A 216,064-nucleotide genomic window follows, 5' to 3' on the forward strand; every position below is an offset into this window, starting at 1 on the left:
GCTGACAAAGAGAAAAGTAGGAAACTATAATTTTTCAATATTTTATCGACTGAGTATCACTTTAATATTCACTATAATCATCACTTCATCAGCAACGCAAAGCGTTGGTCGTCAGTCGAAGACCAGGTTGACTTGTTATGAAATTTCACAATGCCATTTAGAAAGCGGCGTCCAAATGTACCATATGTTATATTTGGCGGGGATTACACTTTCTTAGTAAATTACATATTCTAGTACTTTTTTGGGGTTCGAACCCACACCCTCAGAGTCAGGCACCTAATCGCCAGCACACAAAGTCAGACGCCTAGACCGCTCAGCCACCGAGGCTTCCACAAAAAGGGAGTCGGACAACTGGTAGTCTAGACTGCGGACTTGTTCATGTAAGACCTCCGTCTTTGGTCGACACATGCACAGAGCAATGCTCATGATGTCAAACACTTGATTGGTTTGTGCAGGCTTGATTATTACCGCCGTCGTATTACCGAATAATTTCTCAGAACGGCGTAAAACAATGAACAAACGAATACTTTAATATTTTCAGGCAGATATTCCTTCCTGCTTTAGTCATTATTGAATTCTAATCAGTTAGTTCTTTCAGATTGAATTATTCACTCACAAAAGTCTCATTACGAATTTCACAACATATTTAATGCAGATTGCTCATGACACACCTAGTATTTCTCAGTAACATCAAAGTGGGTAAATATTAAACATTTTACCAATTAATTTTTGAAAATTAAACAATTTTTAACAATTTTCCCTATTTAGAGACGGCTCTTCAAACAATCACATATAAACCCTTCAAATAACACATAATTTCCTTTCTCTCTAATTTCCTTGTTCATTCTAAGCCACACACATAAAAACTCCACCCAACCACTTGCAGTAAATTACATATCTTGAATGACAGGCGGTGAATACACACATCTTTGATGCGAAGTCTTGTAATGGTGATTTACGGTAAATTGCAATTAACGTAAGTAATTAGTGTAAGGTTGGAACATACACGATATATGATCCGATATATTTGCCGAGTACATCATGTAATTGTTCTGCTCCAACACGCCCGGTACGATTACACAGCAATAAATCTGTGCGATCAAGTTGCTATCGTCAAACAATCTGTAGGCTCCACTACTTTCAAGGGTGTGATAATTCGTTTGATTTGCGTGCCTTGTAAACATTAAAATCGTAATGACAGAGCTCGCACGGTCCATTACTTTGTCGTGGAACAATTATTTTAATATGGATTGCAGTCTGGTAATTTAGGTTTAGTTTATTTAGCAGAGCTATAGTCGTCTGTAGTACAGGACCATGACATTCTATAGTCGACAAGAGAGTCTATAAGATTTGGCAAGTCCAGGCCCAGGAAGGTCTCAAATATTTGGCAAAACCAGGCCCACAAGAGTCAGTAATATTTTTAAAGTCTAGAACCAAGAGAGTCTATAATATTTGGCAAGTCTGGACCCATGAGAATCTGTTACATTTGGCAAGTCTGGACCCATGAGAATCTGTTACATTTGGCAAGTCTAGATATGTTCTGCAGTTTCTCTGAAAATGAAGAAATCCCCTTAGCTCCATTTCGATATATTTTGTCATGTCAATTCAAGCACTTTTTCTGTAACATGTGGGACCTCCAGAAGATCCGGGGTAGAATAGGTCTTCAGCAACCCATGCTTGCAACAAAAGGCGACTATGCTTGTCGTAAGAGGCGACTAACGGGATCGGATGGTCAGGCTCGCTGACTTGGTTGACACTTGTCATCGGTCCCCAATTGCGCAGATCGATGCTCATGTTGTTGATCACTGGATATTGTCTGGTCCAGACTCGATTATTTACAGACCGCCGCCATATAGCTGGAATATTGCTGAGTGCGGCGTAAAACTAAACTCACTCACTCACTCTGTAAAATATGTTTTAATAGGCTATGCGTTAGTGTAGTGCACAGTAAGTTTGTTTCAAGACTATCATATCATATCAAATTCTATGATGCATACCAGTGAAACAATTGATAGATAATATGTATACAAATAATTATTATGACAAAAGTATCTTGTCTTGTAAAATTCTGCATATTTTAAAAGTTTGTTTCCACAACAGACATTTCATGATTTGGTCTTAACTGGGTGTATATTATTATTCTTACGGTTTCAGTGACAACCTCTTTTGTTTGCAGTTACCTTAAACATCAAAGTAAAACAATTGCGCAGCGTTCTTCTTTAAGTAATTGAATTACCAAGAACACCCCGAGAAAAGTGGGTTTTCACACAGGTAGGTAAACGGATTTAGAATTGGTGTTGTTGTGTCAAGGAATCATTCTGACCTGTTGCACGAAGTATAACGGAGTACAGTACATCATTTTTCAATCGTCATCTATACGCAAGCTCTATATAATGCATACCATTTTACAGGATACAGGAAGTAATCGACAGTTTGTTAAAAACGTGGAACAGTAATCGTGCATCTATCAGTTTGTTACGTTCTTATAATCAATGCGAAGTACATCATGCATCTATCACGTTATTCGTGTTTAAATGAAACATAAGTTTCTAAAATTAGTTCTTATAATCAATGCGCAAGCTCTATATAATGCATACCATTTTACAGGATACACGAGAAGTAATCGACAGTTTGTTAAAAAACGTGGAACATTTTGACGAGAAAACAGCGTGCATCTATCACGTCATTCGTGTTTAAATGAAACATAAGTTTCTAAAATTAGTTCTTATAATCAATGCGTTGTAATTAAACAAAGTTTTCGAAGTTCAGTTAATGTTTGAACATATATTGTCTTGTGGTCGGTTGTTTGAGATAATTCATCACTGTCGTAATGCCTGTAAAATCATTGTAATGGCTCCATCGATTTTGGTACAGAATACCCGAACGGGTTTGTCTCAGTGAAAGCGTTGTAATTAAACAAAATTTTCGAAGTTCAGTTAATGTTTGAACATATATTGTCTTGTGGTCGGTTGTTTGAGATAATTCATCACTGTCGTAATTGTAATGCTCCATCTGTACAAAATCATTGTAATGGCTCCATCGATTTTGGTACAGAATATTGTCTTGTGGTCGGTTGTTTGAGATAATTCAACGTAATGTCTGTAAAATCATTGTAATGGCTCTCAGTACAGAAAGCAGGTTTGTCTCAGTGAAAGCGCTGCGAAGCGTTAGTAAAATCCTTATTGATGTAGGTGGCTTGGCCCCAAAGTATGGTTTATTTGCGCCCATGTTTTGCTAGTAAGGCTGGACGAGTAGCCTCCCTTTATGTAATATCCGTAACAGTCACTGTGGTATTGCAAATGTGTACTACTGAAGTTGACATAAATATATCCTTATGTGAAATATGTTAAATGAGTAGAGATACTGTTCAGCCGATAAGGTATGTCTACGTACTTTCATACTTTACTGTTACCTTGTCAAAGGACATATAGCGACCAAAGAAATTCTTGTTTTTACCCGTGAAGGTTCGGGTTAGAAATATTCTTCCGCACCCATGCTTGTCGTTAGAGGCGACTAACAGGATCGGGTGGTCAGCTCGATGATTTGGTTCATGCATGTCATGGGTAGATCGATGCTCGAGGTGTCAATCACTGGATTGTCTGGCCCAGTGCGGCGTTAAGCAATAAACAAACGGTTATTTTCTTTACAAATTAGAGAAGATGGGTGGGTGATCAAAGATCTACACGTTGATATTTTCACGAGAAAATGTAAACATGCAATCCCGAGTAGTGGTTGTTCAAAATAGAAATTAACATAAGATTGTTTAATTGGGAATGCTTAGATACATAGTTACGTATCTGCGATTGAATGTCGTGAACAGTAGGTTAGCCTTGTGGTGAAAGCGTTCGCTCGTTCGCCACAGGCCAAGGTTCGATTCCCCACACGGGTGCACACAAAGCCCATGGGTGGAGTCTATAGGTCAGTGGAGTTGTGTAAAGTGACACCATCCAAAACTATAAACTATACAATATTAACACTTATTTGTGTTCTCGACACTTGGGTCAATCATTGTGAACTCGGATCCCGTTTTAGCCCGGATTCCGAATGACCCGTAAAGTATCCATTCTATATTAAACGACCCGAGATGCAATCGACTGATATCTGTTGAACTGTTTGCATATTCCTGATAAAAGAAACTACGAAATCTTAAAGATAACTAGTTTTATAACAACAGCAACATGGTGATTATTTAAACGCATATACGTGTCTTCAGTCACCTGAATGGTGACAGCAAATGTGCGAACATGCTTTGAATGGTCGTGTAGGGAAGAAACTGTTTACCCTATGTTACAGGAAAAACACCATTTATCCATGTCGCATACATTGCTTTCTTCAATTCATTTCCGTACAACTATTTTGCGGGAGAATCTTCATGCGCAAAGCGACTACAAAACACAGAGTGAGGACTTCGTCGAACTGCGACGTGCAGGTCAATGAACCAGACTGAACACCCCTCTTATTGGTTCAGTCTATTGACCGACATTTTGCCCTTACGTCACTTCCTCGCCGCCATTTCTTGACCTTCATGGTGCGAGTAGCCGGAGAGGAGGTCACCATGGACAATCGGGAGGAAGTATTTGACGCCCTGAATGGTTTGTAGATTCTTTATATATACCAAACGAAGCTGTAATGTTTTCTCGACACGTTTTTATAATTATGTCCATCCTTATTTCAGATTTTGAGAAGAAACCAACGAAAACTATACCCCCGTTATTGGAGCAGTTTCTAAGCGAAGTGGCCAAAACGGGCGAAACGCTGTAAGTTGTCACGTTTACAAGTATCTGCTTTGTATGATATATCCCAACCATGTTGTGGTCAAGCGAACATTCCAGACTGCCATACCTTGTGTATTTATGACGACCATGTGACTACGCGATATCAACAGAGTCGGTGTGATGATGTATGAAGAAGCGTCTTGAAGTGTAAACAAAGCGGTGTGGCGGACAATTCAAACGGCGCGTGGTTCGGACAGGGTCGAGTTCAGCATGTGTAATTATAACTAGCTAAACGGCACACAGTGTAATTGGTTGTGACATAGATCTGAAATGCCATTTGTGTTCATAAGAAGGATCAATCACGTGGGAATGACGAACGAATGCGACTTTCTAAATCACAGAAAAATGAAGTTAGGGAAGTGTTGATCTAAAACGTAATAGTAAGATGTCATAAGTGATTGATGTTTTTATAATGGAAGAAGTACAAAGAACACCCCGTTTCCTTTATTGCATCTTCTTTATCACTTGGTACTTTCTGTATGTTTTTCATTTGAAAATAGCCACTATTCTTCATGTTTTTATCATTCATTTCATACTTTTTGTCGATCATGGATTTACGGACGCTTACTGGGAGGCAATGTCATTTTGCAGTATGAAAAAGGTGTACACAGCTTTTAATGTCACCTAACTTTGTTGACAACGTTTGATATTAACATACAGCCTCGAAATCAAGATAAAGATGACAAATGAAATGTGTAATTCATACATACAAACAATACTAATAGATTTACTTTGCATAAACAGCGAAACCTGAAAGGATTAAATACTTTATCTTAGATAGAATTTGTCAGCATAGTACCCCAGTAGGTGAACACTGAAAATATCGCTGAGATGGGGCTGTTGATGTCAACTCCATAAATTAAGGCGTCCAAGGTGTTGAATCAAAATCGTGTAATCATTAACAACATATATATGGTTTTGATATGTGTTTCTGAGGTGTTAGGATGTAACGCTAGATGACATCCTTACCTTGCAACTTGTGACCTCTTTAGTGAACTCATCTGGTGTCGTATCAGAAGCTCTGTGGTTCCAATCCCAGCTCAAGACTGGGAAATGTTATGGTCACTGCAAAGGCAATTCAGTAGGATTGTCAGAGCTTCGGAAGTACATACAGTTGTTTTTATGTTAAGAATGAGTGCTTTTTCTGAATAGATGAGAAACCCTTATTTTCAAAACGGTTCAGGTGTAAAAGCGATTTTTATTTGTTTAAGAGTCAAAATCTTTAGAGACCAGCCTTTTGTCCTATGGTTGTATCGTATGTCGTATATGGTGTATTTAGGGGTTGGACATTCTATTTTGCTGTTTAGTCACACAGGTGTGCAAAGTGATAGACTGGTTTAACAATAGTTATGGTTGGTTCAGTGGTGTTTTCGAAAGTGTTTCCTTCTTAACCATAGATCCATGTTTGTTTTTAGTGGTCCTTGATGTGCACATTGTCTGATAACAACAACTCTTCCTGGTGCTTGGCATGTTCTGGTTTGACATACTAAGAACATGAAAAATAGCAAAATTAACTGAAAATGGTTAATATAACCAGCAGTATATGAAAGAAAACATAGAAGAGAAATGTTTACCCAGTAGGGACTGTTTCCACTTGTTGATTTCATGAAACTTGCAAAGCTTCATAGATGTTACAAAGTTTGCTTAATTCTGCTCTGTGTAAATGGTTTATTTGACCTGAGAATTTGTTTGCAAGGGAGGTAATCATTGATAGGTCATATTGAGGTTTGATTTTCAAGCACTTTCATTATTTGTAATGAAATGCCAGTGGACCTTTAAAGCTTTGTACTCTTGGCTGTATACATAAATAAGAGAGTGAAAAAATGAAACCTTTGAAAAGGTATTGTCAAACATTTGTCCAAAGGACTTTCTGTTTCAATATTCAGTGGTCATGCAGTAGATTCCCTCAATCTCAAATCTTTCAATCTTGCTAATCTGAAACCTTATCTTTGGTCCTTGTATAAATTTGTACACATATTTTGAGCTTCAAGATTCACATGCTGACAAAGTTGTATTGCTGTCTTAAGCCTCATTTTAAATATTATACATGATTCACATGCACACCCCAGGGTTTCACCTTGTTTTACAGTAGTCCGAGTGGCTTGGACCAATGAAAATAATCCTATTGTCTACATTTGTGTGTACTGGACCAACATTAATGTGTTGGGTAAAAGTAAGACCCTGACACACATTTCTCACCTCATTGATATGTTGTACCAACCACAATGACTGAAAACATACTAATAATTAGGTCTTATTCAACCATTGCTAGATCAACAAATCTAATATTTGTCTTGGATAGTGCAGTTGACTGAGGTTAAAGTGATCATTGAACAATGGTCATAAATAATCTGGCCTTGTTAGATGTAACCACAGTATTTACACAATCAGTAATTTATGGCATGGTAAAAGTGATCTTCAGTTTATAAACCGACTTAAGCGGTGTGTGGTCCACCATCATTATTTTTTATAAGATTCAGACCTAGCAGACGTTTCGTCAAATGACATGGCTGATTGTAAAGATATAACGGAAGTGGTTGGTGTGCTTTGCTATGGATATCTTACTCGCTGTATTTTAATCAAAATTGTGTGGATATACTAGGTATCAGCCAACATGTTATCCTATTTTGGGATTGACTGAAAGATATAGACAAAATATTTTCCTGTAAATCTTGTGATTTAAATGAACTTAAAATGATAGTGGATACATAGTTTCATTGGCAAGAGTTAAAAAATACACATGATGGCTGTTGATTGTATGATTCATGAATTGAGCCACAGATATATCCAAGCAAAGAACAAAGTAAATCTAGTGAAACATGTTAAGCTGTCATTCAGATACCCATCATGCTACTAACTGGAGCGGTGGGGAAGCCTAGTAGTTAAAGTGTTCACTTTCGTCACACCAAAGACCCGTGTTCAATTCCCTTCATGTGTACAATGTGTGAAGTCCATTTCTGGTCTCCCCAGTCATGATGGGGTAGCCTAATGGTTAAAGTGTTCACTCGTCACGCCGCAGGCCCAGGTTTAATTCCCCACATGGGTACAATGTGTGAAGCCCATTTCTTGTTTTCCCTGCCATGCTCAGGGGTGGAAATAACTTTAAAATTGTACTCCGGTACAGTGGCACATGTAAAATTGCTTGTCCTGATAATTTGTCCACTAAACTGGCAGATTTTCTTGTTTATTTCTTAAATAAGAAACATATAATTAACATTGGAAAGTCAACTAGACCCCGTACAAGGTGATATACAAATTTGCTTGCCCAACGGAGAAAAGTACTGGACTAGGACGCCGGGCAATAGGTTATTTCCACGCTGCATGCTGTTTGCTGGAATATTGCCTCAAGCGACTTAAAACCATACTCACTCACTCACTAACTGTAAAGTGGATTTTGACAATGTGATCTGCAAACCAGTAGCTTTCTACACATGCTGATTCATTGCCATACACAGTCATGTATTAATGATTTACAAAGTAATGATATTCTAGTAATGTGACTTGATAATAAGAGCAGGCAAAACAAGGGGTAATTGGAAATATTGTTTATGGGAAGAATTTTTAATTATTAAGAATATGAAGACTGTTTCAACACTTTTATCTAAGACTAAACTATTGTCAGAAAATGTTAATTTTCACAATACACAATGCATAAAGCTTCATCTTTATTCATGGACTGCTTCTTAGCTATGTTCAGAATGGTGTTATTGTTACTATTCCATGCATAAATGTGTTACTGCCTACCAGTGAAATGAAATTGTTGCTTATTTTATGTCTTTGTAATATAATTGACCGCCCCATGGTGTAGTGGTTAGAGCGTCCACCCGGAGAGCGGAAGGTCACGGGTTCGATCCCCGACCGCGTCATACCAAAAGGCGTTAAAACATGGTACTTGTTGGTCCCTGCCTGGCGCTCAGCATTAATGGGTACAACAAGGACTGGTCGGCTCGGAGTCAGTATAATGTGTCTGAGTGGGGTATTCATGCTTCACTGCGGCATGGTATCTCAGTGGGCTAGCACTATAAAACCAGCTTAAGTCTGGGCTAGTACAAGCAGCCGCACATACACACGCATGCACGTCGTCATATGAGCGAAATATTCTCAAGCATGACGTTAAACCCAATTTCACCTCACCTTGTAATATATTAGTTTTTCCAAAATTTATCGATAATTGATCATTATTTAGATAATGGTGATGGATCTACATTGTTAGCTAGCCCTATTGACACATACTTTAGCTACAGCAGCAGTTAACAGATCCATATGATATATGTATATACATACATATTTGATAATATAATGTAATGCTCTGAATACAGCAGTACAACTCAGAATCATTGTATTTATTTACATGTATAAGTTCATTTTCATTTGCATATATACATAGAGCCTTTGTTCATCTCACTCTTCATGGTGGCAGGTGTTGATTGAGCATCATCATAAACAAGGAAATAACATCAGAATTCAGAATTTTGTCTAACAGGGATGTTACTTGTGGATATCTGTTTGATTTCCTGATTGCCTGCTGCGTAAATAATCTGATGTGATTTATGTTTCAGAACTTGCATTTGTGTTGTTATGGTAATAATTGTTAAAAACGACCATATCTGAAGAACTAAGTCATGTTCAATGTAGGATAGTGTGACTTATCTTGGTTACTGCTAATGTAATCTGCTAATGGATTTTGGGATTATTATATGTTTAGCCACGCTTCATGTCTTTGAACATTGTTACAATTTTGCTTTAAATTGCATCCTGCTTTTTGGTGTGAAATAATACGTCAAAATTTTGAAAGTCATATACAAAATATTCACAAAATGTTTAATGCCACTTGGTGAATAAATTACACTTTTCATTTTAGTTAGTTATTTATCTGCAGTGAAATATTTTGTGCACATGCAGTTTTAAATTAATGATTAATGTAACTGTGAGGTCATTCATATCTTTGAAATGTGGACCAATATATCTTGTTTTTATTCAATATAAGGTCCCTAACAAGGGCGTGTTGAACTTTGTGCTTATATTTTGAACACTGACGTGCATTACAAGTGTGTAAAGGAACTTTGTATGAAAACACCAAGATGTCCCTCAAGATACTCATGGGCTTGATATCGAAATATTCACAGATAGATAACCATCAACTAAATATTGATTGTTTATTGGTAAATATTATTATTAGAGACATAGCCTTGAGGCAAAACTTTAAAATATCAGGAAGGAACAACATATTTCATGTCATTGGTGAATGGGGACTCATTTCTGCATGGGTTTCTTAGAAAGAACCCTGCATTTTTAAAGATGCAACTTTGTATTGTGTGTGTCAGTTTAAAGTTTATATCATCATTAGTTAATGTACATTGTCATATATATACATATACAACCAATGACAATTTTCATATCTATAATCATTAATAATTATTTTTTTCCAGTGTTGATGTTTGTAGCCAGCCCTATTTTATTGTGTAGTGGTCTTATGTACATGTAGCAAAACAACCCGTGAAGGTCCGGGTTAGAATGAACCTTCAGTAGCCCTTGCTTGTAAGAGGCGACTAACGAGATCGGGTGGTCAGGCTCGCTGACTTGGTTGACACATCATCGATTCCCAATTGCCCAGATCGATGCTCATGCTTTTGATCACTGGATTGTTTGGTCCAGACTTCGATTATTTACAGACTGCCGCCATATAGCTGGAATATTGCTGAGTGCGGCGTAAAACTAAACTCGCTCACTCACTGTAACAAAACAGAGTTCAGTGTTGTGATATTCAGATGCATCAGGCTATGCCCCATCACGTCCTGATGGCAGCCTGCTGAGTACCTTGACTGAGTTGTTGTTGTGAACTACAGGTTCCCTTGGCCCCGACTCAGGCCACTACTGGTGAGCAAGCTGGACCAGGTGATGACCGAGTTTCACCAGGAGATCCCGGTCGACCACTTCCCTCCCAACACCAACATGGAGCAGGTCAAGTTTGATGACATGAGGGAACGGATCATTAAAGCTGTGGAGAGGTTTCATGGGTGAGTCATCAACCTGATCATGAGTTTGTTTTGTTTGTTGTGTAACTTTAACACACAGTATTCATGTCATATTGTTGCTGACATTGAAAAATAAAGTATGGACCAGAAAAACCAGTGATTGATATTACAAGCAACAATTAAATCTTTGCTGTGATGAGAAGCTGGCAACAATGATGAACCATGTGATCCATTTGGTCGCTTCTAATGATTTGCATGATTAGATTGCTAGGGACCTGTACTTAGCTGGAATCCACTCAAGGATTCAAACAGGTGAATACATGTATTTACATGAAACAGGGGCATCAACTTTTGTATATGGTGAGTTAGATTTATTAACTAAATGAAGGCAGTAAGAAAACTGAATTTCCTGTCCTGACAAGTCCCCAAAGTTGATACATACAAATAATATTTCACACGTATCCTGTTGTTTTGTAGCTAAACTATTAGCAAATGCAAAATGCAAATGTTCAGTGATGTACTAATATTGGAAAAAGCAGGTCTATTGATATGGAAGGTGGTGCTAGTCTAGAGACATGTCCCAATCTGAAGTTGCAGGGGTGGAAATAACTTTAAAATTGCTAGTGTACTCCGGTACAGTGGCACATGTAAAATCACTTGCCCTGATAATTTTTCCACTTATACCGTCCGTTTCCTTGTTGATTTTTTAAATAAACAACATAATTAACATTGGAATATCAACTGGACACCGGTACAGTGTGATATACAAATTTGCTTGCCCGACAGAAAAAAAACACTGGACTCGGGTGTCAGGCAATGGGTTATTTCCACCCCTGAGTTGTTGGTAGGGTACAGGCAATTCATATATTTTGTGATACCAATAACAGCAATGTTTTGCTGTAGTAATATTGCTTCAGGCGAATTTAGTCTTCAACAATCTATGCCTGTTGTAAGGTGCGACTTATGGAATTGTGTGGTCGTGCTCTCACTTACTGGATGCATGGCATTGTGTCCCAATTGTGTATCAGGATGCTCATAATGTCAATCATTGGATTTTCTGGTCCAGACCTCATGATATTTAATGAAGGCTGTGTTATGGCTGGAGTGTTGCTGGGGGTGGTGTTCAAATACAAACTGAGTAGAATCATAGAATAATATCAGATTATGGGTAGAATATTTGTGGAATTGCCAACATGCTTCTGGGAGTGTGTGAATTATTACCATTCCTTTAAAAGAGTGACATCTAATCCTTAAATTCTGAACTTTGAGTTGCCTTTTCTGAACATTGGTCATTGTAAGTTTGAGAAAGAAAATGATGAAAATATTTTCAAATCTTCGGAGGAAATTTACTTGAAAGATGATTGAATGTTGTCAGACAGTGATGTCATAAACAGTGGATGATGTCGTGACATTGTTTTCCATGAGGAAATGCTTCAATCTCTTAATGCTCATGTGTTACAAATCATTATAACATTCAGATATCTGAAATTAACTGCACAGTTCTCCTAATGGGTGGTAGCACTGACATCACCAGATTACTCTGTTGCCATGGTTACTGTCAGAATGAATTATTATGTGTACCTTTGCAGCAGGTTTTATGGTTTCCTTGTATATTTTCAGGGCTCCTTTCACAATTCAGAGGTTGTGTGAGTTGATCACTGATCCCAAGAGACATTATAAGAGAAGTGACAAGTTTTTAAGAGGCATTGAAAAGGTGAATACATATATTTGGGTCATCAGCTTATTCCGTCAATCGTTTGACCGGTACATGCAACAGTTTCATTAATATTAGGTTAAATTTCATTTGTCTTGTGTCCAATACCTGTTCGAATACAAATTTTTCATAAACCTGTTATGAAAACGTGTGGAACATTTATCATCTATCAATCAGATTTTATAATTACACACTAGAGTATGTTTTGGATATGTTTTGATGATATAAAACTTAGTTTTCATTTTCTTTTATTATTTGGGTACTGCAAGCCGTTAAATATCCATGTAAAAATAACTGATCAATCATTGATTATTATCGATCATCAGTATGTCACAAACTGACCTTGTTTGATTGGTTTCAGAATGTGCTGGTTGTAAGCACTGTTGACCCATTTGGAAGGTAAGGGCAATTCTTGTCACTTTAACATTACATGCTGGTGGTGTAGATAGTTTCAATCAAGGGATTTGACAGACGAATTTCAAAGTTATGTTTTATCTAGCCTATCATATTTTATGCATAGTCCAAACAAAAATTGCTAAACAAAATTGACTTCTGGTTTGTAAACAACAGTTTCAGTCAAGTGTTTCAGCTGTCAAGTTGGCATTAACATATATTTTTTTCAAATCCATTAAAGTTGTTGATCAGCAGGCTTATGTGATTTTTAATGTACTTCGTCAGAGTCAGAGCTCCAGATAAGATTTAGCTCATGTGGGTACTGTACCCACTATATTTTTTTGGAGTGGGTATTATGAATGTTGAGTTGGTATTTCATTTTCCGTTACCCACTGCTTTCAAATATGTGCGTATTTCAGTCATTTTACTCGCCTAAGTATTATGTCATTGAGTAAGTTTACTAAGCAGGTATGTCCTGCCTTATGTCATACCTCATCAAAACCAACTTAAATATAATGGAAATGATTTTATAAAAAAATCACTCATCCTATACTGACAGTACAACACTTGTCCTGTACTAACAGTACAACTTGATAGCAATCGATGTCTTTTTCATAACGCAAGAGATTTTTATAAATATATTCCGTACGCATTTGTTTTAAACCTTTTGCGTATCTAACATTTTCAATGTGTAATTGGTACGCAAGAATTTTTTTTCAATGCGTAATTGGAAATTTTCTATGCATATTTTACCCGGATACGCAGCTTATCTGGGCCTCTGAGAGTCTTTGGGTCTTGATTGAATGGGTCATTTGGATATGACAAAGAATTAACCTTTAAGTTGGTTTTGTTATTGACTATATTGTTTTTTCTTTCATCTTCTACAGAATGCTGCTAGTCTGGTCGTGTCTTCCATCTAGTAGAATAAGACCGGCCTGTTATAGCCTATAATCAGCTTAGTTAACATGATAGATATTTTACAAGACTAGGTTTTTGGCAGACCTGTGCCATAACGTTTGTATTTGTTTTTATAGGAAAGTTGTGTCGGAATCCCGGACTCTGGTGAATGGTCTTGACAGCAATGGCTGCACGCAGACAGGCAACTCTCTCCCACCCCCTCCAGTCCCATCCTGGCCCCTCAACAGCCAGGGGCTGGCAACAGTGTGGCCCAAGTCAAAGTCTGACTCTGAGGAATCAGCAACTAGTCCTATTGAACAAGAGGACTTGTCAGAGGTAGACCAAGATCACATGGAGCCAGAAGCACCATTAGCAGAAAAGTATTCCCCCCCTTCACAATCACAGCCTGATGAATCATCTCAAGAGGATAATGATTCCGAGGCAGCATCTATGGACACAATTAAAACAGACGGATCAGCAAAATCTGATTCTGAGTCTATGGCAGCTGAATCAGGGGAGGCTACTCCAGCTGAGATGCCAGAGAATGGGGATAGTCCACCTGTGTCTGGGAACGAGGCAGCAGTGTCTGGTAATGAGGCAGCAGCGTTGGAGAGTGAAGCTGTGTCAGAGAATGAAGCAGTGTCCGAGAATGAAGCAGAGTCCGAGACGAAAACAGGAGTGTCGGACAGTGAGGCAGCAGTTTCTGAGAGTGGGACAGCAGTGTCGGAAGCCCCAGTGTTGGAAAGTGAAGTAGCCATGTCTGACAGTGAAGCGGCAGTGTCGGAGAGTGAAGCAGCCGAGGAGGAGCCAGTAAAGGCTGAAGACTCCGACATCAAGAAAGATCCATCACAATCTCCTGAATCCACTCCAGAACAGACTCCGGATAATGGTAAGAAGCTGATTTAGAAATTTGTTTCAAGATGATTTCCAAACTGAAACTCAACAAGGTTATTCCAGATATTAGTTTGCTGAGAATCAAATTGTTTAATCTGAAACGGAATTTATGCTTTGGTTGTGCACTTCTGAATGTTCAGACCTTCACACTGTTGTCACTTTTGATTGTCTCTTGATCAACAGATCCTTCTTGAAATAGATTGAAATTTACCCTAAAACGACCATAAATTCATTTAAACCTTGAAAAGGCAAGAATTTACCAGTTGTTTGCCTTGAAAAGGCCTTAACTTTTGCCAAACTTGTCGAGTTACAGGAAACTAATGCATCAAACATACTTTGCAATGACAATGTGTGGTAATAAATATCTATCACGAAGCAAAACTTTCCCAGTGCAGTGATGTAGCTAAAGGTGACTTCTCTTTTATGGTTGGCCCCACATTTGACCAACCATGTGTTGTACTTCTTTTATGTAACATAATATGTTACATGACATGCGTTTCTACAGGGCCTTAAAATGGTTGATTGGGCCTTGAAATAACCCTAAAAAGGGTGACAGATTTTGTGTCTGAACCCTGTATCAATGTGAAAAATTTGTTATCAACAAAAATCTCTTGAAATCTATTGTGATGTGAAAGGTTTTAAGTTACACACACGACACACACTGAAGTCGTTCTGTTAGTAATCTATGCATTAATGTGTCACCCTTCTCCTTTGTGAAATTGTTTTCCCTGATGTCCAGTTCATTCCTGATTCTAGACATTTTCAATGATTTCTTCCAGGTGCCCCAGAGTCAGCTCCATCACCAACAGGAAATGGAGAACAGGTTTCATCATCACAAGAACATCCACCTGATTCACTGGAGAACCAACACATATCTGCATCCCCAACTGGCCCAGTGTGTGAGGAAGGCGTGGCATCCTCCTCCGAGGACCCCACCAATCGGCTGTGTGAATCTGTTACCAAACAGACTGAAGACTGTGGCAGCAGTGAGCCAGCCAGTTCCACAGATGCTGTTTCTGACTCCATGTGCGCGGAACATCCACCAGAGGAAGAATGTGCATCGTCCTCACCAAGCTCTTGTGAAAAATCGGACCCAGTGGACTCTTCGGAGCAGAATATGGACACAGATTCTGAGAATTGTCGGACTTCAGAACAGACAGACAACCCATCAGAACAGCAGCAATCAAAGGAAGTGCAACAAGACACACAGACAGACACAGACTCAGACTCGCAGAAAGAAGAACCGATGGATCAGGACTGATGTAGTCATGGTGCATTATATATATATCGGGGAAAATATCAGTGCTGAATTAAATCCATGAATTGTAAAAATACCAATCTCAGGTCCAAAAAATTATTCATACCTTCATGTCATCTGTATGTACATTTTATGTAAGTCGTAAGTCAATCCATTGTCCGATGGTATTTTGTTCTCATTGTCAAATACTGATGTAGTTGTTTTAATTTCATGTACAGCTGTTTATTACAACCTAGGAAATGATAGTTGTGCCTTGCTCAAGGAGTGAAAATGTCACTGATTTTACATCTTCATTTCATGGCTTCATTGTCATGCCTATTTATGATTCATGAAGACACATTTGTCAAATTATCAGAAATAAAGCTATGATGAACTCAGTGGTAGTTTATGTAATGGTTGCTTGTGGTCCCAGGGACTATTTGCCATTTAAATTATTCCTTGTGATGAGGGGCGGTGGGGTAGCCTAGTGGTTAAAGCGTTGGCTCATCACGCCGAAGACCCGGGTTCGATTCCCCACATGGGCACAATGTGTTAAGCCCATTTCTGGTGTCCCCCACCGTGATATTGCTGGAATATTGCTAAAAGCGGCGAAAACTAAACTCAGTCAGTCAGTCCTTGTGATGACCATGATGATCATTGATCCGTACCTGGAGTGATATTAGTTAAGATGTTGTGCTATTTATTTGCATGGCCTTTTATATTTATTTGTTGGTTTTACAAAATGTTAAGCCTTAATTTCAGTGTAGGAGGTGAGAAGAAAAGTTAAACATTTGAGATAATTTCTACTTAATCTGCCTGGCCGTTAATCATTGGATTGTCTGGTTCTGACTCGATTATCTACAGACCCCCACCATACAGCTGGAATATTGCTGAGTGCGGCGTTAAACAACAAACTTGACCTGCCTGAATAGAACAACAGATACTGGTCATTCAAATAGAATAAGTCAATAGTGATGTGAGAAACCGTTATAGAGGGAAACCAAATTTGGTATGTGTTTTGAGGACATGAATGCCTTAGAGTTGGAAATAGGAAACTGTATTACAATTTGTTGCAGAGTTATGGCCCTTGTCATACGTTTCTTGACTTAGTGCATGCTATCCCCAATGGAGACAGATTTTCTCAGAAACCGTTATAGGAGGGACACAAGATGTGGTATATGTTTTCTGGACACAAATGCCTTGGAGCTCAAAAATGGAAACTGTGTTACGATTTTTTATAGAGTTACGTTCCTTGTCATGCATTTCTTGACTTAACGCACGTTATCCGCAATGCGAATGTATTTTCTCAGTAGTGTTGGGAATTTGTTAAAATCTCATAATTGATGATTGGTCCATTACAACCAATCAATCATCGAAAATAATTGGTTAGCGTCATTTATCAAATGTTCCTGTTAAATGTTTGTTAATGCACACAAAAAGAAAGAAAAAAACGTAGTAATTAGGGTTTTTCTAAATTGCACAAAATCCATTTGCAAATTTCGCATATTTAAAGAAAGTTTAGTATGTTAGGAACACAGATTTCCTGGATTCTTTAAGATAAATTCAATCATGACTTGGAACGAGCTTGTAGTGCTTATGAAATGTACACACTAATGACACAGAAAACCAACCTTGTGAAAAATCTTGTTGATGCAAACAAGTGTTCCAAGATTGGTTGCGTTTGATTATTAGAAAACAAGTCGATTGCTTGGTCGTTTAGTCACTGCGTCTAATCTTCAATTATTTCAATTATTCGGACCACCACTATTTCTCAGTAACCATTATAGGAGGGAAACCAAATGTGGTATGTGTTTTCAGAGCATGAAAATCATGGTGGAGTTGAAAAACAGGAACCGTGGGGCGGGGGATATTGATGACCATGTCTTCTTGTTTGTATACGGTTTCTATGTGTTTGATGTTCTATGTATTTTGTTTTCAGGTCTTCTTATGATCTTCAACATACTAGCTGAAGGAATTATGGTTTTTGTCATTTCACACTTGGATTATAACCTGCTGGTGACCTGTGGAAGGGTGGCCAACTCTCACTGGGATTTAATAGATTGGAATCCCTGCAGTGTAATATGCAGTTGTCTCCCTTGGTTAACCAGAAACTGGTGATTCTTGGCTTGTCAGGTCTTCACTTGTTCTAGTTTCACTGACTAGGTAAATATCCAGACCCCGCTAGACACTTCATACATAAATCTGAAATGCCAATACAGTTCCAAAATACTGTACAAATGAGTAAAACCAATTCACTTTCATACAGATATGAATACATGTCCAGTGGACTAAATACTTATTGTGTAAAGATGTCAATTTGCATTGCTGGTACTTTGGTCCATGGTGAATTTAGCTGAAATATTGCAAGAAGCATCTTTAGACGGATCTCACTGAAGTGAACATCAAGAAGGGGTTTTTCACTGATCAGAGATTTTCACTGTGACTCTGACATTAACTATAACCTCAAGGGAATAATTCACTATTTCAAGATTTTCTTTGGTGCACCTTCTACAAATTTAGATAAACTAGTTATGTGCCTATTTAGATACAAGTTACAGGTATTACCCGGTACGTTACTCACACACCAAAACCATGCCATCAAATAGAAGTGTCAAGATTAGGGAATGTCTATACTCCATGGTGCAGTTGTACAAAAGCAATGTTAGCACTAAGGTGATCATAACCCGTATAACATAGACTTATGACAGTTAAGGGTGTTGTGTACAATGGAACCAACACCACAGAACAGACACACCTACTGTACAAATGACTTAGACAATGTTTGCCTGTTTTTATCCCCCGCAACGCGTTTTGCTGGGGGTATTAAAATGGACTCCGTCCGTGCGTCTGTCCGTCCGTGCACATTTATCTTTTCCGGAGCAGAACTCTAAAACCGTTCAATATTTCTTAACCAAACTTGGCACATAGATAGATCTGGTGGTGTACTGGTGCCTTTTGGTAGTTTTGGAATTCTGAATAAAACATTTTTGGCGTTTCCATGGCAACAAGTTTTGACTTAGCCTGAAATTGGTGGTAGTACACTTTTCCGGAGCTGAACTCTTAAAACCGTTCATTATTTCTTTACCAAACTTGGTACATAGATTGGTCTGGTGGTGTACTGGTGCCTTTTGGTAGTTTTGGAATTCTGAATAAAATATTTTTGGCATTTCCATGGCAACAAGTTCGACTTAGACTGAAATTAGTGGTAGTGCTCTTTTCCGGAGCTGAACTCTAAAACCGTTCACTATTTCTTAACCAAACTTGGCACATAGATAGATCTGGTGGTGTACTGGTGCCTTTTGGTAGTTTTGGAATTCCGAATAAACTATTTTTGGCTTTTCCGTGGCAACAAGTTTGACTTAGCCTGAAATAGGTGGTAGTGCTCTTTTCCGGAGCAGAACTTTAAAAACCTTTCAATACTCTCCTTCCACTTTTCTATATACACACCTAAATATTTGACATAATCATAACTCGTAGACATAATCATGAAGAGTATTTTGCAATTGAGGGGGATATTGATGACTTTGTCTTCTTGTTAGATGTGCCATTGATGTCGCTTCAGTAGACAAGTTTTGGTTATATTTGCTTTCAGTTCATTTCTCGTACACATGGAAACATGAAAAATCAGGAAACTATTCAGAGCAAGTGTATAGTGTACGAAGAGAAACAAATAAAGGAACACAGGAAAATTCAAGTGTCCCTATATTATTTTCTAATTTTCATCACCAGCTTTGAATAGCGCTGTGGTGATGAAAACTGGAAAATTTGTTTCTCTACGTATATTTAGGCAAGTAATTTTTTTCAGCTTCAGGCCATGTTGATATTCTGAGTCTTTGGGCCCTCAGAAACAAATCAGCAAATATTTCTCAGACTAATTAACAAGTGGTACCCTCAGCCAAACCTTATAAAAAAGTCAACATACTTAAATGGCTGGCAGAGTATCCTGAACAGTAAACATCTTGTTTTTCTGCCAGATGATATATTCTCCATTATCAGGTGTACCTTTAATCATGTCCATTGTCACAGTTGGGATAGACACTGCAGGCAATGTTAATGATGCACTGAGTCGAAATAGCTGAATGAGCAGTAAGAGGATTAATGATATCTGCTGTTAACTCAGTCTGGTTAAAGTTTTGAGGGTGTTATGTCCTGCATTTTAATCTGAAAATTCAGGTTTACCTTCAACTTCTTAAAGGCTGATACATAACCCCAGTTTGCAAGAAATATTGGTAAAAACTCCCAAATTGGAATGATGAAAATCTGTAGTAAAAGTTGTGGCTTGTAAAAATCAAACTGCATTATCAATGATGAGAATTTTTGGTTTTACGTTATTGCTGTTAATGCAGTGTAATAGAGCAGTGAATAAACAGCTCTACTTTTATAGAAAACAAAAACTGATCCCCAGAGATAACACTGAACATCTTTTGGGGGGAATATTCTTGCCTCTGTGTCAGAGTAAATGGGCCAAGCAATCAATGCCAGTTGTCTTCTCAATCACAACAATCCTCAAAAAGTTTTCTCATTTTTTATTGTCAGCAATCAATCTCCCCAATTTTACAGTGTGAAGTTGTATGAGGTGGTCCCATGATTTTTCTCCAGAAAATGCATATACATATATTTAATGTCATACTTAAACCTAACATGATTGACATCACAATTCATCTCTGGGGTCAGGAGTCTCTTCCTCCTCAATCTCCTCAGCAGGCTCTTCCTCCTCAGCAGGCTCTTCCTCAGTCTCTTCATCTTCTTCCTCATCCACACCCTCTTCTTCCTCATCCTCACCCCCTTCTGAAAAACCAAATTTTGAAAATCAAATAACACTGAATACCTGGTAGGTAGAATGTGAATCAACCAACTCTATAAAATTGACAAAGGTAAAAAAGTAAAATAAGAATAGTGCTCATTTTGTTCTTGTTCCAAAGGTGTGTGTTTCCCACATAACATACACACCTACATGTAAGCACTTAACGGCAAGATTATGGTAACAGGCATTTGTCACTGACATTCATACATTCAGATTCAAGAGATCAAATTTATGAAATTGCAAACAACAATTCTTACACTGTTTCATATTTAATTTCTTTATTCATCAGGGTTTCCACAAGAGTATTCTTGAACAGTACATCAGCTATGTCTAGTGGCAACTTGTGATGGGAGGAAAGCAAGGAGTGATTTAGATGCCAGTCGTAGATGAGGAGCAATCTATCTGACAGCCTGACAAAACATTTCTTTAACATTCCCCTGCAATTTGCACATTTCTGGGTCCCGATGTGATCAAACTCTGACCTAGCTACGACATAACATCACACCATTGCCACTGGTGGTGGTCCGATTAATTGTCGTAGTGACTAAACGACTAAGCAATCGATCATAACTTCTCATAATCAAACACAAAAATTCTGGAACACTTGTTTTCATTAACAACATTTTTCACATGGTTGGTTTTATCTGTTATATTTTTGAAGCACTACAAGCTCGTTTCAAGTCATGATTGAAGTTATCTTAAAGATTCCAAGAAATTTATGTTCCTAACATACTAGTCATCCTTTAAAGATATGAAATTTTGCCCCAAAACCCCAAAGAACTACGTTTTTTTCCATATTTTTATGTGCATTAACAAATTTCATAAATGACGCTAACCAATTATTTTCGATGATTGATCGGTAGTAATGAACCAATCATCAAATATGAGATTTTAACCTATTCCCAACACAAATTGCCACACACTAATTATGCATGTCATGTGACCAGATTCATCTCCTTTGTGGTAAATACTTACTTTGAAAAGACAACAATCAGGTCTAATGAGAGACTAAATACTATGTACAGATTTTTGTATAAATACTGTTGATGAAATCTCTTCACGTCCAATCACCTGTTACTTGCCTGGCCTGAAGTGCTGGATGTCTATAGTAGCTTACGGTTCAACAAAGGATAAATATGCAAATGTAACTAATTATTCACTACTGTGATAATTTTTTATTAAAAGTGAAACATTTCATGACATGTTTGTCTCAACGTATGGTACCGGCTAATTGATTGAAAGGACTGTAAACTCTTGACAAACTGACACATCACCCTAGCCTGTATGTAACACTATAAGCTGTTCACTGGTGTACATCAACCCATGGGCCCATCATATTTATCTTACTAAACACCTCTATGTTAATTTTGAAGCATGGTTATTGAATCATAATGAGGAGTATCAGTATTTGGCAATTAGCCAAAACTGACAACAGCCAAAACAAAATCTAGATGACAAGAAAAACAATGAGTTATCTCCCCTCTTGGTTCTCTTCGAGAAAACTGGGTAGGTGGGGGGTGATGTGTTCATGAAGGGAGGGATTTTTTCAAACAGTTTTCTTTGTTTGCAGTTTACCACTAATTCAAGAATTGATATTTGGGGATATTTTTTATCCCCAAAACATTGCAATAAAAATAGCCAGCATGCCATTAATTCATTGCAAATACTGTCACAAGAACATGATTGCAGGGCTACAGATAAGGGCCGTATCGGCGTATGTACGGATAAAAAATATACATGATACGGTAGGAAATATTTTAGAAAACGTAGCAGATATGCATCACAGCAATTGTGTACGGTCTTAGAATCATTTACAGACATATTTATCTGAAAAAGTATTGTTTAATTGTTTATTGACCATTTACACCAGAGTAGCAATGCTGTCATGCATATATGAAACGAAGCACAAGTTTAATGATACACCATTAAATTCTTATTGTTTTCCAGTACTCTTATATTGAAAAAATGAGTACGTACTCCTGATGTTGAAAAATTATCTGGAGCTCTGTGATTGCGACAGTGGTGCCTGGTTTGTTGACATTTAACTACATCAGCTGCACTGAATGTTTAATGATGTGATAATGGCACACAATTTGCCATGATCCAGTATTTACACACCAGTAATACAAAGCAATTATGTGAAACGCTGCGAGTAAAAGTCTACAAGAAGCAGAAAATTAGCTGAAGACCATTTAAACTCATACCATCTTTGACTTGACAGGAATTATCATGTTGGTAAATTAAGAGAAACTGCAAACATTTGTGATTCATATTTGGCATAACTGGCGAAAGAAATAGTTTATTTTACGAAAAATGAAGGAAACTGAACAGATCGAAATGCCTATTTCATATATACATTAGTGGCACTCTTGCTGTGCAAATTTACTCAACACTCCATCACTGAACAGCATTATGGTCACATTGGTGTATGTTTGTTTATGGTTACCAGGCCATAATGTCTGGATTCATAATTTAGCTCTTTCAATCAGCCTTACTGCGCTGGTAATTGGTAGATGCACTTGTAGATAAGCTTTCCTTGAATATCTTGACAACCAAGGCAGGCTATCAAGAAGAGTCTGTTTCCAATGATTGAATCAAAAAGGGAGGCTAACGCAAGTCGAGAATGATTGTCTCAACTCGTGGAATTCTCGGCTCCATTTGGATTATTTTCAAAATGTATTTTGTAGACACATATTTTTTCGAATAAGATAACATTTCTGGGACTAAACGTTTAAGTCTACAACACCTGCTACCAATAAAATATTCAAAGGCTGATTGGATATTCAGGGAATCATTCAGACTGGAAGGTTTCGATGGTGGCAGATAACTAGAATGTAATTTGGATAGTCTGTCTCACAGTCCACTGAACCACATTACTTTCCCTACAGCCTAGCCCTCCCTGCAATGCTAAAGCCTTAAAGGAAGCAAGTGTCGATTTCTTTAGGTTCAGGTTCTGATCTCACTGGGCGTCCTTTTCAATTTAAATGGGTTTTTTTGTTACTATCCAAATTATCTATATTCAGAGACTAAACTGAACTTGATGTATGTTAAGCTTTTTGTCAAGTATTAAAATGCTTTAAAGTTAAAGAATAATCAACTTCTGAATTTAGATAAAGAAGTCTGGCCTATATCCCGTAAATATTTTGTTTGTTTGTTGTTTAAGGCAGCACTCAGCAATATTCCAACTAAATGGTGGCGGTGAGGACTGGAAAATGCAGTTATCAACAGCAGGAGCATCGATCTACGCAGTTGGGATAAATGAGCACGTCAGCGAGCCTGACCACTCGGTCCCCTTAGAAGCATCTTATGACTGGGTTGCTGAAGACCAATTCTAACCCGAATCTTCATGAGTGCCTGTAAATCAGGAAGTCTGGATCAGGCAGACCAGGAGTCAACACTAAAACATTGAGCTTTGTTTGGGCAAAAGTCCTGGGGAGGGACGCAGAATATGGAGGTATATAACAGAGTGAGTGAGTGAGTGAGTTTGACTTTCAGTCTACGTAAACTTAGGCTCAGTGGGACTTACAAAATGTTTTTGGATTTTCTCTTGCCTGGTTGCTGACACTGATCTCTCAACAAACAAAAATCCTCATAAAACACATATATTTGACCTGCAGTATATACTTTCAGGGTGTATCACTCGGAAGCGATCGTGTGGAAAATAGCATTCGGAATCATTTGAGTACAAACATTTTCGTGGTAAAAGTTCAAATGGTATGTGCGTCAATTCAAAAGGTTAGCTGATCCGATCTTCTTCTAGGGTTTGTTAGACTCAGTATAGCAGCAGTGTGACGAATAATGCTGAGCCTAAAATTACTTAGACTGGTTTGACTTTATGCAGCTTTTAGCAGTATTCCAACAATATCTCTGGGGGGGCACCAGAAATGGGCTTCACATTGTACCAATGTGGGGAATCGAACCCGGGTCTTCAGCTTGACAGGCGAGGTATTAACGGAGAGCAGCATGCATGGCAGATAAGCTATAGAAGCTATTGTGTGACTGAATGAATAATTATGGCTCATGCCACATCAGCAATATTACAGCTATTCGGGACGAGACAATCACATGACGGACAGCATATACTCAAAACAAATTCAACAGGATAAAGAAGTTTCAACAAACGTTTATTATCTTCCATGTATAACTTAAAATGTCTCTAAAACACCCCCAGTCTATAGGCAACAATCAAGCTGAGGAGATGGTTGCTTCTGTGCAGACTTAGCATCTGTACATGAAACACCCTAGTACCATATGATCCATGTAAATGTGAGTATCTTCACAATGTACAAAAGTCATTAACACCAGATATTATGCATTTAGAATTGGCCTGTGATCAATTTTGTTGAAGAAGATGAACTATTCCTATTTAAAATATTCTTAATGCTACCTTAAATTTGTTTTAAAACTCTATCAAGTAACAAACATAAGATTTATTATCTGCAATATCATTCCACTTGTTACTTCGATGTAGCTGTGTTGGACCTAAACTTAACCCTGATACAATTCTTATTATTTTTCTTCCAATTTTGCTTCCTACAATTATTAAACAAAATAGTGTTTGTGTGTTATTCCGTGAAGCCTGTGTAGAATATAGACCTGTACAATCATGAAACTCACTTGAAATATACTAACCGCAAAATGTTAATACAGTGGAGCACTGTTGTCTCGATATTCATGGGACCAGGAAAAAATATCGAGTTATCCGAACTTCAAGAAATCCGACCAGGGCATATCGTCACAAATCACTATGAAAGAAAACAAAACGCTTCCCAGTATGTTTTGATTCGAAACTATAATCCGTTATCAGTCGTGTTTAGTCTTAACAGTGAGTACTTCCTAATTAATTCCTTCTTAATTAATCCTAATTACATAACAATAAGTGACACCTTCAACTCAATTAGCCCTAATTAGTTTACGCTACCGCATCCCTTTGAGTCATGCCGCACCGTGTAACCGTGAGGAAACAACCTCAGTTCAGAGGGATACTTGTCCATGAAAGGTAGGTGAATATCGAGTTTCTTTGCAAATATCAAGTTAAAAGGGTAATTTTGCTTGCATGAAATTATATCGAGATATCCGAAATATCGAGACAACCGTATCGAGTTAAAAGAGCTTGAATAATGATAAATTATGAAGGATTTTGCCGGGGCAACTGAGATATCGAGTTATCAGAGTTCAACACAACGGTGCTCGACTGTACTATTTATTTATTCCAGCAAGTTGACCTTTCAAGGTATCATCAATATTTTAGATGCTGCTTTTGTAAATGTGAGCACACACAAAGGTATGCAAATATTTCTGTTCGATCAATGTTAAATGGTGTTAAGTATATTCGGGGAATAAAAATGTGCAATGTTCACATGAAAAAGATGACAAATCACAAAACTACATTCAAACATCTAAAATAAAAGTGAAAATATTAATAAGCAGAACTGACCAATTAAAAATACTATTTACTGGATTGGAAAGTGACTCAGATTCTTAGATTTTTCAAATATATGCTGAAGAGATGTAAAATTTACAAATTCTGAAACACTCACAAGCTGATGAAATTTAAAAGATGGGGTTTTACAATTTAACTCATGGAATAAAGAACCTATTCTATTCAGCAACTTCAAAGTCATAAGATATGACACGTTAATCTTCATGCCCACACCTTTTATCACTTAAAGATAATTTCTAACACAGCTACACCAGAAAATAACACGTACACAGACACAGGTGAACTTAATGGTGTGATATTGCACAGTTGACATGAAGTTATTTATAGTGAGATCTGATGGATAAGTGAGTGATCCTGGTTTAACACTGGTTTGGAGCTGACAAAATAAGACACGGTAAATCTGTGATTTAAACAAAAGATGACATATGGCACACAGTACTAAGAAATATAACTCTAAAGATGGCCTGGTAAGCAATGCCCCTATTGCAGTGCAGTATTGGTGGCTAGTATACAGGGCTTGCTGAATGTAGATGGCCACTATGCCTGCAGGCGATTTCATTAATGCGGAAAACTCAATTTTACATCCTTTATTGGCCAATACTAAGTATACCAAACTCAAGACTAAAATCCTACGGCAACAGATCGTTTCAAGTAGCAGCACCTCAGTTATGGAACCCACTACCTCAGAACATTAAAGAATCCCCCACCCTTGAGACATTCAAAACCAACCTAAAAACCTTTCTCTTTAGAAAGTATATCCCCACGAACTATCTCCTCCCGTGAACTTCTCATCTGTGACTATTGTAGCGCCTTGAGCATGCACCTTTGTGGATGGAACCCAGTGCAATATAAATAGACATTATTATTATTATTATTAAAGCCAGGAATTGCTATTTGTGTGATTTGTGTGACACAATTTTGTGTCTCCACCAAGAAAAATTGCAATCTTTTGTGAATTGGATGGACCTTTTGCAGTAGTTTTTAAAGTCAACAGAGACAGGGCTTGAATTCAAATTTCCATCACTGCTTTCCGACGATAATATGGCCTTTACTTTGTGACCTGTCTCCAATTACAAGCATGATGAACCAATGAACCAAGCCATACATGGACGGTTAGTGTTAAAAATCTTAACATGGTGCCAATAAACACAAACATTTATCAACAGTATTAATACCAGGAGTTTAAGCCTAATAAACATTATATCACATCTAAGTGGAAGGGTGAATGTTGCATTACACAAGGTTGTAAAAGCTTATTCTCCAACAAAAGATTACTTCAATTTTCGCTCAAATCGCATATCTATGAGCCAAAGTGCATTGGAAAGCCAAATTACAGTTACCGTTATATGATGGTAGAGTGTAAAAAAATTAGTCTGGACCAGACAATCTTGTGATTGATATTACAAGCAACAGTGGGTAAACTGAGATGCCATCAATGAAGTCACACAGTCTGACTACCTGATCCATTGAGATACTTCTGATGACTAGTATAGGTTACTGGAGACCCATTGTAACCCATAATCCCGATGGGGCAATAATATCACTTTGGCTCTGTGTTGACGAGCTATCTCCCTTGCCATGGTGATTTACAAGAACAGCATGTCTGGAGCAGACAACCCAGTGGACTACATGGAAACGGCCAATCAGTGAGAATTAGTCATCAGGTTGCTGGTCTATGCACTATTAATACTGAGTTGGGTTAAACTTTATATTCAGTACTTAGATAAACCAAGAAAGACAAAATAAAAAGCTTGTTAATCTATCTACTGAAATATTAACGTTTAACACTTGGATTTTATATTTGGATCTATTGACTGGATCCTAAGTCGATGAAAAATGTATATTTCCAATATAGCTGTATAAATGCCATATGCCATATGAATACTGTCTAAAGAAACTATCTAAAAAAAATAAATAAAGAAAGAATACAACATATATAATTTTCTAGAATAGTCCTGCTGGGATTTAAAATCTTTTCTTATTCCAGGAGTCTCAACGAAAATGTTCTACAGACAACTGGAACTTTTTTCATTTTTATTTAAAAATACCCAAGATGGCGGCTGTGCTTGAAATCCTTATTATAATATTACTTGTACATATTTCGACAACAATATAAATACAATACATACAAATGGCAATAGATCATTTTCATGATTTCCTTTACATTTTCAGGACATTTTTACAAATCATGGCCAAATTTGGAGGTTAACTCGCAATAAGATGATAATTTAACCATGTATAACACAGAAAGGTGAATCACTTCATACAATTGAGCACAAGTTAAATCATAATCAGTAAACACACATCAAACAAGTGTTAATCACAAACACATATGACTCAGTCAGCTGTGATTCTATCCAACATCCAATAATACATAAAACCACATCATAAAAAAAAATAACACCTGTTTCAAAAATGGACAAAAGACGTAGATGTGACTGAGTATCTGACAATAATTGTTCATCAACATTTACATACCAGCTGATGGGACTGACTGAGTTTGGTTTTACGCCGCTTTTAGCAATATTCCAGCAACATCACGGCGGGGGACACCAGAAATGGGCTTCACACATTGTGCCCATGTGGGGATTCGAACCCTGATCTTCGGCGTGACGAGCCAACGCTTTAACCATTAGGCTACCCCACCGCCCCTCCAGCTGATGGGAAGCAGTGACATCATCAAATAATGGATGACATCACCTACTTCCGCAACAACCCGTCACCATTTAAGTAAAATATATAATGTCTAACGGGAGCATTTCCCGAAGAAAAGAATAATGTTGAGTTGCCGCACATATTGTTTCTTCTGTATATATTACAACAAAATTAACCAATTAACCACATCCATATCATGCCTAAATTAGTCCAGAAAATCTGGGTTTGAAATCACATTTAACAACAATCTTACTAATATCGTGGAAAAAGTTTTTCACGATGACCAAACATTCACTACATCCCTACTGTCAAATCAATACTTTTGAAGCATACACTTCAAGTCACTTCTAGCAAGGGTGCCTTCAAGCTGACATGCATATGCACCGATTGTCGTAACACCGGTTAAAACTGTATAAATACACAATGCTGATGGTTGTGTAGAAATGATTGATGAGTTCCAATGAAATTGCATATACAGATGATGGGAATCTGAGACTTCATATGTACAAAACCACTGGACTAACAGTAACCATGACAACTAAAAGCTAAGTCAGCAAAACAAACAAGGGCTACAGAATACACATGCATTTCTACTCAACAGCAAACAAAATTCCTCGATTTTCGCGAGACGTTTTTCAAATCAAGGCTCAGCAGAGATCAATTTGGAAAATTTACATAAAATATCACTGACCATGTTTAGCAGGAGAAATTCGTGGCACTTGTCTCCTGAGGTCAACTTGCCCACAGCGCGGGATCAGACAAAAATGTGCATCATTCCAACTGATTTACGATTCTCACAAACCAAATGTAAACAGGTAAATGACCAAATATAATTGACAATGTCTACACTGTTTTACAAGGGAAGTCAAGTCAATCAACCAGTATGACTGATATTGATAATCCTAGCAACTGATCTTTGCAATACTTTAAATTATTATAAGAATATCTTGAGGAATATAAATGTGCAGTAGGTTGAAATCATTTCCTTTCAAATGGACTTTAAGTATAAGTTGATCTGGTACTTTTCTTTCTCGGTACTGTCTGTTCTTGAGCCATATTCAGCAGTATTCCAGCTATGTGATTATGGCAGCATGTAAAAGACGAAGTCGGGACCAGACAATCCAGTGATTGATATCACGAGCAACCAGCTACATGTTCTGATACTATTACAATTATACATGTTGCAAAAACTGATCAGCTGATGCATTCAATCACCAGCATAGGTTGTTGGAGGATCAATCCTAACCAATGCAGGCAGGATAGGTACACATCAACTAACTATACAGTGAGTGAGTGAGTTTAGTTTAACGCCGCTTTTAGCAATATTCCAGCAATATCACGGTGGGGGTACACCAGAAATGGGCTTCACATATTGTACCCATGTGGGGAATTGAACCTGGATCTTCGGCATGACGAGCAAACGCTTCAACCACTAGGCTACCCCACCACCCCAGCTATACAGAGGGTGGTAGGAATCTGTTGTCTGTTTACCTTTCAAGCTTCTGGATATCTATATCATGCAGACTTGTTACCATTCACTGATTATCATACAAGATGTCCTAAAGATATATCCAGTGATATGAAAGCATGTCCTTTAAAAAGTCAGGAAAATAGGTTTTTGACATTTGTCTGTAGCTAAATCAATACCATGAACTGAAAAGGTCATTTGGATGTTTTAGACGATTCCAAAACAAATAATCATGTTGTCACCATGGAAACATGACAATATAGAGGTAACTACGTCTATGACATGCTGAAAATATTTCAACAAGAGCTAGTAAAAGCCATGCAGCAACAAAAGAGGAAACTAGAACTGAGAATACTCATCCTACAAAGCAGAGAGAAATGAAATCCAGCCATCAGTAGGCCTGTGACACAATGACGAAAAAACACCATGAGACAAGCCGTGGAAATATCAAAATTCATCCATAAAAATAAATAAAATGCACTCTACATCTACGACATAAGTTATGGTACAATCATATACACTTAGACCTTGCACATCAGCTGCACATCCTCTGTCAACAAGGTATATATAAACAATGGTATGCCAATTGGATCAGTTACCAGCATTCATAACACATTTATTGCTGTGCTGTTCAATATTTTACACATCAAACATTTTCATTATTGTAAACAGAGATAAAAGTATACTTATGCCAAAATGAAAATGTAGAAATTTACAAATACGTCATCAAGGAAATGCTTTAGGAAAATAGTATCAACAATGGGAAGTGAGTCTAAGGACCATCCTGGCCGAGGACTCCCGATGTTGTCATCAGTAAAAGGATGCATACCAGTACACAAAGTAGGATATGAGGCCAGTCAATGGCACTATGATGATCATATTGCCTCGGGAAAATTTCAAACAAATGCCGAATCCAGCCAATATAGCTATGAATGTCAGGAGGTTGGGGGCATTTTTATTTTTATACGTCTTTTGCTTCTTGGCTTTCTTCTTATCCATGCTTTGGTGTGAAGGATGATTCGATTTGGGGATGTCTGAAAGAGAGGGGACGACATTAAATACCACTTATATCGGAAACATGAAATAATACAACCACTCTGTACACGACAAGAAAGCCTGGGATGGGAGCAACGGAACTGTAATGCCACACTTGGTAGTAGGATTAGAAAGAAACATCATCAAGCTGGTCCAAGGACAGGGTTAGGTTTCAAGGAGGTAAAGAAGTTTTTACGAGAATGAGCTGAGGCAGCGGTTTTTAGAGGATAACAGCAGTTTTAAGGCCCATGTCCAGAAACTTGAAGTAGTCGTCACAAAATCTCCATAGAACTGTTTGAAATGACACTCCATCCCTGTGATGTGATGGACAGGAGAAGGTAAACCCTCAGGAGATGCAGGGAACTGACTGTTAGAACAGCAAGGATTTCTTAAAGAAGAATTGTTATTGAAGGGGATAAGTTTCATCCACCAGAATATAGACACTGTAACAAATACATTAGACCCTGTCAAGGTAAATTCTTTAAACTGATTTTAGCAATATTCCAGCAATATCACAGCGTTGCCCTAATGTAAGCATGTATGTAAACGTTTTGTCTAAATCCAGCAGGTGACTGACTGACTGAGTTTAGTTTTACGCCACTTTTAGCAATATTCCAGCAATATCACGTCGGGGGACACCACAAAAGGGTTTCACACATTGTGCCCATGTGGGGAATTGAACCCGGTCCTCGGGTGTGACGAGCCAACGCTTTAACCACTAGGCTACCCCACCGGCCCTCCAGCAGGTGACTATGTGATAATCTACACTGAGGTAATAAACATTCTGTGCACCTTCTCTATAAACATGTTCATTCAACTGAGTAGGTTTGATGAAGTGAGCTCTATTGTTATCCTGCAGTCAGCAATATTCCAGTAACAACACACTGGTCTACAAGTAATCAAGTTTCTGCCACAAGCCAGTGGTTGACAGCATGAGCATGTAACTTTCTCAGCAACACAGAGGGACCGCTCTCTTGTGCCTTTCATTTCTCTCATCGGGATGGGAGGTTAATAGGTAATGTTAGAAACTATTGACCATAAAGCATCGAGAAGGAACTGATTAGAAGTGATATTAATACAATCATTAGTTCAAACTAAACCTAGTGTCATTTACGAAACAACTATCATCATGCCAGTTAGTTAAGAGGCTTTATGTAGAGAAAATTGATACATCAATAGTCAACCTCTTGTTGTGGATGTTACATGATGTCTGAAAGTTGTATGCATAAAATGTTGAGTCAGTTGAGCACACAGTGGAGCTGTGATAAGTCAGATAAATAACTAGGAACAAAATAGATATAGTGACCTTTGGAAAACCCCACAAACTTGAGGAACTTGCAGTAATTATGTTTTATCCACATCAAGGGATTTCACTATCATGCAATTCCTTCCACTAAGACTTGGAACTTATCAACGAACCCTCACCCCATAACACCCTTGGCAAGAAAATGTCCTTCCGAAACAAACTGATATTCAGACAGTGAGTGAGTAAGTTTAGTTTTATCCTACACGCAGCAATATTCCAGCCATATGGCGGCGGTCTGTAAATAATCGAGTCTGGACCAGACAATCCTAAATCAACAGCAGGAGCATCGATCTGCGTAATTGGCAACCGATGACATGTGTCAACCAAGCCAGCGAGCCTGACCACCCGATTGTGTTCGTTGCCTCTTACGACAAGCAGGGTTACTGAAGGTTCATTCTAACCTGGACCTTCACGGGTCAACTCATATTCAGACTGTTCTGACAAGAAACCTAACTTGCTTACCAAACCCACATCAACTACAAGATGCTGATAAATATTAGTGCAGCATTTATAAAAAATCTTTTCACAGACATGTTTGCTGAAATAATGCATTATGAACCGTAACACATTCTGGACAATTAACCATCTGCAGACAAATAATTTCAAATTATCCAAACAAGTCTGTCTGTTAAAACAGTGTCAATTCAACTGCACGACTAACACCTATCAACTTCAGAATGTAAGTTGCAACATTCTGTCAACACAATATAGGTATGCAGGTAAGGCAAAGATTATTGTCTAGATAGTAGATTCATCATAACATCATCAAAATTGGGACAACAGTGAGTGAGCGAGTGGTAGAGTTTAGCTTTAAGCAATATTCCAGCAATATCACGCTTTAAGCTCTAGGTTACCCCACTGTCCCTGGGCAACAGTGACACAGTGTGTATTGCTCTGACAAAAACCTTCACAGTAGTGTTCCTTAGTTGTGCCAGGATCTGCTGATCCCAAATAAAGTCTAGAATTATCATTCAGCATATCAGCACCTTATCCAGAATAATTCTCTTTTGGCTTTCCTCTCACACAAAGTCAAACACCACAATAAACCCACACACCCATTAAAAGCATTAAAAAAGGTTCTTACGAATTTGGAACCCTAAACTATGAAGCCTTTTATAGGCTTTACAAAACTTTCAACTGTCAGTTTTAAGACTTCTCAGTTGAACTATTAGCCTCAGTCTGTCAAATGGTGTTTTCAAATTTCAGCATGCTAAATGTCAGTCATAAAACAAAAAATAGTATGACCATCACAAGTATTCAAACAATACTTACTTTCACAACCATAAAAACAAATACTATAAGTCTGTCATCTATCATAATTCTTTTATTAACAAGCATATGCCATTTTGTTCAAACTCAAGGCTTTTCAAACTATTTTGGTAACATTCACAGCTTTGTAAGGTTAACGTTAAGAAAAAAACAATCAAGGCTTTTTAAGCTTGTATGAACCTTTAACAAAGTAATGTGAAGCACAGAGGTGTTAGGACAACACCCATCTTATTCGGAGTTAGAAATGAAAATCAAAGCTTCAGTGCCATACTCCTGAATCATAAAATGAAATACAGTATATCAAAGAGGTGAATAGATTAACTTTCTGTTGCAAACACTCTCAATGATCCAATAAAGCCTTTTTTGAGAACTGCTACTCTATGGACACTAATATAGTTAATGGTGACTTGCTCAGATATATCAGAATTGCACATAGCCATAATGCAGAACAGGTGCAATTATGTCATGTAAGTATGAAGCCATGAGTTCATTGATACATATTCAGAGCTCATAACAGTAACAAATAAGTATTTAGAACCATGATATTATGTGCTAATTTCAACTCCTTGTCATTAATAAGTATGAACATATTCTTATCTGTACATATAATTAAGAATTAAACTATGGAACAATTCAACTAAATGATTCCATAAATAGACATTCTATTCATCCTCAAATTAATCTAGTTGATTTTCTACTTGTGATGAGTGAATGTTGCATTATGCCGCATCAGCTAATTTTTCAGGTATTTGGGCCAACCTAAGATCAAGTTTTCCCTCAACATCTTAATTTCCTCACCACAGCAGAATGTTTACATTAACAAGAACTGCTTGTAACACAGGACAAAATATGATAAATCAGGGATTCACCACAGATTCCAAACCTAGTGTCCTTGACCAACTGTTTGAGGACACATTTAATGCTAACGACATAAAACTGAGTGTTCATGCCTCTTTCTCTTTGATGGTCCTGTACCAGTGAATTACATTACCAGTAGAAAAATATCATTTATCATCCAAAACTGTGTTCCACAGGAGATATCGCTTGTGTGAGATCAAACGATATCTCCTAGGAGATATCGTTTTGACAGTAGATTTTGTACAATGCCCTGACAATGCTATGACGTCATGTACTTGATGACGTCACAATGCTATGACATTGCTGCACTGCAAGTCTAATGGCAGTACCATGTTCAGAGATGTACATTTTTCATTGAAAATTAATGAAGAGTGATTTTGGATGATAAATAGAATCTCGCCCTCGTGTCTTCTGATATCATATATATCAACACTCGTTGATAAAGTAAAAATATCCTCGGCAAGCCTCGGATATTTGTAACTTTATCAACTCGTGTTGATATAATTGATATCAGAAGACACTTGGGTGAGATTCTACATTTATCGAACAGGTGGAATCACTGTTCATCCAAATGTTGCTGCTTTTAATGTGAATCCTCAGTTTACATTTGATCCTATTCAACAAGACAACACGAAACAAATCTTTGTCAAGCTCCTATCCTGTTTAAGTGAAAATTTAAAACACACGCACACACGCACACACATTTGTATAGTGCAAATATCCAGCTCAGCTGCTCAAAGAGGCTTCGTTTTCCCTCTCTCATTGGATGTAAATCTCAACGGCATATTTTCAATCTCAACTCCCTGGGGAACATACAACTCGTGCAGCCTTTAGGCGTACGAAGTTGATGTGGCTTTCCCATCCTACAGACAAACTCCAAGTCATTAAGAGATTATTGAGGTATTCCCATCACACATACGTGTCTTAGTGATAAAGCTTTGTAATAATACAGCTTATTCCATTGCCAGGTAGACAGACGCTGGGTGGAGAGGTAGTATTCTTTTCCAAAAAGGTTTCATTTGATTATTTCACTATTATCATGATCAAGTCCAAATCAAGAATAAAGGAGTCATTGTTCACCCGAGTTTTTATATTCCAATTCGGTTTCTCTGACATTGTCTTCCGACTGACTGACTGACTGAGTTTGGTTTTACGCCGCTTTTAGCAATATTCCAGCAACATCACGGCAGGGGACACCAGAAATGGGCTTCACACATTTTACCCATGTGGGGATTCGAACCCCGGTCTTCGGCATGACGAGCCAACGCTTTAACCACTAGGCTACCCCACCGCCCTTGTCTTCTGAAGAGTGTGAACTGTCACATCAAGATACACAAGCAACATAGCTCCATTACTAAGCAGTGGTAGATTCTCCAGATGAGCATGTGAGGCCATACTGCACAACATCTGATACTAAACCATTGTTATATTAGTAAACACTGTTAGTGCCACACTCACCCTTGGGCTTCTTGACACATCTGTCGGCAGAGTTCCGGTGGTAGCCCTCCTTACACTGACAGCTGTAGGTCCCCGGCTCGTTCACACACCGCTCCATGATCCCTGTACACAGGGAGCTGTCCGCAGCACACTCATCCACATCTGGAACACATGACCAGGATTAGCATAGCAGACACATTCAGGTTGTCAGGGGAACACACGACCAGGATTAGCATGGCAGACACATTCAGGTTGTCAATGGAACACACGACCAGGATTAGCATGGCAGACACATTCAGGTTGTCAGGTTGGGGAACACACGACCAGGATTAGCATAGCAGACACATTCAGGTTGTCTGGGGAACACACACGACCAGGATTAGCATGGCAGACACATTCAGGTTGTCAGGGGAACACACGACCAGGATTAGCATAGCTGACACATTCAGGTTGTCAGGGAACACACAACCAGGATTAGCATAGCAGACACATTCAGGTTGTCAGGGGAACACATGACCAGGATTAGCATAGCAGACACATTCAGGTTGTCAGGGGAACACACGACCAGGATTAGCATGGCAGACACATTCAGGTTGTCAATGGAGCATGAGGGACACATTCAAGTTGTCAGGTGAATATATTTGACATATTCAGGTTGTCAGTGAAGCATACAACCTGGCTTAGCATAGCAGACACATTCTGGTTGTCTGTGGAGCATGGGGGACACATGCAGGCTGTCATAGGAGCATGGGGGACACATTCAGGTTGTCAATGGAGCATAGACAAAACATTCAGGTTGTCAGGGGAGCATAGCAGACACATTCAGGTTGTCAGGTGAATATATTTGACATATTCAGGTTGTCAGTGAAGCATACAACCTGGCTTTTAGCATAGCAGTCATGTGGAGCATAAAGGGACACATGCAGGTTGTCATAGGAGCATGGGGGACACATTCAGGTTGTCAATGGAGCATAGGGGACACATTCAGGTTGTCAGGGGAGCATAGCAGACACATTCAGGTTGTCAATGGAGCATAGGGGACACATTCAGGTTGTCAATGGAGCATAGGGGACACATTCAGGTTGTCAATGGAGCACAGCAGGCACATTCAGGTTGTCAGGGGAGCATAGGAGGCACATTCAGGTTGTCAATGGAGCATAGCAGACACATTCAGGTTGTCAATGGAGCATAGCAGACACATTCAGGTTGTCAGGGGAGCATAGCAGACACATTCAGGTTGTCAGGGGAGCATAGCAGACACATTCAGGTTGTCAATGGAGCATAGGGGGCACAATAATTTTACCAGTGAAGCATAGGGATCATATTTATTTCATCAGTGAAACATACAGGACGCATTCGGCTTGTCAGGGGAGCATAGTGGACACATTCAAGTTAATAGTGGACTGTTGCACCTACCCTTGCAGATGTCTCCCTCCTGTAGGAAGCCCTCGCTGCAGGCCTTACACTTGCGGTCTCCTGACCCTGTACAGCCTTCACACGATATGTCACATGCTGAAACAAACAGATCAATTGTAAGGACTCTGGCTAAAACAAGTGAAAGTCAGTAAGCAAGACCATGCAAAGGAAAATAAGAACTTGTTCTTCAAACGTACCAAAAATATTCCTACAATGTGTGTTGATACTTAAGATGCTTAATTTATATTTCTTGAAACGCTGATGCACTCTCTCCCTCTGCAAGTCCAGCATAGAGATGTAAAGAAACTTACACAGACATGAGTGCGATCCCTCGGTATTGATACAATACTGATTGTCATCACAAGGTAGTGTCTCGCTACTGCACTCATCAACATCTGTAATCAAAAAGTGGTAGAAATCAAAACCAGCATCACATAATAGTCAATGTGGTACACTTGTACAGAGCCCTAGATTATGCATGGAAGCATGGACAAATCAAATGGTAAATGGGTCCATGAGCACTCATTCTACACAAGCAGCTCATTGGGCTTATTCAAGAAGAATGAATCCTTACAGTGAATGCGAAGGTTCAAAAGCATTCCATTTGGCAATATTTCATAAAAAAACATTTACAGCGAATCTCACCATTGTCTTGGTATCATGTATACTAACACTAGTTATTTTAAACTATCGAGTCTTGATGAGCAGTTTGGATTTGGTAATACCTTTACAGCCATGTTCCTCTGTGTGAAGCCAGCCCACCTTACACTCATCACAGCCCTTGGGGCCTTCTTCCCAGCAGGTGCCCTTGCATGATATATGACATGCTGCAACATAGAATATTGTGTTGTCATGACAATGTAAGATACAGTCAGCATTAGATGGTGTAAACTTACTTTGAAGCTTGGAAATACCACCGGGGCACTTTTCCTTACTTTTGTTGAAAGAGTGAATGTTCATTTATACCACAGCAGCTGGTGATTAATTTAGCCTACAACAGACAAACCAGTGGTTGATAGCATAAGTGAGTGAGTGAGTTTCGGTTTACGCCACACTCAGCAATATTCCAGCTATATGGCAGTGGTCTGTAAATAATAGAATCTGGACCAGACAATCCAGTCATCAACAGCATGAGCATCAATCTATGCAAATGGGAACCGATGACATGTGTCAACCAAGCCAGCGAAGCCTGACCACCTGATCCTGTTAGTCGCCTCTTACGACAAGCATGGGTTACTAAAGACCAATTCTAACCCGGATCTTCACGGGTAGTCGAAAGTCTAATCATGTGGTCCTAATCTTGGCCGACTTTTACAATATGAGTCAACTCTGCAACTCTGGGTTCACAAATTGTTACTGAAAGAAGTATGTATAACACAAGGGATAACAAGGAGAAGCAGGCCTTGCCAGATAGTATGTTACTCATATGTTTCTATGTGGAAAAATCAAAAAGTTAAATGTAAAAAAGATCGGTAACAATTACATACATCTACAAACAGTGTGTGTGTCATTTTTATGTTGCTCAAAATATCCGTCTGCACACTCATTACACATGTCACCAAGGTAACCAGAATGACAACGACAATCCCCTGATCCTCCTCTGGTTCCTTCTCCCTGGCAACAGAACAAAAATAAACAACTCGTTTACTAGAGGTGTAACGATATGATGAGTCCTCAATATGGCATGCGTCATGATAATGTGTGTGTGATACGATTCATATCTTCATAGATCATTTTTATCAGTAGTTATAAGCACAGCCCAGTGATACGAAACTAAAAATACGAAACTAAAAATAATCACTCCTGCTTTGTCTTTGTATTCTCCCCCTTTCCGCAGACAATTTCAATTCATTTTTAGTGAGTGAGTGAGTTTAGTTTTACGCCGCTTTTAGCAATATTCCAGCAATATCACGACAGGGGACACCAGAAATGGGCTTTATACATTGTGCCCATGTGGGGAATTGAACCGGGTCCTAAGCGTGACGAGCGAACGCCTTAACCACTAGGGTACCCCATTGCCCCTCATTTTAAGAATCTGACAGAGAGGATGGGATAAAGTAGGAAAGGAACTCTAAACTTATGGGTAAGGTGAAGATTCCGTAATTTATTGTCAACCAATACAATAACTGTATTATAACATGTGCCTTGTATCATGATACAATACTGTACTGTTGACAAGGAACAACCCTCTTGCTATCATTACCAGACTAGCCCCAAAAGTCTTTCACTAAGATAACAAAACATTACTCTGAGATGAAAGGTCGCTAGGAAAAGTCAAACAAATAAACAAAACATGTCTAACAAAGTAATCACATCTGTGCAATGCTCTGCTTAAATCGCGACATCCACATAGGTCTAATTGTACACATTCACACACTAATTACAATATATTGATCTCCAATAGATATTTTGTTGGTCAAATATGGTCCACTCCTTCACAATACACCTTGGACATACAGTGAGTGAGTGAGTTAAAATTTAACATCACATCGGCAATATTTCAGCCATATAGTGACGAGAAAAGGTTTACATACACATTAATTACAAGTAGTTAAATAACCAGTCATCGAAGGACTGTAAAATATCTAGAGTATCACAGATGGTGTCCTTGGACATACAGAGAATCAGTGAGATCTATGTGTGCATCACTCACATCACAGTAGCCAGTTCCTGAGCAGGGTCTGTTCGGGTCTCCTGGACAGGGCTTACACTCGGGGCCGAAAGTGTTCTCTGGGCAGCATGCTGAAACAAATAATGTTTGAAATTGGGTACACTACTCCAGGGGCCCTTGCCACAGACCTCACATCGATAATCCTAGATTGAGTAATTCCTCAAAATACAAATACTGATCAGCAAACAGATCTAATTATTGATATGTTCTAAACCAAAATGCCTCAAGAACATTACTTCAACACACAGCTGGGTTGTAGACTTGAAGGACCATCACAATGAACAAACAGAAAGAAACAAAATCCTTTGATAGGGGTGAAACGGTATGCTCTTGCCACAGTACGGTATGTATTGCGGTACAAGGTCCTTGGTGCGGTCCATTTCGGTTCGGTATATGAATTATGATCATAATGCAGAAAATTGACAAGAGCCAAACCTCACATTGTTTAATAACATGGAAAAAACCCCATAATCTTTGTTATTTTGAATGAACAAAACTGTCATTTTACAACTAGATAGAAGAACAGTACGAAAAACGAAAATAACGAATTTTTGGATTGCATTACAGTATACCAAACCGAGGCAAAATACGGCGACTCTACTAATACCGCAGTATACCATTTCACCACTATCCTTTGACAGGCTTCCAGTTTGTATCTTTCTGCAATAACTAAGAATATAAAGTGAGTTACCATGGAGCCACATTATTTCTTTACCAGCAAACTCTTACCTTTAATATTATCGATACAAAGCCATTGGTGGAAGTCATAATTGTCCTTTTTAGCAAACTCTTTGAACCAGAAGGCTTCAATCCGATCTTCATATTCTTCTAGCATTGAGTGGCACTATACAGATCAAAACAAGACAATCATACACGGGCAACAAACATATTTTCAGTGGAACATTGTTTGATATCTACAAAATAATAACAAATAACAGACAGTAAATAGGTCATAAATAAGAATGGTCTTTCCAAAAGCTCAGATTGGTTTATTTGTTGCTTAATGCTGCACTCAGCTGATATTCCAGCTAAGTGGCAGTGGTCTGTAAATAACTGAGTCTGGACCAGACAATCCAGTGATCAACCATATGAGCATGGATCTACTCACCTGGGATACGATAACTGTCATATGTTTTAACATTTCTAGAAAGGCTACACAAATAGATACTTACCTCTTTTGCACCTCCCTTGCATAAATGATCTTCCATAATTTCCACAAGGCGCACTTCACTGTCATAAAAAAAGTAAAATGTGAATGCACACAATATTTAATGCAGTTTGTATCAATTTTTCAACTCCTATTAAGTGTTACATAACTTCTCCTCACTTCTCATTCATCTGACTGGGTTAAAAAATGATACTAGTCCACACAGAGTGTGGAAGTTGTTTTCCCCAAAATCTAGTTATTTTACATGAACCACAATAACAAAATGTGTTGTGGACAACATGTGACCAAATATGTAGAATTTGAACCCTTACACATGCAGTGGTTTCAGAATGCATGTAGTTTTCTGTAGACCATGAAAAAAATATGAAACTAGGAATATTTCTGTTATTCACGTTCCCACAGTCTTAATTAGCCTGTGCAAGATTCAATAAATCATCCCTCAGATCCTGTATTTTCTTAATTACCCATTGTCACTCACTTTCAATAGCCTAATCAGGAAAGCTCACAAACTTGCCACATCTCGTCAAACTGCTTACATAACTGACTACTACACACACATGCTAGCTTGTCTATACTGTTTGATAATCACGCTACCCCTGTCTTCCTTGTCAAGTAAAACACATTCATCTATAGTTAAAAAATCACCAACTTGCACTAAATTATAAAATCAGCACACTGTTTCCTACTTATGAAAAATAATATGAACAAAAGTGGCTTTCATCACTGGTAATCTTCACAGGATGTCACAAAATTTTCAAGCTGCAGTACAGGCTGCTGATAGCCACTCAAAATAATGCCATGGCACAAAACTTTCCTGCTTTACAGTATGAATTATTCACTAACAATCAGAATTATTTGCCACCTGCTACTTTTACCAGAACATGAGCGCAGTTCAGGCAGTTGTTAACCACTCAAAATAACTGCACGATGCAAAACTTTGCAGCTTTACAGAACTAACCATTCAGTAACAATCATGATGACAGGATTATCTGACACCGGCATCTGGTACAATGGGCTTCATATCATACCTCTTGGCATAACTTCCCAGTGATTTTTCCTCCCAGTTTGTATTTCCACCACCATAATTTGATTTTGCCGTCTTTTTTAATCCCTGAAAGATGAAAATGTAGCATGAGATAGTTCGATAGTCTCGTGGGCAGTGGGAATTTGTTGTGCAATATAATGCAGAAAGCAAGAATCTGTGCAAGATATTAGTGAAGTAGAGTGTAATTAGGAGACTGGTTAGGATACTCATGAATTGCTCATGTTTTAATATCTTTACCAATTTCATCCAAAGTAGTATTTGCAATAAGAATGTTTGTATGAATGCATTACACCAGACACCTTCAGCCATATTCTATTATGCACAAACATATTGGGGTTTAAGGTTAGTTCTTTACATGAACATAACAGTAGGTACCTAATCCAATATGGTAGGTAGGTGTCTGTTGTAATGCATGTGTACCATAATGTTTCACAATAGTTTAACTATTTGGTGGAAAAAATAATCATTTACTACAGAGACCTTGAGTACTATATATAGTCCAGCATATAACTAGACGACTTTGCACTATACCAAGGTGTGCTCTATGTAGGCCTTGGCTGGAATACGAGTTTATTCATATGAACTAAGTACTAAGTGAGTGAGAAAGCTGGTTCAGTGTCATTTAGACAATGCATTGACACATAGGATTGAATATGTTTAGGGACTTTAATCAATGGATCAGAAATTCCTTTTCAGTTAGAACATATATGGAATATGGTCTCTAATCAAACCAGATACCACACACCAATAAGTGATCTCTGACTTGACTAACATGCACGACTTACCTCCTGAAAACTGCTGACTAAACCTTTACACGTGGAACAGTCAGGCGTTTTCTTCTTTTTAGCTTGGACAAGAACAGGCATCCCCAACAGCAATATGAACACAATCACAACAACCAAAACATTCTTCACTGACACGCAACCGGCCAGGAGTGCTCGCTTCCTAATATCCCCATGCATGTTTGGAAAGTTCGTGCCTTTAGACTTGGGGAATATTTTGAGTGATGATTAAAGAAACAACATGGAAAAGAGGAGTCTACGATTCCTGTTAAAAATGCACAGATTTGGTGTCCGACGGAGTCTTCTTAACGTTACCCGAGAGGATATTTCCAGAAACGAACAACGAAATGCACCTGCTTCGAAAGACTGTATCTAAACTGCTCACACCGTGGAAATGGAATGCTGTGAATTTATAGCGATTTCTACTCGTTTTCCCGAATCCCAGGAGCTCTTATCAACTGTTTATATCTCCACGTAAGTGTTAGGACACCCATTTGGTGACTGCAAACACGGTGAGCCTACACATGCTGACTAGCAGCCGACATTCTCTTAATTTCAACCAATCAAAACCGGCCACGACATTCATTTCCCCTATAATGGTTGTAATAAAAGTAGGACTCCTTGATAGGAAAATGATCCAATGACAAGAACTAAAATGATTTCAAGCAAACAACACCCAGTTAGGAAACAAATTACTGAATGTGAAATTCAGTATTAAGTATATACCACTATGATTAATTACATGATTGATTTGATCAAGGATAAAAACGTTTTAGAGCCCTCAAGGAATAACACGTACATGCCGATTTCGGTTTAAAGTCCAGATGTCTGAAAATGTGTTATCTTCGACAGATTGGCCAATCATTTTAACACACATACTTTTGTTTTATCTTAAATTATATTTAGGAAATATTTACTCAATTTATTGATGTCAAAGCGGTATAGAAGTCGACTGAGTCGAAGGATAGAAGATGAATATCAGCTTTACTTGTACGTGCTAATTAGGACTTTTAAATTAAATGTCTTCTAAAGATATAGATCTGTATGCATCACTAATATATATGCATTCAGTTAAAAAGATAATTGCCACAAACTACACAGAACAAAACAAAAATCACTATTTCTGTTTATATATGTAGCAAGAAAGTATTTGTTAACTTAAAATTGTGTATATTCTCACAACCATACGCGACCCTCTATTTCTCTGGACAGCGCTCGCATTTGAAATGCAAATCCAGAAAAAAGAGGATACTACGACACAAGTGAACTGGGTTTTTTTGTTTGTTTTTTTTGCATGGACGTAATGCCATCATACTGTATAAGGTATTGTTTGATTGACTGAGTCTTGTCGTTCTTGAAAATGTATGTTTCAACGACTCAACAGAAAACAAGTCCCAATTGCGTAGATCGATGCTCATGCTGTTGATCCCTGGATTGTCTGGTCCAGATTCGATTATTTACAGACCGCCGCCATATAGCTGGAATATTGCTGAGTGCGGCGTAAAACTAAACTCACTCACGCAGAAAAACAACTTATGTTCCCATTTAAGTGAGTATGGTTTTACGCTGCATTTAGCAATACTCTAGTAATATCACGGACGGGGACAACAGAAATAGGCTTCACACATTGTACCTATGTGGGGAATCGAACCCAGGTCTTTCGCGAGACTAGCGAACACTTCAACCACTAGGCTACCTAACCGAACTGTTCCCATTTAAAGTACAGTCAGAGTGGTATATTGTATGGGAATGTAAGATCTGATTGGATATGTCACTGAGTAGGGTTTTACACGGCTATTTGCATTATTCCATTATTGCAGCAATAATCGCGCGTGGGACACCAGAAAAGGGCTTCACATATTGTACGTAACATAGGCGGGTCCAGAGGTGTGTGTGTGCGTGCGTGCGTGCAGGGGGTGCGGCGGACACCCCTACCACCACCCCACCACCCCTAATTCCACAAAGTTTGTTAAATGACCATTGAAACTCGGGTGGAAATTAGGTGTGCAAGGGTCTTGACAGACTTGCTACCCCACCGCCCCATATTGCATATGGAATCAGACTAGAGAAACTGTAGGGAGGTACATTTAGGGCTTTAGCACTGCAGAGAGCATTCGTTACCAACTCGTGTTATTCCGGGACAAGCCGAATAGCGTCTTCTTGGAGGTTACGGAAAGGGGCGAGTGGTGACGAATGTGCAGAGAGGGCTTGGCAGTAGGGAAGATAATGTGGTTCAGGGACTGTGAGACAGACTAAAATAGGGAGGGACATACTGCCATTTTGAATGGACCCAGAAATATGGGCTCTGGGAGGTGTGATGTTGGGATTTTACGTACGCTTAAAAAAGATTGCAAACGACATGGAACATTCAGTATCTAACTCCGTCTGGCAGACAGGTGTTGATAAAGTGGTTATGCACACAGTAACGTACAGCTGGCCTTCTGGCCATGGAATCGCCCAACAAAGTAAAAATTGAAGCCTATTGTCACACACGTAGATTCAGACAGCAGTGATTCAGATTATGAAATGAATGTCATATGTAAGGTGACATGTGGTTAAAGGTCTCGTTCCACGTTGTTTCATTTAAACAGCAATGTGCGTGCTCGTGCTTAAGTGCGTTTGTGTCTGCTTTTACTAGTCCGGACCGTTGTCGGTTTTATGGTGCGAGCCCTTTGAGGTAGCACACCCTATTATGCATACCCACAGTATTCCGACGTCTCAAAAGAATAGTCCTAGTTTTATTCTCTTACTGTCAGGCAGGGTAACAACACGTACCTGCAGATCTCTTGACGTCTTTCGGTACGTTGGTCAGATAAAAAAATAGCCATCTTCTACACGTTAAGGATCGCCGTTGTCGGGCATGGAGACGTCATAACACCAGGGGATGGTCCGTGCAGCTGAACCCCTTGGTGATGTGGGGTTGTGTTTCGTAAGACGGCAAGTTGTATCTCATTACAGTACATGTGAATCTCAGTGGTCAAGGTTATCAACAGAATGTCCTAGACTCGTCGTCGTACCACATTTTGATTACCATCCTTTACCAACGCTAGACTTCCCGAGTCGTCATCGCCCATTTGCAGAACAACGCCATCGAAACATTACCCTGGTTCGCAAGGAGCCCCATCGAACATTTTGGGATCATCTTGATCGCCAAGTTTAAGCCAGAGATCCTCCTGTTCAAATCTGCAGGGACTGATGCAGGCAAACTACCAGGAATGGCAGAGGGTTCCGATGTTGAGAATCCGATGCTTGATTGCCATCGTGCGGAAGAGACTGGCAGCTGTTATACGTGCAAGGGGTAGCTAAACCAGGTACTGACGTGGTGGCCAGTGGTGGTTCTTTACAATCAAATCAATCATATTTGTTCTGCGTAACAATCCAATTGGTGGCGTAATCATGGTGACAATATGTTTTTGTGTGTTCCTCTCATATTGCAGATTAATTGTTAAACCAAATTACGCTAAAATGTTTTGCGGGAAAACCTCGAAAATAAAACCTGCGCGAAATATAATACGTTTACAGTATTTTGAATTTCAATTCATTTTTTTAACTGAGAGTAAAATATGTTACAGTTACCAATTTGATACACTAAATGTGCTAAGCCTAGACATGTAGCGTTTTCGTACTAATATAAAACAGAGTGGGTGATGGTTGTTTGAATGCTAATGTGTTTGTCTTCGCGTTTTCACATCACTTCATTTACAGAACTTAGTCATCCTTGGTCTGTTATAATAATATCAACATTATGAAATAATATTATAAGATCACAAACAGGATATGTGCGTCATGAACCTTTATTATTTGAAATATAACACAAATAATACAAGTATGTACAAAATATTTACACCATGTTCACACATGACTGTCTTGTACACTTGAGATACGGACTTTATATATATTATAAACAAGTTACCGTAAATATTTACACACAGGTAAACGGAAAACAAGAGTTTTCAAACATTCAACTCTACAACTGTATTGACTTCTTCCGCATCTGGCTATCAGCATCCCTTGGCCTGTTTGCTAATATTCTTTTGTTGTTGTTTTTCGAGTTAATGTTCTTGATATATTTCCACCATCCACCGTTGTCTACATCCTGACAGCCATTACCAGCGCGATGATCTACTTATTTGCTGGGTTCTGCCTCTTCGCCGCCCGCTCTTCTTCAAGCTTTTTCAGTTTCACCTCCCTCATCTGGAGCTGATGTTCCGCCCTCATTTTCTTGAGGAACTGGCGACGTTTCTTCTCGTCCTTGACAGCCTTTGTGTTTGATTTCCCTGTCCAGTTGTTTTCTCTGGACTTGCTCCACAAACCTGTATGAAATTATATGGAATTAGATCAATATAAAATTCATACAAAGGCACGAGTAATCATTACACATGTTTTACCTGTCCAGTCGGAATAGATCAGCCTTCTGTCTCCTCCTCTCAGCTGTGTAGAAGCATCGCACTAGGATTTGCTCCAGACGCCGGGGAGCTTTGCCACGGGGAACAACCCCTTCCACGGCGGGGACAGAGAAGGCCACCCCTCCGCTGGACTGACGGTCGGGGACCAAGCCCTCGTCTCGTAGCTGTTGAAGAATCTCCGCCCCTGACAGACGGGGTGTGGGCCGTGTCACCTGACACTTGGCGTAGTACAGCTCGTGAGGACAGTTGATCTTGCCCGTCAGAGCCTCCTCGGGAGATGTCTGCTTGAAAGGCGTAACCTTGGTCTGTTTGCAACCCATATTAAATAGATATCCTTTGGCATCTATGAAACACGTCAAGTCTCCACGAATGCTGTCGAGACAATAACGTGACGACACAATTACGTGACGTCATAATGAAGTGGCGTCATTTACTTGCCCATTCCAGTTATGAACATGATCGCCCATTCCCGCCCATCCCGCTGATGTTGTCAAAAGTATACAATCAAAACATTAAATTAGTTTACAGTTATCCGTTTCTGCGAAGGAAAATTCCAAACTGACGTTTCTTTTGCTGCCTAGTATATGTTATCATATGTTATCATATGCTAACTAAAAACCTTAACCAGAATAAAGAAGCCGCCCATCATATCTTAACTAAACAAAGGACAAGTCACTAAAACAATTGGTGAAGCTTATTTGAAAAAACCCCGGTATTGATTCCCTTACCCAATGTGGCTTTCGCGGCGATTCGCGGCACCGAGGTTTGTACTTGAACTGTGGCTTTAGCGGCAATTGGTATTTTTGAAATGTGACTTTCCCGGGCGGACACCAAGAGTGCGGGCGTTTTCCTGCATCCGGCGGCGTTTGGTCGGCTTCTGGCCAGCTTCTAGTTGAAGTAAAGTTCTTGTGGGCAAAGTTCCGAACACTGGCGAGGAGGATAACCACGATGATTGATACAACATTTCGATGACATCTCTATCGTACGATATCAAATACAATAATATGCAGAAATATTAAAACTCATTTTGATGCTGAAATGTACAATATTGTCTCTATGAAGTGAAAGATTGTTATGCTATGTAAAACTTGAACGTACCTAAGGTGTCCGAACGATTAAAGAACCACTAAACTTTGTTTTTGTTACTCTTTTAACCATTACATATGAAGATTTGTGGTTAGTCTTATGCGGAACACCAAATTTATTCTTTAAAAACTTGTGGTTAATTAATACCGAGCGATTAAAAGTGGCCAAAAAGTCGCCTGCTTCCTCTCGCCCGCCAACGAAACCACAGACGGGTTACGTAACTCTGTCGCCAGAGCACTGCAGTGACGTCATATGAGGAACGATTTTCAGTTAGTTGTATAGAAAGTGTGTAGCACGCTCTCATCATTTTGATGATTTCTCGACATCAACGACGACATGCCGAATCGTTGCTTTGCCGTCAATTGCTCTAGGGTCGGGTGATGATGGTGTCACCATGCACAGATTTCCACAGGACCCCGCAGTTCGTGGTAAATGGGTTATGTTTGTGAGTGCGAAGCGAGCGTTGTGGAAGCCTGAAACGATATCTTACTTGTGTTCGGAGATCGCTTCACGGAAGTTAAAGAATCAAAACTACTTACTAGTTATAGTAAAATATGTATATGATTGATGACCATAAAGATTTTCCATAACACAACTTGTAACATAACGATTTCTTCCTCGGAAGTGAGGTTGTGGTCGAAGTAACAATAATATTGTAAGTAGTATTATATTGACACCCACCTCGCTGCCACGAGAAATTGTTATGTTATACATATGTCATGCAAAATCCTATTGGCCATCAATAAAATACATATTTTACTACCAGTAGAAAAGTAGTTTTGATTTTTATAACTCAGTGAAAACAAACCTAAATAGCATTTATCCACAGACTGGCGGATGTTCCCGATAGGGCGCCGCCATTTTGAAAATCGTAAAAGTCTGTTAGAATTAATGAGATTATAGTTTGTTTTCATCAGGATTAGAAAATCAATACTACTTTCTACTCGTAGTTAAATATGTATTGGAATCATAACCAAAAGGATTTTGCATGACACAACTTATAACATAACGATTTCTTCCACGGAAGCGAGGTGAGGGTCGAAGTCACAATACTGCGCGATAAATTTCTTGCTACATTCACATGGTTAATGTCCACTCACCAGTATGTAGATACTAGTCAATGTGCGTCTTTATATTTGGTCTTATAATCCTAATTAGTTTATTATCATACTTTTATGCATTTTGAAACTAAATAAAAGCTGACGATCTGCTGATACTTATAGTGAATTTATAACAGAACTGTAATATCTAGACATTTTATAGTTTGCCAATGTGAATCATAATTCGCACACACACCCTAGTGTATGTTGTCTGTCTCATTACACTTCACGGCGAAAACAATGATTCTGTTGAATGCTACGACAAATGAATAAAAAACAAAATGCAAATATTAAAATTAAAACAGATTAAAGTTATAGGAACAATATCAGGCCATTACCTTGTTTGAGGAATGTATCCATCAATATCCACAAAACTGTTCCAAATGATGTGTCTTTTTAACAGTTTAATATACGAAAAAAAGTGACAAATCTTTTCCAGGTATTGGTGTATAGTCTCATTGGTCACCCAAGATAGCACATCTGGCAACTAATTGCATAATGTCCGCCTTTCATTAAAAACAGTAATTTAGTTAGCCAATAATGGGCAATCAATCAATGTATTGCCGGTTAATCCTTTGAAGAAGGACGTTGTTTTACGCAGACACCGACACGGCAGAGTGTATTCAGTATAGATTAGTAAATCTACATACATAAACACTACCTTTTGACAAATCCGCTGTGTAAGATAAAAGTAATTAATCAATCAGCGTGTTATCGGTTAATCCTTTGATCGATGTTTATAATGTTGAATATTTACTCCAGACACAAGAAATGCCAAATGGGAACCTTTGTCCGGGTAATCTAAGTGTGTTACCACTAATTATACCTGTTATAAATTCATTAACTGACCATCAAAGTGAATGATGACAAATAACATGTGTAGGTTTATACCACCTAACACGGGTTACAACAAGGGAGTATTAATTGCTGTATTGCATGTGAAAACTTATGGGCCGACACTGTTTTGAGGGAATTCAAACAGATTTTTACATGACATGATTAAATATCGAGGTAAAAAACACAGAAATGGGATCAATTTGGATCAGTCATTATACAAATGGGGCCTAACGACACCAATCAATTGTGACAGAAGCGTCTATGAAAACAAGTTGTAACTCGGAAACTAGGAAAAGCAGGAGACAAAATTAAATGACAGTAGATTGTGAGAACATATAGCTTTCATTTTCCACAACGATTGTCACGATTTCAGGTTTATACAAGCCTGTAAACAAGATAATTTACCCCTAAAATGTAGATGAATTCTGCATCGGCCCTCAAAGCTATTCCTCATATGACGTCACAGAGTCGCGCCGCTCTGATTGGTTGAAATTTCGTTCGCGGGTGAGAATTGTGCACTGTTGTCAAAAAGGTCGATTTAAGTCAATTAAAGGTTGAAATGAGTAGTTTTAATGACGGGGTTTCATTTATAACGATGCCAGTTAGTGATTTATGTATTTTACCCCTAGGGTTTATGTGACCTTTAAATTCAAGACAATTATATATTTCCTGTCCAAGTCCTGTCCAGAAAATCCGAATTTGCAAGTTTCAAACTTGATTTTAAGGCCTCAGGTGATAATTGACCAAACAATACAAGCCAAAAAGCCATGAACGGATTTGTGTGTTTGTGAGGATGTTAGAAAGTTGAGGTAAATCATAAATCATTAAATAATATATGGCGGGTATTAGATTCATGTTATGTATGCAGTTTTCGTTATTAGATTCCTTCGATGTCCATCAGACATATAGGCGTTTCTTCAAACAAATTCATGACGCCTTACACATACAAAGCCGTAACAATGACATCTAACAGCAGAAGCTTGGTGTAAAATCCCACTCACTCAAAAACAAATAAAATGAATGAATGAATAGAAAATAAACAAACAAAAAATCCACACACCCCCGAAAATAAAACAAACAAACAAACACAACAAACAAAAAACCCAAACAAAAACATCCACACGCTTCAAAGTAAATGTTGATGTGTCTGAAAAAATAAATAATCTTGTTAACATCTTGTTAATGTTGTATGCATTTATGCACCATATGGCCCTTTTCTATGCCATTGATCGTATTTACTGTTCATCACATTCATGGTATGCACCATATATTTCTCTCTCTCTCTCTCTCTCTCTCTCTCTCTCTCTCTCTCTCTCTCTCTCTCTCTCTCTCTCTCTCTCTCTCTCTCTCTCTCTCTCTCTCTCTCTGTCTATATATATATATATATATATATATATATATATATGTGGAAAGAAGACCAGAAAGCATGAAAGCTTGCAAAGTTACAATTTGAATATGCAATAAACTTTAAGGTTTCGTAATATCTTAGTAAACTCATATAAAAAGCCTTGTTTATTGCTTATTTTTGACATGTTATAAGGCAGAATAATCAAACTTTTCACTGCACCTCCCCTTCAGACGAAGGTGGTCCTCAAGTTTTAGCGTTTGCAAAAATATCTTCGGACGGACGGAATTCTTTGGAATAACCATGTACTGCGACTTTTATAGGATATACAGCTGGAATTTTGCAACATCAAATACATAGTGAATGAGTGAATGAATTGTGGCTTAGCCCTGACTTCAGCAACCTGCTATGTTCGATGTTGGGGACCTGCTAACATCTTCACTGCAGGTGAATTGAACAATTCCAGAAGTATACAGTTTTACGCCGCATCATCAACATATCAGCACTTTAACGGTGGTCTACATTCAGGAATGAGTATGATTTTTCCCCGCTTTTAGCAATATTCCGGCATTATCACGACAGAGGGACACCAGAAATGAGCTTCACACATTGAACCCATGTGGGTTGTCGAGCGAACACGTCAACCACTAGGCTATCCCCCGCCTTGAACATTTAGGAATCTAACCTACAAATATTTATTCATAAGAACCCCCATCCTATTGCTCCATCATGTAATAAATTGTCTCTGAGATGATACACAATAACGTAGATTTGCGTATGGTAAATGGACGCTTTAGTTTCTTTAAATATTGACCTGTCCATATTTGTCTCAGATGATTGTCTTTCCGGCTACATCAACAACCGTTTCCTCAACTTCTGCTAGAAAGAGATATTTCTATGACCATTTTTATGGTCAGGCTGTATCTGTTTATCCCAGGCTGTATCTGTTTATCCCAGGCTGTATCTGTTTATCCCGGGCTGTATCTGTTTATCCCAGGCTGTATCTGTTTATCCCGGGCTGTATCTGTTTATCCCAGGCTGTATCTGTTTATCCCGGGCTGTATCTGTTTATCCCAGGCTGTATCTGTTTATCCCAGGCTGTATCTGTTTATCCCAGGCTGTATCTGTTTATCCCAGGCTGTATCTGTTTATCCCGGGCTGTATCTGTTTATCCCGGGCTGTATCTGTTTATCCCAGGCTGTATCTGTTTATCCCAGGCTGTATCTGTTTATCCCGGGCTGTATCTGTTTATCCCAGGCTGTATCTGTTTATCCCAGGCTGTATCTGTTTATCCCAGGCTGTATCTGTTTATTGTTTGTCCTCCACTGGTGGCCTTGTGATCAGACATAGGTATTCTGTTGCCTTGACGTTCGGTAAAGAATGGAAATAGAAAAATAAAAATCAAGATCTAAACCGCAAACTTCGATAGTGCTGACTTAACAATATTTGCTGACACGTGAGTGTACACAGTATCTCCTCAGAGCATAAATTTTCAATTGATAACCATCTAAATTTGCATTAGATCAATACGTGAATAAGTATATTTAGCCTGCTTTGGTCGTCAGATCACAGAGATTTCAGTAGTTGACGAGTACGATGAAGATGCTGGTGACGTTGATGATCCTTTCAACGGCGACCTACACGTCAGCTCATGTTAGATCCGTATGGGGAACTAACAGCACAAGGATGACAGACACATTGATCAACATCAATGTTTTAACTGAAGTTTCAAACGCTCTTACGGACACCCGATGCGTTGCCCTTTGTCTCCAGAACGAGGCTTGTGTGTCTGTATTCTACAGACGGCAACACCGACGGTGTCAGCTCCATGACGTGCTGTTCATGTCGCCGCAGGACGGAGAAGAAGAGGCGGGTACAGTGTACTACAGCGTCAGAACGGGTGAGCATATATGCACATTATGATATTGCTCGCAGTATAAACAAAAATACAAAATCGACGTTACCGGTTCCATTGTGTAAGCAATGGCGTTGTGTCCAAAGGTGGTGGTGGTGGTGCGCACACCTGCAACTATTTCGTTCCCCAATATTGTCACAGCACCACTGAGCATGTCTACGGTGGGTATTAGGCGCATTATCAATAAATTATTATTATTATGCTTTACAGATTAAGATAAAAATGCAGCAGAGAGGGCTCGGGTTATCCTGGCACAGTCAGGCTGGTAAGGCTCATCATCAGCTCAGGGCCATTGCCCCCTCTGCACGCAGCCCAGACAGCGATTGGGACTTCTCCCAGGAGCTGCCTAGTCGAACCCACCAAGAACTTTCCGGAGAATATGTAGACTCCAAGACACTGCAGCCTTCTGCATTACTCAGAGTGTCAGAAGGGCTCTGCTCCCGGTGGAGAACCCGGGCATTCTCCTGATCTGTGCCAAGAGATTAGGAGGTACCAAACCAAGGGCACCGAGAACAATGGGAGTCTGACGACAGTGTACTTGGGATGCAAGCGAGACATTTCAAAGGCGAGGTCTGCATATCTAGCATGCTCTTCCTGAATCTTGCCAATCACCTTGCTGTCAAAAGGGATAGAAAATCCAATGATATAAATATATTCATTGTCTTTATCAAAAAGGACAAGATCAGGTTATTTGGCTGGAATTCTTTTGAGGGTGTATATAGGCCTATTCCACAGAAGTTTGAAAGCAGCATTTTCCATGACGCCCTGGACATGTTCAGGGTCGTACCATTGATGGACCTCGGAGTCAAAGCCTCAGGCATGGCGGAGACGATAGTAAAAGCAACGAGCCATGTCGATTAAGATATGCTGTTTGTGCCGAGGAAGAGCATCCACTGACAAGGTGTCGATTAAGATATGCTGTTTGTGCCAAGGAAGAGCATCCACTGACAAGGTGTTGGGCAGTCTCTGTGAATTCATGGCACAATTGACATTTCATATTGATACATTCTTTTAGAATCACATTTAGTATCATCATCATCATCATCATCATCACCATCATCAATCGTCTCTGAAATAGTACACAATACCGTAGATTGGCGTATACTAAATGGACACCTGAGTTTATTTAAATATTGTCTGTTTCAGGTGACTGTCCGTCCGGCTACGTCCACAACCGCCTCCTCAACTTCTGCTACCAGCTTCATGCAGACCGGAAGATGTACAACGATGCTCTTGCTGACTGCAGGTCAAGAGACGAGCACCTTGCTGTTATTGACAGAGAAGAAAAGCAGAACCACATAGCCAAGCAGATCCCGTCGTCGTCAGGTCTGTGTACCCGTTTCTCATTCAACTGATGCATGTTTCCTCCTATTTGGTTCAATACAAAGTTGATGCTATGGTTTTCAAATGAACCTGACAAAACCCCTTCTATAGTCATCAAATAGATGTAAATATATTACGTTTAACATCTATATATACTGGACAAAAATAGTTAGGGATATATGTAAATTTTGAAATTATGAATAATGATTTTTAATTCTTTTTGAAAGGCATTTAGAAGTTGGACGAACATGAATACATGACACTTTTATGGATAACAACTTCTTTTTATTCTTTACACGAAGTTTCAGAGCTTATTCTTGCTCCTTCATCAGGTGAATACTGAGTCAGTACAAAGAGTGAATATATATAGATAAAACATGTTTACGCAATGCAAGGAAGGAAAATGTACAAAGATAACAATATAATTGCGTAGCTGACAATATAATCCACGAAGCCAATAAGATTACGAAGCCAATAAGGTTGGATTAATGCATAAAGAAAACAATGTATTGTGTACACAAATCCAAGAGTAGGGGGTGGTGTGATGTACAAGAATAACAATAGGAAACCAATTGGATAGGATTAAAGATAACAATGAACTAATGAAGCCAGAGGACAACAGAGTATACACTGGGAAGGTAAATGCCTTGGTCCCGGTTAATGGCTGCCTTCTTTCTCTGGATCTCAATGCTGTCTTGAAGTTTCCGCTTCTTCCAGTGGTTGATGTTGGTGTGTAGAATCTGGCTTTGTTGCCAAGAAATATGGTGCTCGGGACATGACCAACTTTGAAGATTATATTGTTATCTTTGTACATTTCCCTCCTTGCATTGTATAAACATGTTTTATCTATATATATTCACTCTTTGTACTGACTCAGTATTCACCTAATGAAGGAGCAAGAATTAGCTCTGAAACGTCGTGTAAAGAATAAAAAGAATTTGTTATCCATACAGATTCATGTATTCAGACTTATTAATTGTATTCATTGACACACTGATAAAATATCAATCATAAAATACCAATATCCCTAACTTATTTTGTCCAGTATAGTTGCTAAATATATTTAGCTTAAGACTTTCTTTATATAATTTTGGTCATGTGACAACGACTGTATACCTTACAATACAATTGTACCATGGGCCATGTGGCCTAAAATACGGAATAACCTTGACTTGCATGCAAATAGATAAACGGAGCGAAGATGAATATCTGGTGGGAACCATCCAAAACACAAGCAAAGGCAAGTCAATGTTTCCCCAACAAACATGGGAATACACTGTACAAATAAAAATTGAGAACGTCTGTTACGACGTAAATTGTAAAATTTGCCGCAGTTTTTATCACAATTTACCGCAGTTTATTACGTGTTACCGCGTTATTACAATTTACGTCATGTTACCATTACGTACCATTATGGCATCCGCGGTCGAGTCTTGCTGATCTTTCCACGTATGACAATTTGTATGTCAGCTGGTTGACTTATAGTCATAGTCTTAGTCATATCGTTTATAATTGTTATACCCCTACCTATAAAGGACCAAGTACATAGTTATACCAATTAACTCCGCCTGTCCGAATTGTGTACAGCCAGTCGTTTGAGGAAAACCCTTAGTCTAAAAGGTGAAGTGCAGTAAAATGTTTGATTATGTTATTTTACCTGGGGCAGACAATCCAGTGCTTGACATCAATCTATGCAGGTGGGGGTGATGAAGTGGCAACCTTGGGCTGATCTGCTCTGAATCAGTTCACTTCCGGCACTAAGTTCTCGTGGTCTGATTGTGACTGATTATTGGCAAAACCGCTGTAACACCAAGGTATTATCAAATAGGTTCAAAGCCAGCCAGCCAATCATTAGAGGTCGCACCAAGATCGGGTGATCAGGTTTGCCGACTTGGTTTATACATATAACCGTATCTCAGTTTCTTGGATCGATGTTTATGATGTTGATCACTGGATTGTCTGGTCAAGATTTTATCATTTGCGCAGTGCTTCCATATAGCTGGAATATTGCTGAGTGTGGAGTTAATCAAACAAACATGTATGTTATCGTTAAGCATTAGTGAATGAATGAAAGCGTTGCATGCATTAATGCATGAAAGTGTACACAAAGTGTAGAATCTGTGTTCTTATTGTTCCATAACATTAAATTCACAGAGGGTGGCACCTGGATCAAGTATTTCCTTTTCGAGTATCAGGAGTTCTTTACAACAAAGTCGTAAATATACAAACAGATGAAATCATGCCGTATTAATGTATTTGATAATAGTGATGCGTTCTTATTTTCAGACACTAACATTTGCAGTTATTTCATCGATGGGTCGGATGCTGTTAAGGAAGGGCAGTGGGTATTTCATGATGGCCGGGATGTGACGTACAAGCCCTGGGCTCGGGGATTCCCCAAAAATGAAACAGGCAGAAATTACATTGTGGCTAGGAAGCATGAAAACTTTCGATGGCATAATTCGGATATACAGTGGGATGACAAGTGTTACATATGTGAAAGGGATATGCTGAATACACCTCTGTATTTGGGTCCTGTTACATAGCTGGATGTTGGAATACATCTCAAAGTGTATCCGTGTAAGACAACCTGGAACTGTGACGTGATGGGTAAACATGTGACCCCCGTCCTACCCTTAAGCCCCCTTGTCTCTCTCTATATATATTGAACACGGTTAATTCAGCGAAATAAGACTTTCCACATCCATAGCAAATTCCGATTTGTACAATTCCGACCATTAGCATGTGTTTTATGAATCTTTTTCAAATAGTGATCATACCAGGTGTTAGTGAAAAGGTGAGCGTGTTAATCCATTACATGTATTTTGAAGTTTAAAATATCTATGATTGATGATAGAAGTGACACATTCCGAATTGAGCGAAATTCAATTTGTAAATAGCTTAAAAGCCATGTTAAAGAAACCATATCTGAATTAATTGGAGCCACATTGGCACAGAACCGACGTGAATTTTTAATCTTTCGCGACTGCGATCTTATTATTTACATGTTCACTAGCTTTATGAACTGAAACTTACATGTTACGTTTTCGTTTATTGAAAATTAGAATACGAAGTGCAATTTTATATTTTAATTTCTTTTTACTTTCAAAATGTTAACTGACCTAGACTTTTCAAAAATGAAATGATCAACCAATGTATCTGATGATCTACCTTTACGCCGTTAAGAATAAAAAATGACGTACTGTCACACCGATGACTTGGTTTTGTTTCTTCGCACAAACTTAGATTACTGACAGGCAAAGAGTAACATATTCTACCTTTGAAATTAATGTAAAATCTATAGAGTATTATCTATAGGGATAAATATAACCATTTATGCATTACGCTGTGAACCAACCAATCTTTGATTAGGACAACCAATCAACAAACATTCCAAGAAGTGATAATAGGAAAAGATTCCTCTTGTTCATCGTGCCAAGGAAGCAGCGATTGGACACTAACAATGATAACACACATGTACTCTGAACCCGAGGGTTTAAATTCAAATAGTATCATACGGGCACCAATACAAGCAAAAATACGAAAAGCAAGCTTTACGGATGTCAACTTCTTTATTGTGAATAACACGACGTTTCGGAGCGTATACTCCCAACCATTCACCTGATGAAGGAGCAACCACAGGGGCGTGTCACGCTTAGTCACAGCGTTAGAAAGACATATAGGTATATAGACCCTACCCTAGTACTATATAAAAGGAAAGGGATGTAACGACGGAACCACCCCCTCCTCAATCAAAGATAGATTTCACAAGGTAAACTATTTGTAAGGCCCCGTCGAGGCCTACGGATCGAAAGCGAGATGATTTCCCTACAAAATGAGCTATAAATGGTCACAACAGGATCATTATTTCAAACGTTATACGCCACGACTCACCGAAAACAGCTACCTCCGCAATTCCAAGCCAAAATCATGGATCACCCAAGACAGCGAAAACTCACCTGTTAAATTCGTTTATTAATTCCAGTCACGCTGACAGCACCTATGTAGGGCTAGATTCGATCGGCAGCGGCATTCCACGGTACAACCTAAAACTTAGGTCGGTGCAACATCTACTAATCATTTCCTCGATTAGTAAGCAGGCCATATACGGCGTAAGAGTACGGCGTTAAACAACAAACAAACCATATCATCAGATATCATTTGTAAAATGGTGATAGATAAATACTATACACCGCAAAATATTACATAAAAATCACAAACATAAACAGTGATAAAACCATTCTGAGCCATGTCACACACGTACCGACCCATCCTTTCCGGGAACAGCCAGCTAAACAAGTTAACGAATCGTCCAACGTCGCAAAAATCGAAAATACTTTTCTGATGTAACACGGAATGCACGTGCATACAGACGGTATAAAACAGCCTACGCGACACGTGAGCAACACAGTAGTAAAAAGAACACAAAAGTATTCCACGTTTGAGGCAAACCGAAAGAGAGCTGTCGGAATGCCCCAACAAGGAGCTAACCACACCGTCATTGCCAAAACCTACGGCTGCACTCAGTCATGGACTGTTGCATTCGTGACAAACTCGTGTTATTCCGGGACAAGCCGAATAGCGACGTCTTGGAGGTTACGGAAAGGGGCGAGTGGTGACGAATGGGACTGTTGCAACGACTAACACAAACAGGCAATGTCGTCACGTAGTCGTCTCGACAGCATTCGTGGAGACAGGACGTGTGTTTCATAGATGCCAAATATCTTGGTCGAAATGGGTTGCAAACAGACTAAGGTGTAAGAAATACAGTTTGCTCTACCCCCATGTATAGTGTAAAGGTGTTGTCACTGATGCATCAAATTTAAAATTTATTCCACATGTCTACCATAAAACGTTTTGTAAGCTTTAGTGAGGCTTGAATGTTTTAGCCTTGATCGAACAACTTCTGAGCAAGAGTGTTATGACGTAAGTCAGCGTTAAGTCACAATTCAGAAACCATATACATCATATTGCAAATCGGTGTATATTTTATGAATTACATAAGACAAGAAAAACTGATTTTTGTTGGTAACAGTTTGACAAAATCGTTTCGGTTACTCAATGACCTATGACATTATATTTCCTTCTGCTTCCATTCATGGCGTTTTGTAATAATGCGCACAAAACTTGTGTGTAAGGGAATGCGCGCTGACTGATCTAACTGGTAACCATGACACCCGGTAAACACCTTCGTGAAATATACAACGCATCAAACTTGATTTAACGGTTGTTTATATCAGTTCATAATCACGACGGAATATTCAATATGTCAATACTGTTGCTTAAATAAAGAATAAGTGAATGCACACAGACTACACTTTAGGATATTTTTCTCATGTCGTCCTCTGAAAACAAATTTTGAAGTATTAACGATTTAAATATACATATATACATATCTCCAACACTTTAATCAAGCCATGCGCATCTCAGACCTAAACTCAACAGAACAGTTGTAAAATGTTATGTACAAGTATGTTCGTTAAGTTAATAGCTAGCATGCTTATACATAATTTCTCGTTTTTACTCATCTCGTGGATTGGAGTAACCAATTAGTCATTGGGGGGTCCAAAGTTTGAGAAACAATATATTTTAAACATGCGCATGCCCAGGTAGAACATTATTTTTGGGTGGAAGATCTAACCGTAGTTTACATACATAATATTACCTTTTTGAATACAATCTTCTGTCATCTCTGTGGAGACACAGCAACAAGCCACAGGTCGATAATTGCATCTTTTTTCAGAAGGTCATCAAGAGAATTTATCAGGGATGAGAGGAGATGCGGAAATAACTGGTAGCGACCTGTACTAATGTACTTGCATAGAAAGGGCAGGTCGCCATAGGAAATATGTGAAAGCATCTTGTGACATACATCGGTGTCCTTCATATATATGGTACCGTCCAAAAATAAGAGTACAAAAAAATCATACGAAGTTGTCGTTGAGGTGTACAAAACCAATACCGAGCGTTGCATCATGACTCAGAATTTAATCACTATTAAATTTCACCATATGCATGAATGGCACGTTATGCACAAATGCACACATGCACAGATATGGGAGAGTGCGAGGATAGAGGGGAAAGGTCAATCACTGATGCAGCTGAGCAGACATTGGAAATACCCTCCAGGTCACAACAAAGAGACAAAATGGCGAATATTGGATACGACTGAGGGCGGGCGTCGATAGCCTAAGTTGCCCAAATGTCTGGCAAACTGGAAAGTGAATTTTCTGGACTGTTTGTCACGGAGTTGCAGTGAGACCTAAATGAAAGCAAAGGACAAAAATAAAGAAAAAGCTACATCGGGACAAAATCGTTCCATCACATACCCCAGATCATGACACCCCAACCCCCAAAACGGCCCCCTTCCAGATCACATGGCCTGATGCAGCGCTCTGCTGTGCACCTGCAGACACGTCGTGCCGTCAGCTCGGTGAAGAGGGAAACCCGACTCATAGGTGAAGAGAACGTACACTCAAATGCTCCCAATCGCAAGTTTTGTCAAGTATGTCTTGTTTGTTGTTGACCCGTGAAGATCCGGGGTAGAATAGGTCTGCAGCAACCCATGTGCTTGCCATAAAAAGGCGACTATCTTGTCGTAAGAGGCGACTAACGGGATCGGGTGGTCAGTTTCGCTGACTTGGTTGACACATGTCATCGGTTCCCAATTGCGCAGATCGATGCTCATGCTGTTTATCACTGGATTGTCTGGTTCAGACTCGATTATTTACAGACCACCGCCATATAGCTGGAATATTGCTGAGTGCGGCGTAAAACTAAACTCACTCGCTCACTCACTCACTCTTGTTTGTTGTTAAGCGCCGCACTGTAATATGCCAGCTATATGGCGGCGGTCAGTAAATAATCGAGTCGGAACAAAACACTCCAGTGATCAACAGCATTAGCATAGATCTACGCAAATGGTTCGGATTTCATGGGTCAACCAAGTCAGCGAGCCTGAACACCCGATCCCGTTTGTCGCCTCTTACGACAAGCATGGGTTGCTGAAGACCAATTCTAACCCGGATCTTCACGGGTTGTTGTCAAGTATCGTACGAGTTGTAAGGGCTGCTGGCTGGTACCTGTGTTGGAGGTAGGTGGTTCGAATCCAAATCCATAGGTCCTCCGTTGGGGTCGTTACTGGCGGGTGACCACTATAGGGACATTCGTGACCAACTCGTGTTATTCCGGGACAAGCCGAATAGCGACTCGTGCCCCTCTGGAAGGATTTCATATTGGCGCATGAACATCAGAACTACTTTAAACAAGAACGATAACTCTATCCCTGTTTGATACCAATGTTTCTTAATACCACCGAAGCACATGTACATTGTATTGCTAGATTGCTGTTTTTGGGGTTTTGTTTACCTATTTATTTTAAAGAAATAAACCTCTTTGATACAACTAAAAGAACGAGAAAAACATATTTGTTAAAGACATAATCTAATGTAATTATTACCAGATGTTCACCTTATTTTTCCAATTATGTTAATTTGCTACATAGGGTTTAATAATCACAAATGGGAATTGTTTTATTGAATATACGGATAAAATAATATTTTTCAGCTACATTAAATCCCAAAGTAGATACTCAGAAATGACTTCAAAATATTTCTCAAACTGAACATTCGTGTAACCTTGCTGTCACACACCTGGTGGAATTTTAAATGAATTCACTGAAAAAAATATGAATGACCAAAAACATTCAGACTAAAATACGGAAAGGGGCGAGTGGTGACGAATGATAACAAGCATCGATAGGAGGACGAGTCTTCTTGGAGGTTACGGAAAGGGGCGAGTGGTGACGAATGTCAATATGCCTTTTCTGTCGACGGTCACGTGACCGCCTCTAGACCAATCAGGTAGCCGGAAAAATATGCTTACATAATAAAAACATTTATACTGTATCTTATCTCGATTCAACTCTATTCTGAATGAATTTTCATAATTATTTTGACAAATTCGGTTGGGTTGTCAAATGACCTATAGTTATGGTTATACCGTTTGCATCCATTTATGGAATGTGGTATAAACGTGCCTCAAATACTCGTGCAGTTAGCTCTGATTGGTAACTATATGACACCCGGTGAACTTGATGGTGAACACGTGAAATTTACAACGTATCAAAGCGTGTGGTGGCAGGTGGTCCTGTGCATAGAGCTCAGGCTAGCTATTCTCGAAACGTTCGTAACGCTACGAACTTCTTAAACCCATTCTTAACACATTGGCTACGAAAAAGGTTAAGACTTCTTAGGGCTACGAACGTTTCGAGAATAAGGGCCCAGGTCACAAATCAGGTGAAGTTCAGCAACATTGGGCGCGGAGAGTAGTAGGGTGGGTGACCATGTTTGGCAACTTGACTTGGGAGAGTTCCTTGACTTAAGTCCTGCCCCACAAAGAAGCACATGTGGTACAAGTGGTCTCACCTTAGGCAAGTGAGTTTGTTCAACTTGCCTCTGTTCACCCAGCAGAAAATGGGTACCCGGTGGGATAAAGTCGTGTGACTGTAACCCTATAGCACCAAACAGGCAGCCTGGGTTATCCGGGGTAATAATCATCAGATTGTTTGGCCGCTTCGAGCACGCATTGTGCATGGAGCAATACACATGATAAATGGACTATTGTGATTTGACAGTTGGTTATGTTATGTTAGGACGACGGAAAATTTGTTTGCGAGAATGTAATATTGCATGTGTCAGCATTATTTCCAAGAAGAAATTGTTGGTTTTCTATCCTCAAATGGGGCTCAGTTACTCTATGGTGGGACGTCACATACAATCTGTTTTACGTCAGAGACCACTATTTGTGGCGTCATGTTAATATTCTCCTCTTCGCAAACATTGAACAAACTGGTAAAAACTAACCAACTTGCATGAAGATTTAAGAAATACAGCTCGCTCTATCCCCATGTATAGGTAATATTATAGTGAATGAGTATGGTTTTACGCCGCTTTTAGCAATATTACAGCAATATTGTTATAAGGTAAAAATGCATCCCCAAAACCATGAGAGAATTACATCAGATTCGTATTTAGATTTGCAGTTTTGCTCATGAGTCATAACGGTTAGGCACGGTATGGAGACGGAAAGTTTCCATAGAATGGCGTTTAGCCGTAGGCTATGGAAAGAGAGACAGAACACATTTGTTGTGAAAGACATAACAGATTAATCTTATATTGAAACAAACAACAAAGGGGAAAATATGGAAATATACTGATAAAAATATAAAACGACAATATAAAACTGTTGTCGTCTTCTCATTAGGGCGTGCTCTCATCCGCATAATCCGGATTATCCTCTTCTAACAACTCATTGATCCTTCATTGACCTCGTAATCCTTTATTAAATGGCAAAATGAAACTAGTCTCAGGACGCCAGATATTTTTTTCCACTCATCCGTGAAGTTTGGTGGAAAGGTCGGCCTTATGAGCCTGAACCGTTCACAGTTCATGTATGTTGTCATTGTATGTTGTCATCTCCCAAAACATTCGATGTTAAAGAAATTATTATGTAATAAAACTACTAAACATCTAAAGAACTTAAAGTCATTTCTGAATGTATTGTATAAATCACTTACTAAGTAATATTCAACTGATTATGTCTAGCCACTTGCTATGTATATATTTGTTTACCTATGTATTTATATATTCTCATGTACCACCGTTGGTTGGTTGAGAAATAAACTTCTCTGTCTGTCTGTCTGTTATTATCCAATAGCTGCATCCTTGGCACGATGAACAATAGGAATATTTTCCCACCTACCACCGCTTTGCGTGTTTGTTGATTGGTTGTCTACTTGCTGTCCTAACCACTGATTGGTTCGTTGACAGCATGATGCATGAATGTTCACATTCATCCATAAGGATAACACTCTACTGTCTGAATTTTACAGATATTTTTGTTCTTTATTTTTATCTAACAATGTTAATTTTAAGTTAATTCAATGTGCAACATGTACGACTCTTTGTCTGTGAATAATCGAGGTTTTGTGTAAAGAAACAAGGCAAAAAGTTGACATTACATCATTTTTTATTCGTAACGGCAAAGAGGTAGATCATCAATACATCGACCGGTTGTTCCATTTTTAAAAGTCTAGGCGAATTGACATTTATGTGCACGAGGAAATAATATGTAATTGTACTTAGTATTTTAATTTTAACTAAACGCAAACGTAATTAACATATAAGTTTCAGTTCAATAAAAGATTTTGAACATGTAAATAATATGATCGCGAGGTGGTCGCGAAGATTAAAAATATACACCGAGGTAGATATGTACCAATATGGTTCCAATTAATTCAGATATGGTTTCTTTAACATAGCTTTCATGCTATTTACAAACTGAATTTCGCTCATCTCGGAACGTTTTGCTTCTATCATCGATCATTGATATTTTAAAATTCCAAATACATGTAATAGATTAATATGCTCACCCGTTCATGAACACCTGGTATCATCACTATTTGAAAAAGATTCATAAAAGACATGCTCATGGTCGGAACTGTACAATCGACACTTTTGTTATGGATGTGGAAAGGCCCTTTTCGCTGAATTAACCGTGTTCAATATATATGTAGAGACGAGGGAGCTTAAGGGTAGGACGTATCATGTGTTTACCCATCACGTCACAGCTCCAGGTGGTATTACATGGATACACTGTGAGATGTATTACAACATCCAGCTACACAATAGGAAGTGTATTCAGATATTCTTTTCACATATGTAACATTTGTCATTGTTCGCTTCAGTATCACGCCATCGTAAGTTTTCATGTCTCCTAGCAACAACGTACTTCCTCTTTGTGTCATTTAAGGGATATCCCGGAGCCCAGGGGTTGTACGTCAGTGTCCGACCGTCATGAAATACCCACTGGCCTTCCTCAGCTGCATCCGTCCCATCGATGTAATAACTGCAAACGTCAGTGTCTGAAAACAAGAACATGCCATTATATATACTTAATACAACATGATCTCACCTATTTGTATATTTCTGACTTTGGGAAAGAATTGCTAATACACAATAAGGAAAGACTTGACCCAGAGAGGTGACACCCCTGTATGTTTAATGTTCTGGAACCATAAGATTCGTTTTTGTTTGTTTGTTGTTTTACGCCGCACTCAGCAATAGTCCAGCTGTATGACGGCGGTCTGGAAATAATAGAGTCTGGAACAGAGAATCTAGTGATCAACAGCATGAGCATCGATCTATGCAAATGGGATACGATGATGTGTCAACCAAGTCAGCGAGTCGGACCATCCGATTCAGTTTGTCGCCTTTTATGACAAGCGTTGGTTACTGAAGGCCCATTCTATACCGGATCTCCACGGGAACGAACACAGAATCTACACTTTATGTTCACTTTCCACTCTCCACTGCTAAACGGCACATATACATGTTTGTTTGTTAGATATTTAGCGCCATATTCAGCAATATTCCAACTATATGGAGGCACTATGTAAATAATAAAATCTGGTCCAGACAATCCAGTGATCCACATCATGATCATCGATCTACGCAACTGGGATACGATGACATATGTCCACCCTGACCACCCGATCTCGCATGGCGAGAAATATTAGAACAGGTGCGCCCACAATCAATAGCTGGTTGCTTTTGAACCTATAGAACTTGGTACTACAGCGTTTTGCCAATAATCAGACACAATATGTAGGAGATGAGACCACGGAGAATTTGTGCTTGAAGTGAACTGATTTAGAACAACTTAGCCCAATGTGGCTACGTATCACCCAACTGGGTAGATTGGTGTCAAGCAATGGATTGTCTGGTCCAGATTGTAGTATTTACGTTGTAGTGGTCGTTGTCGGCACTTATACTACAGATGTGTATACCACAGGTAAAATATCAAAATTTGCACTGCACCTCTCGTTTAGACAAAGAAGGTGGTCCTCAAATCTTTACTTGTACAAGACGATCGAAATTCACTGAATAACTATGTACTCTGACCTTTAAAGGTCGGGGGTACACCGATTATTACGATATGACTTCCTGTCAACAAAGGACAGGAAAACTAAGCAAGTAACCGTAAAACGATATTTTCTTACACTACACAGTGTATAAAAGGGCTATGGCTCGCCAGCAAAGGGAATAGATTCTATCTTCCTTAAAGGTGAAACTCTCAGCCTCAACTACCCCCTGCATACGTCATTGACGTACAATGTCATACGTGGAAAGATCAGCAAGACTCGGCCGCGGATGTCATAATGGTACGTAATTCTGACGTCGTTCTAAATTTTTACTTCTGCAGTGTCTTCCCATATGTTTGTTGGGAGAGACATTGACTTGCCTTGTCGGGTGTTTTGGATGGTTGCCATCCAGATATTCATCTTCGCTCCGTTACTCTATTTGAGGTGAGGTGAGGTGAAATTGGGTTTTACGTCGTACTTGAGAATATTTCGCTCATATGACGACGTGCATGCGGGTGTATGTGTATGGGTGGCTGCTTGTACTAGCCAAGACTGAAGCTGGTTTTATAGTGCTAGCCCACTGAGATACCATGCCGCAGTGAAGCATGAATATCCCACTCAGACACATTATACTGACTCCGAGCCGACCAGTCCTTGTTGTACCCATTAATGCCGAGCGCCAAGCAGGGACCAACAAGTACCATATTTTAACGTCTTTTGGTATGACGCGGTCGGGAATCGAACCCGCGACCTTCCGCTCTCCGGGCGGACGCTCTAACCACTACACCACGGAGGCGTCTTTACTCTATTTGATGACTATAGAAGGGGTTTTGTCAGTTTTATATGAAAACCATAGCGTCAATGGATGAATTGAAACCTAATAGCAGCAAATATGTATCAGTCCGATGTTAAACGTTTTCAATGTGTGTACAGACCTGACGACGACGGGATCTGCTTGGCTATGTGGTTAAGCTTCTCTTCACTGTCAATAACAGCAAGGTGTTCGCCTCTTGACGTACAGTCAGCACGACCACCATTGTACATCTTCTGGTCAGTATGAAGCTGGTAGCAGAAGTTGAGGAGGCGGTTGTGGACGTAGCCGGACGGACAATCACCTGTGACAAACATGAACTGGTCAATATTTACAAAAACTAAAGCATCCATTTAGTATACAAAAATCTACGGTATTGTGTACCATTTCAGAGCATCAGTTTAGTTTTACGCCGCTTTTAGCAATATTCCAGCAATATGACGGCGGGGGACACCAGAAATGGGCTTCACATATTGTTTCCATGTACCATTTCAGAAATGATTTCTGCCATGACTGACCTACAGAATTGGGGTTATTTTGAATGATTGAATGATATTTGTAGGTTAGATTCCTGAATGTACAGGAGCGGTGGGATAGCGTTCGCTGACAACCCACATGGTACAATGTGTGGGGCCAATTTCTGGCGTCCCTAGCCGTGATATTGCTGGAATATTGCTAAAAGCGGGGTGTAATCACACTCCTCCCTGAGAGTACACACAGGCGTTTGTGCATGTAGCTAAAACGATTGTTTCCTACGTGTACAGGCCCTTTTCCTGGGTCAACTTGCTGGAATATTCTTCAATGAGGAAACAAGCCCCGCTCAATAACAAGAAATAAAACAATTCACTTTTGGGCACAACGTCATTGCTTACACAATGGAATCGGTAACGTACATTTCGTATTCTTGTTTATCCTGCGAACAATACCATAATGTGCACATATGCTCACCCGTTCCGACGATGTAGTACACTGTACCCGCCTCTTCTTCTCCGTCCTGCGGCGACAGGAACAGCACATCATGGAGCTGACACCGTCGGTGTTGCCGTCTGTAGAATACAGACACACAAGCCTCATTCTGGAGACAAAGGGCAACGCATCGGGTGTCCGTAAGAGCGTTTGAAACTTCAGTTAAAATGTTGATGTTGATCAAAATGTCTGTCATGTTTTTAGTACCCCATACGGATCTAACATCAGCTGACGTGTAGGTCGCCGTTGAAAGGATCATCAACGTCACCAGCATCTCCATCGTACTGAAATCTCTGTGTTCTGACGACCAAATTTGAAGTCCACTTATTGATTTAATGCAAACAGAGATGGGTATCTATTGAAAAGCTATGTTCTGAGTAGATGTGTACATTGACTTGTGCTTTCTATTGTCGCACTATTTCGGCTTTCACCGTGAGAAACTGTTAATTACGTACCACCAGCGGAGGACAATAAACAGATGCACCCGGGGACCTATCGTTGAAATGGTCATAGAAATATACAGCATCGATGCCAGATAATAATCCATGAAACAAATCCCGTTTGGCAAAACAAGCGATGTAGTCCTGAACATTATGTGAACTGATAACTGTATATCTATTGGTTTACACACTGACATTGGGGCTCTTTCGAACAGCAATGTCAACTCAGGATTTCTTCTATTGTCAGTTCTATCAATAGTTCGGAGTCTGATAGTAATGGAGAGTTGTGGGGTTTAAAAGGTACAAAAGCGCGTAGGCTTCTGTTGAAAGAAACCCTGTGTGGACGTAGGATGTAAAAATTGTAAGGGCTAAAACTGGTCGATGATTACTAGTGGAAACATTCAATATAACACATTGTGACAACGAGGTAAGTGCAATTAAAACACAAGGACCTAACACATTATGAATCTCAAAACTAGCGAAATACAGAAGGATCATACAAGTAGATGAACGTCAAGAACGAGTTAATATTTATCTGAAAAATGATGTACAAGATCTGGATAATAAGAGACACGACACCGGCTCTCAGTCTCATTGTCTGCAAGAAGGAAGCTTTAAAATCCGGTTTTGTTTGTTGTATAGGGCCACACTCAGCAATATTCCAGCTACATGGCGGTGAAACCCTTTACTTGTATGTATACCCCCCATGGTTGATGTACCTGGGCTGTTAAACAAATAAATGATGCAAATCAGAAGGAGGCTGAATCCTAATTACACCATGCAACTTAATACATAGGATCGGTTCAAGAAGATCTCTGTAATTATAGGTAGATGGAACCTGGAGTTGACAGCAAAGTGAAGCAAGTCAGTATTGCAAGGGCCGGTCGGGTAGCCTAGTGGTTAAAGCGTTCGCTCGTCACGCCGAAGGCCCGGGTTCAATTCCCCACATGGGTACAATGTGTGAAGCCCATTTCTGGTGTCCCCCGCCGTGATATTGCTTGAACATTGCTAAAAGCGGCGTAAATCCGAACTCACTCACTCAGTATTGCAAACATTGCAGGTCGGAATGGCGATGGCAACCGGTGGCTGACAAACATACGGAAAATAAATCAGTTGTGATTTGTGATAACTCTAACTATAACCTGTGTAATTACGATCTTTTTGTAGATGACCTAATGCCAAATAATACGCAAACGTGACGTCAAAAACACGAAATTCAAGTCAAGTGTTAATGGAACGTTTCCTTCCTAAAGACGCTGTTAATACAAACCTGTCTCTATGGAATGTTCTCATTATGGCCTATATTTACCCTGTCCGTCGGTCCGACGATGACATTTCCTTCTGGTTTGACTTTGTCTGGTGTGGGATCAAGAGATGGCTTTGCAGCCCAATCCTCGAGCGGCATATGCTGGGGCACTAGGGCAGGGGAACTGTCCCGAGGCAGTCGGATCTGTGGTTGAGGCTAGCTTTCTTCTTGTTCTTCTCGATGATGTCTTGATGTCTTTTCTCCTCAAAGTTGTCCTTGGTTTGCCTTGTTAGAGTGCACCAGTGTGGTCTGTCCAGTGCTTCTTTCACAAGCATCTTTGGAACGAGTCCAGCGTGTGCAAGGTTTGCTTTCAAACAGTTCTTGAAGTGTTTACGTGGCGTACCCTGGTTGTGCTTGCCTGTACACAGTTCACCAAACAGCAGCTGTTTGGGTAGCCAGTGATCGTCTATTCGAGCAACGTGCCCCACCCATCGGAGCTGGTTCTTCATTATCATGGCTTCGATGCTGATGGACTCGGTCAGTCAAGGACTTGGAGATTTGTAACTTGGTCCTGCCATCGAATGTTCAGAATGGACCTCAGGCTGTACGTATGGAATCGCTCCAGTTGCTTGAGGTGTCGTCTGTACAGGGTCCATGACTGACACCCGTAGAGGAGGCTGGTAGGAACCACGACCCTGTATATCCTCAGCTTTGTGGACAGCTTGATGGTGTGCTGGTTAAGGACACCTGCATACAGACGACCGAGTGCTTGGTTGGCCTTGTAGTTGGCCCTGGAACTGAACTCTTTGTCCAGGCTTCCGTCGTTGCTTATGGTACTGCCAAGGTATTTGAAGTCGCCCACGGTCTTCAGCTGAGTTCCCTCGATTGAGATGGAGGGAGGGTGGGAAGTGGAGGCGGGCGAGGGCTGGAACAGGACTTCGGTCTTGCCGAGACTTATTGGGAGAGCAAAGAGATGGAAGGCTTCAGCAAAAAAGCGCTTCTAGGATGAGCTTGTTCACAGTCTTTGTCTTGGCACTCAGCTGGCGGAGGTCAAACATGGATCCATCGAGTGCTGCAGGCACAGTCCAAGGCCCAGGTCCCTAACAGCATGGTAGCTAAAGTACGCAGCGAAAAACAGGTTGAAGAGGACCGGGGCCAAGACACACCCTTGCTTGAAGCCGTTGCTGATGTTGAACGGCAGGGCATCCGAGCTTCTTTAAAAGCTTTTCACGTGAATGACAAGGCTACCAGTTGTCCCCATTATATATTGCATTTGTAATTAATGACATTGTTGACAAATTGGAGCGTGAATCACACGATGTAACATTGCATGCTTGAAATTGTTCATTTTGCTCTTCGCGGCTTATATAATCTTAATGGGTGGGTCTGTTGTTGGAACATATTATGACAAATGGCAGCTAACAATGAACATTGATAAAATCAAATCATAGTATTCAGAAATGGCGGGAAACTTAGATATCGTGAAAAGTTTAAAATTGGGAATATTGCTGTTGAAACAGTGTCAAGTTAGATATAAATATATTCATGTTCAGTTGTCCTCTCTATCAATCAATCAATCAAAGTTTTGAAGTCTGGGGATTCCATGTTACACCAGATATTGAAAATATTCATGAGAAATTTGGAAAACTTTCCTTGGGATTACATAAAAATGCATAAAATAGCTTCGCATAAGTAGTTTTGGCAAGAACATCTGTTAAATTATCTCTGTAGATTTGGGTTAAGATTAATATCACAAGAATGTAATATATACAATGTTGAGAAAAACATACATCTTCAAATACCAAAAAGCAGAAAGGGTGGTGTTTGCTGGGATTTAAATGTAAAACCATTGGTGTTTTCTTATGGATCTGCAGAGGTTTGGAAGCAATACCTTATTGAATCCAAGCCTTTACTAATCAAACAAAGATGTAACGCCATTGAGTATTACGTTCAAAACGAAAGCAAATTAAATGTTGTTCAAAGCTTGAACTGCTCCATAAAAGATAACTTTCAGTATTGCAATTGCATTATATCAACTAATGTCAAAATTTATAGAATGAATATTGTAAAATCACATACTTCTATCAGATTGGGGCAGATATCACAAAATACCAAGACATGAACGGTTATGTCCATTGTGTTTTATCCCAAAAGTTGAGGACGAATTCCAGTTTTGTTTGGTGTGCCCATTTTATTCAGAATGTCATATAATGTATAATTTAGCCCTTTTCCTATCACCGCTCCTGTCAAACAGTCCATATCATGCTCAGGACCTGTATAAGTCACACTGAAGACCCGGGTTCGATTCCCCACATGGGTGCAATTTGTGATGGCTACTAATGCTGGAACATTGCTAAAAGCGGCGTAAAACCATACTTTCTCACTCACTCACTGGACCTGTATAATGGACCGGTGGCCTCTGTACGTGAATAACATCACAATCAAACCGGAACTCAATAGTCCATCTTTTCTGGGAATGTAAAGCGCCATAGTCTGTGGATTAACCCCAGGCGGATTCAAATGATTCCAGACTGGACATGTTTGGTAGTTTTTTAATTTTGTAAGTATGATTATAGTTTTGACTCTTTGCTCTCGTTAGTTTTTAAATGAGGAATGCGCGAGAAGTTAGCTAGTGTTAAATATTACAGTGAAAACCATTGATAGGTTATTTCAAACTCGAAGAAGTGCTGCAATAAAATCTAAGTCAAGGATTGTCAAAGTAAATGATTTATTTTCGTAAAACCTTTTTGTTTGAGAGGGTAAGACGTGTGATTGCATGAGTGCTGTAGTATATTTTGTAAACTCTTGCATGGGTAGTAAACATATTATCAAACCACGTATACAGTATTGAAATCTGTCTCTTTTTCAGAGAAGATATACACAAGACGTACACGTATGATGACATCTGTCATTCACAGGTTCATTTCTTACAAGATAAACCCTTCAACCCAACATCAGTGTGATCTTATATGCATCAAGTTGCATACATTGTACAGCTCATTCATGATATTGAAGAGGTACACAACATATACATGTGTGTACATATGTTATTTGTTGAACGTACGAAAATGAAATTCAGTAACTTTGATAAAGAGTAAAATGGTAAAATCAAAGTAGGTTGTGTCCAAATCTTTGACTCTTGAAAAGGATTTAACATTGTTTTATGACTGTCGGACACACAACAGCATGTTTATGGATCATACAATAAAACACAACAACAATGCAAGGATTTCAAGTGGATAATGTCTCACAGTTTAGTGATCGCACAATAATAATACATTTTAAAATAAATCTGGTTGGATGTCACGAAATTGTACCGGCATTTGCCAGTATGGCTCTCTTTTATAAGTCACTTTTGTCAGTTTCACCAGACACAACCTGAAGCAATACATCATCGATTACATAGTCATACACTGAACTTAAACAATGGCATTACATCACAAAGATCAAAACAAACACGACTGTTACATAATCAACAACAACGTACATTTAGTACATACACAGCCTTCTTGATTGCTATTGCAGTATGTATTGTCGTAAAGTGCCAAGGTAGGAGGAAAATACATACATTCCTGAACTTATTTTGAAGTTTGCTGATTTGAGTATCTGTTCGTTCAGGTTCATAAATATATTGATCCGTGAAGATCCGGGTTAGAACTAGGTCTTCAGCAAACCGTGCTTGTTGTAATAGGCGGATCGGGTGTTCAGACTTGCTGATTTGATGACATATGTCATTGTATCCAAACTGTGTAGATCGATGCTCATATTGTTGATCACTGGATTGTCTGGTCCAGATTGATTATTTACAGATCGCCGCCATATGCTGGGATATTGCTGAGTGCGGCGTTAAATATATTGAAAAAAGTCATCTGTTGAACCCCAGCCACAGAAGTGCGTAAGTTAAGACATTTTAACAAAAAGTGAAAGGTTGAGTGTATTTCACATTTCACGTTATTTGGTTACTTAAATGTTTTCTAAGCATTTGTTGTCTTGCTGTTCCGATCACACATTGGTTGATGAGATATTGTTTAGCATGGTGTATCTGTTCCCATCAGGATGCATTCCTTACATAAATACAGTTTGTGTGTTTGTTGTTAAACGACGCTACATGACGTCAGTCTGTAAATACACCAGGTCTGGACCAGACAATCCAGTGATTGACATCAAGTGCATGTCACACATCCCTTTCACAGATGTAACATTTGTTTGTCCCTCTCCTATTTACCCAAAGAAAGTTGTCAATTGCCTTAAGGATAATGCGATTCTTTTCTGTGCCATTCTTGGGATAGCTCTCAGCCCAGAAGAAGCGTGTCATATTCCGGCCATCATGAAATACCCACTGGCCTTTCTTAGCAACATCCGACCCATCGATGATATAACTGCAATATCTAGTGCCTGAAAATAAGAACGACTCACTATTATTGAATACTTTAATACACCATGATCTCATCCGTGTGTAAATGTATGCATGAGTGTTAAAGTATTTCTGATACACGCAAAGGAAAGACTTAACTCAGAAAGGTGCAACTCCTGTTATGTTTAATGTTATGGAACCATAAGAACACAGATTCTAAATTTGTTTCCACTTTCATACACACATCCATTTTCTTTTATTCTTTGAAGATAAGAATATGTCATTTAAGTGACTGTCTGAAACATTTCATTTCCACATTTTGTACGTTTTTAATGTTAAATATTTTGGCCCATTTTAGAATTCCTGATACATGAAATGGTAAAACTGCACTCAAAAAGATGCCATCCTCTTTAAGCTGATTTATTTACTCCACAGAAACAGAATCTTTCATTTACTCCTTAGAAACAGAACCTTTCATTTACTCCATAGAAACGGGCCGCCATATAGCTGGAATATTGCTGAGTGCGGCGTAAAACAAAACTAAACACACTCACCCATAGAAAGGCAGAATCTTTCATTTACAACGGAACCTTTCATTTACTCCACAGAAACACAGAATCTTTCATTTACTCCATAGAAACAGAATCTTTCATTTACTCCATAGAAACACAGAATCTTTCATTAACTCCATAGAAACACAGAATCTTTCATTTACTCCATAGAAACACAGAATCGTTCATTTACTCAATAGAAACACAGAATCGTTCATTTACTCCATAGAAACACAGAATCGTTCATTTACTCAATAGAAACACAGAATCGTTCATTTACTCAATAGAAACATGGAATCTTTCATTTACTCCACAGAATCTTTAGTTGGTACCACTTTCAATCACACGCACAGGCAGTACTGCTCATCAATATGCATGTAGAAAGTGAAACAAAACTGAACAACACAATATTGCCTACCATTAAAAACACAAGGTTTGTCTTTCAAGAATACACAAAAAGTGGAAATTTAGTTTGGTCCATTAAAAACGTTTGGAAAGTTTATACAGCACAATAAGAGTAAGGTTTGGGCGGTGATTTAAATATGCTAACCTGACGACGACTTGATCTGCTTGACCATGTGGTTCTGCTTGTCCTCGCTGTCAATAACAACAAAGTGTTCCCCTCTTGTCGTACAGTCAGCAAGAGCGTCGTTGTAGTTGATTTTGTTGAGATGAAGCTGGTAGCAGATGTTGATGAGGCGGTTGTGGACGTAGCCAGACGGACAATCATCTGAGATACACATGAACAATCCCACATGAATATTTACAACAAATGCCTGGGTAATATTTTGTTGTTTAACGCTGGACTTAAGCCATCTACAGTATCGTGCCGGACACATGAGACGCCGAAGGTGTGACAAGGCAACGACGTGTTCGGTTTAGCGTCTCACTTTGGAACCGCGAGATGCTATGTTATGAGATTTATCCCACAAACGGAAGACGTCACAAAGGATCGCGTGCCACGCGTTCAGAAAAGGAACGTTCTGTTGCCCTATGAAAACTTTTAAAGACCTGCATTTGAACGGCAAATCGTACCGTGAAATAGGTCATCTTCTCGAGAGCACTGTGCATGGTGTTATTCATTGCTATTGTGAGAGTGGAAGTGTGGAACATTTGGCAGCTAACTGGTAGACCGAGGATTCTGAGCAACCGCGTCAATGGTGTGCTGATTCGTTGTGTCAAAGATTATTGTTTGCAGAAAGTACAAACATATTTAAACTATTGTGATCAACAGATGGTGCCGATGAAAACTGAGAGCCATCGGTCTGTGATAGACTACAAACTTGACAACCAATTTCTGTCCTTCAGGTAGCCTGCACACTCTCCAGATATGAACGTCAATATAGAAACATTAGGCTTCGTATCAAAAGAGAGTTGAAAACATGCGTGGTCATAACATCAAACCTACCAAAGAACTGCAAGGCGAGTGAGTTTAGTTTTACGCCGCACTCAGCAATAATCAAGTTATATGCCGCGGTCTGTAAATAATGCAGTCTGGGCCAGATAATCCAGTGATCAACAGCATTAGGTTCAATCTATACAGCTGGGACACGTAAGTCAGCGAGCCTGACCACCCGATCCCGTTAGTCGCCTCTTTCGACAAGCATGGGTTACTGAAGATCTTCCGACAAGCATGGGTTACTGAAGATCTTCCGACAAGCATGGGTAAATGAAGATCTTCCGACAAGCATGGGTTACTGAAGATCTTCCGACAAGCATGGGTTACTGAAGATCTTCCGACAAGCATGGGTTACTGAAGATCTTCCGACAAGCATGGGTTACTGAAGATCTTCCGACAAGCATGGGTTACTGAAGATCTTCCGAGAAGCATGGGTTACTGAAGATCTTCCGACAAGCATGGGTTACTGAAGATCTTCCGACAAGCATGGGTTACTGAAGATCTTCCGACAAGCATGGGTTACTGAAGATCTTCAAGCATGGGTTACTGAAGATCTTCCGACAAGCATGGGTTACTGAAGATCTTCCGACAAGCATGGGTTACTGAAGATCTTCCGACAAGCATGGGTTACTGAAGATCTTCCGACAAGCATGGGTTACTGAAGATCTTCCGACAAGCATGGGTTACTGAAGATCTTCCGACAAGCATGGGTTACTGAAGATCTTCCGACAAGCATGGGTTACTGAAGATCTTCCGACAAGCATGGGTTACTGAAGATCTTCCGACAAGCATGGGTTACTGAAGATCTTCCGACAAGCATGGGTTACTGAAGATCTTCCGACAAGCATGGGTTACTGAAAATCTTCCGACAAGCATGGGTTACTGAAGATCTTCCGACAAGCATGGGTTACTGAAGATCTTCCGACAAGCATGGGTTACTGAAGATCTTCCGACAAGTATGGGTTACTGAAGATCTTCTGACAAGCATGGGTTACTGAAGATCTTCCGACAAGCATGGGTTACTGAAGATCTTTCGACAAGCATGGGTTACTGAAGATCTTCCGACAAGCATGGGTTACTGAAGATCTTCTGACAAGCATGGGTTACTGAAGATCTTCCAGATGTTCACGGGAGACACTGTTGACTGCATCATGAACTTATACAGGAGCATTGTTCGCATGATATTGAAAAGTTACACGTCCAAGGGCTACATTACCAAATAGTAGGTAGGTCAGTTGTATATTTTGTCTTTGGTGAGCAAATATATATGTAACAATTTACACTTACTAATTCATGATGTCAATTAATTGTCCCTTCAGTTATGGCACGTTACTGAACATGGTTGAACAGACCTTTCAATAATTGAATCTCATTCATAAAACAAATGGTACAACATTCACCTTTGGATTATCCTGCCTACAATGCCATTCGCCTACTCACCTTTATAAAATATTGTCACTCACTCACAAGAAATAAACCAATTCACATTTGGACACAACGCCATTGCTTACGCAATGGAACCGGTAACGTACATTTTGTATTTTTGTTTACCCTGCGAACAATACCATAATGTGCATATATGCTCACCCGTTCTGACGCTGTAGTAGATTGTATCCGCCTCTTCTTCTCCGTCCTGCGGCGACATGAACAGCACATCATGGAGCTGACACCGTCGTTGTTGTCGTCTGTAGAATACAGACACACAAGCCTCGTTCTGGAGGCAAAGGGCAACGCATAGGAAGCCGCTAAGGGCGTTTGGAAATTCAGTTAAAATATTGGTGTTAACTAAAACGCCCGACAACTTTATGGATTTAATTCCCCATCCAGTTCCAATATAGGCCGATGATAAGCTACTCGTTAGAAGGATTATCAGAGTCACCAACATCTTTCTCATACAATGACTGAAGTCACTCTGAAGGTAGATTACACTCTTTGTTAGATATCTACTTTCTGAAGATTTTTTTTGCCAATTCAATGGATAAAAATGGTTCTAGTGTATGCCGGTACGTATGTTTTCAGCGTCATTTTGACTAACTATATTGTTCTAAAGTCGGTTTATGTAAATAGGTCAATGAAAAGTTTAAAGGGCGATGTTTATCTAGATTTTTAAAAGTTTGCTTTCGTGCTGTAGAATGAATATTTGCCTATACATATTCCACGGAGCCTAAAAGGCAAATTATTAATAAAACATATCTAAAAGGATCAGCGAAAAACTAACCCATAGTAAACATTTTGGGAAAAACAACCTGATTTATAATCTTGGTGGACTTTGGTGGACTACAGTGGAATACACCACGTCGGCCAGATTTCTGTTTGCGAAAATCCGACAGTTAAGCATAATGTAAACATTTACCACTTTAGTGGAACTAAAGCATAATATGGAGATGTTAACCCACGATATCGCCGCTTACACAATATTGATTAAAAGCTTTGAGACAAAGGGAGGTCAACAGGAAGATATGCTGTTCGGGATACGGCGCACTGATGTACTTAACTGCCCTTTCGCAACACGCAAACAAGACAATATTGAATGGAAGAAGGTCGTAACTGAAGACAAATGTAGGTTGTTGATGACCTACATAGAAAGATGACATTCATAGAAAGATGACCTACATAGAAAGATGACCTACCACTGAGTTTGCACACATCTTCTGTAAAAACTTTCGGACCACATTTTGTTTTGAGTACACAACGTCATTTAGAAAGTTGTCAAATGTAAGACAGGTTATATTTGAGATTACACTTTCTCAGTAAAGTACCGATTCTGGCACCTTTGTTGGGTCCCATCCTGGAATCGAACTCTCATTCTCGGAGTCAGGCACCTAATCGCCACCACACAAAGTCAGCCATCTAACCCACTAAACCGCAAACATGGAAGTCGGACCACTGGTAGTCTATATCACAGAATTTGTGTACCCCTCTGACAAGTGTAAACTGGTACGGCTCCCAGAGCCGAAAGCTACGTGTACTAGAATCTGTACTTTACTGAAAAAGCGTAATCCCAGATGATTATGACCTGTGGTATATTTGACCACTTTCTAAATGACATTGTGTAATCCCAATTATAAGATGTGTTACAAAACGTGTTTGCTCTCAGACTTAAACGTATGTGTCCAACTTTATTTCATATTTCAGCAACCTCCAACACTTTCCTATTCATGGAGGGGCGATGGGGTAGCCTGATGGTTAAAGCGTTTGCTCGGCACGCCAAAGACCCGGGTTCGATTCCCCACATGGGTACAATGTGTGAAGCTCATTTCTGGTGTCCCCCGCCGTGATATTACTGGAATATTGCTAAAAGCGGCGTAAAACCAAACTCACTCACTCACCTATTCATGGATCAACAGTGTACCCATACATGTTGTTCAATTATCGGAATGTGTTGCAGATCGTGGGCTGTAGTAGTTAGACACAGTTTCAAATCCAGAACATCTTTAACACAGGAAGAATATAAACTGAATGTCCTATCGGCAGTACTTCAGCCATATAGTGACATAAACCCGAATATTCAAACTTGATGACGAAGGACAGTCAAAACAACTAGAATATCACAGAGTTTGGTGTAAAACAAGCGTTTAATCTAACACTGCAGACAATACAATATATAACAGGCTATAGATCGCCAGTAACTGAAGGTAGATCACTATACTAGGGACCAAGGGGACTTGCGGTACTTTTGCTTCCTTCATGGACACTAGCTAGATTTACACTATCACTACAGCCGTTGGCGATTATGCTAATTATTTATAAAACATAGTTATCATTGTTTTTACAAGCAATTCAATTTCGTTTTAAAATAAATAACAACTGATAGTATCAAATGGATCCTTGACTGTTTCCACACTGAAATATTTATCCCTAGTAATGTCAAATTAAGCAGGTTCAACCAACAGCAAGGTGACAGTAAGTGAGTGAGTGATTGAGTGTAGTTTTAGCAATATTCCAGCAACATCATGTTGGGGACACCAGAAATGGGCTTCACACATTGTACGCATGTGGGGAATCGAACCCGTGTCTGCGGCGTGACGAGCGCACGCTTTAACCACTGGGCTACCCCACCGCCCCTAAGCATGACATTAATCAACACACTCAATCTCGGGCTGCAAAGGTTGTGAAAATGGCCATGACTATCTTTTGATGCGTTACATGAACCTCTGTATGTTTGAAAATATCAGGATATTTTTGGAAAATAATGTTCATTTTATTATCTAGTATTAATGTGCCAAATAATATTTTAAGTTGTCCCTTATTTAATGGCACATCAACTGTTTGAAATCACCCATCCTCTTTACAAGGCCTTATGCTGAAATCAATTCAGCAGGCTAAAGAGTGAGTTTGGATTTATCACGTCTCCACAACCCAGCAGCTGTGAACCCAAACACCTACCCTTCTTGGTGGCCCCGTGAAGACGCCATATTGCTGAGTGCGGCGTTACACAACCAACCAACCAACCCTTCATGGCTGACGAGGGCGGTGGGGTAGCCTAGTGGTTAAAGCGTTGGCTCGTCACGCCGAAAACCCGGGTTCGAATCCCCACATGGGTACAATGTGTGAAGCCCATTTCTGGTGTCCCCGGCCGTGATGTTGCTGGAATATTGCTAAAAGCGGCGTAAAACCAAAACTCAGTCAGTCAGTCAGTCATGGCTGACGTGGAAACTAACCATGAATGATAAGAAAAATAAGGTATGAACTTTACTTTTATTTGTTAAACACAGTACAAATGCTGTTCTTGAGTTCTTGATGTCAAGTATATGTTTTAATGATATCATATATCGGCAAAGGTGACAAACACACATAGACCATTGTGTAATTATTTTATGAACGCATTTCACAATGTGAAAGTTTAAGAACACTTAACAATACGATCACATGTAGTTATTTTAAGGTAGCTTCTCTCCAATTCTCAATAAGATAGGTATGCCTATTGTTATTTGTTTTAGATGACTAAAGCAGGAACAAGGGGACACACATGCTCCAGCTCTTCCTGGTCTACTGACATCCCAGAACCTTTGGACAAAGGACAATGCTGACCGGATTGATAATATGACATGTAAACAAAATGGCGTCTGCCTCTCGACTGAATTTTTAAAATCAGTGAAACATATTCTGACAAGCTTAAAACCGCTATAAAATGGGTTAATTGTGTTTAAGTTGAGTGTGGAAACCACCCAATGTATAAAATAGCTTTAAAAAAGCAGTGAAAGTCGGAAAAAAAAATCTGTACAAGTGAACACAAAAACAGCTGATCGAACTCCGGGCACGGCATGCGTCATATTATGACGTCATGCGATTGTTAGCGACCCAGCTTCTCGGCGGAGAGCTTGGCGGTTACCGTGGCAGCGCGTAATATTTTTTCCAGTTGTCGCCCTCCTGGGAGGGGTGACACGAAAACTTGTTAAAGCGTCATTGACCAATGAAATTAAAGTATTTTACATGAAGGTTAGATAATGGTTACTCTCCTTCTGAGGCTACTGTGGTTAAGCTTCCTTCTACAGCATGTTCAAGGTCTTAGTGGACCTAAGATGTTGTGTGATATCTTGACATCCTCGCATAATGACCTCTTCAAACTTGGACTGACAACACAAGTAGTTGTAACCAACAGCGGTTTTAAATTCATGAAGCTCATTGATACCTACTTGGGTGTCCCACTTCTCTTGTATTCGATCTTTATATTTAATTAATAATGGGTTTTAGTCTGTGTGGGGGATGGGAAGTGGTGTCAAAGGTGTGTTGAGTGCTACAGCATCGGCCACCGTGTTACCAGAAATTCCAACATGGCTGGGTAACCAACTAAAAATGATGTATTGGAATTAAACAATATAATCTCAATTGGATGTTTAGATGACATGTTTTAATTGCCTGGATACACGAGGGAGAATATGAAAATATGATTACCTGTGTATATTTAGACTTGTTATGTCTATATTTTAGAGATGTTAATATGGCAGTAGCTTGTACCGTCAGAATGGAGCTGTCAATTGGTAATTTTGAAAATGTTGTTTTGGTACCAATGACAGTGGCACTTTCAGCTGTGCCAGCATCCTTAGATCCATCGGTGAAGGTGAGGTGAGGTGAGGTGAAATTGGGTTTTACGTCGTGCTTGAGAATATTTCGCTCATATGACGACGTGCATGCGTGTGTATGTGCGGCTGCTTGTACTAGCCCAGACTTAAGCTGGTTTTATAGTGCTAGCCCACTGAGATACCAAACCACAGTGAAGCATGAATACCCCACTCAGACACATTATACTGACTCCGAGCAGACCAGTCCTTGTTGTAGCCATTAATGCCGAGCGCCAGGCAGGGACCAACAAGTACCATATTTTAACGTCTTTTGGTATGACGCGGTCGGGGATCGAACCCGCGACCTTCCGCTCCTCGGGCGGACGCTCTAACCATCTGTGAAGATATATTTGAAAGTGTCATAAATGTTTATTAATCCATTATATTGCTGCTGGTAAATATGTTGGATATGTTTGTATCGGACTTATTCAGTTAAGCTAATGTTAGGTCCACCTTGGGTCGTACTAACTGCCATGGTGGAGAGAGAAAAGCATAGTTTGTGCTATATTTTCGAGATCTAATTTAGCCGCAGAAACAGCAGATTGTACCCTCATTCCAAGTGAAATATATTGCTGAGTGCGGCGTTAAACAACAATCAAACAAAACTGTATAATGTAATGTGTAACTTGCGTATTTTATTTTGAACTCAGTTAATATATTTTAACTGTATCTAAAGAAATATCGGACGTGATTACTAGATAACAGGATTCCTGTAACACATGAAATAATATAATATATGAAGCATGGTAATGTAGATTATGCCCTGGAACTCTCCAAGACATTGAAAAGCTTGATTTGCCCCCAAACCACAAAACATAATATTAAAAGAATAGTCACCAAATTATACAAGTCAAGATAGCATAGTGCATGGTATTCCTCCCCGTCTAGAGCCTCAACTATCCAGCAGTGGGTCAAGATGATACAGTGTTGTCGGTATCCATTGCACGGTATTCATGCAGATAGAACCGACAGAGCACCTTAGTAAGGTACTGTGCAGAAACATATTGATCAACCGTTGATGTGAGTCAATGCTTTGTAATGGTCTTTAGGCCTAACATCAGTCTATTTCCTGCTGTTGGTGCAAGCGAACTGTGTATGCAACATTGAGCCGCCGTACATATGTGTTGGTTGCCGCGACAGACAACTACCGTGTGCTTACACCGAATGCGTTACAGGATGATTTATGTGGGAGATGTATTTGCTGTGGAGGGGCAGTAGGGTAGCCTGGTGGTTAAAGCGTTCGCTCGTAACGCCGAAGTGAGTGAGTTTAATTTTACGCCGCACTCAGCAATATTCCAGCTGTATGGCGGCGGTCTGTAAATAATCGAGTCTGGTCCAGACAATTCAGTGATCAACAATATGGGCATCAATCTACGCAATTGGGATGCGATGACATGTGTCAACCAAGTCAGTGAGTCAGACCACCCGATCCCGTTAGTTGCCTCTTATGGCATGGGTTACTGAAGATCAGTGATCACAGGTAGGTACAATGTGTGAAACCTATTTCTGGTGTCCACCCTGTGATATTGCTGGAATGTATGTAAAAGCGGCGTAATAATTAACTACCTCACTCACCCTTGTCATGTACAGGTTTAACATATTATACGTCAACGCCAGAGAATGATCAGTCTCATCTCATCCTTATTCTTGGGACCGTTCATAATTAATGGCTAGGAGGGGTTATGTTGATTATTAAGGGGTAGGTGTTCGTTGGGTGTGTGCGGGGCGGGGGTGGGGGGGGTCATCAATATTTTACACATGTACTGGGGTCAGCAATTAAGACCATTCAAATATTAAAAAAGTATGGGAAGGGGGGTAATTGATTTTATACATGACTTGCAGGTAGAGTGGGTGTCACTTTGCACATATATTTTAGGGGGTCAGTATTCACATTGTACATGCTTCTCCATAAGAACCATCACACTGCCCACCCCCCACCCCCCAGCCTTACGTTATGAACGATCCCTTAAAGTAATAAACTGAGGTACCATTTAATTCTTGACAAGGAAATGATTGCATGTAATAAATTATCAGAACGGCAGTTCTTGTCATGGAAGTTACGATGGAGTTGGACATATTTGTAACTTGTATCCTGGCAGCACCCAAAGGGTGTTCACAAGGGTTTCCAATGTCTCGCGTGCACGTTCTGCGGGGTATCGTTGCACCAGAGTCCATAAAAGACTTCGCTTCGATAACTGAAAACACCCATTATAAACTGTTCTATGTTTGACATTAAACGCTCAAAACATGCATCAAAACATATACAGAACATGCATCAAAACGTACACAGAACATGCATCAAAACATGCACAGAACATGCATCAAAACATGCACAGAACATGCATCAAAACATGCACAGAACATGCATCAAAACACACACAGAACATGCATCAAAACATGCACAGAACATGCATCAAAACATGCACAGAACATGCATCAAAACATGCACAGAACATGCATCAAAACATGCACAGAACATGCATCAAAACATACACAGAACATGCATCAAAACATGCACAGAACATGCATCAAAACATACACAGAACATGCATCAAAAACATGCACAGAACATGCATCAAAACATACACAGAACATGCATCAAAACATACACAGAACATGCATCAAAACATGCACAGAACATGCATCAAAACACACACAGAACATGCATCAAAACATGCACAGAACATGCATCAAAACATGCACAGAACATGCATCAAAACATGCACAGAACATGCATCAAAACATGCACAGAACATGCATCAAAACATGCACAGAACATGCATCAAAACATGCACAGAACATGCATCAAAACATGCACAGAACATGCATCAAAACATGCACAGAACATGCATCAAAACATGCACAGAACATGCATCAAAACACACACAGAACATGCATCAAAACATCCACAGAACATGCATCAAAACATGCACAGAACATGCATCAAAACATGCACAGAACATGCATCAAAACATGCACAGAACATGCATCAAAACACACACAGAACATGCATCAAAACATCCACAGAACATGCATCAAAACATCCACAGAACATGCATCAAAACATGCACAGAACATTCATCAAAACACACACAGAACATGCATCAAAAACACAGAACATGCATCAAAACATGCACAGAACATGCATCAAACATGCACAGAACATGCATCAAAACACACACAGAACATGCATCAAAACATGCACAGAACATGCATCAAAACATGCACAGAACATGCATCAAAACATGCACAGAACATGCATCAAAACACACACAGAACATGCATCAAAACATCCACAGAACATGCATCAAAACATGCACAGAACATGCATCAAAACATGCACAGAACATGAACATCAAAACATGCACAGAACATGCATCAAAACACACACAGAACATGCATCAAAACATCCACAGAACATGCATCAAAACATGCACAGAACATGCATCAAAACATGCACAGAACATTCATCAAAACACACACAGAACATGCATCAAAACATGCACAGAACATGCATCAAAACATCCACAGAACATGCATCAAAACATGCACAGAACATGCATCAAAACATGCACAGAACATGCATCAAAACATGCACAGAACATGCATCAAAACATGCACAGAACATGCATCAAAACATGCACAGAACATGCATCAAACATGCACAGAACATGCATCAAAACACACACAGAACATGCATCAAACATACACAGAACATGCATCAAAACATGCACAGAACATGCATCAAAACATACACAGAACATGCATCAAAACATGCACAGAACATGCATCAAAACATACACAGAACATGCATCAAAACATGCACAGAACATGCATCAAAACATGCACAGAACATGCATCAAAACATGCACAGAACATGCATCAAAACATGCACAGAACATGCATCAAAACATGCACAGAACATGCATCAAAACATGCACAGAACATGCATCAAAACATGCACAGAACATGCATCAAAACATACACAGAACATGCATCAAAACATACACAGAACATGCATCAAAACGCAGAACACAGAACATGCATCAAAACATGCACAGAACATGCATCAAAACATGCACAGAACATGCATCAAAACATACACACAGAACATGCATGTGAAACATACACAGAACATGCATCAAAACATGCACAGAACATGCATCAAAACATACACAGAACATGCATCAAAACATGCACAGAACATGCATCAAAACATGCACAGAACATGCATCAAAACATGCATAGAACATGCATCAAAACATACATAGAACATGCATCAAAACATCCACAGAACATGCATCAAAACATGCACAGAACATGCATCAAAACATGCACAGAAAATGCATCAAAACATGCACAGAACATGCATCAAAACATGCACAGAACATGCATCAAAACATGCACAGAACATGCATCAAAACATACACAGAACATGCATCAAAACATGCACAGAACATGCATCAAAACATCCACAGAACATTCATCTAAACATACACAATACATGCATCAAAACATACACAGAACATGCATCAAAACATACACAATACATGCATCAAAACATCCACAGAACATGCATCAAAACATCCACAGAACATGCATCAAAACATGCACAGAACATGCATCAAACCATGCACAGAACATGCATCAAAACATACACAGAACATGCATCAAAACATGCACAGAACATGCATCAAAACATGCACAGAACATGCATCAAAACATACACAGAACATGCATCAAAACATGCACAGAACATGCATCAAAACATACACAGAACATGCATCAAAACATACACAGAACATGCATCAAAACATCCACAGAACATGCATCAAAACATGCACAGAACATGCATCAAAACATGCACAGAACATGCATCAAAACATGCACAGAACATGCATCAAAACATACACAGAATATGCATCAAAACATGCACAGAACATGCATCAAAACATGCACAGAACATGCATCAAAACATGCACAGAACATGCATCAAAACACACACAGAACATGCATCAAAACATGCACACAGAACATGCATCAAAACATGCACAGAACATGCATCAAAACATGCACAGAACATGCATCAAAACATGCACAGAACATGCATCAAAACACACACAGAACATGCATCAAAACATGCACAGAACATGCATCAAAATGCACAGAACATGCACAGAACATGCATCAAAACATGCACAGAACATGCATCAAAACACACACAGAACATGCATCAAAACATGCACAGAACATGCATCAAAACATGCACAGAACATGCATCAAAACATGCACAGAACATGCATCAAAACATGCACAGAACATGCATCAAAACATGCACAGAACATGCATCAAAACATGCACAGAACATGCATCAAAACATGCACAGAACATGCATCAAAACATGCACAGAACATGCATCAAAACATGCACAGAACATGCATCAAAACATACACAGAACATGCATCAAAACATCCACAGAACATGCATCAAAACATACACAGAACATGCATCAAAACATGCACAGAACATGCATCAAAACATGCACAGAACATGCATCAAAACATGCACAGAACATGCATCAAAACATGCACAGAACATGCATCAAAACATACACAGAACATGCATCAAAACATGCACAGAACATGCATCAAAACATGCACAGAACATGCATCAAAACATGCACAGAACATGCATCAAAACATGCACAGAACATGCATCAAAACATACACAATACATGCATCAAAACATACACAGAACATGCATCAAAACATACATAGAACATGCATCAAAACATCCACAGAACATGCATCAAAACATGCACAGAACATGCATCAAAACATGCACAGAACATGCATCAAAACATACACAGAACATGCATCAAAACATGCACAGAACATGCATCAAAACATGCACAGAACATGCATCAAAACATACACAGAACATGCATCAAAACATGCACAGAATATGCATCAAAACATGCACAGAACATGCATCAAAACATGCATAGAACATGCATCAAAACATACATAGAACATGCATCAAAACATCCACAGAACATGCATCAAAACATGCACAGAACATGCATCAAAACATGCACAGAACATGCATCAGAACATACACTGAACCTGCATCAAAACATGCACAGAACATGCATCAAAACATGCACAGAACATGCATCAAAACATACACAGAACATGCATCAAAACATGCACAGAACATGCATCAAAACATGCACAGAACATGCATCAAAACATACACAGAACATGCATCAAAACATACACAGAACATGCATCAAAACATACACAATACATGCATCAAAACATCCACAGAACATGCATCAAAACATCCACAGAACATGCATCAAAACATGCACAGAACATGCATCAAACCATGCACAGAACATGCATCAAAACATACACAGAACATGCATCAAAACATGCACAGAACATGCATCAAAACATGCACAGAACATGCATCAAAACATACACAGAACATGCATCAAAACATGCACAGAACATGCATCAAAACATACACAGAACATGCATCAAAACATACATAGAACATGCATCAAAACATCCACAGAACATGCATCAAAACATGCACAGAACATGCATCAAAACATCCACAGAACATGCATCAAAACATGCACAGAACATGCATCAAAACGTGCACAGAACATGCATCAAAACATGCACAGAACATGCATCAAAACATACACAGAACATGCATCAAAACATGCACAGAACATTCATCTAAACACACACAGAACATGCATCAAAACATCCACAGAACATGCATCAAAACATACACAATACATGCATCAAAACATACACAGAACATGCATCAAAACATACATAGAACATGCATCAAAACATGCACAGAACATGCATCAAAACATACACAGAACATGCATCAAAACATGCACAGAACATGCATCAAAACATGCACAGAACATGCATCAAAACATGCACAGAACATGCATCAAAACATGCACAGAACATGCATCAACTTGGTGGCCATTTAACCTTTTTTGCCCAATGACAATTCCGGCTATGCATTTCATATGTGCTTGTACGGGTTTTATATATTTATATCAGTATCATTCGGGCATTCTGTTTAGGGATATACATATATATAGTTTGTTTTAATGTCTGTCTGTCTGTCTGTCATATATACGTCACTGTTTACTGTTTATGTTTTCTATCATTGTAGGATTTGTTCTAGTCACAATATGGCTGAGGTCCGGGTTACAATTCGTCAAAGGTAGACGTAAATGCCAAGGTCAAGGACTAAACTGGGTCAGATAACACGTGTCAAGAGGTTTCAGGCTGGGACCACCGTTGGCAAATCAGTGACTATCAATTATCTCGTTACAACTGATATATCGACAGTTCTGTATTGCACAACAATATTGCACCTGTAGTTGAAATACGATGACCTACTCTTATATACACACACCATTGCCATGTATTCATTCTTGTTTGCTGTAGGTGTGTTCTGGTGGACACCCGTGAAGATCCGGGTTAGAATTGATCATCAGCACCCCATGCTTGTCGTAAGAAGCGACTAACCGGAACGGGTGGTCAGGCTCACTGACTTGGTTGACATTAATCGATGCTCATGATGTTGATCACTGGATTGTCTGGTTCAGACTCGCTTATTTACAGACCGCCGCCATATAGCTGGAATATCGCTGAGTGCGGCGTTATACAACAATCAATCAATGAATCAATCAGTCTGGTGAACACCGACCAGTAGCCCCTGTGTTGGTCGGGGTCGGGGATTAGTTGATAATATTGTTGATGCGGCTTAAATCAACATTCACCCACTTACATGACAAATCTGGTTATATTATTTCGCCTGGCCACAGGTGGACCATGCTGGACGTGGAGTTGCTGCAGAGACTGCCCTACTCGGACCATCTTCTTCACCTGGTCAAGCGGTGTGAGGAATGGCTACCAAGAAGCCTCGCGGGCCGGGCCGTTCTGGTCGGAACTGTCGCCGGGGTGGCGGTCTATCTGGTAACCAAGAAGAGGTACAAGCTACCCCCAGGGCCGCGTGGCTGGCCTTTACTGGGGAACCTGTTAGGTGAGCTAAAATTCTTGGACTATTTGTGTTGATTTTTGTCTTTCTCACTGCATCGATTTCGTACTTTATAACTTTCACTGTATATTGTCATGTACTGTCGAACACCGTTGTGTCGAACATTCGTTTGTTTCGAACTGGTCCATAACTCGAAGTATTTGCGTAGGTCCCACCAACTTCGACACAACAGGGTTTGGCTGAAACAAAATGTCATTTTTATTGAAAGAGCAAGGTGCTGACTAAATGATCCGTGCTTACACATGTTTTATATCATAGATTTCCAGAACACGACCATGTATGAGAAGCTAAACGACTGGAAGACTAAGTATGGGCCAATAATTATGTTCCACATGGGTAAGTCGAACTCACTAAACATTGATTTGTGAATAACAAGCACAGGATACGTGTGAAAATGTTTCTTTAATTTGTTCCGTACCATTTCGAAAAGCCTACCTAAATAAACTTGACATACATGTATGTGTTGACATCTTATAAATGGCTTGATGCTTAATTATGTTAAAATGTTTCATAGTATACTATGGTACCTTTAATTTGGTACAATAAGGCTCGTCATAATACATATTAATAAATCGTTTGGCATGTTTTGCACAACGATATCATGTTTCATACGAGTATGATATCATGTTTTATATTATCATATTATCGGAATATCACAAATTGATATCGACCCATCGATCTGGGTTAGAATTGGTTTTCATGTCGTAAGAGGCGACTAATGAGATCAGGCGGTCAGGCTCGCTGACTGGGTTGACACATGTCATAGGCTCCCAGTTCGGTAGATCGGTGCTCATGCTGTTGATCCGTGGATTGTCTGGTCCAGACTCGTTTATGTACAGACCGCCGCTAAATAGTGGAACACAGTAGCCGAGTGATTAAAGTGTTGGCTCATCACGCCGAAGACCCGGGTTCGATTCCCTACATGGGTACAATGTGTGAAGCCCATTTCTGGTGTTCCCCGCCGTGATATTGCTGGAATATTGCTCAAAGCGGCGTAAAACCATACTCACTCAGTCACTCACTCACTTGATCATGTTGATATTTGGATAAAATATACTGCTTGTTACCCCTGCCATGGCGAAGACTTGCTCCAGGGGTGATATACTGCTAGATACTACTTAAGATACTGATAAGCTGATATATTGCACCTGTGTTTGTAGGTCCTGAACGAATGGTGTCCTTGAACAGTATAGAGGTCGTAATGGAGGCGCTAGTAAAACGACAGGCCGACTTCGCTGGGAGACCACAGTCCTACTCGTGTCAGTAATATTTTCAGCTTGAAGATTCTAAAATTATTTTTAAAGATTGTTAACATAACGCAACTACACTTAGGACCGTAGTGATTGGCGCCATCTGTTGGCGAAGTGTTAAAGGGAGATAACTGAGGAATGTTCCCCATTAAATGCCGGTCTCTTTTTAGAATTGATCTGAATATTGCTGAGTGCGGCGTTAACAATAACATCAATATCCGCAACTTCGATTTTGCGCATGCGCACATGGAAGAGGAAGTCTCGACCACATGTTGACATTTTCCAGCTTGGACAAAAGTTACATTCCTTTTTAAGTATTTCTGTTGTGTTATTTGGCATTTATCATATATCACTTGTGTGCACACTTGTTTAGTTTACGATTCATTCGTATGAAACGATTGACAGCAATTATTTCGACATATTTAATACTTTTTCTACGCGAGGCGATTCACGGCTGCTCAGAATTTGGAAAGACGCCCGGATCGTAATGCGCATGCGCAGTAGAGGTCAAAGTTCACTGATATAAAAATGTTGCACTTTCATGGTTTTTCGTTGCCGTTATTACTGTTTCAGTAGCGAGGTAATGTGTTTATGTTACTATTTCCACGATTAATGTGGGCCTTCTGCGTTTTTCAGCACAGTGGGAAAGTTTTCTTTGGTAGGCCTGAATAAGCAAGCCAGCAATACACGTTCGTTCACCTGGTCAGGTGACCAAAAATGTAATTGCATTGGTACATTTCTATAACGATGCAATTGATAAGTTCATCAACATTATGGTCAAGTCGTTAGTTATTGTCCCTTTGCGCACCAGGATCCAATGATAGTGGATTCGAACCCATAACTCTTTCTGATTATAATCCTTGGTTTGTCACCATGCCCGTCATAAAACGAAAGTGATTCACGCTTGAGGCACACGACAATGACGCGATATATGGACACTGTACAACTTCACCACGAACTATAATTTGGAATCGTGTTTTGTGTTCAGCCTTGCTAATAAGCGATGGGGGAAGGAACATTATGTTAGGACAATACAGTCCCACGTGGAAACTACACAGAAAATTGGCCACGAAAGCCTTAAGGTAAGTAAACCATTTCAAATGACTAGGGGTGGGTATTGCAAAGAATTTTCATATTGCGATATATTGCGATGCGAAAGCATGTATTGCGATATGAATTGCAATATATTGTATGATGTATGTTTAAACAAAAAACTACTTAAAATCGAGTTAATGCTTGATTTATATAGCAAAAACACAGCAAAATCACTATGCTTGATTAAGCTTTAATAACAACTTTTAATCACGATAAAAGAGAAATGTGAATAATATTTGGCACAAATGAAACAAGGAAATATCCGAAGATTTCCGAGTGTTACGAAGTTTTCCGAATGCAAGTCAAAATACCGATTTTCGATCAGCGTATCGCAATATGTATCGTTTTCATGTCTAAGCCGGTTATATTGCTTAGCCCTACAAATGACGTATTACTTCTTTGTCCTCTTCTGTCTGCATTCTTGCATTGAAACTATGTGTAAGATAGATAATATCAAAGGTAACATACAGCATATGTTTTCTCTACGCTTCAGAGGTTTATGCCAAATCTGAAATGATGAGCTGCTTATATCTGTTCATGTTAGTGTGGACCGCCTCCGTGGTGTAGTGGTTAGAGCGTACGCCCGGAGAGCGGAAGGTCGCGGGTTCGATTCCCGACCGCGTCATACCAAAAGACGTTAAAATATGGTACTTGTTGGTCCCTGCCAGGCGCTCGGCATTAATGGGTACAGCAAGAACTGGTCGGCTCGGAGTCAGTATAATGTGTCTGAGTGGGGTATTCATGCTTCACTGTGGCATGGTATCTCAGTGGGCTAGCACTATAAAACCAGCTCAAGTCTGGGCTAGTGCAAGCAGCCACACATACACATACACACGTATGGACGTCATATGAGCGAAATATTCATAATTACGACGTAAAACCCAATTTCACCTCACCTCACCTCATGTTATTGTCTTTGTTTTCCTATCAATATTTGCGGTGAAAGAGAATTGAAAAGTTAAAGGTCTAAGAAAATATATGGATCTGTTAAGAATTTACAAATCACAGCCAAAAAACGAACAGGCACAATAAAGCGCGCCTTTCTTGACGTTTCAGTTGGCATTTTGTCTTGAAGAAAATCATACATGTATTCAACTGATATTTTAGACAGTATTATGTTGATTGGTTACTCGACGAAACGGTAATTTTGACAGTGTTATTGTACCTTGCCTGTTGTATACGAACATTTAACGCTGAAGTACTAAACTGTTTCAGATATTACATGACGGGAAGCAGACTTGAGGCTGGTCTGGAGCGATCCCTCAGTAAAGGAATCGACCTGATGAAACAACAAGGGGAGCCTTCAACCCCCACAACATTATATCCCTCGTTGCCTTCAACATCATCAACAATATGTGTTTTAATGAAACGTAAGTACATTATTATGATGCAAGGAAATCTTTAAATTGTATATGTATGTTATATTTGGGGTTACACTTTCTCAGTCAAGTGTCGATTCTAGCCGAGTGGCTTAGACGGGTGACTTTGTGTGCTGGCGTTCAGATGCCTCACTCTGACAGTGTGGGTTCGAATCCCGGATGGGACTCAACCTAACCAAAGTGCTAGAATCGGTACTTTACTGAGTGAGGGAGTGAGTGAGTTTAGTTTTACGCCGCACTCACCAATGTTCCAGCTAAATAATCCAGTCTGGACCAGACAATCCAGTGATAAACGGCATGAGCATTGGTCAACCCAAATGAGAAACGATGACACGTGTCAACCAAGTCAGCGAGCCTGACCACCCGATCCCGTTAGTCACCTCTTTAGACAAGTATGGGTTGCTGAAGATCAATTCTAACCTGGATCTTCACGGGTCACTTTACTGAGAAAATATAATCCCAAATATAACATCTTTTGCTACAGTTTCTGTAGTAACAAAACTAACGACCAAACTAAATGCGACACCTAAAGACACCATCTTGCCCTTCCAGATGTGACATTGGCGACACGTATTTTAACGACATGATATCTGGACTTGACGCCTTCTTGCACGAGTTCGGCAGCGGTGTCCTTGAGGACGTCATCCCACCCCTCCGCCTCTTCCCCACCCAGCAGCTGAAGCGGCTGGTGAAGCTCGCTGATCAGTTCTTCGGTTACCTTCGGCGGGACATCGAGAAACATCGGCGGACCTTCTCAAAAGGTATCGGGAAGAACTCTTATTGTGTGGAGTAGGGTAATACACCATTCTCCATTTTAATTGATCGTAGTTTGTGAGTTGGGTGGTCGGATGTCTATTTGAACGGATAATGAGTAATGCATAGGAATTTGAGCCGAGTTACTTTTGACATTAAGTATGTCAACTCGAGTCGAAAATTTTAACCTCCGATTCAGAGACTTTTAACTACGAGAGTTCATTTATTTAGAGCCACCCCTGTTTTTTCATTGATAAAAGCTGTTTATAAATGGGTTCTTAAACGAACTAAAAGAAGACGTTCTGTGTACTTTTGGGGATAGAACCTCACACAAGTACTTAAAGATAAATCAATTATGAAAGTGTTAAGCATTCTGTGTCCAAAGTTTCAAGGATTTTATTGTCCAGAATGGTAACAGAATGTTGTGGAGGCTGCCATCTTGTTTAGCCCCCAAACTTGAAACGATGAAATTGGGAATGGTATGCGTAAAGTCAAAACTGTAGCGGAACAAAGTTCATTTGTAGAACTACTATCCAAATAAGCCCCTGAGACTTTATACTATCCAAATAAGCCCCTGAGACTTTATACTATCCAAATAAGCCCCTGAGACTTTATACTATCCAAATAAGCACCTGAGACTTTATACTATCCAAATAAGCACCTGAGACTTTATACTATCCAAATAAGCCTCTGAGACTTTATACTATCCAAATAAGCCTCTGAGACTTTATACTATCCAAATAAGCCCCTGAGACTTTATGCTATCCAAATAAGCCCCTGAGACTTTATACTATCCAAATAAGCCCCTGAAACTTTATGGCATATTTCTCTGTCCTCAGTGAAGAGGTCAGAAATATTCCAGCTATATGGCGGCGGTCTGTAAATAATCGAATCTGGACCAGACAATCCAGTGATCAGCAGCATGAGCATCAATCTACGAAATTGGGAAACGATGACATGTGTCAAACCATGTCAGCGAGCCTGACCACGAGATCCCGTTAGTCGCCTCTTAAAACAAGCATTGGTTCTTGAAAATCAATTTTAACCCGGACCTCTAATGGTCTTCTAGTGAAAAACACCAACCAAGCTGACAGTTGAGCGCAGGAAGAAGTAATTTTCACAAAATTATCTTTTCTACCTGGTACCCACGCGCACCTTAGCGAGTAAGTGAGTGAGGTTAGCTTTAAGCAACATTCCAGAATATCACGGTGGGGGACACCCAAAAAATGGGTTTCACAAATTGTACCAAACGCTTTAACCTCTAGCCTACCCAACCGCCCCACTCTACTTAGCGAACAGAGGCACATGCATTCACCTGTTGTGTGTACGTGACACGATCACATATCACGCATGTTTACCCAATGCTCATTTGTTTCTGAAATCTGATTGTTTCTCTGGGACATAGGGAAAGATTCCATGTTGAAATGATCGTTTGCTTTCTCAACAGATAACATTCGTGATTTCTGCGACGCAATGCTATTAGCCCAGGAAGAAGCGCGCGAAGAAGAAGATCCGGAAGTGATGTCACAGATAACAGATTCTCACGTGACGATGACAATGGGCGACATTATGGAAGGTAAAGGCCTCTGCATAATGCCATTGGCAATTTATTTTAATGTTGACATAATATCACCCAGTAACGCTGCTTTATTACAGGATACAGGTCATGGTTTGTTTCCTTCTGGACAGAGGTGTGTTTAATTCGACAATGTGTTTAATCCGATTATGACCCTCGGTCGTGTCAGTCCATGCTAGTTGGGTTCTATAAACAATTATCATCTAAGAGTCAAGGTACCCTTGTTCTATGAAGCTGACGTCCCTTGGAGTAAATGGCATACGTTTGTATATGTTTTACTTACTAATCATATTGACACCATAAATATGAAATTTGTATCGGGAGTAAAAGTGTTTGCCCCCTGAATACAAGAAAACTCGTGTGGATATTGTTTCATACTGACATTAAATATTTCCACAGCTGGGGTGGATACGTCCCGCTACACCCTGTTGTGGACGCTATTGTACCTGGCCATGCACCCGGAGATCCAGGACAAGGTGCACGAGGAGGTGGATCAAGCCCTAGGTAAGTTGATGGGTACCCGGTAGAAAGAGATGGTTTTGTGATCATACCAAACAAAAGCACTGATTCCATTATAGTACTAATCTTAACTTTGGGGGTTTATATGATAATCGATTATTTACAGACCACCGCCATATAGCTGGAATATTGCTGAGTGCGGCGTAAAACTAAACGCATTCACTCACTTATATGATAACTGTCAATGAGTATTCTATATACGGCGATACACGTTGATAAATAACGGTGACGGACACTTGAAACCCGGGCTGTGGGGTAGCCTTATGGTTAAAGCGTTCCCTCGTCACCCGGGTTCGATTCCCCACATGGGTACAAATGTGGGAAACCCCTTTCTTGTGTCCCCCGACGCGATATTGCTGGAATATTGCTAAAAGCCGCGTAAAACCCAACTCACTCACAATACAATACTGTCCATATTTATGATGTCACGGGGTCCGCCCTGTGGAGATTCCTCATTCACTCACTCGCTCACTTGAGACCCACGCTGCTAAACATTACACTGTGTCTCAAGTCGTCAACAACTCGGGTTGTGTCATTAGGTTTGAGGAGCTTACAATATCTACAAAGAGAAGAGTCAAAACAATTTCCATGATCATGAAAAACCTCGGTTAAAGGCAGCTGAATGTTCGACTCCGACTTGATCATGTACATCTGTCTGAGAATCACCATCACATGGCGATGATACCCACCGAGGCCATATCGTGCTTCACCTCTAGGAACTACAGTTGAGATTTTCATAATTTTGTGCCAAGCTGCCCCAGTGGTATTCGTGTTCATGCTTTTAGGGAGCGGTTAGGTAGTCTAGTGGTTAAAGCGTTCACTCATCACGCCGAAGACCCGGGTTCGATTCCACACATGGGTACAATGTGTGGAGCCCATTTCTGGTGTCCCCTACCGTGATTTTGCTCAAAGTGGCATAAAACTAAACTCACTCACTCGTGCTTTTAGTCAGCGGTTCGTTTGATCCAGAATCGGTTGACAGGCCGTCGAGAAGTAGTAGTGATATCACTGAATGTGGCGTAAATGCAATCAGTGATATATATTTCCTAAAACTAAAAACAAAGTTTATTAACTAAAGATAGAATTTTTCGATCACATCAAATTTGTAAACAATTAATGATATTTACCTGCACTCGTGTTACAGGTGAGCGTCGATTTCCCCGTGTGTCCGACAGGAGTGAGCTCCCCTACACCGACGCTGTACTGCACGAGAGCATGAGAATTTCTACAGTACCGCCTCTTGGCCAACCGCACACCACACTCTGTGATACCAAAGTCGGTAAGATGTCTCACAGTGAATATATAAAACGTTCGCGTCTTTGCATCCATCTTAAAACATGTTAACCCCCTCTAGGGATTCTGGGTTAGAACTGGTCCCCAGTAACCAATTTCCTAAAAGGTGGTCGAAATAATGGGGTGGGGAGGCTAGGTGACATGGCTGATTGCCTGTCGTGGCACCTTAATGGAGGGGATTGTTGTCGACAATGTATTGTCTGGTCCAGACTCGATTACTTACAAACCGCCATCACACAGCTGGAATGTTTAATTTGACACAACCAGTTTACTTAATCATAAGGCATATGCCATACTCAAACCCGTGAAGATCTTCATCAGCCCATGCTTCCAAAGAGGCGATTGCGGGATCTGGTGGTCAGGCTCGCTGGCGCAAGTCATTGTATTCCAACTGAGTAGATCGATGCTTGTGATGTCAATCAGTGGATTTTCTGGTTCATAGTTGACTCATTTCAGATCACCATCATATAGTTGTAATACAGCTAAAAGCGGATTTCAACATCAATAATATCATCAATATGTTGAGCGGAACTGAACGATGTCTCGAATGACCAGTAGGTGAGGTGAGGTGAAATTGGGTTTTACGTCGTGCTTGAGAATATTTCGCTCATATGACGACGTGCATGCGTGTGTATGTGCGGCTGCTTTTACTAGCCCAGAATGAAGCTGGTTTTACAGTGCTAGCCCACTGAGATACCATGCCGCAGTGAAGCATGAATACCCCACTCAGACACATTACAGTGACTCCGAGCCGACCAGTCCTTGTTGTACCCATTAATGCCGAGCGCCCGGCAGGGATCAACGTACCATATTTTAACGTCTTTTGGTATGACGCGGTCGGGGATCGAACCCGGGACCTCCCGCTCTCCGGGCGGACGCTCTAACCACTACACCACGGAGGCGGTCTCGAATGACCAGTAGGAGCGGTGGGGTAGCCTAGTGGTTAAAGCGTTCGCTCGTCACGCCGAAGCCTCGGATTCGATTCCCCTCATGGGTACAATGTGTGAAGCCCATTTCTGGTGTCCCCCTGCCGGGATATTGCTGGAATATTGCTTAATAACGGCGTAAAACTAAACTCACTCGAATGAACATTACCGCTGTACCGTTACGTTGTCCTTTCTTAATCAAACTATCGTTAACCACCCCAATATATCGGTGTATAACCATTGAGAGTATAAGCAACTGTTCTTCCACGTAAGGGGCGGTAGGGTAGCCTAGTGCTTAAAGCGTTGGCTTGTCACACCGAAGACCCAGGTTCGAATGCCCACATGGGTACAATGTGTGAAGCCCATTTCTGTTGTACCCCGCTGTGATGTTGCTGGAATATTGCTAAAAGCGGCGTAAAACCAAACTCAGTCAGTCAGTCTTCCATGTAATGGTATTTTGTCTGTTTAGGGGACTACGATATTCCTGAAGGTACCATAGTCATCATAAACCATTACGCTCTGCATCATGACCCGGAACAATGGCGTGACCCGGAAGTATTCAGACCGGAAAGGTTTCTGGACCAGACAGGCAAGATGGCGCCTAAACCAGAGAGTTGGCTTCCGTTCTCCGCCGGAAGAAGAGTGTGTCTTGGCGAGAGCGTTGCCAAACCTGAGCTTCACCTCTTGTTGGCTGGAATTATGAGACACTTCAAAATTTCCCTCCCGCCTGGAACCGAAGTGAACTTTGAACCGTATGGGGGATCCTTTGCAAATGTACCACGGGACTTCAATATTGTAGCAGAGTCAAGGTTATAGCTGTGTTTCATTGTGCACATGGGCTATTAACTGATTAATACTATGTTTGAATGTTTGCATTTGTCAAATGCACGTGTTTTGTAATATGTGTCAATAAACTATACGAATGTTCTGTGATTACGTGACTGAGCTGAAATCACTGTGGGTGAGTTGTTCTAAGAGAAGTTGTGTTAAAAGTCGGGTGAACGCAATTTGTAAATTCAGCTGATTGAGTACGATTATGTCCTGGTCGGTTCGGCCGTGATTCCTTTTACGCAAATATTTGTGTATATTCACCGTAGATAGAATTATACTCATGCCAATAATGGTTGTCACCCCCTCCCACCCCAACCCCCACACCTCACCTCTCCAATTTAAACAATTGAGGGGGTGACAACCATTATTGGCATGAGTATAGTTCATATGTGACATGGCGGACCCTCCTTACAGAATCGCATGATAAGGAAACTGGTAATTGATATTGAAGAGACACGTGTTGGACATGAACAATGTTGCTTAATATGGCAATGCCTCCTCGCTTTGGGGGGCGGTGGGGTAGCCTAGTGGCTAAAGCGTTGGCTCGTCACGCCGAAGACCCGGGTTCGAATCCCAACATGGGTACATTGTGTGGAGCCCATTTCTGGTGTCCCCCGCCGTGACGTTGCTGGAATATTGCTAAAAGGGGCATAAAACCAAACTCAGTCAGTCCTCGCTTTGGTGGTCTAGTCAGGAGAACAGAGTGCCAATGACTTGATTCCCTGTTTACGTCGACGTCATACGAAATGACGTTTAATATATTCTATTTATTGTTGCCGTGCCTGTCACCCGACACATGATAGACAGAGGATGAGTGGCTGTTCTTTATCGTGATATTAATTAATGAACTGTCGCGGGAATAAAAAGGTGGCGAAACCGAGGTTTTCGTGCTCGCCACAGCTCGTTAATATCCCGATATGCCTGGTATGAGTTCACAGACAAACACTCGAACTCCACGAACTAAACACTGCACAAACGCAAACATTCATATTCGAACCGCATCAATTTCATTAGAACTGTGAGCTTTGAGCAACCTACCCCAGCCTGCCCGTATCCGTCTATATGATTAACTGATTGCTTTTAAACAACTATATCTGAAAGTTACAACCATGGAAAATCTTGTGTATCATTTGTGTTTTTTGAGGGTTGTCATTCTGAAATGAACACGTTTCAGCACGAGAGTTTCATGCTTCTGTAAACTGTACACTTAACGGTACTTTATCAGTTTATGAATGTACTCAACCAGACCACCCAATGAACGACAGTGATTAAAGGGACTAAACAAAGATTGGTCGGCTTGTAGTCTGAAGTTTTTGGCTTGGCAACCCAGGTTTAACTGCAGAAAGCTATAAAACCGCCAAAAAAAAGGGAAACTAACATAGAAAAATAATACATGCTTATTTGTTTTTTTTATTTGTAAGTTATTTCTTTCGTTTGTTGTTGAACGCCGCAATATTCCAGCCATATGGCCGCGTCTGTAAATAATCGAGTCTGGACCAGACAATCCAGTGATCAACAGCATGAGCCTCGATCTACACATCTGGGATACAATGACCGATGTCATTGAGAGAGAGAGAGAGAGAGAGAGAGAGAGAGAGACGTTGAGACCCAACTCTCATGACCACCTACAAACAAACACACAGAGTTAGAGACATAAATATTCAGCTTGACGTTGAACCCAACTCTGACCACGGACAAAATCATACGTCACATACAAACAAACGCAACACTCGGACAATCATCGTGTAATACAAAAATAAAGTAAAACATTACCGCAAGAGAATAATACAGTGTCGATCATCCGCTGACAACTTGGGCGTGAAAGGCAAAATATTCGTGAATGACAACATCGGGTGTCCGCGCTTACCTACACCCGCCATATATGCACTGACCCGTTCATCCTGACACCTTCACAATTCATTTTCACTTACACCGCGGACACCCATATGGAGCCTCAGTTTTCACAACAAGGTGAAGGTCACAGCAAACAATCACACGTAACGAGCTGGTTGTGCAATTCAGTGCGCCTGTTGTTGTGCACTTGTTATACAGTGTTCTGTTCACGTAAGTCTTTCATTGCTTCAAACAGGCTAACAGATGCAATATGATGTACTAGCATGGGTTGTTACTGGCGGACAATTGCTTGTCAAAACATTATTGTGCTAATCGATCGATCGAGTGTGTTCATTACATACTTTATGTGCTATTTGGGGTATAGATGTCGGGTGAATGTAGACGGTGACACTCAGTCAGAGAGATTTCAGAATTATTTACATGTACATGTCAACTTTCAACTATCAGTACGCATATATGGTTCAATGTTATACGACAGCGATTACGTGAAGTCCCTGGATAGGTCTTTTCTGAACACACACAGTCGACACAGAAACGACGTGTGTCTATGTGTGTTTTCATGGCAACAACTGCAAGATCTGGGCTTCTCGGTTGTCACCGACGTGAAAGAACTTCTGTATACTTTGGCTCACAGGGTCTTATGACCTCTATATAAAATGATCCCTTTACATAGTGTTAAGAGTGAGTGAGTGAGTTTAGTTTTACGCCGCTTTTAGCAATCCAGCTATATCACGGCGGGGGACACCAGAAATGGGCTTCACATAGCACCCCTTTTAAGGCGTTTTAAGTCCCTTTGCTTTTGGCGTTATGCTTTGGCTTAGGTATTGCCGCGATTTCTCCACGTAGAACTCGGGTACTTCACATCATTAATTCCATCTTAGTTTTAAACCGGACTCTCTTCAGAGGTTCTAAGTCTCTGAAAATATGATATTGAATGGAAACAAATGACTTCATTTACTTTGAAAAGGAGCCACCGTGATTTAATTGAGAGCCTGATCGAGGAAAATCTAGACTTGCTTCATTTGGGACTTTTGCATTGATTCAAATTCAGGGCAGTAGGGAAATTGTATGATTTTCAGGGCCTATTAATAGACAGACTTGAGCCGGCACTTTGTCGTGTGCAGGCGAAAAAACGCTGCTAATTTACAGCGATCTAGGGTACTTACATAAGATGTTCGCGACAAAAACTAACGTAACTCATTGTATATATGTCTGGCGAGATAATCCGAATTATATATTTTCCTTATCGAAGAAAATTACCAATCTACTAAACCGGTTTCTCGGTCAGTGAGCCGTGAGCCATAACTCATTTTGAGACTTGTCTCCTTTCCTATATATATTCGTCTTCAATATGGTCGTTTTGTATAATGGCAACTAAATATATAATACTATCAACATTAACGCAAAAGGAAATTTTTTACGGCGATGTAGGAAATCAGGTTTAGCTGATGCGTGTTATTATTAACTGGCTCATATCTTTTTTCAAAAACGAAATCGTTGACCTGTGACCAAGCCGGCTAATCCGGTAATCACTTGTAATATAAATCACACTTATCTTTCACGCCAGGTAGTTTCAGGGTAGGTCGTCAAAATATGGTGACCTCACTGCGCAGGTAATTTCTAAATGCGTTTAGTGCAGTGGTAAGGTGAATGGTAACGCTGTCGTATAGTGCATATAGACACAAAGGTATATTTCATACTTCAGATATAAAGAGAAAAGTGTCTACTGATATCAGTTATATCAAAAATAAATAGAAACAAGGATATTTACCTTCATCAACGAGTTCAGATATGTTGTATTATCATCAAAAATCATCTTCATTAGTTTTCAATGAAAAATGTACATCTCTCAACACTGTACTACCATTAGACTTGCAGTGCAGCGATGTCATAGCATTGTGGCGTCATCAAGTTATAGCATTGTCAGGGCATTGTACCAAATCTACTGTCAAAACGATATCTCCTAGGAGATATCATATGATCTCACACAAGCGATATTTCCTGTGGAACACAGTTTTGGATGATAAATTGTATTTGATCTACTATAATAAACATCATATTTACTTCTTACATTTGATCTTGTCTGTAAATCAGTAAATTGTTGGAAGTTATCAGTTTTGGCTGAACTCGTTGGTGGGAGCTCAGATCGACCCACAGACAAGCCGCTTGTGATGTGGCTCCTTTTTTTGAAACAGCAGGAGTTTGTTAATCCATAAAAGGTGCCTGGAGAAAAAGAGTAAACCGTGAGAATGTTGTACGAGTGAGAAGCATAAGATTAGACGCATCATTGTCATTTCGTTCAATTCCGTTTGTTTGATTTGACTTTTAACGCTCGTACTCAGTAAATAATCGAGTCAGGACCAGATTATGCAGTGCTTGACATCATGCGTATCGGTCTACGATGACGTGTCAACCAAGCCAGCAAGCCTGACCACCCATTAGACGCCTCTCACACTCTCACACGCACACGCACGCACGCACGCACGCACACAACACACACAGAGAAATGTTTACTTAAGTGGGCGCGGCGGGGTAGCGTAGTGGTAATAGCGTTCGCTTTAATATATGTAGCTGGAATATTGCTAAAAGCGGCGTTAAACCATACTCACTCACTACCGTAAGACATTTCGAAAAGTGTGGATCGGATGACTGTGATACGTGAGCATATATCATCCAACGAAATGAGCATGGTCCCATAACGTGACATCGCCATGAGAGTTGCGTCCCTTGGCACATACCAGGATCTTAGCATCGTGAGCTCGCATGTTTGATTCTAGGTCTTACCTTGGTTTTTACCCGCACGAAACAAATCCACAGCGTTCTGACATAAATTAAGTTAGTGGTGTTAAACCAACCTCGCTCGCTCACTCACTCACTCACTCACCACAGGTGGACCATGCTGGACGTGGAGTTGCTGCAGAGACTGCCCTACTCGGACCATCTTCTTCACCTGGTCAAGCGGTGTGAGGAATGGCTACCAAGAAGCCTCACGGGCCGGGCCGTTCTGGTCGGGACTGTCGCGGGGGTGGCGGTCTATCTGGTAACCAAGAAGAGGTACAAGCTACCCCCGGGGCCCAGAGGCTGGCCCCTACTGGGGAACATCCTAGGTACCCCATTATTTTTAGAATTTGAATTGATACTCTATTGATAAAGGATAGTTTACGATTGATTAGACATTTCCGCTTAGACAAGAGGGACAGCATTCCCCCGCCTATTGTGTTACCGCCAGAAATTAAAGTATGATAATATGTTCGAATCCCGTTCGAATGTCTCCACCCGGAGTAACATGAACAAAGAGTGCATATTTCGACTTACACAAAGTTCGAGATAAGTAATAAAAGTAGTCTATCAGTCACGTCAGTCTGTCGACACCATAATACCACATGTCATTAAGAAAGTTCGACATAACAATGTGTATTGCCAAGTTTAGATTTGTTTACAACTTGTTAGAATTACGTTCGCGTTTTCTACGTCATGGTACTTTCACTCTTGTTGCAGAGTTCAGGGAGACCACCATCTTTGACAAACTGACAGAATGGCAGACAAAATACGGACCCATTATCACACTCAATTTGGGTACGGCAACGTGGACGTCATCCAACTTTGTAGACACCTTTACGATTTGTCTTAGATGCAAGAAAACATGTTTTACCCTAACGATCCAAACAGGAAAAGCTTTACACTAACAAGTAGGCTCTAAAATGAACATATTTTACTAAAATATTTGGTTCCTAAATTAAATTAATAAAATATAAAGGAACCGAAAGAGTTTCTACATTTGAAGCTGTAGTAATCGAGTAATTCTCGACTTTCATGGGCTGTATTGGATGTATTGGTTTCAGGGTCTGTATGGCAGACTAGAAAAACTGCATGAACTGATGTGTAATCTTGTTACACGGCATTTTTGGTTTTTCGGTACAGGCCCCGTAAGCGCGGTTACACTCAATAGAATAGACGTTGTCTTGGAAGCTTTGGTGAAACGACAGGCGGACTTTGCAGGGAGGCCACAGTCGTACTCTTGTATGTATCATCACTAGTGTTGGGAATTGGTTAAAATCTTATAATTAATGATTGGTTCATTACAACCGATCAATCATCGAAAATAGTTGGTTAGCGTTATTTATCAAATTGTCCTTGTTATGTTTGTTAATGTACACAAAATAAAGAAAAAAACATGTAGTTCTTTCGGTTGTTCTGGCAAATTTCATGTCTTTAAAGGATGACTAATATGTTAGGAACATAAATTTCCTGGAGTCTTCAAGATAAATTTTAATCATGACTTGGAACGAGCTTGTAGTGCTTGTGAAACGCAACAAACAAAACCAACCTTGTGATAAATATTGTCAATGCAAACAAGTGTTCCAAAATTGTTTGTGTTCGATTATGACAAAATGTGATCGATTGCTTGGTCGTTTAGTCATTACGACCAATCTTCGATTATTTCAATCAATTGGACAACCACTAATCATCACCATCATTATCATCATCATAGAAAAAGAGAGAATGAGTTCCCCCAGATTGCTACTTTCATTCCATTTTTGATAACCATTAATTTATGGAACACTGAATGTTACAGTGACTTAATTACGGATGTTACAGCGGACTTGTTCAGTGACGGAGGACGCAGTATCTCCTTGGGAGACTACAGCCCTACGTGGAAACTGCACAGGAAATTAGCTACAAAGGCTCTGAAGTAGGTTTGTCCACAATACTGTGGATTTATAACGAATATACTCGTGTAGATTAGGGTTAGAATCAGACTTAAGCAACCCATACCTGAGAGGCGACTAAAGGGATTGGTCTTGCGGTGTTGGCTGATGCATGTCGTGTTTGCGCAGATCACGGCTCATGATATCAATCACCAGATCGTCCAGACTCGATTATATACAGACCACCGTCATATAGCTGGAATATGCTGACTGTGGAGGTAAACAACAAAAATAATGAGTCATTTCTGTGTTTATTGTCACATCAATTAGGTGTGCCTCCAACATTTACTCTCAGATTCAATCCGATTTAAAACATGGCCACCCCGACCGCCATATTGAAAATGTGAATGGCGGTCATCGCACAACCATTCCAAAATGTATTCTTATGGCGTTTTGTATGCAGGAACCGTTTGATACGAAGAATACCATCATATCCCGTTTATCTCGAATGTTTGCATGTTCAACATCTGTAAAATCTCAAATTTAGTGATTCAAGCAATATGCTTTCAAAATTCCAATCTGACTCTATAAATGGCCCGTCACTGAAATTGTTTAACTCTGTCCGCTTTCGTCATCGTGGACGTTGATTCTTACTAAACATAAGTATGAGTTAAGATAATATATGTTATGTCTTTCTGTGTATTGTGACATATGTCAACTGAATATTTAGTACTACTAGAAGAGAGACTCGGAGATACAAATATGATGTAAGTTGCCAAGACATGCACTGGTAAAGCATTGTCAGTTGATAAATGATATAGGTTGTATCAGTGCAGTTTGCTTTCGTCCATGGCATATTATCGTGTGAACACAAACTTCTAGATTTACCAAAATATAAGGCCGACATACTTGAAGCAAATCGTTGTACTGTTTGCCCTGTTAATAACATAAAAATATCAGCCCCATCAATTACTACATTATAGGATGATAGAAATTAACGCATGAAAAGGGTGTTATTTGACCATTAGCTGGAAGCCCTCTTAAAATCTATTTGTATTCATTAAATTACATGAATTTCATAATACTGCATTATTTTCGTTCAACTATGCTAGTGAAGAATGAAGAGAGTGGATAACCGGCATTAGCTTTAAGCGCACATATAATATATACAGTGCTTGTGTCATAACTATTTTGCACTTGTAGGCACTATATGACAGGCAACCGACTGGAGCTGGCGTTAGAACGGTCCCTTTCCAAAGGCATACAGCTGTTGAAGGAGAAGAAAGGGCCATTCAACCCACACGCCATCATATCTCTGATCGTTTTCAACATCATCAACAATATCTGCTATAATGAGACGTACGTATTGGCCAAAATGGTGATGATATCCGAATTATTTTTTTTAATAAACTCCCATACAACTGATAGGTGTGTGACTGATGATCGTTTTTTCGTCGCCTTTAGCAACATTCAAGCAATATCGCGGAGGGGGACACCAGATTTGAGCTTCACACTTTGTATCTGCGCAGGGAATCGAACCCAGGCCTTCTGCATGACGATCGAACACTTCAACCACAAGGGTACCCCACCACCCCAAACAGTGTTGAAATTTAACATCGTGTCTGCAAAAGTTTTATAAGCCATGATTGAATAGATCTGATTTTATAAGCCATGATTGAATAGATCTGTTTTCAAGTTGCGATGTCAACGACACGTATTTCAAGGGTATGACAAATGTGTCAGACACTCACTCACTCTTCCTTACAGTTGCGAAATCAACGACACGTACTTCAAGCGTATGGCAAATGTGTTAGACACTCACTCACTCTTCCTTACAGTTGCGATATCAACGACACGTATTTCAAGGGTATGACAAATGTGTTAGACACTCACTCACTCTTCCTTACAGTTGCGAAATCAACGACACGTACTTCAAGCGTATGGCAAATGTGTTGGACACTGCTTCGAATGGAGTCGGCAACGGCTTCCTAGAGGATATCTTCCCTCCTCTCCGACTCTGTCCCACAAAGAAGATGAGAGTCATGATACAACTCGTGGAGGACTTCTTTGGCTGCCAGCGTGAAGGGTTAAGGAAACACAAGCAAACGCTATCACAAGGTGAATGTTTGGGTTCTTCATAGACCCGGGTTCGAATCCCCACATGGTTACAATGTGTGAAGCCCATTTCTGGTGTTCCCCGCCGTGATGTTGCTGGAATATTGCTAAAAGCGGCGTAAAACCAAACTCAGTCAGTCATATTCTTTCTAAATACAAATCTATTGTATCAGTAATGTCACGGAATTTCTCAGTCTGTATTGAATAGCCAGATAAAGGCATACAATCGTCATCTATTTATCCCACAACGCGTTATTTTTTCACAATACTCAGTCCAGTTACGATCTTTTGGTTCTACAGGCGGTGAACAAGCTACATGACTTCTTTGATTGGCATTCTAGACAAGCTCCATGTGTTTTCCTGCATTTTGTGAACAGATCCATTCCCATCCACACACACCAAAAATGCAATAATATTCCATGGTCGACCACTTCTGAAATCATTTCTCAATTATGATGAGTCAGCTTGCGACGTAAAACTAAACTCACTTACTATTTTATTGTTAATGTTTTAATCCTTCTTGGTAGCCGTGTGTGTGTTTCATCCACAGGTACAATCCGTGACTTTTGTGATGCACTGTTGGTGGCCCAGGAGGAGGCCCGTGAAGAGGAAGACCCCGCTCTCATGGCACAGATGTCGGACAGACACATTATTCAGACATTAGGGGACATATTTGCAGGTTTGTTTGTGGGTTTGTGTTTGTTTGTTGTTTAACCCTGCACTTACCAATATTCCAACTATATTGCGGCGGTCTGTAAATAATCGAGCCTGGACCAAACAATCCAGTGACCAACATCATGAGCATCCATCTACGCAATTGGGCTACGATGGCGTGTGTCAACCAAGTCAGCGAGCCTGATGATTCGATCAGACATATTCGCAGATAGAGTGTCTAAGGCGTGTCATAGGAGAAACGGTATTGCCAGTTTTGTAAGGAATAGTAATAGTAATAGTATATTTGTAACGCGCATATATCCATGTTTATGCATGCTCAAACCACACAAATAAAAATGCAAGGCAAAGAGCTACAGTTCAAGGCTATCTTGAACATGTGTGTTTGAAGATTGGATTTAAAGGTATGAAAGTCATAACAGTCTCTGAGACTCTGTGGGAGACTGTTCCAGGCCATTGATCCATTGATGGATTCTACTTCATGTGTAATCGCAGTTACAGGAACATTACAACAATGTTTGATCACCTCAAGTGTTAACACATAAACACAGAGATATTTACTGTGATATTGTGTTACTATTATTTATCAAATCGACACCTCTATTGTCATTATCACAATGGATAAATGTTTGTTTGTTGTTTAACGCCGCACTAAGCTATATTGCGATAGTCTGTAAATAATCGAGTCTGAACCAGACAATCCAGTGATCAATAGCATGAGCATTCACACACGCACGTAATAAATATGAAAGGCACGGATGGCTAGCCTTCTAAGGTGCCGTCCCGTGACGATTCCTGTAACCTACCATGCTTGTCGTAAGGCCTGGTCAAGCTCGCTGATTTGGTTAAACCATGTTATGTATGTGGTTCTTTCACATTTGCGTTGATCGGTGATTATGTAATACATAATCACTGGATTATCTGGTCCAGACTCGTATATTTACGGACCGTCGTCATATGGCTTGAATATTGATGACGGCAGTGTGCCCAAACTTTCTAAAGTGCAATTCAAATTATATGGTAATGATAGTAGTGGAGACTATTTTGATTTTATAGATGATAGTGACATAATACACAAAGTAAAGCTCTCTATCCAGACATTGGTGTAATGTTCTCCCCAATGCCGGGGCGGTGGGGTAGCCTAGTGGTTTAAGCATTCGCTCGTCACGCCGAAGACAGGAGTTCGATTCCCCACATGGGTACAATGTGTGAAGCCCATTTCTGGTGTCCCCCGCTGTGATATTGCTGGAATATTGCTAAAAGCAGCGCAAAACCAAACTCACTCACTCTAAAGTGCCACCACAGTGTAGATATTCGTTCGTTAGTTAAGATAGTCGTGGGTTTGAATCCCGCTCTGATTCTGTTCCTTGGTGGGGAGATGTCGTATTGGACTTCATCAAACTGGCATTCCTGTACAAAACACTCACTCACTCACTCATTCACTCATCATTACAGCTGGAATGGATACGTCCCGCTTCACCCTACTGTGGACACTGTTGTATCTGGCTATGCACCCAGATACCCAGGCCAAGGTGCACCAGGAGATAGACAAGGCCCTAGGTGAGTTATAAGAACACTAATAATTATTTTTCAAGTTAAGGCTCTCTGATCGACAAGCACGGAGTTTATGTGGAGTGTTGAGAAGGGAAGCCATGCTTCATTCGCGTGGATGAAGTCGGCTGGACTGAAAAGTGAAACATAAGGCTTTCTGTTTGCTGCTCTGGACCTTTTACTGGAAATTATGAAAGTGCCATTTTTAACTCAGATTGTAAATATGTAATGTAGATCATGTGATGAATGTAACGAGACTGCCCAACGCCATGGCAGGAGATGCCAAGCAGTGACATAAATGCAGTGACGCAAAATGTGACGTGTAACCTGCTTGTGCATCTGACCTGTCACCAAATCAAATATCTAGAATCTGCGTAGCTTTTTTTAACATCAGGCATAATTTGGTATAACAGAAATATTTAAAACCCGGTCAGAACATTTTTACCCACTAATACTGGGAAGATGCCGGTTAGAATTGGTTTTCAGCTTGTCGTAAAAGGCGACTAACAGGATCGGGTGGTCAGACTTGCTGATTTGGTTGACTTATGTCATCGTATCTCATTTGCGTAGATCGATGCTCATGCTGTTGATCACTGGATTTTCTGGTCCAGACTCGACTTTTTACAGACCGCCGCCATATAGCTAGCTGAGAGCGGTGTAAAACAACAAACCAACCAACCAACCATCCAACCAACGTATCCACACAGGTTACATCATATATTCAGCAAATATTCCTTTATCGATTTGAAATGATGTTCATAAACACAATACGTGGTTTAATTTATCTGTCTGATTCATTATTCGCCTTGAAAAGCTATAGAAGTTGCTGATTCTGTGTTAAATAATATTCACTCAGTAATTCATATCACACCCACAGGTGCTCGACTCTTTCCCAAGGTTTCAGATAGGAGTAGTCTCCCCTTCACTGAGGCCGTGCTGCACGAGAGTATGAGACTCAACACGGTGGTTCCGCTTGGCGTGCCACACACGACCTTGTGTGATACACACATTGGTAGGTTACAGTTGCCTACTGAAGGCCATATTCAGCAATGTTTACTATGTTTTGTCTCAAAACGTTACATTTGCTTATTACCTGGAAGGGGGCGGTGGGGTAGCCTAGTGGTTAAAGCGTTCGCTCGTCACGCTGAAGACCCGGGTTCGAATCCCCACATGGGTACATTGTGTGAAGCTCATTTCTGGTGTCCCCCGCCGTGATATTGCTGGAATATTGCTAAAAGCGACGTAAAACCAAACTCACTCACTCACTGTTACCTGGAAGCACTCATATCTCCACGTATTAATATAAGTTGTTCAGTGGTCTCGTTGGGGCATTTGAGGTACCATCTATTTTAATGTTCCCGGAGCCCAGGCGAGGGGAACATAAACAAACGTAGAGGACACATCAATCCATGGGTCTTGGGGGACAAGTGAACAACGCATTTATCTTACCGAACGCCTCAATGTTAATTTTGAACTGTTTGAAGCACGGCTATCTTAAATAATTAGGAGTACCAGAGTTAGGCAATTAGCCAATACAAGATTTTCAGATGGCATAGAATCTAGCAAGAAAAACAAATTTAGAATTATCTCCCTTCCATCGATTTGCATTCGCAAAACATCAGTAATTTCTAAATTTATTCAAGATAAAGAATTACTAACATGAAGTAGCAAATGAATTCCCACAGTTCGGCATTCCCAGCGTGTAACACAGAAAATGTTACTCGCCTAAAAGCGGGATACATGGAAAATAATAGAAGAGCGCTTAGACAATCAGAAAACGACACTTATGTATGAGGTAAGATAAATTCAACAATGTCTATACGATGTTTTGTCATGACACATTTCATTTGCGTATTGACTGGAAGCACTAATATTTCCATGTGTTAATGAAATTTAACTGATGTCATATTGCTGCTTTGTGTGCGTTCTTTCCCCGTCCCGGACAGATTAAGAGTGAATGATTAGCATCAGTTTGAAGAGCCTGAACAAAACACTTATTACCTTCTATGATGCTTCTGTTCTCTATTTTATTGGTGGGGCGTTCGCCGAGGACACTGGTTTGATTCCCCAAATTGATACAATGTGTGAAACCTGTGTTAACCGCTGTGAAATTGCTGGGATATTGCCAAAAGTGACATGAACTCTTATCTTACCTTCATGTCAAACACTTTAATTTCATTGGTCAGGAGGGTGACAACTGGTAACCGCCAAACTCTCCGCCGAGAAGTTGTATCACTAATAATCGTGATATTGCTGAGAACAATGACGTCATAATATGACGCATGCAGTGCCTGGATTTCGAAAAACGTTCGATCAGCTGTTTTTGAGTTTAATATGTACAGATTTATTTTACCGACTTTCACTGCTTTATTTAAACTATTGTCAGGGGCGAAGCTACCATTATGTAAAAAAGCCCGGGCTTACACATGATTGTTGCTAAAAGTGTTGGGCAAGCCCTCAATACTATCTAAATATAAAGCTTTGCAACCTATCGGGCCTACACGAAAAAAGCGCCTTGCTACGCGCCTGATTGTATACATTGAATCGTTTGCACACTCAACTTAAACATAACTAACCATTTTACAGCAGTTTTAAGCTTGTCACAATATGTTTCACTAATGTTAAAAATCCAGCCGAGAGGCAGACGCCATTTTGTTTACATGTCATGTAGTCAGTAGTGATCTTCAAAATAAAATAAAATAAAATTTTGTACATTTAACATGGCGGTAAGATAAACACGTTGTTTGTTTCTCCCTCGGGTAATACGGTCAGATGTACGCCTCTTTGTAGCAGTGTGATCAGACCGTATTACCCTCGAGAGAAGCATACAGCTTTTAATGTATCTGTATCCACTGTTTGTGCGGGTATATTTGGTTACACACAAAATACGGAGGTCTCTTAAGAGGATATTACTTTTATTCTCACTGGCCCCATATTGAGGGTACCCCCATCCAATCCACAATTAGAATAAGTCACCAGAGTGATAAAACTAAAACCCGCTTTGGATGGAACATAGTCAGAATGACGTTAATGGGTTAAAATATTTGATTGTGTTCTTACTTCAATTTACGCGTGTAATACCTTCTCAATTTTCTTATGGTCGATGAAAACACCAAGGACCTTAACCCAATGTAATCATGTTACCGTTTAATCATTTTGTTCAAAGGACGGTGGGTAGCCCAGTGGTTAAAGCGTTCGCTTGTCAGCGTAAAACCGAACTCACCTACTCACTTATATTGTTCAGTGTTTCGTTGATTTATGCGAATATATTTACTGATGACGTTTTAGGTAACTACGAAATCCCTAAAGGAACCATGGTCCTTATTAACCACTACGCCCTTCATCATGACCCGGAACAATGGCGTGACCCGGAAGTATTCAGACCGGAAAGGTTTCTGGACCAGACAGGCAAGATGGCGCCTAAACCAGAGAGTTGGCTTCCGTTCTCCGCCGGAAGAAGAGTGTGTCTCGGAGAGAGCGTTGCCAAACCTGAGCTTCACCTCTTGTTGGCTGGAATTATGAGACATTTCAAAATTTCTCTCCCGCCTGGTACCAAACTGAACTTTGAACAAAGAGGGGGGTCCTTTGTCAACATTCCCAATGACTATGAAATTACCGTTGAAGCAAGGATGTAGGTTTACTCTGCCTCGTGTGTGGCTACAGCATCTTACTTTTGAATCAACATAGCTCAAAAGGTTGCACGTACAGGCCTCTAAACCAGTTCACTACTCATAAAAGGAAATAAAAAATTGCCTGTATCATAAGCAGGTGGCTTTAAATTCTATAAAATCAGTATTTTGAATGCAGGACCTTTTGTGGGTAACTAAGTAATCAACCCCACCCCCCACATGGACTTGTGGAATTAATTTTAGGTTACGACTCGTTTGTCCTTGACCTACCACAAATACGACTATATCACTTAGACTGTACTTTTGCATACTGACGACAATACCTCATGGCCATAGTTCAGTCAGCAGTTCTACGAACATGGATATCTTTCAATCAGTTCACGACTTTATTCTTAAAAGCAACAGATTTGACTATATATTTCATTTGTGCAACTGTTCATGCTGTCTTGAACAATGTATACTAACCAGGCGTGTCAACTCATTACCCGGAGAGCTATTTACATAAGCAAATTTTGCTTTTTTCACCGATCCAGATTTCTTTGGAAATAAAAATATGTTTAATCCATGCTGGAATAATGTCAGCCTTATTTTGCGTTGTGCAGATGTTCACTTAAACCTTTGTCTGTAAATAAAGAAGCTTTTTTCACTTTCTTACTTGTTTGACTTATGTAACACCAACGTGGACAATGCTTGTACGCACATGGTACGGCTGAGACATCGTCTTTAGGTAAGTTTAACTTTTCATGTTATCGTATCCCATCGTATATCGATGCTCATGATGTTGATCACTGGATTACCTGGTCCAGACTCAATTATTTACGTGCGGCGTTAGACAACTAACAAACAAACAAACACATTTCTCATGTGGATGTCTACGAAAAACGTCGGGTCTCTTTCCAGTTCCGTGCATACCAATAAACAGCAAGCAGTTATTTTATTCGCAGGTTAACTGATATGGCGGTGGTTGTTGACTAATTCGACGGCAATTGAAATAATATCCCGAAATATTGCGATCATTAATTCATTATGAGACTTAACAAGTGAAAAAAGCCTTTTCTGTCATAAGGTATATTACAGTAAGGACAAAAGAAACATCAACATCCAACAGTGGATCGCTAGTCATGGTAACAATATCCCAAAGTGGATCGCTAATCATGGTAACAATATCCCAAAGAGGATCGCTAGTCATGGTAACAATATCCCAAAGTGGATCGCTAGTCATGGTAACAATATCCCAAAGAGGATCGCTAGTCATGGTAACAATATCCCAAAGTGGATCGCTAGTCATGGTAACAATATCCCAAAGAGGATCGCTAGTCATGGTAACAATATCCCAAAGAGGATCGCTAGTCATGGTAACAATATCCCAAAGTGGATCGCTAGTCATGGTAACAATATCCCAAAGTGGATCGCTAGTCATGGTAACAATATCCCAAAGTGGATCGCTAGTCATGGTAACAATATCCCAAAGTGGATCGCTAGTCGTGGTAACAATATCCCTAAGTGGATCAGTTCTCTCGTTGACTTGAGAATGGGTTCCATCACGTCTGTTGATATAGGCAACTACTGTGGCGTTGTCCATGGCAACTAGAAGGGCGGAAATTCCTGAAGATTAGTTCTGGATGGCTAATACTATTACTCTTATCTCCAGGAAGTAGTGAAACTCCCAGCAACCTGAATCTGTCTTGTCTTCTAGATTTATCTCTATGCTGGTTGATCCAATTCTGAATGAATCTTATCAGTAGGTCTCCGAAAGTGAGATCTTGTATAGATATGAGAGACCTCCTAATAACATCCTCTGGATGCAACATGAAAATCCTAATTCCTGACGAAATTCTGCTGATATTGGGATCGTCTAAAAGGTCGTCTACATGGACATAGGGCGGCGGGGTAGTCCAATGGTTAAAGCGTTCGCTCGTCACGCCGAAGGCCCGGGTGCGATTCCTCAAATGGGTACCATGCATGAAGCCCATTTCTGGTGCCCCCACCGTGATATTGCTGGAATATTGCAAAAAGCTGCGAAGCGAAAAACCATACTCATTCACACACTCTCTGGGACAACATAAACTGACACCAAGACGATGGTCAAGGGAGACAATTTGTCCTTACTGTAGTAGATGTTAGTGGTCCAGTGACTGTATACTCTTTCCAACAGATGTCTCAATGTCACCTTCTACATGATCGTCACCTCTGCCTTGAAGAGAACATACTCTGAGTTGCAAACGAAAGTGTAAAGATTTGTTGAAAGTCAAATTTGTAAGTAGAAAGTACTTCCTATGTAAATTGCAATATGATATTCATTGATTTAAGTAATGGTGATGATGATGGTGATGATGATTGTAATCGTCGACAAGGATGAAAGTAATTTCAACGTAAATGTAGCGAATCATCTACCAATGTGATATTGTTTTCAGACTGGCACTAACAGGCGCTCATACGTATTGTTTCTCTCTCTCTCTTTCTCTTTGTGTGAAATGTGATTTGGTGTGGTTTGGTTGTTGTTTAACGTCGTACTCAGCAATATCCCAGCTATATGGCGCCGGTCTTTAAATAACCGAGTCTGGACCAGACAAGCCAGTGATCAACAGCATGAGCATCGATCTGCGCAATTGGGAACCGATGACATGTGTCAACCAAGTCAGCGAGCGTGACCACCCGTTCCCGTTAGTCGCCTCTTACGACAAGCAGGAATTGTTGAAGATCAATTCTAACCCGGATCTTCACCGGTTGTGTGAAGCCTCAAGTCCCTGACATCATGAGTAACGATCCACGCTGGGATATTTATATCATGAATAAACGATCGTAGTTGCGACAGGTTTAAATCTATATCTGGACATATTTTATTTTATACTATGTTCTAGCTCATGTTCATTTCATGGAAACCTACATTTTCGTTAGCTTACACTTTCTTAGTCCACCGGACATGGTAAAAACACATGTTTTTATTGCTTGCAATATATCTTTAGAAAAGATAGTAGAATATGACAGTCAAATGTACATAGAGATGAAGATATAAGCAGTTACAGAGATTCCAAAGTGAAAGATACATTGATTGCTCTGTTCGCAAGCATTAAATGGTAGTACATTCGAGTATACAAGCTTTCCATACAGAATCACGTACCATTCAGTACCAGGTGACGGATGAAACATGCATACAAGTAAATGAAGGTGACACACCTTTCAGTGCCTTCAGTATATATCATGTATATTTCTGTTCACGTTTATGAAGAAAATAAGTTCTCTATGTTCAGATGTTAGTTAATGATATTACGACCGTGCAACGAAATTCCAGAGTCACACTGAACGTCATATGGCGTCATGTCTTGATGATAACAATTTATTTAATAAACAGATGATTTTTGGACCGCTTCAATGATTCATCCATTTGAGGTGTCGATGGAGGTGAGGTGAGGTGAGGTGAGGTGAGGTGAGGTGAGGTGAAATTGGGTTTAACGTCGTGCTTGAGAATATTTCGCTCATAAGACGACGTGTGTATGTGTAAGTGTGGCTGCTTGTACTAGCCCAGACTGAAGCTGGTTTTATAGTGCTAGCCCACTGAGATACCATGCCGCAGTGAAGCATGAATACCCCACTCAGACACATTATACTGACTCCGAGCCGACCAGTCCTTGTTGTACCCATTAATGCCGAGCGACAGGCAGGGACCAACACGTACCATATTTTAACGTGTTTTGGTATGACGCGGTCGGGGATTGAACCCGCGACCTTCCGCTCTCTTGGCGGACGCTCTAACCACTACACCACGGAGGCGGTCAGGTGTCGATGGAACGCATAACTAGGGGGGACGATAGGACCACATGGCTGGAGGAGACGATAGAGCCACATGGCTGGAGGACACGATAGAGCCACATGGCTAGAGGAGACGATAGAGCCACATGACTGGAGGAGACGATAGAGCCACAAGGCTGGAGAAGACGATAGAGCCAGATGGCTAGAGGAGACGATAGAGCCACGTGGCTAGAGGAAACGATAGAGCCACATGGCTGGAGGAGACGATAGAGCCAGATGGCTAGAGGAGACGATAGAGCCACATGGCTGGAGGAGACGATAAGGCCAGATGGCTAGAGGAGACGATAGAGCCACGTGGCTGGAGGTGACGATAGAGCCACATGGCTGGAGGAGATGACAGAACCACGTGGCTAGAGGAGATGATAGAGCCACGTGGCTGGAGGAGACGATAGAGCCAAATGGCTGGAGGAGAACACAGAACCACATGGCTGGAGGAGACGATAGAGTCACATGGCGGGAGGAGACGATAGAGCCACATGGCTGGAGGAGAACACAGAACCACATGGCTGGAGGAGACGATTGAGCCACATGGCTGGAGGAGACGACAGAACCACATGGCTGGAGGAGAACACAGAACCACATGGATAGAGGAGACGATAGAGCCACATGGCAAGAAGTGACAATGGAATCACATGGCTAGATGTTACAGATGAACCTAATAGCTAGGTATGACAAAGCATACATTTTATGTATTTACAGACGCATAAGGATGTTAAGAAAAATGTTTAAGTCAACAATAGAGTCTAGCATTACTTTCTACCAGTTTAGCTGAGAGCATATACTAGAGGTATAATTCAGTCAATTTCGTGGATAATTGGTCCTCCAAGTACACGTGGACATCGCCAGGATTGTCACATCTTCCAATCTCATGCAAATCTGTTTTTGACGACAACCTGATAGGGCTTAGGCACGAAGTTGATGCTTCCACCTTCCGGTTCAAGGTCAGGAGTCACTCCGTCCGGCAGTCGAATCTCAAAACACCTCATGAACGAGGCCAAGACAACATGCAGTTCCGGTTTGGCCAACGCTTCCGCCATACACGCCCTCTTGCCGACAGAGAAAGGCATCCAACTTTCAGACGTCGGTGCAAACCTTCCGGAATCGTCCAAGAAACGTTCGGGATTAAACACTTCCGGTTCCTTCCAGTGTCTTGGATCATGGTGGATAGCGAAGATGTTGGCCAGCACGATCGTCCCTTTTGGAATCTCGTAGCCAGCTGAGGAGGTCGGAAAGAAAAACAAATTAAAAATAAAAAGTGTCCCCCGCCGCTAAAGAATGGAATATCTATATTCACTACTTTTATTTTTGGGCCACATACAAGATGCCTGAAATGACTGGTGTCTGCATAATCACCAAATGTAGGCTGTTAACATACTTGAAAACATTGGTTGCAATGTTTTATGAGATATCGCCTTTAAAAAGCGGTCAAAGTATCGTGGTGACCTTGAAGATTAGGTCAAGGTCACCCAAAATCAACTGGTGTCTGTGAAATCCCCCAATGTAGGCTGTTACCAAATTTGAAGACACTGGGTACAACAGTGCATGAGATATCACGTTAACAACAGTTTGAAAAGTGGTCAGTGTCGTGGTGACCTTGAAAATAAGGTCAAGGTCACCCAAATAGACTGGTGTCTGCGTAATCACCCAATGTAGGCTGTCACATTGGGTACAACAGTTCATGAGATATCACGTTAACAAGAATCGGGACGTACCTACGGATGCTGCTGAATACAAATTTGAACAGTGTGGGTGACTGAGTGAAGGGTTTGGTTGGTGGGTGGGTTTAGGGCTGGTGGGTGAGAGAGGGAGTGAGGGAGTGAGTTCATATCTTGGAATATTGTTTCAGTTTAATGCAGAAAAGTCCGAGATTCGATCCTTCGATCTGTGGATCCTGAACAGTTCATTTGTGCAATTCTGTTCTTTTGCAATTCTAACTACAGAAGACCAGTGGGTCACCCTTATCTCCTAAAAGGAACATATTTTAAACAGCCTCACCTTGCCCATTCCGTACTATGTTACTGCCAATGTATACAGACCCACATTGTAGGACAAATCTTAACCTGTTTAAATACTGATATTAAACGTAGCCGTTAAGTCAAAGACTAACATACAGTTCTGTACTGCTCCCGTCTTACCGACAGTTGTATCACAAGTGGTTGAGTGGGGGAGACCCAGAGGCGCCACTGCCCCTTTCCGCATACTCTCATAGAGCACGGCTTCGGTGTACGGCAGCTTGTGTCGTTCGGACAGCATCGGCACTCGCCGCTCACCTGTGAATGATTTTTTTCAGAAACAATCCTTACTGGCAGTTTATGCTTTCAAACGAGTGGCGGACTCGTTGAATGAGTGAATGAATGAATCGTCGTATACAAGTTAGGTAAGTCCCAATTTCATGGCAATCTTCATTTTGAAAAAAATGTACCTCGGGCTACTTTCTATTTAGTATTAATATCATTTCAGACAAAACACCAAGCAGCGGTTTCAGGACCAACCACGTCAACGCATATTCACACAGATGTTATATACACCTCAATACTAAGTTTCTCTTCGGTTCTTTTCATTACATCTTTCATGAAGTGATGTTTCCTTGAACTGCGTTTTTCTAAATCATTTTTATTCGTTTCTCTTTTAGTTTACTTTATTGACTCATTTTGTTTTTGTTTGCTTCGGGAACAGATCTTAGTAATGCCGTCGTTTATTCTTTGGTTATAATTGTCAATCTTAGTGGACCAAATCTGAGCATAGATAGATTCATTACAAACGCATTGTGGGCGATTATTTACAAGGGTATTTACCATAAAATTAATTAAAACAGAATGTCAGGAACTGATAACTTGTGGATCATGTTTTGGATCATGGTAGACATAACGAGAATATTTCTCGTCGCAAAGTTAATCGCGCCATTCTTTTGCTGTATTTTTAAAAATAGAATGAATGTCTGACAACACATTGGCATTGGTTTTATGTGTTTGGCATTTCATTTTTTCGCTTTGCGTGAAAAAACATGCAAACAATATTTGGACAAAATGGTGAAAAGGCATTTCATGCCTTATTTCCAAGTGGAAAACTCATTGTTTGGGGCGATCTGTTTTCATGTGATGGTGGTTGCAGTTGAATTTGGGGTAATTTCAATTTCAAAGTGGTAACGTTTCTTTAGCCCGTCAGTTTACATAATTCGGATCGATCGTTGGCGTAAATACAGTATCTTGCACTTTTGATAGCAAATGCTGTCTAAATGCCTGTGATAAACTTAGCAAACTAAAGTGTGAAAATGACACTGATAGGAAACGATTTGAGTTCTAAAGGCTTTCTTACCCAACACCCTGTCAACTTCCGCATGGAGTTTCGCTTGTACTTCCGGGTAGGCTGCAAGGTACAGGAGTGTCCAATACAGAGTCTGTCGTGATGTGTCCAATCCCGCTATCGGGTGAAAGTTTATAACGTAAATTACGGTACAGATTATTAAAAGACAATTGTGAGTGAGTAAGTTTCGTTTTACGCCGCTTTTAGTAATGTTCCTGAAATATCACGGTGGGGGCACCAGAAATTGGCTTCACACACTGTGCCCATATGAGGAATCGAACCCGGATCTTCGGCGTGACGAGCAAACGCGTTAACCACTAGTCTACCCCTCCATTAAAAGGCAATAAAATGTAAATAAAAATGGGAATTTAATATTCAGAATTTAAATATCTGTGTTTATAGTTACGTTCGAACGTGAAGATACATAATTCTATATTGACAAACATTATTACATTTGTGTCAAGTCAATTTTCCGATATGTTTCAAAGATATTTGTTTCTAGTAGTAGCGACCTTCTTAGTTTCTTGCGATACTTTTGGAAAGCTTCATATATTCCTTGATTACCTCCGAAAACATCCGATATTGTCTGGCCGAGATGCGTGTTTGTAAACTGTGCAAGTAGTTCCGGGTCCTCTTCCTCCTCTGCCTCTTTCTGGGCAATCAACATGGCGTCTGTGAAGTCACGTTGTGTATCTGAAAATCCAGGTTTATTGAGGTAAAAGTGCAACCCTTATTGACACAACTTCTATATTTTACAATTAAATTGATATTTTAAGAGATATGCGTTTTTAGAAACATATAAGTTGGAAACGTGTTAAGTTAACCTGCACGATGACCTTGACCCAGATCTTCTCACCTTGCCACATATCCTTCCATCCACCATCGAGTGGTGCTGAGAATATCTGGCGTCAATTGTTCATGTTTTAACCTTAACGTTGCAACGTAAACTTGCGTGACCCACTCCAACTAACATTCCCGCGCTCCGATTTTGACTTAATTGTATATTTGCATTTAATACAGTTAATGAATTAATTAATTGCAATAACACGTTTCTGTCGATTTGCATATTGCTGTTGTATATAAGTAAGCGATAAAGATATACGAAATTATTAGGTAATTATTTTGCCTCAAAAAGTTGTTTACTGTTTTTGGGAATATTTTAGTTTTAGATTATAGACGCTAGACATTTTGAAGGTCGTTAGTGATGGGATCTGGATACGTTTGTCGTAAATGCGTCCATCCAAAATGGAATAAAACCATCTCGAAACTTACGAAATACGATGCAGATATCACAAGTCCTTCAGGAAACAATATGGTAATTACAAGTACGGTAATTACGTGAATTATTGTCTTGATGTGTCATAGAATTTAATGGATCACCCCGTGGAGATTCATGATAAGTATTGACCCAAGATAACCCGTGCTTGTTGACTTTGGTGATCGGGTGGTCAGACTGGGAGACCTTGTTGATTGCGTGTCATAATATCCCATCGTCATTCATAACATGAACCACGGTGGTGTCAGGTCAAGACTAGAATATTTACAGGTCCGGATTCTCATCTTCCTGAGAGTGACTTTATACGAAACACGGGCCATCGTAGACCAGCTTCAACCGCAGATAATATCATGAGTGATGGACAATATTATCGAAGTACGTAAACTGCGGCGTTTAAATATTATGCTCAGGTTCGAGAGAAAACGTTACTTAAAAATTGATGCTTAAGTCAATTGCGAACGAAGCTATAGTAGCCACTTGACACCGGGTGTCTGGCACAGAAGACGTGTAGTTTAATCCATTAATCGCGGATAATTTCAAGTATTGGTACGTGATAACTCTTTTGATGCACGGTCAACATAATATTTACCTGCTCTAAACGTTTCTCTATGTGCGTTGATCCTTTTGTAAATGAAGTCAAAGAACCCGTTTTGTATCTTCATGAATTTCCGGAATTTCGCTGTTGGATAAAGTCTTAAAGGAGGGATTACATCTTCCAAGAACCCATTTCCTGCTTCTGTCGAGAAGACGTCAAATCCTTTACAGATGCTCAGGAACTCTTCATTGTCCGATGAAAACCTAACACAAAAAATGTTTGCCTTTTTTATAAACAACGCTATCGGCACTATTCCAGGTTTATCACTAGAGGGTCTGTTAAAATATGCCTGAACAAGGTAGTCCAGTGGTTGACGACATGAACATCGATCTAGGTAAGGATGGAACGATGCTATTTGGCAACCAGGTCAGCGGGATGAACCATCCGATCCCGTCAGTCGCCCCTTAAGATAAGACAATAGTCAGCTGAAGATGAAGGAACAAATCATCTGACAGTTACTTAAAGTCCAAATCGTTTCCATGGAAATCATGAAAAAACATAAATGCCAAAAATCTGCAAACAGCAAAAGCCACCACTTCAAGATCTGTTTGATATATCTGCAAAGTCTTGTATAAAGATATTGAAAGGTTTTCGAGTTGTAATCCGGAAACGAAGCCCACCCTCCCATTTGAGACTAAGTCCAAATCATCTCCTTTGAAACCGGGAAAAAAATGCTAAAAGGCTGCACTAGCAAAAGGCACAAGTTTGGAATCTGTCTCATATATCTGCCTAGTTTTAGTGATAGATATTGAGCGAGTTTTGATTTACGCTCCGGAAACGAAATTCACCCCTTTTTAAGATTAAGTCCAAATTGTTTCCATGGAAATCCTGAGAGAAAAAATGCCCAAAATCTGTAAATAGCAAATGGCACCATTTCAGTTTCTGTTTGATATATATATATATATACCAAGTTTTGTTGAAAAATATTGAACGGTTTTTAGTTATGCTCCGGAAACAAAATGATTCCGGACAGACAGACGAGGCGTTGACTGTTTCCCCCCGTATTATATACCGGGGGGGTTAAACATATTGCTGAAGATCAGTTCTAATTCGGATCTTTCTTGGTGTTATTTCTTCAAATATATCTTCAGCATACACGCCAACGTATATATTGCAGTGGTTGTGACCATCCCTTCACAAGTGGTGGTGGTGGAATTGGGTTTAACGTCGTGCTTGAGAATATTTCGCTCATATGACGACGTGCATGCGTGTGTATGTGTATGTGTGGCTGCTTGTACTAGCCCAGACTGAAGCTGGTTTTATAGTGCTAGCCCACTGAGATATCATGCCGCAGTGAAGCATGAATACCCCACTCAGACACATTATACTGACTCCGAGCCGACCAGTCCTTGTTGTACCCATTAATACCGAGCGCCAGGCAGGGACCAACAAGTACCATATTTTAACGTCTTTTGGTATGACGCGGTCGGGGATCGAACCCGCGACCTTCCGCACTCCGGGCGGACGCTCTAACCACTACACCACGGAGGCGGTCCCCTTCACAAGTATTCCTTCGGTACAAAAATCGGGAAATATACAAAACACATTAAACAGCGAGACACAAGACAGTCATAGCTGTCACAGATTAAGAAGAAGGAATAGTTTTGACCTGATTTCAAGTCAAACAAAAATATCGGAATAAATAACTTTTAGGTATTATTCTAAACCAACTTCTTTTCACCATTCACACGAACTGTAAGAAATAAGGAGTGATATTTATGTTGCTCACTTCTCATTGAAGCAGATCTTGCTGATGATGTTGAAGATGGCGAGGTTGATGTAGCTGTAGACGTCAAACGACCCCGTCTCTGTCCCCATCTCTACCGTCACAGCTTCTATAACTTCAACTATCGTGTCCTGAAAACCCTCGCCTTTCATGTAGTACCTACAAAACAATCTTTCAAAGTTCTAGTTACCGATGTTGCCCCAATTAATTTCTCTAGTGTTATAGTATTTACATTATTCTTGGCTGACTTCCCATTATCAAAATAAATATTAGCGACAAAAACCTTTCCGCAATCTTAAGAAATTTCTGCTGAATGCAGAATCGGCTGTACAATTAAATGATGAGCCTGTGTGACAATACTAGGTGTTGAGGAAAACCCGAAGGCATCCTGCCCCACCGGTGGCACCCGTCATAATAGAAGCGACAAAACCCTTTCCACATTCATAAGAAATCTCTGTCAAAAGCCGAGTCGACTGTACATTTGTGACTTTATCATGAGCAGATATTTGTTTCAGCAGTTCCAAGGCAGACTGTAGTGGAAATAGGTTTGCGCACCAAAGAAAAATATGGCCAGTCTTCCTATATGCGAGTGAAGCGAGCAAAAGTTGGCAACGTACTTCCCTCGCTTAGGTTCAAAAAATATTTTTTATACCAAAATAAAATATCACCACCATCAAAGGTATAGGTAGACACCCATTTCCTCACAGGGTTGTGCTCTCAAATTTCCAACCTCATATTCAATAATTACTCACGTACAATGTATTTAATTCAACATTTTAAGCGCCACTCGTGGCATGTCAAATCGTTCTTCGCCTCCATTACCCCTGCCGGCTTTCAGGTCAACGGAGTGAAGGAACAAGAATAAGTAGAAATTAAAAAGAAATTATCATATTGCCTAATTTTACCATTAAACTGTTGGAGAATATTTTTGTTATCTGCCGTCGTTACTGTTAGAATTTTCGTAACATTTATTCTACAAAAATCACTTCGGGCGTAGTGGGTGAATGAAGCAAAGGAGGTAAGCCCGCAAGTATTCCATATGGCGGACGTGTGATTCAACAAGTATATTTAGATTTAACTCCCCTGCTCCGCCACACCATTGAACCGGAAGCTGGCAGGGGTAATGGAGGCTAAGAACGATATATGCCACGAATGGCGCTTAAAATGTTGAATTAAATATATTTTACTTGAGTAATTAATATTAAATATGAGGTTGGAAATCTGAAAGCACAACCCTGTGAGGAAATGGGTGTCTACCTTTGATGGTGGCGATATTTTATTCTTATTATATTAATATATCTGATATCTGATTAATTTTATTCTGATATGTACGTTGTCAACCTTTGCTCGCTTCGCTTTGCATATACAAAGACTGGTCATTTTTCTCTCTGTTGCGCAGCCATATTTGCGCTACAGTTTGCCTGTGAGCAGTGTTACAGCTGTATGATGTTTTTGTAACCAAATCGGGTCTGAACCAGGTAATCCAGTGATTGTCACCATGCGTTACGATGACAGAGCATTTGTTTATGAATTACAATGAAATAAAGATGTTACCAGGTGTTCGCGAAAAGGTGAGCCTATCCTGCCTCACCGGTGGCACCCGTCATAAACATTATGCTAAGTCTGAAATAATTCGGGAACGTATTATATAAGTCAAAATAGGGAACTGCATCGGACATAATTTTGTCACTGATGCATCAAATTTGGAAATTTCCTCCACATGTCTACCATAAACCTTCTTGAATGCTTTACCGAGGCCTTGAATCTGAGCAAGAGAAGCATGAAGCTCTTGGAAATCCTGATAAAAAGAGCACGCTCGATTGTACCTCAAAAGTTGTGAAATGGAAGGAAAGTTGACTATTAGAAAGTTGAAATTATCCCTTTTGTCATACAGCCTTGTGTAGAGTTTTTTGTCACTCTGAATATTTATGAATAGATCTAGATATGAACAGTTGAGGCGGTCTCGCTTGTCTCCTTAATATCAAGTTCTGGGCCCTTATTCTCGAAACTTTCGTAGCCCTAAGAATTCTTAACTTTGATCGTAGCCAATGTGTTAAGAATGGGCTTAAGAAGTTCGTAGGGCTACGAACGTTTCGAGAATAGCTAGCAGGATGGGTAAATCAGTGGAAGGCAACTGACTATTTCATGGTTATTGAACGAGATGAAATCATCGATGTACCGAAGCTTAAGTTAAACTGGCCAAATTGCCTTGTTTTGATTTTGCCAACCAAAGAAATGCAAAGGCAAAGATACGATAAGATACGAAATCTCTGCACTTGTTTCTCCTCTTACTTGAGGGCCCTCAGTGCCAGTTTCCGATGGAGTTGCCATGTCGGTCCATAATCTGTCAAAGCAATGTCCTTGCCTCCCTCGGTGAAAGCCAATCCTGAAATAGTCACATAAGGGTGGAATCAACGCGAATAATGTACTCGTTGTACAGTGATTGCATGTTAACTTTCCAAGGCTTATAGAAATTGTAATCTAATGCTTTAGTTATGTTTACAATCACTTGTTGCAATATAATTTGTGATTACAAGAATTCATTGTGTTGAACGAACCAGAGAACGTATGTGGTCGACCAGCAAAGTCCACAGACTTTCCTACGAACGCTTCCTGCACAACCTCCACGTTGTTGAGAAAAACACAGCGTATTGGACCTACAAGGAACAAGTTTACAGTCGCTCATGATAAACATCCACCAGATTTGGTTACAGTACGAAATATCTTAGATACGTCCGGGTCTGGACACGTTTCACAAAGGTATCAGAGCCCTACAACAGTCCTTAGTCTGGACCAGTGAAGATCCAGGCTAGAATTAATCTTCAACTCGGAAATGAGGTGGTCAGGTTTGATGACTGGTTGATGCACATCATCATATCCCAACAGTGTAGATCGATGCTTATGCTGCTGATCACTGGATTGTCTGGTCCAGGCTGGGTTACTTACAGATTGCTGTCACTTAGCTGGAATTCTGCTGAGAGCGACGTTTAACAACATTTTTAAGATGCTTTGCTAAAAGTTAAAAGGCGCCAACAGTACTTTTCAAAGTACACTTTTTTCCATGACATCACACTGTATTGACGTCACTACCCCATTCTCGTCTGCCCCCTCGTTATCAAACGTACCCTTGGTAACCGAGGTCACGACGCATGCAGTAACTGTCTCGCCCCGTCTCCTACAGTAAACTACTCTTGGTTTTCATTTGCCTCACTTGGCTAACTTCACTGGTGGAAACATTACGTTTATGCTTTTCGACAGATAAAATGTCTCAGTTCACCTCACAAATTAAGGCAATTAAACAGCGACACGGCAACGTTCGCAATGTTTACATTCCCACAATGCATCAGTGGAAAATAGAAAATAGAAAAGCACGTCAATTTACCCTGAACGAGGATAGTCGCTTTTCTGTTTGTTTTATCTGTATTCGTCGACAAGTATTAAGATTGGCAGCTTAGAAATGAAATACAGTTCGCTCTTGGCCTGAACTATTATAACGTTACTGAAACGGGAAAAACTTTAATTTATTACACTATACATGGAGGTAGAGCTAACTGAATTTCTTAAACAGACATTCCATACCGACAATCATGGGGCAGTGGCGTGCCCATAGGACCCAACCCAGCGAAGACATGAATGTCGGATTACTTGTCTTGTGTGTATTTAAAAAGATCATTCGATTATATCCTTGAAACCAAGAACAATTTGAACCAATCACAAAGCCGCTTTACCAAGGTTAAGGGTAATCACGGGGCCGTACTTCTTTTCCAGTTGTATCAGCATCCGGAACAGTGACTTGTTTTGTATTGCTGCAATTGATGTAACAAAACACATGTATTTTGATTATTTGTAAACGTTAAAAAAAACATATATACGTATATGGGCAGGGCCACACTTAAAATTCTAAGCTATAGAAGCATGTAACTTTGAAACCTGAAATGTATTTATGAGTTTAAATTCAAAGTTTAGAGAATATTAGCGCAGACTTAAACTTAGGGCAGTTTAAAATATGGAGACTTCATTTAAACATTTTCAGTCTGCTTCGGTGTTCAACTTACCTAACATGTTGCCAAGCAACGGGAGACCACGTGGTCCCGGTGGAAATTTGTAACGTTTCCGGGTCATGAAATACACCATTACTGTCGTTGCCAAAACCAGCACAAGCGTGATCCGGTACTCCACAGTTGTTGCAATGATCCAGTCCAAAGTTCCAGCCATGGTGTTTGACTAAATTGACAACAAGAGTCACCGGAAGAAGAGACCTGTGAAGTTTTATCTAATCATTCTGCCGAATACAAGAATAGTATATGGGCTATATTAAAAATACCATGTACTTGAGATTTGGAAGTCGCGAGGACTTCCAAATCTCAAGTACATGGGAACTGATGAAATTCTACAAATCCCCAAATAGCAAAAAGCACAACTGGACAACCTGGTATTGGTATGTGCAGAGTTTCAGAAAGGAATACCTATTAGTTTCAGAGATATGGTCCAGATGAGCTCACTACTATAAACAAAGTCAATGTCAAATGTGTATCAATTCTTTTAATAGCAAAACGCAAAACTTCAGTTTATACATGAAAATGATGAATTTTTCTTTTTTCATATTCTGCTCCGGTAACGACCCTCACCCCAATTTCTGAATAGTCTAACATGTGTCAATGGCAACAGAAAAACACTGCTTTAGGATCTGTTTGATACACCTGACACTTTTTGTGGAAAGATGTTGAACGGATTTTGAGTTTTGCTCTGGAAAATCAACCCCCTTATGAGACAAAGTACAAACTGTATTCAAGGAAATCGAAAAAGTAAACGCAAAAAGAATCCACAAATTGTAAAATGCACCAATTCAAGATCTGTTCGATGTATCTGCCAACTGTCGTTGGACAATATTAAAGGGATTTTGACTTGTGATCCGGAAACGAGGCGACTACGGACGGACTGACTGAAGACGCGTCGACTGTATACCTTCACACTATATGCCAGGGGGATAATGACTTACAGCAGTTCAAGTTGACCAAAACCGATGCAGAGAGTCGATCAATATAAAACCAATGTATTCTGGTTACTAAGTAAATGTTTTCCCTATCAATACTTTCATCACCTTCTGAACTGTTCCAAATGAAAGCCAGGGTTTCTGTACAGACTCGATTATAACAATGAGTTGCAGTATGATTTCAATCAATTAAAAACACTTTGAAGATTTTCAGTGGGTTCAATGCAGCCCCCAACCCCCACCCCGATTAAATTCTTATACCTATAATTTGTGACATTCACCGTGGATTGAGACGCCCTCAAGAGAACGAACACTGAAAATATTTGAAACTTATACCTTAAATTTCCTACATGAACACACACACAAACAAACACACATACACATATGTGTAAAACCAATGTATTATAGGCTGGTTATTCAGTAAATTAAGTGTGTGTGTGTGTGTGTGTGTGTGTGTGTGTGTGTGTGTGTGTGTGTGTGTGTGTGTGTGTGTGTGTGTGTGTGGTGAGGTGTGAAAATGGGTTTAACGTCGTGCTGGAGAATATTTCGCTCATATGACGACGTGCATGCGTGTGTATGTGTATGTGTGGCTGCTTGTACTAGCCCAGACTGAAGCTGGTTTTATAGTGCTAGCCCACTGTGATACCATGCCGCACTGAAGCATGAATACCCCACTCAGACACATTATACTGACTCCGAGCCGACCAGTCCTTGTTGTACCCATTAATGCCGAGCGCCAGGCAGGGACCAACAAGTACCATATTTTAACGTCTTTTGGTATGACTGACTGACTGAGGTTGGTTTTACGCCGCTTTTAGCAATACTCCAGCAACATCACGGCGGGGAACACCAGAAATGGGCTTCAGACATTGTGCCCATGTGGTGATTCGAACCCGAGTCTTCGGCGTGACGAGCCAACGCTTTAACCATTAGGCTACCCCACCGCCCCTTTTGGTATGACGCGGTCGGGGATGGAACCTGCGACTTTCCGCTCTCCGTGTGTGTGTGTGTGTGCGTTAGAATCTGCGCCTGTTATAATGTACCGTGTCGTGGTTAAGGTATAAATTACAAAAGTTGAACGTAAGCCACCCGTTCAGACCCTCAAGCAAATAGTTCATGAGCAACTCATAAGTATGCACATATCGACTGCAATGTCAAATGGACCCAAAAGACATTGTGTCACCTTGTGCAGTGAAATCGCCATGAGATATTCTGTGGGGCTAATTAGTGTTGACAAGGCAAACAAATCGAACAGTTAAGTAATGACAGCAACCTACGATTACGAAGATAGATCCGTTGTAGAATGCTCTATGCTTCTCAGCTTCCGCGAGACACGGGCCCACACAAACAAAACCGAGCACTGGTAAATACTGAGTGTGAGCACGTGACCTGACTGTTTTACAATCGTTCACGAGGGAACGAGTCATGTTGTGTTTGGATTGTTCAGGGGGATGTTCAAAAGGGGGCAGTTTTTTCATTACTTTACTGGTGTTATATAAAAAAATGTGTGTGTGGGTACTAAACGAAGAAGAAATACGAGATATTTTACTGTACTGAAGCACCCTGTCCACTTACACTCAGGTAAACACCAAGTCAGCTAGTCGTGTATGTATAAGTTATACGACGAGTATGTGCAGTTTATAACCAACCAATGTGCAGTTTATAACCAACCAATTCGTGGATTAAACGCACATTCGAGTCGTACACTTACACTACGACAATGAAGAAAGAACTCCCCGTGAAGGTGAAAAATAACAATAAAAGTTGATATTGACATGTACTCATTTCTGTGACAATGCTTGCGCGGGTGTTAAATGGATAGGGCTGGGCAATATAACCGGTTTAGCGGTATATACCGGTTCAGACATGAAAACGATACGTATTGCGATACGCTGATTGAAAACCGGTATTTTGACATGCATTCGAAAAGACTTCGTTACACTCGGAAATCTTCGGATATTTCCGTTTTATAAATTATTCCTTTCCTTTTTTTTGTTTGTGCCAAATAGTATTTACATTTCCATTTTGTCATGATTAAAAGTTTTTATTAAAGCTTAATCAAGCATGGTGATTTTGTTGTGTTTCTGCTTTATAAATCAAGCATTAACTCGAATATAAGTAGTTTTTGTTAAAAAAGAACTTCTTGCAATATATTGCAATACATATCGCAATATATGCTTTCGCATCGCAATATATTGCAATATAAAAATTCGCTGCAATATCCAGCCCTATAAATAGACCGTAGTTTCTATATTACACACATGACAATATGTCTTGCAACTAGTTTTCTGAATTTCTTTGTTTTGACTTAAAGTAAGTATAGAAGTTTCGTTCTCATCATATTACAACAGAAGATAAAATGTTGTGTCTTTCTTATTGTTCGGCGCCAGTGTGGGATTTAGTTTCTGCTGTTTTCAGTGTCTTACATGGTCGCACACCAGAGGTAATACGGCACAGACATGTAGTCACGTGCCGAATGTATCGACCGTACACTATTTAGTGCTTTAGTATCAACATTAGTCGTGTGGCTCGTGTCTCGTCGACCACATTGTCATTTTGAGCCAGTATTCATGGAAAACATTTGCATTAGGTGAAATGGAGGAGGTGAAGACGTATCTTTCTCTGTTAGATATTCTTGATGATGATGATGAAGTGATATGTTCGTCTCAAGTTATTGCCGGTGATCGACCCGTGAAGATCCGGGGTAGAATAGGTCTTCAGCAACCCATGCTTGTCACAAAAGGCTACTATGCTTGTCGTAAGAGGCGACTAACGGGATCGGGTGGTCAGGCTCGCTGACTTGGTTGACACATGTCATCGGATCTCGATTGCGCAGATCGATGCTCATGCTGTTGATCACTGGCTTGTCTGGTCCAGACTCGATTATTTACAGACCGCTTCCATATAGCTGGAATGTTGCTGAGTGTGGCGTAAAACTAAACTCACTCACTCATTATTGCCGGTGATCAATTGAAATTCGACAACTATGACTTCTCATCAGATGGCGACGATGTTATCGCTTCTACCAACTGTGAGGATGACAGTATGATTATGAAGATTGCACGCAAGCCCGAATGATGTCCAGGTAAATAAATATATGAAGTCAAGTATGTCAATAATAATGGACAAGAAAATACCCTCCTGTAATACTTATCCGTCCTACAATAGTTTTAGGGACCGTTCATAATTTATGGCTAGTGGGGTGGTGGTGAGTTTTATGGAGAAGCATGTACAATGTGTAAGCGACCACCCTGCAGGATATGTTCAAAACACCCCACCCCCTCATACTTTTTACGCATAAGTTTTAGATATGTTCATGTACAAAATTGCTTAGCCCCCCCCCCCTCTCCTCCATGTGTACAACACTGATGACCACCCGTACGTCCCCAGAACAGAATGGAGGACCCACCCCACCCCCACCCACACACAGCAATCATCACACACACAAGCGCGCACACCCCAGTCATCAATTATGAACGGTCCCTTATTAATTAACTTGTGATTGTTTATGACATTTTTTCTGACCACAGCCAGCCTGAGCCAGTTAGTTCGTACATGCGCCATGCCAAGGAAGAAATAACTTGTGAGAAGTTAAACGCTAAGCAGTGCTGCATTTATGTTAACAGAATTGTCGGAAATGCTAAAGTGATTTGTCCCATTAACAGTATAAAATACCTTTTTTGTCTCGTACCACTAACCTACCTATCGTGGGATTGGGGTATTTTATTTTCAAGGAATGCTATCGACGAGTTTTCAAGGTACAAATGTAAACTCTCTATCAGCAACTTTAAAATTATTTTGGTTTATGCTAGTATAAATCCAGTTATTTTTAAGCGTAGCAGAATTTTTTTTCTAGTAGTTTTGACAGTATTTATTTGATTTGTAACGAAAAGAGACAAAATGAAATTGAAAGTAATTCATTCAATATTCCTGCTAATCTGTATTTGATAACATGTGTTTTCTAACTGTATTTTCTTTCCTCTCAAGACCCGTTTGCTGATCCTAAGACGGATAAAGAGATGATCCCCTTGGACAGAAAAGCATTCCACAAATACAGACAAGAGTATTAAATGGGCATGCAGACTTGTTGAAGAGTGGAGAGAGGCCCGAAACAAGAAGATAATCAGTGGAGCTTTCAAGGAACAGAGATTGAGCGTGATTGATATTAAACTTGAGGACTTGCATGACGATGAAATTAACTTTTGTTAAGAAGAGCTGATGGGAAGGAGTATCCGCTTAAAACTCTACGCCAATCGATTTTGCTGATACAGATGCACCTAAACAACATTGGACGAAGTGTCAACTTTCTGGACGATATGTTCAAAGAATTTCGAAACACACTGGACAATGCAATGAAGTCGGGGGCTGGTGCAGGATTCGGTTTAATGCAAAGGAAGGTGGACGTAATCAGTCTGGAACAAGAAGATAAGCTATGGCAAATGGGTTTGCTTGGAGCAAGCGCCCTTCAAACTTTGCTGGATACTATGTTGTACTTACTTGGACTTCATCACAGGACCGGGATCAGCTTGCAAAACTGAACCCTTAGATTTCCATTAATGTTAGAGCATGTTCTGACAGTGACACCCCAAAGGCCAGAAATCTTGGAGTTATTTTCCAGTCAACCATGACCATGGAAGAGCTTGTCAGCTCTGTGTGCAGAAGCTGCTATTTTCATATGCACAATGTTGGAAAATTCAGATATCTTAAGACCTGGACACCATCAAACTTCTTCTGCAAACTTATATTATCAGCCGTCTCGACTACTGCAACTCTTTTCTTGTCAACCTCCTGGTTGCCAGTCCAACAGCGTATCTTCTATAAAATTCTGTTACTGACTCATAGAGCCCTCTACAGGGAAAACAGCCCTCTCCACCTTAAAGATCTCATCATTATCAACAAGCCATCGAGACCTCTACGCTCCTCTGATCAGTTCCTCTTGTCTCAACCAGTATCCACAAGCAATACGTGTGGCAAGGCCTTCTCCACTGTTGCACCTCAATTGTGGAATACTTTACCATCAGAACCCTAAGCCACCATCTGTGAATACACTTTTAAAAGCCTAATCAAAACGTTTCTGTTCAGAACTGCTTACAATATTTAACATTTTCCCCTTTTCATTCTACTGACGTTTCGATACAGATTCTTATACCGTTGTCAAGCTTGACAACTGTACAAGAATTTGTATCGAAACGTCACACTCACGAATAAAAAGAAGTTGTTATCCATAAAGTTTGTTCTATATTGCACATGTACGGTGCTGACACACCTAGACACATGCCTGACCTGGATTCGAACCCACAAACATGGGGCAGTGGGGTGCCCAAAGGACCCAACTCTTTATAGCGAGTTGTGGCGCTTTAGACGACTGGGCCACCCGTACCCCTCGAAGACGTCAAGAAATGTCGGTTTACTTTTCTTCAGTGTAATACGGGGCGGATGGGTAGCCTAGTGGTTAAAGCGTTCGCTCGCACGCCGGACACTCTGGTTTGATTCCTAACAATGTGAAAAGTCCATTTTTGGTGTCCCCTACCGTTATATTGCTGGAATATTCCTAAAAGCGGCATAAGCCTATACCCATTCACTCATTTCTGTGCCATTGATCATTGGCTCTATCCTTAAAACCCAGAACCAATCACAAAGCTGCTTTACCAAGGCTAAGGGTAATCACGGGGCCGTACTGTTTGCCCAACTGCAACAACATCCTGTACAGTGACTTGTTTTGTATAGCTGCAATGGATTGTAACAAAACTCATGTATTTTGATTATTTGTAAACGTTGAAAACATATGCACATGTCTGATCAGGACCACACTTAAAATTCTATGCTAGAGAAACATGTAACTTTGAATGCTGAAATTTATTTATGTGTTTAAATTCAAAGTTTAGAGAATATTCGTGTAGACGTAAACACGGGACAGTTTCAAATATGGAGACTTCATTTTTAAAACATTTTCCTCCTGCTTTGGTGTCCAGCTTACCTAGAATGTTGCCAAGCAACGGGAGACCACGTGGTCCCGGTGAAAGTCTGTAACGTTTCCGGGTCATAAAATACACCATTACCGTCGCTGCCAAAATCAGCATTAGTGTAATCCGGTACTCCAAAGCAGTTGCACTAATCCATATCAAAGTCCTCACCAGAAAAAAACCCCTTGTACAGAAAGAATATATCATTTTTTTGTAAATTTTAAGTCAAATCGCTATTATTGGTTTGTTTTACAAGGGGGTAAGTGCAGTAGTTGGAACAGTGAAACAAACGCGAGTGCGATACGTGATGAGCGTTAACTTAGACCAGCCGTACTTGTTCTCGGTGTTTCATCTAATGTGCAAACACCCTTGTAATACAAACCAATAATAGCGATTTGAAACTATGATCGTTTGTTAAACAACTTTTATCCTAAGTTGAATAAAATTCTAAGATTTGAATGTTAATTTGGCAAGGTAAAATTATGACGATTCGCAATCTTAATTAATTTCACTTTAATCGATTTACTTTTTGGTTTAAAGTGAAATTCATCGGTACGTTTTCACTGCATACAGATTATAGAGATATGGTCCGGATGAGCTCACTACAATACACAAAGTCAAAGTAAAATATTTGTTGAAACAACTGAATAATAGCAAAACACAACACTTCAGTAAATACATGAAAAATGATTAAGTTTCCATTTTTTTTTATATTCTGCTCCGGTAAGGACACCTACCTCCATTTCTTTCCAACTTGTTTCAATGGCAACAGAAAAACACTGCTTTAGGAACTGTTTGATACACCTGACCCTTTTATTGAAAGATTTTGAAAGGTTTTTCAGGTTCGCTCCGGGAAATCTCACCCGTATGAGATGTTTACATGCAAATCGAGATAAATAAAAGCCAAAACAAATTCACAAATTGTAAAAAAGACCACTTCGGTATCTGTTTGATATGTCTGCCAATTTTCGTTGGAAACCATCGTAGGGATTTCGACTTGGGATCCGGAAACGAAGTGACTACACACAGACAGACAGACAGACAGACAGAAGACACGTCGACTGTATTCCCCCATATTATATGCCAGGGGAGTAGTGACTTACAGCAGTTCAAGCTGACAAAAATCGATGCAAAGAGTCGATCAACGTAAAACATCAATGTATTATAGGCTGGTTATTAAGTAAATGTTTTTCATATCAATACAACGCAAAGAGTCGATCTTAAAACATTAATGCATTACAATATAGAACAAACTTTATGGATAACAACTTCTTTTATTTCGTGAGTGCACGCAAGGAAGCACTCACGAAATACAAGAACGTGTTATCCGTAAGGTTTGTTCTATATTGTACATCCCGAGATCTAATATGTCACTCAAAGAAGAGAGAGAGAGAGAGAAACTGTTTGCACTTCTTATAAAACGTAATGTGTCGTGCTTAAGGTATACAATAACAGAGTGGAACACAAGCCACTCGTTTAGACCCTCAAGCAAATGGTTCACGGGCAACTCATATCGCCCAACGGTCCGTCTAATCGGCATCCTGTGATATTCGCTGTGGAAAATGTATAGCAGAGTTGACATGAAAAGTGGTAACATAAGTAGGCATGGCGACTGAAAAGTTCAGAGCACCGAAAGATGCTGTGTCACCTAATGCAGTGAAAATGACACTGAGATATTCTCTGGGGCCGGCTTAGAGCTGATAGACAAAAATAACCCCGAATAATTCAGTAATGACGGGAACTTAGGATAATGAAGATAGATTCGCTACAGTATGCTGTATGTTTCAAGGTCTCAGCTACCGCGAGACATGAACCCGCACCAATAAAACCGAGCATAAATAAAGACTGGGTGTGATGACGTGACCTGACTGTTTACAATCGCTCACGAGGTAGCGAATCATGTTATGGTGGCATAGTTAAGGGGTCAGTTCAAAATCCAATATGCATTCAGGGAAACAAATGTTCAACTGCATTAATAAAAGTTCTACTTGTCATAAATTTACTGGAACAGCACCGATAAACGAAGAAGGAATACAAAACATTTGACTTTATTAAAGCACTAGGTCAAGAACAATAGCAGAAATTATGTCTTGGTGTACACGTAGGAAACCGCCCCCATGACGGGTTCGTGGGGTGATTTGTCGGGCACAAAGGACGGGTGCACCGCTTCAGCTGGGTCTCACCCTGTTCACTTGAGATCAGGTAAACATCGTGGTAAATGCCAAGTCAGCCAGTCGTGTATGTCTTCACACAAACAGGTCTGGGTCTTCTCGACCTCTGCTGAAATGACGGCCTGGTTGTGTGTTGGTGAGCCAATGTGGAAAACACCACGTGTCAGGATTCACGTGCATGACTATCACATGACCAATCTGTCATGGCATGGTAAATTAACCATTGTCGAGAGAGAGAGAGAGAGAGAGATCGAGAGAGAGAGATCGAGATCGAGATCGAGAGAGAGAGAGAGAGAGAGAGAGAGAGAGAGAGAGAGAGAGAGAGAGAGACTCTCAATAAATAAATTGAGAATATTTATTTCAGTGTTAGGAATGCTGCCATACATGAGTTCATGTAACACGTGTTGATTTTGCTTGATAGCTGTATATCATATGGCCTATTGACCAGATCTTTTGTCATTTAGGTTATAATTCTTTCAAGCCATATGTTTGTCAAACACTTAGTCAAACCTGCCATGACAAACTTCGTAACAGTTTGCTACACTGAGTGTAATATCAATGACTACTTCAACATAACATTTCCGTCTGATTCATACAAATACACGTAGAAGTCCTGTTGATCTAACAGTAACATGTGCAGACAAATATGGATTCAATAAAGCATCTCCATGATGCTTTACTAAAACCTCTGAGTCCAAGTTTACAGGTATCATTCTTGCTAACCTTGCTAAGTTATGCGTAATGGGTCACGAAAAAAATAATGACTGAAGAACTATAACTTGTTCATGATATAAGTGTTAAAGCATGTCATAATCATAATGTACTTTAAACTTTGAAAAATAACCATGACACAGAATGATTCCTTGTTACACACAAAATAACAGAAATCGCTTTGCAAATCTCACTGAATAATAATACGAACAGTCTTTGCCCATACATATTCTGTTTTTTTAAACAGTGAAATAAGTTTAACAAAACACACCAGGCTCAGTTGCAAAGTTTGTTGAAACAATATATAAACTGAAAACAGTTCCCCAAAAAAGTTTTATCACATGTGATAAACTAGGGTTTAGTCCAATAACAGTAAATCAGAGTGCACCTACATTTGTTGCACCAAAAAACAACTATCAGAAATATAATCACTCATCTTGTTTCACTCGGAACAATAACAAAGTATTATAAAACGTATTCATCATACTTTCTGAACAAAGTATGTCCTCAACTCATAAGCAGATAGAAGAGGATGTGCATCAACACTCAAGGAAGAATTAGTGCTTAACAACCAAACTGCTTTAAACAGTTCCTGTTGTAGTGATCTACTACAAATATTACCCACATCATGTCTCAGTCACGGAGGTCACATGACCGCTTATTGTGACCACACCTGCCACATACTGAACATTTTGCTCTCAGCACAACTCTTTTACAACATTCAAAGGATTCAAGCCTGTTCTGTTTCAGAATGATTTGTTTGAGAGCTTCCCTGCCCTTATGAGATGTAGAATGAAAATACCATTTAGTTGTATTGTCATTTAACTTATCAAATCCCTGTTGGCAGAATGTCACCAAATTACCATGCAATTTAAGCATATCTATGCCAAAATATGCAAAAAGGTGTCACATCTTTGCTTTGGTAAACAAGTCCAAAAGTGGCCACCCACCTTTTACATCTCTCATCAAGAGCTAACATGTCACTGTGTTCAAATCTTTCTTGTTGAAGCTGAAGAAGAATATTTTTCAGTTCACTCCGCAACAAATATATCAACTGTAATTTGGGATGTTGGGGAATGAAATCAGTAAGGATTATGTTATCTGCAATTTTACTGTGCTCAGGACCAGTAAAATCTCTAAATGTTAACCTACCAGACTCCCTATCATTTCTGAATTGAAAATCAACTCCCAATCCTTGTACAAAATTTTCAAATTTTGCTACATTACACCATTTGCCTCTGGTGTAAATACTTGTGCATCTGATATGGCTGTCCTTTAATTCTGATATAAAATGCTTCACCAATCAAAGGTATAAACTCAAAGAGGGGAGTGGGGACACAGTTCAAATTTTGTGATTCTTTCTGGCCAACTCAGTCATCTCCTCTATTGTTCTGGCCCCATGCTTCACATCAGTCACTGACCACTGCAAGGTAGTATCATGTCTGTCTGAAGCTGGACATTTACACCACAGATAACTGTGTTTACATGTACAGGATGAAATTCGAGAGATCATATTGAGAAATTTCAAATCCCCTCCCAGATAAAACCTGACTTGAAAACATACACCATCAAGATAAATATATTCTAAGTCCTTTGCTTCTTCAATAATTTGAGAAAGAGCAGCTGAAACACAATCATAAGTTGCCTTTGCAGAAAATACTGCTAACACAGCATATCATCCATATATAGTACACAGCATATCATCCAGTATTGTGAACCCAAAATTGATAGGAGTTCTCCTTCTCCCAAACTGTGTTCCATCACCTGTAAGTTTCACACGAATAGGTTTTGTTTGTAAAATGGTGGTGGTGTCATGCTTCATTTCTAGAATGTGTGAAACACAGTTAATGAGTCTTTCTTTCAAAGACTGCTGAATCCCAAAGCTTGGATATGGTGTATCATGAATTAAAAACATTTCATTGCATTCCTTGACTTTTTAAGAACCTTGTGTGATCTAGGAAGGGAAGGTACTATCATAGATAGTTCATGGTATGCCTTGTTTGAAACACCTTCTGAATCTTTCACATAAACAACTTTATTCAATTCCACATCAGGAGTAAATGTTTCTTTGACCATGTTCTCCTTCATAGATATCTGGATTTGCCTCCCTTCACTGTCTACAGCTTGAACTGAAGTAGGTTCTAGCTTATATCTGTCCAAAAATGCTAAAGACTGTTTACAGTCTCTTACAGTCATATGCTTCTTTTTATACCGTTGGGACCTGGACACCTCCCCACAAGGAAAATGCAATTTCAATGAGCATCTACTGGACGTATCTGAAGGCAAGTTTCCTTTTTGCATATTTAACAATTTTGTGGATAGGAATTGAACCTTTTTCATTAGATTGATATATTTTGTAAAAGTAAGGATTTGGCCTTCCTTACAGAAGATTGTACTCGTGTAAATATGACACTCTTTTCAACAATTTTGATTTTGATGTTTTTATGTTGTGTTCAGACACAAATACTGTGGAGGAATATTGTTCCTTCTCCCATGTACCTAACAGAGACTTTTACTGCTTCCCACTCTTACTTCTGGTTCTATCATGCCTTGACACAAGGTTTTTAATATATGAAGCCAATGTAGATGACATTTTGCCATATTCAACAATGCTGCAGTCAAGTTGATTTTGTCTGCACAGAACAGTTATTATTTTGTTGCATATATCTGTTGAAAATGTGTTTTTCTTAATGATACACTTATGTTAGTTGCTTTTGACGACAAAGTCATTCCTGATCTCCTAGAAACGTTGCTAAGTGGCATGATTGTGAAGTATGCAGTACAACAAAACAAAAACAAAATGCTTGGCCAATTCATACCTAAGCTAGGTAATACAGATACATTCCAAGACTATTTGAAACAACTGTTAACTTTCAATGGCAAGATGAGCAAATTATAGAAATACAAGAATTCAAACTTATTTTACTAACTTATAGAATTTTGTTCCCCAAATCTGTCTCCTTGACAGCTGGAACATACATTTTGTTACATTACATATGGGCAATTGCAAGTTTCAAGAAGCCACTGTGAAAATGGTGAGTGAAGGGCAAGGAAACTGACATAAAAATGTTTAGTTGTTAAGTATGCACCTTAAGAGACACAGCTCACTTCTGTTCCCACTTTCCTTCACAAATTTGAGGAAAAACATGAAACCTCTATGAACCAACTTAAGGTCATTGTTCGGGGTGTACTTCTCACGCGTCTTTCTCTCATAGTAACCAAACAAAACTGTTTCCCTATTGACATAAGCAAAATCATTTGCTTTGTTCACAATTCTGTACCACCAATCGTTTCCAAACGAAATGTCTGGGCCATGGATATCGTTGAACCTGAACTCATGTCTCACATAACTGGACACTGATGACACTTTTCGAGCAATATCAGTGAGTGAGTGGTGATGCTATTGGTATCCGAATTACAACACGAGAATCTATCCCTCTGGAAACAGTGAGATTGTCCCTCACGGAGGACAAGACATTGAACAGAAAAACATCCTTAGGGTCATTGCTCATAAGAGATGACCTAGTTACAGTGGCAGATGCCTTCACCCACTGGTCAAACTTACTGGAAAACCCTACATAGTGAACTTTGACCAGATCAGTTCCATCTGCATCTGTTTTAGACTCAATAATCTTCACGTCAAAAAGCTGTGATCTTCTCAAGCCTTTTACCTTGGGTTCGGCAGCCTAAATGATGGTCCAGTGTTCAGTCTAGAGTAATCTAGAGCTTGTTTCAACCTCAACGTTGGTGGCATTCTGACTGACAAAGGGAAATCATCATATAAATTATTTGAAAACCATTTGAATTTCATTGACCAGGGTATTAACTTGAATTTGACTTTTGTTTTTCATATTGGAAGGTTTGTCTCTACTATTTTCTGAGAATATTATTGTTAAATATTAAACATAAAATATGATTCAACAAAGTGGTAGGTACAAAACATGTGTCACTTTGGTCATTGCAAGAAACGTTTTGTAGAATATTGAGACAAGAGGTATTTGAAGATAATAGTCCTTTTATGTATGAGTGTGTGTCTTACGATTTTGATAATATGCTGTCCACTTGGGAAAATTTCAGCAATAAGACGGTTCTACTAAATGCTATTTCACTACAAATGTGTACCACTTCCTGAACCATGATAAATGATACAAAAAATTATCATAAGTTTATATGTTAACAATACTGGTAATTTCTCCTCCCCCCCAACATAACAAAGGGGTATTTGTAAAGATTTATTTTGGGAGTTATAAAATGTTTGAGAACAACCTTAGGTTTACCATGTCACGATTACCAATATATCGATTTGTGTGTTGGATTTAAGCCCACAAGGATGTCCAGTAAAATTGGTGGAAAAAATCACTGACCCTCCCAAAAATTGGTACAGAAATGGTTTTGTGTTCATATCATCAGATATGGTTTTGTGTTTATATCATTTATAGTAGTTATGTAAACAATATATAAAAAGTCCTCCCTTGGATGTTGATGCTGAGTGGCTTTTGGGGGGAAAAACTATGAAAAATGGTATTTTTCAATCACTTTTTTTCTATCTGAAAATAAGTCCAGAAAATGGTATAAAATATTGAAAAAAATACAACTTTAGTGTTCAAAATGGTAAATAATGATAATTAGAATTGAAAACAAATCATAACAAGAGGTTTGAACTTGGATTTTGGACACTCCAGCACACAGAAAACGAGAAAATGAGAGTTATCTTCCCTTTGTTTACAATAGATTGAAGTAGCAGAATGAAAAGAACAGGTTCCATCTTTTAGTAAACTCTAACTAGATGATGCTATATTTAGCCTTATAGATAAAGGATTAAAAGGACAGCTAAAAGCTACAATTAAAAGAGATGATAATGAGGACTGAGGTGATTCAGCTCCCATAATTAGCCCACAGAACTATATGCACTGTGGTCTAAGACTACGCACCTAGGTGATAAATGGGACATTCTGTATCAAGATTTAACAGAACTTGAAGAAACATATGCGAGAATTATAGATTAGGAAAATATCATAACATATATATTTTCTATGCTATCAATTTTAAAACAATTTCAAAGGTGTTTGGAAAATAAGCCTGTTCTCTATTAACTGGCAACTGCATATTATTATGTGACCACACGATCCCTTTAGTCGCCTCTTACGACACGCATGGGTTACTGAAGATCAATTCTAACCCGGATCTTCACGGGTGCTAGGCTACTTGTTGAAAGCTCTGGGAGGTTTTGAAAGTACAACTAGTAAAGTCCTTTGAAAGCCAGTAAAATAAATAGATAATATCGGTATTTTTGAAGCTGAAATTACAAAAGGCCAACTACTTTAAGCATTTCAAATACTTTAATAGTAGGTGGTGCATGCTTGTTTATCAACCGTGTTAAAAGTACGCTCAGGAAATGAAAAGATTTCTTACTGGTATTACGTGTTGTTGGGAGTAACTGTCATGAAATCACGAACAATTAGATATACCGGTCAGTGAAAAAGTATTGTAAGCACCGTTGAATCAAATCACCTCACCCAACCACATCTCATATATTTAAGTTAGCCTGTACACAGGTGAACCTTTCAAATTACTAGACTTCTTTTACTGAGAATATCTTCTGTTTCTGTTTTGGTTTTGCTTGGAATAGCATTCTAACCAAGCATGATACTCAAAATTAATTCAGATATACAGACTGTAAAACCAAGGGTATCTCCGTCACCATATTGAAAAGCAGTTGGTGTTAAAGGTCACTATCAGTATAGTTCAAGCCACCTGATAAGTTAATTAATATCTTGTTCAGTTATTACTGTCTCTAGTTACAGAAGTAGGAGCTAAGTGCAATGCTTCCAAAAATTGGTGTTCAGGGGGTCAGTTCATTCAGTTTGCAACAGATAATGTAGATCAATCTGAGAACATGGATTAACGCATACCGATGACGTTTCTGTCAATCAGGTGACTGTTTGCCAAGGCTGCCGAGGTGTTGATGTGCTAAAAGGGATGTGTTCATATGTCCTTTACCAAGCAATTCATTCAGAAGTTGCTGAATCAAATTGCTTGATGTCTTGAAACAATTCAAGTAGAATATAAAATATATCACTAGATTGTATCATTCTCAGTATTGAGTTACGTCACCTTCATGCCTATGAACAACCTGAATCCCAGATCTGAAACTGTTTTTGCTCAGCTTACGTGTTTGTGAGCGGTCAGACAAAGAAGTACAATGTTGGTACTTAATTATTCAACAAACCACATATATAAGGTTAACCAGAGTCAAGTGATCTACCATAAGGCACTTTAGGCAAGTGCCTACACTTTTTTATCTTTCTTCTTTTTCCCCCCCTTTTTTTGGGAAAGGGGGGGGGGATTTTCCCACTATGCCCGTGACATCAGGCCAGAGATCCTTCAGTGCAGCAATGAGGAGGATGAAGACGTACCTTCGGTCCACCATGGGTGATGTCCGTATGTCTTCACTTGCACTTATCCATGTCCACAGACACATGCCCGTAAACACAGACCTTGTCATTGAGCTCGAGACCGCCTCCGTGGTGTAGTGGTTAGAGCGTCCGCCCGGAGAGCGGAAGGTCGCGGGTTCGATCCCCGACCGCGTCATACCCAAAGACTTTAAAATATGGTACTTGTTGGTCCCTGCTTGGCGCTCGGCATTAATGGGTACAAGGACTGGTCGGCTCGGAGTCAGTATAATGTGTCTGAGTGGGGTATTCATGCTTCACTGCGGCATGGTATCTCAGTGGGCTAGCACTAAAACCAGCTAAAATCTGGGCTAGCACAAGCAGCCACACCTACACATACACACACATGTACGTTGTCATATGAACGAAATATTCTCAAGCACGACGTAAAACCCAATTTCACCTCACCTCACCTCATTGAGCTCGGAAGACGAGGTGCATGGGTTGCATTTAACACTGTACATACCGTGTTCACAGCAATAAAGTTTACTCCTCAGAATAGAGACGTTCCTTTCTTATTGATCCTTAATTGTCATTTGTTCAAATTGTGTGTATATATAAAGTAATCAGGAGCAAGCATTTTAGTATTCAATGTGTATTCACTACATGCAACACTACATTTAACAATTGTCTTCAGCCGATATAACTAGCACTAGGCTACATTTTTTTCAATGTGCATATAAAGTGTGTACTGGTTTCTGCTCTCTCTTCTTCCCCAACTTTTTACCTTTTAACTCAAAAATAGGACTAAACAGAACATTTATTAGTAGTACCTTGTATTTTTTGTTAAAATATACATACAAAGTACATCTGTGTCTCGATATGAGATTTTAAAAATTATTCTCTGAATATTTCAACTTTTCAATTTTTTACCTCAAAATAGTATTCACATAACATTATTTGACTTTTGTGTTGACCTTGTGTTCTCTTTGTGAAATATACATAAAATGGTAAATTTGTGTCTCAATATGTGATTTAAAAAAATATTCACTGAAAATGTCAATTGTCCAACTTTTTACCTAAAAAATAGGACTTGGTATCATATTTCAAGGGAGGACTTTTTAGTACTCATTAGTTATAACTTAAACATGTTGAAAACACTCAAATCATTTCTGTACCAATTGTTTTTGAGGTTTTGTCATATTTTGACTGGACTATAGATGCCCAACACATCACTTGGATTTCTAACAACAATGTAAACACGTTAGAGTTATCGTCCCTGTCTAAACCTTCGTCACCCACGGCATTGTCAAAGTGGAATAACCCAAGTTCGACTCTTTACTTATACTTGTCATATTTCTTCGCACAGTCAGTTAATCACGTTTTGCATATATGTAGTTGTATCTTGATATGTTATGTACAAGTATATACAGAAATGCGATCAAAATCAACTCACCAAATGTTGTGAAGGCATATAATAAAACTCTTTTGCTCTTCCGTCCGAACCTTGCCTCGGGTGCTGGATCCCAACACGAGGCTTGTCGAAATGTATGTTAAATGTATGACTGGGTGGTATAATTCAAAATTGAAATACGGCGGGCATTTTACACCAATCGCAGTGATCTTTTCAAAGAGCTCTCAGTGTTGACAGGAAATGATAACTACGGTTTAACCAGCTAGCTGGCCGATAAAGAAACCCATTTTACGAGTGCTTCTTGAAACCCCTCCTTATAACATACATGCAGAAATGTACCTTTGATTAATATTAAAAGTACGGTGAAAATACAACTTTGATTTAACAAATGCCCCAAGATATTATTTTAAACAACCCTGATTTATATAATTCAGTTGTAACCAAATCAACACAATCAGTACAGGGCAGCGTATGGTCGAGAAAAATAGTGATCTCTAAGAAAGTAGGTCAAACCATTACACATAGTACTGCGCTTAATGAGACTTATGTTTTGGTATGAGCGCTAAGGTGATCGTAAGTCACTAAGTTAACCTTAGTGCAATGTTAAAGAATGGGAGTTAAGGTTAACCTTAGTAAAGGTTGCTTCGTGAAAGGAGCCCTGGTATGGTACTGCTCGTGGTATTGTACTGGTGTGGTACTGTCATGGTATTGTACTGGTGTGGTACTGTCATGGTATTGTACTGGTGTGGTACTGTCATGGTATTGTACTGGTGTGGTACTGTCATGGTATTGTACTGGTGTGGTACTGTCATTGTATTGTACAGGTGTGGTACTGTCATGGTATTGTATTGGTGTGGTACTGTCATAGTATTGTACTGGTGTGGTACTGTCATGGTATTGTACAGGTGTGGTACTGGTCATGGTATTGTACTGGTGTGGTACTGTCATGGTATTATACTGGTGTGGTACTGTCATGGTATTGTACTGGTGTGGTACTTTCATGGTATTGTACAGGTGTGGTACTGGTGATGGTATTGTACAGGTCTGGTACTGTCATGGTATTGTACAGATGTGATACTGTCATGGTATTGTACTGGTATGGTACTGTCATGGTATTGTACAGGTGTGGTACTGGTCATGGTATTGTACAGCTGTGGTACTGTCATGGTATTGTACTGGGGTGGTACTGCTATGGTATTGTACAGGTGTGGTACTGCTATGGTATTCTACAGGTGTGGTACTGATCTGTTACATGAGGGTTGGAAGTCAGCTATATTTAGCAGCATCTGCAACGAATGGCCACTACAAGAACGTAGTAAAAGAATCAGGGCTCGACACAAAGTCCCACAAGGATAACGTCAGTATAGCACTTCACAGGGTTGCTTCCCCACAATGAATATATCTTCTATATAGGCGAAATACAAAGTGCCTTCTTTAGCAAACATAACATCAGGAATGAACCTCAGAAGGACAGTTCCCTTTGCTGACGCAGGTTAAGACTTCCCAGAGAACGCTGTGTTGATACCTTGCTTCATGATACCAGCACATATTATATGCGCGTCGGTAGACACATCAGAGGAGGGAATATGTCCTCCCAGAAGAAAGATCCTGTCATCTTGCTGTAGACGTCCAAGAGCGCCAACAACTTCCTGCAGTCATCACTTCCGACGTCATGCGTAAAGCCGCTGCACACAATCCTTTGCTAGTCCTGCATTAGCATGACATCATCACAACTGTTGCACACTGACCTTTTAAAACATGACATCATGACAACTAATGCACACAGTCCTGCAATAACATGACATCATAACAATATGTCGACATTGCATCCACTGCATAAGCTTGCGGATCTTGAACTTGGCTGATATATGTCTGCAATTGATTGTTCAGGGATTTTGTGAACAGATTTATATGAGGTTGTTCCCATTTCATCGTTATCGGCATGAAGGCTTTTGAATGAAGCCTCCATCTGTCTATAGGACCTTGTCTTGTCATGATAAAGCATCTGCAAAGATGTTGATTTTCCTTTGGATGTGCCTTGCCAAACTGTTGCAATCCAGACTGTCGGCTAGATCGCGAAATTCTCTCGTTGACTTGAGAATGGGTGCCTCAAATTCTGTTGATATAGGCAACTACTGAGGCATTGCCCAAAGCAACTACAGGTTGTTCAGCTTGACCTGATCAAGTGAATACTAATGCATTGCAAGACCGTGTCACAACTGGTTGGGTCTATTACTGTGAAGGGGTGCGCCTTTGTCAGCAGATTGTCAACATGTCCGAACAGCCGAGACAAGGTCGATAGAAAAAAATGATAATTGAACTGGGTGGAGAGAGTGATAGCGAGAGTGAATTGGATTCTGAAAGTAACTGACTTTACACCGTTAAGTTAGTAAACCAAACTAGATAGCATATGACTGTTAAAACAATTCATGTTTTAATTGAATTGTTTTTTCAGAAGTGTTGTTTTCCGGGACAAGTTCTGTAACGAATCCATGTATGCATGTTTCGAAACAAACGCAACAATAACAACAGTCTCTGCTCCCCTATTTAATGAAGTTAACTCAACCAGCCGTTTGTGCCATTGACCTCTCGGGTCATGCATATGTAGAGTAGCTCAGGTCAAGCTGAACACGCTGTAGTAGGGAGATTACTAGAGTATTAGTGGCCAGTGCGTGATGGCCCATAGTACTGCTCTCATCTCAGGCTATTGATGTGGGCTGGTGAATCTAACTCACCGAGACTTGATGCTACCTTGTCTTCCAGATGAACTCCCCCATTCCGCGGGTGAAGTATTTGTGAAGAAATTAAAATCTGCCACGGCATTCTTAGTATGGGGTGTGACGTTGTCAGGATTCTTCCACCACAATGGCCCTTGACTACCAGATCCATATGTACAATTACAGAACCTAGCTGTTACCCTCGATGCTGATTGATGATCCAATTCTGAATGAATCTTAGATGCAGTGGGTCTGTGAATGTGAGATGCGAGATTGCTCTTAATACCAACATCAATTGTTGAAGAGTGTGTTGAGAGTTTTTACTGCGTTATCCTGGCTTACGTGTCAAATACATCCCCTGTGTATTTCTGTATTTTCTTGGGCTGAAGCTCTGGTTTGTCTTGATACAGCATCAAACCAAAATTCCTGACGAAATCGGGAGTCTTCTAAATAGTCATCTAATTGACTTTGGAGACAGGAAACCAGATAACCATGAATTATTATGTGTTGCACGTGTTGCTATGCAAGTAGCATTGCTGTTAGAGTCGTGAATATCCATGGATCCACTGACATCACGAATGGTGGAACTCTGAACTGAACTCTGATGCAGATCGACTCTGTGGCGTGGATGACCGGTGCGGTCAATGTGATCCACGTGCAGTCCATGCAGCCGATGTGGTTGCATTCCGCTTGTGATCTCTACAGGTCGCTGGATCCATGACGTGGTCTTGATATCTAATTCTCTGCAGCAGCGTCTCAGTCGTGGTCCGAAGATGAAGTTCGCACTTCAGAGTCCTACTTTTATGTACCAGGGTTTTCCTCTGCTGATTTGACTGAAGCCGTCAGTGCTGGCCGTGATTTGGGCTCCAATCTCGTGGGTCTTTCTAAATGACTGCATCACACATTCTTCCTTCTTCTCAGCGATCATCGTTAATCTCTATGAAGGACCGAATTTATGTACGCCTAGCTTGATCGCGAATAAGATAATGAAGACCCACTTTGATGACGCCTGAGATAATGTACACCTAGGTGGATGACGCCTGATGTAGACTAAGTTGGGTGACGAAGGAGATAATGTACACCTAGGTGGATGACGCCTGAGATAATGTACACCTAGGTGGATGACGCCTGAGATAATGTACACCTAGGTGGATGACGCCTGACATAATGTACACCTAGGTGGATGACGCCTGATGTAGACTAAGTTGGGTGACGAAGAAGATAATGTACACCTAGGTGGATGACGCCTGAGATAATGTACACCTAGGTGGATGACGCCCTAAGTTGGGTGATGAAGGAGATAATGTACACCTAGGTGGATGACGCCTGAGATAATGTACACCTAGGTGGATGACGCCTGAGATAATGTACACCTAGGTGGATGACGCCTGATGTAGACTAAGTTGGGTGGATGACGCCTGATGGATAGGTGGATAGACTGTTGGATGACGAAGGAGATAATGTAGGCCAAGGCTCCGTACTTGGTCCCTTTATGTTCCCCTTTTATATTAATTATTTACTTGATGGTATCTCAAGCAACATGCGTTTATTTATTGAAGATACCTCCCTTTACATAATCATAGGTAACCCGGCCGATGCAACAAGAACATTGAACAATGATCTTGCTAATCTTTCTGAGTGGGCAAAGAAATGACAGGTATCGTTTAGTCCTGAAAAATCAGCGGTTATGTTATTCACTAAAAAGTAATGCCTAGTGCTAAAACAGATTTAATGATGAATAACGTAAATCTTAAAGAAGTTGACTATCATAAACATTTAGGTCTATGGTTTCAAAGCAACGGTAAATGGGATATGCAAATCGAATATCTATTAAAAAAACCTAGTCCTATGATAAACTGCTTATGTCTGAAAATAGTGAGAGAGAGTTAATATTCAACGTCACATCGGCAATATCTCAGCAATATCGTGACGAGAACATATTTGACATTGAAATGGAATATATGTATATTATAAAAACCTGTCGACGAAGGACAGTAAAACAACTAGAATATCACAGTTACAACTAAAACTAGTGTGGAAAGTTAAAACTGATCGCACTATTTGGACAATACAATATAAAAGCAGGCTATAGATCGCCAACAACTGAAGGCCTCGACCCAATCTCTCTCAGTTCAGACAGATGCGTCCCTTTCCGGCTGGTGTGTGTGTGTGTTCTGGGCAGTCAACTGAGAGCAGTCAGGCTGGTTTTCGAGAGCTTCAAGGACCATGTTCAGAACCAGACGGTTCGTCTAGAAATGGACAACCAGACGGCAATGACGTGTATCCTGAAGCAAGGCGACACTGTGTCTGGCCCGCTCCTCGCGGAGGCATGGCAGTTCCTACTGTGGTGCGACCGGTACAACGTGTCTGTGATCCCAGTGTACCTTCTGGGGCTGGAGAATTTCCGAGCAGATGCCCTGTCAAGGCGAATCCTAGCCCCACACGAGTGGATGCTCAATCGAAGGACATTCAGGGTTATTTCCCAGTTGTACGGACCGTTCCAGGTCGATCTGTTTGCGTCTGGGGGGGACAAATCAGATTCCTGTGTTCTGCTCTCGGATCCCAGACCCAAGGGCGTTAGCTTCCAACGCCTTTGCACTGGATTGGACGGGCAAGATACTGTGGGCTTTCCCGCCCCTACCGTTAGTCCCCAGGGTCCCGTCTCAGATTTCCACCCAGCCAGCTCGGTTTCTTGTGCTCCTCGCACCCCTTTGGCCGTCCCAGAGCTGGTTTCCTGTAATTCTCAGGTTTCTGGCTCAGCCTCCTGTTCTATTACCTTTTTGACCGGACCTTCTCAGAACGAAGCACCACACCGAATCCCCACATTCAATGGGTGGCTTGGCCTCTGTCAGGTCTCAACTCGAGGCACGTGGAATTCCTACACCAGTTGCAGACACAATTCTGGCTTCGAGGAGGGGTTCGACAAACGTTCAGTATGAGGATAGATGGGCCCGTTATGTGCGTTGGTGTGACAACAGAGGGTTTCCAGATCCCTTTTCTGCAGATCTAGTCACAGTATTGGAGTTCCTTCAGTCCCGTCTGAACGATGGTTTGTCGGCCTCGACTATTCGAGGGTACTCCACGGCTATTTCTACCTTTCACATCCCTGTCGATGGTGCTCTTCTGGGACAGCACCCTCTTGTACAGCACTTTCTAGCGGGAGTGGACAGAGTGCGCCCTACTACAAGAGGTACAAGTCCCCCTTGGGACTTGACAATCGTTTTAGATTGGCTCTCCGGTCCTTCCTTTTCATCTCTTTCACTCCAGCAGTAGTATATAGAATGGGGATTCTGTGACAGGCCAATTAAGAGTGTCATTATATATCAATTCCGCTTTCAGCCCCAAGTATAAATTAACGATTTCGAGCAGAGACACCATTCGATGCACATCCCAGACCCCTATAGGATCCTTAAAATCTGTATGGTACCATGAGTTTCGGCAACCCTGGGCGGAAACGAGAACGAATCAACAGCCTGCAATACGTCCCCGTAGACTACAAGCCGCAGACGGTGCCGGATGCTAAGCAGCCACCAGTTCCCCTGTCATAAAATGGGGATTCTGTGACAGGCCAACTAAGAGCGCCATTATATGCCAATTCCGCTTCCAGCCCCCAGTATAAATTAACGATTTCGAGCAGAGACATCATTCAATGTACATCCCAGACCCCCGACATGCACCTCAACGATTTCGAGCAGAGACATCATTCGATGTACAGCCCAGACCTGCACCTCAACGATTTCGATGAGAGACATCATTCGATGTACAGCCCATGCACCTCAATGATTTCGAGCAGAGACTTCATTCGATGTACACCCCCGACATGCACCTCAACGATTTCGAGCAGAGACATCATTCGATGTACACCCGACATGCACCTCAACGATTTCGAGCAGAGACATCATTCGATGCACAGCACAGCCCAGATCCCCGACATGCACCTCAATGATTTCGAGCAGAGACATCATTCGATGTACAGCCCAGACCTGCACCTCAACGATTTCGAGAGACATCATTCGATGAACAGCCCATGCATCTCAATGATTTCGAGCAGAGACAATATAAGAATCTCATTTTCGCTAGGGCAACCCATTTTTTCAGCAACGACACTATCGAAAGGTAGGTCCACCTTTGGGCTGTTTCTAGCATCTGCCGGACCTTCTGGATATCCAGATGGGTCTCTTCTTGTTCCTCCCCGATGCTTTCTATTTCCTCTTCCTCGTCATCCTTGTCCAGCATCGACAAGATGTCGACCAACAAATTCGTGGTTTGCTCCACACGAGCTGGCAACGTATTCGTGGTTTGCTCCACATGAGCCTCAAGCCTCCCCAAGTGGTCGTAGAAGTCCTGGACGGTGGGCGCAGTCGACTAGGCGGACGAGGCAAACTGGGTCACACTAGGTGCAGACTAGACAAGCTGGACACACTAGACAGAACCTAGAAGTTTGCTTGTTTTGCTAAGCATTGCTAAGCATTGCTGAGCATTTGCTAAGCATTTCTGAGCATTGCTAGGAGTTTCCTTGGAAAGCATGGGGATTCCTGGGGAGGGTTGGGATTCCTGGGAGGATTGGGATTCCTGGGGAGGATTGGGATTCCTGGGAGAGGATTGGGATTCCCATATAGACAAGTAGGAAATATGGGTATATATATGCCAAGGGAAAAACAACCATGCCACCAAGAAGAGATAGGTATACAGAAGGTAGGGCAGATGGTGGAATCGGCCCAAAGATGGGCCTACATTTTGCTAGCCGCTGTTGTTCTCTGGAGGGTCCTCCACAAGACCTGGAAGCACAGCAAACCAGTTTCCCCAGTCGGCAAGAAGGTAGAAACACCCAAGCCCCGGGAACCCTTCCACATGGCATAGCATTCATTTAGACAGTTGACTTCGCATAAGGTATACAACATGTGGCCTGTGGGAACTCATTATTGCAAATGGGTATTGCTCGGCAAGCCCACAACCTGCATGCAAACGCTGTTTGGCTGAATATTGCCACCTCGCATGCCCACTCTGCGCAGAAAGGGTCATGTCAATTACGTATGCAAAGTATGCATAGGGGTCAAAGGACATTATGGGTTGTGCAAAGACCATGGAAGGGACGTAGTTCGAAACCAACTTATTTACGACAAGAAGAAAGACCATCTCAACGAACGTTACCGGCTGCTCAGGATGAAAGTTTAAGGGGCGCTTCATATTTTTTTGAAGGCTGACGGGATTATCTGCACATTGAAAACACCCTATTAGACATTTGGCTCCGCATAAGGTATACACCATGACTACCGTCAGCAAACTCAAAGCTCTTGCCAAAAGTCGTGGATTGAGGGGCTATTCCCGCATTAGGAAACCCCAACTGCTCACCTTGCTCGATATGAAATAAACCAAGCCCCCAACCGTGCGGGACCTGAAACTCCGAGCTAAAGAACGGGGATTGAAGGGTTATTCCTGCATGAGAAGAGCCGAGCTGATCACCTTGCTGGAAGACACCAGGCCAGTCGAGTTGAGATTCGTGCCGACGGAGCACGCCATGGGTAAGTATCTCCGGGGCTGGATAATGATGGTTGATTCCAAAATCGATACCGGTACAGTCAAACCCCCCATCGCTAGTAAACTCCGCGAAGAACTAGGCGACTTGAAAAGCATCAAGTACCAACTAACGATGAAAATGGAGCTCCAAAAACAGAATACGGACGGCAGTACTGAGTACGTTGCACCTTATTTCAGAGGCAAACAGGAAGCCCTAACCAAACCAGAATTGATTGAATCCTCCATCGATGCATCGTTGCAGAAAATAAAAGAGTCGTTGGAGAGATATACCCACATGGGCTCTGGATGGGTGGTAGACAAAATCAACACCGTTTATCTCGACATAGCGAACTACATACCGCTCAGAGGTGGGTCTCACATACCGGTGCCCAGCATTTCAAGGCCAAAAAGGCCCTCGTTAACCCCAAAACCCAAGGCGATGATGTTAACGATTACTGTGCGGTGGTGGCGGTCATAGCTGCTACGCATGAACCAACGGGTAATCCGGGCAGGCGTTCCAGCTATCCATCGATCGAAGTATCCGGTTTGACTTCACAGGTGTAGAACGCTTAACACCCATCTCCTACTGGGCGTAATTCGAAAAGCAAAACAAGGTGGACGTCAATGTGTTCGGCCACGAAGGTGACAAAACCATCGTGCATAGGATAAGCCCTGTGGGTGATAAAACCATGCGTAGAACGAATATATTCCTCATCGAAAAAGACGGTCAGTATCACTACACGGCGATAAAAAATCTGAGCCGGCTGTTGCACGATCAATCGATGCACAGAGAAAAGAAACACTTCTGCGAACGATGTCTGCACGGTTTTACGCGAGCCGACCTGCTGCAAGCGCACCAGGGGGATTGCCTAGGTGTAGGAGAGACGGCGATCCGAATTAACATGCCTAAGGAAGGCGACAACATCTTGAAATTCACCAACCACAAACATCAGATGCCTGTGCCTTACATGATCTACGCAGACTTCGAAGCCCTCATCAAAGGGTCGACCACGACGTGCCCAACACTGAGCAGAGTTTTACGTGCAAGACCCAAGAACACCAAGCCTGCGGGTTCGGGTACGTGGTCGTCCGATGCGATGGACAAACGAACGCTCCAGTCATCTACCGAGGTCCCAGCGCGGCCGAACGATTCCTGATGTGTTTGCAACAGGAAGAGAAAATCATTAGGAAAAGGCTGTACACCGCTGCCCCCATGCGCATGACACCGAATGACCAAGTCGCCAACAAGCGTGCTGAGAATTGTCACATATGCCAGGGACCGCTTAACGGGGATGGCATGAGAGATCACTGCCACATCACCGGCCAGTACCGAGGTGCCGCCCATAACGCATGCAACCTCCAGCTTAGAATCAACCCTAAAACAATCAACATCCCCGTGGTCTTCCACAATCTGAGAGGGTACGATGCCCACCTGATCATGCAGGCCATCTCAAAGGTCGGTGGTGATATCAAGTGCATCCCCAACAACATGGAAAAATACATCTCGTTCTCGCTCAATGGTCTGAGATTCATTGACAGCACTCAGTTCCTCCGGTCATCGCTCGATAGTTTGGGCAAAGCCAATGACACCTTCCCCATCACTGATCGATACACCAACGCCGAGACTCGGCCCCTGCTGATGAGGAAGGGTGTGTACCCATACGAGTACATGGATGATTGGTCTAAGTTCGACGAGACCCGATTACCTCCTATCGGCCAATTTTACAGCAACCTGACCGAATCCCATATCTCCCAGGATGATTACGTCCACGCGCAGAACGTGTGGGAGAAACTGGGATGTAAGAATATGGGTGACTACCACGATCTATACTTGAGAACGGATGTGCTCCTGCTAGCCGATGTGTTCGAGACGTTTAGGAGGATGCGTTTGAAACAGTATCAACTCGACCCTGCATGGTACTACACCAGCCCCGGTCTATCGTGGGATGCGCTGCTGAAGAAAACCGGAGTTGAGCTGGAATTGCTCACGGACTACGACATGCACCTGTTCATCGAAAAAGGATTGCAAGGAGGGATCTCCATGGCTGCCAAACGGTACGCAAGAGCTAACAATAAATACATGGAAGGCTACGACTCTAGCAAGCCCACCAATCATCTCCTCTATCTCGATGCCAACAACCTGTACGGCTGGGCTATGAGCCAGTCTCTGCCTACTGGTGGGTTTGAGTGGCTGGACGATGAGATTGATATCACGATCATCACGCTGGATTCGGGGAAGGGTTACATCCTCAAAGTGGATCTGGAGTATCCCGAGGCATTACACGCTACCCACAACAGCTACCCGCTGGCCCCCGAACGGTTGATGGTCTGCCGAGACTGGATGTCCGACTATCAGCCGGACTTGTTGGGTGAGAAGACCTTGGTTCGGGTGGAAAAACTCGTCCCGAACTTGATGAACAAGACCAAGTACGTCGTGCACTATTGCAACCTGCAGCTGTACCTATCGTTGGGTATGAAACTGACCAAAATTCATAGGGTGCTTAAGTTCAATCAAAGTCCTTGGATGGAGCCCTACATCAGAATGAACACGGACCTGCGAAAGGTAGCCACCAGTGACTTCGAGAAGAATTTGTATAAGCTCATGAACAACTCGGTGTTTGGTAAGACGATGGAGAACCTGAGAAAACGGGTAACGGTCAAACTCGTGCGATCGCACCAGGAGGAAAAACTCAGGAAACTGATCGCTAGCCCGGCCTTCAACCGAAGCAAGCTATTCGATAACGATTTGGCGGCGCTGCACAAGAACAAAAGTCACATCAAGCTCAACCGGCCCGTCTATGTGGGGATGAGCATTCTCGGCCTGTCCAAACATTTCATGTATGATTTCTACTACAACCGGCTCAAGAAGCAATCTGGTGATCGATGCGGGCTGCTGTACACGGACACGGATTCCTTGTTGTTGGATATACGCACCGAGGATGTGTACGAGGACATGGCAAAACACATACACCTGTACGACACCAGCGATTACCCCAAGGACCATGCCCTACACAGCACGACCAACAAAAAGGTCCTTGGCAAGATGAAGGATGAATGCGCGGGCACACCCATCGCTGAATACTTCGGCTTGAGGCCTAAGATGTACTCCATCTTGAAAGCTGACAAGGGTGAGATCCGAAAGGCAAAGGGGGTCAAGAGATATGTGGTGAAACAACACATCAAGCACGTCCTCTTCAAACAAGCTCTGTTCAAGAATAAGACGTTCAAACACCGAATGAATGCGCTGAGAACCGACAAACATAACATCTACGGCATCACCCTCAACAAGACGTCGCTGTCGCCCATTAAGCCAAACAGTGGATCGCTGCCGACGGCGTCACGACTTATGCGTACGGGCACACGCTCATAAACCACTGAGGCCCACCAGTGGTGAAATTGGTGCTCTTAGTTGGCCTGGGGGAGTTTCAAAGGTGCATCGAATGGTGTCTCTGCTCGAAATCGTTAATTTATACTTGTGAGTGGGATTGGCATATAATGACGCTCTTAGTCGGTCTGTCACAGAATCCCCATTCTATGACAGGGGAACTGGTGGCTGCTTAGCATCCGGCACGGTCTGCGGCTTGTAGTCTACAGGGACGTATTGCAGGCTGTTGATTCGTCCTCGCTCCCGCCCGGGGTTACCGAAACTCATGGTACCATACAGATTTTAAGGCTCCTATAGGGGTCTGGGATGTGCATCGAATGATGTCTCTGCTCGAAATAGTTAATTTATACTTGGGGCTGGTAGCGGAATTGATATATAATGACGCTCTTAATCGGCCTGTCACAGAATCCCCATTCTATATACTACTCCAGCTGCTAACATGGAAAATGCTTTCCTTGTGGCGGTGACTTCTGGTAGAAGGGAGGGTGACATACATGCTATGTCTGCAGACAAAGCGTTTACTGTTTTCCACAAAGACAGAGTAAGCATTCGCCTACCGGATACTTATCGTCCTAAGGTTGCTCATACCTTCCATGTGACAGCTCCTATTGAGCTTCCTGCTTTCACACATCCTTCTACCTCGGGATCCTCTCCAACGAGCTCTCACTCGCTGGATGTTCGCCAGGTTCTCCATGCCTACATAAAGAGAACAAAAGAAATCCGCAAGGGGTCTCAATTGTTTTGCTGCTATGGCGGAGGGAAGGTTGGCGAGCCAGCCAATAAGCAAACTATTTCCCGCTGGCTCGTCTCTGCAAATTGTACGGCCTACAACTTTAAGGGTAGGCCTCCCCCTGAGGGGTTGAAAGCTCACTCGGTCAGGGCTGTCGCTACCTCTAAGGCGTTCGCAGCGGCCCTGCCCATTGAAGAGATCTGCTCAGCGGCTATTTGGAGCCGACCGAGTACATTCATCAGGCATTACCAACTTGACCTAAGCTCGAGAGAGCGTGCTTGCTTCGGTCAGTCGGTTCTCTCCAGTAGGCAGGGCCATGCCTCCCTCACCAAGTGATCTTGTATTGAGTATGTCATGGCCTTTGTATATCATTATTCATAAAAGGGGGTGATACGCCCACCACTGCATACCGCATCAACAAAATTAAGTTTGTTGTTAAATTATTATTTTTTTAAATTAAAGACTTTTTGCACGGCCATTAGACATGTTTTCGGTGAAAAAATGCTAGAGTACCCAAGGAAGACTTACTTCAAGGAATAGGAGTGAGTGAGTTTAGTTTTACGCCGCACTCCGCAATATCCCAGCTATATGGCTGCGGTCTGTAAATAATCGAGTCTGGACCAGACAATCCAGTGATCAACAGCATGAGCATCGATCTGCGCAATTGGGAACCGATGACATGTGTCAACCAAGTCAGCGAAACTGACCAACCGATCCCGTCAGTCGCCTCTTACGACAAGATAGTCGCCTTTTATGGCAAGCACATGGGTTGCTGAAGACCTATTCTACCCCGGATCTTCACGGGTCTCAAGGAATAGGAAACCTCTCCAGGTTTAGGTAGATTTTTATTACAAGATATTTTTAATAAATGTAGTACAAAATGACAGTCAAAAGTACATAGAGATGCAGATATAAGCACTTACAGAGATTTCAAAGGGAAATAGACACATTGATTGTTCTGTCCATTAAATAGTAGTACATTTAAGAAATACATACTTTCCACACAGAACCACATACCATTCAGTACCAGGGGACAGGTGAAACATGCATACAAGTAAATGGTGAGGTGAGGTGAAATTGGTGAAAAAGGTGAAAACATTGTAGCCTAGTGCTAGTTATATCGGCTGAAGCCAATTGTTACATGTAGTGTTGCATGTAGTGAATACACATTGAATACTAAAATGCTTGCTCCTGATTACTTACACACAATTTGAACAAATGACAATTAAGGATCAATAAGAAAGGGACGTCTCTATTCTGAGGAATAAACTTTATTGCTGTGAACACGGTATGTACAGTGTTAAATGCAACCCATGCACCTCGTCTTCCGAGCTCAATGAGGTGAGGTGAGGTGAAATTGGGTTTTACGTCGTGCTTGAGAATATCTCGCTCATATGACGACGTGCATGCGTGTGTATGTGTAGGTGCGGCTGCTTGTACTAGCCCAGACTGAAGCTGGCTTTATAGTCCTAGCCCACTGAGATACCATGCCGCAGTGAAGCATGAATACCCCACTCAGACACATTATACTGACTCCGAGTCGACCAGTCCTTGTTGTACCAATTAATGCCGAGCGCCAGGCAGGGACCAACAAGTACCATATTTTAACGTATTTTGGTATGACGCAGTCGGGGATCGAACCCACGACCTTGCGCTTTCCGGGCGGACGCTCTAACCACTACACCACGGAGGCGTTCACAAGTAAATGGAGGTGACACACCTTTTAGTGACTTCAGTATATATCATGCATATTTCTGTTTGCCTAATAAAGAGAATACATGTGAATGAAATTTCATCCATGCAACAAAATTCCAGAGTCATATTGAACGTCATATGGTGTGATGTTTGGTGATAGCATTTGATCTGGAAAACAGATGATTAAGAGATGACGATAGAGCCACATTGCTAGAGGAGAAGATAGAGCCACATGGCTGGAGGAGACGATAGAGCCACATGGCTGGAGGAGACGATAGATTCACGTGCTGGAAGAAACTATAGAGCCACAAGGCCTGAGGAGACGGTAGAGCCACATGGCTGTAGGGTGACGAAAGAGCCACGTGGCTGGAGGAGGCGGAGGAGACGATAGAGCCACATGGCTGGAGGAGAAGATAGAGCCAGATGGCTAGAGGAGAAGATAGAGCCACATGGCTGGAGGAGGCGATAGAGCCACGTGGCTGGAGGAGACGATAGAGCCACATGGCTGGAGGAGAAGATAGAGCCAGATGGCTAGAGGAGACGATAGAGCCACATGGCTGGAGGAGACGATAGAGCCACATGGCTGGAGGAGACGATAGAGCCACATGGCTGGAGGAGAAGATAGAGCCAGATGGCTAGAGGAGAAGATAGAGCCACATGGCTGGAGGAGACGATAGAGCCACGTGGCTGGAGGAGACGATAGAGCCACGTGGCTGGAGGTGTCAATGGAACCACATGGCTAGGCTAGAGACGATGATAGAATCACATGTCTAAAGATGACGACGGAATCACATGGCTATAGGTGACGATGGAACACATATATGGTAAGAGGTAACGATAGAACCACATGGCAAAAGGTGATTATGAAATCACATAGCTGGAGGCGACGATTTACAGACGAGCTAGATATGACAAAGCACACATATTTTTATATTTAAAGTTTGATAACTAATGTATGCTAGGGAAAATGTTTCCATCAACCATTACTTTCTACCAAATTATTCTTACGTAAGCTGACAACATATATTAGCAGCATAATTCAGTTATGTGTAAAATTGGTACTCCTCGTACACTTGGACATCAGCTGGATTGTCACATCTTCCAATCTCATGCAAATCTGTTTTTGACGACAACCTGATAGCGCTTAGGCGTAAATGAAAAGCTTCCGTCGTCCGGTTCAAGGTCAGGGGTCACTCCGACCGGCAGTCGAATCTCAAAACACCTCATGAGCGAGGCCAAGACAACATGCAGTTCCGGTTTGGCCAAAGCTTCCGCCATACACGCCCTCTTGCCGACAGAGAAAGGCATCCAACTTTCTGACTTCGGTGCAAACCTTCCGGAATCGTCTAGGAAACGTTCGGGATTAAACACTTCCGGTTCCTTCCAGTGTCTTGGATCATGGTGGATAGCGAAGATGTTGGCAAACACCATCGTCCCTTTTGGAATCTCGTAGCCAGCTGCGAAAATATGTCGGAAAGAAAAACAAATTTTAAAAAAAGATGAAAAGTGTGAGCGACTGACTGAGTGAGTGAGTGGGTTGGGGGTTGGATTTTGGGTAAGTGAGTGAGCGGGTGGCTGGGTGGGTTTAGGGCAGGTGGGTGAGTGAGGAGCTTGGAACACTATTTCAGTTTAAGTACGAAATGAGATATGTTACTTGCAGAAATCCGTAAGTCTCGGACAAGCAAACTAAGGGGATCATTATCCGGACAAGTCCGAGGTTCGATCCTTCGGTTTGTTGATCCTGGACAGTTCATGTGTAAATAATTCTGTCCTTTTTCAGTTCTAACTGTGGTGCCCTTAAGAGGAACATATTGTAAATATCATCACCATGCCCAATCAGTACTATGTTACTGCCAATGTATACAGACCCAAATAATAGGGCAAATCTTAAATGCTGATATTAAACGTAGCCGTTAAGTCAAAGACTAACATACAGTTCTGTACTGCTCCCGTCTTACCGACAGTTGTATCACAAGTGGTTGAGTGGGGGAGACTCAGAGGCGCCACTGTCCCTTTCCGCATACTCTCATAGAGCACGGCTTCGGTGTACGGCAGCTTGTGTCTCTCGGACAGCATCGGTACTCGCCGCTCACCTGTGAATGAAAATTGTTTAGAAACAGTCCTTACTGACAGTTTATACTTCTAAACGAGTCGCGGACTAGTTGAACACCTAATGCATTTACAGGTTACAATTGGCAATCTATGCTGACCAAATTCGAGTCTTAGCAGTAAATACAAATTCAGTAAATACAAATCAGGTATTTATCACAAATATGTTCGGCTTCACCAAAGCAAGATGTCACTTTTCAAATAGCAGAGATAGATTCATTACAAATACAAAGAAGGGTGATTGTTTACAATGGTATTTACAACGAAGTTGAAAATCAGCACCTGATTACAACTGGATAATGTTTTGTAACAGGTAGCTTCATTTGAAATGATCGTCGAATTTTGTTCGTATCCGTGTTTACCCGCAAATCCGGTCATCACGCGCAATGCACACCCAATATACGAGATGTGAAATCAAGTTTTTGGTGCCGTTGAAATCAAATTTGGGCAATTGTATTACTTCAGTTGGATTTTGGGTTTAAGTTTGACAACCTTTAAAGGTGCAATCGACAAGGCTTTTTCTATTACGATTACAATTTGAAGGAGGCTCTGGTAGACATGACGAGAATATTTTAAAGTCAGTGACAAAAATAAAGTACAATGCAATTCCATAAACCATGATAATTCTGTGTGTCTTTTTCCTTCAAGTGCATGACTTGCCTGTTCATGTGTTTGTGACCGGTGATACAGAATGCGTGTCCATGTGACTGATTCAGTAACACCTCATGATGTTGTCGGAATCTTACAAATATTGCATCATCATTATTTAAAGGGTTTTTGCCGGTTGTATTGCGATACATCAACGAAAACAGACGTCCTGATGTACAAAATGTCGTAAATGCGTTACTCCAGATTGAGTATCAGTTACACTGCAAGTAACAAGGCGACCAGGCGCTACAACAGGTGTCACTACGCTATAAGTTGTAGGGCTACAACAACCCGTGGCGTGGCGTAGATACTGTATCCTTCAGCATCGATGTCAAATGCTGTCTAAATGCCTGTGAAAAACTTGGCAAACTTCAATTTGAAAATGGCACTGACAGGAAATGATTTGAATTCTGAAGGTTTTCCTACCCAGCACCCTGTCCACTTCCGCATGGAGTTTCGCTTGTACTTCCGGGTGGGCTGCAAGGAACAGGACTGTCCAATACAGAGTCTGTCGAGACGTGTCCAAGCCCGCTGTCAGGTAAAAAATTATAAAGTAAATTACGGTAAACAAAATGTAAACCAAAGTGGGAATTTAATATTCACAATTTAAATATCTGTGTATATAGTTACGTTCGATCTTGAAGATACATAATTCTATATTGACAAACATTATTATAATTGTGTCTGATCAATTTACCGATATGTTTCAAAGATATTTGTTTCAAGTAGTAGCGATCTTCCTAGTTTCTCGCGAGGCTTTTGAAAAGCTTCATATGTGTTTTGATTACCTGTGAAAACATCCGCTACTGTCTGGCCGAGATGCGTGTTGGTGATCTGTTCTAGCAGCTCCTGGTCTTCTTCCCCCTCTGCCTCTTTCTGGGCAATCAACATGGCGTCTGTGAAGTCACGTTGTGCATCTGAAAAACCAAGTCTTGTGGAGGTAAAAGGGCAACACTTATTGACACAAGCTCAATGTTTTAAAAAGGAAATTGATATTTTATGAGGCATGCGTGGTTTAGAAACATTGATACCTGTAAAGTAAACCATTCGTTAAAAACCTGTACAGTGGCCTTGACTCAAATCTTCTCAAAGCAGGGAATCACTCTAACGAATGTTTTCAGATAGACACAGATATATCATCATGTGATGTAGGTTTAAGTGGTTATCAAATTATTTTCTTCAGACAAGAGTGTGAATATATGGATGGTCTTCCCACCCACTGGGGAAGCCGGATTCAGGGTATTACAGCCTCAGTAATGGGGAATTTTCATTTGTGGACAGTACCACCAGTCAGTTCTTTCAGATGTTCATCCCTGCGCTGATATGGAATGAGAAGTTACTTGGAATCTGATTCCGGATAAGATCGCATTATGATACATATTGCACACCCCTCTATCCACCATCCAGTGCTGCTAAGAATATCTGGCATCAATTGTTCACGTTTTAACTTTAAAATTGGCAGACTGATCCGACCAACTTCAGCTAACATTCCCGCACTCTCCGATGTTGACTTAATTGTTTATTCGCATTTGGTACAGTAATAATGATTTAATTGCAATAACACGTTTCTTCCGATTCGCATACTGCTTTTGTAAGTAAGCGATAAAAACATACGAAGTTATTAGGTAATGGCGAGATATTTTGCACGAAACAGTTCGCTTGTTTTCCGCTGCATGGAAATGCATTAGTTTTGGATTATGGACGCGAGACATTTTGAAGGTCCTTTGTGATGGGACTTTGTCACGTTAACATTTGTCGTACATTTTACTATTCAAAAGGCAATAAAACCATCTCGAAACTGTGAAAATACGATGCCATTAATGTCACAGATCCTTAGGGGGAAATATACGGTAAATACAAGTAGCTCGTGAATTATTTTCATGAGATGTCAATGAATTTGAAAGTTCTCCCCGAGGATATTAGTATAGACCCAAAACAACCCGTGCTTGTTGTAAAAGGCGACTTTGGTGATTGGGTGGCCAGACTGGGACACCTTGTTGATTGCGTGTCATAGTAACCCTGTGCCGGGATTCGTCCATCGCAACATCGATCAACCACGGTGGAGTCAGGACAAGTCTAGATTATATACAAGCCCGCATCCTCATTTTCCTGAGAGCGACGTTATACAACATACAGACCATTGTAGACGAGAAACAACCGCTGATTATATCTTGTGTGACAGACAATATTATTGAATTGCAAAAGAGATGGTGTGAGAGAAAAGTTCTACATTGAAGTGGAGCTTACTTCACTTGCCAACGAAGCTATAGTAGCCACTTGACACACGATGTCTAGCTCTAAAGACGTCGAGTTTAATCGATTAAACGCCGATAGATACAAGAACTGGTACGTGGTAACTCTTTTTTGAGACCGGTGAAGATCCGGGTTAGAATCGGTCTTCAGTAACCCACGCTTGACGTAAAATGCGCCTAACGGGATCGGGTGGTCAGGCTCGCGGACTTGGTTGATGCATGACGTCGTATCCCAATTGCGTAGTTCGATGCTCATGATGCTCAGAATACCTACCTGCTATAAACGTTTCTCTGTGTGCGTTGATCCTTTTTGTACATGAAGTCAAGCATCTCGCCGTTTAGTTTCATGAACTTCCTGAATTTCGCTGTTGGATAAAGTCTTAAAGGAGGAATACATCTTCCGCGAATCCATTTCCTGTTTCTTGCGAGAAGATGTCAAATTGTCTTACAGACGTTCAGGAACTCTTCATTGTCCGATGAAAACCTAAAACAAAATATTGTTTGGCTTTTTAATACACTCCGCTATCCATACTACTCCAGGTTTATCTGGAGAGGGTCTGTTAAAATAAGTCTGGACTAGACAGTCCAGTGTTTGACGAGAGGAACATAACGTAAGTATGGTACGATGCTATTTGGCAACCAGATCAGCGGGACCTGACCACCCGATCCCGTCAAGCGCCCCTAAGGATAAGAAAATGGTGCTGAAGATCAGTTCTAATTCGGATCTTTCTGGGCGTTATATCTTCAAATATCAACATACATGCCAACGTACATATTGCAGTGGTTGTGCTCATCCCTTCACAAGTAGTACTTCGGTACAAACATTGGGAAACATACAAAACACAAAATAACCGCCACATACTAAGAAGAAGGAATAGATTTGACCAGATGCCGAAAAATGTCGGAATAAAGGGCAATATCTGTACATTCAATATATTCTGTCCAAAATGTAAAAGTGTATTAAGGTGATCTATTGGGTGGACGGGAAGACGAAAGACTGACAGAGAGGAGCTTTTATATACTTTTTCAAACATAATATCATTTCATGAGAATATATCTTAACGATCCTAATATCACAATTCATGTTTGCTGAATGAGTCGTGGGGTAAATAGTATTTTGTTATTATTCTAAACCATTTTCTTTTCACCGGAAATAAACACCATGCAGCTGAACTGTAAGAAATACGGAGTAATATTGCTCACTTCTCATTGAAACAGATCTTGCTGATGATGTTGAAGATGGCGAGGTTGATGTAGCTGTAGATGTCAAATGATCCTGTCTCTGTCCCCATCTCTACCGCCACAGCTTCCATAACTTCAACTATCGTGTCCTGAAACCTCTCGCCTTTCATGTAGTACCTACAAAACAAACAATCTTTAGTTCTAGTTTACCGATGTCACCCCAATAAATGTCTCCAGTGTCACAGTATTAACATTATTCTTGGCTGGCTTTCCATAAGCATAAAAAATATAAGCGACAAAACCCTTTCTGCACCCATAATAAATCCCTGATGAATGCAGACTTGACTGTTCAAATTAATAATATTATGAACATGTGTGAGAATATCAGGTCTTGACCCCATCCGTCAGAAACAAAGGCATAAGATACAGTAAGATACGAATCTCTGCATTGGTTTCTCGACTTACTTGAGAGCCCTCAGTGCCAGTTTCCGATGGAGTTGCCACGTCGGTCCATAATCTGTGAAAGCAATGTCCTTGCCTCCCTCGGTGAGAGCCAATCCTGAAATAGTCACATTAACATTGAAATCTTCGCGGATAATGTGGACATTGTAAGACTTCACAGTGATTGCAAATGTACTTTCCAAAGTTTATAGAAATGGTAAACCTAAGCTTTAGTTATGTTTACCATCGCTTGTTGAATGAGAAATATAATTTGTGCTTGCAAGAAGTTATTTTGTTGGTTTTATCATATTATTTTATTATGTTTTTTATTGAACGAACCTGAGAACGTCTGCGGCCGTCCCGCAAAGTCCACAGACTTCCCTACGTACGCTTCCTGCACAACTTCCAAGTTGTTGAGAAACACGGTGCGTATTGGACCTACGGGAAACAAGCCATGTTTACAGTCGGTCATAATAAACATCCAACAGATTTTGTCGCAATACAAAATACCCCAGCTATAAGACCACAGCCTGTGCACGGTGAAATCCATAAAGGTCTCACAGCCCAACAGAGATCCTTAGTCTGGACCAGTGAAGATCCGGGTTAGAATTAATCTTTAACAACCCATGCTTGAGGCGACTCCGGGATCGGGCGGTCAGGCTGACTTGGTTGATACATGTCATCGTACCTCAGCAGTTTAGATCGATGCACATGATGGAAGTCACTAGATTGTCTGGTCTAGACTGGATCACCTACAGATCGCCGTCTTATAGCTGGATGAATGCTGAGTGCGATGTTAAACAACAAACAAACACACGATGTTAATGTTAGGTCTCTTCAGTCATGGACTTGTATAGTAAAATAAACGCTCAGGATATTGTATATAAAAATCTTTTAGCTCCTGGAAAAAATATTTAGTATGTATTGTCCACAGAAAACTCCGTACAATATTGATTACATTTCGATGTGGATTACTGAGATTAAAGTATAATGAAGGTAAATGACAAAATATTAATGTAACTGAACACATTGTGCAATTTAGGAGTAGAAGATGAGCACCACCTTTTTTTTTGTTTGTAATGTCTATAATGCTCTTAGATCCAATAGTTACCATTTGTATATTGTCAAAAACCTAATGATCATAAGTTTAAATTCCTATCAACTTTTAATAACGAAACAATTCTGAGAAAATTATGGACTGACACACCAAGACACATAATCGGGACAAACTAGGATTCGAAGCCACAATCACGAGCCAGTGGCGTGCACAAAGGCCTCTACGCTTTACAGAGAAATATGGCACACCAGACGACTGTGCCACCCATGGAAGAATATCGTATTAATTGTCGTTTCATCATTGGTTGTATCCTTGAAACTTAGAACAATTTGAACAAATCACAAAGCCGCTTTACCAAGGTTAAGGGTTATCACGGGGCCGTACTTCTTTTCCAGTTGTATCAGCATCCGGAACAGTGACTTGTTTTGTATAGCTGTAATTGATGCAACAAAACACATGTATTTTGATTATTTGTAAACGTTGAAAACATATATACGTATATGGGCAGGGCCACACTTAAAATTCTAAGCTATAGAAGCATATAACTTTGAAACCTGAAATGTATTTATGAGTTAAAATTCAAATTTTAGAGAATATTCGCGCAGACTTAAACTCAGGACGGTTTCAAATATGAAGACTTCATATGTTTAACATTTTCCGTCTGCTTTGGTGTTCAGCTTACCTAGAATATTGCCAAGCAACGGGAGACCACGTGGTCCCGGTGGAAGCTTGTAACGTTTCCGGGTCATAAAATACACCATTACCGTCACTGCCAAAGCCAGCATTAGTGTGATCCGGTATTCCAAAGCAGTTGCACTAATCCATTCCAAAGTCCCAGCCATGATGTTTGACTAAATTGAAAACAAGAGTCACCAGAGTAAGACAAATCCCCTTGTACAGACGAAAGAATATATCATCTGACTATAACTGTAATTCAACCTTGGTGAAAGTCCTGTGATGAGCTATCTAATATTTCTATCCGAATGCAAGAATAGTATGAGCTATATAAAAAATACCATGTAATTGAGATTTGGAAGTCCTTGCCATGGAAACTGAAGATATATAAATTCAACAAATCCCCAAATAGCAAAAGCCATAACTTAACAACCTGGTCTTGGTATGGCACAGTTTGATAAGTATATGCCAAAAAGACCGCAAATAGTAAAAGGCACTTCAGGATCTCCTTGGTATGTCTGCCAATTTTTGTTGGAAAATATTGAAGCGTTTTCGAGAAGGGCTTTTCGACGAACTATAAGGTGTTATAGGCCGGTTACTGAGTGAATGTTTTCCAATGAATACTTTCATCACCTTCTGAATTGTTCCAAATGAAAGCCATTTTTCCTATAAAGAGGGTCAGACTCGATTGTAGCAATGAATTGCAGCTAATGTACGAAATTTCCTTAAACAATAAATTAAAATTAATAATTTTGGTTTGATTCAAGACAGCCCCCGATTAAATTCTTATACCTATAACATGTGACATTCAAAGTGAGTGGGGCGTCCTCCAGAGAACGTACATAGCCAAAACTGATAATATCTGAAATATAAACCTTGAAATTCTAATACACGCACACACACGCACACGCACACGCGCACGCATACACTGCGCCTGTTAACATGTAACGTGTCGTGCTTAAGGTACAAATGACAAAAGTGGAACGTAAGCCACCAGTTTAGACCCTCAAGCAAATAGGTCACGGGCAATTCATATCACCCAAAGGTCCGTCTGAAAGACATCCTACATTCACTGAGTGAGATATATACCAGAGTTGACATAGAAATTGGAATGTAAGTAGGCATGGCGACTGGAAAGTCAAATGCACCGACAAGATACTAACTGTGTCACCTGGTGCAGTGAAGATATCCCTGAGATATTCTGTGGGGCTGGTTAGTATTCACAGAAATGACGGGAACTTACGATTATGAAGATAGATCCGCTTCAGTATGTTTCGAGGTCTCAGCTACCGTGAGACACGGACCGACACAAACAAACCGAGTCTAAATATAGACTGAGAGTGATCACGTGACCTGACTGTTTACAATCGCTCACGAGGGAGCGATTCATTTTATGGGTCAATAGATAAGGGGGCAGATAAAAAATCCAACATTTATTTAACAAACAAATGCTCCCCTGATATATATATAATAGTTCTGCTTGTCATTAATTTACTGGAGCAGGACCAATAAACGAAGAAGGAATACAAAACATATTGAAGCACTAGTTCAAGATCAACAGAAATTTTGTATTTGTGTACACGTATGAACACCCCTCTCTCACACTCACACACACACACACGCTCGCTCGCTCGCACGCACGCACGCACACACACCCTCCCCCCAATACGTACGCACGCATTGACACACGCACGCACGAACAATGATCTACACATTGATTACATTTACGAATTAACGTAATTTCTGACACTGAGAGTTCATGATAATGTTTTGCAAAGACAGCCTTTGCTGACCACATACAACCGGAGGCTGTTTGGAGGAGAAACGATTCCCCTTGACATGATGAACGAACTAGCTCGTCTAAAGACGGGTTGGTGGGATCGGCTGTTGTTGGGCACGAAGGTCGGGTATACCGAACTCAGGTAAATGCCAAGTCAGCCAGCCGCGTATATCTTCACACAAACACTTCCACATCACCATACTCTCTAGGTTGTCTCGGCCTCTGCTGAAATGACGGTCTGGGTGAGTGTTGGTGAGTCAGCGTGGAGAGCGCCACGTACCAGAATACCCGTTCATGACTTTCACATGACCCATCTGTCATTGCAGGGTAAATTAACTTTTGTGCTGGGAAAGAATCAAGTGTTGTCTTACTTCACTGAAGTAGTGTCGCGGTACTTTTGTACCTGTGTGGTTCTTGAATGGTACTGGTCATGGTATTGTACTGGTGTGGTACTGTCAGAGTATTGTACTGGTGTGGTGCTGTCATGGTATTATACAGGTGTGGTGCTTTCATGGAATTGTACTGGTGTGGTGCTTTCATGCAATTGTACTGGTGTGGTACTGTCATAGTATTGCACTGGTGTGGTGCTGTCATGGTATTATACAGGTGTGGTGCTTTCATGGTATTATACAGGTGTGGTGCTTTCATGGAATTGTACTGGTGTGGTACTGTCATGGTATTGTACAGGTGTGGTACTGTCATGGTATTGTACTGGCGTGATGCTTTCATGGAATTGTACTGGTGTGGTACTGTCATGGTATTGTACATGTGTGGTACTGTCATGGTATTCTACTAGCCTAGTGCTTTCATGGAATTGTACTGGTGTGGTACTGTCATGGTATTGTACTGGTGTGGTACTGTCACGGTATCGTACTGTTGTTTTACAGGTCACGATAATGTGGTGGTGTGGTACTGATCATGGTATTGTACAGGTGTGGTACTGGTCATGGTATTGTATTGGTATGGTACTGTCATGGTATTGTACAGGTGTGGTACTGGTCATGGTATTGTACAGGTGTGGTACTGCTCATGATATTGTACTGGTATGGTACTGTCATGCTATTGTACTGGTGTGGAACTGTCATTGTATTATACTGGTGTGGCACTGTCATGGTATTGTACAGGTGTGGTACTGGTTATGGTATTGTACAGGTGTGGTACTGGTTATGGTATTGTACAGGTGTGATACTGGTCATGGTATTGTACAGGTGTGGTACTGGTCATGGTATTGTACTGGTGTGGAACTGTCATGGTAGTGTACAGGTGTTGTACTGGTTATTGTTTTGTACAGGTGTTGTTCTTGTCATGGTATTATACAGGTGTGGTACTGGTTATGGTTTTGTACAGGTGTGGTAGTGGTTATGGTATTGTACATGTGTTGTACTGGCCATGGTACTGTACAGGTGTGGTACTGGTTATGGTATTGTACAGGTGTGGTACTGGTTATGGTATTGTACATGTGTTGTACTGGTCATGGCATTGTACATGTGTGGTACTGGTCATGGTATTGTACAGGTGTGGCACTGGTCATGGTATTGTACAGGTGTGGTACTGGTACTGGTATTGTACAAGTGTGGAATTGTTCATGGTATTGTACAGGTATGGTACTGGTCATGGTATTGTACTGGTGTGGTACTGGTTATGGTATTGTACAGATGTGGTCCTGGTCATGGTATTGTACTGGTGTGGTACTGGTCATGGTCTTGTACAGGTGTGGTACTGGTTATGGTATTGTACAGATGTGGTACTGGTCATGGTATTGTATAGGTGTGGTACTGGTCGTGGTATTGTACAGTTGTGGTACTTGTGATGGTATTCTACAGGTGTGGTACTGGTCATGGTATTGTACAGGTGTGGTAATGGTAAAGGTATTGTACAGATGTGGTACTGGTGATGGTATTGTACAGGTGTGGTACTGGTGATGGTATTGTGCAGGTGTGGTACTGGTTATGGTATTGTACAGGTGTGGTACTGGTCATGGTATTGTAGAGGTGTGGTACTGGTTATGGTATTGTACAGGTGTGGTACTGGTCATTATATTTTACAAGTGTGGTACTGGTCATGGTATTATTCTGGTATGGTACTGTCATGCTATTGTACTGGTGTGGTACTGGTTATGGTTTTGTACAGGTGTGGTACTGGTTATTGTAATGTACAGGTGTGGTACTGGTCATGGTATTTCACAGGTGTGATACTGGTCATGGTATTGTACAGGTGTGGTACTGGTTATGGTATTGTACAGGTGTGGTAATGGTCATGGTATTGTACAGGTGTGGTACATGTCATGGTATTATACAGGTGTGGTACTGGTTATTGTATTGTACAGGTGTGGTAATGGTCATGGTATTTTCCCGGTATGGTACTGTCATGGTATTTTACTGACGTGGTACTGTCATGGTATTGTACAGGTGTGGCACTGGTGATGGTATTGTACAGGTGTTGGTATTGTCATGGTATTGTACTTGTGTGGTACTGTCATGGAATTGTACAGGTGTGGTACTGGTCATAGTATTGTACTGGTGTGGTACTGTCATGGTATTGTACAGGTGTGGTACTGGTTATGGTATTGTGGTACTGATCTGTGACATGAGGGTTGGAAGTCAGCTATATTTAGCAGCAGCTGCAACGAATGGCCACTCCAAGTACGTAGTAAAAGGATATGGGCTCGACACAAAGTCCCACAATAAGGATAACGTCAGTAAAGCACTTCACAGGGTTGCTTCCCCACAATAAATATATCGTCTATATAGGCGAAATACAAAGTCCATTCTTTAGCAAACATAACATCAGGAATGAACCTCAGAAGGACAGTTCCCTTTGCTGACGCAGGTTAAGACTTCCCCGAGAACGCTGTGTTGATACCTTGCTTCATGATACCAGCACATATTATATGCGCATCGGTAGACACATCAGAGGAGGGAATATGTCCTCCCAGAAGAAAGATCCTGTCAGCTTGCTGTAGACGTCCATAGAGCGCCATAAACTTCCTGAAGTCATCACTTCCTACGTCACGCGTAAAGCCGCTGCACACAATGACATCATCACAACTGTTGCACACTGACCTTTTAAAACATGACATCATGTTAATATGTCGACATTGCATCCACTGCATAAGCTTGCAGATCTTGAACTTGGCTGATATATTTCTGCAATTGATTGTTCAGGGATTTTGTGAACAGATTTATATGAGGTTGTTCCGATTTCACCGTTATTGGCATGAAGGCTTCTGAATGAAGCATCCATCTGTCTATAGGACCTTGTCTTGTCATGATAAAGCATCTGCAAAGATGTTGATTTTCCTTTGGATATGCCTTGCCAAAATGTTGCAATCCAAACTGTCGGCTAGATCTCGAAATTCTCTCGTTGACTAGTAAAAGCAACTAGTAGGGATTAAAAAAATTTTGCACGACCATTAGACATGTAACATATGTTGTATTTGGGATAACACTTTCTTAGTAAAGTACAAATTCTAGTACTTTTTTTGGTTGAGCCCCATCCGGGATTCGAACTCGCACCCTCAGAGTCAGGCACCTAATCGCCAGCACACAAAGTCAGCCGCCTAACCCACTCAGCTACCGCGACTTCCACAATAATGGAAGTCGGACAACTGGTAGTCTAGACTGCGGGATTTGTGTACCCCTCTTATAAGTGTTTCATGTTTTCGGTGCTAGAGTACCCAAGGAAGACTTACTTCAAGGAATTGGAAATTTTTATTACAAGATATTTTTAGAAAATGTAGTAAAAAATGACAATCAAAAGTACATAGAGATGCAGATATAAGCAGTTACAGAGATTTCAAAGGGAAATAGACACATTGTTTGTTCTGTGCATTAAATAGTAGTACATTCGCGTATACATACTTTCCACACAGAACCACGTACCATTCAGTACCAGGTGACAGGTGAAACAAGTAAATGGTGAGGTGAGGTGAAATTGGGTTTTACGTCGTACTTTAGAATTTTTCGCTCATATGACAACGTGCATGCGTGTGTATGTGTATGTGCGGCTGCTTGTACTAGCCCAGACTTAAGCTGGTCTTATAGTGCTAGCCCACTGAGATACCATGCCGCATTGAATCATGAATACCCCACTCAGACACATTATACTGACTCCGAGTCGACCAGTCCTTGTTGTACCCATTAATGCCGAGCGCCAGGCAGGGACCAACAAGTACCATATTTTAACGTCTTTTGGTATGACGCGGTCGGGGATCTAACCCACGACCTTCCGCTCTCTGGGCGGATGCTCTAACCACTACACCACGGAGGCGGTCACAAGTAAATGGAGGTGACACACCTTTTAGTGACTTCAGTATATATCATGCATGTTTCTGTTTGCGTTAATAAAGAATGATCAAGTGTGAATGAAATTTAAACCATGCAAGGAAATTCCAGAGTCATATTAAACGTCATATGGCGTCATGTTTGGTGATAGTATTTCATTTGGAAAACAGATGATTTAGGTCCGCTTCAATGATTCATCCAACTGTTGTCTCCAGTATACAGCGACAGAACCACATGACGATAGAACCACATGGCTGGAGGAGACGATAGAGCCACGTGGCTGGAGGTGACAATGGAACCACATGGCTAGGTTAGAGATGATGATAGAATCACATGTCTAAAGGTGACGACGGAATCACATGTCTAAAGGTGACGATGGAACACATGGTAAGAGGTAACGATAGAACCACATGGCAAAAGGTGATTATGAAATCACATAGCTGGAGGCGACGATTTATAGACGAGTTAGATATGACAAAGCACACAATATTTTATATTTAAAGATGGATAACTAATGTATGCTAAGGAAAATGCTTCCATCAACCATTACTTTCTACCAAATTATTCTTACGTAAGCTGACAACATATATTATCAGCATAATTCAGTTATGTGTAAAATTGGTCCTCCAAGTACACATGGACATCGCCTGGATTGTCACATCTTCCCATCTCATGCAAATCTGTTTTTGACGACAACCTGATAGCGCTTAGGCATAAATGTAAAGCTTCCGTCTTCCGGTTCAAGGTCAGGGGTCACTCCGTCCGGCAGTCGAATCTCAAAACACCTCATGAACGAGGCCAAGACAACATGCAGTTCCGGTTTGGCCAAAGCTTCCGCCATACACGCCCTCTTGCCGACAGAGAAAGGCATCCAACTTTCAGACTTCGGTGCAAACCTTCCGGAATCGTCTAGGAAACGTTCGGGATTAAACACTTCCGGTTCCTTCCAGTGTCTTGGATCATGGTGGATAGCGAAGATGTTGGCAAACACCATCGTCCCTTTAGGAATCTCGTAGCCAGCTGCGAAAATATGTCAGAAAAGAAAAACAAATTTTAAAAAAAAAGATGAAAAGTGTAAGTGACTGAGTGAGTGAGTGGGTTGGGGGTTGGATTTTGGGTAAGTGAGTGAGTGGGTGGCTGGGTGGGTTTAGGGCAGGTTGGTGAGTGAGGAGCTTGGAAAACTATTTCAGTTTAAATACGAAATGAAATATGTTACTTGCAGAAGTCTCGGACTAGCAAACTAATGGGATCATAATCCTGACAAGTCCGAGGTTCGATCCCTCGGTTTGTGGATCCTGGACAGTTCATTTGTGTAATTCTGTCCTTTTTCAGTTCTAACTGTGGTGCCCTTAAGAGGAACATATTGTAAATATCATCACCATGCCCAGTCAGTACTATGTAACTGCCAATGTATACAGACCCAAATAATAGCGCAAATCTTAAATGCTGATATTAAACGTAGTCGTTATGTCAAACCCTAACATACAGTTCTGTACTGCTCCCGTCTTACCGACAGTTGTATCACAAGTGGTTGAGTGGGGGAGACTCAGAGGCGCCACTGTCCCTTTCCGCATACTCTCATAGAGCACGGCTTCGGTGTACGGCAGCTTGTGTCGCTCGGACAGCATCGGTACTCGCCGCTCACCTGTGAGTGAAAATTGTTTAGAAACAGTCCTTACTGACAGTTTATACTTCTAAACGAGTCTCGGACTTTAGTCCGCTTGAGCCAGAAACGGACCGATGAATTGCAAATTTTATCACTGTACAAAATTGCCACAGAAATATAAATAGTACATAAGCTTATCATTTACTAATACCCAACAGCTTTCTTATATTTGAAAATTTTCCGGACTCCATCAAAAAAGTTCTTTAAGAAACTATCATTAACATTATGACACAGTTCACTATTTGTTACGAGGGAGGAGTGCAGAGAAAGGGACAGCCAGGTGTGCGAGAAAGGATGGAGACGGCCCAGCACAGGTTAATGAATCAATAACTTGGTGGGCACTTGTGCACGTGCTTCTCTATTGCAATTCATCGGTCCGTTTCTGACTGAAACGGACAGTAGTTGAACACCTAATGCATTTACAGGTTACAATTGGCAATCTTAGTTGACCAAATTCGAGTCTTAGCAGTAAATACAAATTCAGTAAATACAAATCAGGTATTTATCACAAATATGTTCGGCTTCACCAAAGCAAGATGTTACTTTTCAAATAGCAGAGATAGATTCATTACAAATACAAAGAAGGGTGATTATTTACAATGGTATTTACAACGACGTTGCAAATCAGCACCTGATTACTACTGGATAATGTTTTGTAACAGGTAGCTTCATTTGAAATGATCGTCGAATTTTGTTCGTATCATGTGTACCCGTTTTTGGTGCCGTGAAAATCAAATTTGGGCAATTGTATTACTTCAGTTGGATTTTGGGTCTAAGTTTGACAACCTTTAAGGTGCAATCGATAAGGCTGTTTCTATTACGATTACAATGTGAAGGAGGCTCTGGTAGACATGACGAGAATATTTCAGTGACAAAAATAAAGTACAATGCAATTCCATAAACCATAATAATCCTGTGTGTGACTTGCCTGTTCATGTGTTTGTGACCGGCGATACAGAATGCGCGTCCATTTGACTGATTCAGTAACACCTCATGATGTTGTCGGAATCTTACAAATATTGCATCATCATTATTTTAAGGGTTTTTGCCGGTTGTATTGCGATACATCAACGAAAACAGATGTACAAAATGTCGTAAATGTGTTACTCCAGATTGAGTATCAGTTACACTGCAAGTAACAAGGCGACCAGGCTCTACAACAGGCATCACTACGCTATAAGTTGTAGGGCTACAACAACCCGTGGTGTGGCGTGGCGTGGCGTGGCGTGGCGTGGCGTGGCGTGGCGTGGCGTAGATACTGTATCCTTCAGCATCGATGTCAAATGCTGTCTAAATGCCTGTGATAAACTTCGCAAACTTCATTTGAAAATGGCACTGACACGAAATGATTTGAATTCTGAAGGTTTTCCTACCCAACACCCTGTCCACTTCCGCATGGAGTTTCGCTTGTACTTCCGGGTAGGCTGCAAGGTACAGGACTGTCCAATACAGAGTCTGTCGAGACGTGTCCAAGCCCGCTGTCAGGTGAAAGTTTATATTGTAAATTACGGTGCAGACTTTTAAAAGACAATAAAACAAAAGTGGGAACTTAATATTCACAATTTAAATATCTGTGTATAGTTACGTTCGATATTGAAGATACATAATTCTATATTGACAAACATTATTATAATTGTGTCTGATCAATTTACCGATATGTTTCAAAAATATTTGTTTCAAGTAGTAGCGATCTTCCTAGTTTCTCGCGATGCTTTTGATTACCTCCGAAAACATCCGATACTGTCTGGCCAAGATGCGTGTTGGTTATCTGTTCTAGTAGCTCCTGGTCCTCTTCCACCTCTGCCTCTTTCTGGGCAATCAACATGGCGTCTGTGAAGTCACGTTGTGCATCTGAAAAACCAAGTCTTGTGGAGGTAAAAGGGCAACACTTATTGACACAAGCTCAATGTTTTACATAAGGAAATTGATATTTTATGAGGCATGCGTGGTTTTAGAAACATTTATGTTTGATACCTGTAAAGTAAACCATTCGTTAAAAACCTATATAGTGGCCTCGACTCAAATCTTCTCAAAGCAGGGAACCACTCTAACGAATGTTTTCAGATAGACACAGATATACCATCATGTGATGTAGGTTTAAGTGGTTATCTGGGGCGGTGGGGTAGTCTAATGGTTAAAGCGTTGGCTCGTCACGCCGAAGACCCGGGTTCGAATCCCCACATGGGTACAATGTGTGAAGCCCATTTCTGGTGTTCCCCGCCGTGATGTTGCTGGAATATTGCTAAAAGCGGCGTAAAACCAAACACAGTCAGTCAGTTAAGTGGTTATCTAATTATTTGTGAATATATGAATGGTCTTCCCACCCACTGGGGAAGCGGATTCAGGGTATTACAGCCTCAGTAATGGGGAAATTTCATTTGTGGACAGTACCACCAGTCAGTTCTTTCAGATGTTCATCCCCGCGCTGATATGGAATGAGAAGTTACTTTGGAATCTGATTCCCGGATAAGATCTGCATTATGGTATATATTGCACACCCCTCTATCCACCATCCAGTGCTGCTAAGAATATCTGGCATCAAATGTTCACGTTTTAACTTTAAAATCGGCAGACAGATCCGACCAACTTCAGCTAACATTCCCGCACTCTCCGATGTTGACTTAATTGTTTTTTCGCATTTGGTACAGTGATAATGAATTAATTGCAATAACACGTTTCTTCCGATTCGCATACTGCTTTTGTAAGTAAGCGATAAAAAACATACGAAGTTATTAGGGAATCGCGAGATATTTTGCACGAAACAGTTCGCTTGTTTTCCGCTGCATGGAAATGCATTTGTTTTGGATTATGGACGCGAGACATTTTGAAGGTCCTTTGTGATGGGACTTTGTCACGTTAACATTTGTCGTACATTTTACTATTCCAAAGGCAATAAAACCATCTCGAAACTGTGAAAATACGATGCCATTAATGTCACAGATCCTTAGGGGGAAATATACGGTAAATACAAGTAGCTCGTGAATTATTTTCATGAGATGTCAATGAATTTGAAGGATCTCCCCGATGATATTATTATAGGCCCAAAACAACCCGTGCTTGTTGTAAGAGGCGACTTTGGTGATTGGGTGGCCAGACTGGGACACCTTGTTGATTGCGTGTCATAGTAACCCTGTGCCGGGATTCGTCCATCGCAACATCGATCAACCACGGTGGAGTCAGGACAAGTCTAGATTATATACAAGCCCGCATCCTCATTTTCCTGAGAGCGACGTTATACAACATACAGACCATTGTAGACCAGATACAACCGCTGATTATACCTTGTGTGACAGACAATATTATTGAATTGCAAAAGATATGGAGCGAGAGAAAAGTTCTACATTGAAGTGGAGCTTACTTCACTTGCCAACGAAGCTATAGTAGCCACTTGACACAAGATGTCTAGCTCTAAAGACGTCGATAGATACAAGAACTGGTACGTGGTAACTCTTTTGAGACCGGTGAAGATCCGGGTTAGAATCGGTCTTCAGTAACCCACGCTTGACGTAAAATGCGCCTAACGGGATCGGGTGGTCAGGCTCGCTGACTTGGTTGATGCATGACGTCGTATCCCAGTTGCGTAGTTCGATGCTCATGATGCTCAGAATACCTACCTGCTATAAACGTTTCTCTGTGTGCGTTGATCCTTTTGTACATGAAGTCAAGCATCTCGTCGTTTAGTTTCATGAACTTCCTGAATTTCGCTGTTGGATAAAGTCTTAAAGGAGGGAATACATCCTCCGCGAATCCATTTCCTGTTTCTTGCGAGAAGATGTCAAGTGCCTTACAGACGTTTAGGAACTCTTCATTGTCCGATGAAAACCTAAAACAAAATATTGTTTGGCTTTTTAATACACTCCGCTATCCATACTACTCCAGGTTTATCTGGAGAGGGTCTGTTAAAATAAGTCTGGACTAGACAGTCCAGTGTTTGACGAGAGGAACATAACGTAAGTATGGTACGATGCTATTTGGCAACCAGATCAGCGGGACCTGACCACCCGATCCCGTCAAGCGCCCCTAAGGATAAGAAAATGGTGCTGAAGATCAGTTCTAATTCGGATCTTTCTGGGCGTTATATCTTCAAATATCAACATACATGCCAACGTACATATTGCAGTGGTTGTGCCCATCCCTTCACAAGTAGTACTTCGGTACAAACATCGGGAAACATACAAAACACAAAATAACTGCCACATACTAAGAAGAAGGAATAGATTTGACCAGATGCCGAAATGTCGGAATAAAGGGCAATATCTGTACATTCAATATATTCTGTCCAAAATGTAAAAGTGTATTAAGGTGATCTATTGGGCGGATGGGAAGACGAAAGACTGACAGAGAGGAGCTTTTATATACTTTTTCAAACATAATATCATTTCATGAGAATATATCTTAACGATCCTAATATCACAGTTCATGTATGCCGAATGAGTCGTGGGGTAAATAGTATTTTGTTATTATTCTAAACCATTTTCTTTTCACCGGAAATAAACACCATGCAGCTGAACTGTAAGAAATATGGAGTAATATTTATGTTGCTCACTTCTCATTGAAACAGATCTTGCTGATGATGTTGAAGATGGCGAGGTTGATGTAGCTGTAGATGTCAAACGAGCCCGTCTCTGTCCCCATCTCTACCGTCACAGCTTCCATAACTTCAGTTATCGTGTCCTGAAACCTCTCGCCTTTCATGTAGTGCCTACAAAACAAACAATCTTCCATAGTTCTAGTTTACCGATGTCACCCCAATAAATGTCTCCAGTGTTTCAGTATTGACATTATTCTTGGCTGGCTTTCCATAAGCATAAAAATATAAGCGACAAAACCCTTTCTGCACCCATAATAAATCTCTGATGAATGCAGACTCAACTGTACAAATTTAATAATATTATGAGCATGTGTGAGAATACCAGGTCTTGACGAAAACGTGAAGGCATCCTGCTCCACCGGTGGCACCCGTCAGAAACAAAGGCATAAGATACAGTAAGATACGAATCTCTGCATTTGTTTCTCGACTTACTTGAGAGCCCTCAGTGCCAGTTTCCGATGGAGTTGCCACGTCGGTCCATAATCTGTGAAAGCAATGTCCTTGCCTCCCTCGGTGAAAGCCAATCCTGAAATAGTCACATGAACAGTGAAATCTTCGCAGATAATGTGGACATTGTAAGACTTCACAGTGATTGCAAATGTACTTTTCAAAATTTATAGAAATGGTAAACCTAAGCTTTAGTTATGTTTACCATCGCTTGTTGAATGAGAAATATAATTGTGCTTGCAAGAAGTTATTTTGTTGGTTTTATCATATTATTTTATTATGTTTTTTATTGAACGAACCTGAGAACGTCTGCGGCCGTCCCGCAAAGTCCACAGACTTCCCTACGAACGCTTCCTGCACAACTTCCAAGTTGTTGAGAAACACAGTGCGTATTGGACCTACGGGAAACAAGCCATGTTTACAGTCGTTCATAATAAACACCAAACAGATTTTGTCGCAGTACAAAATACCCCAGCTATAAGACCACAGCCTGTGCACGGTGAAATCCATAAAGGTCTCACAGACCAACAGAAGTCCTTAGTCTGGACCAGTGAAGATTCGGGTTAGAATTAATCTTTAACAACCCATGCTTGAGGCGACTCCGGGATCGGGTGGTCAGGCTGACTGAGGCTGGATCACCTACAGATTGCCGTCTTGTAGCTGGAATAATGCTGAGGGCGATGTTAAACAACAGACAAACATACCATGTTAATGTTAGGTCTTTTGAGTCATGGACTTGTTTATTAAATAAATGCTCAGGATATTGCATATAAATCTGTTTTAGCTCCTGAAAAATATTTATTACGTATTGTCCACAGAAAACTCCGTACAATATTGAATACATTTGGATGTGGATTACTGAGACTAAAGTATAATGAAGGTAAATGACAAAATATTTATGTAACGGAACGTATTGTGCAATTTAGGAGTAGAAGATGAGCACCACCTTTTATTTGTTTGTAATGTCTAAAATGCTCTTAGATCAAATAGTTACCATCTGTATATTGTCAAAAACCTAATGATCATAAGTTTAAATTCCTATCAACTTCTAATAACGAAACATTTCTGAGAAAATTATGGACTGACACACCAAAACACATAATCGGGACAAACTAGGATTCGAAGCCACAATCACGGGCCAGTGGCGTGCACAAAGGCTTCTACGCTTTACAGAGAAATATGGCACACCAGACGACTGTGCCACCCATGGAAGAATATCGTATTAATTGTCGTTACATCATTGGTTGTATCCTTGAAACTTAGAACAATTTGAACCAATCACAAAGCCGCTTTACCAAGGTTAAGGGTTATCACGGGGCCGTACTTCTTTTCCAGTTGTATCAGCATCCGGAACAGTGACTTGTTTTGTATAGCTGCAATTGATGTAACAAAACACATGTATTTTGATTATTTGTAAACGTTGAAACATATATACGTATATGGGCAGGGCCACACTTAAAATTCTAAGTTATAGAAGCATATAACTTTGAAACCTGGGATTATGAGTTAAAATTCAAATTTTAGGGAATATTCGCGCAGACTTAAACTCAGGACAGTTTCAAATATGAAGACTTCATATGTTTAACATTTTCCGTCTGCTTTGGTGTTCAGCTTACCTAGAATATTGCCAAGCAACGGGAGACCACTTGGTCCCGGTGGAAGCTTGTAACGTTTCCGGGTCATAAAATACACCATTACCGTCACTGCCAAAACCAGCATTAGTGTGATCCGGTACTCCAAAGCAGTTGCACTGATCCATTCCAAAGTTCCAGCCATGATGTTTGACTAAATTGAAAACAAGAGTCACCAGAGGAAGACAAATCCCCTTGTACAGACGAAAGAATATATCATCTGACTATTACTGTAATTCAACCTTGGTGAGAGTCCTGTGAAGATCTATCTAATATTTCTATCCCAATGCAAGAATAGTATGAGCTATATAAAAAATACCATGTAATTGAGATTTGGAAGTCCTTGCCATGGAAACTGAAGATATATAAATTCAACAAATCCCAAATAGCAAAAGCCATAACTTGACAACCTGGTCTTGGTATGGCACAGTTTGATAAGTAAATGCCAAAAAGTCCGCAAATAAGTGAAAGGCACTGCTTCAGGATCTGCTTGGTATGTCTGCCAATTTTCGTTGGAAAATATTGAAGCGTTTTCGAGAAGGGCTTTACGACGAACTATAACGTGTTATAGGCTGGTTACAGAGTAAATGTTTTCCAAAGAATACTTTCATCACCTTCTGAATTGTTCCAAATGAAAGCCATTTTTCCTATAGAGAGGGTCAGACTCGATTGTAGCAGTGAATTGCAGCTAATGTACGAAATTTCGTTAAACAATAAATTAAAATTAAGAATTTGATGATTTTTGTTGGATTCAAGACAGCTCCCGGTTAAATTCTTATACCTATAACATGTGGCATTAACAGTGAGTGGGGCGTCCTCCAGAGAACGTACATAGCCAAAACTGATAATATCTGAAATATAAACCTTGAAATTCTAATACACGCACACACACGCACACGCACACGCGCACGCATACACTGCGCCTGTTAACATGTAACGTGTCGTGCTTAAGGTACAAATGACAAAAGTGGAACGTAAGCCACCAGTTTAGACCCTCAAGCAAATAGTTCACGGGCAATTGATATCGCCCAAAGCTCCGTCTAAACGACATCCTACATTCACTGAGTGAGATATACCAGAGTTGACATGAAAATTTGAATGTAAGTAGGCATGGCGACTGGAAAGTCAAATGCACCGACAAGATACTAACTGTGTCACCTGGTGCAGTGAAAATATCCCTGAGATATTCTGTGGGGCTGGTTAGTATTCACAAGACAAACAAATCGAATAAGAAATGACGGAACTTACGATTATGAAGATAGATCCGCTTCAGTATGTTTCGAGGTCTCAGCTACCGTGAGACACGGACCCACACAAACAAACCGAGTATAAATATAGACTGAGGGTGATCACGTGACCTGACTGTCGCTCACGAGGGAGCGAATCATTTTACGGGTCAATAGTTAAGGGTGCAGATAAAAAATCCAACATTTATTTAACAAACAAATGTTCCCCTGATATATATAATAGTTCTGCTTGTCATAAATTTACTGGAACAACACCAATAAACGAAGAAGGAATACAAAACATATTGAAGCACTAGTTCAAGATCAACAGTAGAAATTTTGTTTTTGTGTACACGTATGAACACCCCTCTCTCACACTCACACACACACGCTCGCTCGCTCGCTCGCACGCACGCACGCACGCACGCACACACACCCTCCCCAATACGTACGCACGCATGTACGCACGCACGTACCTATAATGATCTACACATTGATTACATTTACGAATTAACGTAATTTCTGAAACTGAGAGTTCATGATAATGTTTTGCAAAGACAGCCTTTGCTGACCACATACAACCGGAGGCTGTTTGGAGGAGAAACGATTCCCCTTGACATGATGAACGAACTAGCTCGTCTAAAGCTGGGTCGGTGGGATCGGCTTTTGTCGGGCACGAAGGTCGGGTGCACCGAACTCAGGTAAATGCCAAGTCAGCCAGCCGCGTATATCTTCACACAAACACTTCCACATCACCATACACTCTAGGTTGTCTCGACCTCTGCTTAAATGACGGTCTGGGTGAGTGTTGGTGAGTCAGCGTGGAGAGCGCCACGTACCAGAATACCCGTTCATGACTTTCACATGACCAATCTGTCATTGCATGGTAAATTAACTTTTGTGCTGGGAAAGAATCAAGTGTTGTCTTACTTCACTGAAGTAGTGTCGCGGTACTTTTGTACCTGTGTGGTTCTTGAATGGTACTGGTCATGGTATTGTACTGGTGTGGTACTGTCATAGTATTGTACTGGTGTGGTGCTGTCATGGTATTATACAGGTGTGGTGCTTTCATGGAATTGTACTGGTGTGGTACTGTCATAGTATTGTACTGGTGTGGTGCTGTCATGGTATTATACAGGTGTGGTGCTTTCATGGTATTATACAGGTGTGGTGCTTTCATGGAATTGTACTGGTGTGGTACTGTCATGGAATTGTACAGGTGTGGTACTGTCATGGTATTGTACTGGCGCGGTGCTTTAATGGAATTGTAATGGTGTGGTACTGTCATGGTATTGTACATGTGTGGTACTGTCATGGTATTGTACTAGCCTAGTGCTTTCATGGAATTGTACAGGTGTGGTACTGTCATGGTATTGTACTGGTGTGGTACTGTCACGGTATCGTACTGTTGTTTTACAGGTCACGATAATGTGGTGGTGTGGTACTGATCATGGTATTGTACAGGTGTGGTACTGGTCATGGTATTGTATTGGTATGGTACTGTCATGGTATTGTACAGGTGTGGTACTGGTCATGGTATTGTACAGGTGTGGTACTGCTCATGATATTGTACTGGTATGGTACTGTCATGCTATTGTAATGGTGTGGAACTGTCATGGTATTATACTGGTGTGGCACTGTCATGGTATTGTACAGGTGTGGTACTGGTTATGGTATTGTACAGGTGTGGTACTAGTCATGGTATTGTACAGGTGTGGTACTGGTCATGGTATTGTACAGGTGTGGTACTGGTCATGGTACTGTACAGGTGTGGTACTGGTCATGGTATTGTACAGGTGTGGTACTGGTAATGGTATTGTACAGGTGTGGTACTGGTCATGGTACTGTACAGGCGTGGTACTGGTTATGGTAATGTACAGGTGTGGTACTGGTCATGGTATTGTACAGGTGTGGTACTGGTCATGGTATTGTACAGGTGTGGTACTGGTCATGGCATTGTACAGGTGTGGTACTGGTCATGGTATTGTACTGGTGTGGTACTGGTCATGGTATTGTACAGGTGTGGTACTGGTCATGGTATTGTACAGGTGTGGTACTGGTCATGGTATTGTACAGGCGTTGTACTGGTCATGGTATTGTACAGGTGTGGTACTGGTCATGGTATTGTACAGGTGTGGTACTGGTCATGGTATTGTACAGGTGTGGTACTGGTCATGGTATTGTACAGGTGTGGTACTGGTCATGGCATTGTACAGGTGTGGTATTGGTCATGGTATTGTACAGGTGTGGTACTGGTAATGGTATTGCACAGGTGTGGTACTGGTCATGCCATTGTACGTGTGTGGTACTGGTCATGGTGTTGTACAGGTGTGGTACTGGTCATGGTATTGTACAGGTGTGGTACTGGTCATGGTATTGTACAGGTGTGGTACTGGTCATGGTATTGTACAGGTGTGGTACTGGTCATGCCATTGTACAGGTGTGGTACTGGTCATGGTGTTGTACAGGTGTGGTACTGGTATTGTACAGGTGTGGTACTGGTCATGCCATTGTACAGGTGTGGTACTGGTCATGGTATTGTACAGGTGTGGTACTGGTCATGTTATTGTACAGGTGTGGTACTGTTTATGGTATTGTACAGGTGTGGTACTGGTCATGGTATTGTACAGGTGTGGTACTGGTCATGGTATTGTACAGGTGTTGTACTGGTCATGGTATTGTACAGGTGTGGCAATGGTCATGGTATTGTACATGTGTGGTACTGGTCATGGTGTTGTACAGGTGTGGTACTGGTTATGGTATTGTACAGGTGTGGTACTGGTTATGGTATTGTACAGATGTGGTACTGGTCATGGTATTGTACAGGTGTGGTACTGGTAATGGTATTGTACAGGTGTGGTACTGGCCATTAGGGTTAGAAGTCAGCTATGTTTAGCAGCATCTGCAACGTATGGCCACTCCAAGTATGCAGTAAAAGAATATGGGTTCGACAAAAAGTCCCACAATAAATATACCGTCATGGTATTATTCCGGTATGGTACTGTCATGGTATTTTACTGACGTGGTTCTGTCATGGTATTGTACAGGTGTGGCACTGGTCATGGTATTGTACTGGTGTGGTACTGGTCATGGTATTGTACAGATGTGGTACTGTCATGATATTGTACAGGTGTGGTACTGGTAATGGTATTGTACAGGTTTTGGTACTGTCATGGTATTGTACTAGTGGGGTACTGGATATGGTATTGTACAGGTGTGGTACTGGCCATGGTATTGTACAGGTGTGGTACTGGTCATGGTATTGTACAGGTGTGGTACTGTCATGGTATTGTACAGGTGTTGTACTGGTTATGGTATTGTACAGTTGTGGTACTGTCATGATATTGTGCAGGTGTTGGTACTGTCATAGTATTGTACTGGTGTGGTACTGTCATGGTATTGTACAGGTGTGGCAGTGGTCATGGTATTGTACAGGTGTGGTACTGGTCATGGTATTGTAGAGGTGTGGTACTGGTTATGGTATTGTACAGGTGTGGTACTGGTCATTATATTTTACAGGTGTGGTACTGTTCATGGTATTATTCTGGTATGGTACTGTCATGCTATTGTACTGGTGTGGTACTGGTTATGGTTTTGTACAGGTGTGGTACTGGTTATTGTAATGTACAGGTGTGGTACTGGTCATGGTATTTCACAGGTGTGGTACTGGTCATGCCATTGTACGTGTGTGGTACTGGTCATGGTATTGTACAGGTGTGGTACTGGTTATGGTATTGTACAGGTGTGGTAATGGTCATGGTATTGTACTGGTGTGGTACATGTCATGGTATTATACAGGTGTGGTAATGGTCATGGTATTTTCCCGGTATGGTACTGTCATGGTATTTTACTGACGTGGTACTGTCATGGTATTGTACAGGTGTGGCACTGGTCATGGTATTGTACAGGTGTGGTACTGTCATGGTATTGTACAGGTGTGGTACTGGTCATGGTATTGTACAGGTGTGGTACTGGTCATAGTATTGTACTGGTGTGGTACTGTCATGGTATTGTACAGGTGTGGTACTGGTTATGGTATTGTGGTACTGATCTGTGACATGAGGGTTGGAAGTCAGCTATATTTAGCAGCAGCTGCAACGAATGGCCACTCCAAGTACGTAGTAAAAGGATATGGGCTCGACACAAAGTCCCACAATAAGGATAACGTCAGTAAAGCACTTCACAGGGTTGCTTCCCCACAATAAATATATCGTCTATATAGGCGAAATACAAAGTCCATTCTTTAGCAAACATAACATCAGGAATGAACCTCAGAAGGACAGTTCCCTTTGCTGACGCAGGTTAAGACTTCCCCGAGAACGCTGTGTTGATACCTTGCTTCATGATACCAGCACATATTATATGCGCATCGGTAGACACATCAGAGGAGGGAATATGTCCTCCCAGAAGAAAGATCCTGTCAGCTTGCTGTAGACGTCCAAGAGCGCCATAAACTTCCTGAAGTCATCACTTCCTACGTCATGCGTAAAGCCGCTGCACACAATGACATCATCACAACTGTTGCACACTGACCTTTTAAAACATGACATCATGTTAATATGTCGACATTGCATCCACTGCATAAGCTTGCAGATCTTGAACTTGGCTGATATATTTCTGCAATTGATTGTTCAGGGATTTTGTGAACAGATTTATATGAGGTTGTTCCCATTTCACCGTTTTTGGCATGAAGGCTTCTGAATGAAGCCTCCATCTGTCTATAGGACCTTGTCTTGTCATGATAAAGCATCTGCAAAGATGTTGATTTTCCTTTGGATATGCCTTGCCAAAATGTTGCAATCCAGACTGTCGGCTAGATCTCGAAATTCTCTCGTTGACTAGTAAAAGCAACTAGTAGGGATTAAATTTTTTTTGCACGACCATTAGACATGTAACATATGTTGTATTTGGGATAACACTTTCTTAGTAAAGTACAAATTCTAGTACTTTTTTTGGTTGAGCCCCATCCGGGATTCGAACTCGCCCCCTCAGAGTCAGGCACCTAATCGCCAGCACACAAAGTCAGCCACCTAACCCACTCAGCTACCGCGACTTCCACAATAATGGAAGTCGGACAACTGGTAGTCTAGACTGCGGGCTTTGTGTACCCCTCTTATAAGTGTTTCATGTTTTCGGTGCTAGAGTACCCAAGGAAGACTTACTTCAAGGAATTGGAAATTTTTATTACAAGATATTTTTAGAAAATGTAGTAAACAATGACAATCAAAAGTACATAGAGATGCAGATATAAGCAGTTACAGAGATTTCAAAGGGAAATAGACACATTGTTTGTTCTGTGCATTAAATAGTAGTACATTCGCGTATACATACTTTCCACACAGAACCACGTACCATTCAGTACCAGGTGACAGGTGAAACAAGTAAATGGTGAGGTGAGGGGAAATTGGGTTTTACGTCGTACTTTAGAATATTTCGCTCATATGACAACGTGCATGCGTGTGTATGTGTATGTGCGGCTGCTTGTACTAGCCCAGACTTAAGCTGGTCTTATAGTGCTAGCCCACTGAGATACCATGCCGCAGTGAATCATGAATACCCCACTCAGACACATTAAACTGACTCCGAGTCGACCAGTCCTTGTTGTAGCCATTAATGCCGAGCGCCAGGCAGGGACCAACAAGTACCATATTTTAACGTCTTTTGGTATGACGCGGTCGGGGATCTAACCCACGACCTTCCGCTCTCCGGGCGGATGCTCTAACCACTACACCACGGAGGCGGTCACAAGTAAATGGAGGTGACACACCTTTTAGTGACTTCAGTATATATCATGCATGTTTCTCTTTGCGTTAATAAAGAATGATAAAGTGTGAATGAAATTTCAACCATGCAACGAAATTCCAGAGTCATATTGAACGTCATATGGCGTGATGTTTGGTGATAGTATTTCATTTGGATAACAGATGATTTAGGTCCGCTTCAATGATTCATCCAACTGTTGTCTCCAGTATACTGACTGACTGACTGACTGAGTTTGGTTTTACGCCGCTTTTAGCAATATTCCAGCAACATCACGGCGGGGAACACCAGAAATGGGCTTCACACATTGTACCCATGTGGGGATTCGAACCCGGGTCTTCGGCGTGACGAGCCAACGCTTTAACCACTAGGCTACCCCACCGCCCCGTCTCCAGTATACAGCGACAGAACCACATGACGATAGAACCACATGACAATAGGAGACAAGAGAGCCGCGTGGCAAGAGGAGAAGATAGAGCCACGTGGCTGGAGGAGACGATAGAGCCACATGGCTAGAGGAGAAGATAGAGCCACATGGCTGGAGGTGACAATGGAACCACATGGCTAGGCTAGAGATGATGATAGAATCACATGTCTAAAGGTGACGACGGAATCACATGGCTATAGGTGACGATGGAACACATGGTAAGAGGTAACGATAGAACCACATGGCAAAAGGTGATTATGAAATCACATAGCTGGAGGCGACGATTTATAGACGAGCTAGATATGACAAAGCACACAATATTTTATATTTAAAGATGGATAACTAATGTATGCTAAGGAAAATGCTTCCATCAACCATTACTTTCTACCAAATTATTCTTACGTAAGCTGACAACATATATTATCAGCATAATTCAGTTATGTGTAAAATTGGTCCTCCAAGTACACATGGACATCGCCTGGATTGTCACATCTTCCCATCTCATGCAAATCTGTTTTTGACGACAACCTGATAGCGCTTAGGCGTAAATGTAAAGCTTCCGTCTTCCGGTTCAAGGTCAGGGGTCACTCCGTCCGGCAGTCGAATCTCAAAACACCTCATGAAGCGAGGCCAAGACAACATGCAGTTCCGGTTTGGCCAAAGCTTCCGCCATACACGCCCTCTTGCCGACAGAGAAAGGCATCCAACTTTCAGACTTCGGTGCAAACCTTCCGGAATCGTCTAGGAAACGTTCGGGATTAAACACTTCCGGTTCCTTCCAGTGTCTTGGATCATGGTGGATAGCGAAGATGTTGGCAAACACCATCGTCCCTTTAGGAATCTCGTAGCCAGCTGCGAAAATATGTCGGAAAGAAAAACAAATTTTAAAAAAAGATGAAAAGTGTAAGTGACTGAGTGAGTGAGTGGGTTGGGGGTTGGATTTTGGGTAAGTGAGTGAGTGGGTGGCTGGGTGGGTTTAGGGCAGGTGGGTGAGTGAGGAGCTTGGAAAACTATTTCAGTTTAAGTACGAAATGAAATATGTTACTTGCAGAAGTCTCGGACTAGCAAACTAAGGGGATCATAATCCTGACAAGTCCGAGGTTCGATCCCTCGGTTTGTGGATCCTGGACAGTTCATGTGTGTAATTCTGTCCTTTTTCAGTTCTAACTGTGGTGCCCTTAAGAGGAACATATTGTAAATATCATCACCATGCCCAATCAGTACTATGTAACTGCCAATGTATACAGACCCAAATAATAGCGCAAATCTTAAATGCTGATATTAAACGTAGTCGTTATGTCAAAGCCTAACATACAGTTCTGTACTGCTCCCGTCTTACCGACAGTTGTATCACAAGTGGTTGAGTGGGGGAGACTCAGAGGCGCCACTGTCCCTTTCCGCATACTCTCATAGAGCACGGCTTCGGTGTACGGCAGCTTGTGTCGCTCGGACAGCATCGGTACTCGCCGCTCACCTGTGAGTGAAAATTGTTTAGAAACAGTCCTTACTGACAGTTTATACTTCTAAACGAGTCTCGGACTTTAGTCCGCTTGAGTCAGAAACGGACCGATGAATTGCAAATTTTATCACTGTACAAAATTGCCACAGAAATATAAATAGTACATAAGCTTATCATTTACTAATACCCAACAGCTTTCTTATATTTGAAAATTTTCCGGACTCCATCAAAAAAGTTCTTTAAGAAACTATCATTAACATTTTGACACAGTTCACTATTTGTTACGAGGGAGGAGTGCAGAGAAAGGGACAGCCAGGTGTGCGAGAAAGGATGGAGACGGCCCAGCACAGGTTAATGAATCAATAACTTGGTGGGCACTTGTGCACGTGCTTCTCTATTGCAATTCATCGGTCCGTTTCTGACTCAAACGGACTGTAGTTGAACACCTAATGCATTTACAGGTTACAATTGGCAATCTTAGTTGACCAAATTCGAGTCTTAGCAGTAAATACAAATTCAGTAAATACAAATCAGGTATTTATCACAAATATGTTCGGCTTCACCAAAGCAAAATGTTACTTTTCAAATAGCAGAGATAGATTCATTACAAATACAAAGAAGGGTGATTATTTACAATGGTATTTACAACGACGTTGAAAATCAGCACCTGATTACTACTGGATAATGTTTTGTAACAGGTAGCTTCATTTGAAATGATCGTCGAATTTTGTTCGTATCATGTGTACCCGCAAATCCGGTCATCTCGCGCAATGCACACCCAATATACGAGATGTGAAATCAAGTTTTTGGTGCAGTGAAAATCAAATTTGGGCAATTGTATTACTTCAGTTGGATTTTGGGTCTAAGTTTGACAACCTTTAAGGTGCAATCGATAAGGCTGTTTCTATTACGATTACAATGTGAAGGAGGCTCTGGTAGACATGACGAGAATATTTCAGTGACAAAATAAAGTACAATGCAATTCCATAAACCATAATAATCCTGTGTGTGACTTGCCTGTTCATGTGTTTGTGACCGGTGATACAGAATGCGCGTCCATTTGACTGATTCAGTAACACCTCATGATGTTGTCGGAATCTTACAAATATTGCATCATCATTATTTTAAGGGTTTTGCCGGTTGTATTGCGATACATCAACGAAAACAGATGTACAAAATGTCGTAAATGTGTTACTCAGATTGAGTATCAGTTACACTGCAAGTAACAAGGCGACCAGGCTCTACAACAGGCATCACTACGCTATAAGTTGTAGGGCTACAAAAACCCGTGGCGTGGCGTGGCGTGGCGTGGCGTAGATACTGTATCCTTCAGCATCGATGTCAAATGCTGTCTAAATGCCTGTGATAAACTTCGCAAACTTCATTTGAAAATGGCACTGACACGAAATGATTTGAATTCTGAAGGTTTTCCTACCCAACACCCTGTCCACTTCCGCATGGAGTTTCGCTTGTACTTCCGGGTAGGCTGCAAGGTACTGGACTGTCCAATACAGAGTCTGTCGAGACGTGTCCAAGCCCGCTGTCAGGTGAAAGTTTATATCGTAAATTACGGTGCAGACTTTTAAAAGACAATAAAACAAAAGTGGGAACTTAATATTCACAATTTAAATATCTGTGTATAGTTACGTTCGATATTGAAGATACATAATTCTATATTGACAAACATTATTATAATTGTGTCTGATCAATTTACCGATATGTTTCAAAGATATTTGTTTCAAGTAGTAGCGATCTTCCTAGTTTCTCGCGATGCTTTTGATTACCTCCGAAAACATCCGATACTGTCTGGCCAAGATGCGTGTTGGTAATCTGTTCTAGTAGCTCCTGGTCCTCTTCCTCCTCTGCCTCTTTCTGGGCAATCAACATGGCGTCTGTGAAGTCACGTTGTGCATCTGAAAAACCAAGTCTTGTGGAGGTAAAAGGGCAACACTTATTGACACAAGCTCAATGTTTTACATAAGGAAATTGATATTTTATGAGGCATGCGTGGTTTTAGAAACATTTATGTTTGATACCTGTAAAGTAAACCATTCGTTAGAAACCTATATAGTGGCCTCGACTCAAATCTTCTCAAAGCAGGGAACCACTCTAACGAATGTTTTCAGATAGACACAGATATACCATCATGTGATGTAGGTTTAAGTGGTTATCTGGAGCGGTGGGGTAGTCTAATGGTTAAAGCGTTGGCTCGTCACGCCGAAGACCCGGGTTCGAATCCCCACATGGGTACAATGTGTGAAGCCCATTTCTGGTGTTCCCCGCCGTGATGTTGCTGGAATATTGCTAAAAGCGGCGTAAAACCAAAACACAGTCAGTCAGTTAAGTGGTTATCTAATTATTTGTGAATATATGAATGGTCTTCCCACCCACTGGGGAAGCGGATTCAGGGTATTACAGCCTCAGTAATGGGGAAATTTCATTTGTGGACAGTACCACCAGTCAGTTCTTTCAGATGTTCATCCCCGCGCTGATATGGAATGAGAAGTTACTTTGGAATCTGATTCCGGATAAGATCTGCATTATGGTATATATTGCACACCCCTCTATCCACCATCCAGTGCTGCTAAGAATATCTGGCATCAAATGTTCACGTTTTAACTTTAAAATCGGCAGACAGATCCGACCAACTTCAGCTAACATTCCCGCACTCTCCGATGTTGACTTAATTGTTTTTTCGCATTTGGTACAGTGATAATGAATTAATTGCAATAACACGTTTCTTCCGATTCGCATACTGCTTTTGTAAGTAAGCGATAAAAACATACGAAGTTATTAGGGAATCGCGAGATATTTTGCACGAAACAGTTCGCTTGTTTTCCGCTGCATGGAAATGCATTTGTTTTGGATTATGGACGCGAGACATTTTGAAGGTCCTTTGTGATGGGACTTTGTCACGTTAACATTTGTCGTACATTTTACTATTCCAAAGGCAATAAAACCATCTCGAAACTGTGAAAATACGATGCCATTAATGTCACAGATCCTTAGGGGGAAATATACGGTAAATACAAGTAGCTCGTGAATTATTTTCATGAGATGTCAATGAATTTGAAGGATCTCCCCGATGATATTATTATAGGCCCAAAACAACCCGTGCTTGTTGTAAGAGGCGACTTTGGTGATTGGGTGGCCAGACTGGGACACCTTGTTGATTGCGTGTCATAGTAACCCTGTGCCGGGATTCGTCCATCGCAACATCGATCAACCACGGTGGAGTCAGGACAAGTCTAGATTATATACAAGCCCGCATCCTCATTTTCCTGAGAGCGACGTTATACAACATACAGACCATTGTAGACCAGATACAACCGCTGATTATACCTTGTGTGACAGACAATATTATTGAATTGCAAAAGAGATGGAGCGAGAGAAAAGTTCTACATTGAAGTGGAGCTTACTTCACTTGCCAACGAAGCTATAGTAGCCACTTGACACAAGATGTCTAGCTCTAAAGACGTCGATAGATACAAGAACTGGTACGTGGTAACTCTTTTGAGACCGGTGAAGATCCGGGTTAGAATCGGTCTTCAGTAACCCACGCTTGACGTAAAAGGCGCCTAACGGGATCGGGTGGTCAGGCTCGCTGACTTGGTTGATGCATGACGTCGTATCCCAGTTGCGTAGTTCGATGCTCATGATGCTCAGAATACCTACCTGCTATAAACGTTTCTCTGTGTGCGTTGATCCTTTTGTACATGAAGTCAAGCATCTCGTCGTTTAGTTTCATGAACTTCCTGAATTTCGCTGTTGGATAAAGTCTTAAAGGAGGGAATACATCCTCCGCGAATCCATTTCCTGTTTCTTGCGAGAAGATGTCAAGTGCCTTACAGACGTTTAGGAACTCTTCATTGTCCGATGAAAACCTAAAACAAAATATTGTTTGGCTTTTTAATACACTCCGCTATCCATACTACTCCAGGTTTATCTGGAGAGGGTCTGTTAAAATAAGTCTGGACTAGACAGTCCAGTGTTTGACGAGAGGAACATAACGTAAGTATGGTACGATGCTATTTGGCAACCAGATCAGCGGGACCTGACCACCCGATCCCGTCAAGCGCCCCTAAGGATAAGAAAATGGTGCTGAAGATCAGTTCTAATTCGGATCTTTCTGGGCGTTATATCTTCAAATATCAACATACATGCCAACGTACATATTGCAGTGGTTGTGCCCATCCCTTCACAAGTAGTACTTTGGTACAAACATCGGGAAACATACAAAACACAAAATAACTGCCACATACTAAGAAGAAGGAATAGATTTGACCAGATGCCGAAATGTCGGAATAAAGGGCAATATCTGTACATTCAATATATTCTGTCCAAAATGTAAAAAGTGTATTAAGGTGATCTATTGGGCGGATGGGAAGACGAAAGACTGACAGAGAGGAGCTTTTATATACTTTTTCAAACATAATATCATTTCATGAGAATATATCTTAACGATCCTAATATCACAGTTCATTTTTGCCGAATGAGTCGTGGGGTAAATAGTATTTTGTTATTATTCTAAACCATTTTCTTTCCACCGGAAATAAACACCATGCAGCTGAACTGTAAAGAAATATGGAGTAATATTTATGTTGCTCACTTCTCATTGAAACAGATCTTGCTGATGATGTTGAAGATGGCGAGGGTTGATGTAGCTGTAGATGTCAAACAGGCCCGTCTCTGTCCCCATCTCTACCGTCACAGCTTCCATAACTTCAGTTATCGTGTCCTGAAACCTCTCGCCTTTCATGTAGTGCCTACAAAACAAACAATCTTTCATAGTTCTAGTTTACCGATGTCACCCCAATAAATGTCTCCAGTGTTTCAGTATTGACATTATTCTTGGCTGGCTTTCCATAAGCATAAAAAATATAAGCGACAAAACCCTTTCTGCACCCATAATAAATCCCTGATGAATGCAGACTCAACTGTACAAATTTAATAATATTATGAGCATGTGTGAGAATACCAGGTCTTGACGAAAACGTGAAGGCATCCTGCTCCACCGGTGGCACCCGTCAGAAACAAAGGCATAAGATACAGTAAGATACGAATCTCTGCATTTGTTTCTCGACTTACTTGAGAGCCCTCAGTGCCAGTTTCCGATGGAGTTGCCACGTCGGTCCATAATCTGTGAAAGCAATGTCCTTGCCTCCCTCGGTGAAAGCCAATCCTGAAATAGTCACATGAACAGTGAAATCTTCGCAGATAATGTGGACATTGTAAGACTTCACAGTGATTGCAAATGTACTTTTCAAAATTTATAGAAATGGTAAACCTAAGCTTTAGTTATGTTTACCATCGCTTGTTGAATGAGAAATATAATTGTGCTTGCAAGAAGTTATTTTGTTGGTTTTATCATATTATTTTATTATGTTTTTTATTGAACGAACCTGAGAACGTCTGCGGCCGTCCCGCAAAGTCCACAGACTTCCCTACGTACGCTTCCTGCACAACCTCCAAGTTGTTGAGAAACACAGTGCGTATTGGACCTACGGGAAACAAGCCATGTTTACAGTCGTTCATAATAAACACCGAACAGATTTTGTCGCAGTACAAAATACCCCAGCTATAAGACCACAGCCTGTGCACGGTGAAATCCATAAAGGTCTCACAGACCTTAGTCTGGACCAGTGAAGATTCGGGTTAGAATTAATCTTTAACAATCCATGCTTGAGGCGACTCCGGGATCGGGTGGTCAGGCTGACTGAGGCTGGGTCAGCTACAGATCGCCGTCTTGTAGCTGGAATAATGCTGAGGGCGATGTTAAACAACAGACAAACATACCATGTTAATGTTAGGTCTTTTGAGTCATGGACTTGTTTATTAAATAAATGCTCAGGATATTGTATATAAAACTGTTTTTTAGCTCCTGAAAAATATTTATTACGTATTGTCCACAGAAAACTCCGTACAATATTGATTACATTTGGATGTGGATTACTGAGACTAAAAGTATAATGAAGGTAAATGACAAAATATTAATGTAACGGGACGCATTGTGCAATTTAGGAGTAGAAGATGAGCACCACCTTTTATTTGTTTGTAATGTCTAAAATGCTCTTAGATCAAATAGTTACCATCTGTATATTGTCAAAAACCTAATGATCATAAGTTTAAATTCCTATCAACTTCTAATAACAGAAGAAACATTTCTGAGAAAATTATGGACTGACACACCAAAACACATAATCGGGACAAACTAGGATTCGAATCCACAATCACGAGCCAGTGGCGTGCACAAAGGCCTCTACGCTTTACAGAGAAATATGGCCCACCAGACGACTGTGCCACCCATGGAAGAATATCGTATTAATTGTCGTTACATCATTGGTTGTATCCTTGAAACTTAGAACAATTTGAACCAATCACAAAGCCGCTTTACCAAGGTTAAGGGTTATCACGGGGCCGTACTTCTTTTCCAGTTGTATCAGCATCCGGAACAGTGACTTGTTTTGTATAGCTGCAATTGATGTAACAAAACACATGTATTTTGATTATTTGTAAACGTTGAAACATATATACGTATATGGGCAGGGCCACACTTAAAATTCTAAGCTATAGAAGCATATAACTTTGAAACCTGAAATGTATTTATGAGTTAAAATTCAAATTTTAGAGAATATTCGCGCAGACTTAAACTCAGGACAGTTTCAAATATGGAGACTTCATATTTTTAACATTTTCCGTCTGCTTTGATGTTCCGCTTACCTAGAATATTGCCAAGCAACAGGAGACCACGTGGTCCCGGTGGAAGCTTGTAACGTTTCCGGGTCATAAAATACACCATTACCGTCACTGCCAAAACCAGCATTAGTGTGATCCGGTACTCCAAAGCAGTTGCACTGATCCATTCCAAAGTTCCAGCCATGATGTTTGACTAAATTGAAAACAAGAGTCACCAGAGGAAGACAAATCCTTGTACAGACGAAAGAATATATCATCTGACTATTACTGTAATTCAACCTTGGTGAGAGTCCTGTGAAGATCTATCTAATATTTCTATCCGAATGCAAGAATAGTATGAGCTATATGCAAAAAAATACCATGTAATTGAGATTTGGAAGTCCTTGCCATGGAAACTGAAGATATATAAATTCAACAAATCCCCAAATAGCAAAAGCCATAACTTGACAACCTGGTCTTGGTATGGCACAGTTTAATAAGTAAATGCCACGTCGTTCAAAGTCCGCAAATAGTACAAGGCACTACTTCAGGATCTGCTTGGTATGTCTGCCAATTTTTCGTTGGAAAATATTGAAGTGGGACCAACAATTACCATATTTTTCGAGAAGGGCTTTACGACGAACTATAATGTGTTATAGGCTGGTTACAGAGTAAATGTTTTCCAAAGAATACTTTCATCACCTTCTGAATTGTTCCAAATGAAAGCCATTTTTCCTATAGAGAGGATCAGACTCGATTGTAGCAGTGAATTGCAGCTAATGTACAAAATTTCGTTAAACAATAAATTAAAATTAATAATTTGATGATTTTTGTTGGATTCAAGACAGCTCCCGGTTAAATTCTTATACCTATAACATGTGGCATTAACAGTGAGTGGGGCGTCCTCCAGAGAACGTACATAGCCAAAATTGATAATATCTGAAATATAAACCTTGAAATTTTAATACACGCATACACACACACACACGCACACGCGCACGCATACACTGCGCCTGTTAACATGTAACGTGTCGTGCTTAAAGATTTTACAAATGACAAAAGTGGAACGTAAGCCACCAGTTTAGACCCTCAAGCAAATAGTTCACGGGCAATTGATATCGCCCAAACCTCCGTCTAAACGACATCCTACATTCACTGAGTGAGATATACCAGAGTTGACATGAAAATTTGAATGTAAGTAGGCATGGCGACTGGGAAAGTCAAATGCACCGACAAGATCTAACTGTGTCACCTGGTGCAGTGAAAATATCCCTGAGATATTCTGTGGGGTTGGTTAGTATTCACAAGACAAACAAATCGAATAGCTCAGAAATGACGGGAACTTACGATTATGAAGATAGATCCGCTTCAGTATGTTTCGAGGTAGCAGCTACCGTGAGACACGGACCCACACAAACAAAACCGAGTATAAATATAGACTGAGGGTGATCACGTGATCTGACTTTCAATCGCTCACGAGGGAGCGAATCATTTTATGGGTCAATAGTTAAGGGTGCAGATAAAAAATCCAACATTTATTTAACAAACAAATGCTCCCCTGATATATATAATAGTTCTGCTTGTCATAAATTTACTGGAACAACACCAATAAACGAAGAAGGAATACAAAACATATTGAAGCACTAGATCAAGATCAACAGTAGAAATTTTGTATTTGTGTACACGTATGAACACCCCTCTCATACACTCATCACACGCACACGCTCGCTCGCTCGCACGCACGCACGCACGCACGCACTCACACACACCCTCCCCAATACGTACGCACGCATGTACGCACGCACGTACCTACAATGATCTACACATTGATTACATTTACGAATTAACGTAATTTCTGAAACTGAGAGTTCATGATAATGTTTTGAAAAAGACAGCCTTTGCTGACCACATACAACCGGAGGCTGTTTGGAGGAGAAACGATTCCCCTTGACATGATGAACGAACTAGTTCGTCTAAAGACGGGTTGGTGGGATCGGCTTTGTCGGGCACGAAGGTCGGGTATACCGAACTCAGGTAAATGCCAAGTCAGCCAGCCGCGTATATCTTCACACAAACACTTCCACATCACCATACACTCTAGGTTGTCTCGACCTCTGCTTAAATGACGGTCTGGGTGAGTGTTGGTGAGTCAGCGTGGAGAGCGCCACGTAACAGAATACACGTTCATGACTTTCACATGACCAATCTGTCATGGCATGGTAAATTAACTTTTGTGCTGGGAAAGAATCAAGTGTTGTCTTACTTCACTGAGGTAGTGTCGCGGTACTTTTGTAACTGTGTGGTTCTTGAATGGTACTGGTCATGGTATTGTACTGGTGTGGTACTGTCATGGTATTTTACTGGTGTGGTGCTGTCATGGTATTGTACAGGTGTGGTACTGGTTATGGTATTGTACAGGTGTGGTACTGGTCATGGTATTGTACAGGTGTGGTACTGGTCATGGTATTGTACAGGTGTGGTACTGGTCATGGTATTGTACAGGTGTGGTGCTGGTCATGGTATTGTACAGGTGTGGTGCTTTCATGGTATTGTACTGGTGTGGTACTGTCATGGTATTGTACAGGTGTGGTACTGGTCATGGTATTGTACAGGTGTGGTACTGGTTATGGTATTGTACAGGTGTGGTACTGGTCATTATATTTTACAAGTGTGGTACTGTTCATGGTATTATTCTGGTATGGTACTGTCATGCTATTGTACTGGTGTGGTACTGGTTATGGTTTTGTACAGGTGTGGTACTGGTTATTGTAATGTACAGGTGTGGTACTGGTCATGGTATTTCACAGGTGTGATACTGGTCATGCCATTGCACGTGTGTGGTACTGGTCATGGTGTTGTACAGGTGTGGTACTGGTCATGGTATTGTGAGGTGTGGGACTGATAATGGTATTGTACAGGTGTGGTACTGGTTATGGTATTGTACAGGTGTGGTATTATACACTGTGGTACATGTCATGGTATTATACAGGTGTGGTACTGGTTATGGTATTGTACATGGTGTTGTACTGGTCATGGTATTGTACAGGTGTGGTACTGGTCATGGTATTGTACAGGTGTGGTACTGGTTATGGTATTGTACAGGTGTGGTACTGGTCATGGTATTGTACAGGTGTGGTACTGGTCATGATATTGTACTGGTATGGTACTGTCATGCTATTGTACTGGTGCGGTACTGTCATGGTATTATACTGGTGTGGCACTGTCATGGTATTGTACAGGTGTGGTACTGGTTATGGTATTGTACAGGTGTGGTACTGGTTATGGTATTGTACAGGTGTGATACTGGTCATGGTATTGTACAGGTGTGGTACTGGTCATGGTATTGTACAGGTGTGGTACTGGTTATGGTATTGTACAGGTGTGGTACTGGTCATGGTATTGTACAGGTGTGGTACTGGTTATGGTATTGTACAGGTGTTGTACTGGTCATGGTATTGTACAGGTGTGGCACCGGTTATGGTATTGTAGAGGTCCGGTACTGGTTATGGTATTGTACAGGTGTGGTACTCGTCATGGTATTGTACAGGTGTGGTACTGGTCGTGGTATTGTACTGGTTTGGTACTGGTTATGGTATTGTACAGCTGTGGAACTGTCATGGTATTGTACAGGTGTTGTACTGGTTATTGTTTTGTACAGGTGTTGTTCTTGTCATGGTATTATACAGGTGTGGTACTGGTTATGGTTTTGTACAGGTGTGGTACTGGTTATGGTATTGTACATGTGTGGTACTGGTCATGGTACTGTACAGGTGTGGTACTGGTTATGGTATTGTACAGGTGTGGTACTGGTTATGGTATTGTACAGGTGTGGTACTGGTCATGGTATTGTACAGGTGTGGTACTGGTCATGGTATTGTACAGGTGTGGTACTGGTTATGGTATTGTACAGGTGTGGTACTGGTCATGGTACAGGTATGGTACAGGTGTGGTACTGGTCATGGTATTGTACAGGTGTGGTACTGGTCATGGTATTGTACAGGTGTGGTACTGGGTATTGTACAGGTGTGGTACTGGTCATGGTATTGTACAGGTGTGGTACTCGTCATGGTATTGTACAGGTGTGGTACTGGTCGTGGTATTGTACAGGTGTGGTACTGGTTATGGTATTGTACAGGTGTGGTACTGGTCATGGTATTGTACAGGTGTGGTACTGGTCATGGTATTGTACAGGTGTGGTACTGGTTATGGTATTGTACAGGTGTGGTACTGGTCATGGTATTGTACAGGTGTGGTACTGGTTATGGTATTGTACATGTGTGAATTACTGGTCATGGTATTGTACAGGTGTGGTACTGGTTATGGTATTGTATTGAGGTGTGGTACTGGTTATGGTATTGTACAGGTGTGGTACTGTCATGGTATTGTACAGGTGTGGTACTGGTCGTGGTATTGTACTGGTGTGGTACTGGTTATGGTATTGTACAGGTGTGGTACTGGTCATGGTATTGTACAGGTGTTGTACTGGTTATTGTATTGTACAGGTGTCTTGTCATGGTATTATACAGGTGTGGTACTGGTTATGGTTTTGTACAGGTGTGGTACTGGTCATGGTATTGTACATGTGTTGTACTGGTCATGGTATTGTACAGGTGTGGTACTGGTTATGGTATTGTACAGGTGTGGTACTGGTTATGGTATTGTACAGGTGTGGTACTGGTCATGGTATTGTACAGGTGTGGTACTGGTCATGGTATTGTACAGGTGTGGTACTGGTCATGGTATTGTACAGGTGTGGTACTGGTCATGGTATTGTACAGGTGTGGTACTGGTTATGGTATTGTACAGGTGTGGTACTGGTCATGGTATTGTACAGGTGTGGCAACCGGTTATGGTATTGTAGAGGTGTGGTACTGGTTATGGTATTGTACAGGTGTGGTACTGGTCATGGTATTGTACAGGTGTGGTACTGGTCATGGTATTGTACTGGTTTGGTACTGGTTATGGTATTGTACAGGTGTGGTACTGGTCATGGTATTGTACTGGTGTGGAACTGTCATGGTATTGTACATGTGTTGTACTGGTTATTGTTTTGTACAGGTGTTGTTGTTGTCATGGTATTATACAGGTGTGGTACTGGTTATGGTTTTGTACAGGTGTGGTACTGGTTATGGTATTGTACATGTGTGGTACTGGTCATGGTATTGTACAGGTGTGGTACTGGTTATGGTATTGTACAGGTGTGGTACTGGTTATGGTATTGTACAGGTGTTGTACTGGTCATGGCATTGTACAGGTGTGGTACTGGTCATGGTATTGTACAGGTGTGGTACTGGTACTGGTATTGTACAAGTGTGGTATTGTTCATGGTATTGTACAGGTGTGGTACTGGTCATGGTATTGTAGAGGTGTGGTACTGGTTATGGTATTGTACAGATGTGGTCCTGGTCATGGTATTGTACAGGTGTGGTACTGGTCATGGTCTTGTACAGGTGTGGTACTGGTTATGGTATTGTACAGATGTGGTACTGGTCATGGTATTGTACAGGTGTGGTACTGGTCGTGGTATTGTACAGTTGTGGTACTGGTGATGGTATTCTACAGGTGTGGTACTGGTCATGGTATTGTACAGGTGTGGTAATGGTAAAGGTATTGTACAGATGTGGTACTGGTACTGGTATTGTACAAGTGTGGTATTGTTCATGGTATTGTACAGGTGTGGTACTGGTCATGGTATTGTTGAGGTGTGGTACTGGTTATGGTATTGTACAGATGTGGTCCTGGTCATGGTATTGTACAGGTGTGGTACTGGTCATGGTCTTGTACAGGTGTGGTACTGGTTATGGTATTGTACAGATGTGGTACTGGTCATGGTATTGTACAGGTGTGGTACTGGTCGTGGTATTGTACAGTTGTGGTACTGGTGATGGTATTCTACAGGTGTGGTACTGGTCATGGTATTGTACAGGTGTGGTACTGGTAAAGGTATTGTACAGATGTGGTACTGGTGATGGTACTGTACAGGTGTGGTACTGGTGATGGTATTGTACAGGTGTGGTACTGGATATGGTATTGTACAGGTGTGGTACTGGTCATGGTATTGTACAGGTGTGGTACTGGTCATGGTATTGTAGAGGTGTGGTACTGGTTATGGTATTGTACAGGTGTGGTACTGGTCATTATATTTTACAAGTGTGGTACTGTTCATGGTATTATTCTGGTATGGTACTGTCATGCTATTGTACTGGTGTGGTACTGGTTATGGTTTTGTACAGGTGTGGTACTGGTTATTGTAATGTACAGGTGTGGTACTGGTCATGGTATTTCACAGGTGTGATACTGGTCATGCCATTGCACGTGTGTGGTACTGGTCATGGTGTTGTACAGGTGTGGTACTGGTCATGGTATTGTAGAGGTGTGGTACTGATAATGGTATTGTACAGGTGTGGTACTGGTTATGGTATTGTACAGGTGTGGTAACGGTCATGGTATTATACAGCCGTGGTACATGTCATGGTATTATACAGGTGTGGTACTGGTTATGGTATTGTACAGGTGTGGTACTGGTCATGGTATTGTACAGGTGTGGTACTGGTTATGGTATTGTAGAGGTGTGGTACTGGTTATGGTATTGTACAGGTGTGGTACTGGTCATGGTATTGTACAGGTGTGGTACTGGTCATGGTATTGTACAGGTGTGGTACTGGTCATGGCTATTGTACTGGTGTGGTACTGGTCATGGTATTGTACAGGTGTGGTACTGGTCATGGTATTGTACAGGTGTGGTACTGGTTATGGTATTGTACAGTTGTGGTACTGGTTATGGTATTGTACAGGTGTGATACTGGTCATGGTATTGTACAGGTGTGGTACTGGTCATGGTATTGTACAGGTGTGGTACTGGTTATGGTATTGTACAGGTGTGGTACTGGTCATGGTATTGTACAGGTGTGGTACTGGTTATGGTATTGTACATGTGTTGTACTGGTCATGGTATTGTACAGGTGTGGTACTGGTCATGGTATTGTAGAGGTGTGGTACTGGTTATGGTATTGTACAGGTGTGGTACTCGTCATGGTATTGTACAGGTGTGGTACTGGTCGTGGTATTGTACAGGTGTGGTACTGGTTATGGTATTGTACATGTGTTGTACTGGTCATGTTTTTTTTACATGTGTGGCACCGGTTATGGTATTGTAGAGGTCCGGTACTGGTTATGGTATTGTACAGGTGTGGTACTCGTCATGGTATTGTACAGGTGTGGTACTGGTCATGTGGTATTGTACAGGTTGTGGTACTGGTTATGGTATTGTACAGGTGTGTACTGGTCATGGTATTGTACAGGTGTGGTACTGGTCATGGTATTGTACAGGTGTGGTACTGGTTATGGTATTGTACAGGTGTGGTACTGGTCATGGTATTGTACAGGTGTGGTACTGGTTATGGTATTGTACATGTGTTGTACTGGTCATGGTATTGTACAGGTGTGGCACCGGTTATGGTATTGTAGAGGTCCGGTACTGGTTATGGTATTGTACAGGTGTGGTACTCGTCATGGTATTGTACAGGTGTGGTACTGGTCGTGGTATTGTACTGGTTTGGTACTGGTTATGGTATTGTACAGCTGTGGAACTGTCATGGTATTGTACAGGTGTTGTACTGGTTATTGTTTTGTACAGGTGTTGTTCTTGTCATGGTATTATACAGGTGTGGTACTGGTTATGGTTTTGTACAGGTGTGGTACTGGTTATGGTATTGTACATGTGTTGTACTGGTCATGGTACTGTACAGGTGTGGTACTGGTTATGGTATTGTACAGTTGTGGTACTGGTTATGGTATTGTACAGGTGTGATACTGGTCATGGTATTGTACAGGTGTGGTACTGGTCATGGTATTGTACAGGTGTGGTACATGGTTATGGTATTGTACAGGTGTGGTACTGGTCATGGTATTGTACAGGTGTGGTACTGGTTATGGTATTGTACATGTGTTGTACTGGTCATGGTATTGTACAGGTGTGGCACCGGTTATGGTATTGTAGAGGTCCGGTACTGGTTATGGTATTGTACAGGTGTGGTACTCGTCATGGTATTGTACAGGTGTGGTACTGGTCGTGGTATTGTACTGGTTTGGTACTGGTTATGGTATTGTACAGGTGTGGTACTGGTCATGGTATTGTACTGGTGTGGAACTGTCATGGTATTGTACAGGTGTTGTACTGGTTATTGTTTTGTACAGGTGTTGTTGTTGTCATGGTATTATACAGGTGTGGTACTGGTTATGGTTTTGTACAGGTGTGGTACTGGTTATGGTATTGTACATGTGTTGTACTGGTCATGGTACTGTACAGGTGTGGTACTGGTTATGGTATTGTACAGGTGTGGTACTGGCTATGGTATTGTACATGTGTTGTACTGGTCATGGCATTGTACAGGTGTGGTACTGGTCATGGTATTGTATAGGTGTGGTACTGGTACTGGTATTGTACAAGTGTGGTATTGTTCATGGTATTGTACTGGTGTGGTACTGGTCATGGTATTGTAGAGGTGTGGTACTGGTTATGGTATTGTACAGATGTGGTCCTGGTCCTGGTCTTGTACAGGTGTGGTACTGGTTATGGTATTGTACAGATGTGGTACTGGTCGTGGTATTGTACAGTTGTGGTACTGGTGATGGTATTCTACAGGTGTGGTACTGGTCATGGTATTGTACAGGTGTGGTAATGGTAAAGGTATTGTACAGATGTGGTACTGGTACTGGTATTGTACAAGTGTGGTATTGTTCATGGTATTGTACTGGTGTGGTACTGGTCATGGTATTGTAGAGGTGTGGTACTGGTTATGGTATTGTACAGATGTGGTACTGGTCATGGCATGGTATTGTACAGGTGTGGTAACTGGTCGTGGTATTGTACAGTTGTGGTACTGGTGATGGTATTCTACAGGTGTGGTACTGGTCATGGTATTGTACAGGTGTGGTAATGGTAAAGGTATTCTACAGATGTGGTACTGGTGATGGTATTGTTCAGGTGTGGTACTGGTGATGGTATTGTACAGGTGTGGTACTGGTTATGGTATTGTACAGGTGTGGTACTGGTCATGGTATTGTACAGGTGTGGTACTGGTCATGGTATTGTACAGGTGTGGTACTGGTTATGGTATTGTACAGGTGTGGTAATGGCAAAGGTATTCTACAGATGTGGTACTGGTGATGGTATTGTACAGGTGTGGTACTGGTGATGGTATTGTACTGATGTGGTACTGGTGATGGTACTGTACAGGTGTGGTACTGGTGATGGTATTGTGCAGGTGTGGTACTGGATATGGTATTGTACAGGTGTGGTACTGGTCATGGTATTGTACAGGTGTGGTACTGGTCATGGTATTGTACAGGTGTGGTACTGGTTATGGTATTGTACAGGTGTGGTAATGGTAAAGGTATTCTACAGATATGGTACTGGTGATGGTATTGTACAGGTGTGGTACTGGTGATGGTATTGTACTGATGTGGTACTGGTGATGGTACTGTACAGGTGTGGTACTGGTGATGGTATTGTACAGGTGTGGTACTGGATATGGTATTGTACAGGTGTGGTACTGGTCATGGTATTGTACAGGTGTGGTACTGGTCATGGTATTGTACAGGTGTGGTACTGGTTATGGTTTTGTACAGGTGTGGTACTGGTTATTGTAATGTACAGGTGTGGTACTGGTCATGGTATTTCACAGGTGTGATACTGGTCATGCCATTGCACGTGTGTGGTACTGGTCATGGTGTTGTACAGGTGTGGTACTGGTCATGGTATTGTACAGGTGTGGTACTGATAATGGTATTGTACAGGTGTGGTACTGGTTATGGTATTGTACAGGTGTGGTAATGGTCATGGTATTATACAGGTGTGGTACATGTCATGGTATTATACAGTTGTGGTACTGGTTATGGTATTGTACATGTGTTGTACTGGTTATGGTATTGTACAGGTGTGGTACTGGTTATGGTATTGTACAGGTGTGGTACTGGTTATGGTATTGTACAGGTGTGGTACTGGTCATGGTATTGTACAGGTGTGGTACTGGTCATGGTATTGTATAGGTGTGGTACTGCTCATGATATTGTACTGGTATGGTACTGTCATGCTATTGTACTGGTGCGGTACTGTCATGGTATTATACTGGTGTGGCACTGTCATGGTATTGTACAGGTGTGGTACTGGTTATGGTATTGTACAGTTGTGGTACTGGTTATGGTATTGTACAGGTGTGATACTGGTCATGGTATTGTACAGGTGTGGTACTGGTCATGGTATTGTACTGGTGTGGTACTGGTTATGGTATTGTACAGGTGTGGTACTGGTCATGGTATTGTACAGGTGTGGTACTGGTTATGGTATTGTACATGTGTTGTACTGGTCATGGTATTGTACAGGTGTGGCACCGGTTATGGTATTGTACAGGTCCGGTACTGGTTATGGTATTGTACAGGTGTGGTACTCGTGATGGTATTGTACAGGTGTGGTACTGGTCGTGGTATTGTACTGGTTTGGTACTGATTATGGTATTGTACAGGTGTGGTACTGGTCATGGTATTGTACTGGTGTGGAACTGTCATGGTATTGTACAGGTGTTGTACTGGTTATTGTTTTGTACAGGTGTTGTTCCTGTCATGGTATTGTACAGGTGTGGTACTGGTTATGGTTTTGTACAGGTGTGGTACTGGTTATGGTATTGTACATGTGTTGTACAGGTCATGGTACTGTACAGGTGTGGTACTGGTTATAGTATTGTACAGGTGTGGTACTGGTTATGGTATTGTACATGTGTTGTACTGGTCATGGCATTGTACAGGTGTGGTACTGGTCATGGTATTGTACAGGTGTGGTACTGGTACTGGTATTGTACAAGTGTGGTATTGTTCATGGTATTGTACAGGTGTGGTACTGGTCATGGTATTGTAGAGGTGTGGTACTGGTTATGGTATTGTACAGATGTGGTACTGGTCATGGTATTGTACAGGTGTGGTACTGGTCATGGTATTGTACAGTTGTGGTACTGGTGATGGTATTGTACAGGTGTGGTACTGGTCATGGTATTGTACAGGTGTGGTAATGGTAAAGGTATTCTACAGATGTGGTACTGGTGATGGTATTGTACAGGTGTGGTACTGGTGATGGTATTGGGCAGGTGTGGTACTGGTTATGGTATTGTACAGGTGTGGCACTGGTCATGGTATTGTACAGGTGTGGTACTGGTCATGGTATTGTAGAGGTGTGGTACTGGTTATGGTATTGTACAGGTGTTGTACTGGTCATTATATTTTACAAGTGTGGTACTGTTCATGGTATTATTCTGGTATGGTACTGTCATGCTATTGTACAGGTGTGGTACTGGTTATTGTTTTGTACAGGTGTGGTACTGGTTATTGTATTGTACAGGTGTGGTAATGGTCATGGTATTTTCCCGGTATGGTACTGTCATGGTATTTTACTGACGTGGTACTGTCATGGTATTGTACAGGTATGGCACTGGTGATGGTATTGTACAGGTGTTGGTACTGTCATGGTTTTGTACTTGTGTGGTACTGTCATGGAATTGTACAGGTGTGGTACTGGTCATAGTATTGTACTGGTGTGGTACTGGCCATGGTATTGTACAGGTGTTGTACTGGTCATGGTATTGTACAGGTGTGGTACATCATGGTATTGTACTGGTGTGGTACTATACGGTATTGTACAGGTGTGGTACTGGTCATGGTATTGTACAGGTGTGGTACTGTCATGGTATTGTACAGGTGTGGTACTGTCATAGTATTGTACTGGTGTGGTACTGGTCATGGTATTGTACAGGTGTGGTACTGGTCATGGTATTGTACAGGTGTGGTACTGTCATGATATTGAACAGGTGTGGTACTGTCATGGTATTGTACTGGTGTGGTACTGTCATGGTATTGTACTGTTGTGGTACCGGCCATGGTATTGTACAGGTGTTGTACTGGTCATGGTATTGTACAGGTGTGGTACTGGTCATGGTATTGTACAGGTGTGGTACTGTTAATGGTATTGTACAGGTGTTCGTACTGTCATGGTATTGTACTGGTGTGGTACTGTCATGGTATTGTACAGGTGTGGTACTGGCCATTAGGGTTAGAAGTCAGCTATGTTTAGCAGCATCTGCAACGTATGGCCACTCAAGTACGCAGTGTGAAAAGAATATGGGTTAGACAAAAGTCCATTTAATAAATATACCGTCATGGTATTATTCCGGTATGGTACTGTCATGGTATTTTACTGACGTGGTTCTGTCATGGTATTGTACAGGTGTGGCACTGGTCATGGTATTGTACAGGTGTTGGTACTGTCATGGTATTGTACTGGTGTGGTACTGTCATGGTATTGTACTGGTGTGGTACTGGTCATGGTATTGTACTGGTGTGGTACTGGTCATGGTATTGTACAGATGTGGTACTGTCATGATATTGTACAGGTGTGGTACTGGTAATGGTATTGTACAGGTGTTGGTACTGTCATGGTATTGTACAGGTGTGGTACTGTCATGGTATTGTACAGGTGTGGTACTGGCCATGGTATTGTACTGGTGTGGTACTGGTCATGGTATTGTACAGGTGTGGTACTGTCTTGGTATTGTACTAGTGTGGTACTGGTTATGGTATTGTACAGTTGTGGTACTGTCATGATATTGTACAGGTGTTAGTATGTGATATTATTGTACTGGTGTGGTACTGTCATGGTATTGTACAGGTGTGGCACTGGTCATGGTATTGTACAGGTGTGGTACTGGTCATGGTATTGTAGAGGTGTGGTACTGGTTATGGTATTGTACTGGTGTGGTACTGGTCATTATATTTTACAGGTGTGGTACTGTTCATGGTATTATTCTGGTATGGTACTGTCATGCTATTGAACTGGTGTGGTACTGGTTATGGTTTTGTACAGGTGTGGTACTGGTTATTGTAATGTACAGGTGTGGTACTGGTCATGGTATTTCACAGGTGTGGTACTGGTCATGCCATTGTATGTGTGTGGTACTGGTCATGGTGTTGTACAGGTGTGGTACTGGTCATGGTATTGCACAGGTGTGGTACTGGTCATGGTATTGTACAGGTGTGGTACTGGTTAATGTATTCTACAGGTGTGGTAATGGTCATGGTATTGTACAGGTGTGGTACATGTCATGGTATTATACAGGTGTGGTACTGGTTATTGTATTGTACAGGTGTGGTAATGGTCATGGTATTTTCCCGGTATGGTACTGTCATGGTATTTTACTGACGTGGTACTGTCATGGTATTGTACAGGTGTGGCACTGGTGATGGTATTGTACAGGTGTTGGTACTGTCATGGTTTTGTACTTGTGTGGTACTGTCATGGAATTGTACAGGTGTGGCACTGGTCATGGTATTGTACAGGTGTGGTACTGGTCATGGTATTGTAGAGGTGTGGTACTGGTTATGGTATTGTACAGGTGTTGTACTGGTCATTATATTTTACAAGTGTGGTACTGTTCATGGTATTATTCTGGTATGGTACTGTCATGCTATTGTACAGGTGTGGTACTGGTTATTGTTTTGTACAGGTGTGGTACTGGTTATTGTATTGTACAGGTGTGGTAATGGTCATGGTATTTTCCCGGTATGGTACTGTCATGGTATTTTACTGACGTGGTACTGTCATGGTATTGTACAGGTATGGCACTGGTGATGGTATTGTACAGGTGTTGGTACTGTCATGGTTTTGTACTTAGATGTGTGGTACTGTCATGGAATTGTACAGGTGTGGTACTGGTCATAGTATTGTACTGGTGTGGTACTGGTCATGGTATTGTACAGGTGTGGTACTGGTCATGGTATTGTACAGGTGTGGTACTGTCATGGTATTGTACTGGTGTGGTACTGGCCACGGTATTGTTCAGGTGTGGTACTGGTCATGGTATTGTACAGGTGTGGTACTGTCATGGTATTGTACAGGTGTGGTACTGGTCATAGTATTGTACTGGTGTGGTACTGGTCATGGTATTGTACAGGTGTGGTACTGGTCATGGTATTGTACAGGTGTGGTACTGTCATGATATTGAACAGGTGTGGTACTGTCATGGTATTGTACTGGTGTGGTACTGTCATGGTATTGTACTGTTGTAGTACCGGCCATGGTATTGTACAGGTGTTGTACTGGTCATGGTATTGTACAGGTGTGGTACTGGTCATGGTATTGTACAGGTGTGGTACTGTTAATGGTATTGTACAGGTGTTCGTACTGTCATGGTATTGTACTGGTGTGGTACTGTCATGGTATTGTACAGGTGTGGTACTGGTCATGGTATTGTAGAGGTGTGGTACTGGTTATGGTATTGTACAGGTGTTGTACTGGTCATTATATTTTACAAGTGTGGTACTGTTCATGGTATTATTCTGGTATGGTACTGTCATGCTATTGTACAGGTGTGGTACTGGTTATTGTTTTGTACAGGTGTGGTACTGGTTATTGTATTGTACAGGTGTGGTAATGGTCATGGTATTTTCCCGGTATGGTACTGTCATGGTATTTTACTGACGTGGTACTGTCATGGTATTGTACAGGTATGGCACTGGTGATGGTATTGTACAGGTGTTGGTACTGTCATGGTTTTGTACTTGTGTGGTACTGTCATGGAATTGTACAGGTGTGGTACTGGTCATAGTATTGTACTGGTGTGGTACTGGCCATGGTATTGTACAGGTGTTGTACTGGTCATGGTATTGTACAGGTGTGGTACTGTCATGGTATTGTACTGGTGTGGTACTGGCCACGGTATTGTACAGGTGTGGTACTGGTCATGGTATTGTTCAGGTGTGGTACTGTCATGGTATTGTACAGGTGTGGTACTGTCATAGTATTGTACTGGTGTGGTACTGGTCATGGTATTGTACAGGTGTGGTACTGGTCATGGTATTGTACAGGTGTGGTACTGTCATGATATTGAACAGGTGTGGTACTGTCATGGTATTGTACTGGTGTGGTACTGTCATGGTATTGTACTGTTGTAGTACCGGCCATGGTATTGTACAGGTGTTGTACTGGTCATGGTATTGTACAGGTGTGGTACTGGTCATGGTATTGTACAGGTGTGGTACTGTTAATGGTATTGTACAGGTGTTCGTACTGTCATGGTATTGTACTGGTGTGGTACTGTCATGGTATTGTACAGGTGTGGTACTGGCCATTAGGGTTAGAAGTCAGCTATGTTTAGCAGCATCTGCAACGTATGGCCACTCCAAGTACGCAGTAAAAGAATATGGGTTAGACAAAAAGTCCCACAATAAATATACCGTCATGGTATTATTCCGGTATGGTACTGTCATGGTATTTTACTGACGTGGTTCTGTCATGGTATTGTACAGGTGTGGCACTGGTCATGGTATTGTACAGGTGTTGGTACTGTCATGGTATTGTACTGGTGTGGTACTGTCATGGTATTGTACTGGTGTGGTATTGGTCATGGTATTGTACTGGTGTGGTACTGGTCATGGTATTGTACAGATGTGGTACTGTCATGATATTGTACAGGTGTGGTACTGGTAATGGTATTGTACAGGTGTTGGTACTGTCATGGTATTGTACAGGTGTGGTACTGTCATGGTATTGTACAGGTGTGGTACTGGCCATGGTATTGTACTAGTGTGGTACTGGTCATGGTATTGTACAGGTGTGGTACTGTCTTGGTATTGTACTAGTGTGGTACTGGTTATGGTATTGTACAGTTGTGGTACTGTCATGATATTGTACAGGTGTTAGTATGTGATATTATTGTACTGGTGTGGTACTGTCATGGTATTGTACAGGTGTGGCACTGGTCATGGTATTGTACAGGTGTGGTACTGGTCATGGTACTGTAGAGGTGTGGTACTGGTTATGGTATTGTACTGGTGTGGTACTGGTCATTATATTTTACAGGTGTGGTACTGTTCATGGTATTATTCTGGTATGGTACTGTCATGCTATTGAACTGGTGTGGTACTGGTTATGGTTTTGTACAGGTGTGGTACTGGTTATTGTAATGTACAGGTGTGGTACTGGTCATGGTATTTCACAGGTGTGGTACTGGTCATGCCATTGTATGTGTGTGGTACTGGTCATGGTGTTGTACAGGTGTGGTACTGGTCATGGTATTGCACAGGTGTGGTACTGGTCATGGTATTGTACAGGTGT

The 216,064-nt window shown here is 40.9% G+C and overlaps 12 protein-coding genes and 1 long non-coding RNA gene across 27 annotated transcripts; 5 read left to right on the forward strand and 8 right to left on the reverse strand.

Annotated features, from left to right (window-relative positions):
- Positions 1–4,489: 4,489 nt before the first annotated feature.
- LOC124263432 (serine/threonine-protein phosphatase 4 regulatory subunit 2-A-like) lies at positions 4,490–16,283 on the forward strand. The gene is made up of 7 exons (XM_046698065.1): positions 4,490–4,592; positions 4,676–4,757; positions 10,622–10,792; positions 12,371–12,464; positions 12,826–12,863; positions 13,892–14,643; positions 15,428–16,283. The coding sequence occupies exons 1-7, from the start codon at positions 4,526–4,528 to the stop codon at positions 15,907–15,909; spliced, it is 1,686 nt and encodes a 561-aa protein (XP_046554021.1). The 5' UTR covers positions 4,490–4,525; the 3' UTR covers positions 15,910–16,283.
- Positions 16,284–20,396: 4,113 nt separating this feature from the next.
- LOC124263433 (protein disulfide isomerase Creld2-like) lies at positions 20,397–43,807 on the reverse strand. 2 transcript variants are annotated; one of them, XM_046698067.1, is made up of 11 exons: positions 43,246–43,806; positions 42,444–42,526; positions 41,420–41,477; positions 40,977–41,091; positions 40,230–40,318; positions 39,064–39,190; positions 38,302–38,403; positions 37,888–37,971; positions 37,577–37,672; positions 36,182–36,322; positions 20,397–20,673 (listed from the first exon to the last, which is right to left on the reverse strand). In XM_046698067.1, exons 1-11 carry the CDS (start codon positions 43,420–43,422, stop codon positions 20,537–20,539), a joined length of 1,209 nt encoding a protein of 402 aa, XP_046554023.1. In that variant the 5' UTR covers positions 43,423–43,806; the 3' UTR covers positions 20,397–20,536. The 2 variants fall into 2 exon arrangements, with proteins under 2 accessions (XP_046554023.1, XP_046554022.1); XM_046698066.1 differs by lacking the exon at positions 20,397–20,673 and adding an exon at positions 28,152–31,289 and having other exon boundaries at positions 43,246–43,807.
- A 3,221-nt stretch (positions 43,808–47,028) lies between these two features.
- Positions 47,029–48,017, reverse strand: LOC124263423. Its single transcript, XM_046698054.1, has 2 exons — positions 47,631–48,017; positions 47,029–47,555 (listed from the first exon to the last, which is right to left on the reverse strand). The coding sequence occupies exons 1-2, from the start codon at positions 47,966–47,968 to the stop codon at positions 47,408–47,410; spliced, it is 486 nt and encodes a 161-aa protein (XP_046554010.1). The 5' UTR covers positions 47,969–48,017; the 3' UTR covers positions 47,029–47,407.
- Positions 48,018–53,858: 5,841 nt separating this feature from the next.
- On the forward strand, positions 53,859–57,800 carry LOC124263424 (galactose-specific lectin nattectin-like). The gene is made up of 3 exons (XM_046698055.1): positions 53,859–53,916; positions 55,078–55,257; positions 57,541–57,800. Exons 1-3 carry the CDS (start codon positions 53,859–53,861, stop codon positions 57,798–57,800), a joined length of 498 nt encoding a protein of 165 aa, XP_046554011.1.
- A 16,950-nt stretch (positions 57,801–74,750) lies between these two features.
- Positions 74,751–78,589, reverse strand: LOC124263425. The gene is made up of 3 exons (XM_046698056.1): positions 78,532–78,589; positions 76,096–76,275; positions 74,751–75,035 (listed from the first exon to the last, which is right to left on the reverse strand). The coding sequence occupies exons 1-3, from the start codon at positions 78,587–78,589 to the stop codon at positions 74,815–74,817; spliced, it is 459 nt and encodes a 152-aa protein (XP_046554012.1). The 3' UTR covers positions 74,751–74,814.
- Positions 78,590–83,908: 5,319 nt separating this feature from the next.
- On the forward strand, positions 83,909–95,589 carry LOC124263440 (cytochrome P450 83A1-like). 4 transcript variants are annotated; one of them, XM_046698086.1, is made up of 8 exons: positions 83,909–83,992; positions 90,219–90,357; positions 90,877–91,094; positions 91,368–91,445; positions 92,270–92,368; positions 93,348–93,441; positions 94,670–94,824; positions 95,386–95,589. In XM_046698086.1, exons 3-8 carry the CDS (start codon positions 90,884–90,886, stop codon positions 95,418–95,420), a joined length of 672 nt encoding a protein of 223 aa, XP_046554042.1. In that variant the 5' UTR covers positions 83,909–83,992; positions 90,219–90,357; positions 90,877–90,883; the 3' UTR covers positions 95,421–95,589. The 4 variants fall into 4 exon arrangements, with proteins under 4 accessions (XP_046554042.1, XP_046554041.1, XP_046554043.1 ...); XM_046698087.1 differs by having other exon boundaries at positions 83,960–84,026; XM_046698085.1 differs by lacking the exon at positions 90,219–90,357.
- A 1,470-nt stretch (positions 95,590–97,059) lies between these two features.
- LOC124263426 (steroid 17-alpha-hydroxylase/17,20 lyase-like) lies at positions 97,060–100,716 on the forward strand. Its single transcript, XM_046698057.1, has 4 exons — positions 97,060–97,162; positions 97,562–97,666; positions 98,826–98,960; positions 100,370–100,716. Exons 1-4 carry the CDS (start codon positions 97,060–97,062, stop codon positions 100,714–100,716), a joined length of 690 nt encoding a protein of 229 aa, XP_046554013.1.
- On the forward strand, positions 98,939–115,851 carry LOC124263435 (steroid 17-alpha-hydroxylase/17,20 lyase-like). Of its 4 annotated transcripts, none has more exons than XM_046698071.1 (12): positions 102,715–102,795; positions 105,475–105,692; positions 106,084–106,161; positions 106,507–106,605; positions 107,185–107,278; positions 108,438–108,593; positions 109,144–109,352; positions 109,900–110,028; positions 111,477–111,581; positions 112,450–112,584; positions 114,861–115,214; positions 115,245–115,851. In XM_046698071.1, exons 2-11 carry the CDS (start codon positions 105,482–105,484, stop codon positions 115,205–115,207), a joined length of 1,563 nt encoding a protein of 520 aa, XP_046554027.1. In that variant the 5' UTR covers positions 102,715–102,795; positions 105,475–105,481; the 3' UTR covers positions 115,208–115,214; positions 115,245–115,851. The 4 variants fall into 4 exon arrangements, with proteins under 4 accessions (XP_046554025.1, XP_046554027.1, XP_046554028.1 ...); XM_046698072.1 differs by having other exon boundaries at positions 114,861–115,209; positions 115,240–115,851; XM_046698069.1 differs by lacking the exon at positions 102,715–102,795 and adding an exon at positions 98,939–98,960 and having other exon boundaries at positions 114,861–115,851.
- A 3,827-nt stretch (positions 115,852–119,678) lies between these two features.
- LOC124263437 (cytochrome P450 1A5-like) lies at positions 119,679–171,285 on the reverse strand. 7 transcript variants are annotated; one of them, XM_046698076.1, is made up of 11 exons: positions 171,207–171,285; positions 169,971–170,139; positions 169,644–169,721; positions 128,470–128,568; positions 128,204–128,297; positions 125,915–126,070; positions 124,180–124,388; positions 122,879–123,007; positions 122,327–122,431; positions 121,147–121,281; positions 119,679–120,227 (listed from the first exon to the last, which is right to left on the reverse strand). In XM_046698076.1, the coding sequence occupies exons 2-11, from the start codon at positions 170,128–170,130 to the stop codon at positions 119,878–119,880; spliced, it is 1,515 nt and encodes a 504-aa protein (XP_046554032.1). In that variant the 5' UTR covers positions 170,131–170,139; positions 171,207–171,285; the 3' UTR covers positions 119,679–119,877. The 7 variants fall into 7 exon arrangements, with proteins under 7 accessions (XP_046554032.1, XP_046554035.1, XP_046554031.1 ...); XM_046698079.1 differs by lacking the exon at positions 169,644–169,721 and adding an exon at positions 129,640–129,717 and having other exon boundaries at positions 169,971–170,161; positions 171,207–171,268; XM_046698075.1 differs by having other exon boundaries at positions 169,971–170,161; positions 171,207–171,268.
- LOC124263439 (cytochrome P450 2J4-like) lies at positions 162,425–166,970 on the reverse strand. Its single transcript, XM_046698082.1, has 5 exons — positions 166,883–166,970; positions 165,145–165,273; positions 164,783–164,887; positions 163,558–163,692; positions 162,425–163,056 (listed from the first exon to the last, which is right to left on the reverse strand). The coding sequence occupies exons 2-5, from the start codon at positions 165,245–165,247 to the stop codon at positions 162,707–162,709; spliced, it is 693 nt and encodes a 230-aa protein (XP_046554038.1). The 5' UTR covers positions 165,248–165,273; positions 166,883–166,970; the 3' UTR covers positions 162,425–162,706.
- On the reverse strand, positions 167,047–168,346 carry LOC124263441. The gene is made up of 3 exons (XR_006894842.1): positions 168,256–168,346; positions 167,812–167,967; positions 167,047–167,092 (listed from the first exon to the last, which is right to left on the reverse strand). It is a non-coding gene; the product is annotated as an uncharacterized LOC124263441 (long non-coding RNA).
- Positions 171,286–176,496: 5,211 nt separating the features above from the next.
- LOC124263436 (cytochrome P450 1A5-like) lies at positions 176,497–185,884 on the reverse strand. 2 transcript variants are annotated; one of them, XM_046698074.1, is made up of 11 exons: positions 185,610–185,884; positions 184,347–184,556; positions 184,026–184,103; positions 183,030–183,128; positions 182,716–182,809; positions 182,239–182,394; positions 181,307–181,515; positions 179,415–179,543; positions 179,066–179,170; positions 177,537–177,671; positions 176,497–177,046 (listed from the first exon to the last, which is right to left on the reverse strand). In XM_046698074.1, the coding sequence occupies exons 2-11, from the start codon at positions 184,504–184,506 to the stop codon at positions 176,697–176,699; spliced, it is 1,515 nt and encodes a 504-aa protein (XP_046554030.1). In that variant the 5' UTR covers positions 184,507–184,556; positions 185,610–185,884; the 3' UTR covers positions 176,497–176,696. The 2 variants fall into 2 exon arrangements, with proteins under 2 accessions (XP_046554030.1, XP_046554029.1); XM_046698073.1 differs by having other exon boundaries at positions 184,347–184,515; positions 185,610–185,883.
- Positions 185,885–192,381: 6,497 nt separating this feature from the next.
- LOC124263428 (cytochrome P450 1A5-like) lies at positions 192,382–201,336 on the reverse strand. The gene is made up of 11 exons (XM_046698058.1): positions 201,256–201,336; positions 199,954–200,122; positions 199,628–199,705; positions 198,636–198,734; positions 198,322–198,415; positions 197,865–197,999; positions 196,909–197,117; positions 195,018–195,146; positions 194,669–194,773; positions 193,114–193,248; positions 192,382–192,626 (listed from the first exon to the last, which is right to left on the reverse strand). Exons 2-11 carry the CDS (start codon positions 200,111–200,113, stop codon positions 192,382–192,384), a joined length of 1,389 nt encoding a protein of 462 aa, XP_046554014.1. The 5' UTR covers positions 200,114–200,122; positions 201,256–201,336.
- Positions 201,337–216,064: the final 14,728 nt, after the last annotated feature.

This window comes from Haliotis rubra, unplaced genomic scaffold, assembly GCF_003918875.1.
Source record: "Haliotis rubra isolate DU_JTF1 unplaced genomic scaffold, ASM391887v1 Scf881, whole genome shotgun sequence".
NCBI lineage: Eukaryota > Metazoa > Mollusca > Gastropoda > Lepetellida > Haliotidae > Haliotis > Haliotis rubra.

Bases quoted from the DNA above. Each gene is read 5' to 3' on its own strand.
- LOC124263439 (XM_046698082.1), bottom strand. From the start codon at position 165,247: ATGTTGATTGCCCAGAAAGAGGCAGAGGGGGAAGAAGACCAGGAGCTG. The intron at 164,888-165,144 runs GTAATCAAAACA...TTTACCTGACAG, and splicing joins AGTAGCGGATGTTTTCACAG to CGGGCTTGGACACGTCTCGA. The intron at 163,057-163,557 runs GTAAGACGGGAG...ATATTTTCGCAG, and splicing joins CACTTGTGATACAACTGTCG to CTGGCTACGAGATTCCAAAA.
- LOC124263424 (XM_046698055.1), top strand. From the start codon at position 53,859: ATGTCGCCGCAGGACGGAGAAGAAGAGGCGGGTACAGTGTACTACAGC. The intron at 53,917-55,077 runs GTGAGCATATAT...TGTCTGTTTCAG, and splicing joins GTACTACAGCGTCAGAACGG to GTGACTGTCCGTCCGGCTAC. The intron at 55,258-57,540 runs GTCTGTGTACCC...TCTTATTTTCAG, and splicing joins GCAGATCCCGTCGTCGTCAG to ACACTAACATTTGCAGTTAT.
- LOC124263440 (XM_046698083.1), top strand. The intron at 93,442-94,669 runs GTAAGTAAACCA...AAACTGTTTCAG, and splicing joins TTGGCCACGAAAGCCTTAAG to ATATTACATGACGGGAAGCA. The intron at 94,825-95,385 runs GTAAGTACATTA...TTGCCCTTCCAG, and splicing joins AATATGTGTTTTAATGAAAC to ATGTGACATTGGCGACACGT.
- LOC124263437 (XM_046698076.1), bottom strand. From the start codon at position 170,130: ATGGCTGGGACTTTGGAATGGATTAGTGCAACTGCTTTGGAATACCGG. The intron at 126,071-128,203 runs GTAAGAGGAGAA...ATTGTTTTGTAG, and splicing joins CTGGCACTGAGGGCCCTCAA to GTACTACATGAAAGGCGAGG. The intron at 121,282-122,326 runs GTAAGAAAGCCT...AATCATTCACAG, and splicing joins GGAAGTTGACAGGGTGTTGG to GTGAGCGGCGAGTGCCGATG.
- LOC124263433 (XM_046698066.1), bottom strand. From the start codon at position 43,422: ATGCATGGGGATATTAGGAAGCGAGCACTCCTGGCCGGTTGCGTGTCA. The intron at 41,478-42,443 runs GTATGATATGAA...TTTTTATGACAG, and splicing joins CTGGGAAGTTATGCCAAGAG to TGAAGTGCGCCTTGTGGAAA. The intron at 36,323-37,576 runs GTAGGTGCAACA...CATGTGTTCCAG, and splicing joins GGAGGGAGACATCTGCAAGG to ATGTGGATGAGTGTGCTGCG.
- LOC124263425 (XM_046698056.1), bottom strand. From the start codon at position 78,589: ATGTCGCCGCAGGACGGAGAAGAAGAGGCGGATACAATCTACTACAGC. The intron at 76,276-78,531 runs GTGAGCATATAT...TGTGTATCTCAG, and splicing joins CTACTACAGCGTCAGAACGG to ATGATTGTCCGTCTGGCTAC. The intron at 75,036-76,095 runs GTTAGCATATTT...TCTTATTTTCAG, and splicing joins GCAGATCAAGTCGTCGTCAG to GCACTAGATATTGCAGTTAT.
- LOC124263428 (XM_046698058.1), bottom strand. From the start codon at position 200,113: ATGGCTGGAACTTTGGAATGGATCAGTGCAACTGCTTTGGAGTACCGG. The intron at 198,416-198,635 runs GTTCGTTCAATA...TGACTATTTCAG, and splicing joins ACGGCCGCAGACGTTCTCAG to GATTGGCTTTCACCGAGGGA. The intron at 192,627-193,113 runs GTAAGACGGGAG...ATATTTTCGCAG, and splicing joins CACTTGTGATACAACTGTCG to CTGGCTACGAGATTCCTAAA.
- LOC124263432 (XM_046698065.1), top strand. From the start codon at position 4,526: ATGGTGCGAGTAGCCGGAGAGGAGGTCACCATGGACAATCGGGAGGAA. The intron at 4,758-10,621 runs GTAAGTTGTCAC...TGTGAACTACAG, and splicing joins GCCAAAACGGGCGAAACGCT to GTTCCCTTGGCCCCGACTCA. The intron at 14,644-15,427 runs GTAAGAAGCTGA...GATTTCTTCCAG, and splicing joins AGAACAGACTCCGGATAATG to GTGCCCCAGAGTCAGCTCCA.
- LOC124263426 (XM_046698057.1), top strand. From the start codon at position 97,060: ATGCTATTAGCCCAGGAAGAAGCGCGCGAAGAAGAAGATCCGGAAGTG. The intron at 97,163-97,561 runs GTAAAGGCCTCT...ATATTTCCACAG, and splicing joins AATGGGCGACATTATGGAAG to CTGGGGTGGATACGTCCCGC. The intron at 98,961-100,369 runs GTAAGATGTCTC...TTGTCTGTTTAG, and splicing joins ACTCTGTGATACCAAAGTCG to GGGACTACGATATTCCTGAA.
- LOC124263435 (XM_046698069.1), top strand. From the start codon at position 105,482: ATGCTGGACGTGGAGTTGCTGCAGAGACTGCCCTACTCGGACCATCTT. The intron at 108,594-109,143 runs GTACGTATTGGC...TCTTCCTTACAG, and splicing joins AATATCTGCTATAATGAGAC to TTGCGAAATCAACGACACGT. The intron at 110,029-111,476 runs GTTTGTTTGTGG...TCATCATTACAG, and splicing joins ATTAGGGGACATATTTGCAG to CTGGAATGGATACGTCCCGC.
- LOC124263436 (XM_046698074.1), bottom strand. From the start codon at position 184,506: ATGGCTGGAACTTTGGAATGGATCAGTGCAACTGCTTTGGAGTACCGG. The intron at 182,395-182,715 runs GTAAGTCGAGAA...TTTGTTTTGTAG, and splicing joins CTGGCACTGAGGGCTCTCAA to GCACTACATGAAAGGCGAGA. The intron at 181,516-182,238 runs GTGAGCAACATA...ATTTTGTTTTAG, and splicing joins AAGATCTGTTTCAATGAGAA to GTTTTCATCGGACAATGAAG.
- LOC124263423 (XM_046698054.1), bottom strand. From the start codon at position 47,968: ATGGGTTGCAAACAGACCAAGGTTACGCCTTTCAAGCAGACATCTCCC. The intron at 47,556-47,630 runs GTAAAACATGTG...AATTTCATACAG, and splicing joins GATCTATTCCGACTGGACAG to GTTTGTGGAGCAAGTCCAGA.